The sequence below is a fragment of the Xenopus laevis genome, chromosome 9_10L, assembly GCF_017654675.1.
Source record: "Xenopus laevis strain J_2021 chromosome 9_10L, Xenopus_laevis_v10.1, whole genome shotgun sequence".
Classification (NCBI taxonomy): Eukaryota; Metazoa; Chordata; class Amphibia; order Anura; family Pipidae; genus Xenopus; species Xenopus laevis.
The window spans coordinates 111,005,777-111,249,569 of record NC_054387.1 but is presented as its reverse complement, the minus strand read 5'-3'; the positions used below and the strand labels follow the sequence as shown (position 1 = coordinate 111,249,569).

The window sequence follows — 243,793 nt, the reverse complement described above, 5'->3', positions numbered from 1 at the left end:
AATTGTATTGTTCACCAAGATCAAGCCAAACCTGACGGTTATTTATAGGATAGTGTATACATATATATATATATATATATATATATATATATATATGCAATAGTAAAGTATGCCCCAGCACTCTCTTCAGTGTGTCAGTAGAAATCTCGGTGCTCGCTCCTTAGGAGACGCCATCTCATCCCCTCGTATACACCATAGAAATTAATGAAGCAGCACTCGATTAATGCAAGAGAAGCCTGGTGTGGTGGCTTGCACCATATATATATATATACGGTGCTTAGTGATAGCATCAGTTATAATCGGTGCTTATGGATGTCATTTCTGTCACATGAATCACTGAAACTTGTTTATCACAATAAATAATGTACCCCTTGTTAAAAAATATGAAGATATTAGAGATCTAAAGCATTAACCATGGGATCAGATATAGACAACGTGTGGGTTTTTGATAGGGAAAGGACAAAATAGAACTATTTCTTTAAATCAAGTAGTATGTAACTGAGAAAAACATCAAGGGGCAAATTCACTAACCTGCGGAGTTGCGCTAATGCAGCCTTCACCGCACTTCGCCAGGCGAAGTTACACCAGGGCGCCGCTAATTCACTAAAATTCGAAGTTGCGCTCAGGGAGACGAAAAATAGCGATGTTGCGCTAGCATTAATTCGTCAAGCATAGCGAAGTTACGCTAGTGATGCCTAATTTGCATATGGCACCAAGTTAAGTAAAATGAACGTATATGTAGCAGCAAATACATTACACTACACAAGCCTGGGAAAGCTTCATAATATAAAATAGAGTTGTTATTTTGCCCTACACATGTGCCCACTGTATAGTTTAGGAACCATATGTTAGGAAATGTAGGGGGGAAGGAGGGTGCCCCCAAAAAAATGTATGATCTTTTTCAGCCTATCACCCTTTTTTTTGGGACTTGAAAAATGTAAACTTTTTTTGAAGCAATCCCTATCTACTCTTTTGCACTTCTCCTGGTCTGAAGTGGCGAAGGCAAGTCTGGTGAAAGAGGTAACGTTCAGTAAAATGTGCAAGTTAGTGAATTAGCGTAGTTACATCCCTTCGCCATAGCGCAACTTCGCCTGGCTACTTACGCCAGCGCCTGTTAGTAAATCAGCGAAATGGCGTCATGCTGGCGAATTTGCGCTAACGATAGCCGATTCGCACTGTAGTAAATTTGCCCCCAAATGTCTTGAGATTTGTTTAATTTCATTCTCAGATATTCTTCAACAGACAAAAAGATGAAGACACTCATTTAAGTACCAACTTCAGGAACACCAAAAATTATTTTAGCCAGGGTTTTTTTACCTGTGAGCAAAATTCAGATGCAAAAAGAGTTTGGGAGCAACACAAGCATGAAAAATGTTCCTGGTTGGTGCAAAAAAAGTGGACAGGGGGCTCTCTTTGGCAGTACACATGGTTTTCCAAAACTTGCCCCCAAGCCAGGAATATATTTATATATATTTATATATATAAATATATATAAATACGGCCCTGGCCTTACTTGTGGCATTTGTTTGCCAAAGATGATTGTATGGGTAACATGTAGTAACATGTAACATGTGGTCAGCGCTGCTCCCTTGAAGCATTGGGGTTCTAATTTTGATTCCAACCTTGGTGCTACCTGCAAGGAGTATGTATAATTTCCACACATCTGCTTGGATTTATACAATTCAAAAACAAACATGGGTAAACTGGCTCCCATTAGATTTGACACTAGTGACTGTGTCGTTTGATAGGAACTTCGATTGTAAGCTCCACTGTAGCAGGGATCAATGAGAATGAAGAACTGTCACATACTTAAAGTTATTTTAAAGTTATACAACGCCTTTAAGACTCCTGCTGTAAACCCTCTACTCTAGTCTATCAATTGCCTGGCCATGAATGCTTTTCTGTTTCCGACTTTGCATGTCAGACTGATGCCTGTTTTGAACACTCAAAAGTGAATTTGTGCCGGCTACTTGTTTATCGAACAGACTTTGAGTGGTTATGTATGTACAGCTACAGATTCATTCCATCCAGCAGCAAAAAAACACTAACATCTCGCCAGTAAAACATTAGGTTATTTGCACCATACAGATTTCTGTAAATATTCAGCACAGCATATGAGCATATTATATTCTGCACAGATATCTAATTACTGACAAATGTACAAAATAAAGTAAATATACACATTTCTGCAGAAGTCAATCGGTCGATGGAATGAGCTCGGTGTCAGGAAGGATACTTTGGGACAAATTTACTAAAGGGCCACTTCGGCTAACGCTAGCGAAAGATCGCCGCTAACAGTCCCTGGCATAAATTCGCTAGAGAAGTAGACATACTTTAACGCTACTTCGCACCCTTACGCCAGACGAAGTTGCGCTCTGGCGAAGAGACGTAACTACGCTAATTCACTAACTTGCGGATTTTACTGAACGTTAAACGTCTTGTGCCAGACTTGACTTCGCCAGCTCAGACCAAGTGAAGTGCAATAGAGTAGATAGGAGTTTCTTCAAAAATAGTTGAAATTTCCCCCCGCCCCAAAAAAACGCTGGCGTTTTACTTTTTACTGGGTGATAGGCTGAAAAAGATTGTAAATTTTTTTGGGGTACCCTCCTTACCCCTTACATTTGGCACCTAAACTATACAGTGGGCACATGTGTAGGGCAATATAAGACCTCTATTAAATTTTATTAAGGTTCCCTGGCCTTGTGTAGTGTAATGTAGTTGCTGCAGCATATACGTCCATTGTACTTTAACTGCACGCCGTATGCTAATTAGCCATCCCTATCGTAACTTCAGACTGCTTAGCGTATTATCGCTAGCGCAACTTCGCAACTGTTCAGTAACCTGTGCGCAACTTCAGATTTTCTAGAATTTGCACAGCCCTGGTGAAACTATGCCTGGCGAAGTGCGGCAAAGCCGTCACTATCGCATTTTCGGCGCATAGTGAATTTTCCCCTTTGTATGCTATTCATCAGAGTTGGTAAGCCAGTTTGAAAGTTAAGGGTGAGGTCACACAAGGTGTTTTTATGTTGCATTTTTAAAACCGTGTATTTGAGAGCAAAACACACAAAATGAAGCCCTATTGAAAATAATAGTATTTGCACTATAGCAATTTCCACAGGGCGCTTGCAAGCCAACATCCGCCATGCAACACCAGTATTTGGGTTTTTTAGCAGCCAATACGAAAAGGAATGCCATATTACTGAACTCTATGGAATCCGGCAGGTTGGGAAATACAAGTTGCTGAAATACGATGCATATTTGTAATATGGGGACCAAACTCTCACGAGATGGATTGCACATATATGCATTTGTGGCATTGTATGCAGGCCCGAATTCGTGGAAAGGCCACCTAGCCCCGGGCCTATGGCGGCAAGATTTTAGGGGGCCGCATGCTGCCACATTGGTTCAAAAACACTGGGGATGCAATCATTTTTTAAATTTCCTGTGCACCAATCCCAATTGCTCCGTTCCAGATGATGAAAATTTGCAAAAATAAAGGGGAGGGGACAGGGGCAACAAACGGCAGTGGGCCTAGGGGCGCCCACTATGTAAATCCGGCCCTGGTTTTATATCAGATGTCAGATTTTTCGTCCGAAAATTGATCGGCCAGGTTAAAAAAATAAGTTTGCAGGGACAAACAGGCAGCTACCCTTTGTTTTCCTGGCAATATCGCCTGAAATGGACTTTTTAGTTGATGGACAATTCGTACGATCGTTTCGAGACAATCGTGGTCTCGCGGCGATCGGATCTTTTAAAAATCTTTACATCTATGGCCAGCTTAAAGCTAAGTTTACAGGGGATTGGGGGCACGCCGAGGGGTCTTTTTAAGGGTATTACAAATTTACATGCAGCTACATTGCCGGTAAATTTGTAATACCGGCCCTGGCAGGTATTTTACCGGCTTGGCTGGTAAAATACTGGCCGGGGTGGCAACCCGAACTGATGGTGGGCCCCTAGTCTAAAAATTTTTGGTGCGCCCCTGGTAGGGTTGCCACCCTTTCTGGAAAAAAATACCGGGCTTCCTATGTTGTTGCCATTTTTTCCTATTTATAACACTGGCATCAAGCATCATTTTTACAGGCCAGGCAGGTAGAACAGCAGCCACCCTACCCCCTAGTCTAAAGTTTTTTGGTGGGCAACTGGTATCCCAGTCCGTCTCTGGCCAACCCTAACTCAGCAGCAATAAATTAGTCATCCTACTTCTTATAGGGAAAGGGCACCATTCAGCCTGTTCACACACTTGGGGAATAACAGGACACGTTACGCCTATATTTCACACAGTACAAAAGAGTAAAAAGCTGAACATCTCCGTTTTTCCCGCCATTTTATTCCCCGCTGCAGGTCAGTCAGAGAGAGTGGAATGGAACACATTCCCACAGACACCACAGCTATTTATGACGCCCAGCTCCACGCCACATCTCCCTTTCCAGAGTATTCGACGGTGCCCAAAATATAACGCTTCCAGAACAGAAACTGACGTAGGCGGGGCTTGTACACGTCACCCAGGCTGAGCTTTAGTTACCCGGCATGCATTGCAGCCGCTGCAGATAGGCCACGTCCCCGGGCCACGTAGCTCAGAGCTCGCCATTTTAACGGATTGAAGCCAGTGGCAGCAGTCTCAGTGCCAGCTCTCGGGCCACCTGTCCTCTCTTGTCCCCCGGATTCGCTTAGTCTCATTCCCCCTGCGCCACACCAGTCTCCTCTGCAGAGATGAACGTCTTCAGGCTGAGTGGGGACCTGTGCCACCTGGCAGCCATCATCATCCTGCTGCTGAAGATCTGGAACAGCCGGTCCTGTGCCGGTAAGAGATGCTATAATAACTGGGGACAGTGCGGGCTGCTAGTGGGGAGTGTGTAACAGCTGCAGGGATTGGACTCTTGTCTATTCCCCACTACCTGGGAATGCACAGCCCTTTCTCTTTAGGCAGCTGATGATGATGGAGCCTTGGGGAAACTGCTTGGCTGCTGAACTTATATATATACTGTTTTATATAAACTAACACTGTTTTATAACCCAAAACATATCTTATCAAAATGGAGTTCCATGCAACTTTCCAATAGGCATTAGTTAAACCTTTCCAGTGACTTTAAAGTTATTTCAAAATGCAAATGCAAGCAGCCTTTTATTTATCCCTTTCTGTTTTCTTCTGACTCTTGAAACAATGTAGCAGGAAATCTCTCTCCCCTGCAGGTCTTGTTAATGAGCTGGCTTCTGCTTACATTGTTTCCAGTAGTCAGAACCAGCAGTGCAAGGAATAGAAATGGCTTTCCATGGGCATTAACTACTCATAAAGAGTGCAGTCTGTGTACTTGCAGAGCTGCCCATGCCAGGCGTTTACAGCCCCCCAAATTGGCAGTTAAATTTAGTTGAAACAAGACCATAGTTCCAAACCTGTCCATTTGGCCAAGTTACAAACTACGTTCATGAGTGTAAACGTTAACCATATATAGTATCCCGTAAATCCAGACAACTGGCCCACTAGTTACTGCAGAACTTCAACTCTCAGCATTTCCTCGGATGCTATGGGGTGTTCTATTTAAATCGCAGCATGGAGGACCTGCAGATGTATTTTATTTGACTGGTTGAACATGTTTTGCCCTATTTCTAGTGTTTGATCCTTCAGCCCCAGTGAATAGGGTTAAGGTGGCCATACGCTATAAGATCCGCTCGTTTGGCAAGGTCGCCAAACGAGCAGATATTAACCCGATATGCCCACTAACGGCTGGGCAATTTTGGATGAATCCGAACGTTCAGATTACAATACTACGGATGGGCTCAGACAGGTCGCAGGACCGCATCAACTAGCCAATGCGATCCTAGATCGTACAACAAATGAAAACTTGACCAATCAATATCTGCCCGATTTTTGGACTGATATAGATCGGCAGGACCTATCGGGAGCCCACACACGTGCAGATAAGATGCCGAATCGGTCTAAAGGACCAATATCGGCATCTTTAATCTGCCCAAGTATGGCCACCTTTAGTCGATGAGCTGCTTTAGAACGAAGTGGCTTTGTGTAGTTGTAAAATACAGCAGTTGCATCAAGTAATGGTGTTCCACATTAAAGCAAGGACATTGTCTTGTGGCTGCGTTCTGACCTTGGAGCAGGATGCAAATAATGTGCATTGCATGAAAACATTGGTCCTGGTCACTAAATGCTTTGAGGCATGTGAAAGAGCCTGGAACCCAATGAATCAGTGCTTAGCTCTGATGACAGAGACCTGCAGGTTTGAACTATCACTGGATCTGACGTGGCAGCATCCGACTATGAGGCGTGGTGAGACCATTAGCTAAAAGATCCTATTCTAACGTGCCTCCTCGGCACCCTTTCACAGCTGGATCCTGACTTAGGCAAATCACTGGATGCATTGCATTTCTTTTATTACACATTGTATCACCCTTTTAACCTCTCTCTCTGCTGCAAGCATTTTTGTCTAGATCATCAGAACTTTTTTTAGTTACACATCAGCTCTTGCAATATTTGTTTTTCTCACTTGGCTTTGTGGGCTGGGTTACTTAAAGGTGAAGCCACATCATCAGACGTGACTGTTACAATCCACGGATTCTATTCTGTGTTTTAATTATTGCCAAGAATACCGTTTGTTTTATTTCCAAGATCAAATATTTTTTTGTTTTATTTTTGTATTGATAAATAATATGAACGGGCCCTTTTTGCATGCAGCATTTACAACATTTTGCATTCATTCATTTTACTTAAAGCTGTCCATTCTTAAAAGTGATCTCTTTACTATTTACTTTAACCATAATTTAAGGTACAATTTAATTAGTCCTGTTCATTTTTTACCCCACTTTTTTTTTTTTCTTTTTTTTTTTTATTATTGGTTTGCAGCTTTGTGCCCTTTGCATACCAGAGGTATGACTGGAAGTTGCATTGGAGTAGCCCTATATGAAGTCAGATACAATAGTACAAAAAGCAAAACTTTTAGCTGCCGAAGAAGCAGCAGCTGCAGGTTTTTGTTTTGTTTGTAAGCCTTATCTTAAGTGAATAGGTTTGGTGTCACCTGAGAAATAATAACTTGGAAAAGTTAGGATCTAGAGTCAGCTGTGTAGAGGTGGCCACACAAAGACCAATCTGAAATTTTGGAAGGTTTTCACTGGATCAGCAAATGTATAGTATTTTTCACACAGCATTTTCAATACAGACTGACGGCATGGCATTTTTCGGTTTTTTTTATTGCCTGCTGGTGTCAAACCAACCTGTCTGTCATTGCCCTTTGAAACCATGAATGCTAATATTTAATCAGATGTATGGGATCCGTTATCTGCAAACCAGTTATCCAGAAAGCATCGAATTATGGAAAGGCCATCTCCCATAGACTCCTTTTATCCAATAAGGAAAGGAGCAATCTAACATGATGGGCATTGTGAGCCATGAAGAGCATTTGGACCACTACCTTTCTGAGAACCACTTCAATAGTGTTGTGCAGACCTGAACCCAATGGTCACATGGGTATCTGATGTGACACTAATGTAGGTCCTATGGAGACCTGCTGGGTGTCACCCAGTCAACAAGTTTTTCAAACTTTTTCTGCTGGCTCCATTAATGTGTCGGTAGAAGCTGTCAGCAGCTTTTATCATCCCATGTATAGCCAGATTTTGTCAAGGGACAGCTCACCCCCCTGGCGGTGCAATTCAATGTTTCTTATGGCTGAATCAAATCATATGCCTTAAGGGGAGTGCAGCCATTGTTCTGATGCACATTCGTTAGAATGTCAAAAGATAAGCAAATTCCTGTTATCCTGGTGGACCAATGACATGCAGATGAACCCAGAAGGCGTATACTCTGTGGTGCTTGATGCTTCCCTTTTGCCACATTAGGGCAAGGGCACTTGGAGCATAGGCTATGCTGCTGTCAGCCTGCATATTTTGTTGCAGGCTGATAGAAGCAGATCCGCTCCATGCCCCATCTCTATTGATTGCAATAAGATCTGCTAGGGTGCAGTCACACAGAGCGAAGGTTGGCTCAAAATTCAAAAGGAGATGTTTTTGAGATGACCTCCACTGCGCGAAAACTGTTCAGATGGATGAAGCTGAGGCACAGAGTGGATCCACTTATCTCCGCCTGCAAAATCTATGCAGGCAGACAACAGTGAAGCCTAAGCTCTGTTTGTCCTTGCCCTTAAGTGTTTTAGAGGTGGGTAGCAGCCAGAAGGTGCCGAGTGCCATCATGAGAGCCTGAAAATGATCACCTGACGGGAAATAATGCAAATTCTAGAGGTAACAGGAGGAAGTGTGTGAGTAAATGACACTTCTCTATAGATTGGTGGATGTCAACCCGCATGTCTAGTGCATGTGTTGAGCTTCCCTTTGGCATGGCTTCCTATGGCCAGTGTTAGATATATGATATGATGTGATATATGATCACTGCAAGCTTTCTTGAGATATCCGTAATGTGGTCACTCCAATAAGTTGTCCTCTTTAAAGAAAAAAAAAAATCAATCCCCTGCCTGGTTGTGAAATTCAGCAGGCCACTGGCAGCCAGTTTCCAAAATGGAATATTGCAGAACATTAAGTTGGATCAGAACTACAGACACATTACTCCATTCTTTTGGGGACAGTAAATATAGAATTTGTAAGCCAGGGAGCACAGGTGGGCTCAAGGCATTGGGGAAGTCAATAGGCAGAGCGTTCTTGTGCCTGTCATCACCTTTAGTATGGTGTTGGATAATACTCTGATCTGATTGATGTTATGGGACTACAAGTCTGCACATTTCTCTGTGTACATGCCCTTAGGCTACGAGGATTTTTTTGCAGTTAATCATTGATCAATGGCAAGACATTGGATTGGCCCAATCTGTCCTCCAATGCAAAGCCTTAAAACCACTTGGGAGTACATGTGACTGTAAGGATTTAAATGGCATGTGGGCTTCTGGGATTCATGCAGCCCATTTGGCATAGGTGTTTGTTTGTGCAGTCAGTAAATACAACCAGTTCACTATGTCTGGTCTCAAATAATCAACAATAACATGCCCAGGCAAAAATGCATCATTGGCAGTTAATAGGTATACCCCAAGAGGGTTCCACCATGCATAACTATGTGCATGAACCATTAAGGGATGTAAAAGCTATAATACTGACTTACTGTCAGATGTGGAGATAAAACTTCACAATAAATATATTACAAGACATCCGAGTCTCACTGATAAAGTCATGGTGATGTTACAGATGTACTCTTCTTCTTCCCTATGGAGTGTAATTACTAAACCCATTCTGGAAGATAATAATGGGTTCCTTGTATCGCCAACCTATAATTAAATGCTGGTCCTTGGAGTTGATATGGTAACCCGGTAATGTGATATGGTAACCTGGTAATGAGCGATTAGATACAGTGTGAACATAGTCCCTGCATTGTGAAACAGGAAAAGATTTCAATCTGTTTGTGTAGCTCTTTCTCAGTTTTGTACTGACCTTGTTTCAGATCCTTTTCTGGTTTATGGAAATCCCATTTCATGCTTAATTGCATCTCCCATCACAGAGAACCAACATATTCGACAACATGTATTTTTTTCTAAACATACACTTAATGTTGAAGTTGTGTTATTTTTGTGACAATACCTTTTTTCCATTCTCTTGCTCCAAACACCTTTAGTCTCCATGTTGTGGTCCTAGTAGATGACTTGCATGGGAGTGGCTCAGCAATGGACTCTGGCCTGAAGGAAGCCTTTTATCATTTCTTTTGTCCTTGTGCCAAGACCCTGTTATCTCCTCCCCTGCTGAATAACATGTCTGCTCAGTCAAAGTACTGCTCTATATAAATAATCTATTACAGGTATGGGACCTGTTATCCAGAATGCTTGGGACCTGGGGTTTGCCGGATAACGGATCTTTCCGTAATGTGGGTCTTCATGCCTTAAGTCTACTAGAAATTCATTTAAACATTAAATAAACCCAATAGGATGGTTCTGCTTTCAATAAAGATTAATTATATCTTAATTGGGATCAAGTACAAGCTACTGTTTTATTATTACAGAGAAAAAGGAAATCATTTTTAAAAATTTGGATTATTTGGATAAAATGGAGTCTATGGGAGACTGCCATTCCGTAATTCTGAGCTTTCTGGTTATTGGTATACGGTTAAAATTGTCCAAAATGCCCAACCAAATCTTTTACACCCTACTGCCTATCGTACAGGCATGTATGTCACCTTGAACTTCATTTCAGTGGACCATGCTGCGATCCTGTAAAGGTGGCCAATTATGATATTTCCTGGAAAAGTTTGTTCGTTTTCAACACACACATGTAGAGCTGAATTGTCTGATATACAGGTAGAAACATAATAATTCTACCTGTGTCTGACGATTCAGCAATAACAATGGCCAATGTACGGGTGCCTTCAAAGGCACCTGATCAAAATTTTCCGGCCAGATCGACAAACCGACCGACATCTGTAGTCTCGTATCCCACCATACATGCACCGAATATTGTACAAAATTCTTTTTTTACAATATAATTGGTGTGTCTATGGCCACCTTAAGATCACAGATGATCTGTCCAAAGGACGTAAACAGAAGTCTTTGGTCCTTCTCTTCCTGTGTTTTCAGGCCTGAATGTGGACTATGTTTCTGGCCGATGGACATCTATTCAGTGCCCGTTAGCCATGTGGTTATATACCCTGGAGTCTTGGCCAAGGTATGACCACGTGTGGCAAATTAGTGGCGTATGACTGATGGTGTGGTTGCTCTTTAGTGATAGCGGACACTTAAAATTACTATTGTGCAATAAAACTTGCAAGGAACTCAAGATGGCATTAAACAGAGACTGCTCTCCACAATCACCCCTGGCCCCTTGCTCGCCACTGCTATGGACCTCTAGGCATCCTTCTCCGGCTTGTGGGAGACAAGCCTGTCTTTGTACCCAATTTCGGCACTAGTCACTAAGCACCAAGGGGACTATGCTCTGCTCTGGAGAAAGGCTAAAATGAAGTAAGCTTTATCAGAAAGGTTGTGTATCTCCTTGATGTCTCCGTTTTATATTAAGCTCTGTGCGGAGATTAGCCCATATTTATACTAGTCGGTGCTCTTTTCTTACTCTTGGCTTCGTTTTGTCTGCAGGGCCAGATATCTGCATTTGCCAGAAGTGTAAACGGTACCATGCTTGGCACACTTCTCCTTCCTACACTTTTAATTCTATGTTCAGTTGAAGATGGTAATATTGAAGGGTGTATTTCGTTTTAACAGACTGAATATGCACAGGATATTGCTGAGCTGTCAGACGTTCTAATATCGTTTTTGTTCTCTTTGCAGGTATATCTGGAAAGAGTCAGCTCCTATTTGCAATGGTGTTCACCACCCGGTACCTGGATCTCTTCACATCATTTATTTCATTGTACAACACATCTATGAAGGTATGTGAGTAATTTAGATCAAGGCTTACTTTTAACTGGAATGAAAAACCGAAAACATAATTTGCCTATTGAAAGACAAATGAATTCTAGCCAATTTTTCAGTTAACCGTTAGTATCATTTATTTGAGATTATTGCCATTGAAATTGTATGCTTGTCCTATTTAATACTCTGCACTATTCTGAATTTTGAAACATTGCAGCAGTAGCTAGTTGATTAACTGACCTGTAAAGAAGCATTCTCTGCTTAATTCTGCTACTCTCTTTCAAGAGACGTAATCCGGAAATGCAAACTATAACTTTTAATTGCAGTCATCGTTACAAATAGCCAGACATGTTGGCCGCAAAGATCGTGTAGAGACCTTCAACCCAGACAAGGCTCCTCAGGGGATTTTCATGGCCCCAAAATGCTTAAAGGGGTTGTTCATCTTTAAATTAACTTCTAGTATGATGTAGGGACGGATAGTCTTAGACAATTGGTTTTCATTTTTTATTAGTGGTTTTTGAGTTATTTTGCTCGTTATTCAGCAGCTCACCGGTTTGCAATTTCAGCAGTCTGGTTGCTAGGGTCCAAATTACCCTAGCAACCACACACTGATTTTAATAGGAGGCTGGAATATGAATAGTAGAGTCCCTGAATAGAAAGATGAGTAATAAAAAGTAGCAATACTATTAAATTTTTAGCCTCAAAGACCATTGTTTTAGATGGGGTCAGTGACCCCCATTTGAAAGTCGGAGAAAGAGTCAGGAGACGAAGGCACATAATTCAAAAACTATAAAAACTAAAACATGAAAACCAAATGAAAAGTTGCTTAGAATTAGCCATTCTATAACATACTAAAAGTTAACTTAAAGGTGAACCAAGATTTTCATATAATCCTGTTTATTAAATAGCAGTTTTCATATTAAGAACTTGTCACACCAAGCCTACAATCTACAGTGGGGAAGAAAAATCCCCTTCCTTTAGTCCTGACATCACTGCACACGGCATTGGACTGTTAGTGGACAGATCAGGTGGATTTCAACAAGAAAATGTATACTCCCATTTCCATGCCAAAATGCGCCCCATCAGTGATGGCACAAAAGGAAGCAGATCATGGCATATCACATCAGGCGGTGACATGCCTCTAATAGTAAAGTACATTTTTCACCTTCTAAAAGCTGCTCTGGGAGGGGGGGGGGTCGCTGACCCTGTAAGCTGTTGTAAATTGATACATTTAGTTGATACATTTGTTATCTTTGTCCCTGCTGAGCAGAATCCCTGAGTTTCATTAAAGGGGTTGTTAAACTTAAAATAGTTAGTTGTTTTTCAGATAGATTACCAGAAAGGACGACTTTTTCCAATTACATTCTATTTTCCATGTGTCGCCGTTTTTCTAATATTGAAGTGTAAAGTGTCCCTTTTCACCTTCTAAAGCAGCTCTGGGAGGGTGGGTCGCCGACCCTTTAAAGTGTTCTAAATGTATACATTTCTTATCTTTGTTCAGGCAGCTGTTGGAATTGATACAATAGTTGCTAATACCCCAGAGATGCTGCTGAGAAATGTATCAACTCAATGTTGCAAAATTGTATTTGAGTCTGGCAGCTCAGTAATTCAGGTGCAAACACCAGAGACACGAACATTCAGCTTTTGGAAAAACAGTAAAAAAAAATAAAATAATGGAAAGTCATGTGAAAAAAAAAGTGTTTGGAAGGTGAACAACCCCTTTAAAGGCAGCTGTTAGAATTGATGCAATAGTTGCACAGATACTGCTGAGAAATGTATCAACTAAATGTAGCACATTGTAACAGTTCAGATGCTCCTGGTTCAATGAGCTGCCAGACTGAAACATCAGAAACAGGAACATCAAATTTTAGATTTCAATTTTGGAAAAAACTGTAAAAAAATCACTCTCACTCTCTCACTCTCTCACTCTCTCACTCTCTCACTCTCTCACTCTCTCACTCTCTCACTCTCTCACTCTCTCACTCTGCTGAACTCCATGCTGGGGAATCAGGTTCACTAAAGGCTTTGGGCCTTAAAGATAGACCTGTGCAAAAGAAGGTGAAGCATTGTATGTATTGCATTTATATAAATAAATATAATCTGAACATTTCTTTGCTATTTTCTCAGGTCATCTATATGGGATGCGCATATGCAACAGTCTATCTGATCTACATGAAATTTAAGGCCACATACGATGGGAACCATGACACTTTCCGAGTGGAGTTTCTTGTAGTCCCCGTTGGTGGATTATCGGTCCTCGTCAATCATGACTTTTCTCCTCTTGAGGTATGTCCGTTATGTTATATGCTGTGGTCCAGTGGTGTGTGGATTCAGTGTGATGAAATCCATACATTCACCAGCTGTGCTGAAAATCAGTAGAACAAGACATACATAGTAGAGGCAGGCATACTTGTCTTTTGGAAATGTTGCCTGCATTCCATATGCATAGCCTATATTCCAGTAATAGTTTACCCGAAGCTGCACTAATCTCTAATATTATTCCAAACTGGATCATCTTTTGATTCTGTTATTTGTAGTTCCCTTTTGTGAAAATCTGAAGGACTGATTCGGTTAAAAGGCAGTGTCAGCTTGGCTGCCCTCAAGCTATTTAAACATACAGTGAAAAATGTATTTGTGTACATAGCCATAATTGTAAGCATAATGTGGCTTTGGAATCTTGCTTATCTCATCTGTGTTTTATGAGATCATATCCTGTGATTGATGTGTTCACTACAATACTGCATTTATATGAGACAATTATGCAGTGAGCAATTTGTGCTCAATAAGGCCTTTACTTATCATGGGGGGAAGTCTAATAACTGTCATTTTTCTGTAGATCCTTTGGACCTTTTCCATCTACCTGGAGTCTGTGGCTATCCTGCCTCAGTTGTTCATGATCAGTAAAACAGGAGAAGCTGAGACAATCACCACCCATTACCTGTTCTTCTTGGGCTTGTACCGTGCCTTGTATCTATTCAACTGGATTTGGCGTTTTTCTTTTGAGGGCTTCTTTGATCTGATTGCCATTGTGGCAGGCGTGGTGCAGACTATCCTTTATTGTGACTTCTTCTACTTGTATGTGACAAAAGGTAAGTCTGGTCCAGTGTATGCACTCTCTGCCTACAGATTGGAAAGGATTCTTCTCTATGCGTAACATAAAACAATACATTTTTTATGTATGCAGGAGCCATAATACTAGATTACTTAATCCTAGGGATGCACCGAATCCACTATTTTGGATTCGGCCAAACCCCCGAATCCTTTTCAAAAGATTCGGCCGAATACCCAATCCAAATTCTAATTTGCATATGCAAATTAGGGGAGAGAAGGGAAAAACATTTCTTACTTCCTTGTTTTGTGACAGTCACACATTTCCCTCCCGTACCCTAATTTGCATATGTAAATTTGGATTCGGTTCGGCTGTGCAGAAAGATTCTGCCGAATCCTGCTGAAAAAGGCAGAATCCAGGACCGAATCTTGGATTCGGTGCATCCCTACTTAATCCATATAGGGAGCAGATAACGCATGGAAGTATAGGTACAATAAAGTAAAATTTCCATAAGTCATGTATTGTGCAGTCAATTTGAGTTCCCCCCCCCCCACCGGAATTGCGTTTTTAACCCTAAATTTACTGATTTTGAGTTTTTCCTCCATTGGCGTTTTTTCTTAAATTAGAAAACATTTGAGGTATGAAAAGAACCCCCAGAAATCTCTAAAGCTTGACCTTTGATAAATCTGCCCCTTAATGTGCCTTGTAAAGACTTTTCTGTATGCTCAGAAAGGCATCTGATCAGTTGAGGGCGTAAGTCCCATACACAGGCCAACACTGACTTGAATTAGTTGTCGTTTTAAAGGCCTGTAAACTAGTGATGTGCGGGCCGGCCCAAAACCTGCGTATTTGGGCAGGGTCCTGCACAAAATCTTCGACCTAGCACTGCTGGCTTCCGGCCCCTAAATGTATAGACCCACCATGCCCCTTTTATGACGGCACTGCAGGGCGGGCCTTTAAATAGAGCGGGAACGGCGGACTGGGTGCAGATTGGGAGGCGGCAGGTTAGGGTCGGGTAGCACACCACTACTGTGAACAGCACCAAACATTGGCAAACCTAATTTATACTATGGTTGTGGTGTGTAGTGCTACTTGTTTTGTCTATGATCCAAAGTATAATCTATAATCTGTATAGATATTTGTCTTATAAAGTGAAAAGGTGAAAAAATCATACACGGTAGTCACATCCCGAAAAAGCCCCCAGTCCAAGGGCCATATAATTTGGTAAAGTCAAACAAAAGCAGAAGTTGGGAGAGACTTACTGTTTATGATTTATAAAAAGTAGAAAATGTTTAATGTCCTAAATGAACAGTAAGTCTCTCCAACTTCTGCTTTTGTTTGACTAACCCTAATTTATAGCCTGGCTAAAGAGTGGATTTTTCTTTGATTGAATTCATTACCATTTAGTTAACTTTTTTTTTTTTTTCACTTTTCTTTGCAGTACTTAAAGGAAAGAAACTAAGTTTGCCAGCGTAAGTGCCAAAGATTGCGACCAGCAGCTGTCCCCTCCACCAGCTGGACAGAACAATCCTCACTTCGTGTGAAGGTTAAAGATGCCTGAAGCAGAGTCAGAAACACTACTTTTATATACCGAACTGCCCAGTTTGCTGCTGGAGAGGCACAGAACAAGGTCCCAGGCCAGCCTCTCCCACAGCAAAATTGCTACATCACCAACGACTCGATAAAACAACCTGATTTGTTTTATGCATCTTGCCTTTCCTGGTTTTATATTCTGATGTATAAAGATTTTTTTACATAAGAAACGTATGCTGTAATGAGCAATTTCAGTGCGCAGTTTCAGTTTAATAGTTGTAAAAGTGAGATTTTTTTTGTGCAGTTTACAACTAGGTTCAAGTGCAAAAATTTTTTTTCCTCCCTCTCTGTTCCAAGCTCATTAAGGGGCGTTTAAGCCCCTTTATCAGATTGTATCCATTTTAACTCCAGTCATTCCACTATAATTTATGTTGTTTTAGACAATACATATTCCAGTTTTCTGATGTTTAACAGTTGCTTCTTTTCTTTTTTTCTATAAACATTCTCTATGGTGGGTGCATGGGGTGGGAGGGGGGTTTTAGACTTTTCTTTCTACTTTTTGTTTCTTTAGAGGATACAAATTCACAAAAAGGTTTCTTTCCAAATAAATTTCTATCACAGTGCATTAATAGTGATGTGTTGTGAGACTCTTTGGCAACAGATCAAAAGCATTGCCATTGGTCAAAAACAAACCTTCACAACTCACTAAAACACACAAAAATAAATTGATCGTTATTATTATTGCTTTAAAGTCCCACATCTGATGAGTACTCAAGGCTGTGGTAGCATAAGGGAAAATGTATGTTGGCCATACAGCGATATTTTTCTTATTCAAAGTGTTTTAAAGAGTACTTGTACTTAAGTATCTTTCATAAAGAAAAACACAGATTTTTGTCAATCTTAACTTGCTCGGGATGTGACATGGATCTGCTGTTTCGCAAGACAGCCAACCAGCTCAATCATCGCAATGACGAAGCCCGATCTAAGGGGCCCTCTTCAGGCACCGACTCATTAATGCCAAAGTCTGTCCTACGCCATTCATATTTTCTTTGGTCATTCAACATTTTAGGATCCTGCAGTAACTGTTCATTGATCTAAAATATCTTATCTAATAAAAGATACTTGTTGGAAATTCTGTAATCGTCGTTGCTGGATAATTTATTTAGAGCTAAGTTTGTCAAGGACTATAAATTTGGTGACCTGTGAATGCAGGTAGTGGAAGGTTGTAGTGAAGGCAAAGGTTTTCTTCGTCATTGGTGCTCTAGAGCAGGGCTGTCCAACTGGCTGCCTGCACCCCCCCCCCTTCTGTGGCCCCCCACATGCTGTGTCTGCTTACCATATGTAAGATTTAAAAGGTATCACTACAGAGAATAACTGGCCCCTGCATTGTTTAAACCTCAAATTCAGACTAATCCCCTGTATTGTTCACACCTGTGATCCCCCTGCATTGTTCACACTTGTGACACCTCTATATTGTTTATACCCCAAAGCCCTGTACTGTTCACACCTGAGACCCAGACTGAAACTGCCCACATTGATCACCTGTTCACACTATTCAAAATGCTAATGGGGCACCAGCACTGTCACTGTATGTCGTACATCTTAGAATGATAGCTTTCCCTGTCTCCTGCTCTGGTCTGCCTTCCTTCCCTGTGTGTGCCATTCTCTGCTTGCCCAGTGCTGCTTGTGTGTGTGTGTGTGCCATTCTCTGCTTGCCCAGTGCTGCTTGGGCGTGCCATTCTCTGCTTGCCCAGTGCTGCTTGGGCGTGCCATTCTCTGCTTGCCCAGTGCTGCTTGGGCGTGCCATTCTCTGCTTGCCCAGTGCTGCTTGGGCGTGCCATTCTCTGCTTGCCCAGTGCTGCTTGGGCGTGCCATTCTCTGCTTGCCCAGTGCTGCTTGGGCGTGCCATTCTCTGCTTGCCCAGTGCTGCTTGGGCGTGCCATTCTCTGCTTGCCCAGTGCTGCTTGGGCGTGCCATTCTCTGCTTGCCCAGTGCTGCTTGGGCGTGCCATTCTCTGCTTGCCCAGTGCTGCTTGGGCGTGCCATTCTCTGCTTGCCCAGTGCTGCTTGGGCGTGCCTTTCTGCTTGCCCAGTGCTGCTTGGGCGTGCCTTTCTGCTTGCCCAGTGCTGATTGTGTGTGCCATTCTCTGCTTGCCCAGTGCTGCTTCTGTGTGCCATTCTCTGCTTGCCCAGTGCTGCTTCTGTGTGCCATTCTCTGCTTGCCCAGTGCTGCTTGGGTGCCATTCTCTGCTTGTTTGTTCTTGGGGTTTGTTAGCATTTGTTGTTAAGGGCCCCTAAGGTGTTTAATCATGTGTTGGGGGGTTGTTGTATTATCCACAAGGGAGGATGAGGCATATGGATTTAAGGGTATGTTTTTAACATGACTTACATTTTTCACATATGAATGATGAGGGATTTCCCTGCAGTGAGCACCAACCATTTGTTTTTTTGGTGTGCTACCACCGTTAACGTGGATATGATCTTAAGAGTTCTTGTGGTAACATGGGTGTGGTTTACAGTGGGTGTGGTTTAAAAGGGGGCATGGCCAACACTGACTTCTATTATAGGCCCTCCACCACATAGGCCAGTAAAATTTTGGCCCTCGATACCCCAGAAGTTGGACAGCACTTTTCTAGAGCAACCTATGCAGCTAGATCTTCAGCAAAGAAGACAACTTTAGGCTCTGCAGTATTCCCCAATGATGCAGCCTGCAATGGTGCGTGGAGGATCAAGGTACCCACCACATCTTAGCTGTGTGGACAGATATAGCTACAAGTATCTGCTTGGGACTCGGTGCAGGCCCTTTGGTGCCTACATGGTAAACATGGCGTTTGTTCAGTATTTTCTTGCTTACTCAGGACATTTCAATTAAAAAATATTCTTGAAAGTTGAAAATAAGGTTTCATTATAGCCTTTGTACAAGGTTTCCAAGTTGGGGAAAACCAACTGAAGGGGAAGGCAGTCTTTGCTTGTGTGACTGCAGGGCTGTGATTGACCATCTCCTTCCTACTGTGTTTCTGGCAGGGACGGCTGAAACACACCCACCCCTCATTTTAAACATGGACTATATTAGATTAATAGAGAGCTTCAATAAAGGGGCCATTTTAAAGATATTAAATTTTAGCCTAAAGTAAAGCCAGCCCCGTATAGTATTCATTATTGCCTACAAGATTGGGGGGCTTTTTCATTTATTGCTGATTTCTCCTTTAAAGGAAAATTATACTCCCAAACAGTGTAGGTCTCTATAAAAATATATCTGGTAAAATAGCCCATATATAAAACCCTGCTTTGTCTCTAAATAAACAATTTTCATACTGTTTTTGCAATATGTGCCATTGGGTAATCCTAAATAGAAAATTGTCAATTTAAGTACTAAGAGCTGTCTCCTGGGATCCTACAATTCACAGTGCACACAAACCAAGGGCACACATACATGTTGGGTCACACGAGGCAATTAATGGACAAAGTTCTCAGAGCTGCATTATTTCTGGTTAGCGCACAGACCAAAATTGTGGCTTAAGGGAACAGATGCAAAAGGCCAATATTTACTTAAATATATATTCCAGTTTGGGAAGATTCTTTAAAATACCACTTAATATGACATAAACTAGGGGTGTCCAAACTTTTTGCAATAAGGGCCAGATTTGGTGAGGTGAAAATGTGTGGGGGCTGACCATTTTGAACCATTAACATCATTTAACTCATTTAAACAAGGAATCGCTTAGCCGTAGCAGTAATATTTGGGCACATTAGTGAAATGATCTGCCACTTTGTCTATAGTGCTGCCTGTGTGCTCAAGGTGTTAGTTATATACACGTACTGGCATGTAGTTTACTGTACTGGCACGTCAGTACGTCTATTGACACTTTCAGCCGGTGTAAATTTGAAGACGGGCCGAATTTGGCCCCCGGGCCGCACTTTGGACATGCCTGACATAAACTGTTGGCTAATTATTCCTTCTGGGGGTATAGTTTTCCTTTAAGGAGAAATTTTAAAACAATTTTTAGATGCCACTGCCCATTTTTGCTTTTTTTTTCCAGCTCTTATTTCTTTTTATACAGTTTATGGGTTCCTAAACTGTGCCATACAGTGTCGGACTGGGACTCCAGCGGCCCACCCAAAAACCTTTGACTAGGGGCATACCAATTAATCTTAGACCAGGGGCCCACTCTGAGTACTATTATTCTTCCTCTCCTCACTCAACCTGTATTCTCCTAGTCTCTTTTCTTTACATACTATAATACAATAACCTGTTATTCCATCTATTTAGCCACTTTGTTCTCATAAAAATAGGGAATGGTCATGAAATAGGCCAAATGTCTAGCAGCATGAGGGTCCACTGACACCTTGGCCCACTGAACTTTTCCTGGTCCACTGGTGGGCCAGTCCGACGCTGGTGCCATATAGTCATGGTCTAACCAATCATGTTGCCTTTCCATTTACTTTCTTTAGGTCTCGTTGAGTCCAGCAGTGAATATGTACCTAATTGTATATTATAAGGGCAAGGACATCTAAATCCTGGCTATGCAGATTTATCTGTCAGTTCTTGGTATCTACGGTACGATAGTTGAGTATCTTTAAGCAACAATTGTTGGAAGGCTGCAAGCTGAATCCTTATTTAGTTATGATTTGCAAGGCTATTCTGTCATCCCATAGTTACTTATGGCAAAAACAAAAAACATGTTCAGTTTCACTCAGTCTTCACCTAAATTGTATTTGTAATGATTCAGCAAAACCGCTCAGACTCACCCCTGCGCCCTTCTGAGTGTCACAGATAGACTGCAGAGGATTCAGTGTTCCCAGACTCATGCAGAGCTCCTCAAACTGTGATTATCCAAGACCAAAAAAATTGTGGGCACATTGCCCCATAAAGTAAAAACCACTGTTTATTGTAACATTAAAAAAACAAGTGCCTGCTGTGAAATGGATACCTAACATGTTTGGGGAAACCCCCTTAATCATACGGGTTACAATAAACAGTATTTTTTTTACTTTATGTGGTGGTGTGCCCACAATTTTTATTCTTTTTTCTCCTAAACTAGCCCTTGTTTTATTCTTAAAGGGATCCTGTCATTGGAAAACATGTTTTTTTCAAAACACATCAGTTAATAGTGCTTCTCCAGCAGAATTCTGCACTGAAATCCATTTCTCAAAAGAGCAAACAGATTTCTTTATATTCAATTTTGAAATCTGACATGGGGCTAGACATATTGTCAATTTCCCAGCTGCCCCTGGTCATGTGACTTGTGCCTGCACTTTAGGAGAGAAATGCTTTCTGGCAGGCTGCTGTTTTCCCTTCTCGAAGTAACTGAATGTGTCTCAGTGAGACATGGGTTTTTACTATTGAGTGTTGTTCTTAGATCTGCCAGGGAGCTGTTATCTTGTGTTAGGGATCTGTTATCTGGTTACCTTCCCATTGTGATAAATCTGCCCCTTATTTGATACAATGTTCAGCAGCATCTCTGGAGTATTAACAACTATTGTATCAATTCTTACAGATGCCTGTAATGAAACCCAGGGATTCTGTTCAGCAGGGACAAAGATAAGAAATGTATCAACTAAATGTATCAATTTAGAACAGGTTACGACCCCCCCTTCATAGAGCTGCATTAGAAGGTGAAAAAAAGAAACTACATTTCACTATTAGAAAAACAGTGACACAGAAAATAGAAAGTAATTGGCAAAAGTCATTATTTCTGGTGATCAATTGGAAAACAGCTAGTTGTTTGAAGGTGAACCACCCCTTTAAAGTGTGACAAAATCTGTCCCTTGCTTATAAAAAAACCACAGAGTACAAATAATTTATTCTGGCCTTAGTTTGAATTAAAACATCCCCTTTTCTCATTCTTGCCCCTGGCACAACTATGATCAGAAAATATAAACGCCTTCTCCTCAAATTTCGGGGCAGATTCACTAAGCGCCGAATTTGCGCTAGTGCCCGATTCGCTCACATCGCAACACTTCGCCAGGCGTAAATTCGCCAGGACATCGCTAATTCACTAAAATCCGAAGATGCGCCCAGGGCGCCGAATGCTGGTAAAGTTGCGCTAGCTTTACTGCAGCAGGAAGTTAAAGTACAATGGACGTATATGCTGCAGCAAATACATTACACTACACAAGCCTGGGAAACCTTATAAAATAAAATAGAGTTGTTATTTTGCCCTACACATGAGCCCACTGTATAGTTTATGTGCCATATGTTAGGAAATGTAGGGGGGAAGCCGGGTACCCCAGAAAAAATGTACGATCTTTTGCAGCCTAACACCCTGAAAAATGAAAAGTCGCCAGTGTTTTTTTGGACTTACAAAAATTTTCAACTATTTTTTGGGGAACTATCTACTCTATTGCACTTCGCCTGGTCTGAGGTGGTGAAGGCAAGTCTGGCGCAAGAGGTAACGTTCAGTAAAATCCACATCTTAGTGAATTTGCATAGTTACGTCCATTCGCCAGAGCACAACTTCACCAGGTGTAAGGGAGAAAATTACCGCTAGGGTCTATCCCCTTCGCTAGCGAAGTTACGCCTGCGCCCCTTTAGCAAATTGGATTAGTAACGAAATGACGTCACGCTGACTAATTTTTTCTAACGTCAGTCACTTCGCCCTTTAGTAAATCTGCCCCATAGTGACTGAGCAACGCTCCAGTGGCACCTATTGGAGCATACCTCCCAACATTTTGGAAGTAAAAAGAGGGACAAAAATTTTTTTCCGCACATAGCGCAGCCATTTTTTTGACCACACCCTTTCTGTGGCCACACCCCCTAACTACCATGTTTGTTTTACAAAATTTGGCAGGTTATGAAAGTTGGAAAATATTTCTCCTTATCTAAACTGTGTTTTTGTGTCTCAAAATTGTTACAAAGTATCTTATTTGCACCTGTTAGCTGTTCTGGGCTCTCTGCTAAAAGCCAATTAAGTGAGAAACTTTGTTTCTTTTTCTGGCTGTTCAGTGCAGAGAAAAGAGGGACTTTCCAGTACAAATGAGGGACTGCGGGTTGAGCTGTCAAAAGAGGGACTGTCCCTCCGAAAAAGGGACAGTTGGGAGGTATGTTGGACTACTGCGGACTCCCATCAGGAAAATATAGTTTTGCCTTTGTTCCCTGGAACAGATCTAGCGAGCAGAGACAACAGATTAGATTAGGACAAAGAGTGGAAGCTGAGGCACTGGTAACAGCGAGCATGGCAACAAGACAACAACAAACTATTTTCTTTATTCCCTAACAAAAGTGAGCAGAAGAAAAATAAACATATTGTGATGGGACGTCCGTAGGCCCCGGTGCCTATTGCAGAAAACTTCCGGTCGCTAGCGCCTTACAATCACGTCATCAAGACTACAACTTCCGGCGTCAACAAATCGTGACACCCTAATCTCGCGAGATGAGATTTGTGACGGGGCGAGATTCGCTGTCAGCCAGGAGCCGAAGCGCTGGGTATTAACTTCAACGCGGCAAGTTTAAACAGCGATCCGGGTCTGTGTAAATAGAATCGTGACTGCTCCCGCCAAAAGCGAGGCTGTTGGGCGCCATGACTGACAGTCCCAGGTACAAGGACCTATAAAACTAATAAATGTATTTCTTTTCTCCCTCCAATACTGACGTATGGCAGCACGTATTGAAACTAGGGGAACAGAACAGAACATTGATTTGACCCCATTTTTTTTTAATGGGAACTGCCTCAAGTCCGTCCCCTTACGCGTGCATTGGGGTTTATAGAGCACTTGTTTTTTTCTTCCTACTAACCCCTATATGTAATAAAAGTCACTAAACTTGCCCAGGAGCAGTAACCCATAGCAACCAATGAGAGATTTGCTTTTAAACAGGTGACCAGTAAATGCAGCCTGCTGATTGGTTAATATGGGTTACTGCTCCTGGGCAAACATAGTGCCTTTTATTACACAACTCCCTTTATTATCCTAAAAACCTGTTATCCAGAGAGCTCTGAGACTATGGTCCCATAGTGTCCTGTTGAAACAAAAGACCGTAGTATAAATACACTGTATAAATCCATGTGGGTGACAACCATCTATTGGTTCATTCTTGTATTTATTTCTACTATCCTGTGCTCTACATTACCTACATACAGAGTATTCTGGATAAAAGATCTCAAACCTGACAGAATTATAAGGGCAACAAAATGTTCTGCTTTTCTGAGTAAGCGCCACTGCCGCACCACCTTAATAGGTAACACCAGGGCCACCTAAGCACGTCGCCAGGGAAATATTTTTTATTCTGAATGGGTAAATGTTCTCTCAAGTGACAGAAGGGCATTATTTGTGATTTAGGCTATAACTTGGGTTGGCTGGGAAATGTCGTTACAGGTGATGGTTATTCCCTTGTTTAATTGCTTGAAATTCTTTTCATTTTCTTTGTCTCACCTACTATGACTTTGTATTGACCATGGCCAGAGGCGTAACTATAGAGGGATCAGACCCTGCGACTGCAGGGGGGCCCAGGAGGTATAGGGGCCCCATGAGGCCATAATTCAGGTCTGGACTGGGAGTCAAAATAGACCATGGGATTCCAATTACAGAGAGGCCCAAAAAAACCCCCACCAGCCCACTAAATAGTGACTTTCTATGCCATCTTACAGCAGTCCCTCTGGCATTCGCCAGAACCCACTGTCGGGCTATTTAAACATATATTTGATAAAATCACATCAAAGAATTTAAGGCTCCTTATAAGTAATAAACAGGAGGAGTCTTAAATAATATATGCCCAACTCTGAATTCGATATCGAGACTTCCCAATCAATTGGTACAAAGGGTGAAAAATCAGGACAACAATTTAACAAAATAATTAATTTATTTATATATAATAATAACAAATCAAATTATTACTTCTTACAAAATCCACCAAATACTTCTTGATATCCACTCAGTACAAACTCAAAATACAATTTACCACCAGATATTAATCGATAAGACCAAAATCATCAACACGGCAAGCATCCACAAGACAATATACACTTTTACTAATAATAAGGTATAATCTAACTTGGAATCAAAAGAGGAATATGTGACTGATCTGGTCTGTTTAAGGAATTCTACCCTCAATCTTTTACTTTCCCATTAAGTCACTAGCTTGGACATCATAATATATATGTACTAATAAAAGGGAAAATAAACCCAAATTAAACAGATTATTCCCAGTTTGCAATGCTGGGAAAGTCGATGTTTAGGGTATATTTATACAATATATAGGAATAACAAATATCCAAGCAGACAACTTAATTGGCATTAAATATAACTAAAATTTATATTTACCAGTTCTCACTGGCCTGTGATGTCACTGGAGCTTTAAGACATCTGATCCTTTTCTTTTATTCGGCTTGTAGTTTAAAAGTATGTTTTTCTCTTTCCAGTTCTCTTTTTCAGTTCTTTCCTTTCTTAGTCTTTCCTTCTTTCCTCCTTCTTTTAGCCCCTCTTTCCTTTTTTTCTTCTCTCTTTTCTTCTTTTTTTCCGTATCCCAGTGTCTCCTAATTTAGCCCTCATTTCTGTCTAAAATTCAACCCCTGGGATTAATCAACTAACCAACTGGAATTGAAGGTTAGTCTCCAAAGTTAAACTATCACTAGATAATTTAAATATTTTTTAAAATGTAAATTATTGACCCCTGGACGTGATGTCCTATACTACCTGTAGATGGCACTATTGCCTCAAACATCGTGGCCAAAAAATATCCAAAATATCCAAAATAGCCTTTGACCTCCTTAGTCTGGTGTTTAAAGGAGAAGGAAAGGCTAAAAATAAATAAAGCTCTAATCATTGGCCGTAAAATGTACATATACATACCATCAGTATTTTTTTCCTACAATTAGTCAGTTATTCTGAAGGTGGAATCAATTTTAAAAAAAGCTTTAAGCTGTTCTGCAAAGTATACCTCTGCTGCAGTCCAGAAATTCTTCTATTCAGGGCACACGCAGGCGCAGTTAGTTTCTGAGGTGCCCTGTACATGCGCACAACGTCGAAAGCTTTCCCCAGCATATAGACGTCACGTGACCTGAAAGGAATTGCTGACCTCGCTGCCCCTGCCTGTTCTAGCTCAAGCGCCAGTAGGATTACTGCTGTCCCGTTGCCATGGAGACGCCCCGAAGTTAAGATAAGTTTGGAAGCTACTGCGCTCCTCAGGAGCAGTACACAGAGATACATCAGCTGCATTCAGGTCTGTCAGACAGTCGTCTGTACGAACACAGCATTCAATTTACAAACTGACGTAGTGGGGTCAAATTCTGGCGAGAGCACAGTAGCATTACAGTGGAGGAAGGGAAGTGACGTGCACAGAGGAATATGGCGGCGGCAAACTTTTAAATAGTGGGGATTTTTCAACTAATACTGTGTGAGAATGGTAAGGATTTGAAAGTTAATAAGGCAGCGTTTCAGGAGAGGGGGTTAAGATGAACATCTGAGAGGGGGTTTATTTTTAAGGCTTTCCTTCTCCTTTAACATTAATGTTGACGTTGTCTCGGACTGGAACAATGCATTATGATTCCTTATTACCTTTGGTACATACAATATAATTGCGAACACACTATCCGTTCAAAATTGGTCTGTTCTTTGATTAATTATTACCCTCACAAACATATAGGCTCTATTCTATGGATAGCTTTTAAAATTCTTTAAGATGTTCCCATCTTATACTCAAACAGACACCAAGGATTATACAACCTTTGACATTTGCTTAAGCTTAAAGTTGTGAAACACCTGGGTCAAAGTTATCCTTTTTAGAAAATAAATTTCATGGATCTTAACCATCCAACATTAATTTGTATAAAACAAAATAAAACACTTATTCCTCATTACTACATGATAGATCAAACATGCATAATATATAAATCATGTATACATAAAATAATAGAAGGTTATATTATATAAAATAGAAACAACTATATGTTATTATTGAGCCTAAATATTCTTATGATTAATTATTCATTTATTTATTTAAAAATCCGACACCACAGATTGCCAGTCCAGTGCCTGCCCTAATTCATACACCGTTTTAATAAATATTGGTGAAACAAGTCATCTGCTAAACATTTTAGGGGTCCTAAAAAATTATTTGCTGTGGGGCTCAGTAATATGTAGTTACGCCACTGCCCGTTGCTCTGTTTGAAAGCGCCTAACAGTCTGAAGTTGTGGTCAACCTTAAAAATAACTTTTATTTGTGAATGGGAGGAGAGGGCCCAAAACCATGGAATGCAGTTACTAGCCTGATTGCTGTACGGAAATGTGGGTGTGGGTCACAATATTATATGACTCCTTTTCCTCTGTCATTTGCCCACTGACAACATCACTGCTGGGTTTATGTATGATATTACTTCTGGTGTTGGTTGGTGCATATTACTGTGTCTATTAAACAACAGTTAGTTGTTGCTCTCTTCTTTAAAGCAGAAGTTCACCTTTATTATCATTACTTTTAGTTTTTAGGTTGTTGCCATTTATTTTTAACTTCCCTCCAAACATGAAAACGGTATCTAGTGTTGTAGAGCCCCTGGGTCCTATAGGTTGGTTAGCCAACCTATAGGACACACAAACATAACAAGCTTTTTGAAAAGTAAACATAATTTCAAACAACTTTGCAATATACATCAATTAAAAAATATGCAGACTTTTCATGATTTTTAATGGTTTGGAACATGTCCCTAAGCCTAGCCCCCTGCTCTCCTGCTGATCTGTCTGACTACTTTGCTGAGCTGGCTGACTACTGCAATGCATTGTGGGTTATGTAGTTCCTGCATGCTGTCTGTAAGCTGTGGAGAAGTTTTTACAATTTGTAACATCAGTGTTTAGTCCCTCCTTCCCTGTTAGGATTTCAAATGATGCAGAAAGAGAAGAACTGGATTTCAGCCTAGGAAATGGCATTTATTCATACTTTTTGAAGAAACAGGTAATTGTGATGCGTATATTAGGAGTTTCTGTGTTATGTGGGCCTCTTTATCAAATTTTGTTTGGAAGCTGGAGTTCCCTTTAAGATTATTTCTGGGTTTTTTTTGTTCTATTTCAAGGCCACCTTCTATGAAATACTTTATTCTGGCCTGGTGGCTAGGGTCTGTGATCTAGTCTAAAATGCCAACTGAAAGGCTCAAATCCGTAGTTTAAACAATGAAGACAACTAAAAATTGCCTAGAATGTAATTGTCTGGACTATATTTATAGCATTTAATAAGCATCACCTTTTTTTATGTAAACCAGGTAATTCTTTAGGGAGGGGATATTCTACCTGCTGGTTTGGGTGCTTTGAGTTACTTGACACGAAGCCATGACAAAGTCAAATGACTTTGAGTCACATGACTTCAAGTCACATGCGGGTACTGGGTGTATTGGGCCGGCCCGCAATGACTTGACTACAAGTCACGGTGCACTTCAAAGCCACATGACTTCTAGCCCACATGACTTCAAAGGCCACATTGGGCTGGTACTTGTGTTGTTATTGGCCGGCCCGCAAATGACTTGACTGGACCAAGTCGACTATGACGTTGACCTACAAGTCACATGACTTGACTACAAGTCCACATGGACTTGACTACAAGTCACATGACTTGACTACAAGTCACATGACTTGACTACAAGTTCACATTACTTGACTACAAGTCACAATGACCTTGACTACAAAGTCACGATGACTTGACTACAAGTCACATGATTGTACAAGTCACATGACTTGACTACAAGTCACATGACTTGAAAGTCAGTCACATGGACTTGAAGTCAAGTCACATGACCTTGAAGTCAAGTCACATGGCCTTGACTTACAAGTCTCATGGGACTTGAAGTCAAGTCCACATGATTCCAGTCATGGCGGGTACTGGGTGTATTGGCCGGCCCGCAAATTACTTGACTAAAAGTGACATGACTTGACTACAAGTCACATGACTACAAGCCACGTGACTTGAAGCCACGTGATTTCAAGCACATGACTTCAAGCCACATGACTTCAAGTCACATGGCCGGTACTGGGTGTATTGGGCGGCCCGCAAATGACTTGACTACAAGTCACATGACTTCAAGTCACATGACTTCAAGTCACATGACCTGAAGTCAAGTCACATGACTTCAAGTCACATGACTTCAAGTCACATGTCACATGACCAAGTCACATGACTTCATGTCACATGGCGGGTACTGGGTGTATTAGGCCGGCCCGCAAATGACTTGACTACAAGTCACATGGCGGGTACTGGGTGTATTGGGCTGGCCCGCAAATGACTTGACTACAAGTATCATGACTTGACTTCAAGTCACATGACTTGAATACAAGTCACATGACTTGAATACAAGTCACATGACTTGAATACAAGTCACATGACTTGACTACAAGTCACTTGACTAAAAGTCACTTGCTCTGCTGTTGATCTGTCTGACTACTTTGCTGATTTGGCTGACTACTGCAATGCATTGTGGGTTATGTAGTTTATGACTTCCATTCACATGGCGGGTACTCTGTGTATTGGGCCGGCCCTCAAATGACTTGACTGCAAGTTACATGACTTGACTACAAGTCACATGACTTGACTATAAGTCACATGACTGACTACAAGTCACATGGCTTTGAAGTCAAGTCACATGACTTCAAGTCACATGGCGGGTACTGGGTCATTGGGCCGGCTCGCAAATGACTTGACTACAAGCCACGTGACTTGAAGCCACGTGACCTGAAGCCACGTGACTTGAAGCCACGTGACTTGATGCCACATGACTTCAAGTCACATTGCGGGTACTGGGTATATTGGGCCGGCCCGCAAATGACTTGACTACAAGTCACATGACTTGACTTCAAGTCACATGACTTGACTTCAAGTCACATGACTTGAATACAAGTCACACGACTTGACTACAAGTCACATGACTTGACTACAAGCCACGTGACTTGAAGCCACGTGACTTGACTACAAGTCACATGACTTGAATACAAGTCACATGGCGGGTACTGGGTGTATTGGGCCGGCCCGCAAATGACTTGACTACAAGTCACATGACTTGACTACAAGTCACTTGACTACAAGTCACTTGCTCTCCTGCTGATCTGTCTTACTACTTTGCTGAGCTAGCTGACTACTGCAATGCATTGTGGGATATGCAGTTCCTGCATGCTATCTGTAAGCTGTGGAGAAGTTTTTACAATTTGTAACATCAGTGTTAGTCCCTCCTTCCCTGTTAGGATTTTCAAATGATGCAGAAAGAGAAGAACTGGATTTCAGCATAGGAAATGGCATTTATTCATACTTTTTGAAGAAACAGGTAATTGTGATGCGTATATTAGGAGTTTCTGTGTTATGTGGGCCTCTTTATCAAATTTTGTTTGGAAGCTGGAGTTCCCCTTTAAGATTATTTTCTGGGTTTTTTTGTCTATTCAGGCCACCCTCTATGAATACTTTATTCTGGCCTGGTGGCTAGGGTCTGTGATCTAGTCTAAAATGCCAAACTGAAAGGCTCAATACGTAGTTGAAACAATGAAGACCAACTAAAAATTGCTTAGAATGTAATTGTCTGGACTATATTATAGCATTTAATAAGCATCACCTTTTTATGTAAACCAGGTATTCTTTAGGGAGGGATATTCTACCTGCTGGTTGGGTGCTTTGAGTTACTTGACACAAAGCAGACTTAAAGTCACATGACTTTGAGTCACATGACTTCAAGTCACATGGCGGGTACTGGTGTATTGGGCCGGCCTGCAAATTACTTGACTACAAGTCACGTGATTCACTACAAGTCACGTGACTTCACTACAAGTCACGTGACTTGAAGTCACGTGACTTGAAGCCACGTGACTTGAAGCCACGTGACTTGAAGCCACATGACTTCAAGCCACATGACTTTCAAGCCACATGGCCGGTACTGGGTGTATTGGGCCGGCCGCAAATGACTTGACTACAAGTCACATGACTTGACTAAAAGTCACATGACTTGAAGTCACATGACTTGAAGTCAAAGTCACATGACTTCAAGTCACATGGCCGGGTACTGGGTGTATTGGGCCGGCCCGCAAATGACTTGATACAGTCACAACTTGACTACAGTCACATGACTTGACTACAAGTCACATGATTACAAGCCACGTGACTTGAAGCCACGTGACTTGATGCCACGTGACTTGATGCCACATGACTTGATGCCACGACTTCAAGTCACATGGCGGGTACTGGGTGTATTGGGTCGGCCCGCAAATGACTTGACTACAAGTCACATGACTTGACTACAAGTCACATGACTTGACTACAAGTCACATGACTTGACTACAAGTCACATGACTTGACTACAAGTCACATGACTTGACTACAAGTCACATGACTTGACTACAAGTCACATGACTTGAAGTCAAGTCACATGACTTCAAGTCACATGGCGGGTACTGGGTGTATTGGGCCGGCCCGCAAATAACTTTACTACATGTCACATGACTACAAGCCACGTGACTTGAAGCCACGTGATTTCAAGCCACATGACTTCAAGCCACATGACTTCAAGTCACATGGCGGTACTGGGTGTATTGGGCCGGCCCGCAAATGACTTGACTACAAGTCACATGACTTGACTACAAGTCACATGACTTGACTACAAGTCACATGACTTGACTACAAGTCACATGACTTGACTACAAGTCACATGACTTGACTACAAGTCACATGACTTGACTACAAGTCACATGACTTGAAGTCAAGTCACATGACTTCAAGTCACATGGCGGGTACTGGGTGCATTGGGCCAGCCCGCAAATGACTTGACTACAAGTCACATGACTTGACTACAAGCCACGTGACTTGATGCCACGTGACTTCAAGTCACATGGCGGGTACTGGGTATATTGGGCTGGCCCGCAAATGACTTGACTTCAAGTCACATGACTTTACTTCAAGTCACATGACTTGACTTCAAGTCACATGACTTGAATACAAGTCACATGACTTGAATACAAGTCACATGACTTCAAGTCACATGGCGGGTACTGGGTGTAATGGGCCGGCCCGCAAATGACTTGACTACAAGTCACATGACTTGACTACAAGCCACGTGACTTGAAGCTACGTGACTTGAAGCTACGTGACTTGATGCCACGTGACTTGATGCCACGTGACTTGATGCCACGTGACTTGATGCCACGTGACTTCAAGTCACATGGCGGGTACTGGGTATATTGGGCTGGCCCGCAAATGACTTGACTTCAAGTCACATGACTTGACTTCAAGTCACATGACTTGACTTCAAGTCACATGACTTGACTTCAAGTCACATGACTTCAAGTCACATGACTTCAAGTCAGATGGCGGGTACTGGGTGTATTGGGCTGGCCCGCAAATGACTTGACTACAAGTCACATGACTTGACTACAAGTAACATGACTACAAGCCACGTGACTTGATGCCACGTGACTTGATGCCACGTGACTTGATGCCACGTGACTTCAAGTCACATGGCGGGTACTGGGTATATTGGGCTGGCCCGCAAATGACTTGCCTTCAAGTCACATGACTTGACTACAAGTCACATGACTTGACTACAAGTCACATGACTTGACTACAAGTCACATGACTTGACTAAAAGTCACATGACTTGACTACAAGTCACATGACTTGACTACAAGTCACATGACTACAAGCCACGTGACTTGATGCCACGTGGCTTGATGCCACGTGACTTCAAGTCACATGGCGGGTACTGGGTATATTGGGCTGGCCCGCAAATGACTTGACTTCAAATCACATGACTTGACTACAAGTCACATGACTTCAAGTCACATGACTTCAAGTCACATGACTTCAAGTCACATGGCGGGTACTGGGTGTATTGGGCCGGCCCGCAAATTACTTGACTACAAGTGACATGACTTGACTACAAGTCACATGACTACAAGCCACGTGACTTGAAGCCACGTGATTTCAAGCCACATGACTTCAAGCCACATGACTTCAAGTCACATGGCCGGTACTGGGTGTATTGGGCCGGCCCGCAAATGACTTGACTACAAGTCACATGACTTCAAGTCACATGACTTCAAGTCACATGACCTGAAGTCAAGTCACATGACTTCAAGTCACATGACTTCAAGTCACATGACTTCAAGTCACATGTCACATGACCAAGTCACATGACTTCATGTCACATGGCGGGTACTGGGTGTATTAGGCCGGCCCGCAAATGACTTGACTACAAGTCACATGGCGGGTACTGGGTGTATTGGGCTGGCCCGCAAATGACTTGACTACAAGTATCATGACTTGACTTCAAGTCACATGACTTGAATACAAGTCACATGACTTGAATACAAGTCACATGACTTGAATACAAGTCACATGACTTGACTACAAGTCACTTGACTAAAAGTCACTTGCTCTGCTGTTGATCTGTCTGACTACTTTGCTGATTTGGCTGACTACTGCAATGCATTGTGGGTTATGTAGTTTATGACTTCCATTCACATGGCGGGTACTCTGTGTATTGGGCCGGCCCTCAAATGACTTGACTGCAAGTTACATGACTTGACTACAAGTCACATGACTTGACTATAAGTCACATGACTTGACTACAAGTCACATGGCTTGAAGTCAAGTCACATGACTTCAAGTCACATGGCGGGTACTGGGTCATTGGGCCGGCTCGCAAATGACTTGACTACAAGCCACGTGACCTGAAGCCACGTGACCTGAAGCCACGTGACTTGAAGCCACGTGACTTGATGCCACATGACTTCAAGTCACATTGCGGGTACTGGGTATATTGGGCCGGCCCGCAAATGACTTGACTACAAGTCACATGACTTGACTACAAGTCACATGACTTGACTTCAAGTCACATGACTTGACTTCAAGTCACATGACTTGAATACAAGTCACACGACTTGACTACAAGTCACATGACTTGACTACAAGTCACGTGACTTGAAGCCACGTGACTTGAAGCCACGTGACTTGAAGCCACGTGACTTGACTACAAGTCACATGACTTGAATACAAGTCACATGGCGGGTACTGGGTGTATTGGGCCGGCCCGCAAATGACTTGACTACAAGTCACATGACTTGACTACAAGTCACTTGACTACAAGTCACTTGCTCTCCTGCTGATCTGTCTGACTACTTTGCTGAGCTAGCTGACTACTGCAATGCATTGTGGGATATGCAGTTCCTGCATGCTATCTGTAAGCTGTGGAGAAGTTTTTACAATTTGTAACATCAGTGTTTAGTCCCTCCTTCCCTGTTAGGATTTCAAATGATGCAGAAAGAGAAGAACTGGATTTCAGCATAGGAAATGGCATTTATTCATACTTTTTGAAGAAACAGGTAATTGTGATGCGTATATTAGGAGTTTCTGTGTTATGTGGGCCTCTTTATCAAATTTTGTTTGGAAGCTGGAGTTCCCCTTTAAGATTATTTCTGGTTTTTTTTGTCTATTCAGGCCACCCTCTATGAATACTTTATTCTGGCCTGGTGGCTAGGGTCTGTGATCTAGTCTTAATGCCAAACTGAAAGGCTCAATACGTAGTTGAAACAATGAAGACCAACTAAAAATTGCTTAGAATGTAATTGTCTGGACTATATTATAGCATTTAATAAGCATCACCTTTTTTATGTAAACCAGGTATTCTTTAGGGAGGGATATTCTACCTGCTGGTTGGGTGCTTTGAGTTACTTGACACAAAGCAGACTTAAAGTCACATGACTTTGAGTCACATGACTTCAAGTCACATGGCGGGTACTGGGTGTATTGGGCCGGCCTGCAAATTACTTGACTACAAGTCACGTGACTTCACTACAAGTCACGTGACTTCACTACAAGTCACGTGACTTGAAGCCACGTGACTTGAAGCCACGTGACTTCAAGCCACATGACTTCAAGCCACATGACTTCAAGCCACATGGCCGGTACTGGGTGTATTGGGCCGGCCCGCAAATGACTTGACTACAAGTCACATGACTTGACTAAAAGTCACATGACTTGAAGTCACATGACTTGAAGTCAAGTCACATGACTTCAAGTCACATGGCGGGTACTGGGTGTATTGGGCCGGCCCGCAAATGACTTGACTACAAGTCACATGACTTGACTACAAGTCACATGATTACAAGCCACGTGAGTTGAAGCCACGTGACTTGAAGCCACGTGACTTGAAGCCACGTGACTTGATGCCACGTGACTTGATGCCACGACTTCAAGTCACATGGCGGGTACTGGGTGTATTGGGTCGGCCCGCAAATGACTTGACTACAAGTCACATGACTTGACTACAAGTCACATGACTTGACTACAAGTCACATGACTTGACTACAAGTCACATGACTTGACTACAAGTCACATGACTTGACTACAAGTCACGTGACTTCACTACAAGTCACGTGACTTCACTACAAGCCACGTGACTTGAAGCCACGTGACTTGAAGCCACGTGACTTCAAGCCACATGACTTCAAGCCACATGACTTCAAGCCACATGGCCGGTACTGGGTGTATTGGGCCGGCCCGCAAATGACTTGACTACAAGTCACATGACTTGACTACAAGTCACATGACTTGACTACAAGTCACATGACTTGACTACAAGTCACATGACTTGACTACAAGTCACATGACTTGAAGCCACGTGACTTGATGCCACGTGACTTGATGCCACGACTTCAAGTCACATGGCGGGTACTGGGTGTATTGGGTCGGCCCGCAAATGACTTGACTACAAGTCACATGACTTGACTACAAGTCACATGACTTGACTACAAGTCACATGACTTGACTACAAGTCACATGACTTGACTACAAGTCACATGACTTGACTACAAGTCACATGACTTGACTACAAGTCACATGACTTGACTACAAGTCACATGACTTGACTACAAGTCACATGACTTGACTACAAGTCACATGACTTGAAGTCAAGTCACATGACTTGAAGTCAAGTCACATGACTTCAAGTCACATGGCGGGTACTGGGTGTATTGGGCCGGCCCGCAAATAACTTTACTACATGTCACATGACTACAAGCCACGTGACTTGAAGCCACGTGATTTCAAGCCACATGACTTCAAGCCACATGACTTCAAGTCACATGGCCGGTACTGGGTGTATTGGGCCGGCCCGCAAATGACTTGACTACAAGTCACATGACTTGACTACAAGTCACATGACTTGACTACAAGTCACATGACTTGACTACAAGTCACATGACTTGACTACAAGTCACATGACTTGACTACAAGTCACATGACTTGAAGTCAAGTCACATGACTTCAAGTCACATGGCGGGTACTGGGTGCATTGGGCCAGCCCGCAAATGACTTGACTACAAGTCACATGACTTGACTACAAGCCACGTGACTTGAAGCCACGTGACTTGATGCCACGTGACTTCAAGTCACATGGCGGGTACTGGGTATATTGGGCTGGCCCGCAAATGACTTGACTTCAAGTCACATGACTTTACTTCAAGTCACATGACTTTACTTCAAGTCACATGACTTGACTTCAAGTCACATGACTTGAATACAAGTCACATGACTTGAATACAAGTCACATGACTTCAAGTCACATGACTTCAAGTCACATGGCGGGTACTGGGTGTAATGGGCCGGCCCGCAAATAACTTGACTACAAGTCACATGACTTGACTACAAGTCACATGACTTGACTTCAAGTCACATGACTTGACTTCAAGTCACATGACTTGACTTCAAGTCACATGACTTCAAGTCACATGACTTCAAGTCACATGGCGGGTACTGGGTGTATTGGGCTGGCCCGCAAATGACTTGACTACAAGTCACATGACTTGACTACAAGTAACATGACTACAAGCCACGTGACTTGATGCCACGTGACTTGATGCCACGTGACTTGATGCCACGTGACTTCAAGTCACATGGCGGGTACTGGGTATATTGGGCTGGCCCGCAAATGACTTGCCTACAAGTCACATGACTTGACTACAAGTCACATGACTTGACTACAAGTCACATGACTTGATTACAAGTCACATGACTTGACTACAAGTCACATGACTTGACTACAAGTCACATGACTTGACTACAAGTCACATGACTACAAGCCACGTGACTTGATGCCACGTGACTTGATGCCACGTGACTTGATGCCACGTGACTTCAAGTCACATGGCGGGTACTGGGTATATTGGGCTGTCCCGCAAATGACTTGACTTCAAATCACATGACTTGACTACAAGTCACATGACTTCAAGTCACATGACTTCAAGTCACATGGCGGGTACTGGGTGTATTGGGCCGGCCCGCAAATTACTTGACTACAAGTGACATGACTTGACTACAAGTCACATGACTACAAGCCACGTGACTTGAAGCCACGTGATTTCAAGCCACATGACTTCAAGCCACATGACTTCAAGTCACATGGCCGGTACTGGGTGTATTGGGCCGGCCCGCAAATGACTTGACTACAAGTCACATGACTTCAAGTCACATGACTTCAAGTCACATGACCTGAAGTCAAGTCACATGACTTCAAGTCACATGACTTCAAGTCACATGACTTCAAGTCACATGTCACATGACCAAGTCACATGACTTCATGTCACATGGCGGGTACTGGGTGTATTAGGCCGGCCCGCAAATGACTTGACTACAAGTCACATGGCGGGTACTGGGTGTATTGGGCTGGCCCGCAAATGACTTGACTACAAGTATCATGACTTGAATACAAGTCACATGACTTGACTACAAGTCACTTGACTAAAAGTCACTTGCTCTGCTGTTGATCTGTCTGACTACTTTGCTGATTTGGCTGACTACTGCAATGCATTGTGGGTTATGTAGTTTATGACTTCCATTCACATGGCGGGTACTCTGTGTATTGGGCCGGCCCTCAAATGACTTGACTGCAAGTTACATGACTTGACTACAAGTCACATGACTTGACTATAAGTCACATGACTTGACTACAAGTCACATGGCTTGAAGTCAAGTCACATGACTTCAAGTCACATGGCGGGTACTGGGTATATTGGGCCGGCCCGCAAATGACTTGACTACAAGTCACATGACTTGACTACAAGTCACATGACTTGACTTCAAGTCACATGACTTGACTTCAAGTCACATGACTTGAATACAAGTCACATGACTTGACTACAAGTCACATGACTTGACTACAAGTCACATGACTACAAGCCACGTGACTTGAAGCCACGTGACTTGATGCCACGTGACTTGATGCCACGTGACTTCAAGTCACATGGCGGGTACTGGGTATATTGGGCTGGCCCGCAAATGACTTGACTTCAAATCACATGACTTGACTACAAGTCACATGACTTCAAGTCACATGACTTCAAGTCACATGACTTCAAGTCACATGGCGGGTACTGGGTGTATTGGGCCGGCCCGCAAATTACTTGACTACAAGTGACATGACTTGACTACAAGTCACATGACTACAAGCCACGTGACTTGAAGCCATGTGATTTCAAGCCACATGACTTCAAGCCACATGACTTCAAGTCACATGGCCGGTACTGGGTGTATTGGGCCGGCCCGCAAATGACTTGACTACAAGTCACATGACTTCAAGTCACATGACCTGAAGTCAAGTCACATGACTTCAAGTCACATGACTTCAAGTCACATGACTTCAAGTCACATGTCACATGACCAAGTCACATGACTTCATGTCACATGGCGGGTACTGGGTGTATTAGGCCGGCCCGCAAATGACTTGACTACAAGTCACATGGCGGGTACTGGGTGTATTGGGCTGGCCCGCAAATGACTTGACTACAAGTATCATGACTTGAATACAAGTCACATGACTTGACTACAAGTCACTTGACTAAAAGTCACTTGCTCTGCTGTTGATCTGTCTGACTACTTTGCTGATTTGGCTGACTACTGCAATGCATTGTGGGTTATGTAGTTTATGACTTCCATTCACATGGCGGGTACTCTGTGTATTGGGCCGGCCCTCAAATGACTTGACTGCAAGTTACATGACTTGACTACAAGTCACATGACTTGACTATAAGTCACATGACTTGACTACAAGTCACATGGCTTGAAGTCAAGTCACATGACTTCAAGTCACATGGCGGGTACTGGGTCATTGGGCCGGCTCGCAAATGACTTGACTACAAGCCACGTGACTTGAAGCCACGTGACCTGAAGCCACGTGACTTGAAGCCACGTGACTTGATGCCACATGACTTCAATTCACATTGCGGGTACTGGGTATATTGGGCCGGCCCGCAAATGACTTGACTACAAGTCACATGACTTGACTACAAGTCACTTGACTACAAGTCACTTGCTCTCCTGCTGATCTGTCTGACTACTTTGCTGAGCTAGCTGACTACTGCAATGCATTGTGGGATATGCAGTTCCTGCATGCTATCTGTAAGCTGTGGAGAAGTTTTTACAATTTGTAACATCAGTGTTTAGTCCCTCCTTCCCTGTTAGGATTTCAAATGATGCAGAAAGAGAAGAACTGGATTTCAGCATAGGAAATGGCATTTATTCATACTTTTTGAAGAAACAGGTAATTGTGATGCGTATATTAGGAGTTTCTGTGTTATGTGGGCCTCTTTATCAAATTTTGTTTGGAAGCTGGAGTTCCCCTTTAAGATTATTTCTGGGTTTTTTTGTCTATTAAGGCCACCCTCTATGAATACTTTATTCTGGCCTGGTGGCTAGGGTCTGTGATCTAGTCTAAATGCCAAACTGAAAGGCTCAATACGTAGTTGAAACAATGAAGACCAACTAAAAATTGCTTAGAATGTAATTGTCTGGACTATATTATAGCATTTAATAAGCATCACCTTTTTTATGTAAACCAGGTATTCTTTAGGGAGGGATATTCTACCTGCTGGTTGGGTGCTTTGAGTTACTTGACACAAAGCAGACTTAAAGTCACATGACTTTGAGTCACATGACTTCAAGTCACATGGCGGGTACTGGGTGTATTGGGCCGGCCTGCAAATTACTTGACTACAAGTCACGTGACTTCACTACAAGTCACGTGACTTCACTACAAGTCACGTGACTTGAAGCCACGTGACTTGAAGCCACGTGACTTCAAGCCACGTGACTTCAAGCCACATGACTTCAAGCCACATGACTTCAAGCCACATGGCCGGTACTGGGTGTATTGGGCCGGCCCGCAAATGACTTGACTACAAGTCACATGACTTGACTAAAAGTCACATGACTTGAAGTCACATGACTTGAAGTCAAGTCACATGACTTCAAGTCACATGGCGGGTACTGGGTGTATTGGGCCGGCCCGCAAATGACTTGACTACAAGTCACATGACTTGACTACAAGTCACATGATTACAAGCCACGTGAGTTGAAGCCACGTGACTTGAAGCCACGTGACTTGATGCCACGTGACTTGATGCCACGACTTCAAGTCACATGGCGGGTACTGGGTGTATTGGGTCGGCCCGCAAATGACTTGACTACAAGTCACATGACTTGACTACGAGTCACATGACTTGACTACAAGTCACATGACTTGACTACAAGTCACATGACTTGACTACAAGTCACATGACTTGACTACAAGTCACATGACTTGACTACAAGTCACATGACTTGAAGTCAAGTCACATGACTTCAAGTCACATGGCGGGTACTGGGTGTATTGGGCCGGCCCGCAAATAACTTTACTACATGTCACATGACTACAAGCCACGTGACTTGAAGCAACGTGATTTCAAGCCACATGACTTCAAGCCACATGACTTCAAGTCACATGGCCGGTACTGGGTGTATTGGGCCGGCCCGCAAATGACTTGACTACAAGTCACATGACTTGACTACAAGTCACATGACTTGACTACAAGTCACATGACTTGACTACAAGTCACATGACTTGACTACAAGTCACATGACTTGACTACAAGTCACATGACTTGACTACAAGTCACATGACTTGAAGTCAAGTCACATGACTTCAAGTCACATGGCGGGTACTGGGTGCTTTGGGCCAGCCCGCAAATGACTTGACTACAAGTCACATGACTTGACTACAAGCCACGTGACTTGAAGCCACGTGACTTGATGCCACGTGACTTCAAGTCACATGGCGGGTACTGGGTATATTGGGCTGGCCCGCAAATGACTTGACTTCAAGTCACATGACTTGACTTCAAGTCACATGACTTGACTTCAAGTCACATGACTTGAATACAAGTCACATGACTTCAAGTCACATGGCGGGTACTGGGTGTAATGGGCCGGCCCGCAAATGACTTGACTACAAGTCACATGACTTGACTACAAGCCACGTGACTTGAAGCTACGTGACTTGAAGCTACGTGACTTGATGCCACGTGACTTGATGCCACGTGACTTGATGCCACGTGACTTGATGCCACGTGACTTGATGCCACGTGACTTCAAGTCACATGGCGGGTACTGGGTATATTGGGCTGGCCCGCAAATGACTTGACTTCAAGTCACATGACTTGACTTCAAGTCACATGACTTGACTTCAAGTCACATGACTTGACTTCAAGTCACATGACTTCAAGTCACATGACTTCAAGTCACATGGCGGGTACTGGGTGTATTGGGCTGGCCCGCAAATGACTTGACTATAAGTCACATGACTTGACTACAAGTAACATGACTACAAGCCACGTGACTTGATGCCACGTGACTTGATGCCACGTGACTTGATGCCACGTGACTTCAAGTCACATGGCGGGTACTGGGTATATTGGGCTGGCCCGCAAATGACTTGCCTTCAAGTCACATGACTTTACTTCAAGTCACATGACTTGACTTCAAGTCACATGACTTGAATACAAGTCACATGACTTGAATACAAGTCACATGACTTGAATACAAGTCACATGACTTGAATACAAGTCACATGACTTCAAGTCACATGACTTCAAGTCACATGACTTCAAGTCACATGACTTCAAGTCACATGACTTCAAGTCACATGGCGGGTACTGGGTGTAATGGGCCGGCCCGCAAATAACTTGACTACAAGTCACATGACTTGACTACAAGTCACATGACTTGACTACAAGTCACATGACTTGACTACAAGTCACTTGACTACAAGTCACTTGCTCTCCTGTTGATCTGTCTGACTACTTTGCTGAGCTGGCTGACTATTGCAATGCATTGTGGGTTATGTTGTTCATGACTTCAAGTCACATGGCGGGTACTGGGTGTATTGGGCCGGCCCGCAAATGACTTGACTACAAGTCACATGACTTGACTACAAGTCACATGACTTGACTACAAGTCACATGACTACAAGCCACGTGACTTGAAGCCACGTGACTTGATGCCACGTGACTTAATGCCACGTGACTTCAAGTCACATGGCGGGTACTGGGTATATTGGGCTGGCCCGCAAATGACTTGACTTCAAATCACATGACTTGACTACAAGTCACATGACTTCAAGTCACATGACTTCAAGTCACATGGCGGGTACTGGGTGTATTGGGCCGGCCCGCAAATTACTTGACTACAAGTGACATGACTTGACTACAAGTCACATGACTACAAGCCACGTGACTTGAAGCCACGTGATTTCAAGCCACATGACTTCAAGCCACATGACTTCAAGTCACATGGCCGGTACTGGGTGTATTGGGCCGGCCCGCAAATGACTTGACTACAAGTCACATGACTTCAAGTCACATGACTTCAAGTCACATGACCTGAAGTCAAGTCACATGACTTCAAGTCACGTGACTTCAAGTCACGTGACTTCAAGTCACATGTCACATGACCAAGTCACATGACTTCATGTCACATGGCGGGTACTGGGTGTATTGGGCCGGCCCGCAAATGACTTGTTTACAAGTCACATGACTACAAGCCACGTGACTTGAAGCCACGTGACTTGAAGCCACGTGACTTGAAGCCACGTGACTTGATGCCACATGACTTCAAGTTACATGGCGGGTACTGGGTATATTGGGCCGGCCCGCAAATGACTTGACTACAAGTCACATGACTTGACTTCAAGTCACATGACTTGAATACAAGTCACGTGACTTGACTTCAAGTCACATGACTTGAATACAAGTCACATGACTTGAATACAAGTCACATGACTTCAGGTCACATGACTTCAAGTCACATGGCGGGTACTGGGTGTATTTGGCCGGCCCGCAAATGACTTGACTACAAGTCACATGACTTGACTACAAGTCACATGACTTGAATACAAGTCACATGACTTGACTACAAGTCACATGACTTGACTATACGTCACATGACTTGAATTGAAGTCACATTACTTCAAGTCACATGTCACATGACCAAGTCACATGACTTCAAGTCACATGGCGGGTACTGGGTGTATTAGGCCGGCCCGCATGACTTCAAGTCACATGTCACATGACTTCAAGTCACATGACTTCAAGTCACATGGCGGGTACTGGGTGTATTAGGCCGGCCCGCAAATGACTTGACTACAAGTCACATGGCGGGTACTGGGTGTATTGGGCTGGCCCGCAAATGACTTGACTACAAGTATCATGACTTGACTTCAAGTCACATGACTTGAATACAAGTCACATGACTTGAATACAAGTCACATGACTTGAATACAAGTCACATGACTTGAAAACAAGTCACATGACTTGAAAACAAGTCACATGACTTGACTACAAGTCACTTGACTAAAAGTCACTTGCTCTGCTGTTGATCTGTCTGACTACTTTGCTGATTTGGCTGACTACTGCAATGCATTGTGGGTTATGTAGTTTATGACTTCAAGTCACATGGCGGGTACTCTGTGTATTGGGCCGGCCCTCAAATGACTTGACTGCAAGTTACATGACTTGACTACAAGTCACATGACTTGACTATAAGTCACATGACTTGACTACAAGTCACATGGCTTGAAGTCAAGTCACATGACTTCAAGTCACATGGCGGGTACTGGGTCATTGGGCCGGCTCGCAAATGACTTGACTACAAGCCACGTGACTTGAAGCCACGTGACCTGAAGCCACGTGACTTGAAGCCACGTGACTTGATGCCACATGACTTCAAGTCACATTGCGGGTACTGGGTATATTGGGCCGGCCCACAAATGACTTGACTACAAGTCACATGACTTGACTACAAGTCACATGACTTGACTTCAAGTCACATGACTTGACTTCAAGTCACATGACTTGACTTCAAGTCACGTGACTTGAATACAAGTCACGTGACTTGACTACAAGTCACGTGACTTGACTACAAGTCACGTGACTTGAAGCCACGTGACTTGAAGCCACGTGACTTGACTACAAGTCACATGACTTGAATACAAGTCACATGGCGGGTACTGGGTGTATTGGGCCGGCCCGCAAATGACTTGACTACAAGTCACATGACTTGACTACAAGTCACTTGACTACAAGTCACTTGCTCTCCTGCTGATCTGTCTGACTACTTTGCTGAGCTAGCTGACTACTGCAATGCATTGTGGGATATGCAGTTCCTGCATGCTATCTGTAAGCTGTGGAGAAGTTTTTACAATTTGTAACATCAGTGTTTAGTCCCTCCTTCCCTGTTAGGATTTCAAATGATGCAGAAAGAGAAGAACTGGATTTCAGCATAGGAAATGGCATTTATTCATACTTTTTGAAGAAACAGGTAATTGTGATGCGTATATTAGGAGTTTCTGTGTTATGTGGGCCTCTTTATCAAATTTTGTTTGGAAGCTGGAGTTCCCCTTTAAGATTATTTCTGGGTTTTTTTGTCTATTCAGGCCACCCTCTATGAATACTTTATTCTGGCCTGGTGGCTAGGGTCTGTGATCTAGTCTAAATGCCAAACTGAAAGGCTCAATACGTAGTTGAAACAATGAAGACCAACTAAAAATTGCTTAGAATGTAATTGTCTGGACTATATTATAGCATTTAATAAGCATCACCTTTTTTATGTAAACCAGGTATTCTTTAGGGAGGGATATTCTACCTGCTGGTTGGGTGCTTTGAGTTACTTGACACAAAGCAGACTTAAAGTCACATGACTTTGAGTCACATGACTTCAAGTCACATGGCGGGTACTGGGTGTATTGGGCCGGCCTGCAAATTACTTGACTACAAGTCACGTGACTTCACTACAAGTCACGTGACTTCAAGCCACATGACTTCAAGCCACATGACTTCAAGCCACATGGCCGGTACTGGGTGTAATGGGCCGGCCCGCAAATGACTTGACTACAAGTCACATGACTTGACTACAAGTCACATGACTACAAGCCACGTGACTTAAAGCTACGTGACTTGATGCCACGTGACTTGATGCCACGTGACTTGATGCCACGTGACTTCAAGTCACATGGCCGGTACTGGGTATATTGGGCTGGCCCGCAAATGACTTGACTTCAAGTCACATGACTTTACTTCAAGTCACATGACTTGACTTCAAGTCACATGACTTGAATACAAGTCACATGACTTGAATACAAGTCACATGACTTCAAGTCACATGACTTCAAGTCACATGACTTCAAGTCACATGGCGGGTACTGGGTGTATTGGGCCGGCCCGCAAATGACTTGACTACAAGTCACATGACTTGACTACAAGCCACGTGACTTGAAGCCACGTGACTTGAAGCCACGTGACTTGAAGCCACGTGACTTGAAGCCACGTGACTTGAAGCCACGTGACTTGAAGCCACGTGACTTGAAGCCACGTGACTTGATGCCACGTGACTTGATGCCACGTGACTTGATGCCACGTGACTTGATGCCACGTGACTTCAAGTCACATGGCGGGTACTGGGTATATTGGGCTGGCCCGCAAATGACTTGCCTTCAAGTCACATGACTTGACTACAAGTCACATGACTTGAATACAAGTCACATGACTTGAATACAAGTCACATGACTTGAATACAAGTCACATGACTTCAAGTCACATGACTTCAAGTCACATGACTTCAAGTCACATGGCGGGTACTGGGTGTATTGGGCCAGCCCGCAAATAATTTGACTACAAGTCACATGACTTGACTACAAGTCACATGACTACAAGCCACGTGACTTGAAGCCACGTGGCTTGAAGCCATGTGACTTGATGCCACATGACTTCAAGTCACATGGTGGGTACTGGGTATATTGGGCCGGCCCGCAAATGATTTGACTACAAGTCATGATGACTTGACTTCAAAGTTCACTTGACTACAAGTCACATGACTTGACTATACGTCACAATGACTTGACTAATATGTCACATGACTTGACTTGAAGTCACATGACTTGAATTGAAGTCACATGACTTGAATTGAAGTCACATGATTTGAAGTCAAGTCACATGATTTGAAGTCAAGTCACATGACTTCAAGTCACATAACTTCAAGTCACATGGCGGGTACTGGGTGTATTAGGCCGGCCCGCAAATGACTTGACTACAAGTCACATGACTTGACTTCATGTCACATGACTTGAATACAAGTCACATGACTTGAATACAAGTCACATGACTTCAAGTCACATGGCGGGTACTGGGTGTATTGGGCCGGCCCGCAAATGACTTGACTACAAGTCACATGACTTGACTACAAGTCACATGACTACAAGCCACGTGACTTGAAGCCACGTGACTTGATGCCACGTGACTTGATGCCACGTGACTTCAAGTCACATGGCGGGTACTGGGTATATTGGGCTGGCCCGCAAATGACTTGACTTCAAATCACATGACTTTACTTCAAGTCACATGACTTGACTTCAAGTCACATGACTTGAATACAAGTCACATGACTACAAGTCACATGACTTCAAGTCACATGGCGGGTACTGGGTGTATTGGGCCGTCCCGCAAATAACTTGACTACAAGTCACATGACTTGACTACAAGTCACATGACTACAAGCCACGTGACTTGAAGCCACGTGGCTTGAAGCCATGTGACTTGATGCCACATGACTTCAAGTCACATGGCGGGTACTGGGTGTATTGGGCCGGCCCGCAAATGACTTGACTACAAGTCACATGACTTGACTACAAGTCACATGATTTGACTACAAGTCACATGATTTGACTACAAGCCACGTGAGTTGAAGCCACGTGAGTTGAAGCCACGTGACCGGATGCCACATGACTTGATGCCACATGACTTCAAGTCACATGGCAGGTACTGGGTGTATTGGGCCGGCCCGCAAATGACTTGACTACAAGTCACATGACTTGAATACAAGTCACATGACTTGACTATACGTCACATGACTTGACTACAAGTCATATGACTTGATTTGAAGTCCATGCTTGAATCAAAGTCACATGACTTGAAGTCAAGTCCACATGACTTTGAAGTCAAGTCACATGACTTGAAGTCAAGTCACATGACTTGAAGTCAAGTCACATGACTTGAGTCAAGTCACATGACTTCAGTCAAGTATGACTTGAAGTCAAGTCACATGACTTCCAAGTCAACGTTCACATGACTTCAAGTCAAGTCACATGACTTCAAGTCAAGTCACATGACTTCAAGTCAAGTCACATGACTTCAAGTCAAGTCACATGACTTCAAGTCAAGTCACATGACTTCAAGTCAAGTCACATGACTTCAAGTCAAGTCACATGACTTCAAGTCAAGTCACATGACTTCAAGTCAAGTCACATGACTTCAAGTCAAGTCACATGACTTCAAGTCAAGTCACATGACTTCAAGTCAAGTCACATGACTTCAAGTCAAGTCACATGACTTCAAGTCAAGTCACATGACTTCAAGTCAAGTCACATGACTTCAAGTCACATGACTTCAAGTCACATGGCGGGTACTCGGTGTATTGGGCCGGCCCGCAAATGACTTGGCTACAAGTCACATGACTTGAATACAAGTCACATGACTTCAATACAAGTCACATGACTTCAATACAAGTCACATGACTTCAATACAAGTCACATGACTTCAATACAAGTCACGTGACTTCAAGTCACATGGCCGGAACTGGGTGTATTGTGCGGGTCTGTGATCTAGTCTAAATGCAAACTGAAAGGTCAATCCGTAGTTGACACAATGAAAAACTAAAAACTGCCTGTAGTAATTGTCTGGACTATATTATAGCATTTAATAAGCATACCTTTTTTATGGTAAACCAGGTATTTCTTTAGGGAGGGATTTCTACCTGCTGTTGGGTGCTTTTGAGTTACTGAACAAAGCAAGACTTAAAGTCAACATGATTTGAGTCACATGTCTTCAGTACATGGCGGGTACTGGGTGTATTGGGCCGGCCTGCAAATTACTTGACTAAAGTCAGTGAACTTGAAACCACGTGACTTGAAGCACGTGCCTCAAGCACGTGACTTCAAGCCACATGACTTCAAGCCACATGCCGGTCTGGGTGTATTGGGCGGCCCGCAATGACTTGACTAAAAGTCACAGGACTTGACTAAGAAGTCACATGAACTTGAAGTTCACCTGACTTGAAATCAAGTCACATGACTTCAAGTCACATGCGGCGGTACTGGTGTATGGGCCGGCCCGCAAATGACTTGACTACAAGTCACATGACTTGACTACAAGTCACATGATACAAGCCACGTGAGTTGAAGCCCACGTGACTTGAAGCCACGTGACTTGAAGCCACGTGACTTGATGCCACGTGACTTTGATGCCACATGACTTGATGCCACATGACTTCAAGTCACATGCGGGTACTGGGTGTATTGGTCGGCCCCGCAAATGACTTGACTACAAGTCACATGACTTGACTACCAAGTCACATGACTTGACTACAAGTCACATGACTTGACTACAAGTCACATGACTTGACTACAAGTCACATGACTTGACTACAAGTCACATGACTTGACTACAAGTCACATGACTTGACTACAAGTCACATGACTTGACTACAAGTCACATGACTTGACTACAATCACATGACTTGAAGTCAGTCACATGATTCAAGTCACATGGCGGGTACTGGGTGTATTGGGCCGGCCCGCAAATAATTTACTACAAGTCACGATGACTAAAGCCACGTGAACTTGAAGCCACGTGATTCAACGCCACATGAACTGTAAGCCCATGACTTCAAGTCACATGGCGGTACTGGGTGTATTGGGCGGCCGCAAATGACTTGACTACAAGTCGCATGCCTTGATACAAGTTCAGCATGAATTGACTACCAAGTCACCATGACTTGATACATACATGACTTGACTAAAGTCACATGACTTGACTACAAGTTACATGACTTGACTACAAGTACATGATTCAAGTCAGTCACATGAACTTCAATCCACATGGCGGTACTGGTGCATTGGGGCCAGCCGCAAAATGACTGACTACAAGTCACATGACTTGACTACAAGCCACGTGACTCAAGTCACATGGCGGGTACTGGGTATATTGGGCTGGCCCGAACTGATTGACTTCACGTCAAATGATTTACTTCAGTCACATGAACTTGATTCAAAGTCACATGATTAATACAGTCACATGAACTTGATACAGTCACATGACTTCAAGTCAATGGCGGGTACTGGGGGTAATGGGCCGGCGCAAATGCTTGACTACAAGTCACTGACGACTACAAAGCACTGGACTTGAGCTACGTGACTTGAAAGCTACGTGACTTGATGCCACGTGACTTGAATGCACGTGACTTGATGCACGTGACTGATGCCACGTGACTTCAAGTCAGCATGGCGGGTAACTGTGGTATATTGGGCTGCCCGCAAATGCACTTGACTTCAAAGTCACTGACTTGACTTCAGTCACATGACTTGACTTCCAAGTCACATGACTGACTTCAAGTCACATGATTGACTTGCAGTCCCAGTGACTTCAAGTCACATGACTTCAAGTCACATGGCGGGTACTGGGTGTATTGGGCTGGCCCGCAAATGAATGACCTACAGTCACATGACTTGACTACAAAGTAATGACTACAACCACGTGACTAAGCAGTGCTTGACATGCACGTGACTTGAGCCACGTGACTTGATGCCACGTGATTGATGCACGTGCTTGAATGCACGTGACTTCAAAGTCACATGGCGGGTAACGGGTATGATTGGCTGGCCCGACAATGACTTGCTTCAAGTCACATGCCTTGAACTTCAAGTCACATGACTGAACTCAGTCAACATGACTTAATACAGTCCATGACTTGAATACAAAGTCACATGACTTGAATACAAGTCAACAATGACTTAAGTCACATGACTTCAAGTCACATGACTCAGTCACATGACTTCAAGTCACATGGCGGTACTGGTGGTATTGGGCCGGCCGCAATAACTGACTACAATCCACATGATGACTACAAGTCACATGATTGACTAACAAGTCAGCGACTTGACTACAAGTACATGAAATTTGACTCAGTCACATGACTTGACTACAAGTCACTTGACTATAAGTCACTTGTCTCTGTGATCTGTCTGACTACTTTGCTGAGCTGGCTGACTATTGATGCATTGTGGGTTTTTTTTAGATTTGTTTCATGACTTCAAGCACATGGCGGGTACTGGGTGTATTGGGCCGGCCCGCAAATGACTTGACTACAAGTCACATGACTTGACTACAAGTCACATGACTTGACTACAAGTCACATGACTTGACTACAAGTCACATGACTTGACTACAAGTCACATGACTTGACTACAAGTCACATGACTTGACTACAAGTCACATGACTTGACTACAAGTCACATGACTACAAGCCACGTGACTTGAAGCCACGTGACTTGATGCCACGTGACTTGATGCCACGTGACTTGATGCCACGTGACTTGATGCCACGTGACTTCAAGTCACATGGCGGGTACTGGGTATATTGGGCTGGCCCGCAAATGACTTGCCTTCAAGTCACATGACTTTACTTCAAGTCACATGACTTGACTTCAAGTCACATGACTTGAATACAAGTCACATGACTTGAATACAAGTCACATGACTTGAATACAAGTCACATGACTTGAATACAAGTCACATGACTTCAAGTCACATGGCGGGTACTGGGTGTATTGGGCTGGCCCGCAAATGACTTGACTTCAAATCACATGACTTGACTACAAGTCACATGACTTCAAGTCACATGACTTCAAGTCACATGGCGGGTACTGGGTGTATTGGGCCGGCCCGCAAATTACTTGACTACAAGTGACATGACTTGACTACAAGTCACATGACTACAAGCCACGTGACTTGAAGTCACATGGCGGGTACTGGGTATATTGGGCTGGCCCGCAAATGACTTGACTTCAAATCACATGACTTGACTACAAGTCACATGACTTCAAGTCACATGACTTCAAGTCACATGGCGGGTACTGGGTGTATTGGGCCGGCCCGCAAATTACTTGACTACAAGTGACATGACTTGACTACAAGTCACATGACTACAAGCCACGTGACTTGAAGCCACGTGATTTCAAGAGCCACATGACTTCAAGCCACATGACTTCAAGTCACATGGCCGGTACTGGGTGTATTGGGCCGGCCCGCAAATGACTTGACTACAAGTCACATGACTTCAAGTCACATGACTTCAAGTCACATGACCTGAAGTCAAGTCACATGACTTCAAGTCACATGACTTCAAGTCACATGACTTCAAGTCACATGTCACATGACCAAGTCACATGACTTCATGTCACATGGCGGGTACTGGGTGTATTGGGCCGGCCCGCAAATGACTTGTTTACAAGTCACATGACTTGACTACAAGTCACATGACTACAAGCCACGTGACTTGAAGCCACGTGACTTGATGCCACATGACTTCAAGTCACATGGCGGGTACTTGGTATATTTGGGCCGGCCTGCAAATGACTTGACTACAAGTCACATGACTTGACTTCAAGTCACATGACTTGAATACAAGTCACATGACTTGACTACAAGTCACATGACTTGACTATACGTCACATGACTTGACTACAAGTCATATGACTTGAATTGAAGTCACATGACTTCAAGTCACATGACTTCAAGTCACATGACTTCAAGTCACATGACTTCAGTCACATGACTTCAAGTCACATGTCACATGACCAAGTCACATGACTTCAAGTCACATGGCGGGTACTGGGTGTATTAAGCCGGCCCGCCAAATGACTTGACTACAAGTATCATGACCTGACTTCAAGTCACATGACTTGACTTCAAGTCACATGACTTGACTTCAAGTCACATGACTTGACTTCAAGTCACATGACTTGACTTCAAGTCACATGACTTGAATACAAGTCACATGACTTGAATACAAGTCACATGACTTGAATACAAGTCACATGACTTGAATACAAGTCACATGACTTGAATACAAGTCACATGACTTCAAGTCACATGGCGGGTACTGGGTGTATTGGGCCGGCCCGCAAATGACTTGACTACAAGTCACATGACTTGACTACAAGTCACATGACTACAAGCCACGTGACTTGAAGCCACGTGAATTGAAGCCACGTGACTTGATGCCACGTGACTTCAAGTCACATGGCGGGTACTGGGTATATTGGGCCGGCCCGCAAATGTCTTGACTACAAGTCACATGACTTGACTTCAAGTCACATGACTTGACTTCAAGTCACATGACTTGAATACAAGTCACATGACTTGAATACAAGTCACATGACTTGAATACAAGTCAATGACTTGAATACAAGTCACATGACTTCAAGTCACATGGCGGGTACTGGGTGTATTTGGCCGGCCCGCAAATGACTTGACTACAAGTCACTTGCTCTCCTGCTGATCTGTCTGACTACTTTGCTGAGCTGGCTGACTACTGCAATGTATTGTGGGATATGTAGTTCCTGCATGCTGTCTGTAAGCTGTGGAGAAGTTTTTACAATTTGTAACATCAGTGTTTAGTCCCTCCTTCCCTGTTAGGATTTCAAATGATGCAGAAAGAGAAGAACTGGATTTCAGCCTAGGAAATGGCATTTATTCATACTTTTTGAAGAAACAGGTAATTGTGATGCGTATATTAGGAGTTTCTGTGTTATGTGGGCCTCTTTATCAAATTTTGTTTGGAAGCTGGAGTTCCCCTTTAAGATTATTTCTGGTTTTTTTTTGTCTATTCAGGCCACCTTCTATGAATACTTTATTCTGGCCTGGTGGCTAGGGTCTGTGATCTAGTCTAAATGCCAAACTGAAAGGCTCAATCCGTAGTTTAAACAATGAAGACCAACTAAAAATGGCTTAGAATGTTATTGTCTGGACTATATTATAGCATTTAATAAGCATCACCTTTTTTATGTAAACCAGGTATTCTTTAGGGAGGGATATTCTACCTGCTGGTTGGGTACTTTGAGTTACTTGACACGAAGCAGACTTAAAGTCACATGACTTTGAGTCACATGACTTCAAGTCACATGGCGGGTACTGGGTGTATTGGGCCGGCCCGCAAATGACTTGACTACAAGTCACGTGACTTCAAGCCACATGACTTCAAGCCACATGGCTGGTACTGGGTGTATTGGGCCGGCCCGCAAATGACTTGACTACAAGTCACATGACTTGACTACAAGTCACATGACTTGACTACAAGTCACCATGACTTGACTACAAGTCACATGACTTGACTACAAGTCACATGACTTGAAGTCAAGTCACATGATTCCAAGTCACATGGCGGGTACTGGGTGTATTGGGCCGGCCCGCAAATAACTTTACTACAAGTCACATGACTACCAAGCCACGTGACTTGAAGCCACGTGATTTCAAGCCACATGACTTCAAGCCACATGACTTCAAGTCACATGGCCGTTACTGGGTGTATTGGGCCGGCCCGCAAATGACTTGACTACAAGTCACATGACTTGACTACAAGTCACATGACTTGACTACAAGTCACATGACTTGACTACAAGTCACATGACTTGACTACAAGTCACATGACTTGACTACAAGTCACATGACTTGACTACAAGTCACATGACTTGACTACAAGTCACATGACTTCAAGTCAAGTCACATGACTTCAAGTCACATGGCGGGTACTGCGGTGCATTGGGCCAGCCCGCAAATGACTTGACTACAAGTCACATGACTTGACTACAAGCCACGTGACTTGAAGCCACGTGACTTGATGCCACGTGACTTCAAGTCACATGGCGGGTACTGGGTATATTGGGCTGGCCCGCAAATGACTTGACTTCAAGTCACATGACTTTACTTCAAGTCACATGACTTGACTTCAAGTCACATGACTTGAATACAAGTCACATGACTTGAATACAAGTCACATGACTTCAAGTCACATGGCGGGTACTGGGTGTAATGGGCCGGCCCGCAAATGACTTGACTACAAATCACATGACTTGACTACAAGTCACATGACTTGACTACAAGCCACGTGACTTGAAGCTACGTGACTTGAAGCTACTTGACTTGATGCCACGTGACTTGATGCCACGTGACTTGATGCCACGTGACTTGATGCCACGTGACTTCAAGTCACATGGCGGGTACTGGGTATATTGGGCTGGCCCGCAAATGACTTGACTTCAAGTCACATGACTTGACTTCAAGTCACATGACTTGACTTCAAGTCACATGACTTGACTTCAAGTCACATGACTTCAAGTCACATGACTTCAAGTCACATGACTTCAAGTCACATGGCGGGTACTGGGTGTATTGGGCTGGCCCGCAAATGACTTGACTACAAGTCACATGACTTGACTACAAGTAACATGACTACAAGCCACGTGACTTGAAGCCACGTGACTTGATGCCACGTGACTTGATGCCACGTGACTTGATGCCACGTGACTTCAAGTCACATGGCGGGTACTGGGTATATTGGGCTGGCCCGCAAATGACTTGCCTTCAAGTCACATGACTTTACTTCAAGTCACATGACTTGACTTCAAGTCACATGACTTGAATACAAGTCACATGACTTGAATACAAGTCACATGACTTGAATACAAGTCACATGACTTGAATACAAGTCACATGACTTCAAGTCACATGACTTCAAGTCACATGACTTCAAGTCACATGACTTCAAGTCACATGGCGGGTACTGGGTGTATTGGGCCGGCCCGCAAATAACTTGACTACAAGTCACATGACTTGACTACAAGTCACATGACTTGACTACAAGTCACATAACTTGACTACAAGTCACATAACTTGACTACAAGTCACATGACTTGACTACAAGTCACTTGACTACAAGTCACTTGCTCTCCTGTTGATCTGTCTGACTACTTTGCTGAGCTGGCTGACTATTGCAATGCATTGTGGGTTATGTTGTTCATGACTTCAAGTCACATGGCGGGTACTGGGTGTATTGGGCCGGCCCGCAAATGACTTGACTACAAGTCACATGACTTGACTACAAGTGACATGACTTGACTACAAGTCACATGACTTGACTACAAGTCACATGACTTGACTACAAGTCACATGACTTGACTACAAGTCACATGACTACAAGCCACGTGACTTGAAGCCACGTGACTTGATGCCACGTGACTTGATGCCACGTGACTTCAAGTCACATGGCGGGTACTGGGTATATTGGGCTGGCCCGCAAATGACTTGACTTCAAATCACATGACTTGACTACAAGTCACATGACTTCAAGTCACATGACTTCAAGTCACATGGCGGGTACTGGGTGTATTGGGCCGGCCCGCAAATTGCTTGACTACAAGTGACATGACTTGACTACAAGTCACATGACTACAAGCCACGTGACTTGAAGCCACGTGATTTCAAGCCACATGACTTCAAGCCACATGACTTCAAGTCACATGGCCGGTACTGGGTGTATTGGGCCGGCCCGCAAATGACTTGACTTCAAGTCACATGACTTCAAGTCACATGACTTCAAGTCACATGACCTGAAGTCAAGTCACATGACTTCAAGTCACATGACTTCAAGTCACATGTCACATGACCAAGTCACATGACTTCATGTCACATGGCGGGTACTGGGTGTATTGCGCCGGCCCGCAAATGACTTGTTTGCAAGTCACATGACTTGACTACAAGTCACATGACTACAAGCCACGTGACTTGAAGCCACGTGACTTGAAGCCACGTGACTTGATGCCACATGACTTCAAGTCACATGGGCGGGTACTTGGTATATTGGGCCGGCCTGCAAATGACTTGACTACAAGTCACATGACTTGACTTCAAGTCACATGACTTGAATACAAGTCACATGACTTGACTACAAGTCACATGACTTGACTATACGTCACATGACTTGACTACAAGTAATATGACTTGAATTGAAGTCACATGACTTCAAGTCACATGACTTCAAGTCAAGTCACATGACTTCAAGTCACATGACTTCAAGTCACATGTCACATGACCAAGTCACATGACTTCAAGTCACATGGCGGGTACTGGGTGTATTAAGCCGGCCCGCATATGACTTGACTACAAGTATCATGACCTGACTTCAAGTCACATGACTTTGACTTCAAGTCACATGACTTGACTTCAAGTCACATGACTTGACTTCAAGTCACATGACTTGACTTCAAGTCACATGACTTGACTTCAAGTCACATGACTTGACTTCAAGTCACATGACTTGACTTCAAGTCACATGACTTGAATACAAGTCACATGACTTGAATACAAGTCACATGACTTGAATACAAGTCACATGACTTCAGTCACATGACTTCAAGTCACATGGCGGGTACTGGGTGTATTGGGCCGGCCCGCAAATGACTTGACTACAAGTCACATGACTTGACTACAAGTCACATGACTACAAGCCACGTGACTTGAAGCCACGTGACTTGATGCCACGTGACTTGATGCCACGTGACTTCAAGTCACATGGCGGGTACTGGGTATATTGGGCCGGCCCGCAAATGTCTTGACTACAAGTCACATGACTTGACTTCAAGTCACATGACTTGACTTCAAGTCACATGACTTGAATACAAGTCACATGACTTGAATACAAGTCACATGACTTGAATACAAGTCACATGACTTGAATACAAGTCACATGACTTCAATTCACATGACTTCAAGTCACATGACTTCAAGTCACATGGCGGGTACTGGGTGTATTTGGCCGGCCCGCAAATGACTTGACTACAAGTCACTTGACTACAAGTCACTTGCTCTCCTGCTGATCTGTCTGACTACTTTGCTGAGCTGGCTGACTACTGCAATGTATTGTGGGATATGTAGTTCCTGCATGCTGTCTGTAAGCTGTGGAGAAGTTTTTACAATTTGTAACATCAGTGTTTAGTCCCTCCTTCCCTGTTAGGATTTCAAATGATGCAGAAAGAGAAGAACTGGATTTCAGCCTAGGAAATGGCATTTATTCATACTTTTTGAAGAAACAGGTAATTGTGATGCGTATATTAGGAGTTTCTGTGTTATGTGGGCCTCTTTATCAAATTTTGTTTGGAAGCTGGAGTTCCCCTTTAAGATTATTTCTGGTTTTTTTTTGTCTATTCAGGCCACCTTCTATGAATACTTTATTCTGGCCTGGTGGCTAGGGTCTGTGATCTAGTCTAAATGCCAAACTGAAAGGCTCAATCCGTAGTTTAAACAATGAAGACCAACTAAAAATGGCTTAGAATGTTATTGTCTGGACTATATTATAGCATTTAATAAGCATCACCTTTTTATGTAAACCAGGTATTCTTTAGGGAGGGATATTCTACCTGCTGGTTGGGTGCTTTGAGTTACTTGACACGAAGCAGACTTAAAGTCACATGACTTTGAGTCACATGACTTCAAGTCACATGGCGGGTACTGGGTGTATTGGGCCGGCCCGCAAATGACTTGACTACAAGTCACGTGACTTCAAGCCACATGACTTCAAGCCACATGACTTCAAGCCACATGGCTGGTACTGGGTGTATTGGGCCGGCCCGCAAATGACTTGACTACAAGTCACATGACTTGACTACAAGTCACATGACTTGACTACAAGTCACATGACTTGACTACAAGTCACATGACTTGACTACAAGTCACATGACTTGACTACAAGTCACATGACTTGACTACAAGTCACGTGACTACAAGCCACGTGACTTGAAGCCACGTGACTTGATGCCACGTGACTTGATGCCACGTGACTTCAAGTCACATGGCGGGTACTGGGTATATTGGGCTGGCCCGCAAATGACTTGACTTCAAATCACATGACTTGACTACAAGTCACATGACTTCAAGTCACATGACTTCAAGTCACATGACTTCAAGTCACATGGCGGGTACTGGGTGTATTGGGCCGGCCCGCAAATTACTTGACTACAAGTGACATGACTTGACTACAAGTCACATGACTACAAGCCACGTGACTTGAAGCCACGTGATTTCAAGCCACATGACTTCAAGCCACATGACTTCAAGTCACATGGCCGGTACTGGGTGTATTGGGCCGGCCCGCAAATGACTTGACTACAAGTCACATGACTTCAAGTCACATGACTTCAAGTCACATGACCTGAAGTCAAGTCACATGACTTCAAGTCACATGACTTCAAGTCACATGACTTCAAGTCACATGTCACATGACCAAGTCACATGACTTCATGTCACATGGCGGGTACTGGGTGTATTAGGCCGGCCCGCAAATGACTTGACTACAAGTCACATGGCGGGTACTGGGTGTATTGGGCTGGCCCGCAAATGACTTGACTACAAGTCACATGACTTGACTTCAAGTCACATGACTTGACTTCAAGTCACATGACTTGAATACAAGTCACACGACTTGACTACAAGTCACATGACTTGACTACAAGCCACGTGACTTGAAGCCACGTGACTTGACTACAAGTCACATGACTTGACTACAAGTCACATGGCGGGTACTGGGTGTATTGGGCCGGCCCGCAAATGACTTGACTACAAGTCACATGACTTGACTACAAGTCACTTGACTACAAGTCACTTGCTCTCCTGCTGATCTGTCTTACTACTTTGCTGAGCTAGCTGACTACTGCAATGCATTGTGGGATATGCAGTTCCTGCATGCTATCTGTAAGCTGTGGAGAAGTTTTTACAATTTGTAACATCAGTGTTTAGTCCCTCCTTCCCTGTTAGGATTTCAAATGATGCAGAAAGAGAAGAACTGGATTTCAGCATAGGAAATGGCATTTATTCATACTTTTTGAAGAAACAGGTAATTGTGATGCGTATATTAGGAGTTTCTGTGTTATGTGGGCCTCTTTATCAAATTTTGTTTGGAAGCTGGAGTTCCCCTTTAAGATTATTTCTGGGTTTTTTTGTCTATTCAGGCCACCCTCTATGAATACTTTATTCTGGCCTGGTGGCTAGGGTCTGTGATCTAGTCTAAATGCCAAACTGAAAGGCTCAATACGTAGTTGAAACAATGAAGACCAACTAAAAATTGCTTAGAATGTAATTGTCTGGACTATATTATAGCATTTAATAAGCATCACCTTTTTTATGTAAACCAGGTATTCTTTAGGGAGGGATATTCTACCTGCTGGTTGGGTGCTTTGAGTTACTTGACACAAAGCAGACTTAAAGTCACATGACTTTGAGTCACATGACTTCAAGTCACATGGCGGGTACTGGGTGTATTGGGCCGGCCTGCAAATTACTTGACTACAAGTCACGTGACTTCACTACAAGTCACGTGACTTCACTACAAGTCACGTGACTTGAAGTCACGTGACTTGAAGCCACGTGACTTGAAGCCACGTGACTTCAAGCCACATGACTTCAAGCCACATGACTTCAAGCCACATGGCCGGTACTGGGTGTATTGGGCCGGCCCGCAAATGACTTGACTACAAGTCACATGACTTGACTAAAAGTCACATGACTTGAAGTCACATGACTTGAAGTCAAGTCACATGACTTCAAGTCACATGGCGGGTACTGGTGTATTGGGCCGGCCCGCAAATGACTTGACTACAAGTCACATGACTTGACTACAAGTCACATGACTTGACTACAAGTCACATGATTACAAGCCACGTGAGTTGAAGCCACGTGACTTGAAGCCACGTGACTTGATGCCACGTGACTTGATGCCACGACTTCAAGTCACATGGCGGGTACTGGGTGTATTGGGTCGGCCCGCAAATGACTTGACTACAAGTCACATGACTTGACTACAAGTCACATGACTTGACTACAAGTCACATGACTTGACTACAAGTCACATGACTTGACTACAAGTCACATGACTTGACTACAAGTCACATGACTTGACTACAAGTCACATGACTTGAAGTCAAGTCACATGACTTCAAGTCACATGGCGGGTACTGGGTGTATTGGGCCGGCCCGCAAATAACTTTACTACATGTCACATGACTACAAGCCACGTGACTTGAAGCCACGTGATTTCAAGCCACATGACTTCAAGCCACATGACTTCAAGTCACATGGCCGGTACTGGGTGTATTGGGCCGGCCCGCAAATGACTTGACTACAAGTCACATGACTTGACTACAAGTCACATGACTTGACTACAAGTCACATGACTTGACTACAAGTCACATGACTTGACTACAAGTCACATGACTTGACTACAAGTCACATGACTTGAAGTCAAGTCACATGACTTCAAGTCACATGGCGGGTACTGGGTGCATTGGGCCAGCCCGCAAATGACTTGACTACAAGTCACATGACTTGACTACAAGCCACGTGACTTGAAGCCACGTGACTTGATGCCACGTGACTTCAAGTCACATGGCGGGTACTGGGTATATTGGGCTGGCCCGCAAATGACTTGACTTCAAGTCACATGACTTTACTTCAAGTCACATGACTTGACTTCAAGTCACATGACTTGACTTCAAGTCACATGACTTGAATACAAGTCACATGACTTGACTACAAGCCACGTGACTTGAAGCTACGTGACTTGAAGCTACGTGACTTGATGCCACGTGACTTGATGCCACGTGACTTGATGCCACGTGACTTGATGCCACGTGACTTGATGCCACGTGACTTGATGCCACGTGACTTCAAGTCACATGGCGGGTACTGGGTATATTGGGCTGGCCCGCAAATGACTTGCCTTCAAGTCACATGACTTGACTACAAGTCACATGACTTGACTACAAGTCACATGACTTGACTACAAGTCACATGACTTGACTACAAGTCACATGACTTGACTACAAGTCACATGACTTGACTACAAGTCACATGACTTGACTACAAGTCACATGACTTGACTACAAGTCACATGACTTGACTACAAGTCACATGACTACAAGCCACGTGACTTGATGCCACGTGACTTGATGCCACGTGACTTCAAGTCACATGGCGGGTACTGGGTATATTGGGCTGGCCCGCAAATGACTTGACTTCAAATCACATGACTTGACTACAAGTCACATGACTTCAAGTCACATGACTTCAAGTCACATGACTTCAAGTCACATGGCGGGTACTGGGTGTATTGGGCCGGCCCGCAAATTACTTGACTACAAGTGACATGACTTGACTACAAGTCACATGACTACAAGCCACGTGACTTGAAGCCACGTGATTTCAAGCCACATGACTTCAAGCCACATGACTTCAAGTCACATGGCCGGTACTGGGTGTATTGGGCCGGCCCGCAAATGACTTGACTACAAGTCACATGACTTCAAGTCACATGACTTCAAGTCACATGACCTGAAGTCAAGTCACATGACTTCAAGTCACATGACTTCAAGTCACATGACTTCAAGTCACATGTCACATGACCAAGTCACATGACTTCATGTCACATGGCGGGTACTGGGTGTATTAGGCCGGCCCGCAAATGACTTGACTACAAGTCACATGGCGGGTACTGGGTGTATTGGGCTGGCCCGCAAATGACTTGACTACAAGTATCATGACTTGACTTCAAGTCACATGACTTGAATACAAGTCACATGACTTGAATACAAGTCACATGACTTGAATACAAGTCACATGACTTGACTACAAGTCACTTGACTAAAAGTCACTTGCTCTGCTGTTGATCTGTCTGACTACTTTGCTGATTTGGCTGACTACTGCAATGCATTGTGGGTTATGTAGTTTATGACTTCCATTCACATGGCGGGTACTCTGTGTATTGGGCCGGCCCTCAAATGACTTGACTGCAAGTTACATGACTTGACTACAAGTCACATGACTTGACTATAAGTCACATGACTTGACTACAAGTCACATGGCTTGAAGTCAAGTCACATGACTTCAAGTCACATGGCGGGTACTGGGTCATTGGGCCGGCTCGCAAATGACTTGACTACAAGCCACGTGACCTGAAGCCACGTGACCTGAAGCCACGTGACTTGAAGCCACGTGACTTGATGCCACATGACTTCAAGTCACATTGCGGGTACTGGGTATATTGGGCCGGCCCGCAAATGACTTGACTACAAGTCACATGACTTGACTACAAGTCACATGACTTGACTTCAAGTCACATGACTTGACTTCAAGTCACATGACTTGAATACAAGTCACACGACTTGACTTCAAGTCACATGACTTGAATACAAGTCACACGACTTGACTACAAGTCACATGACTTGACTACAAGTCACGTGACTTGAAGCCACGTGACTTGAAGCCACGTGACTTGACTACAAGTCACATGACTTGAATACAAGTCACATGGCGGGTACTGGGTGTATTGGGCCGGCCCGCAAATGACTTGACTACAAGTCACATGACTTGACTACAAGTCACTTGACTACAAGTCACTTGCTCTCCTGCTGATCTGTCTGACTACTTTGCTGAGCTAGCTGACTACTGCAATGCATTGTGGATATGCAGTTCCTGCATGCTATCTGTAAGCTGTGGAGAAGTTTTTACAATTTGTAACATCAGTGTTTAGTCCCTCCTTCCCTGTTAGGATTTCAAATGATGCAGAAAGAGAAGAACTGGATTTCAGCATAGGAAATGGCATTTATTCATACTTTTTGAAGAAACAGGTAATTGTGATGCGTATATTAGGAGTTTCTGTGTTATGTGGGCCTCTTTATCAAATTTTGTTTGGAAGCTGGAGTTCCCCTTTAAGATTATTTCTGGGTTTTTTTGTCTATTCAGGCCACCCTCTATGAATACTTTATTCTGGCCTGGTGGCTAGGGTCTGTGATCTAGTCTTAATGCCAAACTGAAAGGCTCAATACGTAGTTGAAACAATGAAGACCAACTAAAAATTGCTTAGAATGTAATTGTCTGGACTATATTATAGCATTTAATAAGCATCACCTTTTTTATGTATACCAGGTATTCTTTAGGGAGGGATATTCTACCTGCTGGTTGGGTGCTTTGAGTTACTTGACACAAAGCAGACTTAAAGTCACATGACTTTGAGTCACATGACTTCAAGTCACATGGCGGGTACTGGGTGTATTGGGCCGGCCTGCAAATTACTTGACTACAAGTCACGTGACTTCACTACAAGTCACGTGACTTCACTACAAGTCACGTGACTTGAAGCCACGTGACTTGAAGCCACGTGACTTCAAGCCACATGACTTCAAGCCACATGACTTCAAGCCACATGGCCGGTACTGGGTGTATTGGGCCGGCCCGCAAATGACTTGACTACAAGTCACATGACTTGACTAAAAGTCACATGACTTGAAGTCACATGACTTGAAGTCAAGTCACATGACTTCAAGTCACATGGCGGGTACTGGGTGTATTGGGCCGGCCCGCAAATGACTTGACTACAAGTCACATGACTTGACTACAAGTCACATGATTACAAGCCACGTGAGTTGAAGCCACGTGACTTGAAGCCACGTGACTTGATGCCACGTGACTTGATGCCACGACTTCAAGTCACATGGCGGGTACTGGGTGTATTGGGTCGGCCGCCAAATGACTTGACTACAAGTCACATGACTTGACTACAAGTCACATGACTTGACTACAAGTCACATGACTTGACTACAAGTCACATGACTTGACTACAAGTCACATGACTTGACTACAAGTCACGTGACTTCACTACAAGTCACGTGACTTCACTACAAGTCACGTGACTTGAAGCCACGTGACTTGAAGCCACGTGACTTCAAGCCACATGACTTCAAGCCACATGACTTCAAGCCACATGGCGCCGGTACTGGGTGTATTGGGCCGGCCCGCAAATGACTTGACTACAAGTCACATGACTTGACTACAAGTCACATGACTTGACTACAAGTCACATGACTTGACTACAAGTCACATGACTTGACTACAAGTCACATGACTTGAAGCCACGTGACTTGATGCCACGTGACTTGATGCCACGACTTCAAGTCACATGGCGGGTACTGGGTGTATTGGGTCGGCCCGCAAATGACTTGACTACAAGTCACATGACTTGACTACAAGTCACAATGACTTGACTACAAGTCACATGACTTGACTACAAGTCACATGACTTGACTACAAGTCACATGACTTGAACTACAAGTCACATGACTTGACTACAAGTCACATGACTTGACTACAAGTCACATGGACTTGACTACAAGTCACATGACTGACTACAAGTCACATGACTTGAAGTCAAGTCACATGACTTGAAGTCAAGTCACATGACTTCAAGTCACATGGCGGGTACTGGGTGTATTGGGCCGGCCCGCAAATAACTTTACTACATGTCACATGACTACAAGCCACGTGACTTGAAGCCACGTGATTTCAAGCCACATGACTTCAAGCCACATGACTTCAAGTCACATGGCCGGTACTGGGTGTATTGGGCCGGCCCGCAAATGACTTGACTACAAGTCACATGACTTGACTACAAGTCACATGACTTGACTACAAGTCACATGACTTGACTACAAGTCACATGACTTGACTACAAGTCACATGACTTGACTACAAGTCACATGACTTGAAGTCAAGTCACATGACTTGAAGTCAAGTCACATGACTTCAAGTCACATGGCGGGTACTGGGTGCATTGGGCCAGCCCGCAAATGACTTGACTACAAGTCACATGACTTGACTACAAGCCACGTGACTTGAAGCCACGTGACTTGATGCCACGTGACTTCAAGTCACATGGCGGGTACTGGGTATATTGGGCTGGCCCGCAAATGACTTGACTTCAAGTCACATGACTTTACTTCAAGTCACATGACTTTACTTTCAAGTCAGCATGACTTGGACTTCAAGTTTCACATGACTTGAATACAAGTCACACTGACTTTGAATACAAGTCACATGACTTCAAGTCACTGACTTCAAGTCACATGGCGGGTACTGGGTGTAAATGGGCCGGCCCGCAAAATAACTTGACTACAAGTCACATGACTTGACTTTACAAGTGCACTGATTGAACTATCAAGTCACATGACTTGACTTCTAAGTCACATGACTTGACTTCAAGTCACATGACTTTCATCACATGTTCAAGTCACATGGCCGGGTTACGGGGTGTATTGGGCTGGCCCGCAATGACTTGACTACAAGTCCATGACTTGACTACAAGTAACATGACTACAAAGCCACGTGACTTGATGCCACGGTGACTTGATGCCACGTGACTTGAGAGCACGTGACTTCAAGTCACATGGCGGGTACTGGGTATATTGGGCTGGCCCGCAAATTGACTTTGCCTACGAAGTCACATGACTTGACTACAAGTCACATGACTTGACTACAAGTCACATGACTTGACTACAAGTCACATGACTTGACTACAAAGTCACATGACTTGACTACAAGTCACATGACTTGACTACAAGTCACATGACTTGACTACAAGTCACATGACTACAAGCCACGTGACTTGAAGCCACGTGACTTGATGCCACGTGACTTGATGCCACGTCGACTTCAAGTCACATGGCGGGTACTGGGTATATTGGGCTGTCCCGCAAATGACTTGACTTCAAATCACATGACTTGACTACAAGTCACATGACTTCAAGTCACATGACTTCAAGTCACATGACTTCAAGTCACATGGCGGGTACTGGGTGTAATTGGGCCGGCCCGCAAATTACTTGACTACAAGTGACATGACTTGACTACTAAGTCACATGACTACAAGCCACGTGACTTGAAGCCACGTGATTTCAAGCCACCATGAATTCAAGCCACATGACTTCAAGTCACATGGCCGGTACTGGGTGTATTGGGCCGGCCCGCAAATGACTTGACTACAAGTCACATGACTTCAAGTCACATGACTTCAAGTCACATGACCTGAAGTCAAGTCACATGACTTCAAGTCACATGACTTCAAGTCACATGACTTCAAGTCACATGTCACATGACCAAGTCACATGACTTCATGTCACAGTGGCGGGTACTGGGTGTATTAGGGCCGGCCCGCAAATGACTTGACTAACAAGTCACATGGCGGTACTGGTGTATTGGGGCTGGCCCGCAAATGACTTGACTACAAGTATCATGACTTGAATACAAGTCACATGACTTGACTACAAGTCACTTGACTAAAAGTCACTTGCTCTGCTGTTGATCTGTCTGACTACTTTGCTGATTTGGCTGACTACTGCAATGCATTGTGGGTTATGGTAGGTTTATATGACTTCCATTCACATGGCGGGTACTCTGTGTATTGGGCCGGCCCTCAAATGACTTTGTTTACTGCAAGTTACATGACTTGACTACAAGTCACATGGAACTTGACTATTAAAGTCAACATTTCAAACAGACTTGACTACAAGTCACGATGGCTTTGAAGTCAAGTAATGACTTTTCAAGTCACATGGCGGGTTAGCTGGGTCCAGTTGTGGCCGGTCGCAAAAATGGACTTGAGCTACAAGCCACGTGAACTTGAAGCACGTGACCGTAAGCCCACGGACTTGAAGCCACGTGACCTTGAGTGCACAGGCACATGATTCAAGTCATCAGGTTGCGGGTAATTGGGGTATATTGGGCCGGCCCGCGCAAATGATTGACTACAAGTCACATGACTTGACTACAGTCACATGACTTGACTTCAGTCACATACTTGCTTCAAGTCACATGACTTGATACAAGTCACATGATTGACTACAAGTCATCATACTATTGACTAACAAGTCAATGACTTGACTACAAGTACACTGATAACAGCCACGTGAACTTGAAGCACGTGATTGATGCCACGTGACTTGTAATGCGACGTTGACTTCAAGTCCAGTGGCGGGTACTGGGTAATATTTGGGTGCTGGCCCGCAAATTGACTTTGACTGTCAAATCCATGACTTGAGCTACAAGTCACATGACTTCATAGTCACTGAACTTCAAGTCGACATGACTTGACATACAAGTCACATGATTGAACTACAAAGTCATCACATGACTTGGACTCCAAGATACATGCAACTTGACTACCAGTCAACCATGATCTGACTACAAGTCACATGCTTGACTGACAAGTCACATGACTTGACTACAAGTCACATGACTTGAACTAGCAAGTCAACATGACTTGAAGTCAAGTCACATGACTTAAGTCAAGTCACATGACTTCAAGTCACAGTGGCGGTACGGGTGTATTGGGCCGGCCGCAAATACCTTTACTACATGTCACATGATACAAGCCACGTGACTTTGAAGCCACGTGATGTTCCAAGCCACATGACTTCAGCACATGACTTCAAGTCAATGGCCGGTATGGGTGGGTATTGGGACCGGCCCGCAATGACTTGACTACAGAGTCAATGACTTGACTACAAGCCATAGACTTGACAACACAGTCACTGACTTGAACTGACAAGTCATGTGAATTGATACTACAAGTTCACATGACTTGACTACAAGTCACCATGACTTGAAGTCAAGTCAGCATGACTTGAAGTCAAGTCACATGACTTCAAGTCACTTGGCGGGTACTCTGGGTGCATTGGGCCAGCCGCAAATGAACTTTGAACTACAGAGTACATGAACTTGACTACAAGCAACGTGACTTGAAGCCACGTGACTTGGATGCCACTGTGACTTCAAGTCACATGGCGGGTGACTGGGGTTATATTGGGCTGGCCGCAATGACTTGACTTAAGTCACATGACTTTTCTTGAAGTCCATGACTTTCCTTCAAGTCACATGACTTGACTTCAAGTCACATGCTTGAAGTACAGTCACATGACTTGAATTTACAAGTCACATGAACTTGTCAAGTTCCACATGACTTCAAGTCACATGGCGGGTACTGGGGTTGTAAGTGGGCGGCCCGCAAATAACTTGACTAGCAAGTCACAGTTGACCTTGACTACAAGTACAATGCAGTTGACTTCAAGTCAATGACTTGACTTTCAAGGTCACATATCTGATTGACTTCAAGTCACAGTGAGCTTCAGGTCAAATGACTTAAGTCAATGGCGGGGTACTGGGTGTATTGGCCTTGGCCAGCAAATGAACGTTGACTACAAGTCACATGGACTTGACTACAAGTAACTGACTTACAAGCCACGTGACTGATGCACGTGACTTGATGCCTCGAGACGTGACTTGATGCACGTGACTTCAAGCACATGGCGGGTACTGGGATATATTGGGGGCCTGGCCCGCAATGACTGCTACAAGTCACAATGACTTGAACTACAAGTCAACATGAACTTGACTACAAGTCACATGACTTGCCACAAGTCACATTGAACTTGACTACAAGTCACATAGATTGTACTACAAGTCACATGACTTGACTACAAGTCACAGTGACTTGACTAAGATCATGATACAAGCCAGGTGACTTGAAGCCACGTTGACTGATCGCTACGTGACTTGATGCACGTGACTTCAAAGTCACTGGCGGGTACTGGGGTATTACTTGGGTCTGGTCCGGCAAATGACCCTTGACTGTCAAATCACATGATTGACTACAAGTACATGAATTAAGTCACATGACTTCAAGTCACATGACTTCAAGTCACATTGGCGGGTACTGGTGTATGGGGGCGGCCCGCAAATTAACTTGACTACAAGTGACATGACTTGAATACAAGTCACATGAGTACCGAGCCACGTGACTAGAGCACGTGATTTCAAGCAACAAATGACTTCAAGCCACATGACTTTCAAGTCACATGGCCCGGTCCGGGTGTATTGGCCGAGCCCGCAAATGACTTGACTCACAAGGTCAGATGACTTCAAGTCACTATGACTTCAAGTCACATGACGTGACAGTAAGTCACGATGTACTTGCAGAAGTCACATGAACTTCAGTCACATGACTTCAAGTCACAATGTCACATGACGCAAGTGACATGACTTCAATGTCACATGGCGGGTACTGGGTTGTATTAGGGCGGCCCGCAAATGACTTGAGCTACAATCACATGGGGGTACTGGTGTATTGGCTGGCCGCAAAATGACTTGAAATACAATATGCATGACTTGAATCAAGTCAGCATGACTTGACTACAAGTCACTTGAACTAAAAGTCACTTTGCTCTGCTGTTGAAGCTGTCTGATACTTTGCTGATATTGGTGACTTACTGAAATGCATTGTGGGTTTGTTAAAAAGTTTTATGACTTCCATTCAATGCGGGTACTCTGTGTATGTGGGCTTGACTATATGTCACATGACTTGACTTGAAGTCACATGACTTGAATTGAAGTCACATGACTTGAATTGAAGTCACATGATTTGAAGTCACATGATTTGAAGTCAAGTCACATGACTTCAATTCACATGACTTCAAGTCACATGGCGGGTACTGGGTGTATTAGGCCGGCCCGCAAATGACTTGACTACAAGTGACATGACTTGACTTCATGTCACATGACTTGAATACAAGTCACATGACTTGAATACAAGTCACATGACTTGAATACAAGTCACATGACTTCAAGTCACATGGCGGGTACTGGGTGTATTGGGCCGGCCCGCAAATGACTTGACTACAAGTCACATGACTTGACTACAAGTCACATGACTACAAGCCACGTGACTTGAAGCCACGTGACTTGAAGCCACGTGACTTGATGCCACGTGACTTGATGCCACGTGACTTCAAGTCACATGGCGGGTACTGGGTATATTGGGCTGGCCCGCAAATGACTTGCCTTCAAGTCACATGACTTTACTTCAAGTCACATGACTTGACTTCAAGTCACATGACTTGAATACAAGTCACATGACTTCAAGTCACATGGCGGGTACTGGGTGTATTGGGCCGTCCCGCAAATAACTTGACTACAAGTCACATGACTTGACTACAAGTCACATGACTACAAGCCACGTGACTTGAAGCCATGTGACTTGATGCCACATGACTTCAAGTCACATGGCGGGTACTGGGTGTATTGGGCCGGCCCGCAAATGACTTGACTACAAGTCACATGATTTGACTACAAGTCACATGATTTGACTACAAGTCACATGATTTGACTACAAGTCACATGACTACAAGCCACGTGAGTTGAAGCCACGTGAGTTGAAGCCACGTGAGTTGAAGCCACGTGACTTGATGCCACATGACTTGATGCCACATGACTTCAAGTCACATGGCAGGTACTGGGTGTATTGGGCCGGCCCGCAAATGACTTGACTACAAGTCACATGACTTGACGTCAAGTCACATGACTTGAATACAAGTCACATGACTTGACTATACGTCACATGACTTGACTACAAGTCATATGACTTGATTTGAAGTCACATGACTTGAAGTCAAGTCAAATGACTTGAAGTCAAGTCACATGACTTGAAGTCAAGTCACATGACTTGAAGTCAAGTCACATGACTTGAAGTCAAGTCACATAACTTCAAGTCAAGTCACATGACTTCAAGTGAAGTCACATGACTTCAAGTCAAGTCACATGACTTCAAGTCAAGTCACATGACTTCAAGTCACATGACTTCAAGTCACATGACTTCAAGTCACATGGCGGGTACTCGGTGTATTGGGCCGGCCCGCAAATGACTTGGCTACAAGTCACATGACTTGAATACAAGTCACATGACTTGAATACAAGTCACATGACTTCAATACAAGTCACATGACTTCAATACAAGTCACATGACTTCAATACAAGTCACGTGACTTCAAGTCACATGGCCGGAACTGGGTGTATTGTGCCGGCCCGCAAATGACTTGACTACAAGTCACATGACTTGACTACAAGTCACATAACTTGAAGTCACATGACTTGAGTCGCATGACTTCAAGTCACATGGCGGGGTACTGGGTGTATTGGGCCAGCCCGCAAATGACTTGACTGCAAGTCACATGACTTGACTACAAGTCACATGACTTGACTACAAGTCACATGACTTGACTACAAGTCACATGACTTGACTATACGTCACATGACTTGACTACAAGTCATATGACTTGAATTGAAGTCACATGACTTGAATTGAAGTCACATGACTTCAAGTCACATGACTTCAAGTCACATGTCACATGACCAAGTCACATGACTTCAAGTCACATGGCGGGTACTGGGTGTATTAGGCCGGCCCGCAAATGACTTGACTACAAGTCACATGACTTGACTTCAAGTCACATGACTTGAATACAAGTCACATGACTTGAATTGAAGTCACATGACTTGAATTGAAGTCACATGACTTCAAGTCACATGACTTCAAGTCAAGTCACATGACTTCAAGTCACATGACTTCAAGTCACATGTCACATGACCAAGTCACATGACTTCAAGTCACATGGGGGGTATTGGGTGTATTAGGCCGGCCCGCAAATGACTTGACTACAAGTCACATGACTTGACTACAAGCCACGTGACTTGAAGCCACGTGACTTGAAGCCACGTGACTTGAAGCCACGTGACTTGAAGCCACGTGACTTGAAGCCACGTGACTTGAAGCCACGTGACTTGAAGCCACATGACTTGAAGCCACATGACTTGAAGCCACATGACTCGAAGCCTCATGACTTGAAGCCACATGACTTCAAGTCACATGGTGGGTACTGGGTGTATTGGCCTGCCCTCAAATGACTTGACTACAAGTCACATGACTTGACTACAAGTCACATGAATTGACTACAAGTCACATGACTTGACTACAAGTCACATGACTTGACTACAAGTCACATGACTTCAAGTCACATGGCGGGTACTGGGTGTATTGGGCTGGCCCGCAAATGACTTGACTACTAGTCACATGACTAGGAGCACCTTCAAAACTAAATATAAAAAAATCAGTTTGGATGGATTTCAGTGCAGAAGTCTGCTGGAGCAGCATTATTAACTGATTTGTTTTGAAGAAAAAAAAAATGTTTTCCCATGTCTGTATTCCTTTAACATCATTTATTACACCTATTGCATGCCACAAATATACAGGTACTAACTTTAGTTTCCTGTCTTTTGAAGCTCTGAGCTTGCCAAAGCAATCAAGCCTATTGACCGCAAGTCCGTCCATCAGATTTGTTCTGGACAGGTGGTCCTGAGTCTTGCCACTGCGGTGAAAGAACTCCTGGAGAACAGTATTGATGCTGGTGCCACAAGCATTGGTGAGTCTTTATCGGGTAGCAGTAAATGAGAATTATTTCTATTAGTATTAATCATACACTTAAGTTCATTCAGTTGTTGGTCTTGTGTAAAGAGGGTGCATAGGCACTATCTGAGCTGCCAACAATTATTGATATATGTATATATAAAGTATAAAATATATGATAGGTAACTTTGACTTTAAACTGTACCGAGGCAGGGACTGATGTAAAAAACTGTAGAATATGTTGCCACTATATAAATAAAGAATAATCATGTATTTTAAATCTCTGTTTTAGATATAAAACTTAAGGAGCATGGCGCAGAGTCTATTGAGGTGTCAGATAATGGCTGCGGTGTTGAAGAACACAATTTTGAAGGTTTAAGTAAGTTCAACTATTTTATAGAAGATGGAAGAGATACTAAGAGTGACTTATTTTCCCCTCTCTCCTTATATTTTTACTCTTTTGGGAGGACTACCTTTATGGGTAGACCCTTATACCTTGTTTTGTCATGGTAACAAAGCCAGAGGCTATTTTTTCTTTCTACTTTTAATTGGGCACAGTAATCTACATGATGGATTTTGAAAAGGACTTATCAGCTCTCTTTTAAACTACAAGCTCTCATCGAGCAGGGCCTTTATTAACCCCAGTTATATTTATGTTAATTTTGTACAATTCTGTGGGATATGCAGATGCCTTATACATACATGTTCATATTTATTCCTAATACCATCTCTTGATTCGTGCTCCACTGCCTACACAAGAAGGTAAACAGGGGTTATGGTTTCAGAGGACCCGAACGATTTTGTTCTGTGTCTTTGTGGGTAAAGCTGGCCATACACGGAGAGATCCGCTCGTTTGACGATGTTGCCAAATGAGTGGATCTCTCCCTGATATGCCCACCTTGAGGTGGGGAATAACGGGCTGATCCGATCATGGGCCCTAGGGCCCAAAGATCAGATCCTAACGAATGGGAACAGGCGGTCGATCGCTGGACCACATCAACGAACAGATCCGACGGGATTTTTAGTCCCATCCGATCGAGAGTCGGCCAGATCTCGATCGGGGAAGCCCCTCGGGGGCCAATAAGCTGCTGACTCGGTCTGTCGGCAGGTTTTGTCGGCCCGTGTATGGCCACCTTAACAGTCCGACTCCGCTACATGTTGTATGTGAACCACTGGTTGGGCTTCACTAGTTTAGAGGCTATAGAAAATATTGGCCTAATCAAGTGAAGGGACTCTGCTGTGTATCCTCTCATTAAAGGGGTTGTTCACCTTTGAGTTAAATTATAGTATGATGTAGAGTGATATTCTGAGACAATTTGCAATTAGTTTTCAGTTTTTATTATTTCTGGTTTTGGAGTTATTTAACTTTTTATTCAGTGGCTCTCCAGTTTGCAATATCAGCAATCTGGTTGCTAGGGTTCAAATTACCCTAGCAACCATGCATTGATTTGAATAAGAGACTGGAATATGAATATGAGAGGAATAGAAGGAGGAGTGATAAAAAGTAGCAATAACAATACATTTGTTGCCTTACAGAGCATTTGTTTTTTTTAGATGGGGTTGGGGTCCCCATTTGAAAGCTGGAAAAAGTCAGAAGAAGAAGGCAAATAATTCAGGAACTACAAAAAAATAAATAATATAGACCAACTGAAAAGTTTCTTAGAATTAGCCATTCTATAACATACTAAAAGTTCACCAAAAGGTGAACCACTTCTTTAAAGGAGAATTCAACCCGTAATAAAAAAAACCCCTCCAGGTAGGCTGTAGGGTTGGGGGTCTACCCAGGGTAGGGGGGAGGGTTTTTTTTTTTATTACGGGTTGAATTTTCTGTTAAGAGCAATGATTACAGTCGTGCTCAGTATTGTATTATCTAATCATGGTCAGGTTACACTTATGTAGCCCTTCATTTTGAATATTGATGTATTTTTTCCCATTTGTTTTCTTAGCCCTAAAGCATCATACATCCAAGATACAGGATTTCTCTGATCTTATTAGTGTGGAAACATTTGGATTCCGTGGAGAGGCTCTGAGCTCCCTGTGTGCATTAAGGTAATTCACTTTTATTTCACTTCCTATAGTCCTTTCTGATAACCATACATGTATACACTACACGTATATTTGTTATTCCAACTCATATCTGTAATTTTGGGGATCTCACACCTTTGTCATTTATTTTTTATAGCGACCTTTCCATTGTCACCTGCCACAAGACCGCTAAAGTTGGAACTCGTTTGGTTTATGACCACAATGGCAAAATTATTCAGAAAACTCTGATGTCTCGACAGCAAGGAACAACAGTCTCCCTGCAGCAGCTCTTTTACACACTTCCAGTGCGACATAAAGAATTTCAGCGAAACCTTAAAAAGGTAACCGTGGCAAATTCAGCAATCGCTCAATGTAAAGATTTTTAAAGGGGTTGTTCAGCTTCGAGATAACTTTTAGTATGATGTAGAAAGTGATATTCTTAGACAATTTGCATTGGTTTTCGTTTATCATTTGTGTTTATTTAGCTTTTGCAGCTGCTCTCCAGTCTGTAATATCAGCAATCTGGTTGCTAGAGTCCGAATTACCCGAGCAACCACACCTTAATTTGAATAATATACTGTAATATGAATAGGAGACGGCCTGAATTGAAACATGAGTAATTAAAAAGTATCAATAACAATAATTGGGTAGCCTTACAGAGCATTTGTTTTTAGATGTGGTCAGTGACCCCCATTTGAAAACTGAGTTAGAAGAAAAAAGCAGATCATTAAAAAACTATATAAAAATAAATAATGAAGACCAATTGAAAAGTTGATTAGAATTGGCCATTCTGTAACACACTAAAAGTTATATTAAAGTTGAACCACCCCCTTTTTGTTTTGTGGGTAGAGACCACAAACTCTCTAAAGCAAATTGAAAGGGTTTTTAAATATCCTAACTTCAACAATATTGTACCAGGTTTCTGCAATTAATTTTTTCTCCATTAAGATTACTGAACTTTGTATCCATTTAGAATTTAAAAGACCAGTAACATTAAAAAAAATTTTTAAAAAAATTTGTTTTCACTTAACGAAAAAAAACCCACCAAGGCAGTTTTAACTTTAAATGCGCAAAGTCTTTATTAAGAAATTACTTACCGATTCTCTGCTTGCGCTCCTCTTCAGACAGGGCGGCAATCCAACGTGCAGCACTCGATTTCTCCTCCCTGCCTTCTATAGGAGATAGCCAGGAAGGAGAAATCGAGCACCACACGATGGATCAATTATTCACTTTGATTGATTTTTTTTTAGAAAATTTATATTTCAAACATACGACTGGTATGGGATCTGTTATCCGGAAAACCATTATCCAGAAAGCTTTGAATTATGGAAAGGCCATCTCGCATAGACTACATTTTATCCAAATTATCCAAATTTTTTAAAATTATTTCCTTTTCTCTATAATAATAAAACCGTACCTTGTCCTTCCTTATTGGAAGCAAAACCAGCTTATTGGGTTTATTTAATGATTACATGTTTTTCTAGTAGAACTAAAGGCTAAAATAGAATAATGCTAAAAATGCTGTATTTTGTCTACTAAATATAAACATGAACTTACTACGCCAGAAGCATAATAAAACAAACGATTTATGCTTTCAAAGTTGGCCACAGGAAGTCAGCATCGTGTAACTTTGTTAAACATCACTTATGCTCAGTGTGGTCTGGACTTCAGTTGGGAGGTTAAGCTTAGACATCATCATAAATTATCAAAACAAGTCAAATAATATCTGCCATAGAAGCCGATACAGCAAGTCTGATTAATACTCAGAATATACAGACTGCACTGGGTCTCTACACGGTCGCAGGCTGCTCTACAGGGAAACAAACAAAGCTGCTCAAGGTCAGGGAAGTAAGGTGGAGGGGGCTCCCCCTGACGTTTGAAAATATGATTGTTTTCCTGTAGAGCAGTTAATGACCGTCTGCAGCTGTCAGAGCAAGTAAAATGAAGGGGGAATTTCACTGCATACAGTCAGGTTTCTTATAAGAATGGTAGACATTTTTCAATTAAAGTATATTGGAGATGGATTTCTTTTTCATTAAAGAAAGTAAAAATTGGATTTTATTTTTTTGCCTTTACATTCCCTTTAAGGTACAAAGGATCCAAATTACAGAATGATCCGTTATCCAGAAAACCCTAGGTCCCAAGTTTTCTGAATAACTGGTCCCATACCTGTAGTTTCATTTAAACAAATTCATTTATTTCAAATGAAATGCACCAGATTATTTCAAGAAAAATTTCATATAAAAGAAGTTCAAACAAACCAGTTTATTTTTAATGGCCAGGTTTATTTCACAAAAGGTGATTTATATTTAGAAAATCAATTTCAAACTAACCAGCTTGTTTCAAACCCCTCCGTTTCTATCTTGGTTTCAAACTCATCCGTATAGAAAACAGGTTTCAAACAAACCTGCAAACTGGTACACTTCAACATATTTTCTTTACAATAAACTGGTTTATGTCAAATAAGTTTGTTTCAACACAACCAATTTGTTTAAAAACAACATGTTTATTAATGGCAGAACGGGCACCTTATTTAAGAAAAGGAGAAAGGACATTATTTTGAGACTTTGTATTCAAATGTTTCATTGAATAAACCCATATTGAAATGCTGACTAAAGTCAATCGTTCTAGTTTAAGTGATGTACTGTACACAAATCAAGGACATGCATACATGCTTGGTTAGCTCAGCCGTAGAATGGACAGAGCTGTGTCACTTCTTCCGATTATAAATAGAATCAGCATCAGGTGATCAGTGAGTGATCACTCAAAACATCACTGAATGGTGGCTCAAGGTAAAATATGTTAAAGGCTGATATTTACCATGTATGCTAATCATATAATGGACCACTTATTAGAATAAGTTTTTATACAGAGCATATCGTTTTTTTGAAATATATTGAGTACCATATAAACATATTTGTTTTTTCTTTTTTACTTTGTAAAGGAGTTTACCAAAATGGCGCAAGTTCTTCAGGCCTATTGTATCATTTCAGCGGGGGTTCGCATAAATTGTACGAATCAAGTTGGTCAGGGTAAAAGGAACCCAGTGGTATGTTCCAGCGGCAGCATGAGCAGCGTAAAGGAAAATATAGGAGCTGTGTTTGGACAGAAGCAGGTAATACCAATAAATCAGCACTGCTTTCTTCTACAATCTCTATGCCTTTCCTTTATATTTGTGATTGCCTGTCATTTTCCCTCTCCCTAAACTGTTTCACTGCCATGTTCTTTCTGCCTTCCATCCTGATCCCTGACCATTTACATTCTCTCTGTCCCTTCCCCAGTCTTTCCAATCCCCACCCCGATAATAATAATGCTGCCTATTCCATGTCCCATATCAGGGCTGGGGGGGAGAGAGAGCAGATAGCAAAAGAGAGGAGGTGAAGAGAGTGACAGAGGGGAGTGAACTCAGACTAGGAGTAGGCAGAAGACCCATTAATTAGGGATGTACCGAATCCTTCTCGAAAGATTAGTCCGAATACCGAACCGAATCCTAATTTGCAAATTAGGGGTTGGAAGGGCAAAAAATTTTTACTTCTTGTTTTGTGACAAAAAGTCACGTGATTTCCCTCCCCCTTTCTAATTTGCATATGCAAATTTCAGTTCGGCCTGGCAGAAGGATTCGGCCGAATCCTGCTGAAAAGGCCGAATCCTGGCCGAATCTCGAACCGAATCTGGGATTCTGCCTACCCCTAGTTCTGGCCCTGCCCATAATGCTATCAATTCACCTGTTCCAGGTTCCCCCGTGATGTTGCTGGCCAGCCCCACACCCTACAGGCTTATAAGAGTCTGTTGCAGAGGCCGTATGTGAATCTTCACTTTAGTCTTCAAAAGTATTTTTTGCTGCAATACATTTGTCACCACTGCTTGTCCTACAGGCTAATTGTTCTTGCTCTCTTGTTTCTGTAGAATCATTGTATGTGATTTTCTTCAATATTTCCATGGGCTGCACACAATAACGCACAATATGAAAAGCATGCCTTAAGGCAGTGATCCCCAACCCCTTGGATGTTGCTCTCAGTGGCCTCAGAGCAGGTGCTTATTTTTGAATTCCAGGCTTGGAGGCAAATTTTGGTTGCATAAAAACCAAGTGTCCTACCAAATAGAGGCTCCTGTAGGCTGCCAGTCCACATAGGGGCTACCAATAGTCAATCACAACCCTTATTTGGCACTAACTAGGAAAAATGTTCATGCTTGTGTTGCTCCCCAACTCTTTTTACATCTGAATGTTGCTCACGGGTGGAAAAAGGTTGGGGATCCCTGCCTTAAGGTGAATATTCCCATCTGCATTTCTTATTTACATTTCTCTCTTCAGTTGCAAAGTCTGATTCCCTTTGTTCAGCTGCCTCCCAGTGAAACAGTTTGTGAAGAGTATGGACTAAATCATGAAGCTACACCTCACGGCTTTTACAAGTAAGGGATTTAAATACCGTGCATTACAGTACAGCAAAGCACAATGCAGAAAAGTTTCTTCTTTGATCAGGCACTGGACTTAAAGGAACAGTAACATCAAAAAATTTATGTTTTAAAGTAATAAAAAATATAATGGTGTTACCTTGCACTGGTAAAACTGCTGTTTGCTTCAGAAACACTACTATTGTTTAAATAAATAAGATGCTGTGTAGCAATGGGGGCAGACATTCAAAGGGAAAAGGCTCAGGTTACACAGCAGATAGCAGATAAGCTCTGTAGAACATAATAGTGTTATTGGTTATCCATTATTTAGCCTGTGCCATATAGCCTTTTTTTCAATTTCTGCCATTGCTACACAGCAGCTTATTTATATGAACTAGTAGTGTTTCTGAAGCAGACAGATGAGTTTACCAGTACATTATATTTTCATTACTTTAACACATTCATTTTTTGGTGTTACTGTTCCTTTAACACCTGCTTTGAGAAGGGCTGCCATAGCAACTGACTTGCATCTACTGAATCACATTCTAATGCCATACCCTGCTTATTCTACACCAAAGCAAGTGTTAATGTGCAACTGCCTTGGTGAATTGAATGCAAGTTGAGATATAGATATATATATATATATATATATATATATATATATATATATATATATATATATATATACACATACATACATACATACAGAAAGCAGGAAAAAGCTGTAGCCAATACAAGGGAGATTATTTGAAATTACCAAATATAAACATACATTGACCTTTAACTTACTCTTTAATTATTGGCACTCCTCTAGCTGTTCCCTTACCTGATCAGTCTGCAAGTTGTAGTGTTTTTATGCTTGGCTAACAAAATCTCCATTTCTTATGTGGTTTATTCTGACAGTGTTTCTGGATACATCTCCCGATGTGACCATGGTGTTGGACGCAGCTCTACAGACAGACAGTATTTCTTTATTAACCAAAGGCCTTGTGATCCAGCAAAGGTAAGGTAACTTCATTAAGGTAAATTAGTTGACTCCAATTTATTTGTATTGCTGGCAAGCACACATGAGAACCTCCCCCCATGGAATTTTTTAATTAGTCCCAGGTAAGTGATTTCCTGTTAGGCCTAGGGATGCAACGATCCATTATTTTGGATTCAGCCGAACCCCTAATCTTTCGTGAAAGATTCGTCTTAATACTGATCCAAATCCTAATTTGCATATGCAAATTAGGGGTGGGAAGGGGAAAACATTTTTTACTCCCTTGTTTTGTGACAGTCATGTGATTGCCCTTCCTGACCCTAATTTGCATATGCAAATTAGGATTCGAATCGGCCGGGCAGAAGGATTCAGCCGAATTCTGCTGAAAAAGGCTGAATCCTGGCTCAAGCCCGAACCGAATCCTGGATTTGGTGCATCCCTAATTAGGTCACCATCAGACTGTTCTGGCTTCCCTTTGGAAAGTTTTGTGAGAGTGCTCATTCTCTTGTTATGTAATGAAAGGCACTTAGTTTGCCCAGGAGCAGTAACCCATAGCAACCAATCAGCATGTAGAATTTACTGGTCACCTGTTTCAAAGCAAATATCTTCTTGGTTGCTATGGGTTACTGCTCCTTAGTGCCTTTTATAACAAATGGGGGATAGAGTTTGTGTTTTGCCTACAAGAATCAGGGTTGGCTTCAATTGATGCTGCACATGCCCCATGTCTTTTTCCGTTATTAGCATTGTATTTAGTCATATCTCAATGCATTTAATGCTATGTAAATAAGAGATGAACTAATGTTGCACATGCAGTAGCACACAAAATCAGCTCTGTCTGCACTGCAGTTGTTAGGAATAGTGCAGGATATCACTAAAACGGAGGATCAGTTAAGCACTGATATTAGAAAGATACAAAGGGACCCACCCTCTACTAGCCCACCTATTAGACGGTAGAGGAAACAAAAAGGAGGTTGTTGCACAGGTATTAAAGATACACCGTGGAGGAGCAATTGATCACGGTTTGTTTGTATATGAGACAATTGTGAATATTTTGTATCCATTTGTTACTACTAACATTCTTTACTTTACTGTAAACTTTATAAATAATAAAAAATAATAATAAAAAAATAATGAAAGATACAAAGGGAAGTTGTTGGTTTTTTTTTTGGTTTTTTTGAATAATGATATTGCCAATAGGTGAAGCATGGGGAAAAAGTTCACAACAGATGAGCACCCAATTAATAGCAACAAGACCTGAGCAAACCTAACCCCCATGACAATTAATGACAGATTTTATCTCTCCTTTGATCATTTTTAGGTTTCAAAGGTTGTAAATGAAGTGTATCATTTATACAACCGACACCAGTACCCGTTTGTGGTTCTCAACATTTGTGTCAATTCCGGTGAGATTCAGATTATTACACACTTGTGCAATATATGTTACGGGTTCCTATTTTACATTAATACTTACTTGGGCCAGTCTCCTCCTATATTACCATACATAAAAGGCAGACAATTGTTGTTGCTATTGTGTCTTATTAATTAAGTTCTTAAAGGGGAGCTAAACTCACATAAACAGCTTGATGTACAGATGTTAAGAGTGTTTTTTTTTAATGCAATTTTTAACTTGCATGTTTTTTAGTTTTCAGGCTATCAGCAGTTTAGCACTGCTCATATCATGATTTTGTGGCAGTAACACCTCTGTTGTTCAATCTAGCCAGCCAGACCACAGAAGCTGAAATCACTGATGCTTCTTTGCTCAGGTGTATGTGTATCTCGGAGTGATAGAACCGAGCAAAGAACACCAGGCAACACATACTACATCAATAGCTTCTGGTGTTTTGTCTGACTGGACAGGATAACAGGGGGCACTTCAGCTGCATATTCATAATTACAGCTGTGTAAACTGCTAGTATGAAAAGTAAAAGACAAATTAATTTGAATTGCAAAAATGCTCATAGAAAAGGGTGGCAAATTGCATAAAGGGAGCTTATGGAAACCCATACACAAAAATGAAAGGTTGTTGTTATGTCATATATTCTCTGTTTTTAACATATAACACAATTAGGAAATGCCATTTGAACTGACAAAGCCATTAACCATAGACCTTAATGTAACTGAACCAAAATGCAGTTTGCTGTGCTACCAGAGACCAGTGGAGAATGTCTCAGCTGAGACCAGCAGTATAAATGCTTTCCACTCACACGTGTGTACCATAAGGTTTTCTGCACAGAATAGATTTGGAATTATACATGCTGTACACAGAATTATTCATTAATGCTTAAAGGAGAAGGAAAGCAGTTTATTGGCAATATATTAGCCACAATAGTGCAAGCTATAAGACTATATTTATTCCGCAGAATGTGCTACTATACTGGAGTAAACAGCTCTAGAAGCTCTCTTTGTTTAGGATAGGACAGCTGCCATATTAGCTTGGTGTTTCATTACTTCCAGTCTCTCCTTGCTCACTCATAGCTCTGGGTTCAGATTACAGCAGGAAGAGGAGGAGGGAGGGGAGAGAAGCAAACTGAGCATGCTCAAGCCCTAGCCCTGGAGGTTTAAGCTGAAAACAGGAAGCCTGATATAGAAGCGCATGTGTACACAATAGAAGGAAACAAATGCTGTTTCTTTTGACAGAGGACTCAGAGCAGCATTATTTTGAAGGTTTACTGGTGTATTTATATAGACCTTTCTGATAAAGCTTACTTCATTTTAGCCCTTCCTTCTCCTTAAACTAATATGTGTCATTTATATTTATTTCTGATTACAGAGTGCGTAGATATAAACGTAACCCCTGACAAGAGGCAGATTTTATTACAGGAGGAGAAGCTTTTGCTGGCACTTTTAAAGACCTCTCTGAACGCAATGTTTAGCAGCAGCGTGAACAAATTCGACATGAATCAGACACTGTTGGACGCTGCAGGTATACATGCACTCTCCTACAGAGATGCTGGAAATATATAAGGCCTTTCAAGTACTATGACCAGACCCTTGTATTAATGTGGCATAATGTATATTGCTGCTAGCACAAGTAGCTGTGTGTGTGTGTGTGTCTGTGTATATATATATATATATATATATATATATATATATATATATATATATATATATGTATATTATATACACATCAAAAAGAAGAAGCCGCACTGACAGGACTTGATAGAAAAAACAATGTTTTATTCAACATTTCAGCCCCCCCCCGTCCTCAGGAAGTTAAGGACTTCTTAAGTGAAAAATCAGGATTGAATTCTATTTCAACGTTTCAGCTCCATCACAGGAAGTCCCGAGTGATATGAAACGTTGAAATAAAACTCAATCCTGATTTTTCAAGAAGTCCTTGGAGTGCAGTTATTTTTGCTAATATATATATATATAAATTAGTGCACACTCTTTCCTTTTTTAAATTTTTTATTTGTCTCTAGTTTTTTTGTGTGTTTTATATAATAATTTTCATATAACTTTGTTTTTTGGTGGAGATATCTGGCACTTAATACGCATCAATGTTTCTAATCATGATGTTGAATATTTTAATTACGTTTAGACTCACATATAGTCATGATTTATAGTAATATGAGTATACTTAGGCATACTCTACATAGGAGTAGGAGTGACACTGTTGGTTTAAGGTACACATTGCACTTAAGAATTATAGGCAGGACCGCCATCAGAAATCACAGGGCCCCATATGACAACATTTCCTGGGCCCCCTGGGCTGCGCCCACCGCAAGCCCCACCTACAGGTCCACCCTCCCCACCCCACAGGTCCGCCCCCCACCACACAGTAAAAAAAAAAAAAATATTAGTTGCTAGGGTTCCCACATGTTAATAAAAAATAAAAAGATATTGGTGGTCAGGGCCCCCCCATAAAAAAATATTGGTGGCTAGGACCCCACATGAGAAAAAAAAATTGGTGGCCAGGCCCTCCCCCGCACATTATAAGAAAATTAGTGGCCAGGGCCCCTTAAATGTCCATGCCTTCCCGAAGTCGGCAGCTCTCAGAAAGCAGGGGGGCCCGGATAATCAAGTAAGTGTGGCGTGGCCGGGGCCCCCCTTACCCTCGGGGCCCCCTACAACTCTCCCCCCTGTCCCCCCCTGATGGCTGCCCTGATTATAGGTGGAGGGGGTACCTTTATAATGATACACTTAGCATGAGGGCTACATACACTTAGAGTCCACAGTCCTTGGTTGTATGCATAGGAGGGAATTGACACACGCCCTAATAGTAATAATAGCCACACTTGCAATTTATGGGTTAAGTTCACACAGTTCAGGGTTCCCTGAAGATGAGGCAACACCCTTAAAAGATATTCATTTAGAAGCTTGGCCCACATCTGATGATTAAAATATGGGAATAATCACAGGGACTATTATTTTGCAATCCGAGTGGTAGTTTTAAATATTAACAAAATAATAATTTATAAAATAAATATTATAAATCACGAACGAGTCTCCACGCAGGCCCGTCAATCTAACTCAATTTTCAGATATTTTTTGCAACAGTGTTTAAAGATACTCTGAACAATCATTTAGTTATGATGTTACTTAGTGGTTGAAACATAGTTACACAATATCTTGTTTTTATTTGTAGAATGGATATATTGGTTTAAATGTGATTGTCTATAGCTGCCATTTTTATGTGTGCCTTGTAGTCTTTTGACTTGTCTGTATAGAATGAGCAATATTTAAATGGTGTTTTGATTCTGTGATGATGTCACCACAACAGATTGAATGTGTCTAGTTTCCCTCCAAACTCATGTATTTATTTGCATATCTACCAACTTTTAGACACTTTGAGAAAGGCCTCCGATGAGGCCGAAAACGTTAGTCTCGCAATTAAAACTTTTTACATTAATATAAGTCCTGAGAGTGCGAATCTTTTTTTCTTTATATATATATATATGGGAGTGGGTCTGGCTGTTTGTTTGTAATCTCCTGACGAAGATCCCTGTGAGGGATCGAAACGTTGAGTGGAATAAAGCACAACTTATCTACACTGAAAACAACCTGTGAGTGTCGCTCTTTCTCGCAAATATTTACCTACTTTGGCTGGCACCCAGGACTTTACTGTGTTAACGGAGTGCACCTTTGGATTTCGTATATATATATATATATATATATATATATATACACACAACACATATATACATATACTTTGCACTTTGGCCTGTGTCTGAATTCAGTTTATGAAACAAGCAATATCTGAATCTTTACATATTTGTCTCCCAAGGTACTTCCAGAAAGCTTAATTTACAAGTGTTGGCCTCTCCTTCGGATCACGCTGATGCACCTGCCAGAAGCTCTCTTGCTGTCTTCAAACTGAAGGAGGCATTTTCCCACCATCAAGCAGCTCATGCTAGCTCACCGTTTCCTAAGCCTGTCAAGGCCCAGCAGTCGTCCCCAAATCAAAGGAAACTTCTATCATTTTTTAGCAATAACCCAAAAGAGTGTGTCACAAATAGACCATCTGACTGCATTCACCCAGAAAGGGAGATTAAGAACGAACGTGGCCATCATCAAACTCTTGGTGCAGATATTAAAGTGGAGGGTGACTGTGATTCTGGAAAGGGAACCAGCTCTATACCAGACAGTGAGACGGGCTGCAGTACACCTGAGATGTCTAGTCACCAGAGTGGTGAAAGTGAATCGGGTTCCCCAGAGGCAATGGGTGTGGCTGAAAGTAAGTGTGTTGTTGAGCATTCCAAAGCAATTCTGGATCTAGAATATGAGCATTATCCTGAACAATCAGATCAAACAGATACATCAATAAAACAGTCTTATCACATTGAGCCAGTTCCAAATTGCAAACGTGCAAAAGTAGAGGAAGAAACCCTTTCCACAGCTTGGACGGTGCAGCCTGACACAGTGGATGCAGCCATGGATATCCAGAGGAGGACAGTGCCATTACATTTCTCCATGAATAATCTAACTAAGGGAATGGAATGTATGAAGCAGCAGCAACGAATGAAAGAGGAAACAGAAAGGTATCGCAGGTTCAGAGCCAAAATTAGCCCCGGTGAAAATCAAGCTGCAGAGGATGAACTCAGGAAAGAGATCAGGTATGTGGGAAATATCCTCCTCTTGCCATTTATGGTCATCAGAGAGATCATAAAATACAGAATTTGGATTTATGTCCAATAACAGGGCTGCTGTATGACGAGGTGTGAGAGCTTTGTTTATTGTGTTATTTCTGAAAATTTCCATTACTTGTAACGGCAGAGGGAGAACAGCAAAAGTGCCATCTTTATATCCACCAGGGTGCAGTGGCTCTTTACGGGAATGATTCTCACGAGGTGAACAATATGGAGGTTCCTGTTTAAATATACAGTAATGTGCCAGAAGGCAAAGTTCTGGTGGCATTTATTATTCTGAAGACCATTTGAAGTAAGGAACATGTAGCTTTCTCTGTTCTATGAACGACACAGGGATTGTGAAACTCCAAACTTGATATCTAACCAGTACAAAATATTTCAGTCTCTCTTATCTGCAGGCAATACTCACTAACCAGGTCAAGGAAAACAGTGACTGGCATGTCTGTTCATTCATATCTTCTCTCAAAGCACAATCCTCTATCAGGGACAAAATTATAAATATTAGGTTCCTTTAGCAACCATCTGGCTCAGCATGCTGTGAGTTGCAGTTCAATGCAAGGGCATTGGCACAAGTGATAAATGTCATTTTTGTTGCCCATTTGTTCAGAAACAATAAAACAGTATCTTGTACTTGATCCAACTTCTAAGATGAAAATATAAAATGAATCCTTATTGGAAGCAAAACAAGCCAATTGGGTTTATTTCATGTTTAAATTATTTTCTAGTAGACGTAACGTATGAAGATCCAAATTACACAGATCCATTATCCGGAAAGCCCCCGGTCCTGAGCTGTACCTTATTTGCCATTCCGTCCCTTCTCACTCTAGTAACGATCTGGTGAGGCTAAAGGCAAAGTCAAACATAGATATGTGCTGGCAGGGAGGCCCATCCTTTGGAGGTCACAGCTTCTATCCTGTCCGACTCCTTACGATTGGCTGATTACAAATAGAAAATGAGCAGCCACTTACTTTTTTTATATTGAACAGTTTATTGCAATTCTTCAACATGTTCCTGATTTCCCTTAACATAAAATTGATTGTATTCCTGTCCTTAGTAAAGAAACCTTTGCAAAAATGGAAATTATCGGGCAGTTCAACCTGGGCTTCATAATAACGAAACTGGATTCTGACCTGTTCATGATCGATCAGCATGCGACCGATGAGAAATACAACTTTGAGGTTTTACAACAGGAAACAGTTTTGCAAGGGCAAAGACTAATTGCGTGAGTTCAAACCCCCATATTGTGGGGCAGATTTATTAAGGGTTGAATTGAAAATTAAAATTTTTCTTGGTCAAATTATGGACAAATTTGAATTGTGAATTATCCAAACTCTTGAGTTTTAATTTGAATTTGAAAATCGAGGTTTATCACACTCTGGCCCTTTCAGAGCTTGAATTCAACTGTTCGCCACCTAAAACCTGCCGAGTTCATGTATAAGTCAATGGGAGAGGTCCAGTGACGCATTTGGACATGTTAGTAGCCTTCCTGAAATTCGAGATTTTTCAGAGAAAAAATTTGAACCAAGTTTGGTCGAATTTGAGTTTTCGAGTTTAAGATATTCAATTATTTTATTAAATAACCCCCCCAATTGAATTTCAAGTATATTCAAATTTAATAGAGTTAAAAAAAAAAAACCTCACATGAATTTGAAATTCGACCTTTAATAAATGTGCCTCCCCGTTTTGCTTTCCGTCTGTATCCATCATACCCATACTGCGTTATACTGTATTTCTATATAATACACAAAAGCCATGAATATCTTGTAAATTATATCCTTATAAACAGTGAGTTCTGATGTCATCAATTTTAAACGGTGAGTTCTGATGTCATTTCTGTCACATGACTCACTGAAATTTGTGTATTATAATAAATAAACTACCCCCAGTTGTAAAATATGAGGATATTAGAAGTTACCTCGGAGTTCCATGACCTGTATAAAAACACTCGGCCTTCGGCCTCGTGTTTTTATATGGTCATGGAACTCCTCGGTAACTTATAATATCCTTATATTTTACAAGAGGGGGTACTTTATTCACTATATATCTAAACTTACATGTATCATCTTGTTCAATGCCAGGCCCCAGACACTACACCTAACGGCTGTAAATGAGACTGTGCTAATTGACAATCTGGAGATTTTTAAGAAGAACGGATTCGATTTTATCATTGATGAGGAAGGTAAGGATGGAGGATGATTAATTCCCTTAAATGGGTCGTTCACCTTTAAGATAACTTCTAGTATGTTACAAAATGACCATTTCTAAGCAACTTTTCTTTTAATCTTCATTTTTTCTTTTCTATAGTTTTTGAATTATTTGCCTTTTTCTCTCTCCAGCTTTCAAATGGGGGTCACTGACAATCTAAAAAAAACAAATGCTCTGTAAAGCAACAAATGTATTGTTATTGCTACTTTTTATTACTTATCTTTCTATTCAGGCTCTCTCCTAGCCATATTCCAGTCTCTCATTCAAGTCAATGCAGTATTGCTAGGTTATCTGGGAACCTAGCTACCAGATTGCTGAAATTGCAAACTGCACAGCTTCTGAATAAAAAGCTAAAATTTGTTGTTCCAATCCTATTGAGTGTTCTCTTGCAATCCTACTGAGTGTTCTCTTGCAATCCTGCAGAGTGTTCTCTTCCAATCCCGCTGGGTGTGCTCTTCCAATCCTACTGGGTGTTCTCTTCCAATCCTCCTGGGTGTTCTCTTCCAATCCTCCTGGGTGTTCTCTTCCAATCCTACTGGGTGTTCTCTTCCAATGCTATTTTGTGTTCTCTTCCAATCCTACTGGGTGTTCTCTTCCAATCCTCCTGGGTGTTCTCTTCCAATCCTACTGGGTGTTCTCTTCCAATCCTACTGGGTGTTCACTTCCAATCCTACTGGGTGTTCTCTTCCAATCCTGCTGAGTGTTCTCTTCCAATCCCATTGAGTGTTAACTTCCGATCCTACTGAGTGTTCTCTTCCAATCCTACTGAGTGTTCTCTTCCAATCCTACTGAGTGTTCTCTTCCAATCCTACTGAGTGTTCTCTTCCAATCCTGCTGAGTGTTCTCTTCCAATCCCATTGAGTGTTAACTTCCGATCCTACTGAGTGTTCTCTTCCAATCCTATTGAGTGTTAACTTCCGATCCTACTGAGTGTTCTCTTCCAATCCTATTGAGTGTTCTCTTCCAATCCTACTGAGTGTTCTCTTGCAATCCTACTGAGTGTTCTCTTGCAATCCTACTGAGTGTTCTCTTGCAATACTACTGAGTGTTCTCTTCCAATCCTACTGAGTGCTTCGTCCAATCCTGCAGAGTGTTCTCTTCCAATCCCGCTGGGTGTTCTCTTCCAATCCTACTGGGTGTTCTCTTCCAATCCTCCTGGGTGTTCTCTTCCAATCCTACTGGGTGTTCTCTTCCAATGCTATTTTGTGTTCTCTTCCAATCCTACTGGGTGTTCTCTTCCAATCCTCCTGGGTGTTCTCTTCCAATCCTACTGGGTGTTCTCTTCCAATCCTACTGGGTGTTCACTTCCAATCCTACTGGGTGTTCTCTTCCAATGCTATTTTGTGTTCTCTTCCAATGCTACTGGGTGTTCTCTTCCAATCCTACTGAGTGGCAAAGTTGAACTGATCCAATGGACTACTCAGTTGGTGAGATCATTTGGTGGCAAGTGCGGTCTGTGCATTTCATGGGGTTTGAATATAACCCAGTACACGTGTTAAATTGGGTTACTGGTTAACCTTGAGTTCCAAATTTTTCCAAATAATGAAACAGGCAGATGAGCTAAAATTATTATTTTGTGGGTGAACAATTCTTTTATCTAAGCCATCATTAGGCAAAGCAAAGTTGATTGGTATGTCATGTTTTTAGCCCCCATTACAGAACGTGTCAAGTTAATCTCTTTGCCAACAAGCAAAAACTGGACTTTTGGGCAACAGGACATAGAGGAACTCATATTCATGTTAAGCGACTCCCCGGGTGTCATGTGTAGACCATCCAGAGTGAGGCAGATGTTTGCCTCCAGAGCCTGCAGGAAGTCTGTAAGTACATGCCTTGTGTTTGCATCACAGATTAGTGTAGTACTTGTAGTTGTACTTTCTTGAGGGAATGATATTGCTCAGAGGCAACTGCCATATTCTGATGTGTCGTCTTGGAGGCTGACATGTGGCAAATGTGATCTCTTAATTTAAACAGGTGATGATTGGAACGGCATTGAATGCCCATGAAATGAAGAAGCTTGTCACTCATATGGGAGAAATTGAACATCCATGGAATTGCCCCCACGGACGACCCACAATGAGGCACATTGCCAACCTAGACATGATCTCCCAAGACTGATTGTTCTCTTGCAACTGTTTTAGTCTGGTCTGGGAGCTCATAACTGGTTTGTTTAATGTGGCAGGAGGATGGGAGCGAGACCAGGTGCTCTGATACTTCTGACAAAATGGCTGGAATCAGAAATACTTGTACATCCAAGCCCCATGGGTTGCTTCTTAGGACTCATTTAGCAGCACTTTTGTTTATGCCAATATGTTATTATTCCTTAGACCTTGAACTGCGCCCTCATTCTTTATGTACTATACTTTTAAATGTATCTTATATGTTGGAGCCAAAGCATATAAAAGCCATGGGAACCTTGAAGGAAGGGACGGACTTTGCTCATTGATTTCATAGTTGGGAGCTTTATTGTTTTATAAACTGCTACATGTAAGTATCGCACAAGTAATGTTGTTCTTGTAATAAAAAGAATATTTTTTTATGCGTCTTTATATGACTAGCAAATGGGTGCTTAAAGGGCATATCAAGGCAAAAAAATTAAATCCCATTTTTACTTTCTTTAATGAAAAATTCAGTGAAATTCTCCCTTCATTTACTGCTGTGGATAGTAATTGTCAGACGGTCCCTAACTGCTGAGCAGGGAAACAATCATACTTATGAACAGCAGGGGGAGCCCCCACCTTACTTCCCAGCCACGCAGAACTCAAGCAGCTTTGTTTATGATGATCTCTAAGCAGCCCTGACCACACTGAGCATGTGCACAGTCTTAGTCTTGCAAAGATGTTTAACAAAGTCACAAGATGGTGACCCCCTGTAGCCAACTTTGAAAGCATAAATCATTTGTTTGATTAGGCTTGTGGTGCAGTAAGTTCATGTTTATATTTAGTATACAAAATACAGCATTTCTAGCCTTATTTTATTTTAGATTTTACCTGCCCTTTAAGGGGGAACCTGATCGTTATAGACTGATAGTGTGCAAGGGCACCATACAATTAATAATTGCCTATTTATTCACCAATAGAACATATTGAGGACAAGAGCACCCATTAGTATTAGAAGGGGAGAAGTAAATACATGATTAGAAATAGAGAGAATTTTCCCTAGGGCCCTTGCATCCTATTGGGAGAAAATACTAAGGGAATATTCAGTTGTCGTAAAATATTTTTGAAATATTATTGAAAACTGAAGTTTTATTAGACAATTTTTGGAACGTATATAGAATGGCAGGCACGTCCCTATGACTTGTTGGTCTTTCGGGGGGTAGTTATGGCCTTCACCCTGCCAAAGGCCTCAAATGATTTCTATGTATGATGTTTTTACTGTAATAAAGCACTAAACCCCCAATTAGCGAAGCCCCTACCTACTACCCTAGATCAATGCTGTCCAACTTCTGTGGTAGCGAGGGACAAATTTTTTTTTGGCCTACATGGTGGAGGGCTGATAATGGAAGCAAGTGTTTGCCACTCCCTGTTTTTAAACCACACCCACTTTAAACCACACCCAAGTTACCACAAGACCATGTCACATTAATGGTGGTAGCACATCAAAAAACAAGTTGTTGGTGCTCACTGCAGGGATATCACTTATCACTCATATGTGAAAAAAAAGTTGTCATATAAAGACATCCCCTTAAATCCATATGCCTCCTCCTCCCCTGTGTATAATACAGTACCCCCAGCATATGATTAAACACCTTAGGGGCCACTAACAATAAAGTGCTGGAAAGAGGACCCAAACAGCCGTTAGATGGCACTCATGAGCTCTGCTGCACTTACTCCCCACAGATACGTGAGGATTGTGTTAGGGGCACATTCAGGGGTAATCAACTATGCAGGGGGGGCTTTTCTTATTAAAGGGGGTGTAGTTCTCCTTAAAGAGTGGATAAAGTCCAGCAGCACTGGCATTTAGATTGGATGGTGGCAAAGTCATGCTTCTGGATTCCTTCATGATGAACTTGGTTTCTGATTGAAATAAGTTTGATTATCCTGACTATAAATTCTTTATTTTTTGTTTTCATGTACAAACATGCACAGAACTCTCACATCAGGATTTAGACTTCTCCCCTGCAAATCGATTTAGTACTTTTTACTCCAGAACTTTCCGTGAAGGTTCAGGGATCTGTTTAATGTGGAAACCACAGAAAGGGTTGAACCTTTTTCTGGTGTTGGTGAATCCTTTTGGAGTAAAATAATTGAAAGGGAACTCACTGGACCTAATGACGCCCAAGGGATGGAAGGAGCAGGTGTGACCTGTCTGCTGAACTGCTTTACCTGAGCTTATAAACATGGCAACTACTTATACCACTATTATTCCTATTTGTCATTGACCTCTTATGCTGACCATTCATGTTTATATGCAAAAAACATCTGCCCTGCTTTTCTTTTCTCAATGTTTTTAGAGTCCAGCCCACACACAGTATGAATGGAAGACAGAGGGGTCTAACTATTGTAAATTCTGCACCTCCTCTCCTTTCCTATCATAATCCTGCCTGGTGGTGCTGAACTACCTAGACGGTCGGCACACGGCAATCATACGTAAGAATCATGGAAAGAGAGCCGCACATACACCGTATTGTTATACAGGCGGGGAACTTGCCCCTTTTATTTTAACCACCTGTGCATCAACGTTTCGGGGGGGGGGATTTCACCCTCCCTTCATCAGGTTTCCCATAGTCCTGAGTGCCATTTTGTTCTATAACCCCCTCCACATGAAGGAGAGGCAGCGTGGATTGGAAGGGACATCTGTTATGGAGCAGATGCACCTGGAGGAACCAAGGATCTAGTTTGTCTGGAACTCTCTGCCTCAAGCTGTCAGATTTTCTACTTCTCTCCAAACTTTCAAACGCTCTTTAAAGGACAAGGAACGTTAAACTAAAGAAGTAGCTAGAAATATTGTTCATTATGTTTTTAGCTTCTGTACCAGCCCAAGGCAACCACAGCCCTTTAGCAGTAAAGATCTGTGTCTCCAAAAATGCCCCAGTAGCTCCCCATCTTCTTTTCTGCTGATTCACTGCACATGCTCTGTGCTGCTGTCACTTACTGAGCTTAGGGACCCACTCACAATATACAGTAAACTTAGAATAGAAATGTCACAATATAAGGCTAATTAGTAATTAATACAGATAATTACTACACAGCTGCTCAGAAACCAGTGCAATTAGCATCAGAAATTAATAATCAGCCCTGTAGCATCAGCTTATATTACAGACCAACCTCATTTTCTGCTGGATAATTAGTGACGACCCCTAAGCTTAGCTTCTCAACAGCTGCTCAGAGCCCACTGAGCATGTGAGTGTCACAGACACAAGTTTGAAGTCCTGGATCATTGCTGCTATTGACAAGATGAAACTTTAGCAATAAGTTCAGTGTATAAAACAGTAGTTTTTGCCATATTCATTTTTAGGGTTTAGTTCTCCACCTGTTTATAGAAGTGTATTCCTTGTACCTTAATTAATCAATCATCGCTGTATCGTTAAATCACAAGTGTTTCTAAAATCCTAATGTCTCAATCGTACCCTAACCTTTAGTTTGTAAACTCTAATTTGTAGGGCCCTCTAATCCTATTGTTCTCTGTAACCCTCGTTTGTTATCCTCCATTTATTCCCTGTTTGTTATAACTAAGGTAAAGCACTGCGTATCTTGTCGGCTCTATATAAAAACATGATCTAGTTTGTCTACCAAGGTCTAAAATGTTATACTGTACACTGAAATCTCTAAATATGATGCAATTTGGACCTCTGTGACACTATTCTCCTACAGCAAATTGACTTTCTATCAAACTTTGTCAACCATTAAGGTTTTTTTTTTTTTAATTCAAACTTCCTTTTAGCTGTGACTTATCCCTGGAGTCACTGACTTTCTAGTATTACAAGCCAACCGATCTTTTCAGTCTGCCTTTTATAAATCTACAGCCCTGCTCGGACTCTTTCACCCTCTCCTGTAATCTAAGTGGGGCCACTGACTTTCCTTTTCATGAGCTCACTGTGCTGGTATTTTACATGTTATCCTGCATCCAGAAGCAGAGAATTGTTACAAGAGAAGCACATTTTATTTGTATATGCGGTTAGCCGTCCTTTATTTATGTAATATCATGGACTCAGGTTTTGTAGCAATTCCATAGCCTATCGACTAATCTCTTAGGTGGTGGACCTGATAGGAAACCAAAGCTGGTCTTTGCAATACTGTGCTTCTGGTATGGACTGTTAGGACACACCCACCCCTCATTTCAACCACAGACAGAGACCATTTTTCTCCCTTCTCGCTATTGGATGAACACCAAAAAAAAAACCACATAAACCAAAGATTTGTTTTAAAACATGTTTATAGTCTAAAATGGACATGCTACATCAGTAGGAGGAAGAGCCTCCCCCCCCCTTCATATTTTTTCATATTTTCTTAAAAAACAAAAACAGCTGAATCTTGACACTTTCATTACACGCATAAACCATAGATTATGCTGATATTTACTATACCAAATACAGCTTTTCCGCCTCCTGATACAGGAACGGTAAAGATTATAAACCTGTATCAATTTTTTTTTTTTTCTTTTAAAGTTCATCTTTAAATAAAATCACAGTATGAATAGTTGGAACTTTTATACCAGAGGCTTAAGATAAAAGAATCGGAATCCATTTCGGAGGACTGCGACGGCCATCGGGTTATGCAAAGGACATGGCATTTTTCTAAACCATTTCTGCAATAAAACCTATCCCACCCCCCAATAAAGATTATACATTCATGATGTTAACTGGAAACGGAACGTCTGCGTCGGCAGAGACGAGATTCATTTTTCCTTTGCGCGAGAGTCGGAAGCAAAGTTGTAGTAGATCACGTCAATATGTAAACATGGAGTCTTAGTTAATGAAGTTCCCATCTTTCCTTGACTTAAATCTGCGATTTCTCAGTACGAGATGTCACGTGGAGACGCACGGGATGTGAAATACATGAAATCCTGAGTCTTAACAAAGCAGCATTTGAGAGAGAAAGTATTCCAGGGCTTTTCTCCCCAACCTCCATTTTTTTTCTGCACAGTTTCCACAAAGGTTTACATTTAAAAAATACTCATGGTAAATTCCTAAACAGTATCTAGTCAAAGCACCAATAATTTTGTTTTCTTTTGCAATAATATGGAATGGGAGTTCAGTTGTTCTTTACTCAAGCTGCAGTTATGAAAGTCATTTCGGGTGAACCAAGTGTTGAAACCACAAAAGCAACGGTGACGATTCATTCTCTTCACTGGCATGCAATAGTGGCTACAAATCTTATTGCTCACACTGGAAGATTTATATGATGAGCAAGAGGCCGATATGTCAAATACGTGAAAGGGCAAAGGGCAGTGAAAGGGAGACTGTGCCCTGTACAAGTCTCTTGCTCAATGGAACAGAAAGAAATTCCCAGTACACAAGGAAAGTGAAGTGTCTAAACAATAAGAGAACCTGTAGACTAGTGAAGAACAAGCCCCAATAGTTTGTGTAGCCATTACAAGGGGTATGAAATTGGTACACTATCAGAACGATCACTCTCAATCTCCCGAATTGTACCCTCTCTGCCTCCCGATCTCTCCCCATACGTGTGGTGCCCTCTAAGATTTTTTTTTTTCAGAAGCTTCTTCTTAAGTCCAATAAAAACTTGGGAGCTTTCATTGCACAGTTGCAGGGCTAAAGGTTGGACACTTGTGAAATATAAGAATATAATACACAAAAGCCATGAATAGCTTGTAAATGATATCCTTATAAACAGTGAGTTCTGATGTCATCAGTTACAAACAGTGAGTTCTGATGTCATTTCTGTCACATGCCCCACTGAAATTTGTGTATTATAATAAATAAAGTACCCCCAGTTGCAAAATATGAGGATATTAGACGTTACCTCGGAGTTCCATGACCTGTATAAAAACACTCGGCCTTGTGTTTTTATATGGTCATGAAACTCCTCAGTAACGTATAATAACCTTATATATTACAAAAGGGGGTACTTTATTCACTATATTATAAGTTACAGAGAAGTACCAAGACCAGGTCACAGAACACCAAGGTGACTTCTAATAGCCTCATATTTTGCACCAGGGGGTACTTTATTTATTATAATACACAAGTTTCAGTGAGTCATGTGACAGAAATGACATCATCAAGCTCCGATTATAACCGATGACATCACCAAGCACAGTTTGTAAGGATATACTTTACAGCATATTCGCGGCTCTTGTGTATTATATCTTATCATTTCTGGTACTTGAAGAGTAGAGGGTGTCACAGAATATACAGACTATCCATTCTAGGAAAATAAACTATTTAATAAATATTAAACATCTCATTCCTAAATAGTGCCTGTGATCCAAGTTGTAAGGCTGCCGCCATACTTAAAATGACATGGGGGCAAATAAAAAAAAAAACAAATCATTTGTAATAACTAATTTTTCAAAGAGGGGTCTTCTGCTTCTAAAGCTCATTCTGCAACATTATTCCCATAAAATGCACTAAAAAATAAATACATGAATAAATTAAAAGAAAAATGCAGCCCCCACCATGCGCTCTAAAGCTGATTGGGGAGGTCTCATGCAGGGACGGGCTGTGATATTCGGGACTGGTCAGAGAGAGTGAAAGACTTCTGGATGCTGCCAATGTGACATGTTTCTGTCTGTGTCGCTGCTCGCTCCATGTCGTATTTGTAGCTTGAGAAACGGAATGTTACGAATTCTGAAAAACTGTCATTTTCAGGGGTCTTTCTTCAAAAGAAGCGAAGTCTGCGTTTCCATGAACCTGACAAGAAAAAGCAAAAACATAAATCAAACCAAATAGGGGATGATGTTCTTTTCTGTGGCCATTTCTATAGTTCACAGACTTAGAGGACACACAAGTCAATAAACATCGCAATATATACAGTATACCACTGTACCCTCAACATAACTGCTCACATTCAATCTTATGTGCAAGTGGCAGCAGCAGCAACAACCGCTATCCAATCCAAACACAGCAGTGCACCAGGCCTTATGGGATGTCCCCCTTCTAAACGTGTGGCTCCACTTCTAGATGGATGGACACATATCCCACTTCAGGACTTGTAGGATGGAGCTGAAATAAGGACTGAAATAGGTGGCCCTCTACTTCATAAAATGTTTAAATTTCCATCCCCTTTGAATGTGTTCATATAGAGAATAATGTAACTCCTCCCCCTGCCCCCAGTGGTCAAGTGCCACAACTACATAAAAAGGTACAAGTCCTAATATCATATTTTATAACGGGGGTTGCAGGTTTCTTTCCTCACTAAGCACCAATTATAACTGATGACATCACCAAGCACCAATTATAACTGATGACATCACCAAGCACCAATTATAACTGATGACATCACTAAGCACCATTTATACGGATATACTTTAAAAGATAACAAGGACTCGTACAAACACACACCTACATATATATCAGTACGACATGCACACAGATACATTTTACACATTACTTATGAATGGAATGTCAGTCTGGTAAAAGGGCCTATGATGAAGTGTTGCGAGAACACAAAACACGTAAGGTTGTATACACTTCTTGTGCTTCAATAAAACCATTTGAATTTTACCGAACATGCCTGGAGGACTGCTCATTGAGTGCCAGCTCTACATCCATACAGTGGGATATAAATGAGCTGGAGAGAGTGCAGAGACTAAGTGCAACTAAATTGGTTAGAGGGACGGAAGACTTAAATGATGAGGGTAGACTGTCAAGGTTGGGGTTGTTTTCCCTGGAAAAAAGGCACTTGCGAGGGGACATGATTACACTTTACAAGTACATTAGAGGACATTATAGACAAATAGCAGGGGACCTTTTTACCCATAAAGTGGATCACCGTACCAGAGGCCACCCCTTTAGACTAGAAGAAAAGAACTTTCATTTGAAGCAACGTAGGGGGTTCTTCACAGTCAGGACAGTGAGGTTGTGGAATGCACTGCCGGGTGATGTTGTGATGCTGATTCAGTTAATGACTATAAGAATGGCTTGGATGATTTCTTGGACAGACATAATATCAAAGGCTATTGTGATACTAAACTCTGTAGTTAGTATAGGTATATAGAATTTATGTGAAAGTAGGGAGGGTGTGTGTATGGATGCTGGGTTTTCATTTGAAGGGGTTCAACTTGATGGAATTTGTCTTTTTTCAACCCAATTTAACTATGTAACTGAACGTGTCTCAGTGGGACCTGGATTTTACTATTGAGTGCTGTTCTTAGATCTACCAGGCAGCTGTTATCTTGCGTTAGGGAGCTGCTATCTGGTTACCTTCCCATTGTTCTGTTGTTGGGCTGCTGGGGGGGGGGGGAGAAGGGTGATAGCACTCCAACTTGCAGTACAGCAGTAAAGAATGACTTGGAGTTTATCAGAGCACAAGTCACATGACTGAGGGCTGCTGGGAAACTGACAATATGTCTAGCCCCATGTCAGATTTCAAAACTAAATATAAAAAAAATCGGTTTGCTCTTTTAAGAAACGGATTTCAGTGCAGGGACGTGTTTGGAGGCCCATTTACGACAGAGCTGCTGTGCAAGAGAACAATTAGAGCAGCCCTGTGGCACCTAGAGAGCACGTTGGCTTAGGTTTTCTGGGGTTTTTTTGGGCTCACCCCACTCCTCTGCTTTGCCAACAAGGAAGGCAGCCCCACATTTATGAAAACTGTTTCTTACTTTCCACTGAAAATTTCAATATGGATCAATATAAAGGGTAAATCTCTCACCCTGAAACGGTCTTTAGTCGCTGCTCCATTTGTACCGATCCTTTTCCGTTTGACATCTATTTCATAGTCGCTGCTTTCAGATGAGCTGCTCCATCTACGTTTTCTCATGTCCCTCAGGTCGCCATTCTGTCTGCGCTTGGTTTCGCTCTCGTGGTCGCTGTCTCTAGAGTATCTTTGTTTGCTTTTTCTTTCCTTACTATGTTTATCGGCTTGGTGGTAATCCAGGACACCGTTGTATTTTTCATGATGATACTTTTCCGAGTGCCTTTGAAAAGAGGACGAATAATAGATATTGTGTTTGGGGCTATTGGGATATTCCCGTACTTTATCTCTGGGGTAGTAAGAGCAGCTGCTTCTGTACGAGTTATAGGATTTACTTGGATAGTCTCTGTCCTCATACGAAGGCTTTCTATCTCGATAGTCCCGGTAACCATGCGATGTATAATGGTCATTATAATGCCTGTAGCTATCGTAACGTCTGCTTTTATCTTGGTAGTTCCTTTCTCGACTGCGTGAACGATCCCTTTTGGAATTGCTATACCAGCTTTTAGAGGTTTCATAGCGGCCCCGACTTCTGGATCTGCCCCTGTTCTGGCTGTGTTTGTTACAGTCCTTGTAGTTGTACGGGCTGCTCCTTCTATAATGATCCCTGTGCCTGTATTCATCACAATGAGACGGTCTATAGTGCTTCCATTTAGTTCTCTCTCTGCTGCGGGACTGTCTCTCTCGGTTACTGGTGGGACGTCTCTCTTCACTGCTGTCAGAACGGCATCGCTCATTGCGGAAGTGATCCCTTTTCACTTTCTTGGTGTCGGCAAACACAGAGTAGCTCTTTTCTGCCCCATTTTCCGTCGGGACTTTCTTTTCGGTGTCAGAGTTTTCATGAGGCTGGGCTGAAATTCTATTCACATTCTCATCTGAATGATCGGGTTGGGCAACAACCTTGACCATAGATTGGTTTGTATCAGAACCGGTGAGTAAAGCAGGTAGACCACCGTCATATTTATTGATCGACGGCACATTAAATGTTTCCTCGTCACGGTCGTCTGCTGATAAAGAGTTAACAAGTGTGTTATTAATGCCGTTGTCTTCTGATGAAGTGTGTGCATTTTTATTAATGCGAGTGTCTGCCATGCGGTTCTCCTGCTTCCCACAAGCTGCCGGATTCACACTAGCACTTTGGCCTTCCTCCGCTTGTTGTTTAGCAGGCGGGTCCATCCCATTTCTCCACAGAGCAGTGTTGTGCAAACTACTTGTTCCATTCGATAAATATGGTGCACTGAAAGAAAGAAAGATATACATTAGAATCCCACACTAAAAAAATAAAGAATTCTTTCAGAAATGTATTCTGCTTATTTGATTTAAAAAATATATGTTTTTGCTATCATAAAGCACTAATGGTCAATTGCTTTTATTTTTATCCCTGAACTCACGCATCTCTTTAAATTTAAACAAATGACCCGGTTTACAGAGATAGATGGTGAGCTCTGTATAAACACACGTATCGTCCCTAAGCTGCAGGCTGCGAGATAAGGCAAGCTCAGTACTGTGGACAGGTCATTTTTTTTTACTGCCTAGTTCTCAACAAACAATGGCTCTGAACTAGGAAGTGAGTGAGGAAGAATAAAAAGAGTAGCAGATAAGGATTTTCAGTACAAGCCTTGATCATTGAACACACACTGAAAAATGCTGCACTGTCTTTTAAAATAAATGTACCAATTACAGTAACGGATAAAACATTAAAGGGAGGAAAGCAGTTTTCTTTGGTCTTTCTGCCTCTTAGAAGGAAGTTGCGCTGCAGTATTTGGCACAAACTCTAACCATGGGTTGCAGAGTTTTAGAATAATCTTTGCCACCAATATGATTAGAAGACCCATCCTTGTTTAGAACCAGGACCTACTGCTGCATCGAATCAAGAATTCTGCTTCTTTTAGCAGGGTTCAGCCGAATCCTTGTGCCTGTCCGAACCAAATCGTAATTTGCATATGTAAATTAGGGATGGAAAAACATCCTAATTTGCATATGTAAATTAGGGGTGGGAAGGGAAATCATATGACCTTTCATCACAAAACAAGGAAGCCGTTTCCCTTTCCTGCCCCTAATATGTATATGCAAAGAAAGATTGGGTTCTTTTCAGCCGTATCTTTCATGAAGGATTCGGCCGAATTTCAAATCGTGTTTTCGGTGCATCCCACCTCCTTTTTAGAATAACATGTCTGTATGCAGCACAGACCTAGAGTCCCTGCAGAATTATCCATTTCTTCACAATTGAGAACTAGCGGTGTTCTTCCAAGAAAAAAGTTGGTGTTTGTAACAGACTACGTCCTTCGTCAGATCGTTCCCTATTTGTAGCTTAACACATACCTTGAGGCTATACAGGAGTTAGTGATGATGAAGATTGTGGCCAAACAATTCATAAAGGCTTACAGGCTGAAACTGAAATCTGAGCTAGCAGAACTATAATGGGAGCTAGGGGTTAATAATCATACATGGACATCCTTAAAGGGGTGGCTCAGCTTTAAGTTAACTTTCAGTATTTTATAGAATTGCCAATGCTAAGCAACTTTTCAATTGGGCTTGATTTTTTTTTTTATTTAGTTTAGTTTTTTTAATTATTCACCTTCTTCTGACTCTTTCAAGCTTTGATCTGTAAGGGGACAAATGTATTGTTATTGCTAATTTTTATTACTCATCTTTCTATTGAGGCCTCTCCTATTCATATTTCAGTCTCTTGTTCAAATCAATGCATGGTTCTTAGGGTAATCTGGACCCTAGCAACCAGATTGTGGAAATTGGAAACTGCACAGCTGCTAAATAAAAAGCTAAATAACACAAAAAACACAAATATAAAATGTAAACCAATTGCAAATTGTCTCAGAATATGAACCCATGAGCAAAATTCAGAAGTAAAAGGAGTTGTGGAGCAACACAAGCATGAAAAATGTTCTTGGGGTGCCAAATAAGTGCTGTGATTGGCCATTTGGTAGCCCCTATTTGGATGGTTGACCTACATTGAGGCTCTGTTTGGCAGTGCACCTGGTTTTTATACAACCAAAACTTGCCTCCAAGCCTGGAATTCAAAAATAAGCTCCTGCTTTGAGGCCACTGGGAGCAACATCCAAGGGGTTGGGGAGCAACATGTTACTCACGAGCTACTGGTTGGGGATCACTGCTCTACATCATACAAAAATTTTACTCAAAAGGTGAAATACCCCTTTAATATTTATGTTTACTAAATACAAAGGGAAAACTATGAAGATGAAGTGGCTTTTTAAACTGCCAGCCCTGTGGTTATCGGAGTATTTTTTGGAGATTCACAGCATACATGTAACTTACGTTTTTTCTGTGGATTTACCCTCAGATGTGTTGTTGCATAAAATTAAGGGTTTCTTCTCCTTGTTTAGCGGTAAAATAGTGTCAACCTAGAGTAAAAAAAAAAAATATAGCAAATTGAAGATGTCGTATCAAAGCGCACACTATACACAAATATGACCCAAAAACCACTCACATCTTGGGTTAATTCTGTTTTTTTCAGAGAACTGGCTTCTGTAGGATCTCCCACATTACTAGAATGACTGATTTCAGGTACATTTACACTATCGTTGGTGTCAGAGCCGGCCATACTATTCCTAGACAGCGATTCAACAGCAGCTTTAAGTGGCTCTTCCTTTTCAGAACTAGTTTTGAACGAGTTACAAGGAGACTTGTCCTCATGCAAGCTCAGTCCATTTTTACACATCTCCCCATTTATAGATTTTCCATTCCAGTCGCTGCTGTCCAATCCCTTATACTCCTCTTCAGAGTTTTCTGAAGAATCAGCGCCATAAGGTACCAGCAAACTGGAGCCAGCCTTGCACGTGCCATTGACTAGTGGTCCTGGATACGGCTTGCTTGGCGAGTGTTTCCTTACTAGCGGTGTAGAGGTATTTGAGGTAGGCTTATTAGAGTGCTTAGTAATGGTGGATGAAGGGGCGGGCTTGTGTAAGCTCTCAGTCTTATGTACAGTGGGCAGGGAGAGTCCTTGCTGATGGTATTTATTGATGCTGATTGTAATCTTTTGTTTCTTGTTGTTGGGAATATTGATTACAGTCTGCCGATTGACGACAGTGTTGCCAAGAGGTGGCCTTTTAAGATTCATGTTGTTATTATTCACTACAGAATTGTTCATCTGGTTTTTGGGCGATTTCTTCCCATTCATGTGTTTTGAATTCTGAAAGGTGCAGAAGTGAAAAAGAAACATCTGGATGAATATGATCGTTACTCCTATAACCAACTTTTGATATTCATCAGCCATGCAACTGCACCAAGAGCCAATATTAACTTTAGTGGTGGCTAAGGGGCACCTAGACCTATAATGTACTATAATATAGCTTAGCAACGTCAGTCACAGTGTTTACCTGTCTCATTTCTAACAGTGCGACAATGGACGGCTGCAGAGCTATAGTAATTGAATAAGGGACAGGTTCAATTTTACTAGGCATATAAATTCTCACCTTTATTTTGCGAGGAGGTCCAACCAATGCGGATTTGGAGTTGCCGGCTCTCTGGCTGCTGCTCGGTTGCGGGGAGCTAGGACTGGCTGCATGCAGGGAGTAAGACGCTCCATTCTGGGAGTTCTGAGCTCTTCAAAAGAAGCAAGAAAACTAAAATGAATACAATCATTTCTATAGAGTTCAGGGAGCGTAGAGGCAAGAGAGTGCAAAGTGTACCTGACGTAGAACAGAAGATAAGCCTGCTGGTTAAGAACCGTTCGGATGTCTGTGGTGGAAACAGTGGAATCATTCATAAGGTACCACTGTTCATTGCATGCCTGAAACAAAGCAGAGGCAACACATTAAAGATATTATTAGCAAGACATGAAGATGTGACTAAAGCAGGGCGCCATATATTTCCCCAGTACTGAATAGTGTTTAAATTGCAAAGCTGGACACACAAATTATGTGTGACTATCAGTAGCCACACTGGGTGGGATGAAGGAGTTACTCTGTAGAGTTAATTCTATACATATATGCTGGTTCCAGATGTTGTGTTGCAATTATTTCAACCTGTAGCTGCTGCATCTTAACTCCCCCCATTCTCTAGAGCAGTGTTTCCCAACCAGTGGCTCACAAGCAACATGTTTCTCACCAACCCCTTGGATGTTGCTCCCAGTGGCCTCAAAGCAGGCGTTTGTTTTTTAATTCCTGGCTTAGAGGCATCTTGGGTTGCAATAGAGCCTCCTGTAAACTGCAACTCCACATAGGGGCAACCAAATAGCCAATCACAGCCCTTATTTGGCATCTCCAGGAACTTGTTCATGCTTGTGTTGCCCCCCCCCCCCCACCCCAACCCTTTTTACATTTGAATGTGGCTCATTGGTAAGAAAGGTTGGGGATCCGTGCTCTAGCGACAACACAATTACTTGTATCTTTTTTATCCTTGTGCTCATTGACTTTGCAGAAACTAGGAATTTGAATCCTAATTTGCATATGCAAATTAGAGATGGGAAGCGGAAAACTTTTACTTCCTTGTTTTGTGACAAAAAGTCTCACGATTTCCCTCCCACCCCTAATTTGCATATGCAAATTAAAATTTGGATTTGGTTCGGCCGGGCAGAAGGATTCGGCTGAATCCGAAACCTGCTGAAAAAGGCCGAACCCTGGCTGAATCCCGAACCGAATCCTGGATTCGGTGCATCACTAGCACAAACCATAACCGACTGGGAATCTGCAGAGAAGATTGATGCTCACCTTCACATAGCAGTAATAGTGGCCACCATGGCAGCTAAAACCAGTATGTATGAGGACAGCGTACAGGACATAAATAACTGGCTCTCCATTGGGATCAGAAGTGTATGGACGAAGATCAAGAAATTCTGGATATTTTATCTCCTGCATTAGTAAGTTTGCAAAAAAAAAAAAAATAGAAATAGATATTTAGTGTAGCAATGTTTATATTTGCATAAAAAAATACACATTTAGAACTACTTGTTTACATACCCTTAATACAAAAATATATTTATTGTAAAAAAAACCCCAAAAAAACGTATATACTAGTAAGTGGAACTCGTGTTCATAAGCTACTGCTACCATAATCATGTGTTTTACAAGTGTAAAAGTGACTTAGGGGGTTATTTATTAAAAGTAGTAGTTTTTTACCAGGAAATTTTGAGTTTTCAATGGTATTTTTCAGGCAAAACTCAAATTTTTAGGTTTAAAAGAAAAACTCGAATTTTTAGGGTTTAAAAAAAATTGTAATTGTTTTTTTATGATATTATATTTATTATACCAGAAGCTGAAAATAGCGCTTATCTGAAAATACTCCAACTAAAACCTGTCAAAGTCAGTGGGAGAGGCCCATTTGAACCATTTGAAGATGTTAAAGGGGAACTCCACACAAACATAACTTAAGCTTTTTGAAAAGTAAACATAATTTCAAGAAACTTTGCAATATATATCAACTAAAAAATATGCAAACTTTTCATGATTTGTTATGGTTTGGAACAGTTACCTAAGCCTAGCCCCCTGCTCTCCTGCTGATCTGTCTGACTACTTTGCTGAGCTGGCTGACTACTGTTACTTTGTATCAGCAACAATCTGTCCTCAGCCTGCATCCTCCAAACCCCACAATTCCCTGCACACGTGATTTTGATAAGGATAGGATCATCAGAATGCAATGCATTGTGGGTTATGTAGTTCCTGCATGCTGTCTGTAAGCTGTGGAGAAGTTGTTACAATTTGTAACATCAGTGTTTAGTCCCTCCTTCCCTGTTAGGATTTCAAATGATACAGAAAGAGAAGAACTGGATTTCAGCATAGGAAATGGCATTTATTCATACTTTTTGAAGAAACAGGTAACTGAGATGGCTATATTAGGAGTTTGTGTTATGTGGGCCTCTTTATCAAATTTTGGTTTGGAAGCCTGAGTTTCCCTTAAAAGGACCAGTAACATCAACATTTTTCCCCCTTTAATAGCCTTCATAATGGTTGGGGGTTTTTTTGGGGGGGTTTTTTTTTTTTTTTTTTTTTTTTTTTTTTTTTTAAGGTTTTCGCTCGAAAACTTGATTCATTTGAGCAATCGGAGGGGTTTTTTTCGCCGAAAGCTTGATAAATTCAGGAGTTTCACCACAAATTCACTGATTTCAGTTTTTTCATAAATTAGAAAATATTCAAGCTGTGAGTTTATTTGAGGTATAAAAAAAAAACCTCACAAACTCGACTTTTGATTAATAACACCTTTAATGTGCATTGGTTACCAACTCTTTCTCAGCATACTTAATGGATGGCAAGGGGAAGGTTATAGTTTAGAGTGGTGCCTGTCAAGGACCCAACACTGTATTTTGGTCAGCCCTAGTAGTGCAAGCAACAAATGGTCAGATTAAACACAGCATAAACAAATCTATTTGTGAAAGGGAATTACTTAAGGGATAACTTAATATTGCACCTCCAGCAGAATTCTGCACTGAAATCAGTTTCTCAAAAGAGCAAACAGATTTTTTTTCTCCCAGCTGCCCCCAGTCATGTGACTTGTGCTCTGATAAACTTCAGTCACTCTTTACTGCAAGTTGGAGTGATATCACCCCGCCCTTTTCCCCCCAGCAGCCAAACAAAAGAACAATGTGAAGGTAACCAGATAACAGCTCCCTAACACAAGATAACAGCTGCCTGGTAGATCTAAGAACAACACTCAATAGTAAAATCCAGGTCCCACTGTGACATATTCAGTTGCATTGAGTAGGAGAAACAACAGCCTGCCAGAAAGCAGTTCCATCCTAAAGTGCTGCATCTTTCTGAAAGCACATAACCAGGCAAAATGACCTGAGATGGAGCCTACACACCAATATTACAACTAAAAAATACACTTGCTGGTTCAGGAATGAAATGTTATATCGTAGAGTGAATTATTTGCAGTGTAAACAGTGTAATTTAGAAATAAAAACGACATCATAAAAATCATTACAGAATCCCTTTAAGCACCCTCAGTTTATTAGATTTTTATAACCGCTCTCCTTTGACTTACAGCCCCCATTAGATCATTTACTTTCCAGGTTCCTGTGCTGTGGCTATTTTTCTAAATATTCCAGGCGGCACGGAGACACCCGGAGGATGGATGCGACACACAAGGAACCTGGAAGTGTGGCTAAAATATTGGGTTGGAACTTATCAAGCATAAATGCCTATAGATTTGTAATATTTCAAATCTCCCTACAGATATTGCTCCTACAACACTGACTTTCTGACAAACTGTATTGTCCTAATCAGTTTAAAGAGCAAAATAACCACAAACAAAACATAGGACAATGTTTATCAATCAAGTACAAATCGTATTACACATCTCACAGCTTTATGCTACTAACCTTGGATAATTTGCCACCGTTAAAACTTGCAAACCTTTTCAGGGACAGAGTCAGCACATTGGATGTTCGGTGAATTGTAAATCTCTTGCTTGCGGTAACCATTTGCTTGCATCTACAGAAGCAAACCATAAAAACTTTATATATTGCATACAAATCCATAAAAACCACGAGTCGCATAGTATTAGGGATGCACCGAATCCACTATTTTGGATTCGGCCGAACCACCAAATCCTTTACGAAGGATTTGGCTGAATCCGAATTTGCATATGCAAATTAGGGATGGGAAGTGGAAAACTTTTTTTTTTTACTTCCTTGTCAAGCATTTTCACTCCCCACTCCTAATTTGCATATGCAAATTAGGATTTGGTTCAGCCGGGCAGAAGGATTCAGCCAAATCCTGCTGAAAAAGGCAGAATCCCGAACCGAATCCTGGATTCTGTGTATCCCTACATAGTATAAAATGTTACTTAGACCAACCATAGAAAACAAGAAAGCAGAAATGTTATTTGTCCTCTTACAACTGATCCGTCGGAGCCAAGTGTCAGGTGGGAGGAGGTTATAACAATATATAAGCAAAGAAGAACATTATTATTATTATTATTTTATTATATTATTCTTTTTTTAAAACCTCTCTTCATACAAATGTTATATAGTCTAGACCTTAACAGTAGTGCACAGACACTATCTATAATGAAATGATACCCTGACTGAGAACTGGATGAAATTTGTGAGCCGTATATATTGTCCCTGCAGGACTTCCCATGTGGTCCCAAATCAGACTCCAAGCTCCGCTGTAGGAGCTCCAACAAGAAATCTATCCTTATGAATAACTGTTTTACTCCCAATGAAGGAGGAGCCTTATTTGACTAGAAGGGTGCCCATGGCCAGAGACGTGATTGGGGCAGCCCCCGGCCACAGCCACCTTCAGCAAGCCTGCCCACTGCAGAGCGCGCACCTGTTTTTTATAGCACCCGTGGCTAGAGACGGGATTGGGGCAGCAAGGGCAGGGAGCAGGTCTGGGCCGGCAGGGCCCACAAGAGTTGGGGCCCACCTGGTTTCTTCCCGGCACCCTACCAGCCCAGTCTGACCCTGGTAGATTAAATTGTACAAGAAAAATTTAACTTTCCAGAATGCAAGGAAGAGATGGCATAAGACTTTTTGTGTGCAGTCTCAGGAGGGTGTTAGTTATAAAAAGTAAAAAAAAAAAAAAAAAATCTTACTTGCTACATTTGTAGGCATTGTCTCCATCCAGCTGTTCCGGCCTTACAAATTGCTCTAGGGCTTGGTTAACACTATGTGCCGTCTGAAAGAATGAAAATACACCATGAGTGCCTTAGCAAGGGAAACTTTGAACTACATGGGTTGTAGTGTTAGAGAAAGGGAGGGAAAGTATACATCAGGAGGTTTAATTGTAGGTCAGTGAGAAGCTCTTAGTGTGCTGTAGTGCAACATTTTAGCAACCAAAAACAGCCAATGAGCTACTGCCCTTAGACACTGTCTTTTTATCTTTTCTCTCACCTCTATCCCTTTTTCTTTTTGCAAATATAAAATTGCTTATAGTACACAGTACTGTGAGATCTACTGCTTTGTTGTAAACTACTTACTCAATACCATGGATGTTTTTAGGTTTCTAAAAAACCCAATACACTTTTCTATAATCAGTTGCCAAAATGAAACCAATTCCATAAATTACCTCTTACTAGTTTTTTCACTCCGCCCAGTACCACTTTCCATTAGCAATAAGGAGCTCCGTATAAACGAACTCACTGGAGCCTGCTGGGCTTTGAAATAAGGATCCGCTGATTATGCAGGACTCATTAAAAAAAAAAATGATCTTCCTAGTTTTCTTACCAGGCACTAATGGAAAATGTTTGTTTTTTCACTTAATTTCTTAATCCATATTAATTGAGCTCATGCTGAAAAAAGGGGGTATACCTCCCCTTTAATTTTAGTAAGATGTGACATACACTTTAGCAGCTGCATAAAGACCCAGCTCCCTCAGACACCCCACTTTTACCGGAAGCTGCAGAGCTTGGTTACTTCACGTCTGTAAGTATAGACTATTTACTATGTTTTTGTGCATCAGAAATAAACAGAGAATAGAGCAATCCACTTTTCATATAATGGGGTGAGGTTGTAAATAATATGCCCACTGCATATTCCTGCACTACACAAAGTTCGGTCTCATATTTTGTAATAGACCCGTTTCTCTGACAATTCCTAAAATTGGGCTGCTTTTTTTTTTTTTATTGGTCTTGGATTTACATAATTGGGGTTGTCTTGGATACTACTGAATTGGGACACAGCCATTCAAAAGAAGAATAGTAAGTAGAGATACTAATAATATAATGAAAAGCATCAAGAATATGACTCAGGTTTGGGTCCTCATGGTTGGATGTCCCTAAGACAAAAAGTTCTCCAAGTAAAACAAAAAGGTAGGTCTCAAAATATGAACTTCCCTTAAAAAAAAAAAAAAAAAAGTTCCCCTACGCAGTTATAAAATATTTGTATTTGTGGTGGCCTGCATGGGGCAGTTCACAAAGCCAGTAACGGAACTTGGTGGGGGCGGGCCCTGGTGCTTCAATAGAAGCGTTGGTGTTGAGGTGGGTAAGAAAAGACGTGCTTTTAAGGCTTTCAAGTTAGCTGGTACAGCCGAAACATTTATAAGGTACAAGGAGGCCAATAAATCATGCAAAGAAGCTATAAGGCAAGCTAAAATTGCTATAGAAAAGGATATTGCAGCAAGCAGTAAAAAAAATCCCAAATTATTTTTTAAATATGTCAATAGTAAAAAAATGAAGCAGGAAGGGGTGGGACCCTTACTATCAGAGGGGGATCAGCTGGTTGATGAAAACAAAATAAAAGCGCAGATTCTGAACTCGTATTTTTCATCTGTTTACACAAATGAAGAACCAGTAAGTGAAGGTTTCCTTCTTAACACTCCCAATTCTAGTAATACAACTAATGATGCATGGTTCACACAAGAAGAAATTCAAAAGAGACTTGAACAGGTTAAGATTAACAAAGGTCCAGGGCCAGATGGTATTCATCCCAGGGTAATTAGCGAGCTTAGCTCTGTGATTGCCAAACCTCTTTACTTAATTTTTCAGGATTCATTGAGATCTGGTATTGTGCCAAGAGACTGGCGAATTGCTAATGTGGTGCCTCTATTCAAAAAAGGATCCCGTTCTCAGCCTCAAAACTATAGGCCAGTTAGTCTGACGTCAGTATTAGGAAAGCTTTTCGAAGGGTTAATAAAGGATAAGATACTGGACTTCATAGCAAATCATAATACTATGAGTTTGTGCCAGCATGGTTTTATGCGTAATAGATCTTGCCAGACTAACTTAATTTCTTTTTACGAGAATGTAAGTAGAGACCTCGATTCTGGGATGGCAGTGGATGTGATTTACTTAGACTTTGCTAAAGCATTTGATACAGTGCCACACAAAAGGTTACTGGTTAAATTAAGGAATGTTGGCCTGGAACATAGTATTTGTACCTGGATAGCGAACTGGCTAAAAGATAGACTACAAAGAGTGGTGGTAAATGGAACATTTTCTAATTGGACCAGTGTTGTTAGTGGAGTACCGCAGGGCTCTGTACTAGGTCCCTTGCTTTTCAACTTGTTTATTAATGACCTGGAGGTGGGCATTGAAAGTACTGTTTCTATTTTTGCAGATGATACTAAATTGTGCAGAACTATAGGTTCCATGCAGGATGCTGCCACTTTGCAAAGTGATCTGTCTAAACTGGAAAACTGGGCAGCAAACTGGAAAATGAGGTTCAATGTTGATAAATGCAAGGTTATGCACTTTGGCAAAAATAATATAAATGCAAGTTATACACTAAATGGCAATGTGTTGGGAATTTCCTTAAATGAAAAGGATCTAGGGGTCTTTGTAGATAACACGTTGTCTAATTCTGGGCAGTGTCATTCTGTGGCTACTAAAGCAAATAAAGTTCTGTCTTGCATAAAAAAGGGCATTAACTCAAGGGATGAAAACATAATTATGCCTCTTTATAGGTCCCTGGTAAGGCCTCATCTGGAGTATGCAGTTCAGTTTTGGACTCCAGTCCTTAAGAGGGATATAAATGAGCTGGAGAGAGTGCAGAGACGTGCAACTAAATTGGTTAGAGGGACGGAAGACTTAAATTATGAGGGTAGACTGTCAAGGTTGGGGTTGTTTTCTCTGGAAAAAAGGCGCTTGCGAGGGGACATGATTACACGTTACAAGTACATTAGAGGACATTATAGACAAATGGCAGGGGACCTTTTTACCCATAAAGTGGATCACCGTACCAGAGGCCACCCCTTTAGACTAGAAGAAAAGAACTTTCATTTGAAGCAACGTAGAGGGTTCTTCACAGTCAGGACAGTGAGGTTGTGGAATGCACTGCCGGGTGATGTTGTGATGGCTGATTCAGTTAATGACTATAAGAATGGCTTGGATGATTTTTTGGACAGACATAATATTAAAGGCTATTGTGATACTAAACTCTATAGTTAATATAGGTATGGGTATATAGAATTTTAATTAAAAGTAGGGAGGGGTGTGTGTAGGGATGCTGGGTTTTCATTTGGAGGGGTTGAACTTGATGGACTGTCTTTTTTCAACCCAATTTAACTATGTAACTATGTAACTATGTAACCCTGGTATGCAGGATTTTTCTCCGATGCTGCAGCCGACTCCAGCCGGCTGCAGCACGCGCGATCTACCGGGGGGGGGGGGTGCAGGCCCTGGCCCAGTTGCACCCCCTGCTCCCCCGGTAGTTACGCCCCTGCACAAATCTGAAGTGTAAGAGACTGCTCAGTAGCTCTGCTAATTCCCTGCTATTTGTTTAGTTTTGAACACAACTGTCTGCTTTTTACATGGGCTGTCCAGTTCAACACTGCTTGTCTGGGTTTAGAGTCCAGATACCCACAGAAACTGCGGATAAAAAGGCCAGAATGTGACAATCTTTGCTGGATAAATCATAATCTTGCTCCTATATGTCACCACCCGCCTCTTGATGTAACCCGTCAGTGCCAGGTTCAGTTGCAAATAAAAGGCAACACAACTCCCCCCCCATTTATTCATACTTTTTGAAGAAACAGGTAACTGTGATGGGTATATTAGGGGTTTCTGTGTGGGTCTCTCAAATTTTGGTTTAGAAGCTGGAGTTCCCCAATAAAATGATTGTGAAGCTGGAGTTCCCCTAAAAAATGATTTTAGACAGCAGCAATGCTCATGTGGTGAAGTCACACACTAGAAAGTGAAGGATCTGTTTTTTAAAATGTAATGGCATTTGTTAAATATTATATCATTACAGGAAAATTGCAGTGCAGCTACTTTACCTTTATCTCTAGTGTGAGATCAAGATATTGATCGTAGGTGTCAGACACCGCTTTACAGTTCAGACATGTGACTGAAACAGAAACAATTGGAGGGAAGTGAGACTTATTCAGTAATGAGAAAAATTCAACCATAAAAAGGCAATATCTCAAACTCTTTTAAACAAAGAAACACACAAAAAAAATCTCTGTTCATAAAAATGATATTATATGATAATACAAGAAAATGATATATGATAATACAAGAGCTAATATTTGTGTGCAGGGCTTAGGCCGTAACAAGCAGATTGTATGGGAGTGAAGTTAGGCATTAAATGGACCACATCACCTCCAATTAGGAGGCCGAAAACCCCAATCCTTCATGAAAGATTCGGCCGAATATCAAATTAAATCCCAAATCTGAATCCTGCTGAAAAAGGCCGAGATATAGATATATATAGATATATATATATATAGATAGATATAGATAGATAGATAGATAGATAGATAGATAGATAGATAGATAGATAGATAGATAGATAGATAGATAGATAGATAGATATATATATATATATCTCTATGTTGCCTCTTTCTGCCAAGCTTTCTTATCTCTGTCACTGTTTTTATAAGCAATCAAGCAGCAGTATAATAAGAGCAAGGGCACATGGGGAGTGGTTTTATTAGTTTTGATATTTTGTAGCTAAATGGGCAGGGCCCAAAAGCTGGGGCACTTTTGTTTTCTTTGTTTGTTTTTTTTTACCAGGCAATTTCTGCTCAGAAGCTGGCATGTCAAAATACAGCACCAACACTGCCAGGCAATTGCTGTTCTAAGCGAATAGATAGTAAATTCAAAACAACCATGTGAACGATTTCATTTTCCCCTAAATTTTAATAATTTATTTTAATTCTAAATGTAAAATTGACGAGTGCTATTCTAAGCACTTTTACAATGTACATTCATTATTTCTTTTTTCATTCCAAGATATTAAAGGGATATATTTGAATTTTGTTACAACAGCACCACCTGCTGGTCAGTTTCTGGCCACTCTGACCACTAAGTAGTCAAGTAAGTTGTCAGGAGAAAGAAAGAGGCTGCTCTGATGTTCTTATGGTTAGGAATAAAAATAGAAACCTTTCTCAAATCTTTCCTAAGCAGAAGAACATCAGAGCAGCCTCTTCCTTTCTCCTGACAACTTCCTTGACTACTTGGTGGTCAGACTGACCAGCAGGTGGTGCTGTTGTAACAATTAATTCATCTTAACATTACATGTATCGCTTAATATCTTGGAATGAAAAAACAATAATCATATCAAAAGTGCATAGAATAGCACTCTTCTCATCACTTTTACATTCACTTGTTTTAAAGGTTTACTTATCCTTTAAAAGGGGTTGTTCACCTTCAAACAAATAGTTGTTTTCAGATAGATCACCAGAAATAAAATCTTTTTCCAATTACTTTCTATTTTCTGTGTGTCACCGTTTTTCTAAGTATCATTTTTCACCTTCTAAATCAGCTCTGTATCTAAATGATAAATATTGTTGATACATTTCTTATCTTTGTCCTTGCTGAGCCGAATCCCTGGGTTTTATTACAGGCAGCTGTTAGAATTGATACAATAGTTGCTAATACTCCAGAGATGCTGCTGAGAAATGGATCAACTAAATGTTGCAAAATTGTTTAGAATCTGCACCTGACCAACTCAAACACCAGAGACAGGAACATTCAACGTTAGGTAGAAGAGATGCAGATTTGTAGGCCGCGCACTCCTGGGACACCAACACGAACCGCTCGTCTCCAAATGTTTAAAAGGTAAATTCTTTATTTTTAAGACATACAATCAATCAAACAGCAATAGCGTCTGAGGTCTGACGCGTTTCGTGATAATTCACTTCCTCAGAGAACGTTAAGCTTAGATTTTGGAAAAACAGTAAAAAATATAAAAAGTAAAGTAATTGAAAAAATTATTTATTTCTGGGGAACAATCGGATAACAATTGAACTGAAAAAAGTGTTTGGAAGGCTAACAATCCCTTTAAAGGAGAAGGAAACCCTTTCGGCGCAAAAAACCCACTCACCCCTGTAGGCCCTCCTCCTTCCCAGCCTACCTCCCCCCCGGGCAAATGCCCCTAACTTGTTAGTCACCACTCCATGCAGGTCCTCTCTTGCCGAGTTCACGGGCGTCATCTTCGCCCGATCGCTCTTCTGCATGTGCAGTAGGAGGCATTTGCTGGTTGGATCTACTGCGCATGCGCTGAAAGTCCCGAAGCTTCCGAAAAAAGAAATAGGAAACTGTGAAATTTTTGGCTCATGCGCAGTAGATCTAACCAGCAAATGCCTCCTAGTGTGCCGCCAAATGCCGATCAGTACAGGAGGAAGAGTGCTCGGAAGAAGATGGTTCCTGTGAACTCGGCAAGAGAGGACCTGCACGGAGGGGTGACTAACAAGGGGAGGTAGGCCGGGAGGGAGGGGGGCAGGGGTTTTGCGCCAAAAGGGTTTCCTTCTCCTTTAATGAGCTTTTCAGATAAAGGGTAGTCAAGGCTGCTTTGTACATAGAGATATCAGATCTGATACTCAAAGGACACCTAGAATCCCTGCCATAAAGCAAGGAAGTACTGCTGTCAAAAGGGTCCACAATATCAAGAAATTTATTTCAATATGAAAGTGCAAATTTACAGAACAAAAATATTTTTGCTAGCTTACCTCGAGACCGCAGGTATCCACCGAACACTTGGTGAATAAGGGTAGTGGCTTGCGTGTGTCGATTTAACCTAAAAAAATCACAAGAAATCATCAAGTAGCCATATCCACTCCTGCATAGAACAGCATGCTATTGATGGCAATACAGTCTGCTAATCAGGAGCCCGAGGAGAATTATCTGCAAAAACATACTGCAGCTGCCTCCAAGGGTTCTCATTTATTGCATCCCAGCAGTTTTCCAATGGGTCAGATTAGAAGTCACATACATGAAAAACATTTCTGGTGTTTACAAGCGACAATGTATCCAACATACAATCATTTAGATTTAACTACTGCGAGCTGAGAAACCTGAAGCGTCAAATACAATTGGAAGCGTCGATAACTCTAAAGCCACAGGTGATTGATATCAATTTAGCATGTAAACAATGGAGGGTTTTCGAACTGCTAAATCTTATTATTTTCATTGTCGGACTCGTTTTTCTGTAAGTAAAGCCCTTCCTAGGATTTCAAAAATGGCCACCTGCACAGATAATTTTTAATGTGTGTGTGTGTGTGTGTGTGTGTGTGTGTGTGTGTGTGTGTGTGTGTGTGTGTGTGTGTGTGTGTGTGTGTGTGTGTGTGTGTGTGTGTGTGTGTGTGTGTGTGTGTGTGTGTGTGTGTGTGTGTGTGTGTGTGTGTGTGTGTGTGTGTGTGTGTGTGTGTGTGTGTGTGTGTGTGTGTGTGTGTGTGTGTGTGTGTGTAAAACTGGATTCAAATTTAAAAAACTGGATTTGAATGTCAGGAAGGCTGCAAACATCACCAAATTCATCCCTGGACCACTCCCATTGATTTAAGACAGTAATTCAGCAGGTTTTGGGTGGCGAATAGTCAAATTCCAGTTCTAAGAGCCAGAGTATTATAAATCTCGAAATTCTAATTGGAGTTTAAACTCGAATAGAGTTTAGGTAATTCACAATTCAAAGGTTTTGACAAAAAGAGAAAAATTTTTTTTGAATAAATCTGCCCCTTAGTGTATGGCCCTTACCTGCAAGAACCTCTCAGGCAGGATTTCTGCATTTCATCAACTGTGTAACGGAGAAATTCATGTGCGTCTTCCTGGCTCCCATATCGGAAGTTTTTAGAGATTCCTAATGGAGAAATGCAAACGAGTCATTGTACAAAGCATAGCAATAAAACCTGTACATATTATGTATTAATAGATCAAGGGGTATATTTATCAAAGAGTGAAGTTAATAGTGAAGTTCCGCCACTCTCCATTCATTTCTATGGGATTTTTATAGGCATATTTATCAAAGGGTGAACTTTCACTTTCACCCATTGATAAATATGCCTTGCAAAATCCCATAGAAATGAATCGAGAGCTGTGGAATTTCACTCTAGTGGCAGAACTTCACTCTTTGATAAATTTACCCCCAACAGTCCAAAGCCTACCACAAACACATCGACATTTGCACATTTTATATGAACACATTTCAGAAAATGTAGAGAGTTTTACTTGTTTACATATGAGTAATATCATCTCATACGCGGCTACTCACTTCTAAGATCATTGACAACTGCCGACGGCTTGATGACACCTCCGGAGTTTGACAGAGCCATTGATATGTGAGTCTGCATTACGCACATCATGCAAAAGTCTTGGCTGTGACCTAAAACAAAAGAATTAGCATACACATTTGAATCAAGATTTAAGAAGAACACTACTTAGCATAAAACATATATAGCTACTAGGGATGCGCCGAAACCAAGATTCGGTTTGGGATTCAGCCTTTTTCTGCCCGGCCGAACCAAATCCTAATTTTCTAATGCAAATTAGAGGCGGGGAGGGGAATTGCTTGACTTTTTGTCACAAAACAAGGAAGTAAATTTTTTTTCCCTTTCACACCCCTAATTTGTATATGCAAATTAGGATTTGGAATCTTTCGTGAAGGGTTCGGCCGAATCCAAAATTCAGGCATCCCTAATAGCTACCAATATATTAATCCAAAAGGGCCAAGTGAGAATCAATGGAAATATTTACAGTCGCCAACAGAACTGGCACACAGAGTCTCTTCGTGTTTTGGCGAACGATTCGCCCGCCATTTTTGCTGTAAAGTCATTTGCCTGAAAAGTACTTGTTCCTGCTCCTCTGGTGATTCTTGTCTGTAATTATGAGTCGAGGAACCAGGAGGGGGTCTAGGACACTTAAAACAGTGGGTAAAGAACCAGACATTGACCCCCATGTGCCATTGCTACATATTGCAACAGATCCACAATATTGTGCAATCATTTCCGAAAAGGAAAATATGTAATGCAATTGATTTATTAGCGGTTTAATAGTTCAGAACAAATCAATGCAAGTTTTCCAAACCTCAGGGCAAACTAAAGTTATATCCAATTTGCTCTTTGTGAACTAGTGGAAACTAATCAGAAAGCAAATCACAGAAGCACATTTATCCACACCCACATAAGTAAACTGAATCAGACAGGTGTGGTGCCATATCCACCCTTTGAACGTCACCCTGTAAATTATATGTCATGTGATCTCTGATAAGCCTTAGGCCCTAACTGTGCCTGATAAACGTTTCACCATAACTGGAGAACACTGCACTGAGCAGTAATGCTTGCATTCTTAAATGAATCATAAAAATACTCGAGATTAAGTAGCTATATAGACCTCCTTCAACTGAAATGCACAACGAAAAATAAACTATTTAAAGGGGTTGTTTACGTTTGAATTAACTTTTAGTACGATGTAGAGGGTGATATACGGACACAATTTGGAATTGCTTTTCATTTTTTATTATTTGTGGTTTTCAAATCATTTAGCAGCTCTCCAGTTTGCAATTTCAGCAATCTGGTTGCCAAGGATGAATGACCCTAGCAACCATGCATTGATCTGAATGAAATACTGGAATATGAATAGGAGAGGAAAAGGAGTAATAAAAAGTAGCAACAACAACACATTTGTAGCCTTACAAAGCATGGGGTCAGTCACCCCCATTTGAAAGCTGGAGAGAGTCAGAAGAAAAAGGCAAATAATGAAAGAACTATAAAAAAAATAATGTAGACCAATTGAAAAGTTGCTTAGCCTTGGCCATTCGATAACAAACTAAAAGTTAACATAAAGGTGAACCACCCTTTTAAATAGGATCCAAATTCCCCTAGCAACCATACACTGACTTCAATAAGAGACTGGAGTATGAATAGGAGAGGCCTGAATAGAAAGAGGAGTAATAAAAAGCAACAACAAATAATTCATTTGTAGCTTTACAGAGCATTTGTTTTTTAGATGGGGTCACTGACCCCCATTTGAAAGTTGCAAAGAGTCAGAAGAAGGCAAATAATTCAAAAACTTTAAAAAAGAAAAAAAAAATGAAAGCCAATTTAAAAGTTGCTTAGAATTTACCATTTTATAAATTCATTTGTAGCTTTACAGAGCATTTGTTTTTTAGATGGGGTCACTGACCCCCATTTGAAAGCTGCAAAGAGTCAGAAGAAGGCAAATAATCCAAAAACTTTAAAAAAGAAAAAAAAATGAAAGCCAATTTAAAAGTTGCTTAGAATTTACCATTTTATAAAATACTAAACTTTTAACTCGAGGGTGAACCACCGCTTTAAGAAGAATGAAAACTATTAAAGGCCACATAAATCCACAAAATAAATATAAAATTGTTTAGAATGATCTAAGCACTTTGCGATTTTACTTGTTTTATCCTAGTTTTCAAGCTATAAGCCATTTTTAAACTGCTTAGATAAGGACATTGAAACAAAGCCATCTGCTGGTCAGTTCTCCCAACTGACCAATTCAGGAGAAAATTTCAGAAGAAAGTGTCTTCTGATGTTGCTCTGTTTTGGGGTAAAAAACAACAAAATAGTTTCCAATTCTTATTTTGAAATTTTCTCCCCAATGTCAGGCCAGATGGCTCAGACTGATTCACTAGCAAGAGAGGGTATATTCAGTGGTCTCATTGTTTTACAGCCCAAAAATTCACTTTACGACCGGACATTTGCCTTTCTGACTTGGAGTGGAAGCCCTACAGTTTGCATTGATGCTATAGCCCATTCCAGCATTTTGCTTTGCAGTTTTGTCTCTCACACATGGCAGCTATCAACAAGAGTCCCCTGTAGAATGTCAAATAGTGCGTGTGTGTAAAGTGTTTTTCAAAACAACCGTTTGCAATGTTTATCATTTTCTGAATGAGACACCCAACAGCAGCACTGCCAGATTCTAAATTTAAAATGTACCCCTGTGTTGTGCCAATGTTTCATTCTGCTTAGCAGAAGTCTTGTCACTTTTATCTGCAGCTCTGTCATCTGTGTTCTCTAGTAGGTTAGACTGAGCAATGGTGGAACTTGAGTTGGGCACTAAGTGCATAGGTCTTACAGGGGGTGCTAAAAGTTAGGCAACCCCAAGATATCCCGGGCCAGTGCTCCTATCCGCAGAGAAATGCAAGTTCTTCTATCAGGTACCATAGAGCAATCTCTTTCCTGCTTCTATCCTCCTTTTTCACTTTACTGCGCATGCATCTGACCCAGGAAATTTGTTGGTGGAAGAAGAGAGTCGCTCCATGGAGGTCGCCGAGAAGAACCTCAGGCCAGTGCAGTTTTCTGCTGACCGGAGCACTGGCCCAGGGTACCCGGTTAGTAAATACAATCACTTGGGGGTGCCTAACTTTTGGCACTCCAAGTTAAAGGGGACTCGTCACCCAAAAAAAATATTCAAAATCCTATTTTATCACATTAGTCAAGCAAAATTTACACTGTATAAATTATCTGAATCTTGTTTCCTTCAATCTGGGAATTCATAATTATAGCAAGCAGGCAGGAGCCATTTTGTGGACACTATTATTAAGACAAGCCTTGTTTGTGCACCAGAATGGGGGACCTGATGTCCATCCCCTGGTTACAAAATTAAATGGTGGAGAACTGGGGAATGTGGGGAGAGCAGTGACATCTAGGAAGCGCTGAATGGAAAGTGAAAGTAACTGCCTGGCACACCTTTATGCCCGAGGCATAGAGGAGGGGCTAACAATATTTGATTGACAGTTGAGATTTTTAAATGTGTTTACAACAGCTATGAATGCTTTAATAAAAAAATAGAATTTGGATTTCATGTTTAATTTGAAAAGGACTTTTATACAGTATTTTATGTCTGGGTGACAGGTCCATTTTAAAAAGACTTTCCTTTAAAGACGAATTTAACCCCTCCCCAACTAATAAAAACTCCTACCCTAAATAGTCCACCCTCCCTGCCCAGGTGTTAACACCTGTAAATGCCCCAAATCCTGTAATTACCCCTCATTGCACAGTCAGGGCAGCGGAGCTGACGGGTGCCATCTTCCTTCCCTTCTGCAATTTTCGTGACAGGATTAGGGGCATTTACAGGTGTTAACACCTGTGCGGGAGGGGGGTGCAGGGAGGGAGTCTATGTAGGGTAGGGGTTTTTATTATTTTGGGGGGTTGAATTCTCCTTTAACGACAGGAAGTACTGGTGTATTTGTATTGACAGTGCCCAAGAAAAAAAACTTCATTGACATAGAGACAAAGAGCACAGCATGCCATTCATTTAGAGGTATTGGTAGAACTGCAGCAAGCTAGTGCCTCATAACACAATACTGACGTCACTCTAGCTTGTGTATGGGGATGGCAAGGATGAAACGCCCTCATATATAGTAAGGCAAAAATAAATGAAAGCTACAACCTTACTTGCAAATAGTATTTACGTGGACATTAATTTACCTGAATTTGTTTGTATGAGGATATATTCTGTCATTTTTACAAAAAAAAATTCCTGTGTCATTTGCAATATTTAAGCACGTTATTTAGAAAAAAAATTGTGCTTTTTTTGGGGAATAAAATTAAATGGGCAAGAAATTTCGAACACAACAATCTGTATCTGAAGTGTTCCACCAAAAGAAATCTATATGTATATGTGTTGTCATTTCTTGTGGCAGTAGCTAAACGCGCTGCTGAATGTTGGATGTGGAGAAAATATATACCTGCCAATATGATGGCTGTATCATCCAAATCCTGGGCTTTTCCGTGAGTCCAGGGTCAAAAAACTCCAAAATAGCTTCTAGGTGTTGAAGAGCAAGATAACGTGTTTGCTCCCCACAATCATTGCTCACGTTCCCAATTTAAGGAAGGGCTTAGTGTCACAGCACGGCTGGGCAAATTTGCGGATACTGGCAGGGATTATAGTGGACAAGTTTAGCAATAGGTTGCAATCTTGCTTGAAGCCAGTGCTGCATAGCATCAAGAAATTACAGCTAGAAACATTAAAGGAAACGGGAGATCAGAGTAGGAATTGAACTGAAAAAGAAAACACTTTCCTCCAATTTCCCTTGCTGTAGACCTTTCAGTCAGTTAAAAATGTTATGCCTCCCACGTGGGCTTATTTAATGAATGCAGCTGTATATAGAAATATATCCTGGGAGAAGATACTGGGCCAAAAAGTGCAGATGTGCAGATAAGAGCTGCCGTGAGATGAACCTAATAAAGCCCCTTTTATGTGTAAATGTGATATACTGTGATAAAGACCTAAAACACTGACCTTATCTAATAACAGATGGCAAAGATAGGCAACCCCAGCTCATACCTGCTGCAGAACTAGAATCCCAAAGCTTTGAGATGCTGGGAGAGATGTTATTTCTGCAGCAGCTGGAGTGTCAGAGGTTGCCCAAGTCATAGGGAAAAAGTAATCCAAACACATACTCACATGTTTCAGAGTGTTCGCGGCTAATAAGGTAGTTAGAAAGAGGCGCCGTGTAAGTTAAACACTGCAATACAGAATTCACAAAGCATGTATTGCCGAGATTTTGGAGACCAGCTCCAACTTTCTGTGCACGCTGCCACTTCAAACAAATCTTTGCTGGGGGGAAAAGAATCTTCTCGGGTGGATCAATGCCATCCCCAGGTTTCTCGGGTGGATCAGTTCCATCTCCTGGGACCGCTAAAGCTGGAAGACAAACAGAAAATGTAAAACGACATTGCTGCAACTCAGCAAATCTATGCATTTTGTATTTGAGATGAACACCGCAATGTAAACCCTTCCCCGAGTTGTTTTATACACAGAGTAAGGTGTTATTTATATGTCAATTATTGTTTTGTAATTTGCTCACAATACATGTATGTAGGCAGTGGGAGGAAAGGAAGGGTGAAGTTTTACATTTCGGCTCCCTTTTAGCCAAGGATGCACCAAATCCAGGATTCGGCCAAATCCTTCTGCCCGGCCGAACCGAATATAAATTTGCATATGCACATTAGAGGTGCGGAGGGAAATCACGTGACTTTTTGTCACAAAAGTAAAAATTGTTTTTCTCCTTCCCATCCCTAATTTGCAAATTCGGTTCGGTATTCGGCCAAATCTTTCGCGAAGGATTCAGGGTTCGGCCAAATCCAAAATAGTGCATTCGTTGCATTTTTAGCAAGTTAAGATTATGGGGGTTATTTATTAAAGTCTGAATGCCAAAAATCCGCTTTTTTTTTTTTTTTAAACTATAAAATCCAAATTTTAACGGGGGGGGGGGGGAGAACTTGTATTATACCCCGAGGGTGGAAAAAGTGAGAATCCGAAAGTTCGGCATCTCAGAACTGCAGAGGTTGCATATAAGTCAATGGGAGAAGTCCCGAATATATCTTGACCTCCACTGGGTTTTATGCAATATCCCAAAGATTTTGTGGTTTTCGGTAAATAATTCCGAAAAAATCTTTGAGTTTTCGGGTGGAAGATGCAAAAAAAAAAATAGTACGATTCAGGTTTTTTCCCAGCGCAGTAAATTTTCTGGAAAATGTATTGATAAATAAGGGGAGTATTTTTCAGAAAAAACGAGATCAATTCAGACTTTGATAAATGGGCCTCCCCACAGTAATTTTTCCAGAGAGCTTAAAGAAGGCAAATATGGCAAAAAAAGAAAAGAAAAGTGTATTGTTTATTCACTCTTTTTGAAACATCTAGTTTATGGTTTACTATACAGATAAACCACACATTTTTTGAATTGTAGAGAAACAGAGGGCTCGATATAGATATAAGAGAGGAAAATATATTTGTCTGTGATTCTATAACAGCAAATGCCATGAGCAGATAACATGGGTGCAGAATTCTACCAATGAACAGCTGACTTTTAAAAAGTGGGTTGAACATTGATCTTAGGACAAGAGCACACATCGGAATTCCGGGTATTGACTGAACAATTAATAGCACCGCAGGCACTGAATCACTAGGGGACTTTTGCACCAAAACACTGATACGATTACAGAGCAAATGAACAGAGAGCAATTCTGAATGGTCTGTTGCCCAACAGTGATATAAAAAAAACACCTGGAATGGATTTTTTGGATTTTTGGGATAAAATGGAGTCTATAGGAGACAGCCTTTGAATAATTCAGAGCTTTCTAGATAAGAGAGTTAAGTATAGCAAAACTAAAATGTAATTAAATGAAAGAAAACAAAATGGCTTTGTACAGAAGATTACAGAATAATGCAGTCCCCAGAGAGGCTGTATTAAATTTGGGACACACAGATAATTAATGCAGTGCCACTGTATATGGGAAGTGCCAGGGAAATTAGCATAAGACCGTGAACTTTTGGTGGTGTACTAAACAAAGAAAACAATAAAACAGCAACTGTGTAGGCCTGTTATAAAGGAAGATGTATGAATGACAGCAATATACGAAACTACAGGTAGAAGATCCATTATCCGGAAACATGTTATCCAGGAAGCTTCGAATTACGGAAAGGCTGTGTCCCATAGACTCAATTTTAACCAAATAATCCAATTTTTTATAAAATGATTTCCTTGTTCTCTGTAATAATAAAACACTACCCTGTACTTGATCCAAACCAAGATATAATTCATCCTTATTGAGAACATTTATTTAAGATTTTCTTGTAGACAAAGTATGGAAAGATCCATTATCCAGAAAACCCCAGGTCCGGAGAATTCTGAATAACAGGTGCCATACTTGTGTAAGATTCTCTGGACTTACATAAAAAAATAATTTTAGTGGCAAGGATGCAAGTTTCAGAAAGTATATCTTTTTGGCAGCTGCATCCGTGGTGATGTATCAGGTCTGCTTTAATGGGGCTGACAGTGGAACGATTAAAACTAATTGCTGATGGTTCCTATATGGAATTTAAAGGCTATGCCCCCTTTTTTGAAAGGAAGTTGATGAATAGGGCTTTGTGCTGAATATACTGCTCGCCCATTGCTTTACTTGTTTTTTTTTCTTGCACTAAACAGGGCAAAAGAGAAAGTGAAATGACTCCATGTTTTTAACTTCCTGGTACATGTAAAGGTAGATCCCAGTAGCACAGAAGATGGGTGTGGTTCAGAAAAGATTGCATTAAGCAATAATACATTTAGAATAGGCCATTTTACCGGTTTCAAGTTGCAATATGTATATGTATATATAAATATTTTCCATGCTGTCCACTTTTATGTATGTACTATGAGCATATCAATTGAAATAAACAGGCAAGACTAAACAATTTGATTACATAGTATAGGGCAAATCTATAATTGTGAAGGTGTCGAGTCTTACGTGGATCATTCTGCTCTGATGGCACAGGCTTTTCAGGAACAGATGAGTTGGAGTAGACGGCTGCAGCAGGTACCAGTCCAAGGCCAATTTTAGCTAGGGCCGATACAACACCCCAAACCGAAGAACCATTTTCCATTTCTCCCGATGATGGTGCCACTGTGCTGCACAGTTGGTTCTGGCAAGCATCAGGCGCCGATGACACTTTATCTATTATAGTCATGTTTTAACACTGCAAAATACACAGACAGGAAAAACTATTTATTAAAGGAGACATTTTATGTAAAAAAACAAGAATGTACCAGTGCATTTTACTTTTAGATATAGAAGGAATGTGCTTAAAAAAGTTGTGTTTCAGGTTACTTTATTGAAAATTTCAGCGAAAACCCTACAAGTCCCGCCCATCTGTTCCACTTCCTGCTGCCTCCTTTCCCAGGCTGTGCAGGGGAGCTGGTGGCACTCAGTACACTGCACTGTAGGACAGGAACCAATCAGCAGCTAGGCTGACCTGATAGGGAACTGAAGCCTGTCTTTGCTTGTGTGACTGCAGGGCTGTGATTGGCTGTCCCCCTCCTACGGTGCTTCTGGCAGGGACTGTTAGGACACGCCCACCCCTCATTTGAAACTGGGACAGGGGCCAGAAAGTATCTATGGGGAGCTCCAATAAAGGGGCTATTTTTAAAGATCTTTAGCCCAAAGTGAAATCAGCACAATATACTAAACATCATTGCCTACAAAATTAGGATTTTATCATTCATCCTATATGTCACCGTTAAAGAGGTTGTTCACCTTCCAACACTTTTTTCACCAGAAATAAAGACTTTTATTTTCAATTACTTTCTATTTTCTATGTGTGACTTTTTGTAGCACTGAAGTGTAAAGTGTCATTTTTCACCTTCTAAAGCAGCTCTGGGAGGAGGGGGGTCGCTGACCCTGTAAATGGTTCTAAATTGATACATTAAGTTGATACATTTCTTATCTTTGTCCCTGCTGAGCAGAATCCCTGAGTTTCATTACAGGCAGCTGTTAGAATTGATACAATAGTTGCTAATACTCCAGAGATGCTGTTAAGAAATGTATCAACTAAATGTTGCAAAATTGTAACAGTTCAGAATCTGCGCCTGAAAGAGCTGTCAGACTCAAAACACCAGAGACACAAACATTCAACTTTAAACTTAGATTTTGAAAAAACAGTAAAAAGTAAAAAATGGAAATAATTGAAAAAAGCCTTTATTTATAAAAGGCTTTACATATAATCTATATAACTATACATTATAACCATATGTGATAGCCAAGATCACTACTGTTACTAAAACACGCACAAGATAAACAAGCAGGTCATTTTAGTGCAAGCTCGTGTAATCACCTCATTGTTGTTGTTGCACAAGAGTCATTTGTTGTTATAACGGACATTTCTTACCTTTCCCCGCTCTAAAGAAATGTACACAACTGTTAACCCTGCACATTTCAGATTTAATAATAGATCTTGCCAACTCCATTGGGGCTATAGTTTCTGTTTTGTTTTTTTAGAAAAGAAACCCAAGTAACCCATACACCATCCATGCCTTTGATATGAAAAGTTGATTTGTTTAACGGAATTAAAAGAAGAAAAAAAAAAAAACCATCAGTCCAGAAATGCCCTGGCATGTTAAGCTTAGTCACCCTTTTTAAACACTTACATTGCCCCAACACTGGCATAGTCTTCTCAGCCCTTTACGACTCAAAGCAGCTCAGTACAGTCAGTTCCCTGCCAATAACCATATTGATTGCTGAGGTTCATCTACCAGGGCTTTGCAATAAAACAGTAACACAGAACAATAAAATCTATTGCAGATACAAATGCCATGCGGCTCTCAAAAGGGATAAAAAAAATCCAATAATAACATACAGATCTTAGAACCTCTCAAAGTATTCTAATAAGACAAAGTCAAAAGCCATGGAACTAAACACACATACCACTACGCTGAGTACACATATTGTTTATAAAGCCTGTCATTGTCAATGCTTTTAAACATCAGCTGATATCCAGATGAAACATAGTCCAGATACCAGTGTGATGTGGGTTTAACTAACAGGCAGAACAAAGAGAGCACATACAATGGATAGTCCCAGGCCCAGTCAAACCATCTCCTTTCCACAGATCCCAATATACCTTGGAGTGATCTCCTGAAATCAAACTGGCCTTCTCTCCACAGCAGCCTCCATCTCCATCTTGCTCACTGTGAAATGGTATTAAAAGTGATGTCCTGAGCAAACACCTCTTGGAAACGGGGCAGGGGATTCTGAAACGGCACACACTGCAATGTTACTATTGGTGACCTGTGTTTTAGAAGTGGGCTGAATTTAGAATGGGTCAAATGAGGGCTCCTTTAATTGGAAAAGGTGAAATTCTAGAACCCGAAATATAAATTTACTGGCATCAAAATCAATTAAATTTGATTAGACATGCCAAACACTCTCAAACCCTGGCTCCTAGTAAACTACAGTTAAATCTTGCCAAAAACTATTGGAATTCAAAGGTCAAGTAAATAGGGGACCATAAACCAGATAGCCCTCCACTCAATACTTTTGATTAACTTGTCTGTGTATGCAAGAATTTATTTTTTACAACATATTAGGGATGCACCGACTCAACTATTTGGGATTCGGCTGAATACGTCATGAAAGATTCTGCAGAATACCGAACCAAATCATAATTTGCATATGCAAATTAGGGACAGGAAGAAAAAGGCGGGGGAAAAAAAAAAACAAACATACTTCCTTATTCTGTTTTATGCAAATTAGAATTCGGCCAAATCCTGATGAAAAAGGCCAAATCCTGGATTTGTTGCATCCCTACAATATATACATATTTCAAGGTCTACTAATCATTTACTCCAATATATTTAAGGGAGCAACTACCCCATCCAAAAATCTCTCCATGCTTCACGTGTTATCTTGACCCCCACAGGTATATATTGTGTACGCAATGTCCAAACAAACATGGAGCAAAAAACAGGGGAGTATATATGATTAGTGAAATATCACCTTTAATAATCCATCTTTAAAAATCCATAGTAATTCCAACTCATCCCAACATTATGGATCACACGCTCGACGCGTTTCGTGGCTTCTCGCCACTTCCTCAGAAGCGATCACATGATCCAACCATATGCAAAAGAGTTAAATACCCTGTAAACCCGCCGCTAGGTAAATAAATAGAGTTGGGTATATAAATAGCAAGTTCAATTATCGTCCCTCTTTAAGTAGCATACCCATTCAGGGGATATTAATTATAAACATATCTATACAGATAGCTATGCTTATAATTAATATCCCCTGAAAAGGTATGCTACTTAAAAGAGGGATGATAACGCTACCATATTACTACTTAATCCCAGAAAAAAAGAACCGACCCATATAACTGCACCATCCCATCCACAGAATCCAAGTCTCATACGTGTACACGTATGAGACTTGGATGCTGTGGATGGGATGGTGCAGTTATATGGGTCAGTTCTTTTTTTCTGGGATTTAATATTTATTATCTGATTCTGCACACCATTCTCCTAAAACTGATGGTTGGTGCTCACCAATATCTAACTTCCCTGTACATATTACTACTTAGTATCACTCATCCTATTCAGGCCTCTCCTATCCATATTCCAGTCTCTTATTCAAATCAATGCAGGGTTGCTAGGGTAATGGAGAGCTGCTGGATAAAAAGCTAAACGACTCAAAAAAAAAAAAAAAAAACAACAATAAAAAAAATGAAAACCAATTGCTAGTTGTCTCCGAATATCACGCTCTACATCACACTAAAAGTTAATGTAAGGGTGAATAATATGTTTAAAGTCATGTGACTGGCAGTTGGTAGATTCTGACCACTATGGGGCAGGTGTAAGATGCCATTGGCAATCACTATTCATTGGGGCTGTACTTGAAATGCCAGGGCCTCTTATGAATCACCCAGGTTTGAAGTAAGAGTTAGGATTTGGCTGAACAATCAATGACAGACCTGCCCCATCACCAATATACAGAGCTCCACGTTTTCCACAGTTCTGTGCAATACACCGAGGGGAAACACTAACACTTCAACAAACAGGACAATGTTGTAAATAGCAAGTTACAGACTGACCCAGCGCAATGTACAACACTATGTACTGGAAATGACACTGTGTGTACTGTAAATAACAGTGTGGGGTAATGGGCTGCAGGACAGTATGATAGACAGACACTAGAAACTGCAGTGTGGGGAGATAGCCACCTGTACCAAAGAGCTTACAGTCCAATGATCTCCTAGAGGCTCATCTAGCAAATAAGAGCAACAAAGCAAGCCCCTCCCCTCTCATGCTCCTGTGCTAGGATTAGCCAATCAGCATATGCCAAGGAACAGCTCCCAGCATCCCCTGCTAGCCCTGCCTTGTGAGGAGGAATTGGCCAGTTATCAATTGCTGCTAGAGCAGTACTACTAGCCCTGACTAGAATGAGCCCTGCCATGGGGCCAGTGACTCACTAGAAGGACAGCACAAGCACCTGGGGCCTATGGCAGCAGCACAGGCCTGACAACAAGGAAATAAAATGCGGTGACAGCAGCGGAGGCCAGAAGCCTAGTCCCAGTCTCCCAGCAGTACCTGAACATGCTTTCCCGGAATCAAATACAACTTGGCTCCAGCACAGCCCTCGTGCCCATTCCCATCCCGAGCTCACACTGCCGGGGGAAAGCGTCGGAACAATGACGTCCTGCGCACACCTCCTACAGCCGGGTATCCAGGGAAACGGGGCGGCGCTTCTGAAAAGGGGGCGGGGATTGCAGCGTTACCTCAGGTTTTGAAAGGCCAAACACACAGCAGTAGGCTCGGCTGGTTGCGCAGCAGAACACAAGCGTGCCCGTCCCGCTGCAGCAGTAGCCCGCACATTGGTTAAGGGGTGTGGGAGGGACTTAGAAAGTGAAAGAGGTGTGCCTCACGGCCTGCTATTGTTTCAATGAGATGGGGGGGCAGTGCACGTAAACTGCGCGGGTTTTTACCACAAGGGAAACCACCGCCTCTAACGCGCGCAGATACATTGGGTGAAACATAAATTAGTCCCTGGACAGGAACCGAACCGCCGTCTCATATTTACAGACAGACGCTTTGATTTCCTACAAGTACAACCCCCCCCCCCAAAGAAGAAGTGGTAAACTCCATCCCTAAATGATCTATGGAATGCCCACATTAAACCCTGTATCCCCGTACTTACAAGCCGAGCTTTCATTAAGGCGCCGCTTTCCTCACGATGCCGTCTTCTTTGGCTGCTCGCCTGGCTACGGCCGAACCACTACGCTTCCCCCCGGCTCAGGTTCGGCGATCTCCTTTTGTCGTCACAGGAAGTGTTTCCGCCGGCAAAGGTTTCCCCGCTGGGTCAGGAAACAGTGGTTCCGGTGCTACATGGTGCACATGCGCAGTTCCTTGGGGCAAAGCATGGCCGGGGCTGCTTTGTAAAAAGACAGCGTTGCGTTGCATTATATACATCAGAGACTAACAGCTCGTGAAAATAGTCTCTCGTACTTGATTGGGAATTTATTTTCCCTGGTTGGATGATGGTAGTGAGTCACCAATTGGTTAAAAGATCATTAAAAAGGCGGTTCTTCTTTAGTATGTATAAGAATGTCCGATTTTAAGCAACTTGTCTTCATTGTTTACTTTTTGTCGTTTTTTTAATGGTTTGCCTTTTTCTTCTGATGCTTTCCAGATTTCAAATGGGGGTCACTGACCCCTGTCCAAAACCAAATGCTCTGTAAGGCTACAAATGTATTGTTATTGCTGCTTTTTATTACTCATCTTTCTCTCCAGGTCCTCTCCTATTCGTATTCCAGTCTCTTGTTCAAATCAATGCCTGGTTGCTAGGTTCGTTTGGACCCTAGCAACCAGATTGCTGAAATAGCAAACTTGAGCATACCTCTCAACTGTCCCGTTTTCTGTGGGACAGTTCCGATTTTGACCCCACAGTCCCAGATTGTTACTGAAATATCCAGACTTTCTCTTTGATCTCCTGCACTGACGCCAGAAGAAGATACAACATTTCTGAAACTTAAAATAAGAGGCGTTCTGGCCGAGAGCCCGGAGCACTCAGCTGCTGCACTTAGATACTTTTGTACCAATTTAAGATAAGCAAAGATACAATTGTAACTATTTGAGATAAGCAGGTCTCTTGGGAGAACTGAGACTAGTAGTTTAAACGGCAATTCACTTTCATTAGCAAAACTGTTATAACATATAAAACATTGCACTAAAACTCACAGAAATATGTCAAACTTTCATATATTGTGACATTTCTAGTCTATGTGTACTGTATATTGTGAGTGGGTCCCTAAGCTCAGTAAGTGACAGCAGCACAGAGCATGTGCAGTGAATCAGCAGAAAAGAAGATGGGGAGCTACTGGGGCATCTTTGGAGACACAGATCTTTACTGCTTAAGGGCTGTGGTTGCCTTGGGCTGGTACAGAAGCACAAAACATAATGTACAATATTTCATTGCACTTACTTAGCCGGGCCCCTGCTGTCAGTGAGCTGCAGACTTTGGAAGAGAGTCTCGGGAGCCTGCATCTCATTTTTAACTACTCTGATTTGCTGTTGAAGCGGTAAAGCCGCATGGGGATTGGATGGGTGAAGTCAGGGTGCTGTGCAGCGCCCAATAGTTACATGGGTGGCTCCTGGTAACTTTTAAAGCTGAATTTCTGGAAACGGAAATTCAGTTCTTCTAGCGCAGAAAGCACAATTGTGTCCTAGACCCCTCTGCCGACTTGTGGACCCCCTCGGAGCCAAAAGGTGAGCGCACGGGGGGGCAGGATCGCCCCTGTGGGAAGTTTGAACCCTCCCTTCCAGCATATCCAATCCCCATGCAGCTTTACTGGTACCGGCCACCAATATTTTTTAGAATAACTTTCAGGGGGCCCAGGCCACCATTTTTTTAACTTGTAGGGGGACTTTAATGTTTTAGCGCTTGTTCCTGTGTGGCTTTTGGGGTGGCGAGGTGACCCCAGAAAATTTTGTTGTATTGGGCCCCCTGATTTCTGATGGCAGCCCTGTGTACCAGTACTGGTTGTTATGTATGTAACTCTGTATGTTATATGTATGTCATTTCTTTGTATAATTTAATTTTACAGCGATGCACAATATGTTGGTGCTCTAAAAATACATGAATAATAATAATAAAAGTGAATTTAAAGGTGAAGAACCTCTCATCTCTATCCATAGCAAAGATTACGCCTGCATTTTCCTGTTCACCCAATAGAGGTCACTGTTTCTATAGTTTTGTTTATCTGACACACTGTATAGAACTTCCCCTGATCATACACATGCGAATACTCAAAGCACAATACAGATATTAGGAAAAGTAATACAGTGACACTCAGGTCGGCCATATACCCGCAGGCGGGGAGAGTAGCCAGAAGAGCTCAACCTGCGACCCGGAAAGGGGGGTGCGAGGTCGGCCTAAACCTGCTGCTCCCGCGGGTATCAGTAGTTGCATTTGAGCCCAGTTAAAGGGGTTGTTCACATTTAAATTATTTTTTAGTATGATGTAGAGAGCGATATTCTGAGACAATTTGCAATTCGTTTCATTTTTTTTAGTTATTTAGTTTTTTATTCAACAGCTCTCAAGTTTGCAGTTTCAACAAGTTCGTAGCTAGGGTCCAAATTACCCTGGCAACCATGCACTGATTTGAATAAGAGACTGGAATATGAATAGGAGAGAGTCTGAATAGAAACAAATAAAAAGTAGCAATAACAATAAATGTGTAGCCTTACTACAGAGCGTTTGTTTTTTAGATGGGATCAGTGACCCCCATTTGAAAGCTGGAAAGAGTCAGAGGAAAAAGGCAAATAATTCAATAACTATAAAAAATAATATAATGAAGATGAATTGAAAAGTTGCTTAGAACTGGCCATTCTATAACATACCTAAAGTTATATTAAAGGGGTTGCTCACTTTCCAAACACTTTTTTCAATTCAGTTGTTTTTAGATTGTTCCACTGAAATTGCTGAATAAAAAGCTAAATAACACTGAAACCACAAATAATGGAAAATAAAAAAACAATTACAAATTATTTCAGTATATCACTCTCAACATGATAGTAAAAGTTAATTTAAAGGTGAAACAAACCTTTTAATCTCTGTTCTAGCCATTCTAGATAATGTTCTAGTTCTAGTAGATTAATGAATCTGTCCCTGTGCAGAGAGTTTATTGGCGCAATGTTTATTAACTACAATTTCCCAAATTGCCTGCAATAACCAGAAACTCTGTTTTCCCAGTTCACCTTATGAACAAACAAAATGCACTGAATTGCTCATGAAAACAAACTTTAAATATTGTTCAAAAGTCCTATTAAATTTACTCATGTTTAAAAAGCGGGTAGACCTGCCCTTTATTTACACCATATGCAATGCATCATGGGAACTGCTGTATTGGTATCGAGAACCAGAGGGGAATTTGCCATTGGTCTGTTTGTTTTTCAGAATAAAACCCATTAGCCTAGGGAAATATTCTTATTAAAATGAAAACGTATGTGCCAGTACATTGTGTAATATTTATTGTTTCCATGTCTTACTTGCCTGCTGCTACATTCTGGGGCAGAAAAGCATCTTGTACTGGTCCAATCAGGGTCGGACTGGCCCATCAGGATATCGGAAGTAATCTGGCTCCGTCCACTGAGATGGGTGGGGGGTGTGTGACAGGTGGCGTCAGCAGTTGTGGAGTTTGTTTACGGGTTAAAGGAGAACTTAACCCCCCACAGTCAAAAGTCCCCACTGGCCCCCTACCTGCCTCCCTCCTGACTTGTGTTCCCTCTAGAAATAATGCCCGTACATGCAGAGTGAGCGCAGCGGAGCTTACAGGCGCCTTCTTCTGAGCTTTGGTAATCTTCACAAAGTGAGCGCCATATTGGCGCATGTGCATTTGGAGCAATCCTCCAGTTTGCGACAACTGTGATGCACCGGAAGTAGCAGAAATTGCTGAATGGGAAGGACAAAGACCTGAAGATTACGGAAGCACCGGAAGATGACTCTGCATGTGATGTTTCTAGAGGGGACATAATTCAGGGGTAAGACAGGGGGGATGCAGGGAGGAAGGCCAGTGGGGACTTTTACCTAAAGGGTGGTTTAGTTAGATAGATTGGCAATACATGCAGATATCATTAGCTGATATACTGTAAATCCTTTAACCTGTCCGATCGACTAAACGACCATTCGCCATGGCACGAAAAATGTCAGGATGGTCCACACGGTCCGAAAATCCAGGGGTGGAACTAGGGGTAGGCAGAAGAGGCACATACCTAGGCAGGCTAGGACTGGCAATCTGTGGGTTCTGGAAAATGCCAGAGGGGCTGCTGTAAGATGCCATAGAAATGTGTAGCTCTTCTGAACTTTGCCCCTAGTTTGGCCGCTTCTTTCCCCACCTGTGGCAGCAATCCCCACTTTCTAGACGCGTGCGCTCTTCTGTGCATGTGCATGCTTGTCTCGTGCGCTCGAGCGCCAAGGGGGCAATGTAGTCAGCTGGGTTGCCTTGGGTACCCAGCCGACTTGGCCCGGCAGTGCGAATATCGCATGAAACGAGGATTCGTATGACTTTATCTTGTGATGGGTGGTCCTTTAATGTTCAGGTCCCAAGTTGTAAACTGGTCAGGGTCCTGGTTGTAGCTATTGTTTCAGTATTTATTCTGCCCTTTGTTGTCTGTCCCTGACCACTGAGCAAAACAATCCTTGAAGGTTTGAAGGAACATTTTAGAAACACTGCACCAATATATAATTTCTTCTACTTTGCCAACAGTCCCAGCAGGGCCAGAACTAGGGGTAGGCAGAGTAGGCGCCCTAGGGTGCAATCATGGGGAGGGGGGCACACTTTTAAAGGGATATTTTTTCTTTTTTTGCTTGGTCTTTAATAGTTCTTCAATTTTTATAAACCATCTGTTCTAACCCCCTATTGCCTGTGTTTCGTACTGTGGGCAAAAGCACTTTCCACCTCCCTCTTGGCAGCTGCTGGCAATATGATGGATTTTAGGCTCCTGCTGGCACAAGTACATATTTGGAGGTAATATTGTGGATTTTTTGGCTGCTGCTGGCACAAGTACAGGTTGGAGACAATATGAGTGATTGGCTGCTGCTGGCTCAGGTATATGAGGTTAGATGGTGTCTATTGGCACAGGTACACAGGTGTTTGGGCAAAGCACTATAGTGGAGTGCTCTACCTGACTGGTAAACACTGGTAGAAGGTGCCGGGTGCATATACCGGAAGACCCTTCCATTGCACAGGGTCAGAGATACTTGTAGTCAAAAATCCAGCAGCACACCGTGTAAATTGCTTTTAGAAATACGCGTTTATATAAGCCCATATGTATCTGCAAAAAAAGAGCAACATTTCGGGCCCCTCCAGGCCCTTTATCAAGCTGCTTGATAAAGGGCCCGGAGGGTGAACACAAGGGCACAAAGTGGGTGCAGAGGACAAAGAGAAATGGCAAGAAGGGTAATAAAACTTATTCTGTCCATTCAGAGTCATTTAATGATATTGGTGGTTGTCTGGCTTTTTGTTTTATCCCCCCCACTTGTGCCGTCAAGGCTTTATAGCAGCAATGTTCATCATTCAATCTGCTTATAGCATTAGTGCTTGTCATTGACAATTGCTGTGCTAGCGTATGTATATGTTGTTCATAGGCTCTACATACAAATGATGTTTAGTGTGGGGATCGGCAGGAGGAAGACTTTCATTTCCTGTTTCCTTTTCCCCCCCCCTAATCAAACGATAAATGAGAGCGCAGCTTATTGCCACAGTCAGATTAGACAGAGAGAAACACAAACATCACGCAGCTCCAGGGAATGATTATTTCAATAAAATGTTAATAAAGAAACGTAGCCATTCCCCAATCTGATCATGTGACAGCAGATTAACCCCCAGTGATTGTATCCAACGATTATGTTCCTGTACAGTCGAGTATTTCCACAACCTGCACATACACACAGTGTCGTACACAGACCTAATAAAGGACTGAAACCTTGGTCGCCCAGTCCTGTGTTTATAACGGGGAATATTTGGCATGTTAAGAGCATTGGCTGTTGTCTTTTTATTGCTGAGATGATGACATCTGTGAATAACCAGCTCTCAAGCTCCAGCAGTGTTGCTTATGTGTGCTGTCAGGGACATGATTTTTATTCATGGGGAGCAATATAAGACATTGGGGTTATTTACTTACACCCCAGACAGAGGCACAAGAGAATAATGGGCCACGTCCCCTAAACACCATGTCCATTTTATGGCCATTACCCTAAATAACACATCAATTTTATGGCCACGTCCCCTAAATACCATGTGCATTTTATCATCATCATTTATTTATATAGCTTATGGCCATTACCCTAAATAACTCGTCAATTTTATGGCCAGGTCCCCTAAATACCATGTCCATTTTATGGTCAAGTCCCCTAAATAGCACATCCATTTTACAAAATTTGGAAAGCTTGAACACATTTCGGGGGGTTTTTGAGTCACATATATTATGTGTTATTTTGCGAATGAAGGTAAAAGTGCCCTTTAAAATGCAAGTCACAGTTCCCCCAAGAGACCTGCTTATCTTATTAGTTACAATTGTATTAACATGCAGGTGCTGGGTATTCTGGGCTCTCTGCCAAAAATACCTCTTATTTGATTGAGTTTTAGAAAATTTGTATCTTTTTCTGGCATCAGTGCAGGAGATCAAAGAGAAACTCTGAATAATTCAGTAAGAAACCAAGACTGTGGGCTGAGTTGTCAAAATCGGGACTGTCCCGTGAAAAAGAGGACAGTTTGGAGGGAGTGGTTTCTTATACCAGGAAATGATTTCTTTACCAGTCAGCCGAAATGACCAGCTGGTGGTGATGTTTTTCAAATATATAATATCAGTGGTTTCAAAATATGAACATTTATAAAAAGAAAAACAGATTAATTTTTTACATCTCCTGTAATGTGAAATTGAGGAAGAATGGATTGGATCAATTAGGGTAAGGACTTATTTACTGGCATAGCTAGTGTTGGAACTATGGCTTGCACAGGAATGTTTTCCAAGGGACAGACTGAGCCAAAAACTCTGCTCATTTACAGGAACCCTTGAAGATACAATAAAATGGATCACTGTTGGACAGCCATGAAATACAATGCAGGTATGGGACCTGATATCCAGAATGCTCAGGACACCAGGTTTTCTAGATCACAGATCTTTTCTGTAATTTGGATTTTCATGCCTTAAGTCTACTAGAAAATCATATAAACATTAAATAAATCCAATAGGCTGGTTTTGTCTCCAATAAGGATTAATTATATCTTAGTTTGGATCAAGTACAAGCTACTGTTTTATTATTATAGAACCCAAATTCATCCTCCCGACACACACAAAAAGAGAATTTTGGGTTTGAAACAAAGAAGCAGCAGCAGCCGGGAATCTTCCAACAATAAACATTTTAATGATAGTCTATGAACAATATCTGCAAAGGATTCATTGCTGTAATAATCATTTTGTATTGTGTGTGTTTTTTTTTTTTAATTATTCCTCCAGAAAGATACAGAATTCTTCATGCAAATAACTGACTGCAACATAAGCAAACGTAATATACAACTTTACACTATTTACACTTTAAAATTATATTTCAATGCGAACAGTACTAAAATAAATTGTACTAAAATAAATAATGACAAACACCACCTTTGTAACTTTCTGGTCTATTAATGACCTATTAACAGGGGTAATGCTGTAACAAGGGAGGCGTCACTCTGCTTCCTTACAATACAAAGCTAATGGGGAGGGGGGAAAAACCCAATTATGACCTTTAAAAAAAAAAAAAAGAAAGAAGATTTAGTCCAGCTGAATCTTGCAATGTTATTTGCTTCTGGGGTCTCTATACAGTCACAGAAGGATGAAAATGTCATTAACTGAACATGGAAGAAATACTTTAAACACAACGGGGGTTAATGTTACTGCACTAAACATATACACCTGGCGACACTAAAGGGTTACTAGTAAAGAACGGTGGAACTTTATCTACCTGCAGCATGTACTGAAGGGGAAATCCAGGGGAAAGAACACTGGTATCATTCGACTACGACCCTGCTATAAAGCCATATACAGTGGCTATACCATTGGTCTGGTAAGAATAAATTGCTTCTTATTAGTGGAGTAAGTGAAGGTGTTTTGTCTGCAGTAATGTAACATTGGCCAACAACAGAACGGAGTAGAGACACGTCCGTAGATGCTTCCTGCATCAGTAAATTAAACGTTTACGGCTCTGACCACAGCAGGGGGCGCTCCTGTAGCACATTCATAATAATGCCAGTACAAACACTGCGAATATCATGAAACCTTGAAAAAGGAACAATGTAAATTGCAAAAGTGCTCAATTGTACATTGAGTTAAGTTTTTATACAATCTTAACTGTCAAGAGGGGGAAAAGGGGTCGAAGTGAAAATTCAAATTTTAGAAAAAAATTTTGATCAAAACTCTCAAATTTGAATTGTGAATTATCCAAACTCGATTCATGTTTTAATTCGAATTTATCATACTCTGGCTCTTTAGCTCGAATTCTACTATTCGCCACCTTGAATCTGTCTAATTGCTGTATAAGGGTAGGACTACATGGATGTTTTTGGCGCGATCTGACACGCCGTGACAAACGCCTGCGACAAGACGCATGCGACAGAAACAATGTAAGTGAATTCATTGTCGCATGGTGTTGCAGCGTTGATCCAACACGACTGTCGGATGCAGACGCTGCATCTGCATCCGACAGCCGTGTCACGTTGGATCAATGCTGCGACTTAATTCAACATTTCTATCTCTTACCTTATTTCTGTCGCATGCATTTTGTCGCATGCATTTTGTCGCTGCGCGTCAGAACACGCCGAAAACGTCCATGTAGTCCTACCCTAAGTCAACGTGAGATGTCCAGTGATCAATTTGGGGATGTTTGCAGCCGTAAAAAGAGTTATCTACTTCTACTTGCAGACCCTAAACTACAGTTTTATTATTGATGTTTGCAGCCTTCCTCACATTCAAATTTTTTTTCGGACAAAAAACTTGAATCAAGTTTTTTTTAATTCAATTTGAGCTTTTGAATTCGAATCAAATTTGATTCAAGTTCTCTGGTCGATTCAATTTGTAAATTTAGATTGTATGCACCGAATCCACTATTTTGGATTCGGCCGGACCCCCGAATCCTTTGCAAAAGATTCAGCCAAATAACGAACCAAATCCTAATTTGCATAAGCAAATTAGGGTTGGGAAGGGGAAAACTTATTTTACTTTGGCCGAATCCTGCTGAAAAAGGCCGAATCATGGCTGAATCTCGAACCAAATCCTGAATTCGGTGCATCCCTAATTTTGTTAATACATTTTGATTGGTCGAATTTCAAGTTTATGGGAGTTTAAAAAAACTCATGTATTAAAAATTTGACCTTTCATAAATGTGCCTGTAAGTAGATGAATCATTGCTGGAATGTTGCTCCACAATGGGGTGTTACATCAAGATCAAAACCTTAGTGCCTTTAAATGTCAGTTGCCAAAACTGTATATTCACACATTTTTTAACGGAACTGGGTTTTTTAACGGAACTGGGTTTTTTTGTTTCTCATTTCTTTTTTAAAATATCTTTTGAATATGCATCAAATGCATACAAATTCAAGTGAATGTAACTATGCTGAACCGCAGGTCTGAGAGCTGGTGGATGCAAAAGATCACTATAAAATAAAAATCTAAAATAAAATGTGCTTAGATGCACTTGTGTGTATAAAGGTCCTTAGTTCACACTGCAATGATATTGAATGCCATTTGTTAACTGGCGTAACAGAAAGTAAATGCGCTTTAGAGGAGTATAAAAATGTGGTTCCTGTGCCATTTATCAGGGCGGAGTTTTGGAATGCCTCCCTATTCTCTGACAGCAATGCAGTAAAGTGATACCACAATTGTTGCCTGGGAAGAAAACAATGATGGATTCTCCTAATGGACCAAATGGAAAAAGTGTGTGTATATTATTAGTAGATTGCACAGCAATCAACAGTCATACTTAGTCCCAAAAAATAAGGGAGGGGGGTAGTGGCTCCAAGAAACCACTGAAAATAAATGCCCTGTACATTGCGACTATTTCCAAATACTAAATTGCACTTGTACAACCATTATATGAATCAATACTATTGTTAGGGTTCATTAAGCCGAACATACTTATGATTACTGTATTAGTTTAAAGGGTGGTTCACCTTTAAGGTAACTTTATTATGTTATAGAATGCTCAATTCTAAGCACATTTTTTAAATGGTTTTCATTATTTATTTTTTATAGTTTTATAGTTATTCGGCTTTTTCTTCTGCAGCTTTCAAATGGGCGTCGCTGACCCCTTCTATAAAGCTCTGTAAGGCTACAAATATATTGTTATTGTTAATTTTTATTACTCATCTTTCTATTCAGCCCCTCTCCTATTCATATTCCAGTCTCTTATTCCAATCAATGCATGGTTGCTAGGGGAATTTGGACTCTAGCTACTAGATTGCTTAAAATTGGAGAGCTGCTGAATAAAAAGCTAAACAACTCAAAAACCTTAAATAATAAAAAATGAAAAACAATTGCAAATCGTCTCAGAATATCACTCTCTACATCATATTAAAAGTTATCTCAAAGGTGAACAACCCCTTTAATGAAAAAAAAAATGAACTCCTCCCCCTCCTGTCGTTCTGTCATTTGGAGTTTAGGTTTCATTCTACAGAGGCGTTGTCTCAGAAAACGTAGACTCCTGCTTAGAAAAACGTCAGCACCCAAGAGGTGTCTAAATTTCGACTGAAATATTTACCAAACTAAAATTTTTAAAATAAATTGAGGTAGGTTCATTAATTGCCTGTTCGTTGCTCTGCAGGCGGGTGAAAAATGTCGGCCATACAAATTCTCTCTTGAAATATACATACGGCAAGTATCAAGATGGCCGACTGGCGGCCGCTAAGCAGCAGGAATGCATTAAGGCATAAGCGCTGAGATTTTGCAATATGAAAAGGAGGAGAATTCTTACTGAAGCATTGTGTGCTTAACATGGCTTGCCATGCATTGGTGGCTGCATGTGTCTGTACAGTGCATGGTTGTTTCTCCTTGTTGGAACAAAGAACAAGTTGGTTTATGACAAGAGAACGATACAGAGGCACATTCTGTAGGGGTTGTATAGCTTACAATGATTCAGAACCCTGTTGAAACGATTGGTTTGTTCTTCGCTAGGCAGCTGTGTTACCTGTGCTCTCAATAAAGTGTCCCATAGGACTATGTAGCGGATATATTGGCAACATGCAGAGGTAACATTGTAGCTCACAGGGACTATAGGATTTAGTTTCATGTATACTAGGGATGCACTGAATCCAGGATTCGGTTCGGGATTCGGCCAGGGTTCGGCCTTTTTCAACAGGATTCATATTCGGCCGAATCCTTGTCCCTGGCCGAACCGAATCCTAGGCGGGAGGGAAATCGCTTGACTTTTTGTCACAAAACAAGGAAGTAAAAAATGTTTTCCCCTTCCCACCCCTAATTTGCATATGCAAATTAGGATTCGGATTCAGTTCGGTATTCGGACAAATCTTTCGCAAAGGATTCGGTGGTTCGCCGAATCCAAAATAGTGGATTCGGTGCATCCCTAATGTATATGCCACTCTAGGAAATATACATTTGCAAATACTTATTTATATAGACTTTATATAATACACATGAGATCTACTCTCGGGTCGGACTGGGCTGGCGGGACACTGGGGAAAAAACCCGGTGGGCCCCCGCTGGCCCAGACCTGCTCCCCAGAAAAGAAACGTCCTTTGTGCGCGCATGCACGTTGCACCTTTTGAGCGCGCAGCCACGTCGCATCTTTTGCGCGCACATTCCCGTCTTTTGCTCGTTTGTGGAGGCGGCAAGCTGGAGGTCAGGAGGGGGCCCCGGGGACTGCTGGGAGGGGGGCCCTGCGACAGCAGACCCAGGGCCCCCAGTCCGACCCTGTCTCTCTATCTCCTCAGGAGGAGAAGGGGTAATGTTTTTGGCTTAAAACTAATTAAATCAATGGAGTTGACGTTATTTACATTGTGTCAAGTTTTGGAAAACTGTCGTTTTCAAGGTTGAAAAGACCAAAATAAAAATAAAAAAAAAGGAAGTTTAGCTTGTCAGGGGGTGTAGAACTGTGGGCAACAGTATAAGGTTTCTAAACCTTAGAGTCTGGTAGTAGCTCTTCTTCAAATGAAGCGTTGAGGAGCTTTGAAAGCAAACAACCAGACTGTCAGTACCATGAATTAAACTGCTGGAGTTTTTTTGCAGCAATGTTGGCAAGGGAAGTTATTTTTTATTGGCGATTCTCCTCTTCCGTGTTGCCAGCATGTCATAAAATGGATCCCTGCTGATGCTTGCTCTAGAAAACAGAAGTCAAAACAATTCTGGTTTAAGAAGAAAAATCATTTCTGTAATTCACGATTTGTAAGGCCAAGAAAGGCTTTGATTATAGACATAACAAGCTGCAATTTGTTATAAAGGTATGGGATCTGTAATCCAGAATGCTCAGGACCTGGGGTTTTCCGGATAAAGGATCTTTCCATAATTTGATCTTCATACCTTAAGTCTACTAGAAAATCACGTAAACATTAAATGAACCCCTTAGGTTGGTTTAGTTTCCATTAAGGATTAATTATTAGTGATGGTCAAATCTGACCCGTTTCGCTGCAAATTTGCGAAATGGCAAAAATTTGCCGAATTTGCCAATATTCTGTTTTATTATTACACAGAAAAAGGAAATCATTTTAAAAATTTGGATTATTTGGATAAAATGGCGTCTATGGGAGACGGGCATTCTGTAATTCAGAGCTTTTTTGGATAATGGGTTTCCGGTAACGGATCACATGCCTGTTAACAGCTCTAGAGGGACTGATGGGAGTAAATGGCTGGGGCTCAGAGAAATCAGGGTAATATTTGGGGTAAACAATGAGATGGGGGTTCCATGCAATGCTATGAACAGTGCTAGCATTTCCGAGGCAATTATTCGGTTGCATTCACTCACTTGATTGATTTTATCCATTCCTCCTTCTCTTCCGGAGTGGGTGCTGATATTCTGTACACAACATGATTTCCCTCGACCACTCTCCCATCAGCTTCCGTTTTGCAGGCTTTGATAACTTGCCCTTTGTGACTTGAGTTGTACAGTTCAAAGCAGTTCTGAAACAAAGGGAGTCGCTGTTCGGTTAATTAAAGTGCATTGAACGATTGGCCCTTTAGTCCAGCAACTGGAGCATTACAGCAGGTAGAACAATAAAATACTACAGCACAGAGTATTGGTGGTTATAGTGAACTCAGCGGGGCTCATTTATAAACACTGGGCAAATTTGCACCTGGGCAGTAACCCACAGCAACCAATCAATTACTTCCTTTTTTTCAGCCAGCTGCAGGTTGAACAATGAAAGCAAATATTTGATTGGTTGCCATAGGTTACTGCCCAGGTGCAAATTTGCCCAGTGTTTATAAATGAGCCCCAGTGTATGTATCTATCCATGGAATTCCTGCTGGGATCGTCTGTATTTCTATGTACAGATCATGGAAATGGGTTGGTGATTCATTAACACATGTAACGGCTTTCTCTTCCTCTGCAGCCTACAGGGCAATGATTCCATTCACTTTTGCGATTGGATTATTGGATATAGGTTGAGGGTGCCCTTATTTGTAGGGGGCTTTGTGTATATTTATCTGGCATATATCAGTTTTAAGAGTAAGAAATTTACCGGCTTCCGTGGATCTTCAACTTCTCGGATACTAAGATTTTCCAAGGGAATTATACCTCTTGGTTCTTTATCCTGTTGAGCAAAAAGATCAAATCTTAATGACAAGAAACAGTAGGGAACTCGATGCAACTGCTTTACAGACCACTAGGGGGAGACAGAGATACAGCACATGATATATGATGAGGAAAAAAACTACTTAAAGGACCAGTAACATCAAAATTTTTTTTAGAACAATGCTTTAGTATGCATTCAAAAAAACACACCAAGACAAATTAAACTTTAAAATCGCAAAGTCTTTATTAAGCAATAATTTACCGAAACTCCGCTTGCGCTCCTCATCAGAAAAGATGATCGCGATCCATCATGCTGCGCTCGATTTCTCCTCCCTGCCTTCCTTATAGGAGATAGCAGGGAGGAGAAATCGAGCACCACACGATGGATCATCGCCTTGTCACCTTTTCTGAAGAGGAGTGCAAGCGGAGTTTATGTAAGTTACTTCTCAATAAAGGCTTTGCAATTTAAAGTTTAATTTCTCTTGGCATTTTTTTCAATGTATGAATTTTTAAAAAAAATCTTTTTTTGATGTTAAGGGAAATTCAGGCTTCCAAACCAAAGTTTGATAAAGAGGCCCACATAACACAGAAACCCCTAATATATCCGTCATAGTTACCTGTTTCTTCAAAAAGTAAAAATAAATTCAATTTTCTATGCTGAAATCCAGCTGTTTAACAGTTCTTCTCTTTCTGCATCATTTGAAATCCTGGCAGGGAAGGAGGGACTAAACACTGATGTTACAAATTGTAACAACTTCTCCACAGCTTACAGACAACATGCAGGAACTACATAACCCACAATGCATTGCACTGGGATGTTCTGTTCCTTATTGAAATCACGTGTGCAGGGATTTGTGGGGTTTGGAGGATGCAGGCTGAGGACAGATGGCTGTTGATACAAAGTAACAGTATTCAGCCAGCTCAGCAAAGTAGTCAGACAGATCAGCAGAGCAGGGGGCTAGGCTTAGGGAACTGTTCCAAACCATTAAAAATCATAAAAAATCTGCATATTTTTATTGTATATTGCAAAGTTGCTTACAATTATGTTTACTTTTCAAAAAGCTTAAGTTATGTTTGTGTGGAGTTCCCCTTTAATAGTAAAACTTGACAAAAATAAAACTCTCACCCCCCACCCTTTAAAAAATACAGATAAGTGGCAGATTTGGAAAGGATATAAACTAAGTAAAATCAAGTTATTAAAGAGGTGGTTTGCCTTTAAGTTAACTTTTACTATGTTATACAATGGCCATTTCTAAGCAACATTCCAATTGGTCCATTTATTTTTTTTATAGTTTTATAGTTGTTTGCCTTTTTCTTCTGACTCTTTCCAGCTTTCAAATGGGGGTCACTGACCCCATCTAAAAAAACAAATGCCCTGCAAGGCTAGAAATGTATTGTTATTGCTACTTGTTATTCCTCATCTTTCTATTCAGGGCCTCTCCTATTCATATTCCAGTCTCCTATTTTATCAATGCATGGTTGCTAGGGTAATTTGGACTCTAGAAACCAGACTGCTAAAATAGCAAACCGGAGAGCTGCTGAATAAAAAGCTAAATCACTCAAAGACCACTAATAATAAAAAATGAAAAGCAGTTGCAAATTGTCTCAGAAAAGCCCTCTCTACATCATACTAACAGTTCATTTAAAGGTGAACAGCCCCTTTAAGGTAGAACATGGCGGCAGTTTTACACACGCTAACAAGTCTCCAAATTTGGCAGTGGGTGGGCCTAATACACAGACAGATAAACTGCTGAATCTTCCCGTGTATAAGCACCTATAGAGCATACACAAATAATACAGTGCAGTAGCCAACATACTGTCAATTGTTGGGATAATGCCATCAGTAAAGGACAAAATATATTTCTCAAAAACTGGTCCCTTAAAGGAAAAATAATCTCGCTAGGGCTGGCGTGCCAACACTGCACTTGTTGTGAGGGGGATTATTGTAATCTTTCACCACATGCACAAATGAAACAGAAAAAAAACAAAGGATGAAAATGGCCACATGTTATTTTAATATTATTTTGGTTTTTTTATTGGGTTAGAAATGATTTCAAACCTGCCTTGTGACTCTCACCCCATAACGCTTTGTATACAGGCAGTATCAGAGTCTGTCTGGCAGAGAATGCCTTATTTTGTGCCAAGCCTTAAAGGGATCATATCATGATTTTTATGATGTTTGTATTTTTAAAGTTACACTGTTTACACTGCAAATAATTCACCTGAACCAGCAAGTGTATTTTTTTTAGTTGTAATATTGGTGTGTAGGTGCATCTCAGGTCATTTTGCCTGGTCATCTGCTTTCAGAAAGAGCCAGCACTTTAAGATGGAACTGCTTTCTGGCAGGATGTTGTTTCTCCTACTCAATGTAACTGAATGTGTCTCAGTGGGACCTGGATTTTACTATTGAGTGCTGTTATTAGATCTACCAGGCAGCTGTTATCTGGTTACCTTCCAATTGTTTTGTTGTTAGGCTGCTGGGGGGGGGGGGGGAGTACAGCAGTAAAGCAGTACAGCAGTAAGGGGTGACTGAAGTTTTTCAGAGCACAAGTCACATGACTGGGGCAGCTGGGAAACTGACAATATGTCTAGCCCCATGTCAGACAAAACTAAATATAAAAAAATCTGCAGATTTCAGTGCAGAATTCTGCTGGAGCAGCACTATTAACTGATACGTTTTGGAAAAAAAAACATTTTCCCATGACAGTTTCCCTTTAATGTGTCCCCAGTCAAATTTATTCTTCCTTATTTCATTTCCTTACTCCCCTTAGCAATAATGGAACCCATACCATGTGATTTGTGACATGCTACACAGGAAAATTGTCCAGAAATACACTGGCACTCACGGCAATTGAATGCAGGGTTACCCCTTGCTATTTATTTCGTGCGAACGTGCAACGTTTCGGGGCGAGCCCCTTTATCAAGCATGCTCCACAGGAAGCAAATCTTTTGCTGGTAGCAGAGGGAAAGGGGGAGGGTGTAAGAACATAGGTATAGAAAAATACAAAGGGGATTCCATATATGTGACAGCCAACCTAATGGATTATACAAAACAGATCGACTCCATGCCATTATTAAATCACACGCATCCAGTTGCAGGGATCCTGACTGGAATGCAGAAGTCATTAAGTACATACACACTGGGGACAGCGGGGATCAATGACACCCCCATGAGGCCAGACACGTTTGTTAAACAAGACACTAATTTCTAATTTCATCTGTTGCTGGGGAAAATGTAGAGAGCTTTGTGGCTCACTGCAAACAGGTTACTCTTAGGGCAGGGGCACACGGGCAGATTCGGGGAGATTTAGTTGCCTGGCGACTAAACGCCTCTTCTTCAGGACGACAATGTCCCCGAACTGCCTTACGCCTGCTATAATGAGAAAACGCGGCGCTTCAATTTCCAAAGTCGCCCAAAGTTGAAACTTTGGGCAACTTCAGAAATCGAAGCGCCGTGAGTGCATTACCGCAGGCAATTTTTCTTTTTAGCAGGCAGAAGGCAGTTCGGGGAGACTGCCAGACGACTAAATCTCCCCGAATTTGCCCATGTGCCCCTTCCCTTAGGGTGCTGGCACACGTGAATATTCGGGGGAGATTAGCTGCCCAGGGAAAATCTTCTCTTCTTCGGGCGACTAATCTCCCTGAAATGCCTTCCCGTCGGCAAGAATATGAATCGTTGGCGGAATGGCATATGAATCGCTTCGGATTTCCGTAGATGCCTGAAGTTTCCTCGTGAGGCAACTGTATCTCGCTGGTGATTCATATTCTTGCCGGCGGGATGGCATTTCGAAGAAATTAGTCGCCCAAAGTAGGGGAGAATTGTTGCTGGGCAACTTATCTCCCCTGAATATTTACATGTGCCACCACCCAATATTAACCACTTTTAATTACTAATAAGATAAGTGGGGGCTTTCAGGATAAGGGGGCTTTTCTGTAATGTGGATTTCCATACCTTAAGTCTATTAAAGAATCATTTAAACATGAAATAAACCCAATAGGCTTGTTTCCAAAATGATTAATTCAATCTTAGTTGGGATCAAGCACAAGGTACTGTTTTAATATTACAAAAATTTAATTATTTAATTAAAATGGAGTCTATAATTTGGAGCTTTCAGGATAACAGATTTCTGGATAACCTATCCCTTACCTGTACAAAATAGTATCAATTTGAACTGAATGGGACCCAAATTAATCCTGGGATTTGTCTTTGTAACCCAAGTTTACTATGTTTAGAACCCCTGCATTACACCGGACAAAGGGAAAACATTGAACTGACGAAAAATTTAATTTTTTTTCCCCCCACCTTCATTTGTGGCCAACTAGGGAGTTATTTGTGTAACCATAGAAACTTGGGGCTGATTCAAAGTCATAATGACCTCAAAATGAGGCAACGGGTGTTGAGAAGGCACATTAAACAGACAAAACTGTAAAGACAAGGAACAAACTATCCTGTTTGTTTAGCAGTAAAATTCCTGTAAATCATGTTCCCATCTTTGGTTTTATAACAGAGCTTCCTTCTCAAAACTTCAGTTCTGCGTGATGGCTTCATAACTCTCTAGGCAAAACATAAGCATTTCATTGTTTATGAGTTAGTGGCACGAGGAAAGTGGAGTGGCTCCTTTGTAAGTTCGCGGCACATGCCGATGTTGCACAGTAGTGAGCAGTTGCTCTGGGTGGCCTTCAGATCTGGCCAGTAACGGGAGTTGGCTACACACTGAGCCTATTAATGTTATTACTAACCTTAAATGTTATGATACACACAGCGAGCAATTAATGACATACAATTGGTCACACAGCTGAAAAGAACAGAGGGTTGGTATAGAATTTCCGCACCTGCTTGCTCTGTTGAGAAGGGGGGATGATGGGCCGTGGAATATCAATATCAATATCTTTTGCCTTCTTCTCCTACTGGGGTCCCCTGCTAAATCTCACTTCAGTTGAACATGTCCCACCATCTTTCATACTGTTCTGTATCACCCATTTTCTAGTTTTTACAATTTTACCAAATCAAGATTTCCGATACTTTCATGCCAATATGGGGTTTATTTATTTAAGGCTGATTTCGGGGGAATTCGGAAATGATTCCCAGGAATTATCTTTTTATTTCCCATTTATCAGCACCTTCATGATTGGCAGGAAACAAACGGCACATTTATCAGTGCTGATACACGTGTCAGTTAGTATGAATCCTTTTTCTAATAGGCGTTGGTGCCCAGAGCAGATCACGCAGGGCCTTTTTTTAATTAAAGGGCTACGGACATGGGAAAAAAGTTTTTTTTTCAAAACTCATCAGTTCTGCACTGAAATCCGTTTCTCAAAAGAACAAACAGATGTTTTTATATTTAATTTTGAAATCTGACATGGGGCTAGACTAGGGTTGCCACCTTTTAAAAAAAAAAATACCGGCCAGTGGTGGGGGCGGATAATAAAGGGGTGGGCCATGATGCAAAGGGGGGAGGCCAGCGACTCAAAAAGGGGTGGGGCCACATCGCAGAAGCCAAAAGAAATTTACATTTTTACTGGAGGGCAAGGGCTTTTGTAAAGGGTATTACAAATTACCTGCAGCTACATTGCCGGTAAATTTGTAATACCAGCCCCGGCCCTGTCAGGTGTTTTACCGGCTAGGCCGGTAAAATACCGGCTGGGTGGCAACCCTAGGCTAGACATATTGTAAGTTTCCCAGCTACCCCCAGTCATGTGACTTTTGCTCTGATAAACTTTAGTCACTCTTTACTGCTGCACTGTAAGTTGGAGTGCTATCCCTTCCCCTACCTATCTACCCTTCCCCCCAGCAGCCCATCAGCAGAATAATGGGAAGGTAACCAGATAGCAGCTCCCTAACACATGATAACTGCTCCCTGGTATATATAAGAACAGCAACTCCTTCAGTTACACGGAGTAGGAGAAACAACAGCCTGCCAGAAAGCAGTTCCATCCTACAATGCTGGCTCTTTCTGAAAGCACATGACCAGACAAAATGACCTGAGATGGCTGCCTACACCAATATTACAAGTAAAAAAAATACACTTGCTGGTTCAGGAATTACATTTTATATTGTAGAGTTAATTATTTGCAGTGTAAACCGTGCAATTTAGAAATAAAAATCATAAAAATCATGACAGAATCCCTTTAAGTATGTTTATAGGTTCATTGTTTCAGTTGGCACTAAAAGGTTTAAAGGTGTTTAGTAACCTCTGTGGGTATTCCCCCATACCCAAATAATTCTACCCACGTGGCCCTCCTGCTTTACAGGCTCTGCTCTCCATACTTACTGTTGTGTATTCAAAGTAATAGAGACAGTTATCAGTCAGGATGAACCACCTGCGCTTCCAGGTTTTTACTCTTCCTCCTAAAAAACAAAGACCCCATGCCATTAGAACACCATACTTAATGCAGAGCACTTGTTGCATGCTAAGTCCTACAGGGGTCTGAGTTACAGGCACGTTTGCTTTGCTGCTCCTTGTCTTGCTTTTTCTGAACTGTAATTTAGGTGAAAAGTTTTTAGTAGCCTTTGTGTCATTTTTGACAAATATTTGTTTTCCAGAAAACAGTATCAAAGGACAGCCATGCAGCTGCATTAGTGTAGCGCCCATCATCCTCAGTCAGCAGGGAGTTGCACTTCACTGCACTTTTATGGCCGTGCATAGGATATATCTGGGCTAAATCATTCAATTGTGCTTCATGTTCTTGCACTGTAAATTCAATTTGAAAATATTGTCAAAAATGTGCAGCGGGTGCTTTTAGACAATGAATCACTGCAATTTGGAGCATTTCGTCCTCTACCCATGGAGCAGCCAATGGCCTTGACTACAAAACACTCCAAACTGCCCCTTGTGCCGTTGCCCTAAAGGTGAGGCGGTTTCCTCACAATTAAACTGTTGCCTGATTGCTTTCCTGTTAGTTTCAGACATTTCTCAGCTGGGGCACAGTATGGCTCTGCTGTTAATCTGTCTGCACAAAGAACAGAACCCAAGGCTCCCAGGGAAGAGGCATGTGTTCCTCCCAGCTGAGAAAATACAAAACATTAATGCGACAGAAAAAATAAAAAAGAATTTAATCTCATTAAGAGCAGCATACATCTTAACAAAATCTATCCCGCTTGCTTATTTAGTGGGGCTGAATAAAAGCATAACTCTTTCACTGCTGGGTTTGAGGTACTACCAGCACTGAAGGGGTTTTGCCCTGTAAAATGGAATGAAGTGACCAGACCTCCCCTAAAAAGCTTATCCCAATCAGAGGATGTCTGCACTGCTTCCCATCCAGTGGCGCACAAAGGTTTTCCCACCAGGCCCTGAATTAAAAAGAAAGGGAAAAAATCTTTCCGAGGAGAGAGAGAACTAAACAAACAAACGTCTGGATACAACAGTGAAATGACAGCACAAACAGCAGCCAATGGATAAGCAGACCAACCAGAGTGAATTAGAAGCCGAGATGTTAAAAAGCTGCAAAAAAATGCATGCTTCTTAGACCCAATGCTTGATGCCCTACAATGTGAATTTCTACCGGTGCCTAGGGGTAATTGCTCTCCCAGTTGCCTGCAAGGTTGTTATAGGGGATCTAGCCAGGGAACAAGTGATGCTGGAGTAGAATCGTGCAGTCATTTCTCAGCTCCGAGGGACTGGGACATTCCTATACTGGCTGTTTCTTCGGTTGCAGAGCCGGAGCATCCAGAGAGTAACCAGTTACGGAATAATGTCATTGTTATTAAATGTTACTCCTAGATTAGGAAATTGCATTATGTCCTTTACCTATCACACAAAATTGTCTGAAGCATCTGACAGCGCCCCAGGCCCCTCCTCTGTCCCCTTGCATCCCCATATCTATATCTATACAGCACCACTGCAGAGACTCAAGTGTGCAATATGTTCCTTCATCACAAGAGGCACCGCCCACCCACGACAGCCAATTAACCTCTCAGAAAACATAAACCCAAATAGTAATTTATATTTGTTATTTTGTGGCAGAAAAAAAAACCCAGTTCCATCACTATGACAGCATTTTTTTATTACTCTCTGAGTAAAAAGGGAATGACGTTCCCCTGAGATTAATGTGTGGTTGCACTAAGCACTATACGGCAAGTCACTTATGCACAACGCCTCAAACAAACAGCCATTTAAAGGAATTCTAATGGAAAATGAAAGAACATCATGTAAAATTCAGAGACAAGTCTCCAAGTAAGGTCCTGTGTGGCCAAATTTGGGTTCGATCAAGTAAGGTCCTGTGTGGCCAAAATGGGGCTGATCTGGACCCTAAAAAAAAGATTGGTTGAGTTCAATGAATAGGGATTGTGCTGAACATACTTTGTGTCCATTGTTTTAAAGGATCAGTAACACCAAAAAATTAAAGTGTTTTAAAGTAATGAACATGTAAGGTACTGTTGTGCTGCACTGGTACAACCGGTGTTTTGCTTTAGAAACTCTATGATAGTTTATATAAACAAACTGCTATGTAGCCATGGGGGCAGCTATTAAAACCTGAAAAAGGAGAAAAGGCACATGATGCCTACAGATAAGCTTTGTAGTATAGGATTCTTCAAAACTTATCTGTGATCAATTATCTATAATGTGCTTGAATGGCTGCCCCCATTGCTACACAGCAGCTTGTTTATATAAACTATAATAGTTTTTCTGAAGCAAATACGCCAGTTTTACCAGTGCAGGGCAACAGTACATTACATTGGCATTCTTTTAAAACACTTCATTACTGTTCCTTTAACTGTGAAAGATCTACTGTCAGGGGTGTCCAGCATTTGTGTTTGTGGAGCTAAAAGCCCAGGATCCCATTGACAGCCAAAAGCTGTTGGGAAGTGTTGGGAGTCGTCTTTTAAAAACAGCTGCAAGTTGGCCAAACTGTTTGCTTAGCAACTGTGCATTGTCCCCAACTGCCTGTTCTCAAATCTGCATATTATAAGTTCTAACAAAAAAGTACAAACAATGTTCAAATTAGAATTGCTTCCTGCAATCTCACAGAAAGCCAAAAAGAGCTCTGTGGCGCCATGAAAACCATTCTAGAAGGGAGGCCCATGCCATTTCTATCCAACACCAGCCCCAAGCCGTAAGGTTAACCCACTTCTAAAAACAAATCAATAATAACAGAATAATATTAGAGAAAAAGGGGAAGGTTATTGGGTAAAATGAGAAAAACTGTGAACAAGGCCAAGCGAATAAGACCTCCCTCCTGTTTAAGCAATTTAGCCTCCCGACGTGGAAAATAAATCTTCACGCTAGAGAACCAAAACAGATGTAAGGACACAACTAGTTTCCTCAAACTAACGTGCTGGACAAGTCAGAAGTGATGAAGATTATACATAAGCAAGACATGGTTTTAGCTATCCAGTTTCAGGCTTTCCATTAAAGGGGTGGTTTGCCTTTAAATTAACTTTTAGTATGTCATAGAATGGCCAGTTTTAGCACCTTTTCAATTAGTCTTCATTATTTTTTTTATATAGTTTTTGAATTTATTGCCTTCTTCTTCTGAATGTTTCCAACTTTCAAATGGTAGTCACTGACCCCATCTAAAACAAATGCTCTGTAAGGCTACAAATGTATTGTTATTGCTACTTTTTATTACTCCTCTTTCTATTCAGGCCTCTCCTATTCATATTCCTGCCTGCGATATTCAATTTGGACCCTAGTAACCAGATGGCTGAAATTGAAAGCTGGAGAGCTGCTGAATAAAATGCTAAATAACTAAAAAAAAATAAAAATATAAAAATGAAAACCAATTGCAAATTGTCTCAGAATATCACTCTCTACATCATACTAAAAGTTAATTTAAAGGTGAACAACCCCTTTAAAGCAGGGTTGGATGCCCTCAGCATCCACAGACATAATGTGGATCAGCTTTAAATAGAATAGAGCCAGTGAAGCTGTTGTTTAGCAGATAATGGACTGACAAATTATACAGCACTGCAACAGGACGTCATTCTGCTATATAAAAGATCTACAACACATCCACATTTTTTCACAATTCCACAATACACACCAGCTACCCGGTTGTTGATCAGCAGCATGTGTACTAGAAGCCAGGACTAGGTAGCCTGCAGGATTCTTTTCAGCAAACAGCACCAGAGAGCAGAAGTAAAACCAGAAGAACATTACGCTCACCAATTCTACCTTGGATCTTACCATTCAGCATAGATGTTTTGGGGGGCAAAGCTGAGATGGTTCAGGGGGACCATGGCCTGTGCAATGGCCTTGTGTTGCCTAAGTGGGCCTATTTCTCCTTTAAAGGAACAGTAACAACAAAAATGAAAGTGTTTTAAAGTAATGAAAATATAATGTAGTGTTATGCTGCACTGGTAAATCTGGTTTGCTTGCTTCAGAAACACTACTATAGTTTATATAAACAAGCTGCTGTGTAGCCATGGAGGCAGCCATTCAAAAAAGGAAAAAAGGCACAGAATACACAGCAGTTAACAGATAGGCTCTGTAGCATACAATGAGAATCTTCTACTTATCTGTTATCTACTGTGTATCCTGTGCTTGAATACACAGCAGCTTGTTTATATAAACTATAGTTGTGTTTCTGAAGCAAACACACCAGTTTTACCAGTGCAGGGCAACAGTACATTATATTGTTATATTATATTGTGTTAAAACACTTTAATTTTTTTGGTGTTACTGTTCCTTTAAGCTCTATTCGGCTATCCACAAAAAGAAGAAATCTGAGATGTAATGTAATTACTTGTCTTTCTTGAATTTAAAACATCATGACCCTAGTAATCAAAGGGAAGCATGATTATAAAACTAGATTTCCTTATGTTATTGTCAGGATAGAACTGGCCTGCCAGGGAAACAAGAATTTCCTGGTAGGCCCTTCCCCTTGTAGGCCCGGTCCTATTGAACTCTTTACTATACACTAGTGATGTGCGGGTTGAGTAAAATCCGACCCTAACCCGCCCACCGCACCCACCTGAGTCCGACTTCCTTTTCTATACTTGTGCCCGCCCTGCCGATGATGTCACAAAAGAGGCGTGGTGAGCAGGCGCGCGTCTATAAAAAAAGGAAGCCGGAAGTCGGCAGTGCAAGGTGGCGGGCGGGGAAAGCAGGAAGAAGAGCTCAAATGGGGGTGCGAGGTCGGGCCCGAACCACGGGTAAACTCGCGGTTCCCGCGGGTATTGGGCCGCACATCACTACTGTACACACCTGAGAGCTATACCATTTACAATATATTACATGTCTGATGAGCCCTAGGAGGGCCCTATACATACTGTACAGGTCTTTTCCTATTCATCCCCCAATATGCCAATAAAACCATGGTCTAATAGCTAGAGGCCATTCATTCGACCAACAGAATGGAGGGCTGCAGAACAAAACACTATAAAAACACTTAAGCGAGTCACGCAGCTAATCAGAATGCTATAGAAGCAGGCATTACATATTGTCCCAAGACTAGTGATTGTTACCTATGGCTCTGTTTGTTGCTCATTTACAGCTGCTGGGGGATGTTGGGCAATGAAGTTAAAGGGGTTGTTCACCTTTAAATAGAGTGATATTCTGATATTTGTAATTGGTTTTCATTTTTTATTATTTGTGGTTTATTTAGTTTTTATGCAGCAGCTCTGCAGTCTGCAATTTCAGCAATTTGGTTGCGAAGGTCCAAATTACCCAAGCAACCTGCATTTATATGAATAAGAGACTGGACTATGCATAGGAGAGGGCCTGAATAGAAAGATAAGTAATTAAAAGTAGCTCAAACAATAAATGTGTAGCCTCACAGAGCATTTGTTTTTACGTGGTGTCAATGACCCACATTTAAAATCTGGACTCAGAAGAAGGCAAATAATTCAAAAACTATTAACAATAAATAATGAAGATCAGTTGAAAAGTTGATTAGACTTGGCCATTCTATAATATACTGAAAGTTAACTAAAAGGCAAACCACCCATTTAAGTAACAGGCTATGGTTCCCATTAAACAATTATCTAGATTACCCCTCCAATCATTTTATGCAAGCAACAAGGATTTATACAAGGCAGCCTTTATTACACCATAGGTAAATCACACCAGCGGGAACCTTTAATTAGGCAACATTAAGGATTAGAATATTATACAATCTCCACTGATGCAATCTTCTTTGCTTCCGTTTATGTTTATCAATTGCCATAAACACACTGATTAGTTGGCCTTTCATCCGGTAAAATCTTGCTTGCGTGCTTTCTGTCACAGTACATTATAAAGTGCGGTGACAACATATTTCAGATTTAACCCCGCTTTATAGTCGGATTATAAACTCTCACTGAGCATTTGTGCTCATTTGATTCAGAATTTTAAGAGGTAAATGCGTGGTTAATGGCAACCTGTATTGCACAGGCATCTCTCAGTAAAGCCTCCCTGCAAACTATGTTTAGCATAGGTAGTATTCAGTATTACATACAATCCCTAAAAACATTTTAGAATCTAAAGCCTTTTTAAAGGGAAACAATAATGGGCAAAAGACGAATTGGAGAACCCAGGGTTCCCATTAGTAATAACCAGATCAAACTTACAACCCACATCCAGACCCAAACAAGCCCCTATTCTCCAATGATTTGGTAACTTGAAGAGGAACGATCGCACAAATGAAAATTTAATATAAGCTTCATCATACTGAAATAAAACTTTGTAAATACAATCAATTAAAAAATCCTGTATCGTTTCTGAAATAATCAAATTTATGTTGACTATCCCTCTCTCAGCATCTGTTTCTCTTCATTCAGCAGTTGGGTGTCAGATGAATTATTCAATATATCTTTTGCCTAGAAGATGTATTAGAGCTCACTCTATTAAAATCATCAGACATCATGTCTCTCTACATGCAGAATTTGTGCAAAGGAAGTTATTTTGTTATATTTTATTTGTACTGGAATCAGTTATTTGAGTGAGCTCTAATACATCTGCTAGGAAAAGGAGGCCCCCCCCTAACGGTCAATGAATATCTGACACCCAACTGCTGCATGATGACAGAATGAAGAGAAACAGAAGCGGAGAGAGGAATAGTGAATATAAACGTGATTATTTCAGAAATAATGCAGACTTTTTATTATATTTAGAAAGTTTCTTACTTCAGTATGAGGAAGCTTATATTAAATTTTCAATCTCACGATATTTCCCCTTTCAGAGATAAGTGGCAATTTGCAAATATGTCAGCTAGATGGTTTGGAACAGGAGAAGGACTGAATTCCGAACCCCCGAATCCTTTGTGAAAGATTCGGCCGAATACCAAACTGAATCCTAATTTGCATATGCAAATTAGGGGTGGGAAGGGGAAAAACATTTTTACTTCCTTTGTGACAAAAAGTCATGCTATTTTCCTCCCTGTCCCTACTTTGCATATGCATATTCGGATTCGGTTCAACAGGGCAGAAGGATTCGGCCAAATCCTGGATTCGCTGCATCCCAAGCCAAAATGCACCTTTTGGGCCAGCCTGCAAAACACTGATTCACAGCAGTATGATCATTTTTGGATCTATCTAAGGCAGTGATCCCCAACCAGTAGCTCGTGAGCAACATGTTGCTCCCCAACCCCTTGGATCTTGCTCCCAGTGGCCTCAGAGCAGGTGCTTATACTTGAATTCCAGGCTTAGGGCAAGTTTTGGTTGCATAAAAACCAAGTGTACTGCCAAACAGAGCCTCCTGTAGGCTGCCAGCCCACACAGGGGCTACCAATAGCCAATCACAGCCCTTATTTGGCACCTCCCAGGAATATTTTTCATGCTTGTGTTGCTCCCCAACCCTTTTTACAATTGAAGTGGTGGCTCCTATGCTCTGTTTGAGGAAACTGACACAGTGAGGACAAAAATAGGGCCCTTTACCTACACCTGATTGATCTATCATGGGTGAAAAAGGTTGGGTCCCCTGATCTAAGGTGTCCATCTTGTGTTTAGCAAGGCGTCCATTCATCAGAATGTTTATGGCTGCTTTCCTATGGGCTACTAGTGTTCAGCTCAGGGGTCCTAAGGTTATCAACAAAAAGTAGTATATTCCCATGAGTTCTAAATACAGTATTTAGAATTTGGCAAGGTTCCACGTCTATCAAATAAATATTTAGCATGGTTTCTAAATTCTCTCTCATGCCCTATTAAGCTTCTTGTTTAGAATGAAAAATGTCCGTGTCTTTTAGAGAGACTGTATCCTGGATCAGGTTAATGAATGAATAAAACAGTCACTGCTTCCTTTGAAGGTTTGTTTTTCCACACTAGAACCTGGCAGAGGAGTATAAATGGTGGGCTCAGTTTATTCCATGGTCCATTAAGGACAGATGTTTCCTACTGGATTTACATGCAATCATTCTCTTAACCCATCACATTCCAAGAAGAAGAAAATGATAACAGTTTGTGGGTAAGGTTGAAAAAAAAATAAAGATAATGTACAGTTGCACACAAAGTATATTTAATGGACCTCTGTATGGAGATAGCAGGATATGCAGAGTCCATGTCGTGCTTGAGGACTAATGGAAAACAATCAAATTTGAAAAGCACTTATGTGATAGAAATCACACAGATCCAGGGCTTTAAATGACTCATTCTTGCATCTGAAGGCATGTTTTTTTCATAAAGTCTTGCTTATTAGAGGAGCTGGGAAAAGCAAAGTGCAAGGATCTCAAATGCAAAACCCTTGGGGAACAAAAGCCAGCCTAATGCACTCTAGCACTCTCTGGCCGTGAGGATCTGATCTGATGAAAGCCTCACTAAAAAATGGTGCTTGAATTAAATGTAATTAAATCAATGATCTCATTTGTCAGGTGACAGTAGAGCACATACTGAAGCTGACCTGATCTCATCTGTAGAGCTCACTGAGGTCTATTGGGAATTCAATGACCAGGAAAGAGCAGGACTGAGATCTATGGTTGGCCAAAGTCTACAAATACTACAAAGATAAGTCTCTCGATGTTCACAGACCACATAACTCATGGGGGCTGCAAGACACTAGTTATTTCAATTCCCTAAATCAGTAATGTGCAAATGAAGTCTCTTGTCACCGCCACCATAGTTAAAGCTTTGCCTTCACTATAACTAACCCCTCCTTCCCAGAAATAGCAATGGGACCTCAAAATTGATTATATCTCAAAACAAGAGGGAGGCAATTATTATAATGAATTATGTGGATCCAGAAAATGTGAGCCTTGAAGAGAGATAAGACTGTCAATCAATAGCACCAAACATTTCTGCTCTGCATATCTTTTGAACAGCTGCCACCATTGCAACACAACAGCTTGTTTATATCTCTGCAGCTCACACTATTAAAGTGTCCCTGTCACCCAGACATAAAAAGCTGTATAATAAAAGTCCTTTTCAAATTAAACATGAAATCCAATTTTTTTTATTAAAGTGTTCATAGCTGTTGTAAACTCATTTAAAAATCTCAGCTGTCAATCAAATATTGCCTGCCCCTCCTCTATGCCTTAGGCATAGAGGCGGGGCAGATATTACTTTCACTTTCTATTCAGCACTTCCTAGATGTCACTGCTCTCCCCACATTCCCTGGTTCTCTTCACCATTTAATGGTGTAACCAGTGCATGGGATCGGGTCCCCCATTCTGTTGCACAAACAAGATTCTGAGATGATGCAAGGCTTGCCTTAATAACAGTGTCCACAAAATGGCTCCTGCCTGCTTGCTGTAATTATGAATTCCCAGACTGAAGGAAACAAGATTTAAATAATTTATATAGTGTAAATAAAGTTCATATTACTTGACTAATGTGATAAAATAGGATTTTGAATCATTTTTTTGGGTGACAGGTCCCTTTTAAAGGCAGGTATTGAAAGAATGAGTGCTCTGTGTCTTTATTAATATGCTTCTTTAAGGCAGTGATTCTCAAACAGTGCGGCTGGCCCTTCAAGGTCTGTGGATTGGGAGGTCAATCCTGAAGGCTAGGAGAAGGCCTATTAATGCTGCAAGAAACCTGGAATTTCATCTGAACGGTCAAAGATGGGCTGACAAAAGCTGCCAACTGGGCCCCTCCAGACAGGTTATTAACCCCCATATGGGGCCTTCCCAACAGCCTGCCCAAATGCTAGCAGGGTTTGAAGGTGAAATAGTTGATAACGAGTGTATTTTTCTGAGTTTTTCCAACACATTTCCATTATTTCTGAAGAATGTCAAATTTACATGACTCCATGTTTCCACTAGTTTTATCTCCACTTGAGTGTAAGCTCCCATGGTAATGAGTTTTGTCCAGTCCGGGAGCCACCAACTTTAAAGTGGGAATGGCTAGAACCAACCTGAAGGCAGAACATCAGAAACATTTTAAGTGCTAAACTAAGGGGCAGATTTACTAAGGGCTCGAGTTCGAATTTTAGGGATTTTTGGTAAAAAAACTCACAATTTCGAGTTATACATTTACCGGCTCGAACTCAAATTCGAATGTTTGATTTATTAAAGTTAGACCCTTTGTAAATTCAAATTTCACTATTCTCCACCTAAAACCAGCAGAGTTCATGTAAAAGTCGATGGCCAAGGTCCCTTAAACTATTTGAAGACTTTAATAGTAGTGACGAGCCACGTTTTGTCATGAAAATGACATCCAATCGACTTCAATGGGAGAAAAAAAATTTTGCTTATCAAACAAAAAGTGATTCGGAGGAAAACTCAATTTGTATTGCGCTGGAATTTGATTCGAACTTGAATTGTGAATCAAATCGAATTTATAAGAGTTTAAAAAAAATCACATTACTCTAAAATTCGACCTTTGATAAATAACCCCCTTAGAGCAGGCAACGACAAAAAACAAGGTTATTACCTCTTTTTTTCCCCTGTATTGTATGTGTCGCCAGTACTGTTAGTATTTTCTCTAGACTATATTAAATGAGCAGTTACTATGAGAGCACAGGTCAGAGTTGTGGATTAATTGTATAATGTATTTACCAGACTCTTTCTGCTTTGGATTGTATATACTCCCTCGGCACATGAGTTATTCTCTGTCCCTCCTAGTAAGAGCTGAGATCATTTTTAGTCTTTGCTACTTGAGCTGCATGGGGAAACTGCCCAGAACTGAAGGCTTTTTGTGGTTCGCAGGAAGTAAAGTGATCGTGTCCCCTCTTCCTCTGAATAGAATTCCCAACTGCCTATTTTCAATCAGGGACTGGTAAATCTCCCCTGGTATTAACCAGTTGCCATTAGAATATTAAAAAATCAAAGCTTGGCAGATGGATCAAGGAGAAGGTTGTTTTTATTTTCTACTAGAAAGCAAAAAATAGAAGAAGCAAATGATGATTATTTATGTGGAAATAAAGCACTATTCTGTGATTTATTTGTATTTTTTTTTACAATCTGCCCAAAAATAAAGGAAAAAAATAAATAAAGAAGGAGCGGAAACGCGAACGCAAAGGTGAATGAGAAACGTAAAAAAGTGCGTGGCTGATAGCATTTGTGTACGTACCTCCTAATGCAGAATAAGCAGAGACAGCCAGTCACAGAACAGAAAGGTGAAAGGTCATAGGCCATAAGGAAAACAAGAAGGCACATTTAAACCACTCATTAAAAATCATAGCCAAAAAACCAAATCAATACAAACTCACAGAGAATATGGAAAAATAAAAGACATACAAAAATAATCACCGTTCCTAGATAAAAAGCATTGCTGCAGAAAACCATCTTGAATTGTCACACGTTGAGGTACAGCTATTATATCAGAATATATATATAAAGAATAAACACTGTGCCCACGTAAATATAAGAGATATCAATGTACGCTTGCAGAGTGGAAAACAATGATTGTGTGTAATGAAAGCAATTCCAACATGGGGATTTTTATCACATCCCTACAACGTGACAGGCTTAACCTACAGAGTAGAAGGAAATGTATGTTTTGTAGAACTGGTGCAAAGGCCAACTGCAGTAGAAGAGAACTAACCACTTGGATTTCAAATGATGGTCTGGAATACAGCTATAGGATCTATTATCCGGAAACCCGCTATCCAGAAAGCATCGATAGACTCCGTTTTATCCAAATTTTTAAAAATGATTTCCTTTTTCACTGTAATCAAAAAACAGTACTTGATCCCAACTAACATATAATGAATCCTTATTGGAAGCAAATCCAGCCTATTGGGTTTATTTAATGTTTACACGATTTTCTAGTACACTTAAGGTATGGAGATCCAAATTACGGAAAGATCCATTAGGCAGAAGACACCAGGTCCCCATTATTCTGGATAAAATGTCCCAAACCTGTACTGGTAATCTAGGTGAAATACTGATCGTATGTTTTAATATAATTCACTATAAAATAAGGAATCCCTTTCTCTCTCCCTCTGCAGCAGCTGTTGCTGTACTACAACTCCCAGCACATAAACCGGTTTCACATCTTCCATTTTCCTGCTAATTGCATTCATGCCAACATAAGTGACAAAACAGTATTGACTTTGACACTTCTTTACCTTTAAAGAAAGGAATCAGACACAATAAAAACATACAAAGGACATATGGTAAGGGCAATCTCCACTAAATGAATATTTCATGCTTGGCAATGGTTGGTTCCCCTGAGAAGAGAGAGCCCCACCTTGTATGACATCACCATGACAAGGCTTGGTTGTCAATACAGATGCTCCTCTGAGACTGTCTGGGAATCTAATGGACATGCATAGAGAGTGAGACAAGCAATGCAAGTACAAATAAACCAGGACGTAGAGAGAACATCCACCCAGAGACCCACCCAGACCAAATGGAAACAGGCTTAGAGTTGCTCAATTGGCCAGATAATATAATGACAAAAAGCTGCAGATTTTTAACTACTGGGTCCCCATTTATTCATGTAAATGAATTGAATCCAGTGGCACATCATTCATTCAGTGTTGTAGAAAATGTGATAAGGCAAAGATGGGAAGGAAGTATTAAATGTAATAGAACCCAGATTCCCTTACCAATACAGAGCCGAGCTTAAACTGACAACCAAAACCGCAGGCAGAAACAGTATAAGCTGTCATGAATATCAGCATGATATCAGGCGTATCAGTGGCTCGCTGTTGCCTTGCAGTGCTGGGGTCCTGAGTTCAATTCTGATCAGCAAAGAGTACTCAATACTTGTGTACGTCTCCATGAGGTATTCTAGTTTCATTCCTCAACTGGCCCCTGGAGAAAGTGATCCACGTGTGTATTTGATAGGGACCATAGACTGTAAGTTCCAATGGAGGGTTTAAAGTGAATTATGTCAAGAGTGCAGGGCCAAGTTCTGTCTGCACCCAAGGCCCAGCACCCAGTGATCCTAACCTGCATACCTCCTCTCTGGCAGTTATTTAAGTCCCCCCACCATCTACCACTAGATCACCTGCTTTATATTGCCTACCCATAGTTCCAGTCCTGACTGCTGCTGGCAATATATAAAGTACAGCAATATGGCATGACAATGAAATCTTCCAGTGACACAGCCTCTTCTGTTCAAGGTCTAGAATCTAACCAATTCATTACAACACCTCAAATCATTTAAACAATTGTATCAACATATTCCCATTTACTCTTACTTATTTCACCCTCACTAATTACTGTTCCCTTTTAAAAAAAATGTATTGTTTCAAGCCCTTGAATGGTCTGCTAGACCCAATTTATATATACCATTACCGTTGTCCCTGAGATGAACAGCCCTTGGTCAGCTTGCACCCATTTGCTTTCATTACTGCAGGCAAAGGCAGGCAACTACACTGACCACAGAGAATTGGTTAAAGTGTAAGACCAGGGCAAATTCTTTTCTTACTATATTTGGTGAGGGCCCCTTTAGGACTAGCACACTGGGTGGTGATTCCCTGGTGCCTCAGTCTGACACTGGCAGGGCAACAATTCCTGTTTTAAGACATTTCTCCCTGCTGGGTTCTGTTTCACATTCCATCAGGGATACAGCATTTTATCCACATCAGAATACAATTTTAACAGAATATTACAATTTCACATCATCTTTAATTCAGATTAAGCACTAATGCAGCTAAACAAACTCAGCAACGGAGTCTAAAACAAGAACATCTGTGCACTGAAACCTAATGCTCAGCTAATGTATTGGGGAGAAGTCATCAGGGACCAGTTTGCTCCTTCAGCCTATAATTAGGACAATGATAAAAAGTGGTGGGCACACAGACGTATCAGTTATTTGGTAACAAAGTCCATGACCACAGCCCCTTAAATACAGAATAAACTCTGTACACTGATTTAAGATGCAATATGTAAATATCTTTATTAAAGGAGAAGGAAAGGCTAAAATTACATACTGTAAGCTTTATCAGAAAGGTCTATATAAATACATCAGTAAACCCTCAAAGTAATGCTTCTCTGAGTCCTCACATTTCTTTCCTTCTATTGTGAATACATGGGCTTCTGTATCAGACTTCCTGTTTTCAGCTTAAACCTCCAGGGCTAGGGCTTGAACATGCTCTGTTTGCTCCTCTCTCCCTCTCCCTTTTCCCCTCCCTCCTCCCTGCTGTAATCTGAGCCCAGAGCTATGAGTGTGCAGGAAGAGACTCAGGCAAGAAGTGATGAAACACCAAGCCAATATGGCAGCTGCAATCCTAAACACACAGAGAGAGTGCTTCTACGGAGCTTCTAAAGCATTCTGCAGAATAAATATCGTGTTATAGCTTGCACTATTGTGACTAATCTATTGTTAATAAACTGCTTTGGTAGCTTTCCTTCTCCTTTAACTGCCATTGGCAATCACCAGGAGCATTTGTTAATTGTGATGTAGTTTCCTGTGATTGGGCTATTTTACATATGTTTGTATTTTACATTTTTACACTTGATAAAGGGTTGTTATACCCGAAACATGTCGTATCTATAAATGCCTATTGCAGTTATTCTGCCTTTGGCTGTATCCTTTCCTATATACAATATTGAAGTTGCACATACGTTTGGACGGGACTGGAAAGGTGGCCTTGCTGAAAGGCAAATGTTCGGTATGTAATTGTTATTGAATGTATGGTGAAGCTCACTAAAGTAAGTTGTTTGATTTGAGTCATAATATCCTTTTTTCACCTTTATATATCAGCAATTTCATGTTATAAGAATGGCTGCATACTGTGGTCAGTGTTATTAATTAGTATCAAAAGCCAATCAACCTTTTTGCATCAGCCTTTCAACATTCCACTGCTACATCAGCAGTAGAGTCCCATAGAGACTCAGAGGAGAGTCCCACTTTTGAGAAGCTGGGATATAGGACAGGACAACTAATATTTAATTCAAAATGTCACATATAAGTTGAATAGAATCCTAGAAAAAATAACAAAAGCTTTGAATGTAAACTGTGCCAGAAAGATCAAAAAGGTACAAATTGTTTCATACAATTTTTGGGATATCCTTATTTACAATATAGCTTTCATATGTTTCCTACCAATTCTTATTTAACACAAATATTTAATAGCAAACATTATGAATGTGTTTTTTTACTCACTTCCTATTACACTGTCCACATTTACTTCCTGCTCAATACCCAGACATATGGCATTCAATGAAGATATATATTTCAATAAGCTTGATATGTCATTCCAAAGTGCCAAATGCCTATAAGAATGTCATTATTCAAATCAATAGAATGCCAGAAAGCAACCAATGTTTTACTCCCAAACAAGGTTACTGGCAGCAGGATACGGGATTCATAATATGTATAAAGGCACATCATAGAGTTTAGGGCAATAATAATAACCAGAGGGAGAGAAAAAGAGAAATCAATCAAACCCTGCCCCCCTCCAGATCTCATTCTACTGACCTAATTTTAAGAGCCAGCCTTCTCTGTCTGGGTTGAAAAATGTGTGTGTCAAGTCGTTTCCATCATCCTCGGGAATTTTGAACGGTTCATTCTTAATGCTTTCATATAAATTCTGTAAAAGAAGCATACAGATTCTGAAATGAATATAACCAAACAAAACACAACATGTATAATCAATAATTTCAATATAATGCCTCATCTTTATTTTAACAGTACTGCCTTGTTCTGTATTACTATAAAGAGGAGCTGCATGCTCTTTCCACTAAACTCGGCTCACTCAGGCAAGATTCACAACTGATCATCGGGATACCTCCTCCAGCAAAATAGCCGCCTGAAATTAGTGTGACGTCTGCACAATCTCTGTGATTAGATGGGAACATTTTAATTTAGCTAGAAGCATATTCCAATGGATCAAAACCAAAACACTAAGCTGTTAGAATATAGCAGAGTAAATAATCAGAAGATACATCTAAGCATCTAGCAAGTAAGCAGAGCCACTGTTTGAACTGAACCGTTTTAATGAAATCAAGGGTAAGTCGTTTTCTGGACTGGGCTCTGGTACATATGTTTCCATCAGATGATGGACATGTATTTTAGAAGCACTTAGAACACTATGGATAAAGAAACATGGGTATTTCTATTCATTAAACACTTTTATTTGCTATATACAGAATTATCTGTCCCAAACAATATCAATACACTTTAGGGAGGGATAATGATAGATCTGTTAAATATGAGAACATCGAACTGCCAGGAATCCCCATGTATTTCTCAGCTTGATCTTTCATAAATATGCCTGTTTATTTATTTTTTTATAATGATTTATATCTCTTTCAGGGATCACCTTTGGCCCACAGTAATCAGCGACTTCAGTAATTAGCTTTACTGATTTATTAAGGGTCGAGTTTTGTTTTCCATGAAAAATTTGAGTTTTCAAGGGTATTTTTTAGTTAAAAATAAAACTTGAATTTAAAAAAAAAAAAAACACTCAAATTTTTGGAGATTTATTATACCCGGACCCTGGAAATAGCTTGAATCTGAAAATACAACATCATATCGAAGTCAATGGCAGAGGTCTCTTGAATTATTTGAAGATGTTAATAGCCTTCAAGGTGTTCACGTTTTTTTTTCTGGAGGGTTTTGCTTGAATATTTGATCAATTCGAGCGATTTCAGTTTTTTTCTCAGTGGAAAACCCGATCAATTCGAGTCAAGTTTTTTTCCATCCAAGTTTTTTCTTAAATTAGAAACTATTTGAGTTGTGAGTTCATTCGAGGTCTTAAAAAGTACACATAACTCAATACAATTCGACCTTTGATCAATAACCCCCTAAATCTCTAAAGAAAATGACAGCGGCGCTAATTCGCTAGCGTCTGCTTCGCCCACATCGCAACACTTTGCTAGGCGTAATTTTGCCCAGACAACGCTAATTCCTTAAAATGCGAAGTTGTGTCCAGGGCGCTGAACGCTGGAGAAGTTGTGCAAACGTTAATCCGGCAAGAAGAGCAAAGTTACACTAGTGTTAGCTAATTTGCAAACCGCGGGAAGTTAAAGTTGAATGGATGTATATGTTGCAGCAAATACATTACACTACACAAGCCCTTAATAAAAGAAAATAAAGTTGTTACAGGTATAATGCCCAGGTATTACAGGTATGAGCCCAGTGTATAGTTTACGTGCCATATGTAAGGAAATGTAGGGGGGAAGCCAGTTACCCAAAAAAAATTTACGTTTTTTTTTTTTTTGCAGCCTATCACCCTAAAAAAGGAAAAGACGCCGCATTTTTTTGGGAAGTCCTTTCTACTCTATTGCACTTTGCCTGGTCTGAGGTGGCGAAGGCAAGTCTGACGCAAGAGGTAACGTTCAGTCAAATCCGCGTCTTACTGAATTTGCGGAGTTATGTCCCTTCGCCAGAGTGTTAGAGTTAGCTAGCGAAGTTACACCTGCGCCCGTTAGGGAATTGGCGAAGCACCAAAACGACCTCACGCTGGCAAATTAACACTAGCGTTAGTCACTTCACCCTTTAGGGAATCTGCCCCATAGGGTTCATTTTGGCACTTTAAAGGTGTATGGTTTTTGGTAGCCTGAAAATGCAGTGTGCCTTTTTATCCCCTTAGAAAATCATATCAATTGTCTGATCAGTGCACATTTTCAGTACGCTGTATGAAGAATATCAGTAATGTAATGCAATGTATCAGAAAACATTCAAATCAAATTTAGTAATTTTGTTTTACATTTCAAAGTCTATAAACTGGAGTTTATGGCATCTAACAAATAACAGAATACTGCAAATGACATATTCTTCAACAAGATAAGGAAAAAGAATTTTGCATTAGGGGTTGGTCAAATCTAATTTGTCCTAGGGAAATAAGATTATAACCAAGCAACTGTTTTTGTGGAAGCAGGGTGATGCAGTAAGCGTTCCATGTGCAGATGTTAGAATGACGTGCAAAAGTAATTATACTTTTTATGTCCAGTCATTTTGATGAGCACAATTAAATAGTTTGGGTTATAGAAACAAATATTACAAGGCATTTGACATGCATTTGTTACAAAGTACAAGCCTTCCCCTTGGCTTGCCAGTGAAGCAGCCATTACCAGTGGCGTAACTAGTTGTTACTGGGCCCCATAGCAAATTCAATTTAGGGCCCCAAAATATTTATAAGTTGGCCTATTTTACAAACATATATTAAAGTTGCTAATTAATTAGGGTCTCACTGGGCCCCCTACACTCCTGGGCCCCCTGCAACCGCAGGGTCTGCTTCCTCTATAGTTACACCCCTGGCCATTACTGCTTAATAAATAATGTTACGAAACATAATGATTACAAAAAGAACCACAAACTGGTTTTATTTTGGTTACAAATCTCAGCATACAAGGAAATATACAAAGGGACTTTGGACATACACATAGGAACTGAATGAACATTGCTGGTGGGAGGCAATTCTGAACTGTGTGATTCAGCCATCATATATGTCCATAGATGTTTGTACAGGTATGGGACCTATTATCCAGAATGCTCGGGACCTGGGGGTTTCCAGATAATGGATCTTTCTGTAATTTGGATCTTCATGCCTTAAGTCTACCAGAAAATCATGTAAACATTAAATAAACTAAAAAAGCTGGTGTTGCTTCCAATAAGGATGAATTATATCTTAGTTGGGATCAAGTACAAGAAACTGTTTTATTATGACAGAAAAAAAGGAAATTATATTTGGATAAAATGTAGTCTATGGGAGATGGCCTTTCCTTAATTCGGAACTTTCTGGATAACGGGTTTCCGAAAAACAGATACCATACCTGTAGTATGCTGATGCAATCTACCACACCCTCCAAACATCCAATCCTGCCTTCATTCTGGCTGCTATTGCATATACAGAATTATTTGCTTTTTTTTTTTATGAAGGCTTCACTTGTTTTACACAACACGAGAGTAATGACAAAGACATTCCTGATCTGATGTGTAAAAAAAAAAAAAAATCATCATTCAAATGCTTGTTAATGTTAAGAAATATAAAGACATCTGATACAACCTTGTGCTGCACAATCTACCACTTAACAGCAGTAATCAACTCAGATGAGGCTGAAAATGAAAAGGCTACTTACATTACTTGCTGGAGGCCTGGTTATAGCGAACGTGTTTGGAAAACTCTAAAGTGGTTTAACTGTGCCCAATAAAGGCTATGGTGGAGGCAAACTACCTATTGTAAGAGTTAATTGAGCCAGACAAATCTTTAGATACAATTTCCTTTTAAGGCTCATGTGCTTTTATGCTGCATGCAATGAAAAAGAACAAGTTCGCTCAACATAATCCTTTTTGCAATGGATAACACTGCCAGGGCAAGTAAACAGCTAAAGACTAAACGCTGATCTTACCATAAAGAGGGGATTTTTTTTGTTTAGTAAAGCATACAAGGCATTGAATATAGAGAAAAGGGGAGGACAATGTCTATATAAAGAAGGTGATACTCTTGCAGCTTACTAACTAGCACTAAAATAAAAAAATCTTCCAGTATCTACCTGTATAACAGCCTGTGAGACACAGCAGTGGATGGGTTTATGGAATACACTTGTTTTAAGAAAGCTTAAGTGCTGGCCTTCAGGTTAAACTGTACAATATTCATGAGTGTAGGTTGATATCCACTTATCTCTTAGAAGCCACAGATCTTATTACATGGTGAAGATTCTGTTCCTTCCATGGGCCACAATTAAACAGCAACACTTGTAATTAGACTTGGACTGGACTGTTGCTTTTTACTATAAAAGCGGTATATATCATAGCTGAATCTGGCAATATGGTAGTTCCTACGCATGTATAAATGCCAATATGGAGGTTACATGATACCCTATGTCTTCATACTTCACTGAATGGTGGATAAATATATAAAAATTTAGCTTGTGCAGGAATATGTAATAGATATTTGATCCCTAGAAAGGCCCAGTAGGGTTATTGTATATTGTGCACTTCTTCAAATTCAACTAATTGTCAGAATGTCTGTTGATTCAAGACAAACTGGAAACCAATACCTGGATTTGTGCAGCTAATGGGGTGATCCCAACTTTATTGCATGGTGCTCATGATACTATACACAAGATCAAACGTTTTCAGGACCCAAATGGCCCTTCCTCAGTGATGGGGGGGAGGGGAAAATATTGATACAACCAAAGACTTTTTTTTCCTACATACTGTATACATAAGTGTAGGTATCATGCTTTCCACTGGATTTAAAAAAAAAAAGCATTAACAGATGTGCAATTCTATCTTACCCGTAGTAATTCCTCTGGGAGATCCCCACCTTCATTAATACCACGATTCATGGATATAAACCGCTCTACGGATGGTTTATCCCTTACATTGGGATTATGCAAACTGGTGTTAAGCATGATGATTGCAAAAGACAGGACATAGCATGTATCTGCAGTAAAGACAGGGGCAAAAATGATTATGAGAAATAGCTCAATTTTAACCATAAATCAGTACTTGCTTCTAACAAAAGAGTACAGAATGTACTACAGGTATGGGATATTTATATGTTATTCAGAATGGGACCTGGGGGTTTTCGGATAATGGATCTTTCTGTAATTTGGATCTTGAGCTTGATTGAGTCTACTAGAAAATCATGTAACCCACTAGGCTGATTTTACTTCTAGTAAGGATTCATTATATATTAGTTTGGATCAAATAGAAAGTTCTGTTTTATTATTACAGAGAAAAAGGAAATCTTTTTTAAAATTTGGATTATTTGGATAAAATGGAGTCTATGGGACACGGCTTTTCCGTAATTCTGAGATTTCTGTATAACGGATCCCATACCCGTGCCTGTGGTTTATAAGGCAAATAAAATACCCTAGTGTCATATTTCTTAACTTTGGGACCCCATATCTAGTAGGATGACAAATCACAGCATGTTTTATATGTTGTAGAATACTGCAAGTTGTTGTCTAGCAATAGCTGGAGCCCCAAGGTCAATAAATGGCCTAGTGAGAAAATCTCAGGAGTCAAGACTTCACAAAACAGAGTAGGGCTTGACTGATTAGGGTCAGGGCGCACACTCAGATTCGGGGAGATTAGTTGCCCCGTGGCAAATCTCCTCTTCTTCGGGGTAACTAATCTCTCCCACTATACTATGTAATGCATAAGGATATTTTAAGTCAATGAGGAGTTTCACAGTGAAAAGCCAAGTGCTTCTGTACAGGTCATGGAACTCTCGGAGGTGACTTCCGACATCCTTATAATTTTTCAACATCGGGTACTTTATTTATTGTAATACATACATTTCTGTGAGTCATGTGACAGAGAGTATATCACTAAGCACTGATTATAACAGATTATAACAGATAACATCACTAAGCACAGTTTATAAGGATGTAATTTACAAAATATTCATGGCTCTTGTGTATTATACACACACACTGATATGGACCAATAAGCTTTTTTGTTTTGTATAGTTTAGGCCTTATCAAGACCATGCTTGTTATTTATTCATAAATATTGAGCCCGTCACTGCATTATGTAAGGACTGTAGTCCAGAATTCGAAAATGGCACTAATTTATATATTTATTTGACAGAGCAAAGTTGATGGCAAGCAAGCTGTGTATGGGTAAAAGATAACTTTGTTTCTGCCCATGGCTATGAATAAACCATAATTAAAACCAGACGCAGGATGTGTTTAGGGGAAGCTCTCGCACTTACCTGTGGATTGAAAAACACCAGGATTGCATAGACAGTAACGAGATGCAAACGCTTCCATCATTCGGTCAATTTTCTGGGCTTCACCAGGTAGTCTGAAACTCCACAGAAATTGCCTACAGGACAAAACCACTTAGTGTCTCTCCTTTGAGTGTCAAGAGACCAGAATGTTCACTAAATTGCAATAGTAAGGCATATGTAATATAACATCCAACTATCCCCTACCCAAGCCTGTAGAGTTGTTTGGTAAATGTTGGGCTGTGTACAATTGCAGCATCTGGAGTACCAAAGTCTGCTGCAAAAAAGGCATACTGTGGCAATCCAAACTGATGGGCTTAACTGAACAGGTCAATACACAATATGAAACCAGCAGTATTCTAAAAATATCTGTTCTTCAGTTATGCAGTAAAAACTTATACCAAGTATATGTAACTAAAAGCAACGTATAACTTAATGTGACCAATAGCAATCAGAGATTAGTTTGCGTGAATTTGAAAAGTAGTGTACAGGCATGGGAACTGTTATCCAGAATGCTCGGGACATGGGCTATTCTCGAATAAGGGGTCTTTCTGTAATTTGGAGCTCCATACTTTAAATCTTCTAAATAATCATTTAAAGGGGAAGGAAAGCTACCAAAGCAGTTTATCGCCAATAGATTAGCCACAATAGTGCAAGCTATAACACTATATTTATACTGCAGAATGCTTTACCACACCTGAGTAAACAGCTCTAGAAGCACTGTTTGTTTAGGATAGCAGCTGCCATATTAGCTTGGTGTAACATCACTTCCTGCCTGAGTCTCTCCCTGCTCACTCATAGCTCTGGGCTCAGTTTACAGTGGGGAGGAACAAACTGAGCATGCTCAAGCCCTAGCCCTGGAGGTTTAGTCTAATACAGAAGCCCATGTGTACACAATAGAAGGAAAGAAATGCTGTTTCTTTTGACAGAGGACTCAGAGCAGCATTGCTTTGAGGGTTTACTGGTATATTTATAGAGACCTTTCTGATACAGTTTACATAATTTTAACATTTCCTTCTCCTTTAAACGTTAAATAAGTAGGATTGTTCTGCCTTCAATCAGGATTCATTCTATCTACGGTATATGGCGATCAAGTACAATGTACTGTTTTTTTATTACAGAGAAAAGAGGGACCATTTTTAAAAATATGAATTATTTAATTATAATGGAGTCTATAGCAGAAGGTCATCCCTTAATTCAGAGCTTTCTGGATAACAGGTTTCAGGATATTGGGTCCTATACCCATATATGACAATTTTGTATATCCTAGGAGAAAACAGCAAAGTAAGGCTGAACTTGGCTCGTGTTAGCGATCTTACTGACCTTAATGCCTGGACGAGGTTCAGATCAGCAAACTCATGGAGTTCAACAAACGCCTGAAGGACATGGATGTTGAAATCATCCCTTTCAGAAAGAAGAGAGAGGGGAGAACAGTTATAAATGACATTTTTTATGCAGTTGCCTGAACTAGATCTTCTTCTTGTTTCTGTAACATGAGAATATTGGCTTTAGAACGGACATCTTCTTACCTCAGCTTCCCCTACCACAATTTTCCACATTTACAACTGAGGAAGTTATATTTATAATTAGCAAGAACCACAGTGATTCCCATTTTGCCAGTCTGCTGCCTATTGCACATTTAATATTCGCTTGTGTGCAGACCACCAGCAATTATAAAAAACCCATAAAAGTTTTGTAGGAATGCACCGAATCCATACTTTTTCTGCTTGCTTGCATAAATAACCAAGTGCATCTCAAATCTACATGCTGAATGGCTAAGTAGCAATGCATGTACTGTAAATGCATATTGCATGGCTACAGGGGTCTGCAGGTTGTGCATATATTTTGGTACAAAGGTTGAAATGGTATCACTAGTGACAGGCAAATCTGACCTTTTTTGCTTCAGCGAAAATTCATGAAATGGTGAAAAACTCGCCAAATGCACTGAAGTCAATGGGCGGCAATTTTTTTATTTTCACTCATTGCAGACTATGGGAGTTTTTTTCACAGCGAAACCTGATGAAAAATTTCCCTAGTTATCACATTCATGAAATGTAACAGTGGAAGTAACACTGCTAGTTCATGCAACTAGAAGAAGCAGATTGGAGTACAATTTCCACTATTACAAAATTTGTAAAAAAATAAATAAAAAAAAAATTCTGAATTGTACTGCAGCAAATAAATTTAATGAGGCTCATTTAGGGCTCTTACTCATGAGCGTTTTTACCTGCGCTCCCCTGCGTTCCGTTTTTCGGCGTTCAGCCGCAGGGGAGCGCAGGAATAGACGCATTTCATCATTTAAAATGGGGCTGTACTCACACAGGCGCGTGTAGGCGCCGAACGCAGGAAAAATGCAGAAGTTGGCCCTTGTACCATTAGGGCAGAGACACACGCTGCGATTCGGGGAGATTGGTCGCCCAGCGCCCGAAGTTGCCTCATGAAGAAACTTTGGGCAACTTTAGAAAACTAAGTGCTCCGAGTGCCATCCCACGGCGGGGAGATTAGTTGCCCCGAAGAAGACCCCGGGCAACTAATCTCCCCGAATCTTAGCGTGTCTCTACCCTTAGGATGTTTAAAATAATAAAGCAACAATGTAACCCCTCTTCCCGCACTAAATGAGAAACATTTACATTGCTATAGCTAGTGCACATTCATCAAAATAATACTACCTTCTGAAATATTCTGTAAAGTGTACTTTTCTAAAACGAAATACTTAAAGAGGTGCATTACTTATTAGTTAACTTCTTGTATTTAATAGAATGCCCCATTCCTAGCAACTTTTCAATTGGTTTTGTTATATATGTTTTAAAGTTTATGAATTATTTGCCTCTCTTCTAACCCTTTCCAACTTTCAAATAGGGGTCACTGACCCTGACAGCCAAAAAGCTATTGCCCATCAGACTTCAACTCTATTGTTATTGCTACGTTTTATGACATATTCTATGCAGACCCTCTCCTATTCATGTTCCTGTCTCTCGCTCGAGCCACTGCTAGGGTTCTGGGGTAAACAAGACCCTAGCAACCAGATAGCTGCTGTAATACCAAACTGCAGAGCTGCTGAACAAAAAGCCAAATAACTGTAAAACCACAAAAAATAAAACATTAAGACCAATTGAAAATTGTCTCAGAATAACAATGTCTACATCATACAAAAATTTAATTTAATTGTTAAAAACCCCTCTGAACGAATATTGTCAGCAACAAGAAAGTTGATCTGCTGCAGTGTTTCCTACAGATCAGCTACAGAATCTATAGTTATTGTATAGCTGCTCCTATTTTCCAATCATCAGTGAGTGAACTGTGTGTTAAAGTTGCAGGCATCATTATCAGTTCTGCCATGACCCCACCACCCTACATATAAATGAACAAAGAGGCATCACATACTTCACTCAACACCAGAGTATAGCAGTGCTGACAGGGACTGCTCTTAAGCTCATCTCTTTTGGATATTATTTTTAAACAGAGAGGAGACTTTTAAAGCCTGCTGATGCTTATAATGCAACATATGTCCTATATTACATGAAAATGTTTTTGTCTATGCTTCTATAAAGAGCAATGTAAGACATTTGGCCTTCCTTGTCTAAGAAATAAAACCACTTAAACATAATCAAGACAGTGAATGTCTGTCCCCATGACTAGACAGAGGCTTAATTATTATTATAAACTCTAAAGAAGAAACACACACATTTGGTACAAGCAGTTATTTTTTTGAGGAGAAGGAAAGGCATTTTTACTTGTGGGTGCCAAATGTTAGGGTGCCTAACAGGGGTGTAAGTAAATGGAAGCAGACCCTGCAGCTGCAGGGGGGCCCAGGAGGTATAGGGGCCCCATATGGCCCTAATTAATAAGCAATGTCAACATATATTGATAAAAAAGGACAACCTCTGGATATGTAAGAGGCCCTAAAATTAATTTGCTGTAGGGCCCAGTAACATCTGGTTATGCCACTAGTGCCTAACTTTTGGCACCCCCAAGTATAACATGCCTTTCCTCCTGCTTAAAGGAACAGTAACACCAAAAACTGAAAGTGTTTTAAAGTAATGAAAATATCATGTAGTGTTGCCCTGCGCTGGTAAAACTGATGTGTTTGCTTCAGAAACACTACTATAGTTCATATAAACAAGCTGCTGAGTAGCAATGGCGGAAATTGAAAACCGGCTATATGGCACAGGATAAATAATGGATAACAGATAACATTATGTTCTACAGAGCTTATCTGCTATCTGCTGTGTAACTTGAGCCTTTTCTCCTTTGAATAGCTGCCCTCATGGCTACACAGCAGCAGCTTATATAAACAATAGTAATGATTCTGAAGCAAACACAGCAGCTTTACTAGTGCAGGGCAACACTACATTATATTTTTATTACTTTAAAACAATTTCATTTTTTGATGTTACTGGTCCTTTAAAGGGGTGGTTCACCTTTAAGTTAACTTTTAGTATGTTATAGAATGGCCAATTCTAAGCAACTTTTCAAATGGTCTTCATTATTTAATTTTTTATAGTTTTTTAATTATTTGCCTTTTTCTTCGGACTCTTTAAAGCTTTCAAATGGGGGTCACTGACCCCATCTAAATTCAAATGCTCTGTAAAGCTACAAATTTATTGTTATTGCTACTTTGTTTTACTCATCTTTCTACTCAGGCCTCTCCGATTCATATCCCAGTCTCTTATCCAAATCAGTGCATGCTATGGTAATTTGGACCCTAGCAACCAGATTGGTGAAATTGCAAACTGGAGAGCTGCTGAATAAAAAGCTAAATAACGCAAAAACCACTGGGTCATTTAACATTCTTGGGGTGCACTTTCCCTTTAAGTAACACCTAATTGTTCTCTCAGTCTGCACACACCGCAGCCCTTATGCATGCGCTAATACACAGGGGAAAAAAACAACTTTACTGGTCTGATGCCAATTTAACTGGTCTAGTCTGAAAAGCAGGAATGTCTGCTATTTAAAACACAGGGGACAAGAGGCCCACTTGTTTGCAGTTACGCCACTAATCTCTATTCCTGACCAAGTGCTGTATTAAGACCAACAGCTTTTTATTACACAGTTAGGTGTTATTCAAGCAATCTGAATGACAGAGCAATGCCTTTACTACCCAAATGGTTCATGTAGTTGTGGATAGTTGTGATGGACACGCAAGGCTTTTCATATGAGCTGCCTTAAAGGAAGGAACCCGACGCTGGTAGTCTCCAACAATTTTAAAGATTCATAAATCACTTCAGCTAAAAGTAAATTATAACTGTAATAAAAGCAGACTTGCTCATTGGAAAATGAGACAAGCTATCCCTGCCTTAAAGGGGTGGTTCACCTTCAAGTTAACTTTTACTATGTTGTAAAATGGCTATTCTAAGTAACGTTTTCATTATTTAATTTATATAGTTTTTTAATTATTTGCCTTTTTCTTCTGACACCAGCTTTTCCATGGGAATCACTGACCCCACCTAAAACAAATGCTCTGTAAGGCTACACAATTATTGCTATTGTTACTTTTTATTACTCATCTTTCTATTCAGCCCCTCTCCTATTCATATACCAGTGTCTTATTCAAATGAATGCATGGTTGCCAGGGGAATTTGGAACCTAGCAACAAAACTGCTGACATTGCAAAGTGGAGAGCTGCTGAATAAAAAGTGAAATAAACCACAAATACTAAAAAATCAAGATCCATTGCAAATTGTCTCAGAATATCACTCTCTACATCATACTCAAAGTTAACCCAAAGGAGAACCCCTTTAAGTATTCCACTCAATGGCGGTTAATGGTGTGACTGTAGAAGTAATAAGCCACTTTCGTTTGTTCTTTAAAGTGAAATTAAGCACATAGATATACAGTATTACTGAGAGGCAGCTGTCATGTTCCTTGCTGCAGCAAAGGGACTCCAAACCCATAAATAAATAGGCAACCCAGCAGTTATAAACTTTTCACATTGTTTTACTGATGTCTAAGGAAAATGTCTGAAGCAAGCAATATTGAAACTCCCATCACAGACGCAACAAAAAGGCATTGGGCCTCAAAGCAAAATCATCTTAGGGCCCATATATCAAAACTGATTATGAGAGCCACTGGGTACCCTATGCCTCCTGGGCCCTCGGGCACTCACAGAGACGGCTTGCTTTATAGTAACCACACAATGTCCTCAAAACAAAAAGTTAAGATAGTAATTAGCATGGACTTATTCTTATAATAAAGAATACAAAGTGTCCCCTCTAGCTAGTTATGGTTCTGCTTCCATAAGTGAGTGGGCTACGGTGTAATACATCAACTTTGCTCACTGCCTCTCTCAGTCCTTCATTGACTGCAGGAAAGGAAAGTTGGCCACGAGCCACAAGCTCAATAATTTATTGTGTGCACTATACATAAAAGGGGACTTTCTCTCTTCTTAGAAGTTTCTTTAATATTCATTGTGAAAATACACCACACGCGGCATCATTTTTATTGAAGAGAGCTATAAAGATACTGAGGATTTTAAAGGAGAACTAAAGCGTAACTAAAGAAGTAGAAATGCTGTACATTATGTTTTAGGCTACTATACGAGTGCAAGCCCTTTAGCAGGGAAGATCTGGGTCTCCAAAGATGCCGCAGTAGCTCCTCATCTTCTTTTCTGCTGATTCACTGCACATGCTCTGTGCTGCTGTCACTTACTGAGCTTAGGGACCCACTCACAATACACAGTACACATAGAATAGAAATGTCACAATATAAGGCTGATTAGTAATACAGATAATTACTACATGGCAGCATAGAAACCCGTGCAATTTAAAGGGATCCTGTCATCGGAAAACATGTTTTTTTCAAAACGCTTCAGTTAATAGTGCTACTCCAGCTGAATTCTGCACTGAAATCTATTTCTCAAAAGAGCAAACAGATTTTTTTATATTCAATTTTTAAATCTGACATGGGGCTAGACATTTTGTCAATTTCCCAGCTGCCCCTGGTCATGTGACTTGTGCCTGCACTTTAGGAGAGAAATGCTTTCTGGCAGGCTGCTGTTTTTCCTTGAATGTGTCTCAGTGAGACATGGGTTTTTACTATTGAATGTTGTTCTTAGATCTACCAGGCAGCTGTTATCTTGTGTTAGGGAGCTGCTATCTGGTTACCTTCCCATTGTTCTTTTGTTTGGCTGCTGGGGGGGGGAGGGGGTAATATGACTCCAACTTTCAGTACAGCAGTAAAGAGTGAGTGAAGTTTATCAGAGCACAAGTCATGACTGGGGGTAGCTGGGAAACTGACAATATGTCTATCCCCATGTCAGATTTCAAAATTGAATATAAAAAAAATCTGTTTGCTCTTTTGAGAAATGGATTTCAGTGCAGAATTCTGCTGATGCAGCACTATTAACTGATTCAGTTTGAAAAAAATGTTTTTCCCCATGACAGTATCCCTTTAATAATCAGCCCTGCAGCATCAGCTTATATGACAGGCCAACCTAATTTTCTGCTTGATAATTTGCGACGACCCCTAAGCTTAGCTTCTCAACAGCTGCTCAGAGCCCACTGAGCATGTGAGTGTCACAGACATTTTCCAAGATGGTGACCCCCTGTGACAAGTTTGAAGTCCTGGATCATTGCTGCTATTGACAAGCTGAAACTTTAGGCTGGTACAATAAGTTCAGTATGTAAAATTTGGCATTTTTAGACATATTAATTTTTAGGGGTTAGTTCTCCTTTAAAAGAAAGGACAAGGTACTGGAATATTAATCCATCATCCCAGTATACAAAAACTCCAAAACTGCCCCCAAAACCTGCCCCAAAGTCAAGCTATATATGGGAAAGGATTGCACTTTCCCTCTACTTTTCAAATCCTTTTCTAATGGGAGGGGGAAGCAGAAGAGGCAGGAATTTTCTCTCTACAACGGCCGCACCTCTAAGCAGATCAGTCAGTAAGGGGTTTATTTACTAAAATAAAAATGTATCTTATTGTCCCAATTAAAAAGCTCGACCAAACCTCCCATGCCAGATTTTGTCTTATTTATTAATAAATTAACTCGATTTGATCGAATCTCCAAAAACCTTGGAAAAATCAAGTGAAAACTCGAATCGTACCATTTTTTCAGGCTAATTGCACAGGTTACAAAGCACACGATAGATTAAAAAAAAAAACGGGGCTTATCAGTTATCTGCTATGTAACTTGTGCCTTTTTTCTTTTTTTCCAGCTTGAATGGCTGCCCCCATGGCTACACAGCAGCTTGTTTATATTTATTTATATAATTATATAAATTATAGTAGTCTTTCTGAAGCAAACACGCATACTTTTACAGTATATTATATGTTAATTATTTAAATTTTTTGGTGTTAATGTTCCTTTAACAAGACTAACCCTAACAAGAGGGAGGGGATAATATACATTACAGAAAGAAGTAACGATGAGATTGTATTACCTCTCTCCCAGGTAATCTCCAATGACTGTCTTATTGAGCCCTTCCCCTTTGTACAGGAACTGAGCTATATCCTCTGGTGTGTTCTGCAGTAGGTCGTTCTCTATGAGGAACTGAATACCCTGCAAGACAACAGTTAAATAACACACATTTACAATGATGCTTAACATCTTTCTACAGGTATGGGATCCGTTATCCGAAAACCCGCCAAATTACGGAAAGGCTGTCCATTTGATCCAAATAATCCAAATGTTTTTAAATTATTTCCCTTTTCTCTGTAATAATAAAACAGTAGCTTTTACTTCCAAACTAAAATATAATTAATCCTTATTGGAAGCAGAACCAGCCTATTGGGTTAATTTAATGTTTACATGATTTTCTAGTAGACTTAAGGCATGAAGACCCAAATTACGGAAAGATCAGCATTCTGGATAACAGGTCCCATAACGGTATTTGGTCTCAAATGTTTTCATCCATGAACCCTAGCATTAGCGAAAGAGAGATTACACAATATCTACTGTTGAAGCTGCTGAGCATAAACCCCAAGTGATATTTATTCATCTAAATGTAACTACCTGGCAGGATGTAGGATGAGTAATGAATCAAAATCATGGCACCCGAGGACATATTATTATGCGCAATCTGTTAACAGCTGGGCAAATTACTCAGTCTACTTTTACGCACACTGTGCCCCATCCCTGCAATTATTCACAAAGATACACCATCGCTAATATATGGGACTGCAAGACTGGACAGGCACAAATCTGAAGTTAGACTCCCTTGCTGGAGCAGATGTTAAACACATGACTGCCTGGAAGCAGGTTAAACACAGTAAAATTACAAGTATTTCAAAGTTGCTTTTAAAGGTCTCATTGGTATCCAAAACATAATCTGACACATATTATGGAGGAAGAATACTTAGAGGCAGTATACTCCTTGTTTAGCTTGAGTTCAATGAATAGGGCTTATGCTGAACATTCAAACCCCCCTATGTAATAACTATGTTTGCTCAGGAGCAGTAACCAATAGCAACCAATAAGATGATTGCTTTTAAACAGATGACCAGTAAATGCTTCCTGCCGACTGGTTGCTATGGGTTACTGCTCCTGGGCACACTAAGTGCCTTTTATTACACAATGCCTTTTTATTTTAATGAATAAAAATTGTATGTATGTTTCTTATTTCTGGAGCTGAACAGGGATACTAAAGGTACTCCGTGTTTGGTCCTTGTGATGTAGATAATTAGATTACAAGTATACAGCCCTGTCCCTTCAACCTTTGTTGTGACTCTTTTATAAGCAGGAGTCCATTATGCTTATCTGTAAACTGGCTAATTATTTACCTAGCAAGAACCAAACATGGAGTAGCTTTAATTGTCCGGTTTCCCAATAACAAAAACCATAGATTTTTTTGTGTTTAAAACAATAGGCAAAAAGTATATTCAGTATAGCTCATGTTAAACAGATGTGAACACTGCCCCTATAGGGCAGAGACACACGTGGAGATTCGGGGAGATTTAGTCACCCGGCCTCTTCTTCGTGCGACTAATCTCCCAGAACTGCCTTCCCGCCAGCTAGAATCGAAATCGCCATCAGGACGGCACTCGAATTGCTTCGTTTTCCAAAATCACCCAAAGTTTCCTCGTGAGGCAACTTCGGAAAATTAAGCGATCCGCTGATTTAGATTCTAGCAGGCGGGAAGGCATTGCAGGGAATTTAGTCGCCCGAAGAAGAGGTCATTTGTGGCTGGGCGACTAATCTCCCCAAGTCTCCACGTGTCTCTGCCCTAAAGGGAAAAGTGTCCCTTTTCCAAGGGCAACGTTCTCTTAAAGCTTAATTGTAGGAGAACTGCAGTATGTCTAAGCTAAAAAACAGAATCACAAAAGAGAAGGGGTTAATGAACTCATGTCTTACTGCAGTCTACATTGAATTTCAAAACCATCAGAATACCCCATCTAATTAGCTGAATTGCCTATTTGGGCCATACCCAGTGCTAACAGAGGTGTATAATTAAGCAAAAAAGGGCAACGCAATGGGTCATACAGAAGAGTCCAGTGACTTTAATGTGCCACTATCACAGCATGACACCTTGCCAACAAGTCATTTTGCTATTTTTCTGCCTAAACCAACAGTAAATGAAGGGAAAATGTCGAACAGTCACCGTTTCAATAATAAAACATTAGATCACATAAATTGAATCGAATTTCCTAACCTCATTTATGCTATTGCTGCTGAAATTATGCAAATCCCAATTTCGGTCCATATATCACAAGTATATTTGTGAGTTGCTTATATAGCTGCACTCTCTCAAAGTCCACTTTAACGTGGCTAGTTGTGTACCGCGTGAGCAGATGGATAAATTTAAAAACAACGAGAAACAGAAAAGTTTACCTTTTTGGGGTCCATGTTGAATTTTTTCCTTCCCATTGCAATTTGTTTATTTCTTTGTGTTGATTTACTGTTTTGTATTAAAAGAGGAAAAGAAAAATGATCTGTTTAGATATTTATAAAGCTGGAGCACCTTCTAAAGAGCTGTAGGATGTTCTACAGTGTGACCAGTAGTAGCCTGTAGTGAACCTTTATCTTCACTAATTCTGTAAAAGCAATGCCACAATTACCAATTTCTCCACCAGCAATAAAACACCAGTGTAGCAAATGCCATATACTGCTCTGAACTACCAGCGTAAGCATCCACTGACAGTTGCTATTAAAGCAAATGCCTGTCAGAACTAGCAGTTCAGAGCAGTATGAAACCCCATGTGTGACATTAGCCTTACTGAATCCATGAAATTACAGGTTCGCTGCAGTGGACCAACAGAACAGGGTGAATAATTCAGAGGTCATACCAAGATATCTTTTATATATAGCAGACTAAAATGCAGCTTGTTAATTGGCTGATATTATTAAACATTTATTCAGTCACTAGAATATATATATATATATATATATATATTTTTTTTTTTTTTTTTTTTTTTTTTCAATAATATTGTAATGACCCCTACTAACTTATTGTTCTGCTGTACAGTGCTTTGCCCTCAAGGAGCGCTATACAAATTTTGTATTGTGCTCAGGGCAAAGCACTGTATGGCAGAATTAGTGAAAGAAACAGCGGGTCATTATAATAAGTACAAAAGTACAATAATACATAATATATGCTTAGTGTCAAGGAGTCCACGAAAGCACTCACAGCAGCCGCCATCAAGCGTGTATCAATAAGTCTTTATTTGTGCATGGTGCATCAACGCGTTTCAACGGCTCTTTGTGAGATGGTTAGCACTTTGGTTAGCACCCGACAAATTACTATGTGATTGGTGAGAAGCATATATTATTATTATTATTGTACTTTTGTACTTATTATAATGACCCGCTGTTTCTTTTACTAATTCTGCCATACAGTGCTTTGTCCTGAGCGCAATACAAATAAATATATATATATTTGTTTTTTTAATAATATTTTTAATTGCATAGTTCTATTAAAAAAGGAGTTCTAACTACAAGAACATTACATACATGAGCTTAATATGTCATCATACAATTAACGGAATTGTGTTATTCTCATCAATACTGTGCCTCTCCTCCCCCACTGAGCTCTCTAAGCAATGGAGCCATACACATGGCTGATCTGAGCTGCCTTTGGGAAATCTGCAGCTGACAGCAGAAGGTGACCCTAGAGGAGAACAGGATGGGCAGCCCTGCTGGATCCCTGATGTTGCTACCCACAGACATTTCATTTCCAACGGAGTACTAGAACAAACCTTTCCCACTGGAATGCTTTCATTTATAGAGTGCATATGCTTCACCCCACCCCGAGAAAGCATTTATTGTATCAACCCCACATTGATCAATTCCACTCATTGCATTATTTAGGAATCCTACCTTTCTTCTACAGATGTCAAATTATCGATTTCCGTCATCACCTCTGCTATTTCGAATTTCAGCCTCTGCATGAAGACAAAAATGATAGGGATGATGAGAAAAATGAGCATAGAACACTTTCACAGATGGGGATATAAAACAGGTTCCCAGCTTTGACCTCCCATTTCTCGCTTACAAAGACACTGTATTTTGTGGACCCCACATGCATTCCCTCCCCACCAAGGTCATCTCTATCAGTGTGGTGACATGCTGGGAGATAAGTGCTTCTTACAGCAACACTGATAGTGATGGTGGGACAAATGATGCCTGAACCCCAAGAATGCCATTTTATCTTTATATATACATATATATATATATATATATATATATATATATATATATATATATATATATATATATATATATACATACATACATATATATATATACATACATACATATATATATATATACATACATACATACATATATATATACATACATACATATATATATATATATATATATATATATATATATATATATATATATAATACACAAAAGCCATGAATATCCTGTAAATTATATCCTTATAAACGGTGAGTAGTGATGTCATCAGTTATAAACGGTGAGTAGTGATGTCATTTCTGTCACATGACTCACTAAAATTTGTGTATTATAATAAATAAAGTACCCCCAGTTGTAAAATATGAGGATATTAGAAGTTACCTCGGAGTTCCATGACCTGTATAAAAACACTCGGCCTTCGGCCTCGTGTTTTTATATGGTCACGAAACTCCTCGGTAACTTATGTCAAGGCCCCAAAGAGGGTCGAAACGTTGGAGACACTGTGAGTTTTGAATAAACCATTGAATTTTTTTTGGAATTGGAGTGCTGGTCCTTTCTACAATTTTATATACCTAAACTTGACCAAGCACCCGGCAAAAACTACATGTGAAGGAGTGCGGGTATCATCTACGATTTTGTTATATATATATATATATGTCCTTTGATTTTTGCAAATTACTGCAACCAAGGCGTTCAAACAGATATCACATTGCAGACATCATGTGGAGAGAAAACCAAAAAAACAAACTAAAATAAAAAATGAAAGAAATAAAACTCAAAATAGACTAAATAAACTACAGTTCTAAAAGGGGATGGGTCAAAGGCAAAGGAAATGAATTGCCAAACAAACATAAAAGGGATATATAAATGAAGTGGGTCTCTGTTTTACCACAAGAGTGTCAGTGTCTGCTGCCCAGAGCATGAGACTCATGCCTGATACAAATAGGGGTGAAATAAAAACTGTATTTTAAAAAATAAAAATGTATTGATTGAGAACGTTTTCCTCTATGCTCATGTGCTTTGCATGGGTTGGATAATACATACATGTTTTCTAATAACAACTGGCTTCATTTCTAGACAGTCAGAATCTTATACAAGGTCACATTTCTCAGAGGGCATTTCAACCTATTGGGGTAATTTCTCAGCAACTACCTTGCCTGTGTAATAGAAGCAACAACATGCCTCTATGTACATTTACACACATTTTGTGGTCTCAACAATATATAATGAATAATGCATTTCCCTGATTTTACATTTTCCTGCATTTTCCACCATTTTTTCTGCTCCCCTGAAAAACAAAATAAGGGTTCCACTGTATACAGAATTTAATTACAAGAGTCTGCTTGAGAGTTTATAAAAGGGATGCACTGGTTCTGGAGTTGGCCAAGATTCAGCCTATTTCAGCAGGATCCAGCAGAATTCAAGTCTCTGGCCGAACCAAATAAGAATACAAAAAATCATGTGACTTTTTATCACACAAACAATAAAACCAGAATTTACCACGTGCTTTGCGCATGGTTCTATTTTCCCCTTGTTTATCTAATTTGCATATGCAAATTTCGGTTCACTGTTTGCTTCATTGTTCGGTTCAGTATTCGGCCGAATCTTTCATAAGAGATTCGGCCAAACCTTTCATTAAGGATTCAACTGAATCTTTCACAAAGGATTCGACTGAATCTTTCACAAAGCATTCGGCCAAATCCTTAAATAGTGGATTCAGTGCATCCCTAGTTTAGCCATATATTTTATTTAATTAACTCAAGAAGTGCCTGCCTATGAATATGCAATACATCTAAGATATCCCAAATGCAGCACCATGTAGCTATAAAACTCACCAATCTCACTGAGACAACACAAAACCTGAAGTCAGATATCCCTAGTATAGACAATGCTTCATAGGTGATACATGGACCACCTTCCTCATAGATATTTAATAAGGTCGGGATTCTGCAGAGCTATGCCGATCTGCTCTGCACAACAGAAATAGCTTTTAGATATCTATCAGCCAAGGCACACTCACTTGTAATATGCCTGCTTTTCTTGTTCAGATGCAGGGCCAAAAAGAGAAGTGACTTATAAGGAAGAATTCCTCTGACTTTTTTTTCTTGTTTTTTTGTTTTTTTTTAGAAAGAATTTTATTCTGACCACATATCTGTCACGCAGATATTGCACTTGTAATCTGGAGAAAACAAACCAAAAGCACTGTCCACATGCCGGATTGCAATCATGCGCAACTGCTATTCTATCAGCTGGTAGGAAATTGGATATTTACTCATGAATGTGCTCTTCTGTAGCAAGCTGGCTCATGCATTTTAACTTGATGCAATAAATGAATACAGCCGTCAGCCTACAGAAAACCAGCAAGTTGACCAAGATCTTGCTAAGCAGAGAGACTTCTAAATACATAGTTAGTTGCAAGAATGCATAATTATATTTGAAAATCAATATTGCTTGTTTATGAACCAGAAGATCAAGTGAATTTCTGATGACAGTTGTGCACACAAGGGTAAGGAACTGTCAGAGCTAAATGCAAGTTCTTCTTGCTGAACTGGCCTTTACAGATTATCCCCCAGTGTTCTAAAATTCGGAATAATTTTAGATATGTGTGGAACACAGAACTCCACCAAGACAACATACCTCCCAACTGCTCTTACTATACAGCTCTAATTTGCCGACCCAAAAAAGAGTGAGCTTATCTACAAGTGGGTGGAGTTAAGGTGGCCATACATGCAGAGATCCACTCGTTGGATGAAGTCGCCAAAACTGCTCAATCAACATCTGCTTGTTTATGGGATAGAAAGTCAAGTGAATTTCTGACGACAGTTGTGCACACAAGGGTAAGGAACTTTCGGGCAGATGTCGATCAGGGAAGCCCATCGGAGGGCCCAATAAGCTGCCGAAATCTGTCCACAGCTTATATTGGCCTGGCCATACATACAGATAGCCGCTCATTTCACAAAGTCGCCAAAAAAGCAGCTTTCTCCCCGATACGCAACCTTGAGGTGGCCCAAGGGCCAACAATAGGATCACAATGAAGACCGCAAAAACTAACCAATGCGGTCCTTAGTCTGTCGGCATCTTATATCAGCCCGTGTATTGGGAGCTTTAAGGAATATCAGGGGATGTTTCTGGGCAGAACTTGGTTGGGTCAGAGAAAATATTCTAATTTTCCAGTTAGCAGCTATGAGATAATTAGCGACCAATGCCATGGAATGCCAACCAGACACTCAGCACTTTTCATACTTTGGCCATACTGACGACAGAATACTAATTATTTGAGCTCCCTATGTCTGCTATTTGCCATCTGGAGTATGTACAAGCTCTGCACAAACCAGGTACAACAACAAAAAAAAGAATACCCATGAGTAGGCAGACTAAAGCATAGTTGCAATCAATTTGGGGTTCCTGTGGCATAAGCATAGAAATAAATGATGTGTTTTTGTTGAGTTTAATTCCCTACTTAGGCTGCAATCTATACACTATTAGAATGCTAACAGAATGCATAAGAAGTATGAATGGCCATTTGCAGACTTTTACTTGGGCGATATTTAGGACCAAGCTATCCTGCCAGTTAAAAAAAGATTCTAAAAGTTAAAAGGCCCTAAGTAAGTTATTACCTCAATATCATCAATGAGTTCTTTTTTCCTTCGTCGTATGTTCAGAAGTTCCTCTCGCTCCTCAGGGGAGAGATCTTCAGGCACTGAAAGAGGAACATAAGCAAATACATTAAATTTCATTGGGGGTCGGTGAGACAGAGCATAGAAATCTTATGAGGAGAGAACACAACAATATATTGTCCCTATAAGCAAAGCTTAGTCACCACTTCCTTACCAAGAAGACACAAACCCTCAGCCTCAGACATTTTCAATGAACCAAATGAGGCACCGCAAAGCCAAATAAAGCTGAAGTAACCTTTTGCTTCAGATTAACTTTTTTTTTTACAATTAAATAATGTTTTCTGTTTTGATGTCAGCAGTCTGGTTGATGCTGCCAGACTGACACCTGCTTGGTCAAAGCAGCCCAAAATGTTGCATCGCTTGGAATGCAGTTTGCCGGACACTTTTAAGGGGCTCCTATTAAAAAAAAAACATTGGTTTTCTTTCTTGAATTTATCCGTATACATTGCAGTGAATCACTAAAGACAATTACTACATCCAACTAATTGCTGCTCAAAAGGTACTGCACTGAGCTATTAACCCTTGGATACTGCATTAAAACTCCATCACAGCGTGAGTAAATATTCTCATCTGTATGCAGTAAAGAAATGCATGTACAAGCTGCATTGCACAGAATGCAGGAATTTACCTGGAAGCTTAGGAATGTCTGCAACAAGAGGGGGTTAAACTATTACAAGATGTGTCTGGATGCAGACAAGCCCCTGTAGTGTGAAACTCAGCGTGGGCCTTTGATCTGCTGCTGGAGCCAGTAATCAGTCTGCACACGGCCCACCCAGCCAACTTGCTCTAATGCAGATACTCACAAACACTACCGACTATTTGCTCTTAAAGAAGCCACTACACAAACAAGCACCACAGGACTTATAGCAGTGCTTGGCCCCCTTCTGTATTTATGGAGTTTTATGGTGTTTGTTTATAACAGAATAAAAGTCCTTAAATGTATGTTAAAGGAAAACTATACCTCAGAACAATGTAGGTCTCTATAAAAAAAAAGATATTGCATAAAACATCTCATATGTAAAACCCTGTTTCATGTAAATAAACCATTTTCATAATAATATACTTTAGTAGTATGTGCCATTGTGTAACCCTAAATAGAAAATTGCCATTTTAAAAAATAATGGCCGCCCCCTGGGATCGTAGGATTCACGGTGCACACAAACATACCAAACAAACCATACTTGTTAGGTCACATAAGCCAATTAACAGACAGAGTTCTATCTTTTGCTTCCACACTTCTTCCTGTTACAGTTAGAGCTGCAGTATTTCTGGTCAGGTGAGGCAGCAGGGTGCAGGGTGTGCACCAAGCCCCAGCTGCCACCCCCTCCACTTACTCGCACCCCCTACAGATCTCCACATGTACGTATGTGCAAAATTCCCCTCCTGTTTTACCCACAATTTGTTTCATCATGGATCCAGCAGACCTCATGGGGGTGTGGGCCCAGATGCAAATGCCACTGATGTGATGAGGACATTAGATTGTAATCTCCACTGGAGCACAGACTGATGTACAATTAAGGATAATAAAAAATGACACCCGTAATGCTCTATACATACACGCACACAAATATACACATGCCAGAAGATGCTTGTTCACAAAAAAAACAAAACGAACAGCCATGTTGGTCTACGGGTGTTGGACACTACGACTCCCAGCAACCCCTGCCACCTGAATATCACATCAGCTGAATGACATTTAAGATACACTGCAGCCACTTGCCAATTATCACATGTTTTAAAGTGGTTTTGTCGAGACCCCTACTACATAGGCAGGGTACCTCTTCAACCCTATCAAACCAGACACAAATATTATCCACATGCTGAAAGGAAATATATAGCATGTGCATGCATACATATGTGGCTGCATGCTAGTAACCAGTGTAGGCTGCAGCATGCATTTTAAATGCTAATCAAGAGTGTAATATATGAATATTTTATGTCTTTTAAAAGGGGGCGGGTGGAAACATTAGGCATCAGGACAATAAAGCAGTAAGGATACACAGTCAGTGAGCATTTCACTAGGAGTGCCAGTACTAAGGGCAGTGGCACACGGGAAGATTTGCTGCGAATTTTTATGCGTGGCTGCGGGTGCCCAAAATGCCTCTCCATTGCCAATAACTGAAAACGCTGGTGGTATGCCCAACTTATCTCTAAATTGCCCGAAGTTGCCTCCGGAGGAAACTTTGAGTGATTTAGACATACGTTGGGCCTACCACCAGTGATTTTAATTATTGGCAATGGAGAGGCATTTTCAGGAGGTTTGTTGCCCCTTCCCCAGCTGCGCATTAAAAAATCCGGGTGACAAATCTTCCCGAGTGGCAATACCCTGAAGGTACTGTTATGGTGATATTATAATAAAAAAAGGGGATCACCCCAACTGCAGAAAATTGAGTGAGTGCAGATCCGTATAAAAAAATCCACAATACCCTAAAGACCAGGATTCACTTCTCTGTTTTGGGCATTGTTCTGACTCTCCCATATTTGTGTGCTGGTTCCTAATTTTGGCAAGGAAGGAAAGCAAACACATATAGGAGGTAGGAAAACTTTACAATTGTTATTACGTTTCAGATATGGTTGTTTTAAAGTTAACTTTAATTTTCCTGGTCTGACTCAAACTACACTCATCAAGTATTTGTCGGGTCCAATTTTACTACTATGGAGAACAATTCAGTAGGAGATAAAAGGAAAACAAAGCCAAGCTGTGGTCTTCCCAGTAAAGTTGGTGCCAGCAATTCCTGCATGGCTGCCCGGCAGTTCATGTATAAAAGTGTGTATATGCCCTTTCCTCTGTCCCAAGACAATGGCCATGTTCTTCTGTATTGACAAAAAAAGAGTATTCACAGACGTCAGCAGGGGACCCCATGAATATTGCTAAAGTCTTAATGAACAATCTTTTTTTATTCTAAATTATTCAGATGTCAAAAAGTCAGTTGAATCATTCAGTCATTTGCCAAGAGCCACTGCTTGTTAAAGGGTAACCAACTGATGAAATGACTTGCTTTTCTATCATGCAATACAGTGGGGCCTTATTTTACTTGCTTTGCTTTTGTTTGAATTAATGCGGATTTGCAAGCAGGCTGCTCATCACAATGCCATTATATATTCTTCAAAATCCCCAAAAAGCCCCAAAAGGCCAATTTCTCCTGGTCTTGAAATTAAATAAATCAAATGTATCTTAGTGTATTACTTTAGCAACTCCTACTTTAGCAACTCCTATTGGGTTATTTATCAAAGGTTGAATTGAGTTCTTCCCGAAAAATTTGTGTTTTTCTAGGGTAGTTTCAGTAAAAACTCTTTTTTTTTTTTTTTTTTAAAGAAAAATCTTTCATAAATATGCCCCTTTATTTTTTTTATTATGATTTCTCTCTCTTCCTGGACTACTGTGATTTCAGAAACTAACTTTACTGATTCTAAGGGGCAGATTTATTAATGGTCGAGTTTTTAAAAAACAAAACTGAATTTTTCGAGATTTATTCTGTCCCGAAACTGAAAAAAGCTCAAATCTGAAAATATGTTGATATCATGTAGAAGTCAATGGCAGAGGTCCCTTGATCCATTTGAAAATGTTTTTAGCCTTCATGATTTTCAGGGGTTTTTTTTTGTGGTTTGCTCTTGAAAACTCGAACTTGAGTTATTCCAGTTTTTTCACTGATAACTTGATCAAAAGACCGATATCGGCAGCTTTAATCTGCCCATGTATGGCCACCCTTAGCAAACATTCAAGTTGTGAGTTTATTCAAGGTAGAACAAAACCTCACAAACTCGACCTTTGATAAATAAGCCCCCTAAACTCCCCCAAGTGGCACTAGAATTAGCTGAGCATAACTTTTTTTTTTATAATGTGTCAGTGGCCGAACTATCGGGGGAGCAGGGGGTGCGAGCGGGCCAGGGCCCGCACCCCCTCAGGGCCCCCCCGGCAGCGCCGCGCGCCACTGAAATCCCCCAGCAGCACAGTTCGCCTCTGAAAATCGGGCAGTATGGAGGGGGGCGGGGGCCCGGCTGCATACGTCACGCACCAGGGCCCGCCCCCCTCTAGTTAGGGTATTGAGTGATGTCACTTAAAGGGATTCTGTCATGATTTTTATGATGTAGTTTTTATTTCTTAATTACACTATTTACACTGCAAACAATTCACTCTACAATATAAAATGTAATTCCTGAACCAGCAAGTGTATTTTTTTTTTACTTGTAATATTGGTGTATAGGCTCCATCTCAGGTCATTTTGCCTGGTCATGTGCTTTCAGAAAGAGCCAGCACTTTAGGATGGAACTGCTTTCTGGCAGGCTATTGTTTTTCCTACTCAATGTTACTGAATGTGTCACAGTGGGACCTGGATTTTACTATTGAGTGCTGTTCTTAGATCTCAAAAGATATATGCCCCAAGGCTTGTTTTCAGCAAAAATAAATTATTTATTAGTATTCACAATTTAAAAAGTTTTTGATACATACTGACCCCACATGGCCCACTAGGGCCATGTGATACATACTGACCCCTTTGGAACCGGGGCATGTCCCTCTGGCTATGTCCAAAGATATACGGAAATCAGGTGTATGGACTCCCAGTTATAAAATTATTTCTGTTCTTAGATCTACCAGGCAGCTGGTAGAAGTTTACCTTCCCATTGTTCTGTTGTTAGGCTGCTGGGGGTGGGGGTGATATCACTCCAACTTGCAGTAGAGCAGTAAAGTTTATCAAAGCACAAACGACATGACTGGGGGCAGCTTGAAAACTGACAATATGTATTCCCACATTTCAGATTTTAAAATTAAAAATAAAAAAATCTCTGTTTGCTCTTTTGAGAAATGGATTTCAGTGCAGAAGTTTGCTGGAGCAGCACTAATTGATGTGTTTTGAAGAAAAAAATTTTTTTTCCCTATGACAGTATCACTTATCACATATCTGTAAAACCATTATTATTGCTGAACTGCCATATACTTTAGATGCTTAACCTCGAAGGCATTTTGCACAATTTACTGTGCAAGGAACCACTAATGCAGAGGAAGGATAAACCATGAGTGCAGAGCATCCAGCCAGAGTCATGAGGTGGTTAACACTTAGCCAACTATCACACTTCATCTTTCTGAGGTCTCTAGTCGTATTACTCAGCTGCTGCACTCAGGCTTTGAATCATAATGCTACCAGACCAAGGCCCACTACCCACAGCACACTCTGTAACACTCTGTCTCTGCCACAGACTAGAATGAACATGCCAGGACCTACAATAGCCCTTTCTAACAGATTCCAACTAACCCCATGTCTTTAGGGAGATAGTGATCCATTTGTGGGACCTCATTTCCAGGGGTGCTATGCCAATGAGGCGAGTTGAGGCTGTCGCCTAAGGCGGCAGCGCCCCACTAGGTGCCAGGGGAAACAAAAATGCTGCTCCTGGTACTTTAAGAGCGAATTTCTGGGGGAGGGGGGGGGCAGCAGCAACTGCTGCTGCCTCAGGCGGCGGAGGGGCCAGGATCGCCCCTGCTCATTTCACATTACCATTTAGAGATAAGAGCAATTCAGTTTTTAAAAATTCTAGGAAAGAAGCAGTAGCGCCGTAATGGAATGGGGTTGGTTGACATTTCAGTTTCCATGAGCAATACAGTGGCACGAGTACAGGAAATTCAAAGTTCAGAAATGCAGAATTTCAAAAATAAATGTATCATCTTGATGAATCAGTTCACAACCCCTCCTTTCTACAGAATTCATCATCAGCAACCCACAGTTCACAAGTAGAATGAATTTAATCGGACTTTGGGCATGTCATTTTAATCCCATCAGCAAATAAACTTCTATGTGGTCAGATTACCAGAATTTCACCCGGAGGCAACATGTAAAAGGGGTTGTTCACTTTCCAAAACTTTATTTCTGGTGAACTATTTGGCAACATTTTATGCTTTACTGTTCCTCCAAAATCTAAATTGAAAGTTTCATGTTGCTGTGTCTGGTTTCAGTCTGACAGCTCAGTAATTCAGGTGCAGATTCTGAACTGTTACAATTTTCTACATTAGCGGATACATTTCTCAGTAGCATCTGTGGAATAATAGCAACTATTGTATCAAGATCTGCCTAATGGAACTCAGGGATTCTGCTCAGCAGGGACAAAGATAAGAAATGTATCAACTAATGTATCCATTTAGAATAGTTTACAGACTCAGTGACCCCCCCCAGAGCTGCTTTATAAATATATAAAAAAGTGAAAAATTAAACTTTAAACTCCAATATTAGAAAAGCAGTCACAAATAGAAAATGAAAAGTAATTGGATGACAACTTTATTTCTGGTGAATTATCTGAAAACACCTGAACTTGAAAAAGTGTTAAAAAAGGTGAATAACCCCTTTAAAGGACATGTAAACCCACACCCACCCACAAAAATGTAATCAGTGAACAGCCTCTCTGGTTGTTAAAACATTAACAGTAAGGCTGCAGCATCCCCTTAAAGGAACAGTTCAGTGTGAAAATAAAAATGGTGTCAATAGATAGGCTGTGCAAAATAAAAAATGTTTCTAATATCGTTAGGTAGCCAAAAAAGTAATGTATAAAGGCTGGAGTGACTTTCCTCTACAAAATGTTCTTTTCCCAGGGTGAGTGCATGGGTGCTATATTGCTAATAAAACTGGACAGGGTTTTTTTTATAAACATAAATGCTGTAGGGAGCTTTAAGGGGATTTTGACATTTTTATGGTTGTAGTTTCTATTCCCAAATTACACTGTTTACACTGCAAATAATCCACCCTACCATATAACATTTCATTTTTTAGTTGTAATTTTGGAGCTTTCTGGCAGGCTATTGTTTTCCTACTCAGTGTAACTGAAGGAGTCACAGTGGGACATGGATTTTTACTATTGAGTGCTGTTCTTATATCTACCAGGGAGCTGTTATCTGTTTACCTTCTCAATGTTCTGATAGGCTGCTGGGGGGGAAGGGTGGAGTGTAATATCACTCCAACTTGCAGTGCAGCAGTAAAGAGTGACTGGAGTTTATAAGAGCATAAGTCACATGACTGGGGCACCTGGGAAACTGCAAGTATGTTGCAGGTAAAGCTTAGTCTCTGAGTAAAATGTATAATGAAGCAATTCTTAATGAATCAGATGAAAGTTGAGTGTAGGACTGGCCATACCGGCGATGACTTTGACATAGTTGGCCAGCTTAAATATATTGCAATATACGGACAAACAATCCCTGTTTTGTTTAAAGTATAAGGTATTTTTTCGTAGCTTAAGGCACAAAATGTTTCAATGTCCTTAATATATTGATAATGGGCTGAGTACAGAGGACCTTTTGTATTTGGCACCTGGGAAACTGACAATATATCTAGCCCCATGTCAGATTTCAAAATTAAATATAAAAAAGAATCAGTTTGCTCTTTTTAAAAACAGATTTAGACACAGAAGTCTGCTGGAGCAACACTATTAAATGATGCATTTTGAAAAAAAAAAAACTCTATCCCTTTAAGCTGAATGAAAAGTGAATCTGGTGATTTACAAAGTGTGTCAGTCACTGATCAGTAAATATTTAATCCAACCACCTAGCATAAGAAACAGACCAGGAAGACAAAATGAATCAGACCAAAATCAACAATTTATTTCCCACTGATACAAATACTTATCCATTTCTACAGAGCTTTTGTGACATATAAAACACATAGAATGGGTTTACGAGGTGAGAGCTAAAAAGTGACAGGTCCAGTAGGTGGTCTACTAACAGAGCTGGAGAGGTGAATATAGTTGGAGGCAGCAATGGAATAAATATATAGAGGCGTAAAACAAAACCCATCTGACCACCAATTTTAACTTGGCAAAACCATTTTTAATGACATAATTTATAAAGATTCAGCTGTGGTTTATGGCATTTCCCCGATGCCTTGAGTTATAATTAGTGCAGAGAAATAATACGATAATTTAACTGGACATAGACTCAAAATCTGAGCTGCACAATGTCACCAGATTGAATTACTGGGAAAGGAGTTTTCACTTGGAGGAAAGGCATAATTGCTGTTTATGCGTCTGCTTTTCCTTCCTATTAAAGCTCCTGCTGGAAATCCACCCACATGTTATTTCAAAGCTGCTTCTCAGCCACAAAAATCCCTTTCCTATTTCCCACTGATCACAACAATTCTCAGACACAGGAGCTGTGTTGGCTAGGCCCCTGTAGTCTGTCGTATGGGAAGGAAATTTGTGATTTACAATAAGGGCAGCCCAAAATACATCTGCCACCCAAGCACTCTACAGAAGAATGGCCTTTGAAGCTGTTACTCTGGCCCTAAAATAACATCTTCGACTTATGCCAAGGCTATTAAATGCAAAGGGTCAAGGTGTACATCACTTGTTCCGCAAGAAAGGAAACCATGGCGAAAATCCAGGTTACTGGTATATTAAAGAGCATTTTATAGCACTCATAACCAATGCTATAAATACAGACACACAATGTGGTTGTTCATAGTCAATCACTAGCATGATGGCATATGTCTGTGCATGTGTGTGGCCAAATTTTACGATATCTGGTCTTCAATGTCAGGCCATATGTGAATAACTTAATTCATACATATTACGTCTTGGAATTGGCTGCCTCTAAATTCAAGGCTTAGGTTCCTGGCTCAAATCCTGGTAGAACCTGCCCTTTGCTTATCTTCTGATATCACAACATGTTTAATGTGCATAATCTGTCTTAAAAGCAGATAGATGCACTTTGAGTCCCCACAATCAAACTGTTTTTAAACACTGTCCTTACATTCAAAAACTGATCAGTGTATTATAGGGTTGGCTTTAATTAACTGCTGAGTGGTTGCCATCGGTAACTGGACCTGGGCCCTGCTATGGTCTCTGGCATATCTGCATCCTATAAGCAACTGCAGTTCTTCTTAGTTCTCACATGTGAAATCAGATGTGAGTGCTTTCAGGTTCAAGTTTCTACTAGGAACAAAAGCAAAACTATGAAATTCAGGCACCTTCAAAACAGGTATGGGAACCTTTAACCAGAAACCCAGTATCCAGAAAGCTCCGAATTATGGAAAGGTCATCTCCCATGATTTCCCTTTCCTCTATAATAATAAAACAGTACCTTGTACTTGATCCAAACTAAGATATAATTAATCCCTATTGGAAGCAAAACCAGCCTATTGGGTTTATTTAATGTTTACATGATTTTCTAGTAGACTTAAGATACACATTATGGAAATATCCATCATCCAGAAAACCCAAGGTCCCAATCATTCTGGATAACAGGTCCCATACCTGTACTATAAATTAGGGTGGTGAATATTTGTTTCTGATTGGCGTGCACAAGATTTTTACCCTCCCACATCAGGTAAAAACTGAGAATTGAAATAAAGGTTCCAAAGAGCAGGGTTGAGCGGAAATTTAGGAATTTTCGACCTGCTTAAGGGTAGGACTACAGGGACATTTTCGCATACTCCGACGCGCTATGACAAATCGCAAAAATAAGGTAAGTCAATGCATTGTCGGATGAAGTCGAAGCGTTGATCCAACGCTGTGATGTATCCGACAGTCGTGTCGGATCAGCGATGCGACTTCATCTGTCATTTCCATCTCCTACCTTATTTCTGTCGCATTCAATTTGTCGCTGCGTGTCGGATTGTGCCGAAAACGTCTGTGTAGTCCTATCCTAAGAGTCTGGTTTTTTTTTCCCTTTTTGTGGACAAAAAATAATAATTTGTGGAAAGTTTTCCATGTTGTCAAACAATTATCCAATGCACCAAATGTTTGTGAGCTGATTTATTTTGAAATGATGATGTCATACAAAGGACTCTATGGCTGACATAAGAAGGATGGGGGCCATGAAAATCCATTTTAAGGTCACATCGCACTTACAGGCATCCAGCTGGACAGTGGATAGGGTCACCATAAAATGTTTCTATTGATCTGTGCCTAGTAAAATAGAATACCTATGTTGATATAGTATGACTGCTTTCTGTACTGCGTACAGGCAGCGGAATCACTGCTCTCATCTAATGGTACCTTCCTATAATAATTATAACTATAAATTTAAAGAAAAAGCAGTGAACAAACATATGCTTTTTTCCAGTATGACTACAATAAACTGAAGTCAGAGAGCAGACAGAAATATAATTCTTTGCTAAAAATTCATTAATTCAGAATTCATATTTGGGCAGAATCAGCACAGGGTTATGTTTAATCAGCTTTGCTATGGATTTTGCAAGTTGACAACAGAAACTATCATGTAACTGAGACTTATACATTCCTTTAAACCAAAGAGTAAACTATAACCATGTCAAGCGAATGAAGAAATGCGACTTGACAACAGAAACAATCGTTGTTATTGTTGCAGTACATTCTTTGAAAGGAAAGAGTAAACTATAACCATATCAAGTGAATGAAATCATTACTTGGATACTATTGAATGTATTTCATCATGAAAAACAAGTCTTATCAACATAGGTCATTGTAATGGGCTTTGGGAAATGCACAATGTAAATTTGTAGAAGTCTCGGTTAACAAGTCCAATGCACAACAAAAAATAGCTATAATGATTCTTTTGCCAATTCCTACCTATTGTTTTTGCAGTAACTATGCTGGCTATGTAAGACATGCACAGCTTACATCCCTTTACATGGACAAAAATCAAAGGGCAGTTTGTATGAGCCAAGCGCATATTCACAGGCCACACCAGAAATACTGGTAATTCATGAAGCCATGAATGGAAGGGCTCGCCATACTTAATGGCTTAAGGCAATAATAGAACTAAAATTTAGCGGGGAGGACAGGGATAAACTATCATAGTTTGCATACCGGTTCATTATAAACAATCATTGTGATGATCCTTAACAGAAGTCTAGAACTGCTTTTCTTTACATAACAAAGGTCTTGAAAAAAACAGAAAACAATCCATATGCAAAAAAAGCATAAACCAGATTCGTGCTATAAAGACCTTTATATATAAAGCGGCTCGATTATCATTAAACCAGCAGTGAAGCAGTTGGATAGGGGGTTATTTATTAAAAGGTCGAATTGTGAAATCTAGAAAAATGTAAGTTTTTTTTCACTAGGGGGGAAAAAAACTGCATTTTTTCGATATTTATTATACCCCGATGCTGCAAGTATCCCGAATCTGACAATCCTCCATCTCAAAACTGTCGAGGTCCTGTATAATCAATGAGAGAGGCACCTATCCCAATTTGAAGTTATCGTGGTCTATGCTGGGTTTAGCCGAACCGATTTGGTAAAAAGCCAGAAAAAAAACGTACGATTCGCGCTTTCCTTCGAATTTATCCATTTTTTTCACAATTCGATTGAATCAAGTTTTTTATTAATAAGCTAAAATCAGGCATGGCAGTTTGGTCAAGCTTTTTTTTTTATTAATACTATAAGAAAAAATCAGATTTTAGACAACATTTTTAGGGTTTAGAAGCCCCTTAAAGGATCACATTTTTTAAAAAAATATTCATTAGTATACAATGAAAAAAAAACCACAAAGACAAATTAAACTTTGAAATGGAAAGTATTTATTAAGAAATAACTTACTGAAACTCCACTTGCGCTCCGGCGATCCATCGTGCAGTGCTTTCGATTTCTCCTCCCTGCCTTCCTTATAGAGATAGCCAGGGAGGAGAAATCAAGTGCTGCATGATGGATGACGTCTTTTCTGAAGAGGACCGCAATCGGAATTTCAGTAGTATACAACTCAAAGCACTTCTGGACAAATATATATATATATATATATATATATATATATATATATATATACACACACACACACGCACGTAGAAATTAGGGGTGGGAAGGGGGAAAAAAATTTACTTCCTTGTTTTGTGACAAAAAGTAACGGGATTTCCCTCGGCGCCCCCTTATTATCATATGCAAATTAGGATTCGGTTCGGCCAGGCAGAAGGATTCGAAACCTGTTGAAAAAGGCTGAATCCTGGCCGAATCCCTAACCAAATCCTGGATTATTCGGTGCATCTATATCTGGAAACCCCATATCCAGCTCTCTCCCATCAATTATAATCAAATAATTTAAATTTTTAAAAATGATTTCCTTTTTCTCTGTAATAATAAAACAGTATCTTGTACTTGATCAAACTACGATATAATTAAACCTTATTGAAGGCAAAACAAGCCTATTGGGTTTATTTAATGTCTACATGATTTTCTAGTAGATTTAAGGTATGAAGATCTAAATTACAGAAAGATCTGTAATCCAGAAACCCCCAGGTCCCCAACATTCTGGATAATAGGTCCCATACCTGTTTAAAGTATAACATTATTTTATATGTTTATGGGAAATTCTATATATGTGGATATTTATATTCTGGAATATATCTTTCTTCCCTATAAAACCATTGGCTTTTAAATGAATTTTTAGTAGACTTTAGGTATAGAGATGGAAATTATGGAAAGATCCCTCATCCGGAAAACCCCAGCTCCCGAGCATTTTGGATAACAGGTCCAATACCTGCACATATTTTTTGTGTCTGGATGTTATTATAGCACATATTATTGTAGGCAGTTTGGTGCAGCATTCAGTAAACAATAATGGAGGGGAGTGATGTCTTGTATCACCTAGCAACTTGACATGATAACTGACCTTTTACAAACGGCTGTGGGAAAACCGATTTACAGCTGGGCCTTGTGACAGGATTGCTGTTTATAAACTATGACAAGAGAAGGAATGTGAAGCTGTTTCAAGCTCTGCGCAGAAGCAATTGTTCTTTTTGCAATCCCTGCCTGGCTCCTATAAATCACTTGCACTATAATGTGCTTACACAGGTAGTTGACTCATCCACAATGTGCTTTTCCAATTCTTGGACACCTGCTACATGCTTGGGAGGAAAGGTCTGATATGTGCATCTTGATGTTTCTCTCAGTTGGGTTTTTTGCATGATGAAAGACAATGTAATTGTAAACAATTTTCCGCTTTACATGTGGTGATCCATCTTAATCACCTTCTGTATTTTCCCTCTCTACATGCAGAATCCCATCGTTTTGCATTAAAGGTACTTTTTGGCACTTTTTCACTGTGAAAAGGACTACAAAGGGCAAACAAAACTTGTTGTGTGTCAAAAAACAATTTGCCACTCAGACTTTAATGCATTTTGGCAAATATTTGGAGAAGTGAAAAGGGTCAGATTCGCCCATCACTATTGACTCTACATTACTTGTGTAATACCATTGCATTGCACTTAGAGAACAAATAAGTCTAATTCAACAGTCTAATTCGGTGCTCGAGCTTAAGAAAAAGATGAACCTGCTTGGGGATTAGGGCAGTGGCCAACGGGGAGATTTGTCACCACGATTATTTATGCAAGACTGCGGGCGACAAATCTCCAGAAAGTTTATCTCCATTGGAAATGCTGTAACTGAAATCACCGATGGTAAAACCAACAAATTGCTTTGTTCTTCCAAAGCTGCCTGAAGTTGCCTCGGGAGGAAACTTCGGGCGACTTTGCAATAATTGCCAGTGATTACAGTAATTCCCAATGGAGACACATTTTCTCCCGTCGGCCACTGCCCTTAGGAAGAAACGGAAACAAGATACTACAAGTATGGGATCCTTTATCCAGAAACCCGTGATCCAGAAAGCTCCAAATTACAAAAAGGCAGCCACCCATAGACTCCATTTTATCCAAATAATCCAAATTTTTCTCCGTAACACTAAAACCATACCTTGTACTTGGTCCGAACTAAGATATAATTAATCCTTATTGGAAGGAACCCCAGCCTATTGGGTTTAATTAATGTTTACATGATTTTCTAGTAGATTTAAGGTATGAAGATCTAAATTACGGAATGATGTTATCCAGAAAACCCCAGGTCCCGAGCATTCTGGATAAAGTATAACATTATTTTGTATGTTTATATGAAATTCTATACATGTTTCCGGATGTATATGTTCTAGAAAATATCATTATCGAATGGCTTTAAAAATCATTTTTACTTATCAAATGGCAATTCTTGGAAGCACTATTTTTGCTATTAATAATAATTTCACCACAGATACACATTTTCCAGTTAAGAAGATTAAACTACCCAGCACAAACATGCTCATGAACAATGGATACCACGGCCAGCAGTTTAAAAATGGCAAGCCCTGTATTGTATCCTTTTTGTGAGTTACCACCGCAATACGTATTCTTCAACAAAATGCTGAACAATATCTCATATAATTTTCCATGTGCACACACTAACGTTGCTTTAAAGGTCAAAATACTGACGTGTGGCAGCTTGTGGTGCCAGCAGCAAGTAACAATCAGCACAAGCATAACTATGTATACAGGGGGACTGCTACAATACTAGCCTGTCACTAAATACTTAAAATAGTAGTTCACTTTTCAGGTTAACTTTTAGTATGGTATAGAACGGCCTATTCTTATCAAATTTTCATTTGGTCTTCATTATTTATTTCTTATCGTTTGTTAATTATTTCCCTTCCTCTTCAAACTCTTTCCAGCTTTAAAACTGGGGTTATTGACCCCAGCAGACAAAACCTATAGCTCTGTGAGGCTACAATTGTATTGCTACTGTTACTTATTACAACTAATCTTTTAATTTAGGCCCTTCTCTATTCATATCCTTGTATTTAACGGGGACCCATCACCCAAAAAAAATATTCCAATTCCTATTTTATCACATTAGTCAAGCAAAATAAACTTTAATTACACTGTATAAATTATTTGAATCTTGTTTCCATCAGTCTGGGGATTCATAATTACAGCAAGCAGGCAGGAGCCATTTTGTGGACACTGTTATTAAGACAAGCCTTGCATCATCTCAGAATCTTGTTTGTGCACCAGAATGGGGGACCCCATGTCCATCTCCATGACCTGGCTACACAATTAAATGGTGAAGAGAACGGGGGAATGTGGGGAGAGCAGTGACATCGAAGTGCTGAATGGAAAGTGAAAGTAATTGTCTGCCCCGCTACTATGACTAAGAAATTGGGGGTGAGGCACACAATATTTGATTGACAGCTGAGATGCATTGACAACAGCGATGAATGCTTTAATAATATAAAGACTTTGCATTTCATGTTTAATTTGAAAAGGACTTTTATCATACAGCTTTTTATGTCTGGGTCCACTTTAAACCTTTTCCTGGTTGCAAGGTTAAATTGAACCCTAGCAACCAAATAGGAGGCTAAAATGCCAAACTGGAAAGCTGCTGAACAACAGCCACAAATAATAAAAAAATTAATACCAACAGCAAAGGGTCTCAGAATAGCACTCTCTACATCCTACTAAAATTTAATTTAAATGTCAACCACCCCTTTAATATCTTGGGGGCTGTTAATGAGCTAGTGTTGATTTTTGTCTTTTAGGCTTCAGGTCTTCTGTACACAGCTAGGGCTACATATCTTGCTTTCTTTTAGTATGCTAACTGGAAAAGACCATTAAAATCAACTGCTTTATTTAATGGGCTTGTGCAAAACCTTGTTACAGCATAACCCCGTGATATCAAATTGAGCCAAAAAAAGTGACTGTCTCTCAAGAGATGCTGTGGGAAGAACGGACATCAAGGGGATTGCTTTCAAATAATGACAATGATCTTCCCCGGGTAATCTATTCCCAACTGGAACTGTATTACAAGAGATGATGACCCGTGCTCTTGATTTGCACAATTAAAAAGGGCAGCATGTAGTCTCAGGGAGAGGACAGAGAGCAAAACAACCGAAATGTTACTAAATAGGAATTCACTTTGGACTGTGCTGCAGCTTCACAAAACATACAGAGGAGATCATATGTGCAGCCAGCATGCAGTGCCAAATTCCACGTTAATCCCGCCAGCCAAATTCCCTCTTGTCACTGACCATGATGATTCATGCATTAAGAAGTTGGCCTGGATTGTGTAGTCTAATTTAAGGTCCTGTTACTTGATATATATGTGCAGACCAGGCCAAGGATTGCTGTTTACTCACAGGCAGAGAACAAATAGATGTGTCCAACATATCCAGAAGACTTTTTCAATGACTCTTTGAAACAAACATCACAGGCTGCAGTAACGTGATGGAGGCCACCCTCAGGTCTCCTATTTGTATTTCTTGCAGCAACCCAGTCGTTTTATCTGAAGATATCAAATATTTTTCTGCGTCTGTTTTTATTTAGGCTAAGTGTAACTGAATCACTCCTCAAAGATCACAGATCAAAAAGTTTCAGATCTCTCAGGGACTTAAGTACTCTTGGAGAAAAATATGTTAAATCTGCTCTTGTGGGAAAACGATCGCTCACAGTTTTGTGAAAGGAAATGTCGGGTGTGCCTCGTGTTGCATAATGTGCTCTGTAATTTCCTTTAGGAATGCTGGTGCATTTATTTGACTTTATAAGTTTCAGAATTCACAGTATATATAAACACACACACACAGGTGGACATTGATAAATATACCCCATCATGTCCAAAGAGTGAAGTTAGAGATCGCCACAGTCCTCTAGAGTGAAATTCTGCCTCTCTCCCTTCATTTCTATGGGATTTTTTAAAGACTTTTTATCAATGGGTGAAAGTGAAAGTTCATCCTTTGAAAGGCGTATTTATCAAAGGATTTATCAAAGGATGAACTTTCACTTTCCTCCATTGATAAAAACTCTTTTAAAAATCCCATAGAAATGAATAGAGAGTGGCAGATTTTAACTAGAGGACTGTGGTGATCTGTAACTTCACTCTTCGATAAATATACCCCTTTGTGCCTAAAGCTACTAAAAATGCCTTACCCTTTAAACACAACAGGGATCGTTTGTCCATATATTGCACTATATTTAAAGGGTACTGTCACGGGAAAACATGTTTTTTTCAAAATGCATCAGTTAATAGTGCTACTCCCGCAGACTTCTGCGCTGAAACCAGTTCTCAAAAGAACAAACAGATATTTTTATATTCAATTTTGAAATCTGACATGGGGCTAGGCATATTGTCAGTTTCCCAGCTGCCCCTGTCATGTGACTTGTGCCTGCACTTTAGGATGGAACTACTTTCTGGCAGGCTGTTATCTCTCCTACTTAATGTTACTGAATCAGTCTCAGTGGGACTTGGCTTTTACTATTGAGTATTGTTCTTAGATCTACCACGGAGCTTTTATCTCACTCACCTTTCATCTGATGCATTAAGAATTACATTGTTTCATTATACATTTTAAACAGGGACTAAGTAGCAGCAGTTTGCTGCTTTCAAGGTTAAAACTCTCAAACATGCTTGCCATTTTATTGGAAACAACTGGGATCACCTGACTATAGCTGGGAAGGGTGGGAGCTACAACATGGAGCTGGCCACTGCTCCTGAATAAACTATAACAGACAAGGGAAAGTTGTGCTCACCACTAATTTTTGAAGTTCCTTTCTACACCACATGCATACAAAGAGGGGTTTCATATATTCATAGCCAAGAATGGCTGACAAAGTGGTACATTATTATAGGAAAACTATAACCCCCAAACAATGTAGGTCTCTATAAAAAGATATTGCATAAAACAGATCATATGTTAAAACCCTGCTTCATGTAAACAAACCATTTTCATAATAATATACTTTTCTAGTAGTATGTGCCATTGGGTAATCATAAATGGAAAATTGCCATTTTATAAAATACGGGCCGCCCCCTGGGATCATACAATTCACTGTGCACACAAACATACCAAACAAACTATACTTCTTAGGTCACATGAGCCAATTAACAGACAGAGTTGTGTCTTTTGCTTCAACACTTCTTCCTGTTACAGTTAGAGCTGCAGTATTTCTGGTCAGGTGATCTCTGAGCAGCACACAGACCATCACAAAATGCTGATTCAAGGCAAGAGATGTAAAAGGGCAATATAAATAAATATATATACCAGTTTGGTAAGATTCTTTAATATGCCACTTCATTTGATATAAACTATCTGTTGCTCAAGTATTAATTTTGGGGGTATAGTTTTCCTTTAATTTGTTTTGATACCTCTTTCCAAGTCCATATAGGTACATGGCCCAATGTAATCGTCCCTATTTAAATGTCAATAAAGCTAGCATTGCTTAGATAAAATTATCTTGGTTTACAAGAAATAAGTTTCACTTTTACAAACATCCTAAAGAGTGTGAATTAAGATGCTGCAAATAAACAAAGGCTAAAAATAATTTGCTTGTGGGCAAGAACAAGCCAAAGCAAAGGCCACAAGCGATCTTGACAAGATTACAAAGCAAGACATTTTCCTGACATTCTATTCCCTCTTCAGTGCCTCCTAATCCTGATGGCCATATATCTATACAATATTCCCTACAAATATGACTATAGGTGCCCCTTTTGCAGTAATGGATTCTGTAGATTTTGTAGAAAGACAATACACAAAGGAGAAGTTAACTTCATTGCAATCTCGTCTAAAAATACGTTTCTCACAAATGCTTGCTTTGGAATTCACTTCAATTTAGGGTTCATTACAAATGAATACAGAATATGCAGACATGTCATGCAGCCAAGAAACAAAAAGAAATCATTTCCATGTGTGCAAGAGGCCCGAGCTAGACTGCAGCAGTGTATAGGTGTAACATAGAGCTGTCCAACTAGCCTACAAACCTGCCGTGGCCATCATAGGTTATAATATATACAGGTATGGGACCTGTTATCCAGAACGCTTGGGACCTGGGGCTTTCCAGATAACGGATCATAATTTGTATCTTCATACCTTAAGTCTACTAGAAAATAATGTAAACATAGGCATAAAAATAGCCTGTTTCTGCTTCCAATAAGGATTAATTATTTCTTAGTTGAGAACAAGTATAAGCTATTACATAGTAACATAGTAAGTTAGGTTGAAAAAAGACACACGTCCATAACCTGCCTAACTGCCTGTTTTATTATTACAGAGAAATCATTTTTAAAAAATGTTATAAGTTGTCTTAAATATTGTAAAGAGTTAAGCAGAATAATTTAAAATAAACAGCCATGCACAGATCTAACTGCATGGAAAAATGTCATATGTATCTAATAAAAATAGGCATACGCCAATAGGAGGGGGGTAGTTTTTCTACTTTATCAACATAAACAGGATTAATGTTACAGGCAGCCTCCATTAAGAAACTAAATAAACTTTCAACAAAATCATGTAACAATGTTGTTTAAAGAATAGGTTTCTGTTTAAAAGGGTTATTTATTCATTTAACAGTGAGCTAGAAGCAAGAAAAAAAAAAAGTCTTGGAACGCTGGTATTTTATAAAGGATTGCACTTACAATACAGTGGGCATACAATGCTTCCAAGGAAATCTAGTCCCCAATCTGAAAAAAAAAGAACAGCTGTAGGGCCATAGGCTTCCCAGCCCTAATATATTACAGGTATGGGATCCGTTATCCGGAAACCGGTTATCCAGAAAGCTCAGAGTTACGGAATGGCCGTCTCCCATTATAATGAAATAATCCTTTTTCTCTGTAATAATAGAACAGTAACTTGTACTTGATCCCAACGAAGATATCCGGTAATTAATCCTTATTGCAACCAAAACAAGCTTTTTGGGTTTATTTAATGTTTACATGATTTTCTAGTAGAATAGAAGATCCGAATTACGGAAACCCCAGGTCCTGAGCATTCTGGATACCCATACCTGTATAAGAATAAACTCAATCATGTATCACAAATATATAGCTATAGGCTAAGTTTACCAAAGGAATTTCTTTTCATGGGCCGCCATTACAGCTGGGCCCAGAGCAAGTACATTTCTGCCCTGACAAAAATCAGTCCTGGTAATAGTGCCCTTCATTGTGTTGAATGGTACTCCCCTGGTCCCTGCCACTACTCTCTACAGTCAAGCACCCACCAGCCAAGCTTCAATATCACACTGGTACCAAAATGCTGCCAACTGCCCTGTATGTCATTGTCCCAAACACCTGTGCCCAACATCTGTATATCATGTAGAGTGTCAGCTCAGATTTTGTATAAGCATTTGCAACAGGAGGCAGAAGAGGAATAAGCAGCAGCAATAATGTGAGATAAAGGAGCATAAATTCCATATATATATCCAAAAAGAAGGATCAAGAATGAAATAAACTATGCAGCAGAAAAAGAGAATAAATCTGCTTCTCTTGGCCTGCAAAAAAATACGGAGACAGAGCAGCATAGCCTATGCTCCATGTGCCCCATGCCTAGTACCACACTGAGCTGTTTCTCTGCCTGCCTATAAGCTCATGCCAAGAAACAGCTCCTCCACTCATATTTTAAGCCTTCTGCCTGCACCCAAAGCAAATGCATCAGCCGGGTGCAGACAGACAGAGCAAATTTCAGCTCAGAAATGGTTACTTATGTGTTTCAGACACAAAATCTGCTCTGTGTGTCTGCATCCAGGCTGACACAGTGGCTGTGGGTGCAGACAATAAAGACTAAAAATATGATCAGATGGGCTCTTTCTAGGCCTGTGCTTATACCCAGGCCAAGAAACAGCTTAGTGTGGCATTCTCAGCCTGCACATAAATTCAAGCCGAGACTCAGCCAATCCACAGGAATTTGCTTTCCCCTGTGTTTGTACCATTCAATGCCTTGGCTGGGAGCAGACACACGTACCAGTAAAATCCAGGTCCCACTGCGACACATTCAGTTACATTGAGTAGGAGAAACAACAACCTGCCAGAAAGCAGTTCCTCCAGTTCCATTTTGCAGAAATGCGCAAGTATGCATTTTCTGCACTCAAATCCCCTCTGTTTGTCTGCGCACAGACCAATACAGTAACTGGCTGCAGACGCAGAAGGGGCCATAGCCTAAGGCTAAGTTTAATTAAGCAGTTGTCTTCTTGGCATCACTGGTGTAATGAGTTCTATCCACTACCTGCATATACTTTGTATATTGTCACAATCTCATATGCTCTGCTTTACTTCTACACTCCCAATACATACCGGTGAGTTAAAGGGGTGGTTCACCTTTAAGTTAACTTTTTGTATGTTATAGCATGGCCAATTCTAAGCAACATTTCAATTGGTCTTCATTATTTATATTTTTTGAATTGTTTGTCTTCTTCTTCTGACTCTTTCCGGCTTTCAAATGGGGGTCATCTTATAAGTAAATCTATAAGGCTACAAATGTATTGTTATTGCTACTTTTTATTACTCCTCTTTCTATTCAGGCCCTCTCAAATTCATATTCCAGTTTCTCATTCAAATCAGTGCATGGTTGCTAGGGTAATTTGGACCCTGGCAACCAGATTGCTGAAATTGCAAACTGGAGAGCTGCTGAATAAAAAGCTAAATAACTCAAAAACTACAAATAATAAAAAAAACAATGGCAAATTGTCCCAGAATATCACTCTATACATCATAAAGAAAATTAATAAACAGCCACTTTAACTGGCTCCTGATGAATATGACCATAATTTTTGTGTGTATCTTTAGCTGCACTTGCCCAGGAAACGACATGACTACAAATCATTTCTGTACATCGCTGCTGCTTTGTCTGCAGTATATAAAGGATATTTATAAAAGCTTCATTCTTTAAACATCTTCAAAGGGGCAAAGATGTACAATAATGTATAAAGAGTCTTGCACCAAACCAGGCAGTTTTAATATCTTCCCAACAGGGAGCTCAGTTGCTACTTGATATTTTGTATTGCAACTTCCAAAGCATGTCCCAAATGTACAACTAGTTTGACCTGCACCAAATATATCTTGTGAGTGGATGTGTGTGTGTATGGTTGGGTCTGCCATCCAGATTAATTCAAGCACTTCCTCCCAATTTCACAGCGCAGCTGAGATCTGTGCATCGTCCTTGTTCTCAAGCATATGAAAACTGACAAGCCTGGATAGAGCAAGTCCAGGCCACTGGCCAGTTTCCGAGGATGCTAACTCACATGTGGGAATTGGCCCTTCCATTATTTTACAATGGAGAAAGACGAAGATAGCCTTTAAATAAGGCAATTAAATACAACGCTACAATTAAGTACAAACGCCACAGCACACAGCTGGGGGAAACAAAGCCAAAATCGTGGCATTGTGTACTATTTGTTTCTTTTTTTACCCTTTCTGCAGTTCCCTACCGAAATCCAGTTATAGATACTGTCATGGGAAAAAATTTCTTTCAAAACATATCAGTTAATAGTGCTGCTCCAGCAGAATTCTGCAATGAAATCCGTTTCTCAAAAACAGATTTTTTTTAGATTTAATTTTGAAATCTGACATGGGGGTAGACATATTGTCAGTTTCCCAGCTGCCCACAGTCATGTGACTTGTGCTCTGATAAACTTCAGTCACTCTTTACTGCTGTACTGCAAGTTGGAGTGATATCACCCCCTCCCTTTCTCCCCCAACCCCCAGCAGCCTAACAACAGAACAATGGGAAGGTGACCAGATAGCAGCTCCCTAACCCAAGATAACAGCTGCCTGGTAGATCTAAGAACAGCACTCAATAGTAAAATCCAGTTCCCACTGCAACACATTCAGTTACATTAAATAGGAGAAACAGGAGAAATAGCCAGAAAGCAGTTCCATCCTTAAGTGCTGGCTGTTTTTGAAAGCAAAATGACCTGAGATGGTGCCTACACACCAATATTACAAGTAAAAAAATACACTTGCTGGTTCGGAAAAGAAATTTTATATTGTAGAGTGAATTATTTGCAGTGTAAACAGTGTAACATAGTAAGTTAGGTTGAAAAAAGACACACGTCCATAAAGTTCAACCTTTTAACTTTTTTTAACCTGCCTAAATGCCAGTTGATCCATAGGAAGGCAAAAAACCCCATCTGAAGCCTCTCCAATTTGCCTCAGAGGGGGGAAAAAATCCTTCCTGATTCCAAAATGGCAATCAGACTAGTCCGTGGATCAACTTGTACTATGAGTTATCTTCCATAACCCTGTATTCCCTCACTTGCTAAACACCATCCAACCCCTTCTTAAAGCTATCTAATGTATCAGCCTGTACCACTGATTCAGGGAGAGAATTCCACATCTTCACAGCTCTCACTGTAAAAAAAAACCCTTCCGAATACTTTGCTTGTAAACGGAATGGGTGACTTTGTGTCAGCTGGAAAGACCTACTGGTAAAAAAAGTGTAATTTAGAAATAAAAACTACACCATAAAAATCATTACAGAATCCCTTTAAATAGGGTGATTTGGTTACCAAAACACTCTTGGTTACCAGTCACTGATGCAGGACTGTGATACCATAGGACTGGCACTGCACCATTAATTCACCATTTATTAATTTTGGCTTTGCATGGTGATGTCAATGACACTTAAATGGGCCAAATGCCTGAAAGTGGGAATTTATTTTTTATATGGGCACATAAAATGAGGGAAGGTAGGAGAGGCCAACCACATTATAATAAACAAAAGGCAAAGCCAAATACCTGAAAGTGAGGATTTATTTTACATTTTCTTCAAGGACACATAAAAAAAGGGAAGGTAGGAAAGACCAACCACCTTATAATAAACAAAAGGCAAAGTAAATAATGAATACAAAAGCAGTGCTCGAGTAAAGAGATTTTAAAAAAGGAATAGACTCTCCAAGTTTCTCTAGTGTACATAAAAGTGTTAATATTCGGCTCCTGCGACAGACAACTAAATTGTAAAATCATTAATTCCACTGTGACCTTTCTGTTCTTTGCATCACGGGAAACCAGTTTTGTGTGAGTAACTGCAAATGGGCATGTGCAATTAGGGGCTCATTGACCCGTGGCACTCAATCTGGATACAGGAGGAAAAAAAAAAAAAAAAAAAAGACAGCATGTCCCCTTTTCTTTATAAAATAGTGAAGGAAATCAGCTACCAGGCTAGATTGTTTTAAGGACCTGCCTGGGCATATGGCTTCCCTGTTACTCATTATCAGCAAACAGAACTTCTTTTGTTTTGCCAGTTTTTTTTGATAAGGGAAATGATCTCTTAAAGTTCTATCAAATGAGAAGCAATACCAGGCCAGGAAATACGGGTCAGGGAAACAAAAGACACTAAATCTGGCAATAAGTTTAACGCCCATTAATGTAATGAGAAAGTCATTTGTTGTTGGGCAGCTCTGTGATATCTTAAACAAACAAACAAATAAATGCATGAAAACAAATACATCCAGGCAACCCCAGCCAGCTCATCTGATTTTTATACCAAGGGAGCATGATGCGACAAAACTGTGCATAAATGATAATATACACAGAAAGACGGATTAATAAAAAAATAAAACTGTAAAAAAGGTATAAATGATGAGTCACTAAAACACAAGTTAAACAAAATATGTAAAATACACATCCTAGTGAAGTGAAGGAATATGGGACTAGTAGCTCATACAGCAGGGAAAACAAGTATTGAACACGTCAACGTTTTTTTCAGTAAATATATTTCTAATGGGGATATTAAAACCCAAGTGAACCACACATACACAGAAATCAAAACAAATAAGTCCATAAATGATGTGTAATAAAGTGGAATGACACAGGGAATAAGTATTGAACACGCTTACTGAAATTTATTTAAAGGGGTGGTTCACCTTTAAGGTAACTTATTATGTTATAGAACGACCAATTCTAAGCAACTTTTCAGTTGGTTTTCATTATTTTTTTTTTAGTTTTATAGTTATTTGCCTTTTTCTTCTGACTCTTTGTAGTTTTCAAATGGGCGTCGCTGACTCCATTCTAAAATACAAATGCTCTGTAAGGCTACAAATGTATTGTTATTGCTACTTTTTATTACTGATCCTTCTATTCAGGCCCTCTCATTCATATTCTAGTCTCTTATTTAAATCAATGTGTGGTTGCTAGGGTAATTTGGACCCTAATTAACAGATTGGTTAAGACGCAAATTGAAGAGCTGTTGAATAAAAAGCTAAATGACTTAAAAACCATCAATAATAAAAAATGAATACAAATTGCAAATTGTCTCAAAATGCAAATTGTCTCAAAATGCCACTCTCTACATCATACTAAAAGATATCTCAGAGGTGAACAACCCCTTTAATTAGAAAAGCCTTTGTTGGTAATGACAGCTCTAGACGCCTGCTGTATAGAGAAACTAGTCGTATGCATTGCTCAGGTGTGATTTTGGCCCATTCTTCCACACAAACTGTCTTCAAATCTTGATGGTTCCAGGGGCTATTCTATGAACTCTGATCTTCAGTTCTTTCCATAGATTTTCAGTTGGATTCAAGTCGGGTGATTGACTGGGCCATTCTAGCAGCTTCATTTGCTTTCTCTGAAACCAATTGAGAGTTTCCTAGGCTGTGTGTTTGCGATCATCGTCTTGCTGAAATGTCCACCCTCGTTTCATCTTCAGCATCCTGGTAGATGGCAGCAGATTCTTATCAAGAATGTCCTGGTTCATTTCTCCATTTATCCTTTCTTCAATTATATGAAGTCTGCCAGAACCATATGTTCAAAATCAGCCCAGCACCATGATGTTCCCACCTCCAAACGTCACTGTTGGTATGGTGTTTTTGAGGTGATGTGCAGCCATTTCTCCTCCAAACATAGTGTGTGCAATGACAACCAAAGAGTTAAATTTTGATCTCATCTGACCAGACTATATTTTTCCACAATTTCATTGGCTTGTTCAAATGTTGTGCAGCAAACTTTAAATGAGCTTCAACGTGTTTTTTTTTTTCAGCAGTGGAGTCTTGCGCTGTGAGCGTTCATTGAGGCCATATTGGTGCATTGTTTTCTTTGAAACAACTGTACCTACTAATTCAAGGTCTTTCTGAAGGTCTCCGCAAGAGATCCTCCTATACTGCTTTCAGAAACACTCCTTTCATTGCAACTCTACATACTGTAGGTACATTGCCTCTGAAACACCAAGAGAAGAGAAACTAAACAGATAACAAAATTTAATCTGAAACAGACCACAAACTTTCCTACAAAATTTGCACTGACGTAACCAACATTATAGTTGATATGCTACAGGAGCAAAAAAGGTGTGAAAGAATCTTGTGTTCCCAAATGACACAGGGAATGTAATGTTATTACTACCAGCTGTACTTTCACACAAGAATAAATGTCAACTAAAATGTAAAAGAAAATATGTTGAATTTCTTACTGATGTGTGTGGCCAGGGTCAAAAAACTTTCTTAAAACAATTAGTTTCCATAAGAAATGCACCCAAAACTGTAACAGCAACAAGAGTGATTGCCTGAGCCCACTGTGGATCTAGTACCAACTTAGTACGAAATCTGATTAGTGCATTAAAAGCCTACAAACTAGACAATTACAACACTGAATAATGATGCAGTAAGCAATAAATCAATAACTCATTATCATGGGGCATCATTAGAGGCTTCTATGGTGGTCTGGCTCTTCCCCTGCGGTAAAGCAGCAAGAAAAACTTCAGCTGTAGCTTGCTCCTCTGTTCATATTTGGGTACATGTTACATATAGAACATCAACATAATAGATTAAGGAATCAAGTACAGGTATGAGATCTGTTATCCAGAAACACAAATCTTTTAAAGGAACAGTAACCCCAAAAAATTAAGATGTTTTAAAAGATGACACAACTGTGGTGGGTCTCATCAGGAATAATGACGAGTCACCATACAGAGAGGAGGTGCAGCGGTTAACAGACTGGTGCAGAGCCAACAACCTGTCTCTCAGTGTAGACAAAACAAAGGAGATGGTTGTTGACTTTAGGAAGACTAGGTGTGACCACCTGCCACTGTACATCGACGGCTCTTATGTGGAGATCATCAAAAGCACCAAATTCCTTAGTGTCCACCTGGAGGAGAACCTCACCTAGTCCCACAACTCCAGCTACTTAGCCAAGAAAGCCCAACAGCGCCTCTACTTCCTGAGCAAGCTGAGGAAAACCCATCTCCCACCATCCATACTAAAAACCGTCTACAGAGGGACTATCGAGAGCATCCTTAGCAGGTGTATCACTGTCTGGGCTGGGAACTGCACGGTCATGGAGCGCAAGACCCTACAGAGGATAGTGAAGACAGCAGAGAAGATCATAGGTGTCTCTCTTCCTTCCATCATGGACATTTACACCACTCGCTGCAGCCGTAAAACCACCAGCAATGTGGCTGATCCAACACACCCCTCACACTCACTGTTCACACTCCTGCCATCTGGAAAAAGGTACCGAAGCATTAGGGCCCTCACTACCAGACTGCGTAACAGTTTCTTCCCCCAAGCCATAAGGCTCCTGAATACTCAGGGACCGGAGAGATCTCTCTCACACTCACACTCCATCTGACCTTATTGTATAAATAATTAGCCATTGGATACAATTGTTCTCTATGAGCACATCTGCACTTTATCATGTTCTTACTACTATCACATCACAATGATGCACCCATCATGTCTGACGTTTAGCATTATTTACTTAACATATTACATCTGCTGAGTGTGCACTGTCTTGTCCTGTCCCTGCACTATGCTGTCCTGTTTTGAAGGAGTTGCATATTTTTGCACTTTTTGTCTGTTGTCTGGTACATCTATGTTGTGTGTAGCACAATGGTCCTAGGGGAACGTTGTTTCGTTTCACTGTATACTGTACAAACGTATATGGATGAAATGACAATAAACTAACTCTTGACTTGACTCTTTAGAATGACAATATAATGTACCGTTGTCCTACACTGGTAAAACTGGTGTGTTTGTTTGAGAAAATCTATTATAGTTTTTATAAACAAGCTGCTGTGCAGCTATGGGGGCAGCCCATCAAGCACAGGATACACAATAGATCACAGATAAGTTCTGAAAAATCCCATTGTATACTACAGAGCTCATCTGTTATTTATGGAGTATCCTATGCCTTTTCTCCTTTTTAAGCTTTGAATGGCTGCCCCCATGGCTAAACAGCAGTTTGTTTATATAAACGATTGTAGAATTTCTGCAGCACAACACACCAGTTGTACGAGTGCAGCGCAATCAGTACATTATATTTTCATTACTTTAAAACCGAATCCCAAACCGAATACTGGAATTCTGTGCATCCCATGTTAGTATGTCATGTTGCACAAAGTGTTGTGTACAAATGAAGCGTAGGCAGACATCCAGCATAAACTTGAATGTGTAGATTCCTGTGGGAGTACACAATCCACATCACAAAATCCTCCATGTTGGGTTCAGGCTGACCAGCCTACCACGGTGGGAGGTAATTCATTCCATCTTCTGGTTTCGTGATAATAATATCCACATTTGGATAGTGCATTTATCATGTTAGGCCATTCAGAGCACATGAAGCCTGCAGTTCATCCCTTATTTTAAAGGTTCCTTGAACAGTCATCTCATCTGGCAGAAACACATTAAAGATGAGTACAAGGATGCGTGTGAAAGCCAAATTTGCTCTGAACACATCTGATGATTCAAGCAGTTGGTACTGCTGGAGTCTCATGGAGCGGATGTGGAAACTCAATGTGTCTCGACAATTTACATAAAAGACACATGTAAATTGCATCTACTGTATTCCTGCTTTTGAACGATTTGCCTTGCATTTTTACAAGCATTGTTCTTTGAACTTCATTAAATTGAAAAACAAACAATCATGCAGAAAAATGTGATTTTTATTTAGAGATGGGAAATAATCAATGAGTGGACCATTTTAAACAAAGGCCAAAAATAGAGCAGCGTGCTTAAAAACATAACGCATAAGGTAATCCAGATGTTAGTTTTCATAAATGTGTGACCAAAATCACTCTGAAAGGAAGAATACTTTAAACCATTAATTGAATCAAGCCTCAAATGTATAGGCACATATGTATATATAAATAGCTGCCCCACTCCTAGGCTACCAGGCCACACCTCCTGTGGGAGGTGAGAAGAAAGGCTCTCGCTAGACAGACTAATAACAATAGAAGCTTCGATCAGGTTTATGTTGGTCATACACAAGTTCTACTAGTTGTCAATGTATTGTTCATATATATGGGAACAAACCTACAGCCTCCTCAACTATGGTTTAGGCAGGAAGAAAAATCCATTAGGCTGAGGAACACAGCAAGCCATTGAAGTGATCCTCATATAACTGCTCTGCATAGGCCTCCCACAATACCGGATCATTAGCCAACAGCCCTAACGATTAGTTTAGCCCTATTTGGCCTATAGGTCTTTTGTATGGCCAACTCTACAAGTCAGAAAGTCTGTAGGGCTCATTAATAATCACTGGGCAAATTTGCCCGTGGGTAGAACCCCTAGAAACCAATCAGTAATTGTCATTATTATCAGCTGCAGGTGGATCAAAAAAAAAAAGCATACGTTTGATTGGTTGCTATAGGTTTCTGCCCAGGTGCAAATTTGCCCAGTGAATATAAATAAGTGCCAGTGACTCTGCCCCATACATCTACAAAACATATTAGGAAAATGCCGGCCTGAAACTAGGGGTAGGGAGAGGAGGAATGCAGGTGATGCACAATTCTTCTGCAAAGACAAAAATGATCTCCGAGACCTATTCGATTCTCTAAACAAGAATTCTACCTTGATAAGAGGCCTTTCATAAGCTTGAGCATCATGCTTTCCAGGCTACTAAAAAAAAAAAAAAACAGGCTTGCATTGCCATCAGCAACAATTTAGGTTAGCTTAGTTAAAGGATAAGTAAACCTTTAAAACAGGTGAGTGTAAAATAGATGAGAGTGCTATTCTAAGCACTTTTGTAGTTAGCAGTCATTATTTATTTTGTTTTAATTCCAAAATATTACATGTACTGTTAATATTAATGAATTTTGTTACTGGTCAGTTTCTGGCCAGTCTGACCATCAAGTAGTCAAGTAAGTTGTTAGGAGAAAGAGGCTGTTCTGATGTTCTTCTGCTTAGGAAAGATTTTAGAAAGGTTTCTAATTTTTTTTCTAAGCAGAAGAACATCAGAACACCTCCTGACAACTTACTTGACTAGTTGGTGGTCAGACTGGTCAGAAACTGACAAGCAGGTGACGCTGTTGTAACAAAATTAATTCATATTAACATTACATGTATCCCTTAATTTCTTGGAATGAAAAAAGAATAAATAATGAATGCACATTGCAAAAGTGCTTAGAATAGCACGCTCATCAATTTTACACTTATTTTAAAGGTTAACTTATCCTTTAATATCATAAATATATATATAATAAAGACACTGTCATATTATGACAGTAAATGTCAGAAATTAAGTCTTTCCGTATTGCTATATTTCAGTGTTTTTTGGGTTACAAGGTTTACAGATACACAGATACAAAATAACATTAAAAAGCAGCAAATAACTCTTTCATGAAGTCCAAATTTATCCCCAACAGTTGAAATATGTTTGCAGGAAAAATGTGTTTCTGATCACAAATTAAAAAGCAAAAGAAAGATTTCATAGGTTAGCATACTATCAACTTGCGGTCTGAAAGAATTTGGAAAATTCAATCTAAGAAATTGAACCCAGATGTTCCCCAAAATACAAATAATAATGGCTTCACTTCATGGCAACGAAACAGAACAGCCCACTTCCTTCTTAAAACAAATGCTACAAGTCCCAGAGGGACCCCCAGCTCCATTAAAACAAAACACATGTACAGCCAAGTACAAATAGCGTCCCCCAAACCGGACTCCACAGGTGGCCGCTCAGGGATGTTGCTCCGCTGTCCAAAGCATTATTAAGATTTATAACATAAGCCAAATTTATTTGAATTTATACGGTCACATAGTTTCAACATCCTTTTCCTCCAGACAAAGTCATCTGCGTTCTTTCAGAGTGAAAGTGTGAGGAGAGAGATAGACAGGGGGGTGGGGAAGTGTGGGGAAAGAGACAGACAAACAGACAGTGCCATGCTAATACGTCGGGAAAAATTAATCCAATGGGGAAAATATTTGTCACCTTTAAAGGGTCCAACATTGTTAATTCTGGGCATGAATACTTCCTCATTAGGGATGTGCGGGTCGAAAAAATCTCAACCCGCACCCGACTGCACCTGGCTTCACTCCTCCTTTTATAGACCAGTGCTGCTCTGCTTCGCCTATGACATCACAAAAGGGGCAGCATGGGCAGCCGTACGCCTATAAAACCGGAAGCCAGCAGTCAATGCTGGGCGACTAATCTCCCCGACTGCCACCACCATGTTGCTAGGGAAGTGACAACCTTTAAGGGTAAGGACACACAGGCAGATTAAGGGAGATTAGTCGCCTGGCCACAAATCGCCTCTTATTCGGGGCGTCAATCTCGGAAAACGAAGCGCCGCAAGTCCCATCTCGCTGACGTTTTTTCATTCTAGCAGACGAGCGGTAGTTCAGGTTCAATCTCCTCGAATCTGCCCGCGAGCCCTTAAGATGGCCATAGACGCAAAGATCCAATTGTACGAATTCTCGATTCGTACGATTTTCAGATCTTGTGTGGAGTGTCCCGACATCTGTCGTACCATGCAGATCGGTCGGTCATTCAGTCGATTGCACAGGGTAGAAAATTTCTGTTGGCTGGACACACAGGCAGATTCGGGGAGATTAGTCGCACCTGCGACAAATCGCCTCTTCTCCGGGGCCACAATCTTGGAAAACGAAGCTCCACGAGTGCCATCCAGCTGGTGATTTTTAATTCGAGCCGGCAGGAAGGTAGGGGAAGGCAGTTCAGGGAGACTGACGCCCCAAAGAAGAGGCGATTTGTTGCAGGGGCGATTAATCCACCTGAATCAGCCCATGTGCCCTTAAGATGGCCATAGACACAAAGATCCGATCGTACGAACCCTCGATTCGTACGATTTTCAGATCTAGTGTGGAGTGTCCCAACATCTGTCGTGCCATGCCAATCGGACAGGTTCGAAAATTTCTGTTGGCTGCTGATAATATCTCTACAAGTCTACATGTATTGCCAATCTCACGATCTTCAGTGGGAGACTGTCACCAGCTTTTGTACATAACTTTCGTACGGTTGCTGTTGGGGCAGAACATCGGCTGATCTGTTCTTTTACTACTTTATTTGATCTGAAAGTTTAGTGGCAGGTCGAGAGATGGCCAGCTTTACCCTTAGATGTTGCTAGGGAAGTGACAACCTTTAAGGCCAAGAACAATGATAAATAAATTGGGAAACAACACAAGCACAGCAAGAGCTTTGAACGGGATTGCACAAGTCACTGTAACACTGTAATGAAGGCACAGCAGAGCAACAGTAACAGCTGCTGTTGTCGTCAGTGTGAACTGCCCCATTAGAGTATAATGTAAACCAACATTAGTGTCCTTTCTCTAGTTTCAGCTGAAAAATAACATGCCACTGGACTGAAATTTTGGTTAATGAGACACAGATAAGGCCCAAGGTCACAGGCCTTCCTGCAATCACAATGATGTTTCACCATCCTCTGACCAAACACTGTCCCATAGACTTAAATGAAAAGGTTACATTCACAATGGAATTACAGTTACATTTATCCTGCTCAGGAGATGGCATGGAAGAACAAAACAACAGTTTTTTTTCCCCCTATACCCGATGGATACTCCAGCTGCCAAATTTAATCAACGGGTGATGGATTACAGCAGTTTATTGGAAAAAGGCATTTACAAGATATCAATGAAATGGCAGCACTCAAAAGATAGGATCTGGACTGTAATAAGTGACCCTGCTAGCAGAGAGAAGTCTCACGTATGGGGCAATGCTGAGGATATAGTACATAAATAAATGATGATGATGATTGTGTAGTTTTGACAGGGTTCATTGCAAGGGTAAGAGAGTGCTGTACGTACAGGTATATTTACAATATAACACACCAGCAGTGCACTAAATGCCATCTAACTATAGAGATGCCTAAGATGTTCTGCCTTAGCTACTGTTAAAGGGGTTGTTCACATTTAAAGGAGACATAGAGGATAAATGAAAAAAATAATTTTGAAGGCAATTATAAGTAATATATGGTGTTGCTTTCACATGGTGCTAAAAATTAATATTATCTTTAAAAATAGCCCCTTTATTGGAGCTCCCTATAGATGTTCTCTGGTCCCTGTCTATGTTTCAAATGAGGGGTGGGCGTGTCCTAACGGTCCCTGACAGAAGCACAGTAAGAGGGGGACAGCCAATCACAGCCCTGCAGTCAGAGACAGGCTTTAGTTCCCTATCAGGTCCTGCTAGCTGCTGAATCACAATTCTTCTATATCTAAATTAATATAATGCACTGATACATTCTTATTTTTTACACAAAATGTCTCCTTTCAATTAACTTTTAGTATGATGTAGAGAGTGATGTTCTGAGGCAATTTGCAATTGGTGTTCATTTTTTATTATCCGTGGTTTTTGAGTTATTTAGCTTTTTACTCAGCAGCTCTCCAGTTTGCAGTTTCAGCAACCTGGTTGCTAGGATCAAAATTACCCTAGCAACCGTGTACTGATTTGAATCAGAAACTGGAATATGAATAGGAGAGGCCTGAAAAGAAAGATGAGTAATAAAAAGTAGCAATAACAATAAATGTGTAGCCTTACCGAGCATTTGTTTTTTAGATGGGGTCGGTGACCGCCATTTGCAAAGTTGCTTAGAATTAGCCAGTCAGTAACATACTAAAAGTTAATTTAAAAGTGAAACACCCCTTTAATCTACAACTCCCTGCCCCCCTCCCCCAAGTATTTAAACATTGCATTTCAAGCCAATGGCTGGACATCCCTGTAACCAAACAGCAGTGTGCACTCCTCCCAAATGCAATAGGCAGCTGAACTCTGGCTTTCATGAGATTATTCTGCCAAGGGTGTGGAGCCACAGCACACAATTTCCTTTGACTATGTTTCAAGTCCATTCCCAGGGAATAAACACACAGCATACAGGAGCGGGGAGAACTAGGCTCACTTAAGGACCCTGGCGGTATTAAGGAGAAACTGACCCTCCTCCCATCCAAAGAAAAACATCCCTGGAACGTAACGGAGCACAGAGAGAATGATTCAGACCCCAAAAACCAATATAAGCATGAGATTTTTTTTTTACATTCTTCATACTTGGCTAGAGCAATGCAACATATTATTATTGGACATACAAATGCATTAATTGGGCTAACGTAAGGGGCAGCACCGAGGTGTATACCACTTGTAGAAATAGGACTTTATCACATAGAGCAGGTAATAATCATTCCAGCACTGCATCACAACTAGGGCTTGCCTATGGCGCTCCAGAGCACAGCAACATTTGGATAATCCCCAGCCGAGCTCTGGCCTCGTTATATACTGAGCAGCCTCTGTACATGCTAATGTAGTTCAACCCATCCCAGCCTTTAATGACAGTTGTAGCAGCACAAGCGCTCCATCCACTATCTGCCGCCTACTCTCACTTCACAGCGATGTGCTTACCCAACAGGTAATGTGGGAGATTCTAGTTTACACACGCCAGCGTCCTAACTGATATACACTACTTATTACATACACCTAATAATGGTCCTTACTATTCACACCGACGCCGACCCAAATACATACACACTACAAGATCTGCTTCCTACAGTGTTGCTGCTGGCTGCAAAGATTAAAACGCAGTACCGAATCCAATAGCAACGTTCTCAAATTATACAAGCTCCATAGCTGCAGCTAGAGTCCTGCGTGGGTCCATTTTTTGGAACCCATACCCACAACCTGCAACTCGGACCCGCATCCCACATACTTACCCGCTTGGACCCGCTACCCGACCCACAAGTACCTTATCCGCAACGCAGACCCGCGGCCAGCTGACCATCAAGAATCAGGAAGTGCTGTCATTGTAAACCGGAAGTGACGTCATTGTAAGTAGGCGTGATCAGGGAAAAAAGGAGTAAAACAGGAAGTGCTGTCATTGTAAACCGGAAGTGACATCATTGGAAGTAGAGTGACCAGAAAAAAGGAGTAAAAAAATCGATATTGAAAAGACCTGCGGCCCGACCCACGAACTGCAAACCCGCCGACCCTGCGTCTATACACTCGGCACTTCTACCCATAACCCACGGTGTACCGCAGGTTTTTGTGGGTAACCCGTGGGTAGCCGACCTGCTGCACGACTCTAGCTGCGGCCCTCTGCTTTGGACCAATTAACTATGTAAAAGAAACTACAACTGAACTACAACTCACAAACACCCTGATAGCATGGGTCAGGTTAAATGGGGAGTCCCAGGTTAGACATGTGTCCAACAAAAGTGTAAATGTGTGTGTGTGTGTGTGTAAACTACAGCCTTGGGATTAGTGACACAAAATGACAACATTAATGATACTGTAAACAGCCACAATAACATCCTTATTATTTGTATCATTATTTTGCACCAGGGTTGGGCTACTGCTGAAGGACAGGCTACAAAAGCTTCCATTTCTAGTAAATAAAGTCATTCTTCAACACTCTAGATATTGCCACGCAGCACCTCCCACCATCCCTAGATCAGTGGAGCTGGTAGAGGAATACTGGGAGGTGTAGTTCTGTTTGCCTATCACTGCGTTAGTGCTTAGCCACGTGCTCCCATTAGATGCCTTGCCATAAATATGTTTCAGAGGGAGTAAACCCACCATACAATTCAGTCCATTCATTCCTACACACAGGTGCAGCACCCACACTCCCTGCCTTGCCCAAACAGTAGCCAAGTACAAGCAGAGCCAGCTGTCCATCCCCAGCCGCACGTGAATGCCATTCATTTAACCTGTCACTGTCAGAGGGTAAATACCCACAAGCAGAAACCTTGGCTGGATTTAAAGGGAAATACTATCATTCTAAGCCACTTTCCAATACACATTCGTTGTATATTTTCAACTGCTTTATTTTTTTTCAAATATAAGGGCTAATGAAAGCAGTATCTGTCTGTCCCTTTCTATCCCCAGCACCGCTGGTTCAGACTCTGGAAACAATGTAGCAACCAGTGAACACTGGTAATGAGCATGCAAACCTGATAATGCTGTCACGAGTCAGAACCTGAGGTGCAGGGATGTAAATATAAGGTTACTTGGAAATATAAGTGCTAATGAAAGCAGTAACTGTCTGTGTCTTTCTATTACCAGCACCGCTGGTTCAGACTCTGGAAACAATGTAGCAACCAGTGAACACTGGTGAACCTGATACTGCGGTCAGGAGTCAGAACCTGAGGTGTCGGAATGACAAGCGCTAGACAGATAGAGGCAATTGTTTCGGGTGGGGGGTTTACATGCCCTTTAAAACATAAGTCAACAGCATCTTGGTGTCATTTCCAAGGCTGACTGTAAATGGATAGAGTGGCATTCATGTATTTCCAAGCCCTTCAGTCACACAAGCAAATACAGCCGGTGCCTCGGATAAACAGAATCCGGCTCAGGAGACAGGATAGATAAACACTGTCACGGCTCAGGCAAAAACCAGGACGCACCGCTCGCTTTCCAATTCGGGTCGGTCACCTCATTTGCGAACGTGCACCCCTCATTTAATAAACCAGCAGCAGCAGCAGTCTGTCTCTACTCACCGCCTCCTTCTCCCTCCATTACGGAACTGTCAGATACAGTAAAGGTACACACACGCAGCCTCGTATCCCGGAGCTCCGACTTCCTTCTCCTCTCACACACAAACAGCTCTCAGGTACGCACTCCCCACTCCCAGCTCACAAGCAGCACTGCAACAGCAAGAGCACCGCCCCTCCCTGCCTCGCAACGCCCCCTGTCACGTGGCACCGCCCAGCCTATCACGACATCACGTGGTTTCTCGGGTATAAAGTGAGTGGGATTCTGCACAAATTATCAGAAAGGGCGCAGCTTGCAGCGATTATTTGTTCGTCGCTTGACGGACTGTTATGGACTGGTGTTTAATGTTCAAGCACTTTACGTGAAGCAATTTGATTAAAACAATAAATGGTCCCAAATGTGCATGCAGTGTCAAGGCACAGATCACTCTGAAACTAAATATGCTCAGTGACGGACTGGGACACCAGGAGCCCACCCAAAAACATTAGACCAGGGGCCCACTCTCAGTATTATTGTTTTTCCGCTCCTCACTCAACCTTTATTCTCCAAGTCTCTTTTCTTTACATACTTTGAATTTGGAATCTGGGCATCCACAGACATTCTGAGGAAAACCTCCCATTTATCCTGTAACATGGTGAATTTGCAATCTGGGCATCCACAGACATTGTGAGGAAAACCTGCCATGTATCCCGTAACATGGTGCGTTTGCAATCTGGGCCTCCACAAAAATTCTGAGGAAAACCTCCCATTTATCCTGTAACATGGTGAATTTGCAATCTGGGCCTCCGCAGACATTCTGAGGAAAACCTCCCATTGAACTCTGATGGGCTGATCTAAAATCATCTCTATAGTTTGTATTTATTATCATCATCTGGAAACTGCTTGGTTTGCCTTTCGCTTAGTGTGGAAAGTGAGGGCTGTTAAAATTTCGTGTCCATATATACACAGACTTATTAAATCTGTCAAGACAGCCCCTCCAGAGTCAGACTAATAGGGAAGCCGATGAATGTAGCAGGGGAGATACTATCCCCTGAGCCACCTGAGGTGGCTGTTGCGATGCTGCTCCCAACCATTTACTTTTCTTGCGCTGGAGGCCGGAGCAGCTGTGGGGGGGGGGTACATCACTAGGACAGAGAACTCACTAGAAGAGTCAAATTTCTGGATTAATAATCTGAAATTTGACTCTTAAAGTGACTGGGATTGGTTTTTGCTGACAGGCCGGGACCAGACTGTCACTTTAATATGGTCCTCTTTGAAGGGGTCTTCATGGGACCACATTATGATCTGATCGTTGGACCAGGGGTCAAACAATCAGATCAGTCCAATTTGGCCCAGTGCTTGGGTTGCCAAAATAGGCAAAGATCTGCTTTTTTGGCAAATTTAGCAAACAAGTAGCAAATGTATGACAGCTGACATCGTTAATAATAATGTTCATTAAAGGTTCAAGATTAGAGTACTAAAAAAGATTTGACTGTGAGGCCTAGTACCTGCTATTGAAGCCACCGATTATAGCCACTTTTGGGGCTGTCGTTTATTCCGTATAGCCTTCTTTTTAGATTTTTCAAATTAGTCTGATTAGTAGGTTGAAATTACTTAAGATAAGGTTATTTTAAGTAGACCTGATGAGGGATAGCTAAACATCTGTCCCATAGGGATAAGACATGGACCAGAATCAGTTTAACATTTTGTAAAATGCTTGTTTACAATGTGATACAGATTTATTTGTGAGTACAAGTACAGAAGAGATTTTGGTCAGTGTTAAAACAACACAAAAAGGACCAAAACTGACCTATCTTGTTCGTCTATGATTGACGTACAGCTGCAACTAGTACTAGACACTCTGTCAATACAGTACTTTCTCATTGTGCAGGGAATATAAAGCCTGTGAAAAATGAAACAGAAAGCAAGAAGACTGCCTATATCTGTGTACAGGAAAAAGCCTGCACATCTCGGCCAGTATACAGTTAAAGAGACAACCGGTAAAGATGTTTTGGGAAATAGGGCTTTACTTTTCATGTTTCCTAAGGGGAGTGTTTTCTGTGCATCTTTAGTCTGTTTCTGCTTCTTTTCTGACAAGAAATTGTGATTGTGCAATCACCATGTTTAGAAGTGATTTCATTTGCCTCCGAGAAGTGACTGTGGCAATGCAGTTATTGTTGGATGAAATGGCGTTTATAGTTGCATGAAGGGATAATAGCATCTGGGAATGGACTGTGGCTGTGGGATAGCAGGTATAGTAGGGAGAGATGGTGTCTATAGTAGGAGTGGGATAATAGTCTTTGGGAAGGGACTGTGGTTGTGGGATAACAGGTATTGTAGGGAGAGATGGTGCCTATAGTACAAATGGGATAATAGTTTCTCGGAAGGGACTGTGACTGTGGGATAGTAGGGAGAAATTATGTCTATAGTAGCGGGATAATAGCCTCTAGGAAGGGACTGTGGCTGTAAGATATTATGTAGATTTGAGCATGATGGATGCAGTAGTTCAAAATGGTGAAAGCACCACTGTATATTGCTGTGACCCTATGCTGCCTTTAAAGGGGTTGTTCACCTTTAAATAAACTTTTAGTATGACATAGAGATTGATATTCTGAGACAATTTCCACTTTTCATTTTTTATTGTCTTTTTTGAGAAATGTAGCTTTTTATTCAACAGTTCTCCAGTTTAGTAATCCAGTTGCTAGGGTTCAAATGACCCTAGCAACCATGCATTTATTTGAATAAGAGACTGGAATATGAATAGGAGAAATAGAATAGAAAGATGAATAATAAAAAGTAGAAATAACAATAAATTTGTAGCCTTGCAGAGCATTTATTTTAAGATGTTATCAGTGACCCCCCCCCCCATTTGAAAACTGGAAAGATTTAGAAGAAGAAGGCAAATAGTTCAAGAACTATAAAAAAGAAAAAATGAAGACCAATTGAAAAGTTGCTTAGAATTAGCCATTCTATAACATACTAAAAGTTAACTTAAAGGTGAACCACCCTTTTAAGATGTAATTCAACTGATAACTAAAGGCTATTGTGTTGAAATGTATGCACCTCAATTAAAACTAATGAAATCTAGTTAGGTGGTACAGTGGTTCAGAACTCAGAGCAATGGTAGCTAGCAGTGCCTTCGTCTTTAGATTAGTACCAACTGGGAACCTGCAAGGAGTTTGTATGATCTCCCTGCTTATGGGGGGTTTCTCCTACCAATAAGGGTAAAAGCTGCCTGTCGTTGTGAATCTGATTAGCATACTACCCTGGTTGTGTTTTAATCCCAGTGGGTGAGCTTTAGCCTAAATTCATCCATATTTTCATTACACCTCTGCTGGCTCTTGATGTAATTTACCATATTGCTTGAAGATGATAGGGACCTTAAAATGTAACTCCACTGAGCTTATGTGCAGTACCGTTACTAGGGGGCATGGGGCCTGGGTACAGAGGCCACGCTCCCCCCCCCTCCAGAGGAGATTTTTTTTTTCTGGTGGATTTGCGTCCGTGCAAACCGCCGGCGGGGCCGAAGGGGGTGTGGTCCTTGGTGTGATCACACCCCCTGCACCCCCAGTAATTCCGCCACAGTTTATGTGCAAAAATGTGTTGGTGCTACAATACATACACACAGTAATATACTGTATATAAATGAAATGTCCCTATCACTATCAGCTTATTACTAGTTGCTGTGCTCATGGATGTAATGTAAGCTGTTGTTTATTGAGTTCTTTGCTCTGCCTGTGCCAGGATTATGCCAGCTTCAAGATATGAAAAGGAAAACCTGGCTGTCTCTTTCTGTCAGTGATATGCTGGCACTGGAAACACTGATAAAGATACATTTGGCTTGCTCACTTTGGTATTCATATGCCAGTAACATACTGTATTCATTAAACCTAGGTCCAATATACTTTCATTTTAAAAATTTAATAAAAAATAAAGTGAATATATATATAGAGAGAGAGAGAGAGAGAGAGAGAGAGAGTGAGAGAGAGAATATATGCATTGTATTGAATTGCAGTGGTGCTAACTGAATTCCTGTTATGGTGCGGTGCCTCCACATAATGGGATCTGAGATTACATTAATGGATTTCTCCAAAATGGACCAACTAATTGCCAAGACTAGAGCAAATATTGTTCTTGTGCTCTAAAGGGTAGGATTTGAGTATTTATTAATTTGAAAAGGTTATGATAGTATCCCTTTCAAAGGAAGTCCGGGATGAAATTCCAGGTGTAAGGAGCCGCAAGACAGAAGGTTTAAAATAAGATATAGTAGTTGTGTAAAAATAAAAAAAGATGGCCAACAATATATAGGGACACAGGTTGAGAAATGTTTTGAGGCGCAGAGGAGTGAAGGATTGTGTATGCTATCCTTTGCTTAACAGGCAGCCATGATAAAGGTTTTAACAGGGGATTAAAGGGGACCCGTCATCCAAAAAAAATATTCATAATACTATTTTATCACTTCAGTCAAGCAAAATGAACTTCAGTTACATTATATAAATTATTTGAATCTTGTTTCCTTCAGTCTGGGAATTCATAATTATAGCAAGCAGGCAGCAGCCATTTTGTGGGCATTGTTATTAAGACAAGCCTTGCATCATCTCAGAATCTTGTTTGTGCACCAGAATGGGGGAATCTGATGTCCATCCCTATGCCCTGCCTACACAATTAAACTGTGAAGAGACCTGGGGGAATGTGGGGAGAGCAGCGATTTCTAGGTAGAGCTGAATGGAAAGTGAAAGTAATTGTCTGCTCTGCCTCTATGCCCAGGGCATAGAGAAGGGGCAGACAATATTTGATTGACAGCTGAGATGTTTAAATGATCTTACAACAGCTATGAATGCTTTAGTAAAAAATAGAAATGGGATTGTTAACTTGAAAAGGACTTTTATTATACAGCTTTTTGTCTGGGTGACAGGTCCACTTTAACAGGTTTCCTCTTAGGTAGGATTGCCAGCTGGTTGTTATACAGTACCCTGGGGCACCCTCACACAAAGATGAAATTAAACAAGTAGGAGAATTTGCTAGCATAATAGACAGAGAAGGATTGGTTATAAAGGTAGCATTCAACTCAATTATGAACTTCAAGACAGAGAACAGAGAACTTGCATTCAAATTCAGTGGTCAATAGTATCAAAAGCAAAAGATAAATCCAGGAAAGTAAGAACAGAGAATCCTGTGGTATTAACATCCTGGAGTTAATTGCAACTATTCATGAGAATGCCTCAGTGGAGCGTGCAGGTCCAAAAACAGATTACATACGGTACAGCAGATTATTGGAGTGGAGAAAGTTAGCAACAGGAGAAAAGACAAGGGTGGTAGAGAGATCAGATAGGTCCAGTGTACCTTTTTAATAATGCACCTGACACAAGCGGCGTTGAATAAGAAGGGGAAGTACCATAAGCTAGAGAGGAACATGGGCGTCTTAACTCAACGAATCACCTGCAAAGGCTACAAGTAAGCTGCTGCAACTTTATTAGTGGCACTGAAGACTTCACTTCAAATCCTCCCATCTGATATCACTGTGCGAGTAAAAGATGATTAAGGTTTGCCTTGGGGTGGGAAGAATAAAGAAATGTTTTGTGTTGTTGGGAATCTAATTTACAACAATTCATTGGAACTAGCTGAAGAAGTCAGTGAGGGTAATTTATCAACACTGGGCACATTTGCCCATGGGCAGTAACCCATGGCATCCAATCAGATTGCTGCTTTCATTGTTCTACTTGCAGCTGGTTTTAAAAACTAATCACTGATTGGTTGCTATAGGTAACTGCCCAGTAACTAAATTTGCCCAGTGTTTATAAATGAGCCTAAGGGTGGAGTAACTGCCCCTTTTTGCCCCCTTCTGCTGACACCCATGGGGAGGAATATAATATACTGTATATCTAATAGCTGGAGGAAGGACACAAGCACACTGCTTATGTATTAATGAGGACATAAGATCAAGGGAGCAAGTTCTAAATGGAGGTGGCCGAAGAAGCTAAGAAACTAATAACAAGATCAAATGATTTGAAGCCAAAGGGAAGACTTTTTTTTATACAGGTAGAAAATTGCTTGTAGATCAACAAGAACAAGAACTACAAAATCTTGGGGAACATGTAGAACATTAGATTTGTTATAGTTTATCAGCATACTATAGCAGTCTTGCGTAGCCTGGGACAGGGTGCAATTGAGGTATGGTATAAGAAATTTATAATGGAGAAAATCAGCTTTTGCATGGGATTTCCTCCAAATGTGTTCTGCAGATCTGCAGATCATGTAGAAAAGTGCAGGGATTGCATCTGAGAGTTTAGTCAAGGGTTATTATGAGCATGACTGCCCTGGGGTTGCAGAGGGGCATGGGTGTCAATAACAGAGGACAGAATTGAGTGATAGTTATTGAAGAAGAAGAAGCTTGGTGTTGGATAGAGCAGATACTGTATGTGAACAGTGTGTTACGAAAAAGGATTTTAGATTGAGGGTTAGGTGAAAATGGAGTGTGTAAGATAGGAAAAGTGACCAAAAAAATTACCAGAAAGAGGAAATGTATAACTGTTAAATGCGGAAAGGTTTCGATTTTTGGTAAACATCAGATCAAGGACGTGATCATCCTTATGGGTGCCAGTATTTATCCACCGATGAAGATCAAAGGAAGACGATAGATAGAGAAGTGGGAAGACCAGGACTAATTGGGGTCATCATGTTGCAGTTAAAATCACCTAATAAAAACTGTCAGAACACTATAAATCTGCAACAGTTGAGATTTTAGCATATAAAACAAGATTATTCATCCATCAGCCCTACTTACATTGTTTTTTGAACCACTACTCCAACAAAGCTACCAATAGCAGAAGGCTGAGCAGTAGATCAACAATAGTTTTAACACTGTAGGATGGACATACTTGATTTTTCTAATATTGTCCCTCTATGTACCCCTTCATGCTGCTTTGCCCAGAGCCACCCTTCACTAACCCTGGCCCTAGTCACAATCATATATTGAAACTGCACAGGACACCAGTAATCCCTCTATACCAGCACAAAACTCCTCACCATTGAACAGTAATGGGAATGGAGTTGGACATGAATCACAGGGGGCAGATGGCGATTTTTGTGTCTAAAGTGGGTAACAATTATTAATGATTAATGCATTTATTCGTCAGTAAATCAGTCTCTTAGTGCCCCCTGCAGTTCAGTATACAGTCAGTAATGCCCCGTGCTATACATTACAGATCCCCAGTGCCTCCAGTTCCAGTGTAAAACATCATAGCTCCTTACTGATATCAGCGGCTTTATCAATATTTCTTAGTGTCTTTTGCAGTACAGAACATTTGGGGGAACTGGGGCAGTTTGCAACCATGAACTGATTAGCCTACATTCCAAAAAAATCCGAGTGCAGCAGTCATATCACATATAACAGATTACAGCGCATTCTGCTATATATCTAAACATTATGTGAATAAATATGGCCCAGAAGCAGGGATACAAAAATCATATCATGTACTGAAAGGATGGCTGATTTTTAAGGGCTGCACTGATTTCAACTGATTGGAGTCTCATCCAACCTGGTTGCATGCCCGTTCAGTTTGTATACTTCAGTTTTAGCTTAGGTAGCTATACTGGTAGGACTGTCAGGATCACCTCTGTCATCTCACAGAAAGTGTCAGTGTGTTTTTTTACTGGCGCGTGCATCAGTTGTTTGTGCCATTAAGGCCATAGGGTGGGGAGAGCATTCAAAGCTTCTCTATTTTCTCCGGTGATGACAGTTTCTATGGACACAGGAAACAAAATGCACTGAAAAGAATAAATCCTAAAAAAGACAGGGAGGTGGTTTCCTCTCCAAGCAAGTCCGACACTTATTATATGTTGGGTCTATTTTTGTCGGTATGTTGGGTGTTTGTACACTGTGAAAAAAACGTGGTGAAATTAAGGTTTACGGCTCGTGTGTGTATGTGTAAGCAGTAGAACTGCGAATGAGCATCACATCAGGAGGAGGGATTTTGCATCAGGACCATAGGGGGGGGGTTCATTTGCCGTGGGAAATAAGGAAATGATTAGGTTTACAAAAATGTCACCCACATGTATGATTTAGAGAAGGAGAGGTCCCTGGCAATGCAGAAAAGCTGTGGTTCTCAACTGAAGGGGTAACAAACATGAATCAGCTATGTCAGCCTTACAGTTATTATTGGACTACAACTCTCAACATACATCTGGGATGTATATCTACACCCAATAAATGTCATGCAACATATTTCCTTTCTAGTTTTATCTATAGCTGAGCCTGCCACCCTCAAGGAGCCCCTCTGATGTTAGGTTCTCTGAAACAAATGTCTTTCTGCACAACCCTAAAGGGATCCCCCACTCAAATACTACATTTTTTTTCATTATGAAAGAAAAGGGGATTGTAAGAAACTTTCCAATGCACATTTGTTTTATGTAGAGTGGAAAGATGCATAGAACTACATTTTCTTTTTCCAAAGAAAAATTATTTTTGTGTGGAGGACCCCATTAAAACCAGTCGGTGCTCTCTAACTTCCCTTTTTCTCACAGTTTTTTTGTAGTTTGCACTCTGCACCCTTTGGCAGAACTCATGCTGCTTCATGTCACCCTTGACACCTTTTGCAAGCACTCTTCTGAACACTGCATAAGCAATTATAAGTCAGAGAGAAGATTTATCCATTGTTTGGTCCCACCACTGTCCTGGCTATACTCATTTAATTTCTGGGTTTCTTACTATCCTTGCTCTAATCACACAGTTAACCCATTAAAACATCCCCCTTTCAATGGATTTCACTGTCTCATCTTTCATATCACCTATGCAACTACTCTTTCCAAATGAAATCCAATGATAAAACTGGAATAGTAATATAAGCAACAAAAAAGCTTGGCTAGTAAAGTGGGATTCCAAAGGGTAAAAGGCACACTGGACATATGGGCCCATCTGCATTCTGTAGTTAGACAAAGAGAAGCCGATCCGTTCCTTCTGTGTATAGCTAAACTGACACTGACATAGCTGCACTAACTGGCATAGCATCAGCGTAAGTGCAGCTACGTGGAGTGGAGATCAGCCGAACAATGCAAATACATGCATTTTTGGGCCGATCTCTGCTCTGTTTAGCTGCACTCAGGCCAATGCTGTGCATGCTAAACACAGAGGTGTTTCAGTATATATACAATACAGACGTCACAGTACAATTAGTAACAAATTCAGACATTTACATGGCAGCTGAGAAACCAGTGCATCCAGTATCAGAACATAGTAGCATCAGCTTCTATTACAGTCAAAACGTTACTCTGCTAATGTTTGTATGATTTCCTACAACACTTAAGCCTAGCTTTTCAACAGCAGCCCAGAGCACAATGAGCATGTGCAGGGTCAACAACATAACATGGCCTTACAAGATCCAAGATTGGGATTGGGAAGGCCTGCATCATAACTCTGGTAGAGCTTCAGAACGTCTGGGATGGTACAGTAAATTCAGTATATAAAATACAGCATATATTCAGTATATAAAATACAGCATTTCCAGCCATATTTATATTTAGCCTTTAGTTCTCCTTAAAGCCAAATTGGTGATTGCAGTAAATATTTTTTCAACATCCACTAGCAAAGGTAAATCTGGTGCTCTTTCTAGATCTTCAAGCTATCTATCTATATATATATATATATATATATATATATATATATATATATATATATATATATATATATAAAATACAGCATTTCTAGCCATATTTATATTTAGCCTTTAGTTCTCCTTAAAGCCAAATTGGTGACTGCAATATATATATATATATATATATATATATATATATATATATATATATATATATATATAAATATCTGTAAGATCCGCACTCCCTAAGGGTATTAAATCATGCAAGTGCCTGGGTACTGCTCCGGGGATGCATTATACAAACAGATTTGGCAGCGCACTCCTGGGGCTTCTTTTAAAAATAAATGTTTTTATTTCATCGTGGTACAGGAATCAACTTTCTTGGCTCACATCCAAGCCTTTATCAAAATTATATATATATATATATATATATATATATATATATATATATATATATATAAGCAGGATCAAACGGCACTCACCATTCAAAAGTGTTCTCGCCGGGTGCTAACCAGTAAATCAATAAAAAGTTCAAAGAAAGCACTCACGGGATTGCCCATCAGGTGTGATTCAAAGTGTATTTATTCATGCATGGTGCATCAACGCGTTTCGGCTCTCATAGAGTCGTCGTCAGGATTTTTTTAATATATATATATATATATATATATATATATATATATAGTCTGTGTCAAACGACCGCACTCTGAAGACCGGACTTAGTATAATCAGGGTCCAAAAATTCATATAGAGATTTGTTCACAAGGATCCGCACACCAGTGTTTTTCATCAAAATAAGTGTTTTATTGAAAAAGGCCCAAATGTGGGCCGAAACGTCGGATCTATGTACCGAATAAAACATTTATTTTGATGAAAAACATTGGTGTGCGGATCCTCTCTCTCTCTCTCTCTCTCTCTCTCTCTATCTCTCTCTCTCTCTCTCTCTCTCTCTCTCTCTCTCTCTCTCTCTCTCTCTCTCTCACATAACATTGGGGAGTTTAGCAAATGGTAGGGCAGGCAGCATAGGAAAATGAGCAGTTAGACAGGGACACACAGGCTCTTCAAAGAAACATTGGTTTATTTTTCCCAAACAGTAATTCATTCACAAACAGGGGTGACCATTTCAGTATTTATAACAAATCATAAAAATAGATCTTTGCCCACTGGGCGCTACCGTCATATGAAGTGTTCCCTCACTATACTGGGCCCCTTGTGGACTACCAGTCAAAACATAGGTTGGGGTCACCCCTGTACTCACAGTCTTTGAGGGAATTTCTCAGCCTCCTGGCTTTTCCTCAATGCCCCAAACAGACAACAAAATCTGGCTCTTAGTCACAGCCACAGGTTCCCTCTGCTTTTTGCAGTAGCAGACGGCACCCCCAGCTCCACTGGGAGTTCCTAACACAGCCAGGTCTCCTACCTGCTCTGCCCTGCTGAGAGACCCTCTCTAAAAGTTTGAATACCCTTTCCACAGGGTAGCCTTCCTGTGGAAGGTGAGCTCCAAAATGTGAACTGGACCACTAGAATGGATTGCCTGTTCCTTCCAGAACACTATAGCATCCAGGGCCAGATGGCAATATCCATTAAACAGGGAGACTATGCTCTGATTAGTAACATCTCCTTTGCAGCTTTCATCTCCTATTGGGGAGAAATCAAAGGTAAAACACACCTTTTTAAACTTTTCCTTGGGCACTCCACAATATATAAACACACAGTCTGCTGGTGCACACACTTAGGGGCACATTTACTAAGCTCGAGTGAAGGATTCGAATGAAAAAAACTTCGAATTTCAAAGTATTTTTTTGGGTACTTCGACCATCGAATAGGCTACCATGACCTTTGACTTCGACTTTGACTTGGATTCGAACGATTCGAAGTAAAAATTGTTCTACTATTCGACCATTCGATAGTCGAAGTACTGTCTCTTTAAAAAATACTTTGACTACATACTTCGGCAGTTTAAACCTACCGAGGTACAATGTTAGCCTATGGGGACCTTCCCCAGCACTTCTCTAACCTTTTTTTGATAGAAGAAAAATCCTTCGATCGATCACTTAAAATCATTCGAATCGTTCGAAGGATTTGCGCTAAATCCTTCGAATTCAAAATTAGAATTCGAAGGATTTAAATTCGAGGGTCGAATTTGAGGGTTTATTAACCCTCGATATTCAACCCTTGATAAATGTGCCCATAACAGTCCGTCAAGGCCTGGGTGCTGGTTAACTATAAATGCATATTAAACCATGAAAAAAAACGCACTACACAGGACTTCTTAGTGCAAAAAAAGGTGTTCAATTTATTCCTTCAATGTTTCGGCTCCTCACTCAAGCCGTCTTCAGGAAGTGCATAACAACAAACAAAACTCAAACATTTAAAGGCCAAAAAGGCACCAAATTCAAACAGTGACTTCATAGGTGGGTGTACCAATCGTCAGTGCAGGTATGACATGAGTGACAGGGGAGATATATCCATAATCTTATTGGCGAGACAATCATAGAAATGTGATCTATGTGTATTAATCACAAAACAATCTTGGATGTGTGAATCTATATTTTCCCTGTGACATGCGTGACTGTACAAGATAAAAAATCGAGGGCATCTTTTACCCCCTGTATATCCGGACTCCCAGATTGCGAGACCATACCCCACGGAGTGTATCCGGTAATTGATAGTTCTGTTACCTATTTGTTGCCCGTATTGTAGGAGCAGTACCCACGGAGATTGTCAGGAGACCCCTAATGTATAGCGTTCAATGCCATCAGCGCTTGGTCACCACAGTCTCTATACTCGGCGTGTAGTGTCTGGAGACTACACGCCAAGTCCTGTTGCCCTTTCTAGATCTTCGAGTTTAGCCTCCTCGTGTCTAGGGATAGGCCAGCCTGCAAGAGAGCCAGAGGATCTCCCAGTGGCAATGACCCTAGTGGGCTACAGTTTGGGAAAACTCTATTAACTCCAGTAACCTCTATAACATTTGGCACTGTCTGCATCTCATTGTTTTGAGAGTGGACCCTGGTACATCCTAGAATTTGACATTGTATATGCAAAACAGGACATTTCTGTCCAATCTTAATCTGATTTATGGATAAAAAATCCAAAGAACATCTTGCTGACCAATTCAAAAAATAATCTCTATATTAAAGTTAAAAAAAAAGTTTAACTTCATCTGTCCTATGCCATTTAGACTTCTTCTTAATGTAGAGATAAAGCTGTACGAAACAAGGGTTACATCAGACAGTGTGTGGATTTTCCCAACATTTTTTCTGCCATGGCATTCGTTCATTTAGTTGAAAGGACAGGTTAGAAGATTTCTGTCGGCTATCGATAATATCTCTGCATGTATTGCCTGAGAATATCAATGGGTGACTGTCACTACTATTACTACTCACAGTCTCAGTAGCCAAATTAGGTCCATCTATTGTGTCAGCACAGTGTCCAGAATGGTATCGGTTCTGTGGTTTTCGAAACTATATGTGCCTTTCTTGGCCTTGCACTAGGAATACTTGTGACATGAGACAACAGATAAATTCCTTGTTCTGTGGAAACATTCTACAGCCCTTCTACTACAGATTCTACAACATAGCAGTTCTGTATTAGTGTCATGTTCTGTAATCTTTGTTCTTATGGCTTGAATCTAAAACCCTGATATCTACAAGCAGATCTGCAGTTTCTCTGGCAAATTTATGGATTAAAAAAAATATAGAGAATGGTCTTAATTTTGTGTGCTTTGTTATCTTTTTCCTCTGGGTTTTTTTTTTAACAAATTAAGTGAGTTTGGAACAGTGTTCATCCCAGTATATTATGATCAGCAAAATAAAGAAGAAAGAACTGACCCATATCATTGCACCCTCCCATCCATTACATCTGAAGACTCATGTCCTTTGACAAAGCCTTCAAGTGGCGGGTGAAACATGTTAGTCGCAATTTTAGTAAATGGTTAGGCAGGGTGCCGGATAGTGACTTAGATTAAGGGGCAGCGATTCATACACGGATTGGGAGGTAACTCGATGCGGGTGAAGGGGTTGGTGATTGGATGCAAGGGTTGGTGCTCTCTAAGCGGTACTTCTAACTGGCGGTTTGTGCCTGAGGCACAGGACAGGTTGTCAGCCAGGCAGCTTTGATATTTGCAGAATCTTACTGCTATACTATACTTCGGTGCATCCACCAAATTGCCTCACGGGAGGGGACTCTATGTGGATGAAGGGGTTGGCGCTTGAGGTGGGATGAAATAGGTGACTCCACCAGGTCTGTATTCATTAATAGCGACAAGTTGGGTGGTAATTTGAACACAGAATAACCGCATACCTATACAACCCACCCATTGCCTCTGATCCATCTCCCGGCCAGATTTTAGCCAGATTTTAATGATGCACACTGGACATTTTGTTTTAATTGTTTTTTTAAAGTTACGTTTTAATTATCCATCATACATGTATCTTCGGATGTAATGGATGAGAGTGTGCAATGATATGTGTCATTTCTTTCTTCTTTCTTTTGCTGATCATGCTTAAATCCGCTTGACCCTGCACGCCATCCTCTGTAAATTCACAATTGATGGTTGGTGCTCCCCAATCCTTGTTCTTTACATCCCAGTATATTATCCATATCTATCTAAGGAGGTATTTTTTACATTTGAGCTCAGACTGCTCTTCAACATTACAATAACTATTAATGATTTTAAAACATGCTCCTCCTATTTCTGTGACATACTTCAACTTTGTATTGGTTCAAATGTATTGGTCTTTAATATCAAGCAACAATTTACCTAGGTTGTATGAATATTTGAGAATCTGGAGAATTGGTTCACAAGAGTTTATATATATTGGTTTTGGAGATTTTTGGAAATTTGTTATTTAATTTTTCATATGATATTGGGGGAGGTACAGAAAAAAGAAAAGGTGAAGGGGGTTATCTGTTCAAAGTAAATCATTTGATATATCATTGACATTTCAGAATAGCATATATATGGATAAGGGGGAAGACAAGGTTAGTAAAGATTAGAAAAAGAAGAAAGGATGACCCATTTTGCTATACATATATTTGTTGATCTGGAAATAACAAAATCTGGCTATGGGGATGAAGTTGGGTAGGAGTTGTTGGACTGTGGTCCAATATGGTACAGGGTTGGGAAGTGCCAGAAAATGTGTGATATACTTTCATTTGGTTGCATCTCCAGCAAGTGTCTAATACATTGTAGGTACATCTATGCTAGTGTGCTGGGTACTCTGTACCAGTGAGAGATGATTTTACAGTTATTTTCCTGTACATATGATAAATATGCTGGTTTTGAATGTGTGCTCCATTTGAGGTCCCATTCAGAATCTGTGAAAGTTGTTTGCTATATTTAAAAGACACTCCTATGATACAAGGGTATAACAGGGATGTCTGCTTCCTCTATAATTATGCCAGTATTGGATTTTTTGGATAAGGGATCTTTCCATAAATTGGAACACTATACCTTCAGTCTGTAAAACTTATTTCAACATTAAATAAGCCCAATAAGATTTTGCCACCAAAACAGATGTATGCAGCTTTATTAGATTCAAGTACAAGGTACTGTTTTATTATTTCCGGTAAAAATTTAAATCCTTTTTAAAAATTACAATCATTTGCCAAGGAGATGGCCTTTCTGTTATTTAGAGCTTTCTGGATAAGGGGGTTTCCAGATGAGGGATCCCATACCTGTATAATGTGTAAAATGAGACTTGATATGCCTTTTTAATTACTGACCTCTTTAGAAAATCATGTGATTTTCTAATAACTAAAAGGGCAGGAATGTGTAAATAGGAAAGTGTGGCTTTAGGGCAAAACACAATATTAAAGGAAGTCTGCAAGATCTACATATGCAGTGGCTGTGGTGGTTGTCTGGGGGAACCATGGTGGGCAAAGCAGCCTTAATTACTTGTCACAGTTTCCCCACTAAAAGCAATTCACTGGCGGTGTCATGCCTGGGTGAGTGTATCTAAGCAGCACTCAATAACTTTATTACTACATAGTAGCAGTAGGAAGATGATAATGATTCTACTACAAAAAACGTATGTATGGTATGGAGTCGCAAAACAATAAGTTGTCAGTGGTTTAAATCAATAGGATGCCTCGTTAATCCCCCAAACCTAAGACATTTTCATTTTGCAAAGCCAGTATTTCTGGCACGAGGGGCTACTTTCATGGATAGGGAGAGTTCTTTTCAAGTATCATGTCTAAGACCTCTTTGTGTACTTTAAACATCTGCTCATTTCTTCCTAACAATCCCAAGGAAATCCAACACAACTTATTACTGATCCCAAGGAGGGAAATAAAACCCATCTAAGTTGTCTCCATAATTGCCTCATAATCCAAAATTCCTACATCAAGAAGGGAAGTCATACTAGAGTAGTCGCATTAATAGACTTGTATTTCCTCACTTGGTAAAAAAAACATCCAAAAAAACACCCAGCTCTTTAAACTTTCTAAAGTTATCTTAAATTAAACCTGTCTTAAACAGAAAATTGTTCTGTCATCCCCATCCAACGCCATGGCTGCCATCAGCAATGACGGGGCTTCCAGCAGGGACTACTTTGCATCTAGGCTCTATATATAATGGGTCTTACTAACAAGTAGAATGAGGCAACAATGGAACCCTGACCACTTCTAACTTTGGACATACCCACTTAACACACAAATCAAATGTCTCTTGGGCCAGCCTCTGCCATGGGGCACCTGACTGAAGAACTCATAAACAGGCTCATACACCTTAGCAATTACTCTTGTTCTGACATACTACTCTACCAGTCTCTGCGCTGGCTTCCACTAACTTTCAGGATAAATTTCAAGCGAATGAACCTGTTCATAACTGCTCCAAGCTACATCTCTGAACTTATCTCCAAGTACTCTCTAAATTACTCATTATGCATTTCTACCAAACTATTCCTTAACTCCTCACTCATTACCGCTTCACATACACTCATTCAAGATTTCACTAGCGCTACATCCCATCTCTGGAATTCCGTTCCACATTCCATCTGACTTTCTCACAATCTCTCTGCCTTTAAACAATCACCTAAAACACATTTCTTGAGATAAGCTTATCCCCATCTGGCCTAGCATTGCCTCATTATACATTATATGCTGTTGCCACCTGCCAAGGGCAATGATTAGTGCCACAACTCCCACTTTTATGATTCCTGACCTAGTCCATCCCTACCCCTTGTGTCTTATACCCCCCCCTTTACGTTTGTAAGCTCCATTAAGCAGTACCTGCTTTACCCCTTTTATCAGTCAATATTTGTATATAATCTATATGTTTGATGTATACACCCTTGTGTTGTAAAGTGCTGCAAAATATGCTGGTGCTTTAAATATATGCATTAATAATGAAGAGATCCACTGTTGGACTGGGCTGGCGGGACACCGGGGAAAAACCCAGTGGGTGCCGCTGGCCCAAACTCACTCCCCGCGACCAGGTCTGGTCAAAATAGGCCCAGGCTTTTCAAGTACACAGAGGCCCAAACAGCTCCCCACCAGCCAAATAAATAATTACTGTCTACAGCAGCCCCTCTGGCATCTGCCAGAACCCACAGATTGCAAGTCAGGGCCTGCCCACTGCTGCCTGAGAGTGTGAGCTTCCCCGCCACAATCACCTGAAAAGAGAAGGTAAGTGCTAGTGATGGGGAAGGGTGGCAGAGGGCGGTTACAACTGGGGCGGTGGACCTGTGGGGGGCAGGGTGCCCCTGATGTGGCATCCCCAGTGGGCCTGGACTCCCCTTGTGGGCGTCGAAATCGAAGTGCCGCGAGTGCCATTGCGCTGGAGTTTTCTCATTATAGCAGGCGGAAGGCAAGGGAAAGCCAGTTCGGGGAGATTGTCGGCGATTAGTCTCCAGGCGACTAAATCTCCCCAAATCTGTCCGTGTGCCTCTTCTCTTAAAGCTGTCAGGTGGAGACCACAAACCCTAGTAAATTGTTGGGATGACATCAGCTTTTCTCCAGTCTGTTGGGTCCCTACCAGATGAGAAGCAGTTTAAGAAAATCAGAAATAAAGGCTTGGCTAAAAATGAACTAATCTCTCTAAGTATTTTTGGTGTATTCCATCCGGCCCTAGAACATTGTTAACTTTTCTTATATGTCTAAGAACTATATCCTGCTGTGTCAGCCACTCTCAGTTTGTTTAGGCTAAGCCTTCTGTCATACAGTGTGAATCCTGCAACATTGTCTCCTCTGTTTTATAGTTTAAGAACGAGAAGCCATTAAGCACTTTTGCTTTTTCATAGTCCTCTGTAACCAAAATATTTTCATTTTAACTTGACTTCAAAGTGGGTATATTTACAAAAATGTTTGTGATCGCTCTTTTCAAGCAAAAAAAAAATTTCCTTTTCTATAATATTTGTATTGCTGATTTACAGTATTTAATATACCGTAGTGCTTATAGGACTTATAGGCTGTGTCTGTCCCCTCTGACTTGTAATAACAAACATAGGCATATACAGTAGTATAAAATCCCAAAAGCTTTCACTGTTGGTAGTACAGCAACCAGTATAAAACAACATTGTCCAATCGTTATTCAGCCAAGACATAGCTGACAGGCCAGGATATAAAAATATTTCTGGTTAGGGTAGAGACAGACGAGAAGATTCGGGCGACTAATCTCCCCGAACTGCTTCCCCGCTGGCTAGAATCTAAATCGCCGTCGGGATGGCACTCAGAGCTCTTTGTTTTCCGAAGTTGCCTCACAAGAAAACTTTGGAGGGTTTGGCCGCCCGAAGAAGAGGTTGATTTGTCGCCAGGCGACTAATCTCCCTGAATCTCCACGTGTGTCTCTGCCCTTAGGGTTAGTCCACACAAGCAGATTCGGGGAGAATAAGTCACCTGGCGACTAATCGCTTCTTCTTCTGGGCGACAATCTCCCCAAACTGGCCTCGTGTGTCTTCCCGTCCGCTATAATGAAAACTCGCCTGCGCTAAAGCACACGTGGCGCTTCATTTTCCGAAGTCGCCCGAAGTTTCCTCATTTTTTTGAAGTCGCCCAAAGTTTCCTTGCCCAGAAGAAGAGGCAATTAGTCGCCAGTGGACTAAATCTCCCCGAATCTGCTCGGTGGACTAACCCTCAAAGTAGAGTTCATCAAAAAAATCTGGTTGCAATCTAATTGTTTTATCTAAGCTTAAGCACAGACATCCTTGAACCCTGACCTATTAAGCTTGTCTTGGGGTGAATGTTTCAAAACCACTATCCTTTTCTGCAGTATTTCTATTTTTCCTGCTGTGTTGTTTCTACACTAGAAAGGACGCATTTGACAGTATGGCTTCTGTTCATGTTAATAATATAGTTTTTCTTTTGGTCAATTAAGGCATCTGCAAGGCATTTGGTAAATACACTGCAGCACTGAATCCATATGTGGGAGCTGATTTCACCGTAAGATAATCTCTTTGAAGCACTGATGCCATCAAACAGGGTCTTAAGCCCAGTGTTATTTATGAAAGCAGTAATGGCTGCTTGGGAAATACAAGGTGCTCTGGGGTCAAAGGATCACAGGTACCCCAGTCTGAACTTTTCCCACACTAATCAGTAAAGTGCAGGTCATGATATAAATACTATGCTGACCGGTCATACAAATAGCATCACTCACAGTGAAACTGCAAGGCTGGCAATCTGGAGTTTAGGCACATTTTTGATTATATTTTGAACTTTTTAGCTCGCTGCAGGGGGTGGGGTTAATAACTAGTCACCATCATACATTATATTAATTTTAAAGTCTATGGACCCTTTTTATTGTTGCCTTTATCTGCCTACACAATATTAACTATATATGGTATTTTAACCGCCTTTTCAGATTCAAACTGTTGTGCTTTTATACTTCTGACCAGCACATAGAATGACAGGGCTCCTAAAAAGGGAAAGTTACCTGTGCCGATACATTTTTTCATACACGGCTCTTCCCAACAATGGCACATGGTTTCGTAAAAAAAAAAAAAAAATCTGTTGTCTTCATCATCAATTGAAACAAAACATACTACAGGTATGGGATCCATTATCTGTGAAACTGTTATCCAGAAAACTCAGAATTACAGAAAGGTCATCTCCAATAGACTCCATTTTATCCAAATAATCCAATTATATAAAGTGATTTCCTTTTTCTCTGTATTAATAAAACAGTACCTTGTACTTGATCCAAATTAAGATAATGTTAACCATACATCTTTCATAGAATTTGCAATTCCATGTATAATAAGAAAAAAACCCTACAACTAATCTCACTGAGCATGTCGTGCATATAAATATTAGTCTTTGGGAGTCAATTATAAAGTATGCGCATCGCATATTTATTCGCAATCGATTGTATTGCCCGTGTTTTTTCTGAACGCTGAAATATTGCACTGCTGTGCCCGTCTTTCCATTTTTTGTGAATTTTCATTGCGCAAAAAATTCAAGAATGAGATGGGCATTTGTGACTGTGAAAGGTCGTTGTGCGCAAACAGTAATTTAAATTTGCAATTTGTGAAAACTATTTTGCAAATATTTTCTCCGCCACCAAAGTTCTAGCGTAACTCAAATGCAGAGTGTGTGCAGAAATTATTGCGATTATACCATATTTAAAAAGCCCTTATGGACATACGCAGTGCGAATAAAAATTCGCAATTCTG

At 40.8% G+C, this 243,793-nt stretch overlaps 4 protein-coding genes across 9 annotated transcripts; 2 read left to right on the top strand and 2 right to left on the bottom strand.

Annotated features, from left to right (window-relative positions):
• The first annotated feature begins 4,609 nt into the window (after positions 1 to 4,609).
• Positions 4,610 to 16,556, top strand: kdelr2.L (KDEL endoplasmic reticulum protein retention receptor 2 L homeolog). Its single transcript, NM_001087169.1, is given in 5 exon segments — positions 4,610 to 4,801; positions 11,268 to 11,368; positions 13,479 to 13,637; positions 14,188 to 14,440; positions 15,842 to 16,556. Coding segments are annotated over 5 exon segments (639 nt in total). The 5' UTR covers positions 4,610 to 4,710; the 3' UTR covers positions 15,877 to 16,556.
• A 6,403-nt stretch (positions 16,557 to 22,959) lies between these two features.
• Positions 22,960 to 90,407, top strand: pms2.L (PMS1 homolog 2, mismatch repair system component L homeolog). The gene is made up of 15 exons (XM_018236441.2): positions 22,960 to 23,469; positions 72,057 to 72,196; positions 72,473 to 72,559; positions 74,127 to 74,229; positions 74,363 to 74,546; positions 77,150 to 77,320; positions 78,518 to 78,615; positions 79,501 to 79,600; positions 80,898 to 80,982; positions 82,350 to 82,502; positions 84,807 to 85,635; positions 86,723 to 86,890; positions 87,747 to 87,847; positions 89,521 to 89,690; positions 89,845 to 90,407. Exons 1-15 carry the CDS (start codon positions 23,453 to 23,455, stop codon positions 89,986 to 89,988), a joined length of 2,550 nt encoding a protein of 849 aa, XP_018091930.1. The 5' UTR covers positions 22,960 to 23,452; the 3' UTR covers positions 89,989 to 90,407.
• Positions 90,408 to 96,201: 5,794 nt separating this feature from the next.
• usp42.L (ubiquitin specific peptidase 42 L homeolog) lies at positions 96,202 to 130,106 on the bottom strand. 6 transcript variants are annotated; one of them, XM_018236435.2, is made up of 18 exons: positions 129,737 to 130,106; positions 129,130 to 129,287; positions 126,669 to 126,798; positions 124,520 to 124,748; positions 121,695 to 121,934; positions 116,533 to 116,643; positions 116,019 to 116,121; positions 114,998 to 115,065; positions 112,322 to 112,392; positions 108,204 to 108,286; positions 106,984 to 107,095; positions 104,378 to 104,518; positions 103,358 to 103,458; positions 103,142 to 103,271; positions 102,157 to 102,858; positions 101,985 to 102,070; positions 98,649 to 99,927; positions 96,202 to 96,685 (listed from the first exon to the last, which is right to left on the bottom strand). In XM_018236435.2, the coding sequence occupies exons 4-18, from the start codon at positions 124,737 to 124,739 to the stop codon at positions 96,614 to 96,616; spliced, it is 3,519 nt and encodes a 1,172-aa protein (XP_018091924.1). In that variant the 5' UTR covers positions 124,740 to 124,748; positions 126,669 to 126,798; positions 129,130 to 129,287; positions 129,737 to 130,106; the 3' UTR covers positions 96,202 to 96,613. The 6 variants fall into 6 exon arrangements, with proteins under 6 accessions (XP_018091924.1, XP_018091925.1, XP_018091923.1 ...); XM_018236436.2 differs by lacking the exon at positions 126,669 to 126,798; XM_018236434.2 differs by lacking the exon at positions 129,130 to 129,287.
• An 11,715-nt stretch (positions 130,107 to 141,821) lies between these two features.
• Positions 141,822 to 223,783, bottom strand: LOC108701591 (cytohesin-3). The gene is made up of 13 exons (XM_018236432.2): positions 223,623 to 223,783; positions 187,393 to 187,475; positions 183,449 to 183,513; positions 181,964 to 182,030; positions 179,577 to 179,695; positions 172,516 to 172,596; positions 171,178 to 171,290; positions 169,751 to 169,899; positions 164,985 to 165,096; positions 149,590 to 149,666; positions 143,265 to 143,336; positions 142,550 to 142,704; positions 141,822 to 141,907 (listed from the first exon to the last, which is right to left on the bottom strand). The coding sequence occupies exons 1-13, from the start codon at positions 223,639 to 223,641 to the stop codon at positions 141,835 to 141,837; spliced, it is 1,185 nt and encodes a 394-aa protein (XP_018091921.1). The 5' UTR covers positions 223,642 to 223,783; the 3' UTR covers positions 141,822 to 141,834.
• Between the last annotated feature and the right edge of the window lie 20,010 nt (positions 223,784 to 243,793).

Coding starts and splice junctions, on each gene's coding strand:
- pms2.L (XM_018236441.2), top strand. Junction 77,321..78,517: donor CTGTGTTTGGACAGAAGCAG/GTAATACCAATA, acceptor TTCTCTCTTCAG/TTGCAAAGTCTGATTCCCTT. Junction 82,503..84,806: donor GACACTGTTGGACGCTGCAG/GTATACATGCAC, acceptor TTGTCTCCCAAG/GTACTTCCAGAAAGCTTAAT.
- usp42.L (XM_018236435.2), bottom strand. CDS start 124,739: ATGACTATAATAGATAAAGTGTCATCGGCGCCTGATGCTTGCCAGAAC. Junction 116,122..116,532: donor AGTTGTCAATGATCTTAGAA/GTGAGTAGCCGC, acceptor TTTCTCCATTAG/GAATCTCTAAAAACTTCCGA. Junction 102,859..103,141: donor GACCTCCTCGCAAAATAAAG/GTGAGAATTTAT, acceptor TGCACCTTTCAG/AATTCAAAACACATGAATGG.
- LOC108701591 (XM_018236432.2), bottom strand. Junction 172,597..179,576: donor GGAGATTACCTGGGAGAGAG/GTAATACAATCT, acceptor TCTTTCTGAAAG/GGATGATTTCAACATCCATG. Junction 143,337..149,589: donor ATTACTTTGAATACACAACA/GTAAGTATGGAG, acceptor TTTGCTCAACAG/GATAAAGAACCAAGAGGTAT.